The 288,358-nt window shown below is 36.4% G+C and overlaps 2 protein-coding genes across 4 annotated transcripts in view; both read right to left on the bottom strand.

Annotated features, from left to right (window-relative positions):
* The window catches only part of Lerp (lysosomal enzyme receptor protein), a 441,548-nt gene extending 418,037 nt beyond the window's left edge, over nucleotides 1-23,511 (bottom strand). For all 3 annotated transcript variants that reach the window (XM_090379899.1, XM_090379900.1, XM_090379901.1), the window contains exons 1-2: nucleotides 23,278-23,511; nucleotides 9,738-10,011 (exon numbers count right to left, since the gene is read on the bottom strand). In XM_090379899.1, the coding sequence (XP_090236025.1) occupies nucleotides 9,738-10,011; nucleotides 23,278-23,441 (438 nt within the window). In that variant the 5' untranslated portion in view covers nucleotides 23,442-23,511. The remainder of the gene's footprint in view (nucleotides 1-9,737; nucleotides 10,012-23,277) is intronic.
* A 70,885-nt stretch (nucleotides 23,512-94,396) lies between these two features.
* LOC150081467 (nucleolar pre-ribosomal-associated protein 1) lies at nucleotides 94,397-285,051 on the bottom strand. The gene is made up of 32 exons (XM_090380212.1): nucleotides 284,829-285,051; nucleotides 280,978-281,117; nucleotides 276,572-276,859; nucleotides 266,044-266,140; nucleotides 261,135-261,217; nucleotides 251,442-251,606; nucleotides 219,993-220,133; nucleotides 218,741-218,914; nucleotides 208,358-208,478; nucleotides 202,584-202,825; nucleotides 201,323-201,418; nucleotides 182,330-182,567; nucleotides 177,000-177,081; nucleotides 172,147-172,214; nucleotides 168,274-168,428; nucleotides 161,519-161,752; nucleotides 154,381-155,122; nucleotides 150,999-151,349; nucleotides 142,424-142,680; nucleotides 134,429-134,517; nucleotides 129,177-129,358; nucleotides 125,993-126,103; nucleotides 123,632-123,695; nucleotides 121,238-121,412; nucleotides 115,517-115,622; nucleotides 114,167-114,439; nucleotides 106,239-106,345; nucleotides 105,532-105,675; nucleotides 103,890-103,996; nucleotides 103,124-103,420; nucleotides 95,940-96,754; nucleotides 94,397-94,494 (listed from the first exon to the last, which is right to left on the bottom strand). Exons 1-32 carry the CDS (start codon nucleotides 285,049-285,051, stop codon nucleotides 94,397-94,399), a joined length of 6,465 nt encoding a protein of 2,154 aa, XP_090236338.1.
* Between the last annotated feature and the right edge of the window lie 3,307 nt (nucleotides 285,052-288,358).

Raw genomic sequence — 288,358 nt, 5'->3', positions numbered from 1 at the left:
ATTTCAAATGCAGTCTTACAATTGCTTCATATAGTGGGATTATGACCTATCTCTACAGGATATTGCTTGATAAATCATTGATAGGACAACATGGCTTTCCTGGCCACCAGTTTACACTACTTGGAAAAATTTACATCTGCCAGCATTACGACTCCCAGATCCCTTTTTTCTGGGTTTCAGCCTGTACAACATAAAAATCAGACCATGAATAAACAGAATACACATAGGAATAATGGCAATAAGCTCCAATGCCATTAAAATAATAATTGAATTTTTGTAGAACATTTTCACACAACTTAATCAGGTAGCATGTTCCCCATGCTACCTGATTAAGTTGTGTATAGCTCTCTTAAAATGGGAATCAATAGTGAATCACTTTGTTCAGACCAAGCACAGGAATAATACCTGCCAAGAGATTTAATCTATAAACCAATGCTAATTATAAAGCATATCTTCATCTATTTTAATATTTATTTCTCCTCTAACATTTTATGACGTTACTGGGGTAAAATTTGTAGTTACAAATTCAAGTAATGCAATTACAAATTTTGGTGTAAATAAATAAATAAAAATGCCTTGGATGAAACTGTGATAGGTGTGTTCAATGCAACCATACTGTTGTGTCAATAGGCAGGAGCACAAATTTAAAATATGAAGTGGTGCGAAAAAATTTTAAATGTGAAATTTTAAAATGGGTTGATTTTAGAAATAGAGTTTAAAAGGCTGTTTTACACACACGCACACATTTATTGTTGGGTCTGGATAGCAAAAAGAATCACTTTGAGATATATACAAGTTTAGGCAGCCCGAGTTTCTGTTGATTAATTTTTAAAAATCGTGCAAGCACAGGTAAGTCTGCTTATTCTCTTTGGTAGGTAACTTCATTAAGCAGAATACTTCATTAAAGCCTCTCAGTAGAAAACATGTTCTACTTTATATGTCTGTATAGTTTTTTTCACTTTACCATCGATTGCATATTTTGGACTAAGCTAGGTGTATTTATTTACAATCTGAGCATTTGATTTGGAAGGTCAGTCTTCACAGCTGCAGATCACATTTTAAATAAACAGGGATCCTCTGCACGATGTTAGGACATACCCAAATAAATGAAATGAATTTAAATAGCACAAGGGATTTGGGATAGTTACTCTTAACACTGCACATCAGCTATCTAGCATTGATGGATGCAGAATGATGTGGAAAGTTAAAAAGGAAAGGATTGCATTGCTCATGGAATAAGACTATCATTATGCTTAATGGAAATTTCTTTGTGTTGCTTTCAACATATTGCTTGGCAATGTGCTGAGTTACTGTAACCAGACATCTGAAACAAGTAATGTTCATCAGTCATTCTAAATGCTATGGATTAGCATTTTCAACAAGTACAGTACCTCGTTTAAACCTTTTGAGAGTTCTGGGGGATCCAGGAGTATTAAAGCTTTTGAATGCAGAATGTTAATTCACTGGTGAAGCAGATTATAGAATGTCAGAGCTTGGTATAACCTTACATTAGTTTTTTGTTGTGTAGGTATTCCACTCTGATTTCTGCTATTTTTCTTTCATGTTATCTGGGATGCATCTAAAAACCCAGGTATTACAGTAATTGTTAGTCAAGATTAGATTTTTTTTGTTTGTCCCTGGAGGATCTCTTCCACGTTACCAGCCCTACCATGTGGAAATAAAAGCAATGCCACCTAGTGAACAATAAAAAAAAAAATACATAAAAAAAAAATGGAATTAAAGAATGGTGTATTTATCTTCCGGATTAGCCATTATAGTATTTTATGATTTATATATATTTAGAGTTTTGGACTTATATACAAATAGCCACATTATTCAATCACTTAAGATTCACTGGTCACTAATATCACTTGGCATTCAGAACCAAAATAATTAGGCAGAAGCAGCCACAATATAATTTGAAGACCAAATCAAGGATATATTGAAATCTTTCCCTGTTTGTTCTTTTAGCATTAGCAAGGGCACATGATGCAAGAAAGCAAGCTTATATAGCATCAGCCAAAAAGAAAAACACCCCCTTCTCATTTCACCCATCCACTTGCTCCAAATGTTTATCTAGTTCTGCCTTGAATATTTTTAAGCTATCAACTTCTACGACAGACAGAAGTTTGTTCCAGCAATCAACCGTTCCCTAGCTAAAGACAAACTTCCGCACATCTATCCTACAACTGTCTTTCCTCAATTTGAATTTATGCCCTTTCAGGCGATTATTCTGAGCAAGAGGAAGAATCCCATCGGCACAGAGCATGCTTAAACCATTCAAGGCTTCGTACACTTCAATCAGATCACCTCACAGATGCCCAGTCTCCAGACACTATAATTTGCAAAATTTAAGCCTTTCACTAAGAGCAACACTTTGTTCCATTCACTAATCTTGTTGCCCTTCTCTCTACTCTCTCCAACAGCTCTACATCCTTCTTAAAATGAGGCCTCCAGACCTGTACACAGTACTCAAGGTGTGGCCTACAAGGGGATAATCACCTCTTTATCCCTGCTAGAAAAATCCCTGTATATCATTGACAGGACACCATGAGCTACTCTTGCAGACCATCTGCACTGCTCAGAAAACTTCATATCTGCCTGCACAATTATCCCAAGGTCCTTTCACTGTCTATCACTGTCATTGTAGTACCACACAGTTGATACGTTATTCTCGGGTTACTGCTTCCCATATGCAGTACTTTACATTTGTCAATGTTAAATGTCAGTTGTCACCTCTCAGCCCATCTGCTCAACTTTTCTAGATCCTGTTGCAGCAGCATACTGTCATTAACAACCCTGCCAACCTTCATATTGTCTGCAAACTTGGACATTAAGCCTGATATACCATCATCAATATCATTAATGAATACAGAAAACAATAATGGACCCAATACTGAACCCTGGGTGACTCCACTAATAACATTAGTCCACGAAGAGCAGTGTCCATTGATTACCACTCTGTCTACTCCCACTCAACCATTCCTTTATCCATAGCAGCAATTTGCCTACAATGCCCCACTGCTCCAATTTGTGCAGCAATCTTTCATGTGCAACAGTATCAAAAGTCTCTCTAAGATCCAAATATATATGATATCAAAATTGTTCTTTGCATCCAGTTCCTTTGTGACTACATTATAGTATCCTATCAAATTGGTCAGACAAAACTTCCCCTTAACAAACACATGCTGTGTCTGAGCTATAACTGAAGTTTTGTCTAGATGATCCTGCAATGTTTCTTTAACCAGTGTCTCCATTAATTTCTCTGGAACAGAAGTTCCAGAGAAATTAATACCTGTGTCTCCCTTTGATCCTGCTTTGTGATTTGGGGTCACATTTGCACATTTCCAGTTCATGGGTACCTCCCCTGAGTCCAAGGAAGCTCTCATAATTATGGCTAAGGGTTTGCTCATTTCCTTTGCTGCCTCCTTTAATATAACTGGATAGATTCCATCCATCCCAGGTGCCTTTCTTATGTTTAATTTCAACAATTTCTCCTCCACTATTATTTATATGTATCCCATGCATTTTTCTCCTCTGCCACATGTCTAATTAGTTCATCTGACATCCATTTAGGCCTGAATCTTGAACAATATTTCTTAGTTGGTATGAAAAGCCTAGAGGCATCTAAGATTATTTCTTTGAATGCTGCCCATTTTGAATTTGCTGTTGGTAACATCATCAGTTGATCCCACTGTATAGAATTTAAATACTGTCTCAGACCACCGTAGTCACCTTTATGAAAGCAAACACCCTTCCCTTTACCCCTGATGGTAGTTACCTCTTTGAGTAAATCCCACTTCAGCACACTATGATCATTGCCACCTAGTGGTTCCTTTATCTGCAGATTCTTAATGCATGAAGAATCACTACTGATAATCAGATCAAGAGTATTACTCCCTCTATTTGCCTCCCAAACATGCTGCTGTAGAAAACAATCATCCAATAAATCCACAAAAGACTTGTATGTGAGTGACCAACCCACAAATTCCAGTCAATCTCTGAGAAATTAAAATTCCCCATTACAAGCCACTCCGATTTACTGGTCCACTATTTCTCTGCACAATTTGCTCATTATACTCATCAGATTCATTAGGCCTATAACACACACTCTCATTTTTCCTTGCCCAGTGCTTTTAAAATTACTATCTTCAAATAATACTGAAGTTAAGGGCAGTTTTTTGGATGAAATGGAAGCAGAACAAAACTCATATTTTTTTTTATTTTTATAACGAAATCCTTTTTGTATTAACAGAAGTTTACTTGTATACAATACCCTTAGGAATACAGAGCTTTTACTGTACAGTAACTCCCAGTTTATGAACTTTCAATCTTAAAAAAAAAAAAAAAAAAAAAAAATTGTGACACCAGACAATGATTTATCAACTTATATGTCAATCATACAAACTTTTCTGAGACTTCATAAATCATTACCTCTTGAAAGTAAGATGGATGAAATAAAACATGTTCAGCTTTTATGTGCTTTATATAACATATAATATTTAAAATTTATCATAACTGTACATGCAATTAAATATAGCATCCTATTTAAAAAATATTTTTAGTGAAATGTACTATTAAGCACACATGATGAAAGTGCAATATATCAAAAGTATCTCCAATTACATAAAAGTGATATGTTTAGAATAATTTAGTTTATTGCCTGGGAGAACTGTTTGCTATTATTTCCAAAGTCAATTTGTGTTTACAGTGATAAATAGTTTTTGATATATACCGAAACAAATCTTATAACCACTGATTAAATATAAAAATATAAATTAAACTTTATTAAAATACAGTGAAAAATACAGCAAAATATAAGGAAACTTTATAAAAAATAGGAGCTAAGACAGATGGAAGTAAAATACACAGATAAATGCTAAAAGTATTAAAAGAAATAAAAACAAATATAAACTAAGAAGCTTTCAGAGTGATTTGCACTGTTATTATGTTATCAACTTCTCCAACCACTGTTATCAACTTAGAAGCCATGCAGTCTGACATAGTGTCTTTATATTTGGTAGAGCAATATATACACATGCTACAACAGACCAATGCAGCTCATGAATGGTGAAGAACAAAAAATTATAAAAATAAAAAGAAAAGAAAGAAAAAGTGTAGGGAGAGACATAACATTAGCCTTCAGACTCTGTGGAAATAGGATACATTTGCCACATAAGCTTGCCATCTCACATCATGCTGTAAAGTAACCACTTCCAAAAATAGGGTGCATGCAAGTTCCACAACTGCAATGATGAGAATAATGTACATGATCCAAAATTTCAACACTGAAACAGGGGTTACACATTTAACTGCTACTCAAACCAATGACATATGCTGCTCAAACAAATAATACTCAGTAACAGCAGAGCAGGCAAATTTGGCTTGACAAATAGCTCCTCCCTCATACTTCAAGGTGTGATCACAAAACCTACAATCTCACTCACCAATACAACACACCCCACAATCTGGGTATGTGATCCAATATACAGAATCTGTACAGGGAAGCAGGGCAATAACAGATTTAACTCTGGAAACCACTAACAGCATCTTCCTGCCAGGGCACTACACACAAACCAATATGGTATGTTGTATCACTATATAAAGACATGCAGAAATATGTGACAAATGTATGTCATCCTACTTCCACAGAGCCGCACTTCACATACATTTGTATCATATTTCACATTACACTTTTGTATATTTGTATTTATTTTAATTTACATTTTTACACTGTGTAGGGACTACCTTGTCTACTAGTATTAAGATAAAAGATAATTTAAGCTATTCCTTAAACTTCTCTTAGTTCCGGCACCTTGTATACTTTTCATTTACATTTTCACAGACAATTTATTTATTCTACAAACCACACATTATTTATATCCTTTTGCTTCCTCTACTGCTGCACTGCACGTTTTGGAGCATTAGACATACTATAACTTGTGTTACTTTCCTTTTTCTGTTTATTTTGCTTCTTAACTGTTATATATGACTACTATATATATATAAACTTAGTTATTTATTATCTAGTTGTCTTCACTTTGGCATAAGTGAAGACAACTAGATAAGTACCCTCCTGATTTACAAACATGCATTTCTGAAAAGTAGTTTATAATGCAAAATTTAAGCTGGATGTAATTTTCCTATAGGATAATGATAAAAATTATAGTATGTGTTCCAAAAAAATAAAACAAATAAATAAAGCATTCACTCCCAAAAATGCATGACTTCTGGGATAACTATAAGATTTATCTAAGATATGTCCTACAACAAAATTTAATGTTTAAAAAATTATTAAATTTTGAATAAATGATATTTATTGTAATATGCAGTGGAGGTGGATTGCATTTGAGGAGCCTTATAAGTTAATAAAGTATGTGAATACTTGAAAGTTTTTGCTTAGAAAAAAATCACTATAGCACTGTAGTTTAGCATAGTATCTTTGGAGCTGTACAGAGATTTATAAATAGAAATAGTGACAAACTGCATAATTTAAATAGAAATGAATGTGACAAACTTGCACTAGCTTGAGCATATGTGGCCACTTCACATTTGATTAACTTCCAGCCCCTCTACTAAATCAAATTGTATTGTGACTAATGTAATGAAAATTCCTCAACCCTTGTACAGCTGAATAAAATTATCAAAAACTGTTAGCAAAAAGGCCTTATGCATTGGGAATAAGCATACTGAAACAAATCTTGCAACTAGCATCGAAATGCAAAAATATAAAATAAAACTTTATTAAAATGCAGTGAAAAATAAAGTACAATATATGGAAACTTAAAAAAGATTGGAAGCTAAGCCAGATAGAAATAAAACATACTGAAAAATGATAAAAAATACTAAAGCGATAAAAACAAAATACACACTAAGAAGTTTTTAACTTGGAAAACAAGTAGCATGACATAATATCATATTTTGTAGAGCAACATATACATGTTGCTCTGCAAACATGTATATGTTTGCAGAGCAAACGTACGCTGGTCTGCACTGATCTGCAGACCAGTGCAGATCATAAATGGTGGAAAAAAAAGAAACAAAAAGAATGAAAAGGGTGGGGGGGAGATAGAATATCAGTCGTCAGTATGGACAAGCTAATGGTATAGGGAATGGTAAATTCCAGGGGAGGGGAAAGGAGAAAAGATGTTCAAAAGAAGGCAAAAATTGAGAACAGACTGAGCATTCTTATCACCCTCTTATTGCACTAAGAGTTTTACAAATGGGAAAAAAATATAAAAAGAGTGTAGAAAAAGTCATTAAAAATACTGAACTTACTGGGTGTGTAAGGCCCAACCTAAAAGAAAGGGTTCTGGTATAAGCAAGTTTAGTAAAAATTGGGTGTTAATATCATAGGCTTGTAGAGAAGGGAAATAGAAACCAAAACGAAAAGTTACCTGGAGTCATTAAGTAGAGCGGAGGAGTGACGTACACAGCCAAGATGCAAAAGGGAGAAACAATGACAAGTCACCGAGTTTTATAGATTTTGAGAAACAGATAGGGATGACCTCTATCGTTGAAAAAAATTTTGGGAAAGATGGCCTAAAAACGTGAAACGTCAGACAGAAGGCTACGGACATACCATAATGTGAAGGAACATGTGAAACAGAAAATAGAACAAGAATAATTCCGAACTACGGGAGATAAAAATCCGGTAAAATTTAGATGATCAGATAACAGGGTTTATAGATTATGGCTCTAAACTTCCAAGATGACAAACCGCAGTAGAAAGAGAAAAGCATAATCAGGCACATCTGTGGTTGATTGGAGGTTTAGTTAATCCATAGAAGAGCGTGACAAAAAAATTGGCAGGCAAAAAACTTTTGATGGAAACAGAATTAAAAATCTTGAAGAAAGAAGAATTTTGGTATCCAATGATAAAATTTATTCACCAAATAAAAGGCCTGGTTAAATGATGCAGGGCTACAGACAGTAGATCAGAGACCAGTGTCAGAGAAGCAAAGTGCCAAACCTAGTGGTTGTAATCAGGGAAGAGACACTTAACAAGTCCAGGAAAAAATGAGCCATATGTACAGGATTCCAAAAAGGATGAATTCAAACTAAATGTGTGAAAAACTTAAGACAATAAAGCAAGAGTAATCTCATTCCGAAAAGGAACCTTAAACAGAAGTCATGAACAGTGATTACTAATGAATTCCTGGCTATTTATCATATTTTCATCTACTATATTCTGATTCTGCAATTTGCCATCCCTTGATTCAACCTCTTATTGTTATTTGGGGTTTTTTTTTTTTTTTTTTTTTTTTTTTTTTTTGGAGCATTAGCAACTAAGGCCATATTGCTCCGGGAATATGCAGTGGTCATTCCCTGACCTTTCCACATCCTCTGTATTTGGTGGTCACAGGCTCGAACCCTGGTCTTATCAAGAAGCGTGCACTGCCACTCCTGCCCACCTGGCTACGGAGGCACCTATTCGACCTCTTGCTAAAATTGCCCTCCCATATCTGAAGATAGTGTTTGTTTTTTTTTTTCCCCTCAGTTCCAGTTCATTTCTGCACTAGGTTTTTCAAATTCTTTCACTTGTTTAACTTCTACTTCACTTCCTACTATCCCTTAAACTTCTCTTAGTTCTGGCACCTTATGTACTTTTCATTTCGTTTTCACAGACACTATTTATTCTACAAACCACACATTATATAAATACAGAAAAACTCATCTGGTATTACTGTTAGCAGTTAAGCAAAACATTTAGTCAACACTATGTGTAATATCAAAAATCTATGATTCTTTTATTTTCCCCACAGTTTTATTTAATGAATTTTATTTCCCATGTCACTCTATGTGCAATGTGAAAAATAAGTCACCTGTTTCACCATGGAACAGTGTTATCAAACTAATAAGTTTACTCTAGAAAACAACCATTTTTTTTCCAGTAATGTAACAGTGCTTTTTTTATCCCCTGAAATTAATTCATGAAACACACAAACACCTGGGATATGGAAGAAAATTCAAAACAATTCTGAAGTCAATAGTGCATTATTTGCAAGAGCAAATAATGCACTATTGGCTTTAAGCACTTAAATTGAGTTTGATTCGAGTGTTGCAACTATAATATTTTTAGTAAATTCCACAAAACCAAAACATAAGGCAGTTGGAAAGCAGAAAAACAAAGCAACCGCCTGCTGTTACATAGAAATAAGAACTTGGGTTAGAGTTTTTGATTTTGTCATATCATTTATAATATTACAAGAAACTGAAAAGAGAATTAGAGTAGATGTTGTAGTAGTACTAACTGGAAAACACAGTATACTTATGGACTTATAATTCCATTGTATTTATTAGATTTTTGATACATTTTATGCACAGCAAGTCTGTTTACATAAAGTCAGCATAATGTGGCTGATTAAGAATGGGAAAAATTTTAAAATACAATAACATGGGTCAATTGAAGACACCTTCACTAGAAGTGGGGGATGCACTCATACATTTACAGCAAACCAAGTGAAAATAAATCATATGAAATCAAACCACATAATATTTGTCTCTTACTGTCTCTCACTGGGTTACAGTAATGATTACAAAGACTCTCAATGTCAGAGAGTTGGCATAATGAATGTTTAAATCAGAAATTAAATATTCAGATTTACATTTTGATATTTGTGACACAAAGCAATTTTTTCATTGAGGCAACCTATCATATCAAAATGGTCAATGATATAAGATGCAATAATTGAAAAAAATTAAAACAGACAGTACACAACATAAAAAGTACTTACCAATGTTTTTCCGCAAGATAACCAAAACACTGTTTCAAGTTTAAGACCTTTATCTGCACATGAAGAACCCTCAATAGAGAGCAACAGCTTATCCCTAATTCTTTTAAACTGGTATTTCTCTGGGTTATAAATGCCTAAAACTTTACCATCTCTATGTTCTAAAACAGCTGCTGCCAATGTTGTCGGATTCAATGAAGAATTTATTGCACGACAGAAACTGATGAAGTATTGCTGCTGACTGCTATTTACCATGGCATTCACTTGCCATGGCTTACTGAAATGCATAATAAAAAAAAAATTATGAATAAAAACTGCTCAAAACTGTCTCTTTCTTTGAATAATTGTCTGTGGAAACTATACATATAAAAATGTACTGGGTGGAAACATTCAAAATTTGAGCTGTTTGTTACCAAATATATTTCTTAAAAACATCAAAAACAGTTAAGTAGACATGTTATAATATAAAATAATAATAAAATGTTGAATACGATAAGAGTCTAAACAGATCTGTTTAGATGTATTTATTAATTAAATTAAAATGAGAATATGATAAAAAAATTGAGTATTTATGAATGGCTGTGAATGAATATTTATGAAAAATTGGCTGAGTAAGCCAAATGTTTCAAATATAAGTTCAAGTATAACCTTTTGGCAGTGCATGCTTGCCTTACTCAGCCAAAAACATTAAAACTGCTATTGTGGGCATAGAAGTGCAACAGAAGGTCCATGAGAGCCCCAGAATTGCAGGACCAACACAAAAATAGTATGTCATTTTACACATTACTATATTGTGTCCATACCACATCAGTCCCTTTCATCTTTCATGCTTTTTCAGATATAAATCTTTACTCATTACTGTACAATGCCTATACTGTACCAGTGCCAGCTGTGGTCTATCCAATACCGAAGTCAGCAGAGACATCTATATAGTGTCCTTATTTTTCTAGATCTACACTCCCATACAAAATGAATCAAGTTCCTGGACTGGTGCAGTTGCAATCATGTTCAATGAGTTTGAAAACAAACAGAAGTGGTATGTCATAGTTCAAACTTACTCCAACAGATGATGTCAGAGAGATTGTCCAGTATGCTGACATTATTGCAAACAAAAACCAGTTTTCTTAGTAGCATTAATGTTCCATGTCACAATCTTGCATTGGAGCAACAAATGAATATCAAATTTTGCTTTAAACTGGGAAAATCTGCAACAGAAATATGTGAAATATTAAAAACTGTTTATAAAAACTTTTTTTTTTTGTTAAAAACTGTTTACCAATATATTTGAATGGTAAAAGTGGTTCAAAGATGTTCGCAATAACTCAAGAAGTGGCCATCCATCAACCTCTCAAAATGAGGACAGAGTTGAAAAGTTCAGGAATTTGTGGCAAGAGATCATTGTTTGACCCTCAAGAATGATGGTCAAACAATGATCAGCCAGTGCTGCATATATAATTCAAATGCATAACTAAGTAATTTAATTAAATTACTAAAAATTAAACTAAATAACTGCAGAAAAGACCCATGCACATGCAAATTCACTTAAGTAGCATGCTGAATATTATATAAAGACATCCCCCCCCACCTACCTCCAGCAGCAACAGTACTGCCAGTATCAGTCTGGTCAGGTCAGAGCAAAAACTTAAAAAACCATTACCAACAAAGTGTAAAAGTACAATATGGACACTATTGCTAGATGTGTATATGCATGTATTGAAAATACACTAGTATTAAAATATTTCAATATTAAAATGATGGTGCTGTTAAAAATGACGCAGTATGTACATTATACAGTAAAGTGCAAATCAAACTTAATCCTTTCCACTGCAGGAGTTATACAATCAAAACCCACGAAGAAAAGAACAGTTATTCACCATTAACAATGCTTGTTGTTCCCTCCCTCTCCTACTCCTCCATCAATGGGCAATGCATAATAATCTTCAGGACTAGCTACATCCTACTACCCTCTCAGCTTATGTAACGTCTGTTCTGATGGATGTAAACAGCTTCCAAACACTGAAAGTGTTTGGAACCGGAGGAGCAACTTACAATCTGAAAATACCCAAGGGTTAATGTAGTCTCTTGCCAAACGTGATCTGCAATTGCCAAGTCTAAAAATTTGGCACTGCGTAATTACTATGGCATGATCATAATATGCCATGGTAATTATGATCATGCCATAGTAATTGATATTTGTGACACAAAGCATAATTTTTTTATTGAGGAAACCTATCATATCAAAATGGTCAATGATATAAGATGCAATAATTGAAATAAATTAAAACAGACAGTACACAACACAAAGCTGCTACCCAAATGTTTCCAAAATTTGAATGTGGCACGGGAACTACATCTAGTACGGACTTGTAGTGCTAGGTAACGCAGCATGCATCCTTTGTGAATCCATGTGCCACATGGAGTCGGGCCGGATAGAATCACTGAATATTTATGCAGTTCTTCGGCGGTGTGTTTTGCGTAGTTTGCGATTGTTGCAATGGCTGATGTGAGAGAGCAACGTGCTTGTATCCAGTTCTGTTTCCTTCTTAATGATACAGCAGCAGAAACCCATAAAAAGTTCATACAAGCTTTTGGTGACACTGCTTTAAGCCAGAAGCAGACCTACTACTAGTTTAACCATTTTAAAAATGATTGAATGTCGATTGATGACGACGATAGCTCTAGGTGTCCATCATCGAGCACCACCCCGGAAAATGTCACAAAAGTTTGGGCAGCAATCTGTGAAGATCACAGGCAGACCATCCACAACATCTGTGGCATTGTAAGACTATCGTACAGCAAGTGTCAGCAGATTTTGTGAAACAAGTTGAACATGAGAAGGATTGCGGCCAAGTTCGTGCCATGGTTACTGAGTGAAGACAAAAGCAACATCGCATGAAAGTTTGCAGAGACCTTCAAGAACAGGCCAGGAGTGATCAAAACTTCCTTTCTATGGTCATCGCCAGCAACAAGAGTTGGGTATACAAGTATGAGCCAGAAACCAAGCAATGATCATTCCAGTGGAAGAGCCTATCATCACCCAGACCAAAAAAAAGCCTGACAAGCAAAGAGTAATGTGAAGTCCATGCTGATCTGTTTTTTGGACATTGACGGAATTATCCACAAGGAATTTGTTCCTCCTGGCCAGCCTGTCAATGCAAAGTTCTACTGTGATGTCCTGAGGCAAAGGGAAGCAGTCAGGAGGAAATGTCCAGAGAAGTGGTGCACAAAGAACTGGTTTCTTCATCATGACAACGTGCTGGCCCACACATCTCTCACTGTTGCACAGTTTCTGGCATCCAACAACATGGCAGCCATCCATCACCCCTCTTATTCATCAGACTTAGCCCCCTGCAACTTCTTCCTCTTCCCAAGAATTGAAATCAAGCTGAAGGGTCAAAGATTTGACAGCTTAGAGGATATCCAAACCAAATTGCAGGTGAGGCTGAACACTATAATGAAGAAGAATTTCCAGGATGCATTCAAATAGTGAGAGAAGTGCTGGAATCTGTTTACTCTCTCAAGAGGACTACTTCAAAGGTGACAGTGGTGAATAAGACACAGGCCGAGTCTAATTTATTTTACAAACAGATTTCGGGAACTTTTGGGTGGCACCTCATATGGGTTCAACATAATTCTTTGTAATGATGTAGAAAACAATATGTTTTCTACATCGGCATGTTTGAGAGGTAACTAGAGAGAGTAATACTCTTTATCTGATCATCAGTAGTGATTCTTCATGCATTAAGAATCTGCAGATAAAGGAACCACTAGGTGGCAGTGATCACAGTGTGCTCAGATTTACTCAAAGAGGTAACTACCATCAGGGGTAAAGGGAAGGGTTTTTGATTTCATAAAGAGTATTTAAATTCTATACAGTGGGACCAACTGATGATGTTACCAACAGCAAATTAAAAAAAATGGGAAGCATTCAATAATCTTGGAAGCTACTAGGCTTTACCTACCAACTAAGAAATATTGTTCAACGTTTAGGCCTAAATGGATGTCAGATGAACTAATGAGACATGTGGCAGAGAAGAAAAATGCATGGGATACATATAAATTAATGGGTGACATGGAAGCCTATGATAGATATAAGCTGGTCTTTAATCAAGCCACAAAAGAGATTAGGCAGACAAAGGCAGATTATGAGAAATCTTTGGCAAAGGATGCAAAGAAAAACAGTAAAGCAGTTCTTTACCTATGTAAACTCTAGAAGGAAAGAGATGAATTAGATTGGTCCACTGAATATTGATGGTTCAATTGATGATCCTGCTCAGGTGGCTAACAAACTAAATGAGTATTTTACATCTACATTCATACATGAGTTATTTAGGGAGGAGAATGCCAATTAAGCTCTGGCAGTGAGCTAGATGATTTTGTAATAACTGAGAGGAAAGTGGAGGAGAAATTGTTGAAGATAAACATAAAAAATACACAGTCCTATTAAAGGAAGCAGCAAAGGAAGTAAGCAAGCCCTTAGCCATAATTATAAGAGATTCCTTGGACTCAGGGGAGGTACCCATGGACTGGAGATGTGCAAATGTGACCAATTCACAAAGGAGGATCTTTTTTTTTTTTTTTTTTATTAGTTGTTGGCGCATCAGCTTCTATGGCCATATTGCACCTCCCAAAGTTTTTGCATTTTACTGTGATCCAAGCCCGAGGCGGGAATCGAACCCGCGACCTTTGGGTTGCCAGGCAGGCACCTTACCTACCTGGCTAGCCTGGTCGGCAAAGGAGGATCAAAGGGTGACATAAGTAATTATAGACCTGTTAGTTTAACTTCTGTTCCAGTGAAATTAATGGAGGCACTAGTTAAAAAAGCACTGCAGGATCATCTAGACAAGGTTTCAGTCATAGCTCTGGCACAGCATGGTTTTGTTAAGGGGAAGTCTTGTCTAACCAATTTGATTGGATACTATGATGTGGTCACAAAGGAACTGGATGAAGGGAATAACTTTGATATCATAAATTTGGATCTTAGAAAGGCTTTTGATACTGCTGCACATGGACGACTGCTGCACAAATTGGAGCAGTGTGGCATTAGAGGCAAATTGCTGCTATGGATAAAGGGATGGTTGAGTGAGAGAAGACAGAGTGGTAATCAATGGACACTGCTCTTCGTGGACTAATGTTATTACTGGAGTCCCTCAGGGTTCAGTGGCGCCTCTGTAGCCAGGTGGGAAGGAGCAGCAGTGCATAGCACACGCTTCTTGATTAGACCAGGGATCGAGCCTGTCACCACCAAATACGGAGGATGCGGAAAGGTCAGGGAATGACCACCGCATATTCCAGGAGCAATACGGCCTTAGTTGCTAATGCTCCTAAAAACCAAAATAAACAAATAAACAGGGTTCAGTGTTGGGTCGATTGTTGTTTTCTGTATTTATAAATGATATTGATGATGGTATATCAGGCTTAATGTCCAAGTTTTCAGATGATACGAAGGTTGGCAGGGTTGTTAAGGACACTAATGACAGTACGCTGCTGCAACAGGATCTATAAAAGTTAAGCAGATGGGTGGCAACTGAAGTTTAATTTTGACAAATGCAAAGTACTGCATATGGGCAGAAGTAACCCCAGAGGAGCGTATCAACTGTGTGGTACTACACTGACAGTGGTAGAGAATGAAAAGAACCTGGGGGTAATTGTGCAAGCAGATATGAAGTTTTCTGAGCAGTGCAGATGGTCTGCAAGAGTAGCTCATGGTGTCTTGTCAATGATAAACAGGAATTTCTCTAGCAGGGATAAGGAGGTGATTATCCCCTTGTATAAGGCAATGGTCAGGCCACACCTTGAGTACTGTATACAGATTTGGAGGCCTCATTTTAAGGATGAAGAGCTGTTGGAACGAGTACAGAGAAGGGCAATAAGATTAGTGAATGAAACAAAGGGTTGCTCTTATGAAAAAAGACTTAAGTTTTGCAGACTACAGTGTTTGAAGACTAGGCACCTGAGAGGTGATCTGATTGAGGTGTATAAAGCCTTGAATGGGTTGAGCATGCTCAATGCTGATGGGATTCTTCCTCTTGCTCAGAATAATCACCTAAGAGGGCATAAATTCAAATTGAGGAAAGACAGTTGTAGGATAGATGTGCAGAAGTTTGCTTTTAGTCAGTGGGTAGTTGATTGGTGGAACAGACTTCCATCTTTTGTTGTGGAAGTTGATAACCTAAATAAATTTAAGGCTGGGCTGGACAGGTATTTGGAACGAAGGGAGGGGTGAAATGGGAGCGGGTTTTTTTTTTTTTTTTTGGCTGATGCTACATAAGCTTGCTTTCTTGCATCATATGCCTTTACTAATGCTAATAATTCACCCTATAGATCAAATATATTAAACTGGTGGCTCTCTGACATAGATGCATTCAAAGAAATTTAAAATGGGGCCCATCAAGCTTACAGCAGCCCAATTCAACCCCAGGGCTAACTCTTGTACATCAGGCAAAACAGCAGCAATCTTCAAGGCAGAATGCACTGGCCCCACAGTAGCTAGTTATTGTCGGTGACTCTATTGTCAAGGAAACAGGAAATATCTTGTGCAAAAAGGATAGGTGGAATAAGACCAGGCTAGGTCTGCCAGGGGCAAAAGTTTATGGTGTTGTAGAATTAAAAGTAGGAGATCTGTGGAATTACTTAACAAGTACAGGTCAATGTTGAAAAAAAGTCGTGAGTTATGGTTAAATTTGAAAGTGTTTGCAATTCTGACCAGACATGATAGGAGGGAGTATATAATAAATGCCTTGTCAATCGATTTGGCCATAGAGAGGTTGTGCAAGGCTCTTGGAGTAGAGGTTTTCTCTGCATGGTATCTAATGGTTAAGAGGAAAGACTGCTTCTACATGGATGGGACAGACTTAAATAGAACGGGTGCAAGAATATTTGTTGATGCTATCAAGACAGCATTAGGTGGGTTGGAAAACTGCTAGCTTGGAGGAGGGGATTCACAGACTAATACATTAACAGTAGCCACAGGCAGAGGTGAAAGTGATTCTTGCAGTGCTTCTACTGGAATGAGCAGCAGCCTGGAAAGCAAGGTGCTGGGGATTTAAAGAAATGCTGGGAGTCATCATGGAACAAGTAAACACATAGGCTGTGTTAGGGTAACTAAGAGTAAGAATAGGTGCAAGTATACTAGCATGTACAATAATGCTAGGAGTACAGTACATAAATTTGATTAATTTAAAGTTCTAGTCAAGACATCAAAGGTGGCTAACGTTGGAATATCAGAGATGAGGTGTCACACAGATATAAGGAATGCAGAATTGGAATTGGGGAAGTACAATGTGAACAGAAAGGACACAAAGAATAGGAAGGAGGAGTTATGCTGTTAGTTAAGAAACAAAATCTAAGGCAGTGCATCCTATTGATGTGTGTTGAGTCAGTTTGGTGTGACTTAAGCACTGGAAAAGTCAAAAATGGGAGTAGGGGTGTGTTCTAGGTCTAATGACTCTGATGAGTACAATGAACAACTGTACAGAGAAATGGATTAGGCCAGTTGCTGTTGTTATTTGGTTTTTAGGAGCATTAGCAACTAAGTCCATATTGCTCCAGGATATGAGTGGTCATTCCCGGACCTTTCCGCATCCTCCGTATTTGGTGGTCACAGGCTCGAACCCTGGTCTAATCAAGAAGCGTGTGCTATGCACTGCCACTCCTGCCCGCTTGGCTACAGAGGCACCAAGTAGGCCAGTAAATCAGAATGTCTTATAATAAGGAATTTTAACTTCCCAGATATTGACTGGAACTTGTGTGTTTGCCACCAGCACATTTGTGGATTTATTAGCTGTTTTCTACAGTAGCATGTTCAAGAGTCAAAGAGAGGGAGTAATACTCTTGATTTGATTATCAGCAGTAATTATTCATGCATTAAGCATCAGTAAATTCTAAATGGGAAGCATTCAGGGAATTAATCTTGTAAGCTACTATGCTTTTCATACCAACTAAGAAATACTGTTCAGGGTTTAGGCCTAAATCGATGTCAGATGACCTAATGAGACTGTTGGTAGAGAAGGAAAATGCATGGGATGCATATAAATTATGAGGTGACACAGAAGCCTATGGTAGATATAAGCTAGTCTGTAATAAAGTCACAAAGGAGGTTAGGTAAGCAAAGGCAGATTATGAGGGGTCTTTAGCAAAGGATACAAAGATAAACAGCAAAGACTTCTTTACTTATGTAAACTCTAGAAGGAAGGGGATGAATCAGATTGGTCCACTTGATATCGACGGTTTGACTGTTGATGATCCTGCTCAGATAGCTGATAATCTGAATCAGTATTTTGCATCTACATTCACACATGAGGAGTTATTAAGGGAGGAAAATGCCAGAAGTGTGTCAAACTGTAAGAGGGTGCTTAATAATTTTGTAATAACTGAGAGCAAAGTGGAGGAGAAATTGTTGAAATTAAACATAAGAAAGGCATCTGAGATTATTATTATTAGCTATATGGTGCATGGAAGCCTGAGACTTATGCTGCACCAGTCAAAAAAAAAAAATTCCCAAGTTACCCTGAGAGAGAGAGAGAGAGAGAGAAAGAAATCACCAAGAAAAAAAAAAAGAATGATGATATCCAGCTCAGGACCCTGAGTGTGCCAAGCCCATACTCACCATATGTGAGCCCCTGGGGATAAAGCATCTGTTCATGGGCACTGCGTACCAATGCTTCGGAATTAGCATTTCACGCTGTAAACAAAAATCACACTTTTCTTTTTAATGAAGCTAAAATACTTAATATCCAGCACAATTATATAAAATTATTAGTTGAAACTTTGGAGATGAAAATCCACAGTAATTCTATTAACATCCACCGACCTTTTTCTTATTTCCATTTTGTGGTCGTTCGAATGCATGTGTATTAACAATTAATCTCCCATTAATATTATAACACATACATTCATCAGTTTTATTCCAACCTGTGAGTATGACAAACGTCAAAAGTTTTGGTCTACTTCAGGGAGGAAATTTAGTAGATTATATTTTTATTATCGCAATTTTATCATATTTTAACGTATATTTTTAATGCCACGTTTCTGACATAATATGTTCCATCACTAGAAGTTGTATGGGGTTTGCTATTTCTGGGGTTGGGTTGGGAGTCTTCGGCTGCGATCCTGGGATATTGAATCATTCATGGGCTAATGGTGAGGAACACATTTTGGGTTTTAAATTATCTTCCGCTAAATATTATAGGAGAGTATGATAAAAAGAATTCCTATGAGACAGAATAAAAGTAAATTTCTTTGTATATTCTTAAATAAGTATCTGACATAACAAAATTTCAAGAAAAATTCTCTAATTATCATGCAAACATGAAAAATGCAGGATCAGGTATCAAATGGTGCTACGTACAACAGCAAGTTTGCATTTTTTTTCCGAGCTGCAGGACAATATATTCAATTAAAAAAAAGATTTTAAATTTTATTTATTTATTATTATTTATTATTTTTTTTTTATTTTGTTTTGTTTTTACTGCAACAACTGTTGTGTATGGAAAAATCTGCTGGTTTGCACAAAGATTACTCTCTCAAAAGGGTCCTATATATTGCATGTTTTTTAGCTATTAGAAGAAGCCCTCCCCCACCCAAGCCACGAATTGCTAAGCAAATCCTATCTATAGAATCGGAAAACATTCTCTGTTCCCACAGCTCGGCCTATTAGTAAAATTAATTACATTCCGGACAAGAAAAAAATTGCTATTCTTCAACTTTGCTAAACAATGGTAAAATATCTAGATTAATAACTTCTGCACATTACGATAGCTTCCGAGATGTGCAAAATGTTGGTAGCTCATTTCATTTTGCTGTTTTTGTAGCGATGAGTGTTTTTGATGTGAAAACATCTTTGGACGCACCTGCTAACTTTTTTGGACTGAAATAAAACTGATTGGTAATGAAAATGTGAGACAAATGCTTACGTCACTCCTAACTAGTCTCTGACATTGAACTGGCTTATCTTCTTCCGCTATGCCTCACTTCTACATTACATTAACAATAATAATAAGACAGAGTGGTAATCAATGGTCACTGCTCTTTGTAGACTAATGTTATTAGTGAACTCCCCCAGTGTTCAGTGTTGGGTCAATTGTTGTTTTCTATATTTATCAATGATATTGATGAATGTATATCTGACTTAATATCCAAGTTTGCAGACAATACAAAGGCTGGCAGGGTTGTTAACATCAGTATGCTACTGCAACAGTTTGAAGTTTAACATTGACAAATACAAAGTACTGCACCTGAGTGGCAGTAACAGTTTGTCCATTTCGTTGGGATTCAGGATAGTGGAGAAAGAAAAAGAACTGGGGGTAATTGTGCAATCAGATATGAAGTTTTCAGAGCAGTGTGGAAAGGCTGCCAGAGCAGATCACGGGTCTTGTCAATGATATACAGGAATTTTCTAAAGGGATAAGGAGATTATTATCCCATTTGCATACGACAATGGTCAGGCCACACCTTGAGTACTGTGTACAGGTCTGAAGGCCTCATTTTAGGATGCAGAGTTGCTGGAATGACTACAGAGAAGGGTAGTCATTCCAGGAAAGGCTTAAATTCTCCAAACTGCAGCAGCTGGAGACTAGGCACGTGCAAGGTGATCTGATTGAGGTGTATAAGGCCTTGAATGGTTTGAGCAAGCTCAATACTGAGTGAATTCTTCCTGTTGCTCAGATTACACACCTGAGGGAGCATAAATTCAAATTGAGGATAGACAGTTATAGATGTGCAGAAATTTGCCTATAGCCAGCATGTCGTTGATTGCTGGAACAAACTTCTATCTGTTGTTGTTGTGGAAGTTGATAGCTTAAATAAATTCAAGGAAGAATTTATTTAAAAGTTTTGGAGCAAATAGAAAGGATTTTGTTTTTGGCTGATGCTGTACAAGCTTGCTTTCTTGCATCATATACCATTATTAATTCTAAAGTCTTAAATAACATTTCACTCTCCCTTACTTTCCCTCAGCAGTTGTGCAAAATATCCCAATGTGATCTGAGTAAAATCATTCACATGCTTATGGAAACAGAATGAAGCAGCGATTTTCTATTGTCTTCTACATTCTGTTTGTTGAACAAATGCTATACCTGTGAACCAAACTGAATAACTTAAATCTCAGTGAAATATCCTTCAAAAATTCCCAAATAAATCTTAAATTCAGAACTTTCCAAATGGTAACAAAAACTGATACTGACAGAGTGGGCATATGCAACTTAGAGTTGCCACGTTTTCAATATCTATAAAAATCTACCAATATAAAACTAGAGAGACATGTATATTTTCTTGGGGAAGTAGTGGAAGCCATCTTAATTCCTTTTTTAAATACCTACACATTTATTTATTTTGCAACTATTTATTTGTTAAATGTTATTTATTGAAAAAAAAAAAAAAAAAAGGTTAGTCCAGGAACTTTTTGTAATAACTACTGCTTGAGCTGTCTGTCACATTTCCAATGAAAGTCACAATGAATATTTCCATGTTGGAAGCCCCTTCGTGAAACATGAACCTAATATTTTAGTAACAGTGAAAACCTGCACCTTCCTGACATACTTAGAAATGTGAGCAACGTCAATGACATGTTTCAAAATACTTGCCACTTTGTTTCAATACTTTGCAGCACTGCTACGAACAGTACAGAAGGGGTTTTTTTTTTTTTTTTTTTTTTAACCCCAAACCTGAGAGCTATTAGAACCTATAGTACTTCTTAGTACTATGCATGAGTTAAAGGTCAAGAAGATGAAAGAAGGTATTTGTTGACATTAGACTTTAATTCTGTAGATTGCAATTTTCAGGAAATACGTATGAAGGAAAGTTGTCCCAGAAAATGGAAGATAATAAATAATGTAGCACATGTTCCGACTGCTTTGAGAGAGAGAGAGAGGGGAGAGAAGCCAATTCAAAACAGTGCCCATGGAAATATCTATAGAAAAGGCATGCAGCATATCCTTCAAATATGCTGAAACATAATATCCATGAGACAGTGAGCGGAGAGACACTGTTCAAAATTAGTCATTAATTAACACCTAACTGCCCTCTTTTGAATGGAATCTAGAAGCCTGAGTGAGGTTTTGGTGGTGCCACCCCAGATGTGGAAAGAATATTCCATGGTAGGGTGGATTTGCAATTTGTACAGAGTGAATAACTGTTTGGAAGAAAAGTAATGCCCGAAAGCAAAAACCCAGTTTCTTAGATGCAGAGGAGCAATATTTGTAATGTGCTTATGCCAAGAGCAATGTATGATCTTATCTGGAAATCAGTGTCTTAGAAAATAAGCACAGAAGCAGAATTCTTTTTTGTAAGATATAAGACAGGACTAAATTTTAGAAGGAATGAAATCAACTAAGTTATCTTTTTTCCCACTGGAGATCAGCATTTAAGGAATTGGTAATGGATTTGTGAGAAGTTGAAGCTGTTTGCACAGGGCAAGGTTTCTCAAACTGGAAGGTGGAATGTAATGTACTATCACTAGAAAAACTATGGATAGATTCCGGTCAATGGAAGGTGTCATTAACATACAAGAGGAAAAAAGTAGGAGAAAGAATTGAATCTTGGGAAACACCAGCATTAGTGGAGAAGTTAGAAGACAGACAGTCATCTACCATTGCCTACAATGAGCAGTCAGAGAGAAAACTGGAAACCCAATTACAGAAAACAGTTGGCAAACCATAAGATGAAAATTTATTTTGAAAATGCCAAACATGATCAAAAGCCTTTGAAAGGTCAAAGGCAACTGCTTGAGTTTCAGACCAAACTTATCCATTGAATTTGTCCATAGATGAGTAAAATAAGCCAGAATATCACCAGTGGATCAACACTGACGAAATCCATACTGGTAATTGTTGATCAGGTGGATGGTTTCTAGACAGTTTATTGATTTCTCAATTACTTTAGGAATTTTCATATTTAAAAAAAAAACACTTCAATATAGATTATTTGTATTTTCATAACGAGAGTAAAAAAAAAAATTGAGCAAACTCATGTGAAAATAAGGTTAACTGAATAATTAGTGTTCAAGTACTCACTTCGAGTTCGAGACAACAAAAAAATATATAAACCCACAATGGGGAGCGGGACGGGGTAGAATTCATTGTTGTCATTCTGAAAAAGCCTTTCGAAATGTTTCTGGAAAAATTCCAAACCACTAGCTGCTTCATCAGAAAAGCACTAAACTGCCTTGCCATCCAACGGTTGCTGAGACAGTTTCAAAAATATAGTTCAGCATAATAATTACATTAAGGAAGCCAGAAACGATTGTCTTGCTCCCGAAAATCCAAAAAGCTACACATTTTTATGAAACAACGAAATTTTATGTAATTTTACAACAAATATATAAAACAAAGAGTGATATATCCACTATTGTTTCTCTTTTTTTTTTTTTTTATGAATAAAGCACGATTGACAATTCCAAAAATAAGTTCTCTCGCGGTAAAGAGATGTACCCAACTTAAACAGCTGGCATATCTCTGGCTTCGTAACGACGAAGAATATTCATGTCATAATGACATGAATACTTAGATAATAAACTTCACTAAACACCACAAAAAATATCCCTTACCCATCTAACGATGACAAGTCATACTTGTATTCGCCTATTTGAAACACACAGTTATTGGAATTTATCCTAAGATCAGCTGCATGACAACGTATATAACAATACACTAGAAGTAAAATTATTCGTAACATCCATTTATAACAGGTAATCAACGTAAAGTTTTTCATTTTATTTTATATAGACTATATATTAATTTAAAATATATTAAAAACGTATACAATTTAGCAGAACTTCGAATAAATCCCGTCCCAAACAACTTCAACCATTGCAACACTCAAGCCCCCACAACAAAACGTGTACTTTGGGTACGGCAAAAGTCAGAATCACGTGCAGCACGTGACTATTGCCTGTACTTTGATTCTTTACCAGTAAAGTAACGAAAATCCCTTTTTGAATTTTATTGACACTGTTTTTTTTTGTTGTCAGATTAAATTATTGATTCGATATTTAAATAAAATATTTAAATAAATATTAATCAACATTAAAATCTAAATTATAACTTTTAAATTGGATTATTTATTTATATTGGATTATTTATATTATACAGAAACTATAACATGCACAGGTATATTGAACTAAAGATATTTGCAGATGTAAACACTGTTAAATTAAGTGCAATAAATAAAAGCAGATTTTTCGGAATGATTTATTTCCCACAAGAGATAGATGCACGATTCAAAATGACATGAATTTTCGATTTTTCATTGATATATCTTTGCTACCAGAGCGTACTAAGATGCTTCTCAGATTTTGCGACTACATATACTTCTATTCAGGGAAAATAATGGAGTCGCTGGTTAAATAGGCACAATTTGATTAGATACTATGATGTGGTTACAAGGAAACTGGATGCAGAAAATTTCAATATCATATACTTGGATTTTAGGAAAGCTTTTGATACTGTCTCGCATGGAATGCTACTATACAAGTTGGAGCAGTATGGCATTAAGGGCAAGTTGCTGCAATGGATAAAAGGATGGTTGAGTGGGAGAAGACAAAGAGTGGTAATCAATGGTCACTGCCCTTCATGGACTAATGTTATTAGTGGAGTTCCCCAGGGGTTCGTGTTGGGCCTATTGGTGTTTTGCATATTTATCAATGATATTGATGAAGGTATATCAGGTTTAATTTCCAAGTCTGTATACGATACGAAGGTTGGTAGGATTGTTAATGACAGTAAGGTATGTAGCTACAACAGGATCTAGAAAAGTTGAGCAGATGGGCTGAGAGGTTGCAACTGAAGTTTAACATCGACAAATGCAAAGTACTCCATATGGGTTTCTTGGTGATTCCCTTCAACCTCTCTCTCTCTCTCTCTCTCTCTCTCTCTCTCTCTCTCTCTCTCTCTCTCTCCAGAGAGAGAGAGAGAGAGAGAGAGAGAGAGAGAGAGAGAAAATTTTTTTTTTTTTTCTGGCTGATGCTGCATAAGCTTGCTTTCTTGCATCAAATGCCTCTACTAATGTTAATGCTAATGCTAATGCTCTCTATCTCCCAGGATAGCTCGGGAATTTTTTTTTTTTTTTTTGGCTGGTGCAGCATAAGACTCATGCTTCCTTGCACTATGTACCTAATGATAATAATAATAACCCCAGAGTCACATACCAACCATGCAGTACTACACTCAGGGTAGTGGAGAATGAAAAAGACCTGGGGGTAATTGAGCATCAGATGTGAAGTTTCTGAGCAGTGCAGACAGGCTGCCAGAGCAGCTCATTGGGATTTTGTCAATGATATATAGGAATTTTGCTAGCAGGGATAAGGAGGTGATTATCCCTTTGTGCAAGCAGTGGTCAGGCTACACCTTGAATACTGGAATACAGTAAAATTATTTAATGAGGCCATAAAATTATTTAATTAAATAAATGAGGCCTCCAGGTCTGGAGGCCTCATTTCAGAAACGATGTTGAACTACTAGAACGAGTACAGAGAAAGGCAACGAGATTAGTCGGTGGAACAAAGGGATGCTGTTACCAACATAGGCTTAAGTTCTGAAAATTGCAGCGTCTGGAGACTAGGCACCTGCGAAGTGATCTGATTGAGGTGTATAATGCCTTGGATGGTTTCAGCAAGCTCAATGCTGATAAGATTCTTCCTCTTGCTCAGATTCCACACCTGAGGCAGCATACATTCAAATTGAGGAAAGACAGTTGTAGATTTTTGACTTTAGCCAGCGGATGAGTGATTGCTGGAACAACTTCCATCTGTCATTGTGGAAGTTGACAGCTTAAATAAATTCAAAGGTTAACTAGACATTTGGAGTGAATGGATGGGTGAAAGGAAAGGATTTTTTTTTTTTTGGCTGATGCTATATAAATTTGCTTCGTATGCTTCTCCCTAATTATTATTATTATTGCTCTTATATTATTTCTCCCTGATTGGGGCTTCCACCTCGTGCCGGGTATTGCTACCAAGTACACAGGGGTGGCTGGTGTTATGTCTGATGTTACTGTTGGTCGAAGAACTCTCTGACTATCCTATAGCTGTTCAGGATTGCGACTTTGGAGTTCCTTTAGGTGTTCGCTGGGAGACCTTGGCTGCTAGGCTGCTATGTAGAGTCTTTGGCACCATACTGGTGGTTGACACGATGATTGGGATGGTCGATGCTTCTTGCATATGCCACATCTCTTTGACCTCATGTCTCAGGTTTGAGTACGTCCTAATTATTTCCTCATGGGTTTTCTGGACATTGTTAGTGTTGGGCACCACTATGTCAATCAGGTAGGTAATCTTTTCCATCTTGTCCACAAGGGTTATGTCTGGTCTGTTGCGCAGGGTGGTCTTGTAGTACGGTATACTTTCTTCGAGCAACTGGTATTTCCTTGCTAGCTTCTGATGTATTATCCTGGCTACTTGGTCGTGTCTATGAGTGTACTCAGTCTGGGTGATCACCTTGCATCTTGCGATGATGTGTTGGATCGTTTCTGAGGCCAGGTAGCATCGTCGACATGTATCATCTAACACTCCGGACTCCCTGGCGATGTATTTTCTATAGTTCCTGGTGTTGATTACTTGGTCTTCGATGACGAGTATGGATCCTTCAGTCTTGGGGAAGAGCGTCCCGCTCGTGATCCATGCATTGGAAGCAATTTTATCTATGTGATCCTGATGGAGATCATTATAGTGTCTGATATGGAGTGTCTTCTCTGCCCATCTTTCTAGCTTCGTTTGTACTTCCTGGTTGGGGGGACTCCTCGATTAGGTTGAGTGGCTATACCGCTTGTTTATCTTCCTTATGGCCTGGTGGAGTGCTGCTGTGTGTTTCTGGAAGTAATCCTTCAGGTTAACTATCGCTGTCTTCTGTTGTTCAATCAGGTCTATCAGGCTCCTTCCTTCTTCTTCTTCTTCTTCCCGGGCAATTGTCAGTCTCTCCACGGCAAATTTTGGGTGGTGTTGGTGGCTCTTGGTCATCATTATCCTTCTCATGATATCCTCCAGCTCGGTGTTAGTTCAATTTACGACTCCGAAGAAGTACGTTAGCCATGGGACTACATAGATGTTAGAGCTTTAACTATGTTCATTCTGTTAAGCTTTGCTTTCAGCAGGCCTCTGAGTCTCCGATGGCATTTTTCAGTCAGGCAGGCCTTAATTTCTTTGTGCTGTAACTGCTGAGCCTGCATCATCCCCAAGTATTTGTAGGCCTCTCCCTCTGCCATAGCTTCGATCTCTTTTCCACACTGAAAATGGTAGTTTCGGTTGTCTACTTTTCCCTGATGCAATCCGTGAGTCTTGCATTTGTCTAGACCAAATTCTATCCTAATATCATTGCTGAATTCTTCGGTGATCCGGAGTAGTTGCTGAAGGTGCTTCTCGGTTCCCGCGTTTCGGCTCCCTAACCCACCTAATGTACATGTCATCCATGTACATTAGGTGGGTTAGGGAGTACACATTAGCATTATCATTAGTAGAGGCATTTGATGCAAGAAAGCAAGCTTATGCAGCATCAGCCAAAAAAAAACCACTTCCACTTCACCCCTCTGTTCGTTCAAAATACCTCTCCAGCTGAGCCTTAAACTTATTTAGGCTATCAACTTCCACGACAAGGGATGGAAGTCTGTTCCACCAACCAACCACCCGCTGGCTAAAGGCAAATTTCTGCACGTCTATCCTACATCTGTCTTTCCTCAATTTGAATTTATGCCCTCTCAGGTGATTATTCTGAGAGAGAGGAAGAATCCCATCAGCATTGAGCATGCTCATACCATTCAAAGCTTTATACACCTCTATCAGATCACCTCGCTGGTGCCTAGTCCCCAGACACTGTATTTTGCAAAACTTAAGCCTTTCTTCGTAAGAGCACCCCTTTGTTCCATTCACTAATCTTGTTGCCCTTCTCGTTCCAGCAGCTCTACATCCTTCTTGAAATGAGGCCTCCAGACCTGTATACAGTACTCTAGGTGTGGCCTGACCATTGCCTTATACAAGGGAATAATCACCTCCTTATACAATACACCATGAGCTACTCTTGCAGCCCGTCTGCACTGCTCAGAGAACTTCATATCTTCCTGCACAACCACCCCCAGGTCCCTTTCATTCTCTACCACTGTCAGTGTAGTACCACAGAGTTGATACGTTGCTCTGGGGTTGCTGTTTTCCATGTGTAGTACTTTACATTTGTCAATGTTAAACTTCATTTTCCACCCCTCAGCCCATCTGCTCAACCTTTCCAGATCCTGTTGCAGCAGCATAGTGTCAGTAGTGTCCTTGACAACCCTGCCTACCTTTGTATCGTCTGCAAACTTCGACATTAAGCTTGATATACCAGCATCAATATCATTTATGAATACAGAAAACAACAATGGACCCAACACTGAGCCCTGAGGGACTCCACTAATAATATTAGTCCACGACGAGCAGTGTCCATTGATTACCACTCTCTGTCTTCTCCCCCCTCAGCCACCCCTTTATCCACAGCAGCAATTTGCCTCCAGTGTCACACTGCTCCAATTTGTGCAGCAGTCTTCCATGTGCAACAGTATCAAAAGCCTTTCTAAGATCCAAGTATATAATATCAACGTTATTCCCTGCATCCAGTTCCTTTGTGACTGCATCATAGTATCCAATCAAACTGGTCACGTTCTTCCTTCCTTCCTTCTTTGAGGTTATATCCGTACTTGATACTGTTGAGTATGGCAGATAGCGGATTAAGTGCTAGATAGAACTACAATGGGCTCAGGACATCTCTCTGAAAGATCCCTCTCCTGATGGGGATTAGCCTTGTTGTGATGTTTTCGACCTTAATGGTGGTACTCCATTTCGCCATCGTTTCTCCTAGGAAGTTTGTCACTATCGGATTGACTTTGTAGATGTTCAGCGCCTCTATTAGCCAGCTATGAGGCACGGAGTTGAAGGCCTTGCATTCCAGTGTTGGCATTCGAGGTGAGCAGTCGCGCTTCGTCAGAGCTCCTCGGTTAAGTGGATTGTTGATTAATGCTTTTAAATATTTGATTTATTTAGATATTGTTGGATTATTTTGTTATAGGTTTTCCTGTAACAGTTTGATTTTAATAACATTATAGATATAATTTTTTAAAGTTAATTTTCATTGATATTTAGCTAATTTTATAATGGTAATTACGAGATCTGCCTTAAACACGTCACAGGGTATCGTGACTCACACGGAAATAGCCGATGGCTATTTACGGGTGAGTCACGATTTAATCCATTGCGGAACCTGTGGAATATTTTCCAAGGCCGACCTGGTGACTAATCATAGCTCACCTGGGGATTCTTTTCTTTGTGATCGATGTAAGGAGTGCACCGATCTTAAATTACAATTTGGTGCACTGATGGAACAATTTGAGTCCCTGAAAAAACGGGTGCTTGCCCTCGAGAATAATGCATCTGGGAGCTCGTCATGGACTCAAGACTCCAGCAATCTACCAAGTGATGCACACCTGATTCGGGTCTCAAAACAGAAAAACCAAGTGCAAACTACTCTGGTTAAAAAGGACATTGTTTTATTAGGAGACTCCATTGTCAGGGAAACGGGGAATATTTTTTGTAATAAGGACAGGTGGAGTAGAACCAGGGTATGTCTGCCGGGAGCAACTATTAATGATGTTACCAACAGATTGTCAGATTTTATGGGGGGGGGGGGGTAAAGAAATATTATTATTCATGTGGGGACTAATGATATTAAACCTACGCAATCTGACGATTTGTTGAAAACATACAGGACCATGCTGGGGAAATGCCGCGACCTAGGCCATAATGTCTATGTGTCTGCAATTCTACCCAGACACGATAGGAGGGATTATATGTTAAGCCTTGTGGATTAACTCAAGACTTTAAGGACTCTGCAAGGCTTTTGGGGGGGAAATTTCTATCAGCTTGGCTTACACTTGTAGGTAGAAGGAATTTGTTTTGTAGAGACGGGATACACTTAAACAAAGGTGGTGCAAAAGTTTTTGCCAGTATTATTGAGGATACCTTAAAGGTTCAGGGAAACTCCTAGTTAGGGGGGATGTGGGTAATACTGACGCGCGTTTATCGGATAATATTGGTGAAAGTAACTCTTGTACATACCTCAAGAGTTCTTATCTGTTACCCCAACTGGACATATTAACTAGATGTTCTGGGGACAGAAACGTTTCAAGTGAGCGCATAGTTAATGCCAGGAAAGAGAGCCTAAAAATCTTCAAGGGTTCTGTTAGGGTTGTTAAATATACAAGACCAGTAAGTTTTAATTGTTTATACAGTAATGTTAGAAGTGTCGTCAATAAAATGAGCGAATTCGAACTACTGGTTAAAACAAGTAACGCGGACATAATAGGGCTTATGGAGACGTGGTGCCACGTGGAAATTGTGGATGATGAGTTTCAGTACGGCTTGTATAATGTATTTAGGAAGGAGAGGGTAGATAGAAGGGGTGATGGGGTAATGCTTCTTATCAGAAGCAGCCTGAGTGCGACGATAGCTTTCCCGAATTCAGACGTTTCACATGCTAGTATAGAATCTGTGTGCTGTGAGATAGTTGGAAACAAAAGTATAATGCGAGTAGGAGTAATCTACAGACCAGGTGATTGTGGAATGGGCAAGTAAGCGTCAATGTCTTATTATGGGTGATTTCAATTTGCCTCTAATTGATTGGAGTAAATGAGAAGGAAACTCGACATGGGGAACAAAATTTTTAAATCAACTAGATGACTGTTATTTGTATCAGCATGTCAGAGAAAGTACTAGAGAAAAGAATTTCCTAGACCTCATCATCACCCATGAATCAGATGACATAACAGGGCTGACAGTAGAGGAACCAGTAGCAGGAAGTGATCACGGAGTTCTACGGTGAATGACGATGATGACAGAGGGAGCAGCAGTAAAAGGCAAGGGAATGGGAATTTCAGAAAAGGAAATTACGATGCCTTAAGGTACTACATGGACTCTATTAACTGGATAGATATCGCGCAGAGAATGAATACATTTGAACTGTGGTATGCTTTTAAAACATTAATCACAGATGCCTTGAATGCGTATATACCATTAAAAAAATACTCCAAGAGGAGGGTTCCAAGTTGGATAAATAGAGAAGTTGTCACATTACTTGAACAGAAAAAGGTGACATGGAAAAGTTACAGAGCAATAAAAAGTACTGAAGCCTATAAAAGCTACAAGATGATCTGTAATAGAGCCACAGAAAAGGTTCGACAAGCAAAGGCAGTTTATGAGAAATCACTAGCAAACAGAGCAAAGGGGGGGGGGGTAAGGAATTCTTCGCATATATAAATTCAAAGAAGAGCAGGACAAACCAGATCGGACCTTTACGTAAGGGAAAGGGGATAGTATTAAATACACCAGCTGCCGTTGCAGATCAACTCAACAGTCATTTTGCATCAATATTTACAAATGAAAAACCTTTTGTGGCAATGGGAAATTGTGGGAGCGAAGTTGAAAAATATGTAATTAATGATATTGAAATTTCGCAAGATTATTTAATGAAAAAACGTTCGAGCCTACAGGCCAGTAAGACTCCTGGAGTTGGTGGAATATACATTATAATCTTAAGTGAGGCGGCAAGTGAGTGCATTGAGACTAATTATGCGAGCATCACTAGACTCTGGGGAGATTCCCTTGGATTGGAAAAGTGCAAATGTATCTCCCATACATAAGGGTGGCTCTAAAAGTGAAGTTGGAAATTATCGACCTGCCAGTCTGACTTCAGTAGTAGGGAAAATCATGGAGGCAATGATCAAGGGTGGAATTCAGGATCATTTGGATAGAATTGAAATTCTCAAGGATACTCAGCATGGTTTCGTAAAGGGAAAATCATTTTTAACAAATCTGGTTCGCAATTTTGAAAGGGTCACTCACGAGTTGGATTTAGGGAATAATTTCGACATTGTTTATTTTGATTTCAGCAAAGCATTTGACTCAGTCCCACATGAGCAGTTGCTTTATAAGCTCGAACAGGTTGGAATCACTGGGAAAATCCTTAGATGGACAGCAGGATGGCTTCAGGGCAGCAACCAGAGGCTTGTAATAAATGGCTATTCCTCAGATTGGGTTGATGTAAGAAGTGGGGTTCCCCAAGGATCAGTATTAGGACCACTGTTGTTTTTAATTTTCATAAACGACATCGATGAAGGGATAGAGGGCGTGATGTCTAAATTTACAGATGATGTTAAAATTGGTAGAGTGGTTAATGATCACTGTCAAGCTGAGCTTCTTCAGAGAGACCTAGATAGACTTCAGGAATGGTCAGAAAAATGGCAGCTATGCTTTAATCCAACAAAGTGTAAGGTATTACACCTGGGAAACAGCAATCCCAAAATAACTTATTCACTTGGTGGAGTTCAACTAAACCCAGTACTGGAGGAAAGGGACTTGGGTGTTACGATACGGTCAGACACGAAATTCTCTGAGCATTGTAAACAGGTTGCAAGGAAGGCTCGTGGTGTCCTATCGATGATCTATCGAACTTTTGCAAGTAGAGATAGGGATGTGATAGTCCCATTATACAAGGCTTTTGTTAGCCCACACTTGGAATACTGTGTTCATGTATGGAGACCGCACCTAAAGAAAGACATCGAGCTTCTTGAAAGGGTGCAAAGACGAGTAACTCGCCTGATGAGATCGGAAAAAGGGTGTCCATATGAAGAAAGGCTTCGAATATGTGGGTTGCAGAGTTTGGGAACTAGACACCTTAGAGGAGATTTGATTGAGGTGTTTAAGGCTGTGAGAGGCATCAGTAAAATGAATGACGACGGAATTTAAGGTTATAAATGATGCTAGAACTAGGGGACATAAATTCATGTTACGGGGGGGAAATGTTTAGATTGGACTGCAGGAAGTTTTATTTTAGCCAACGAGTTATAAATTACTGGAATAAGTTGCCTATATGGGTGGTAGAGGCTGATAGTTTGGGGAAATTCAAAGGTCATCTGGACAGTACCTTCGAATTAGGGAAGCGCATAGGATGATAGGCTTAATTTCCTTTTCTTTTACTAATTATTATTATTTATTTTATTATTTTTTTTTTTTATCATTGTTTTTTTCTGCTTTTTTTTTTTTTTTTTGGCCGGTGCAGCATAAGCCATTGGCTTTCTTGCACCATGTGGTCATTACTAATACTAATCGATATAGGCTGTGTGCATGTTGTGGCGCTTCTTGTAGGCCTGCTCCATAACCGCAGCATCTATGGTTAATTGCTCCTTTCATCCATTCTGCTGTTCGGCCATTATTTTCTGGCTCTCCAAGTGGTCTGATTTCTTCCTGGTTACGCAGGTGGTCAGGATCTTGTACATTGTTGTGAGGTAGGTGATTGGCCTATATTTCGATGGGTTTCTTGTATCTTCGTCTTTAGGCTTCAAATGTGATTCCTTGAGTGAGAAACTTCGAGCTTGTCTCTAGGTGCCTTATCATTCGGGTGAACTGCTCTGCCAGATGTTTGTGTGCGCAAGTGAGTTTCTTGTATCAGTAGTTATGGACGTTATCTATTCCTGGCGTTCGCCAGTTGAGAGAGTTCTTGATCGCCTGTTTTACTTCTTCTTCCCGGATCTCTCATTCCCTCATTTCTTGTATGTCGTTGGTTTTTTTTTTGCGTTCTATTTCTATCCAGTTGGCTCGTCTGTTAGGTCTTACTTCCCTGCTCCATATGTTTCCCCCAGAACTCCTGAATTGTCTTCTTCTCGGGTGGTCCGTTCCCTTCTTTCCCGTCTTCTCCAAGATTCCTGTAGAAGTCTCTTTGGTTCTCATCGAAAATTCGGTTGTTGATTTTCCTCTGGGAGCTCTCTTTGTATCAGTGTAGTCTCTTGCTGAGTGCGAGGAGGTTCTGCTTCAATGTGTCCAAGTACTCTCCTATTCTCTGATTTTTTATCTCATGTTTACCGTGGACGCTGTCTCTGTGCGGTAGCACAGTGGTATCGTCACCGTCCTCCCCACACCGTGTGGAACTTTAATGGGCTTTTTTCACAATGTGGCTGAGTTAGTCGGTCTCAGGCGTAGATATCAAGGTTTTTTTTCCCAAGAAACTGGGGTTTTTCGTCCAGACAAATCGACCATAGAACACACACAATTAACAGACATAAGACACAGCACGGCAGATGAATTTAATTATTTTGGTGGCCTAAATATAATAGTTGGTTTTGTCGATGCTGTCTCTCTTGAGGTTGCTGTTCACTTTTCCAATTAATTTCTTACTCCTATTGCCCTGTTGGTACTGGGTCAATTGGCCTATCTGGACTCTTAATTCTTCTATCTTCTGCTACTCGTCCTTCGTTTCTCTTCCATTAATCCTCGTGGCTGCTACCGCCGCACAATACACGGCTGTGTGGATGGCCTCGTGTTGCACCATAGCTTTCGAGGTAATGCAGTATTATGTGCCGATTCAGGTGGTCTGTGACTGTCCAAGATTCTATTCGGCCTCTACTTCGGTATCACATCAGTCTTTGTGGGGTCCATTCCTTCGAATTCTGTTAGGGCCTTCTTCCTTTCGTTCTCTATTCTGGATATCATGACTTGTTCTGTTTCTACCTCAGCTGCTGTGAGTTGTATTTCTTCTTGCTCTTCCTCCTCTGGTTTGGTGGTCATAAGTTCTTCCTCCTCTAGTTCCGTATTCCTTATCCTTTGTAGTTGATCGCTAGCGTCCTGCTTGATTTTTTCCAAGATGGCAGGAGCTATCAGGTTCTTCTTGACGATGGTCCTTGTCTGGTCCGCTATTCGCTGTTTGGTGACCTCAATATCCGGGAATCGTTCCAGCCACTTGGTATGTAGTCTCGCCCTGTAAGTTGTCATATCGGTCTCCAGCTTCGTTATTTCATAGTATTTTTTTTTTTTTTTTTTTTTTTTTTGATTTGGTAGTTGTTGGCACATCGGCTTCTGTGGCCATATTGCACCTCCCAAGGTTTTTTGCAGTACTTTGATCCAAGCCCGAGGCGGAATCGAACCCGCGACCTTTGGGTTGCCGGGCAGGTACTTTACCCACTCGGCTAGCCCGGTCGGCATTTCATAGTATGCTTGCATGATGTACGTATTCATTTCGCTGCTCCAATTCGTGTGTTGGCGTTTTCCTCCATTCTGGGTGGTCACTAGCGCAGTTGCACAGAAAGCACTTCCAGTTGGTGGGCTGGATGGTGTTTCCCTTCTCTTGTGCGCTGCCCCCGTATGTGCCACTCACTCTACTGTCTTCCTCAGGAGACAGTCTCAGATTTTTCGAACCTACCCCGCTGCCTAAGGCCTGAACGCGAGTGACTTAATCCTGCGCCACACTCGATGCAGGATAATTAATATTTCTCTGCGACATCATCCCTTATTGGAGGTGGATCTGTTTAGCTTCGGTCAACTAATTTTCCTTAGTGAAGTGTGTGGGTCTTGCATTTGTCTAGACCAAATTCCATTCTGATGTCCTTGCTGAATTCTTCGGTGATCCGGAGAAGTTGCTGGAGTTGCTTCTCGGTTGCCGCATAGAGCTTCACGTCATCCTTGTACATTGTACATCACGTGGGTGAGAATGTACAGGTTCTTTCTTCCTTCATTCAGATTATATCTATACTTGGTGCCGTTAAGCATGGTAGATAGCGGGTAGAGTGCTAGACAAAACCACAGTAGGCTCGGGGCATCTCCCTGAAAGATCCCTCTTCTAATGGTGATTGGCGTGGTTGTGATGTTCACGCCCTTAATGGTGGTACTCCATTTCGCCATTGTTGCACCTAGGAAGTTTGTCCCCATTGGATTGACCTTGTATATCTTCAGGGTCTGTATTAGCCAGCTATTAGGTACGGAGTTGAACGCCTTGCGATAATCGATGCAGGCCGTATATAGGTTGTGGTGCTTCTTCTTGGTTTGTTCCATAACTGCGGTATCTATGGTTAATTGCTCCTCCGCTTGCATTCTTTCTGCTCTTTGGCCATTATGTTCTGATTCTCTAAGTGGTCTGATATCTTCTTGGTTATGCAGCTGGTCAGGATCTTGTACATCGTTGGGAGTCAGGTGATTGGCCTGTATTTCGCCGGGTTTCTTATATCTTCGTCTGTAAGCTTCAGATATGTGACTCCTTCGGTAAGAAACTTCGGGATTGTCTCCGGGTGCCTTGTCATTCGAGTGAACTGCTCTGCTAGGTGCTTGTGTGTGCAGGTGAGCTTCTTGTGCCAGAAGTTATGGATGTTATCAATTCCTGGGGTTCGCCAACTGTGGGTGTTCCTGATCGACTGTTTTACTTCTTCTTCTCGAATCTCCCACTCTCTCATCTCCTGTATGTCCTTGGTTTTCTTCCATTCTACTTCTATCCAGGGTGCTCTGCTGTTATGTCTTACTTCATTGCTCCAGCTCTTCCGCCAGAACTCCTCGATCGTCTTCTTCTCGGGTGGTGCGTTTCCTGCTTTCTCATCTTCACCCAGTTTCCTGTAGGAGGGTGTTTGGTCCTCATCGAAGATTCGGTTATTTATTTTCCTCTGGGAGCTCTCTTTGTATCTGCGTAGTCTCTTGCTGAGTGCTAGGAGGTTCTGCTTCAGTGTGTCCAAGTATTCTCCTATTCTCTAATTTCTGGTCTCATGTTTGCTGTGGACGCTGACTCTCTTGAGGATGCTCTTCACCTTTCCAATCAATGTCTTACTTCTATTACCCTGTTGGTACTGGGTCAACTGACCTTCTTGACTCTTAATTATTGTGTCTTCTGCTGAAGTTTTCTTTCCCACGCTGGCGGTTCCTTCTGTTTTTGGTTCTTCTGCTGCTGGTCTCTCGTTTCTTTCCCAATAATCCTAGTAGCCGCTATAGCAGCACAGTATACGGCTGTATGGTTAGCCGCCACGTTGCACAATTGTTGTCAAGGTAATGTTGCATTATTTGCCGATTGAGTTGGTCTATTACTCTCCACAAGATTTTATTTGGCCTCTTCTTAGGTATCACGTGGGTTCTTGTGAGGTCCATTCCTTCGAATTCTGTTAGGGCCTTCTGCCACTCGTCTTCTATTCTGTATACCATGACTTCGTCTCTTTTCACTTCAGCTACTCTGGGTTGTATTTCTTCTTGCTGTTCGTACCCTTGTTCCATGGTATGATGTTCCTCCTCTGGTTTTATATTGACCATACTCTTTGTGCTTTGTAGTTGATAGCTGACATCCTGCTCGATTTTTTCCAAGATGGTAGAAGCTATTAGGTTCTTCGTGACGATGGTCTTTCTTTGGTCTGCTAATCGCTATTCGGTGACCTGAATATCTGGGTATGGTTCCAACCACTTGGTATGTAGTCGCGACCTGTGCATTGTCATCTCGGTCTCTAGTCTGGTTATTTCATAGTATGCTCGCATGATGTACGTATTCATTTCGATGCTCCACTTCATGCGTTGGCTTTTTCTTCCTTCTGGGTGGTCACTAGTGCAGTTGCGCAGGAAGCACTTCCAGTTGGTGGGGCTGAATAGTCTTGCCCTTCTCTTATTATTAGTCATATGGTACAAAGAAAGCCTGAGACTTATGCTACGCCAGCCAAAAAAAAATTTCCCGAGTTACCCAGAGTGAGATAGAGATGTAGAAATGAATCACCAAGAAAGAGAAGAATGATGGTATCCAGCTCAGGATCCTGGGTTTGCCAAGCCCTACTCACCAGTTGTGCGGCCCTGGGGATTAATGGTAATGCTCTGTCGAATAAGTTTTTTCATTGCATCAGTACGGTTTGATTCTGTTTGTATTCACATGGAGTGTCTATATACTGCATGTATAAAGCCATATAAAGGATACATCTACACTTAATATCCATTCAACGTGACCACTTAATTAAATTACAGACATGAACGGTACCGTATCTTTTTTTTCCTATACATAGGCTGGGCTCTACTTTATAAAATTCTGTATCAGTCCTGTGAAATAGTTTAAGTAATCTAAAAAGCAATTTTGTATGAAATTCAGGATGAAAACAGGCTTATTGTTGTGGTAGGGTTTTAAGCACATCAATGAATTAAACCGTATTACTCGATATATATATATTATGTCTGTAAATACATGTGTTCTGCGGTCGATTTGCTTTGCTGAACGAATGACAATTTCTGGGGATAAAAAACCACGTTAACGCACTTGAAACCGACTAGACTAATTCAATTACTTCGTAGGAAAAAAAGGTCCATAAAAATTCCTTGCGTCATTGGACAGGATTCAAAACCGAGCCTTTTCCTCCTCTGGTTCCATATTGACCGTATTCTTTGTAGTTGATCGCTGACATCCTGATTGATTTTTTCCAAGATGGTAGGAAGCACCTTCCTCACTACCATGCACTGTATAACCAGCGAGGATTGAAAGTTAGATTTATGTAAACAGCAGTCCTAACAAACTACAGAAAACCGGACAAGATAAATATTAAAGGTGAAGAAAAAAACAAAACTTCATTTCTTTGTAGTAACTGCATTGGTCCAGGGCACAGCAACAATTGCGTCAATATGTCCTGTTAAATCCGCCGTAGTGAAATTATCTCTCTTGATCACCTACTTCGAGTCTTATAACTCGAAGTAGGTGATGAAGGACAATGAGAGTACTTGCCCTTAGCAAAGTAATCATGATCAGTATTCTTTTCTTTTACACTGTGTGACAAATTGCTGGGCCTCAATCCAATCAGAACTTATTTTTGTTTTTTATGCCGTGGTTGAGTTACTCTGACAAACGTTCAGTTTCCCCTGAAGCAAAATCAGATTTTTCATCACCATACAAGCTGAAAAACCCATAGCATGTACCCAATTTATACACATACAATCATTAATGACTTTAAGGCTCAGCTCTTTGATTTTTGCAAGAATCGAGAACTGCCACTTAGAGGAGTTACAGGTTGTTGACCATACGTCCTAGGATTAAGTATGAAACTATGGAAAAAGTCAACTTCAAAAAAAATATTATCTTAACTGTACCTTAATTCGATTGTTCCAATGATCCATAAGACGTCACCCAAAAGTCAGCTTCAAGAGATCCAGCCTGCTATTACTCCCCAGCGAAAATATACCGTCTTCGTTCATTTCACTGATTCTATTCAAAGACTTATATATCTTAATCAGCCGTCCTCAAAGTCTTTAGTTACCAAGCTTTGCAGGCCTCGCTTTTTTAAGCCATTTGTATGGGAATCAGTTAGAACCCCTCACCATTTCGTCCTCTTTAAAATCTTTCTAGAAGTTCTATTCTTTCTTCGAGTGTGACCTTCAAGCCCGGGCACAGTATTCCCAATGCATGCTCATCATAGTCTTATCTAAAAGGATAATGACATTACTTCTCCTATTTACGACGATCCTCTATAATCATTGACAAGGTACATGTCTTCCTATCCGTTTGTTTACACTACATGGAAAATTTCGTGTCCGAATGAAAATTTCCATGTAGCAAGTTGCTACAGCAACTCTGTTACTCGATAACAAAAACTCAGATGAACATCATATTTTAAGATTATATTCTGAAATGGGATGGCTCTAGGACTAAAGTTCTGCCCCTTCAAAATCGGTATTAGTTTCGGATAGTAATAGAGGCATGTGATACAAGAAAGCAAGCATATGAACTTACGCAGATTCAGCCAAAAAAAAATTCTCACAACCATTTCCTCTGAAAGTTTGTCCAGTTCCTCCTTAAATTTATTCAAGCTATCAACTTCCCGAACAATGATGGAAGTTTGTTCCAGAAATCTCCGCACAATCTATTCTACAACTGCCTTTCCTCAATTTGAATTTATGTCCCCTGAGGTACATAATTTGAGTAAGAGGAAGAATCCCATCAGAATTCACCGCGCTCAACCCATTGAAGGCCTTATATACCTCAATCAGATCACCTCGCAGGTACCTAGTCTCCAGCTGCTACAATTTGCAAAACTTAAGCCTTTGTTGGTAAGAGGACCCCTTCTTCCCCTCAACAATCTTGTTGCCCTTCTCTGTACACGCTCAAGGAACTCTACATTCTCCCTAAAATAAGGCCTCCAGACCTGTACGCAGTACTCAAGGCGTGGCCTGACCTTATACAAAGGGATAATCGCCTCCTTTTCCCTGCTAGCAAAATTCCTGTATATCATTGACAATACCCAGGACCTGCCTTGGCAGCCTGTCTGCACTGTCAGAAAACTTCATATCTGACCCCACAATTACTCCCAGATTTTTTTTTTTTTTTTTCATCTTCTACCACCCTAAGTGGTAGAAGATGAAAAAAAAAACCACACAGTTGGTACGTTACTTTCGGGTTACTTCTACCCATATGCAGTACTTTGCATTTGTCCAAGTTAAACTTTAGTTGCCACATCCCAGGCCATCTCTTCAAATTTTCTAGATCCTGTTGCAGTAGAGCGTACTGTCATTAACTAACCTTGTCAACTTTTGTATCATCTGCAAACTGCAACATTAAGCCTAATATACCTTCATCAATATCGTTGATAAATATACAAAACAACAGTTGGCCCAACACCAAAACCTGTGGGACTCTGCTAATAACATTAGTTCAAGAAGAGTAGCGTCCATTGATTACTCACTCTTTGCATCCGGTTCGTTTTTTCCTATCAGTAGTTTTTCCTATTCTTGAGTTTGGAAAGAAATCTACTCACTGTCGACTGATTACAAGGCACTCTATAAGCAATATGACTGGAAGAACATCCTTCCTCATGTAAAGCAACAATAGAACTCTTTCTTCGTGACGTCACCTGCACGTAACTAGTCATCCTGACACAAGCAAGGAATAACTAACTCTTGCAGAGCATGCTTATACTGTATAGCTGAAAGTAAGAGCTGATGCAATATTACGTCATCACCTATTCGTGTCAATTTTATCTGATGCAATCTGTAAGAAATATTGCCATATACTTACGTTATTCTGACGACAATTACAATTTCAAAGGGTGATGCACTTTCTTTAAACACCAGCGTAGGTGTGTATTTGTGTGGAGTGCCGGCACCTGGTGACTTCGCAGCCAGTGATAGGAGACACCTGGTCCCCTAACTCTCAACCTTGCCCACGATCAGGCGCGCCAGGTACTTCTTTTTATTAGAGACTCTTACTTGGGCTGTCAGGCAAGCCCAAGTAAGAGTCCCCAAGTAAGGGCGCCCCCAAAGGTGTCTAGGGAAATAATTAAAATAGTGAGTGTTGGAATCAATTTAATGAGTTTAGCTCTTGCAGAAGAATGTACTAAATTACTAAACGAAACTGGAAAAAAACAAAGAAAAAAAAAACCGTCGACGCCGTCGTTGGTTGATAAGGCCATGGATCAAGCGGCAAGGGCAATTGGGAGCGTCACCGAACTGCTAACAGAACTTGATGCGGAAGATCCTGATACTTATTGTTCCACAGGCACTCAGTTTTTGTAGGCTTCGAAAAACGAAGGTTGGCAGGGTTGTTAATGATACTAATGACAGTATACGCTGCTGCAACAGGATCTAGAAAATTTGAGAAAATGGGCTGAGAGGTGGCAACTGAAGTTTAACATTGACAAATGTACAGTACTACATATGGGAAGCAGTAACCCCAGAGTAACCTATCAACTGTCTGGTGCTACACTGACAGTGGTAGAGAATGAAAAGAACCTGGTGCAGGTAGATATGAAGTTTTCTGAGCAGTTCAGACGGTCTGCAAGAGTAGCTCATGGTGTCTTGTCAATGATATACAGGAATTTTTCTAGAAGGGATAAGGTTATTGTTATTATTTGGTTTTTAGGAGCATTAGCAACTAAGGCCATATTGCTCCGGGAATATGCCGTAGTCTTTCCTTGACCTTTCCGCATCCTCTGTATTTAGTGGTGACGGGCTCGAACCAAGGGATAAGGAGGTGATGTTTGTTTGTTATTTGGTTTTTAGGAGCATTAGCAACTAAGGCCATATTGCTCCGGGAATATGCGGTAGTCATTCCCTGACCTTTCCGCATCCTCCGTATTTGGTGGTGACGGGCTCGAACCCTGGTCTAATCAAGAAGCGTGTGCTACGCACTGCTGCTCCTTCCCACCTGGCTACGGAGGCGCCCTAAGGAGGTGATTATCTCCTTGTATAAGGCAATGGTCAGGCCACACCTTGAGTACTGTATACAGGTCTGGAGGAGTCATTTTAAAAAGGATGTGGAGCTGCTCGAGCGAGTGCACAAGATTAAGGAATGGAACAAAGGGTTGCTCTTACGAAGAAAGGCTTAAGTTTTGCAAATTACAGTGTCTGAAGACTAGGCACCTGTGAGGTTTTCTGATTGAGGTGTATAAAGCCATGAATGGTTTGAGCATGCTCAATGCTGATGGGATTCTTCCTCTTGCTCAGAATTATCGCCTGAGAGGCATAAATTCAAATTGAGGAAAGACAGTTGTAGATGTGTGGAAGTTTGCCTTTAGCCAGCGTGTGGTTGATTGCTGGAACAATTTCCTCAAGAAAGAGAAGAAATGATGATATCCAGCTCAGGACCCTGGGTGTGCCAAGCCCATACTCACCAGATGTGAGCCCCTGGGGTTAGATACAGCCGATAAATCGGTAATCCCAAATAAATTTTCTTGGTGTATCATTGAAATTACATGAAGAAGCAAAACAGAAATTGGTAGTAGTAATTTAAGCAGTGTATGGTGTTGTTAGAAATTTAATAAAAGGAAAACTTGCTAACTAGGCTTGTTTATTTTGTTAATGACAACTTCTGAAGCACACACTACCAAGTCTAGGTACACCCCGTGGTGAGCTATAGTGGGCTCGCGAGAGCCCATTGTTATTTTATTATTATTATTTTTTTTTTTTTGAAAATTTGCGAGCCCATTATTGAGACTGATCATTTATTTTACAAGTGAAATCCTGAATGCAATTATTGAGTATCCAGAGTTGGAATTAAGGTGGGGTCAGCAGGGCTCCATTCCCAGCATTTTAATGGCGCAATCGACCGGTTATGTATTTTGAAATTGCTTCATTTTTGAATTAATTACAGTCGGACATCTGTTTAACGAACCTCTTTATAGCGATTTTTTTTTTTATTCCCCCATGGTAATTACATTTAAAATAGTTTCCGTTGAACGAAGAAAATTTCCATGTAACGAACGGATTAGGAGAGACAACTTTGAATAGATTGTTCTCACCTCTAGTCTTTAGGCAAAATAGGTACAATTAGAAAGTGTGAATTAAGGGTGAAAGGGATTACCGTTTCACAATGTTAGTGGTGTCCGCAAAACCTATGCAGTCACATATCGAGAAGTCGCGCTAGTCAATATGCTCTCCATAGCCAGTCAGAGGATTAAGAAGATTCTCAACACGGAGAACCATTCTGGTTATCACCGGTGCTAATTACACATACATATTCTAAAAGAATATTTTTATTTCTTTTTTCCTCATATTTTTGTAATGTAATAGCAGCCAGTTTAACGTTGACTATCATTTAGATGGAAGTTACTATATATTTAATATATGAAATATTAGAAATAAAGCTTAATAAAAGTAATCTGAACTTTCTTGGGAATTTCAACCTTTAAAATAATTTTTAAAGACTAATTTATAAAAAAAAAAAAATACAAAAAAACACGACATTCTGATGGCCTTTCCCTTGATTTTGTTTGTAGATAACACAATTTGTATAATAATCGTAATCCCCACACCGGCTGTAAAAGACCTGAATGTAAATCCTGTCAATAACGCGAGGAATTCTCATGGTCATTTTCACAATGAGGCTGAGTTAGCCGGTCTCAGGCGAGGTTTTTTTATTCCGGAAACTCTGGTTTTTCATCCAGCAAACCACAGAACACAATTTACAGACATATTATATAAGGTGCAATATAGCGTAAGTTGCTGATGTGCCTAAAACCCAACAACAAAACCTGTGTCCATCGCACAATACTTGCCCAATGGAAACGGCTTTGTATGGAAGTTGCCTGGTGAGTGGAAAGAAAAGTTTCAGTATATTATATGTAATCATTTCTTAAGGCTTTTGTTTTCGTTTCCTTTCTTGATCATGTGAACCGTTTGTGTGTGCTCACTTCCTGATTACTAAGAAGCGACTCATATTTAGTCAAGAATGACTCCACTCCTTACATTAGATAAGCCCACTACTCGCTTCATTTTAACCATAATCGGTATGCATTTTATAATTATTAAAATTAAAGTTTTATTGGTAAATTTAAACGGCACTGCGAAAATCCCATTTTCAAATTTTGATTGATACAACTTCGGTTAATTTGATTAAATTAAAGAATTCATTCTATCAATTCCATTCTACTTCCTAATTCCAAAAATTAATTAACTAATGAAATGATGCAATCAAACTAGTAATGATAAAATACTGTGTGTTGTAAGATGCAAAATCTTACAGAATAAAAATAATAATTAGTTGGTTTTTATTAATTAAGAAATAGGAGTTGTTGTTGCTAGTGGATAAGAAAGTAATATCATCTGATTTCGATAATAAGAATTATTCAGTTGAAATATAAATTTAATGGGTAGTAAGAAATAAAAGCAGGGTTCGAGCCATCAACTTCCGTTATAAGCGGGGAATAAACTAAGAAAACTACTGTAAAGCAGCATGGGTCCAAACAACAACAGACAAATAAGGTTTATGCGGGGTCGAAATTAGTAGGGATAGTTTACTGAAAACAGGAGTGGTTTCTTGACCAGCACACAAGTTTCCAAAAATAGTGCTGCGGTCAGAACATGTGAGTTCGTGGTTTTAGAACGCTAAGGGAACAAAGGCGTTACATGAGAGGGGAAGAGTTGTTTTCTGGATAATCGGCAAACATCAAAGGGCACACCGTATGGCAACATAGTAAAAGTGGGTGTATTGAACACATGCTACTGGGCAGGCTGGATAGGGTTTTCTAACAAATGAGACAAGAAAAATCCGAAGATGAATATAGGATTGGAAGAAGTCACTGGTAATAGGCGTGGCAAACTCGGGAACCAGATGTAGGAGGAGATAAACAAGAAAAGAGGAAAGGGTCGGAGACATACACGAAGTTGAGGATTTTGTCATGGTAGGAAATATGAGTTAGGAGCACAAAAAGTTGAGATTTTAGTTACTGTTAGTGAAATGAGCTAGTGTGTCAGAGTTGAGCAATTGCTGACCAGTTTAAGATGGGGTAGTTAGTCGAGAAAGGGTAGATCAGTTTTAAGATAGAAGAATTAGTGAGAGAGGCAGTCGAGTAAGTGGAGAGAATAAGTTTAGATGTATTAGTCAGTCAATTCGTCAGTAAGCCAGTAGCAGACAGAGTTTTTTGAATGAGGGAGTGAAAGGAATGAAGAAAAATGCCGTAGAGAAAAATTAAAATCGTTGGACAATAAAGGAAGCCCGACGTATTGTCAGTAAAGAGCAGTAGACAACTGAAATAGTTGAGAAAGCAGAATACGGTGAAGTTAGCTCATTGTAGGATCTTGCACAATAATTGAGAAGGAATCAATTCCCATGTTAATAATCAAGATGCCTGATGCCCAGGAGATAATGGTGCTATAGCCGATAGAATCCGGAGCCGGACAGAAGGGAGAACAAACAAGCTGTCCAGATGAAATGAATCGCTTTCCAGAAGCAAAGGAACCCGAGTCCCAGGAAGCAAATCAGAATAACTCCTGTCGAAAACCTTCCAAGAGTTTGTGAGATACGTTCCAGATAGAATAGGCCTGCTGTTCACCGCGAAAAGGATGAAGGACGTGCCACAAAGCCCCTCAAGATAACTAAGTAAGTGGCTAGTTACATAAGTATTCTCATACACACAAAGAACTGTAGGAACCCAGAAATTTGATTAGCAGGACTTTTAAAAGATACTGTGAGATAAGTACTAAAAATACCAAGTTGTAAGGATAGGTTATTGTATTATATGTGCTGAAGGATATTAGCCAGGAAAAGTTAATAGATATATGATATTTTGGAAGGGAATAGAAGGGGATCGACATTTGTTATTAATGATTTTAAATGATGTAGGATCAAATATATGTAGAAGGGAATAGAAAGGGATTGATATTTGTTATTAATGGTTTTAAATGAAGCAGGATTGAATATATGCATAAGGGAATCGAACGGGATTGGTATTTGTTATTAATGGATTTAACTGATGCATGATTAAGATATATATATATATATATATATATATATATATATATATAAGATGAGACTAGGTCATGTGTTTGAGTTCAATCATTTTGGTTTTGATGTATTTATGTAAATATGTACAATAAACTGAATTTTATATAAAACCTTTGTGTGTGTTTTTTGTTGTTCTGAGTACCAGCCTATCCGAAGGGAATTAAATACATCTAAGAGCTTTTCCCCTTGAACCTAAAAATTTTCTGTGAAGTTAATAGTCAGATGCGCAAGTGGGGAGTTATTTTAAAGGGGAACTAATCAAAAGGGGATAGATAAAGATAATAAGTAAAAGGATATACATATACACATAAAATAAACAATAAAATAATAAAGAACAATCCCCCACCCCCACAGTGTGTCATCAAAGCAATTAAGGTTCTGAGGCGTCAGTAAATTGCGCGCATTTTGACGTCAATTGATAATAGCTACACCTATCCGCTTTATACAGGGGGTCCAGATTTTACTCATAAGTGGAAAAAGGACATAAAAAAAAGTTTTAAAAAAATAATAAATAAATAGGGCCCGGAAAAAACAGAATTCAACGATTTTATTCCAACAATAAAATTATAACTAATTTTATATCGAATTCAATGTTAGGAGAGTGTATATCCGTTATAGGATTGCTAACAGTATCAAATTGCTGAAAGAAAGGATAAAATACATAAAATAACACCTCAAAAATGAAAGAATTATTTGTCGACTCTTGCTACAAAGTTGCAGAAGAAATTCGAAAAATATAAAGTAAATTTTAAAAACGTCTGGAGTGAACTTTTTTGAAAAAATAATTAGAAAAATAAGTTATGCAAAAATAGTTTTCAGAGGCAAGAAATTCTAGGAGGAAGTCCTTTTTCAATTAAAAAAATAGACGTCAACGTGTAAATTGGATACTGGAACAGAATATGGGATTCCGTTCCACAATCGGGGAACAGAATATGACCCAGTACACAAAGCGAATGTTTCTTTCAGCTGGATGGTATACTTTGCCACCATAAAAGTGGCAAGTCATACTATCCAGTTGATTTATTTCATTTTCTTTATTCACGAGCAAGGTCGAACTGAGGCTTATCGCCGCTAAAGGCAGTTACTCAGAAGTTCACCCCCAACTCTGCAAATAACTATATACCAATGAACGAACTGCCAATGATTTTTCATGTACCTAGGATGATCTGAATGCAATTCGATCACTTGTATAAACTAATTACAAAAGTAAAGCCGAAACCATAACTCCTGACGAATTACATGAACTGTTTTTCGTCTGAGGGAGAAGAAGAACAAATTCTTGGGTTTGAAAAGGGCATCAAAAATGTATATTTGTGTAAAAATATACACGCAATACATTTTGAATTGTAAGAGTGGATCTTACATGATCTGGTGTATTTGGGTCTCGGCGAGCGAAAGAGTAATTAAAGAAGGTTTAATTTAGCATCAACGAAAATATTAGTATAAATTTAAGTGTTCTAAGTAATAATCTCACTTAGAACAACTCGAAGTTTGACAAAAGGGGCGATTAAGAGCTCAGGCATAGATAATGGCCACTAAAAGGTTCACTTAAAATTGACAAAGGGACACCACACCTGAAATAAGGGCAACTAAGGAGCCTGGCATAAACCAAGCAACAGGAAAGGCTTAGTGGTCACGCCGAATCAGTGAAGGATCGTGACAAATTGTGGAAGAGGGCTGCTGTAAGCGAGTCTCTGGGAGGGCTGTAGGGAAGGATTTTCAAAAACAATAAGAAATAGCAATAAAGAATACGCTATCCTTGGTAAGAAAATAGGCGGGAAATAAGTTAAGAAAAAGGAATTCGACGTGATTGGTGGAAGAGATCAGGCGATGAAGGACGAACGAATAGATGAGAGAGAAAATAACATGTGAATCTGGGGGAAAATGATAGGGGATGAGACAAAGAAGTCGGAGGAGAATCGAAGAGAGTTGGGGTGTAGGTCTGAACAAGGTCATGGTCTTTATGTGTCTACCAGAATCCGCCAGCAGTACAGCCTACTAAACTAGAATGAAGGCCATCTCTTAGATGTAATAATCGCCAATCATCAGAGGTCCTTCAGAAAGGTGGAAGCAGCAGAAGTGAATACCCAATGGAAACGCCAACTTAGGACAAGGCAAGAGCAAGATAGAAATAAAGTAAGTGGACTGTTACTTTCATTCTATATAAGCCACAAAGTAAATTCCAGGATATATATGTGTGTGTGTGAATGTACTAGAACTAAGGTACGTATATGGTTATATATATGCATATATTAGGGCTCTTGTATCCCTGAGTAAAAGATTGAGTGCTTTAGGTGAATGAGATGTTAAGAGAAACGATTAAAGCCAGGTTTACACAAAGGGAGATGTTATATCAGGCATCTGAGCATAACCCGATGAATTTGTGTTAATTAAAAGGGATAAGGTAAAGTTGCGACAAACGTTGGGGGGGGGAGGGGACAGAGACAGTTAATGCTTTATAGAGGGAAATTTCACGTAAATTAAGAAACTTGACACTTATAAAATGTATTTCGTGCCGAAAGTGGAAATTAAAGTTGATCACAGCTTGTTACGCACACCTAGCCTTAAGGGTATTTAGAAATAGGATAAGTGGATTTTGTATTAAACTGAATTGGAATAGCTTCAAGAGTAGAAGATTCCCATAATGTTAGGAGGAATTATATGTATATTAGGTAAGGTAGCCTAACCTGTTATAAGGCAAGAATAAATAGTGGAATTGTTAAAGTATGCCTATGTTGTAACCAGATTAGAATCTGCTGGTATTTGTTTTAACTGTCTTCACTTTGAGAAAAATTGCAGATACTATACTTATGAAATTTATAATATGTATTATAGTGTACTTGCATATATTATGACATGTATTAAAGATGTTTCAAAAGGAATTATAATTGTTTGTAATCATTCAGAGACTCAGACACGGGCTTGCCGACATAATTAGGTTCTATCAGGATCGAGGGAAATCACAACGCCCTCTGGACCGTGAAAATTCTGATTTAGATACTGCAGTCAGGTAGCGTAAGTGGGTATCGGAGGTTTGAGGGCACTTCTCTTTATTACTAATTATCTCATATAAGTGAGTAAGCAAATTAATAGAAATACAAAAATCAAAAAATTAAGACCTCCCACAAAATATATTGGTATTAATTCGTCTTTTAACACAAAGTACATGTCTTTAATTTAAGTTTAGGATTTTATAACAGAATATAAAGAATTGTAGCTTCATCAAAAGATTTTATAAAGAATTGTAGCTTCAAAGGTCGATTGATATCAGAAGAAATCATATGAATTTACACCATTAAATCCATATCTTTTGCAGTTGTGAAAGGTCCCTGGTCGCGACATTCTCATCTCGGCGCTGTCAAAGCCCTCCGAATAGCCGAAAGCTCGCTTACCAGCATAGACCCTAATAAGGCGCAATATGCAATTCTACCTGCGCTTTAGCAGAAGGCCAAGGTCAGCTCAGTCAGAAGAACCGGGAAGTGCCTGAATTAACGGAAATGTTATTCTGATTGTGCGTCAGTGTCCGGTTTATTGAATGCTTAATGAAGCACGCAGAGTAATTACGTAAGGTCCAAGCAATAGTAAATTCGTCATCTACAATAACTGCGCCTCCCCTCCCCCTTTCTTTTGTGTATAGGAAGGAAAATTTATCATTCAGTTTTTTGCTGTTACCAAGGTCGGTCTATGACTTTTAGATAAAACGCGGAACTAGAGATTATGTTCTTATTAAGTTGCTTCTTTTAACTTATCAGCGAAGTATGGATATCTCCGCAAAGAGCAAACCTATGGTGTAGTCTCCTACAAAGATGTTTATTATTGTTCACCAGCGTGTGAATGAAGAAATTCAGCGCCCCTCCCCAAAGAGCTTGATCAAAAGAGGGGAAAAGTAATATTCTTATGTCAAAGCTGGTCCTCAGCCTCCCCAAAGAGAAACCCTGGGTACGACCCCTCTTCAATTTGCCGTTCACAATGTTGCCTCTGTGACAGTGGAGATGTAGTAGTTCTAGTAGTAGTAGTAGTGGCATGTGATGCAAGAAAGCTTATGCAGCAACAGCCAAAAAAAAAAAAAAAAAACACACACCATTCCCTCCAAATGCCTGTCTAGTTCCTCCTTAAATTTATTCAGCCTATCAACTTCCACAACGACAGATGGAAGTTTGTTCCAACAATTAACCACCCGCTGGCTAAAGGCAAATTTCCACACATCTGTCTACATCTGTCTTTTCTTAATTTGAATTTATGCCCCCTTAGGTTCGTAATCTGAACAAGTAGAAGGATCCCATCAGAATTCAGCGTGCTCAACCCATTCAAGGCCTTATACACCTCAATCAGATCACCGCGCAGGTGCCTAGTCTCTAGCCACTGCAATTTGCAGAACTTAAGCCTCTCTTGGTAAGAGGATACCTTCATTCCCATCACCAATCTTGTTGCCCTTCTCTGTACACGCTCAAGTAAATCTACATCCTTCCTAAAATGAGGCCTCCAGACCTGTACGCAGTACTCAAGGCGTGGTCTGACCATTGCCTTATACAGAGGGACAATCAAAACCCATGACCTGCCCTGGCAGCCTGTCTGCATTGCTCAGAAAACTTCATATCTGACTGCACAATTACTCCCAGGTCTTTTTCATTTTTTACCACCTAAGCGTAGTAACCACACAGTTGGTACGTTTCTCTGGGGTTACTTCTACCCATATGCAGTACTTTGCGTTTGTCAAGGTTAAACTTCAGTTGCCACTTCTTAGTCCATCTGCCCAAATTATCTAGATTCTGTTACAGTAGCACACTGCCATTACTGTCATTAACAACCCTGCCAACCTTTGTATCATCTGCAAACTTCGACATTAAGCCTGATATACCTTCATCAATATCATTGATAAATATACAAAACAACAGTGGACCTAACACGGAACCCTGTGGGACTCCACTAGTAACATTAGTTCACGAAGAGCAGCACCCATTGATTACCACCCTCTGTCTTCTCTCACTTAACCATCCTTTTATCCATTGTAGCAACTTACCCTTAATACCATTCTGCTCCAATTTGAACAATAGTCTTCCATGCGCAACAGTGTCAAAAGCTTTCCTGAAATCCAAATATATGATATCAAAATTATTTTTTGCATTCAGTTCCTTTGTAACCACATCATAATATCCTATCAAATTTGTCAGACAAGACTTTCCCTTAACAAACCCATGCTGTGTCTGAATTATTGCTGCAGTCTTGTCTAGATGATCCTGGAATGCATCTTTAACCAGTGAGTCCATTATTTTACCCGGAACAGAAGTTAAACTAACTGGTCTGTAATTACTCTTGTCACCCTTCGATTCCCCTTTGTCAATTGGGGATACATTTGCACATCTCCAGTCCGTGGGAACCTGCCCTGAGTTCAAGGATGCTCTCATAATTATGGCTAAGGGTATCCCGAGGATGCTGTATTATGTAGTATCTAAACAAATTTTCTAATTGTTTGTCAACAAATGAAAGCACTGGTGGGTTGCGAAACATTTGTAATATTGTAATGTACAGTCATTAACTAATTAAAGTGTCTAAATCACGTTATTATCAAAGCGGTATAGTGCGTTTCATCATCAAAATTCATAACTCATATTAACCTCCGCTAATGTTGATGATCATGAGTCGCGTATTTTTGCCTTAGGCGAAACGAGTGAAAATATTTAAAATACCATATCTCTCTCAAGTAATGCCGGTGGTGTGTGCTACTTGCACACTAATGCTGCCCCAAAGCAGTCCAAAAACCGATTGAGCAGCTCTCTAGCTCAAGGATTTACTGTTTATGTCACCCATGCAAAATTCTGGGTTGAGAACTCCTCTGGTCTGCAATTTATGACTTGAAAAGAGCGCTTCTTTGGTTATTGTATTTTTTTTTTTTTTTTTTTTTTTTTTTTAATGAAAACCCCAAACACGAGAGGTATTAGAACCTATAGTACTTAGTACCGTGCTTGGGTTGTAGGTTGGGAAGACGAAAGATTTTTGTTGACATTAGATTTGAACTTCTGTAGACTGTAATATTCGGGAAATACGTGTGAAGGAAGGTTGTTCCAGAAAACGGCAGTTGAATGAATAAACGAGGAAGATGAAAAGTTAGTTCTGTGAGTTTGAAGTTGGACAGTAAATGGATGTTGGCTGGTAGCGGCACATGTTCGGACTGTTTTGAAAGAGAGAGCGAGAATTATAGAAGTCAATTCAGAAGAACAGTGCCCATGGAAGTATCTGTAGAAAAGGCATGCAGCAGAAACAGTAAGTCTATGAGACAGAGAGTTGAGAGACTCTGTTAGAGATGAGTCATTAACCTAACTGCCCTCTTCTAAATGGAATCTAGAAGCCTGAGAGAGGTTTGGGGGGTACCGCCCCAGACGTGAGAACATCTGGGGCGGTGCCAATAAAATCGCAAATCCGCCCTACCATTCCATGGCAGGGCGGATTTGCGATTTGTACAGAGTGAACAGTTGTTTGGAAGAAAAGTTACGCCGAGAACAAAAGAAAAAACCAAGTTTTTTAGATGCAGAGGAAGCAATATTTGTAATGTGCTTGTGCCAAGAGAGATTAGAAGTCAGGGTAATCCCGAAAGAAAGAAATATATCATTATGCATAGAAATTGGAGTGTCACTAAAGATAAGCATAGGAGCAGAAGAATTCTTTTGCGAGATATATGACAAGACTAAATTTTAGAAGGATTGAAATCAACTAAGTTGTCTCTGCCCCACTGGAGAATAACTGGATATCGGCATTTAAGGAATTGGTAGCGGATATTCGAGAAGTTGAAGCTGACTGAGCAGGGCAAGGTTTCTCAAAATGGAAAGTGGAATATAATGTACTGTCATCGGCAAAACTATGGATACGATTTTCAGTCAATGAAAGAAGGTTATAAATATACAAGAGGAAAAGAGTGAAGGAATTGAACCTCGGAGGATACTGGCATTAGTAGAGAAGTTAGAAGACAGAGCCATCCACTATCACCCTCAGTGAGCGATCAGAGAGAAAACTGGATAAACAATTACAAAAAACAGCTGGCAAACCGTGTGGTTGGTGGAAACTTGTTTAGAAGACCATTATTCCAAACACGACCGAAAGCCTTTGAGATGTCAAAAGCAACTGCTTGTGTTTCAAACTTTTTCATTGAATTTGTCCATACATGGGTAACATAAGCCAGAATATCACCAGTGGAACGACACTGACGGAATCCATACTGGCGATCGTTGATCAGACGGAAGGTTTCTGGTTGTAGTTTAAGAGTTGGCGGTTAATTGAATTCTCCATTATTTTAGAAAGAGTAGAAATAACTGCAATGGGACGATAACTGGATGGGAAGGACTTGTCGCCCTTTTTTTTTTTTAGGAACTGGTTGGATATGAGCAAATTTCCAAGCAGAAGGAAAAACACCTTTGTAATAAGAAAGTGAAAGAAGGCGGCAAAGAACAGGAGTAAGTTCAGGAGCACAGGTTTTGAGAACAATTGGAGCAATACCATCAGGACCTGGAGCTTTCTTAGCATAGAAATTCTTCAAAATCCTTTTGACGGAAGACCACAGGAGGCATTGAATGGGGCATGTTGGGAATGGTGGGAGGTGTTTTACCACGATCATTAATACAAAAGTTGGAAGAAAAATGGGATACTAGCAGGTCCGCTTTATCCTTGACTGAAGTGACAACAGAACCATCTGGTTTTGACAGAGGTGGAAGCAGAGATGAGCAAAAGTTGCGACCAATAGCTTTGGCAAGAGACCAGAATGCTCGGCTACCATTAGGGCAAGAAGCAAGTTTTCTACTCTTAGCCAATTCAAAATCTAGTTTGGACTGATTAATAACTTCTTTACAATTGCTTCGAGCTTTGGTGTAGGCAGAAAATGAAACTGAAGAATTGGAAACAAGCTAATTACGATATGCAACATTCTTCTCTTGAACAGCCTTAGCACATTTATTGGAAAACCAAGGTTTAGATAAAGGACGAGATTTTAAAGTGGAGTGTGGGATAAAGGATTCCATTCCTGCAAGAATAATTTCACTGACACGATCTGAGCAAACGTTGACATCAGAAGTTTTGAAACAGTAATCAGACCAAGGAAAAGAAGAAAAGAAGTCTCGTAGGTAATCCCATTTTGCATTCTTGTAATGCCAAACAAAACGAGGTTGGGAATAGCCATGAGATAAAGGTTCCATTAGAGAAGAGACAATCACCAAGTTGTGATCTGAAGTGCCTAAAGGACCTCTCACTTCGACCTTGTACTTAGACAGGTTGTTTGTGAGAAAAAGATCAAGCATGTTGATGTATGGTTGAGATTGTCCGGTATTCTTCTAGGGAAATGAATAATCTGTGCAAAGTCATTAGAAATTGCAAAAGCCTCAGCATCTCGACCAGCTGGGTCGGTGTGACTAGAAAACGGAAGCCAGCTGGAGTTGTTTACATTAAAATCACCAAGAAAAATTACCTCACTGTTAGGAAAGTTGGACTGGATAGAGTCAAGTTGCAAAGAGAAAGTCAAAGAGCTCCAAGTGATTAGTGGAGTTTGGGGAACGGTAGAGACAACAAATGAATTTAACACAATGAGGTAGAGAGATTTTAAGCCATAGAAGATCAAAGAGAGAGGATTCCAAATTTTCAAGTCTCTGACAGGGACTTGAAAATATCAGAACGGACATATGCACAAGTACCATCTTTGAGGCGAAATGAATCATACTGCGAATAATTTGGGCATCTGAGATGAGCAATAGTTGAATCAACTGATAACTGAGATTCTGTCAGAAAAAGTACATGGGGTTTGGCAGTCTGCAAGTGGAAATGGACATCGTTGAGATTAGAATTGAGACCACGTATATTTGTGAAGTGAATTAGGAAGTGTTTGGGAGGTTTAGATATTTTCGCAGTTGAGCTTACTCTATTAGTTTGACAATTCACGGTGTATTGAATAGTAAGGAAAAGGTGGTGGGGGGTATTGCTCCGGTTGATGAGTCATCTACCTCCTAGTAAAAACTGCAGCCATTATCAACCCACTGCACGATGGAAGCCTCCTCAACAATTCATGCTGAGGGAAGATGGACCATAATCTGCCACGCTGGTTCAGTGCGGGTTGGCAGATTGACCGTATTTAGCAGTCAGGGGCTTGAACCCCGGTCTACTCAAAGAGCGTGTGCTACTGCACTCCCGCTCCTGACCACTGGGCTACGGAGGCCTACCTAGGTATTGCCTGGTAACACAGAGGGGCGGCATTCCTCCATGTGGTATGGGTGCCACACCACGACCCCTGCTTACGTTGGTTCATACACAGTGTGCTTGTGCATGGAGGTTATATCCAGGATTACTATTAGTCCTACCATCGTGAAGTGCAATCAGAGGATTTGGCTGTCACAGACCGTCCGGACCTCGCCGAAATTGGGTTTATTTGACTTGAATGTCACCCGAATATCAGTTCCTTCAGCGTTTTAGACTCCCAGCTAGCAAGTACAGCTTGTCTGGCATATCTGTGAGAATGTCTGTGACAATCTCAAGGACCGAGTCTATAGTGCAAATTTTGTCACGACCCTCGAGTGATTCGGGAGTCATAAAAACAATTAAGAATGCAAAAAAAAAATAAATAAATAAATAAATAAAAATAATAATAATAAGCTTATGATGTCTTCATATGGTTCTTATTATATAGGAACCATATGAAGACACCACAAGCTTAGTGTTTTTTGCATTATTCAAGCGAACGAACCGCAGATATTCTGTTGTGTGAAAAGATCTTAGATTTCAGCGAAAGATTAAATGGTCCTGCAGAATGGTGGCAAGCAATGGGTGGCTCAAACTTTTCAAATCGTGCCATGCCATGTGGCATTTCAGAGGATTTCTAACGGAAATTTTTAGTATTAACTTAAGTTATAAAAAATATAAATAAGTATAATTCTGACAAAGTTGACTTCATTGGAAAGTTTTGCCTTAAAAACTTTTGACATCAAGATAAGAGTCGACAGCACTAGGGTACAAAATGAGAAAAGAAAGAATAACATTCATAACATGTGCTAATGCTTCTGGATCTCATCGACTGCCTTTCTAATAATCGGAAAGGCAAGAAAACTTAAAATGTTTCAAAGAGTGCAAAAATCAATGAACTGCTAGGATGGAAGCTTAAGGAACAGTACACAACCCTCTTTATAGAGGAAATTTAAAAAAAAAAAAAATTATAAAGAAGCTAGAAAGAAAGGATTGTTAATATCAGATAATGCTCCATTTCATCTACGTAAAAATGTTTTTCATGAAATAAATGAAATTTTTTGCGTTTTGTCTTCACCTCCTACCGTTAACTCCATCCTTGAACTAATGGATCCAGGAATGAACGAGATCATTGAAACAGCTATAGTTAGAAGGAACTCTTACGGCATTTACATTTCTCACTGATGGAGATGATGAGAGCATCATGAGCTTCTGTAAATAGTATTTAACTTTAAATTTACTGGATTCTTCCTAAATGTGTGTAAACTTATGTCCAGCTATTCAAACGTTACACTTGGGATGGGCATCAGGCAGCAGTTGCTCAGGTGTTGGCTGCTCACATTTCAGGCACTGTTTACACAGATTCTGTAGTCAAAACAGAGGCAATTTGCAGAGATGGACCCAAGTCCATCTCTGCAAAGATGGACCCAAGTCCTGGAGCCACTAAAATAAGGCCACATACATTTCACAGAAGTGAAAGAAAAAATTTGAAATAGGACTGAAGTGGGTATATTCAAACAGAACGTGATTCAACCAAAGCTGCTATTGTTAACAAACCTCAGAGCTTAGTGGCTAATAAAAAGGTTTCTTCTTTTACTTCAAAAGAAGTAAAAAAAAAAAAAAAAAAAAATCGATGAATATTTTGGCAATAGAAATTATACAGGGTGTCTCAAAAATATTGGACAAACGTTTAGGGGAGGTAGGTAACATCTTAAGGAATGTGAATCGCATAGGAACCCATAACCGGAAACGTCACAGGAAAGTAGTAGCAGAAATGACACAAGACAGTAATTAGTGGCAAACATTTATTTGACATATTATCAATTGAGTATGAGATGGATGCATTTCATGATGTCACACCATGAGACGCGATGCATGCGTGACACCGACGCAGGTGGATTGGCGGACACATCTGGAGTTTCTTTGACAGTAGCAGCAGCGCAGACGAGTCTCGCCACGAGATCCATTTCCGTCTCCACAGGCGATTCATATACGATAGATTTGAGAGCCCCCCCCCACACAGAAAGAAATCAAGGCTCGATAAATCAGGTGAGCGTGGGGGCCAGGCAACGGGTCCACCACGGCCAATCCATCGACGCCTGTTCAAATGGTCACGAACACATCTTCCATAATGGGCAGGCGCCCCATCATGTTAAAACCAAATGTTGCGTCTCACATTTGCTGGAACATCGTCAAGTAACCCTGGTAGAACTTGTTCAAGAAAGATCTGCTATTTAGCGGAGTTCATGCGGGATGGTAACAGGTATGGGCCGACTAAGCAGTCACCAACCATACCTGCCCACACATTTATTGCGAAGCGATGTTGTGCCGCATGGGGGCACACACCGTGTGGGTTGTCGTGAGCCCACACATGAGCATTGTGCAGATTGAATAAGCCTTCCCGAGTGAAATAAGCCTCATCCGTGACCAAACATAGGCTGGAAAATTCAAGTCTTGAACACTTTCTTGGAGAAACCACTGCGCAAAAGCCACATGTGCAGGATGATCTTAGGGGAGCAGTAACTGAACCCTTGGAGATGAAAGAGGTATATGGAATCGTCGTGCCAGACACATTGTGCGCTGTAACGAGACACTCCTAAAGGCAGAGGCAATGGCACGTGTGCTGGTAGTAGGATTATTCTGGACGGCGTTCAACACACTTTTTTCCATGGCGGGAGTTCGTGTCGAACGTGGTCTGCCCACCCTACTCCTGTTACCTCTAAATGACCCATAATCGCACAGATTTTGATGCACACGTGTAAATAAACGGTGGTCCTGTACATGTCTGTCTGGGAAGCGTTCTCCATAAATTCATTGAGCGCCTCGTCCATTGCCCTCTGCTAATCCATACACTAGGTGCATGTCTGCCAGCTCACATCTGCTTGAATGAGTAAACCAGAAATTTTACCTCTCGCGAACTGATGAATACCGCCGTGTACCGACTTACGGTGACGTTTCCGGTTATGGGTTCCTATGCGATTCACATTTCTTTAGATGTTACCTACCTCCCCTAAACGTTTGTACCAATATTTTTCAGACACCCTGTATATCTATTGTTATTTGTTATAGCAGACAGCTTGACTTATTAGCGGTTATGTGCCGGATAAGGAAAAGGAATTAGAAAATGTGAATTGGAATATCATCGGTTTGGCTGAAACAAGAAGAAGAAATGAATCACTTATAAGTTTATCAAGTGGAAATCTGCTGTACACCAATGGAAACAGTGAAAGGAGTGAAGGTGGAGTTGGGTTTCTGGTCCATAAAGATTTTAAAAACAACATTTTGGACTTCAAAAGTACATCACCAAGGGTGTCAAGACTAATACTCAAGATTTCTAAGAGGTACAAGCTAAAGATTATGATTTATGCACCAACATCGAGCCATGATGATGAAGAGGTTGAAGAAATGTACACTGAAATTGAGTCTTCTAGATGAGCAGAAAACCCACTACACTATTATTATGGGGGACTTCAATGCTAAGGTTGGAAAAAGGCAAAACAGCGCAGAAAGAGGAACTATAGGAAATTTTGGAATTGGTGAAAGAAATAAAAGAGGTGAAAGACTTGTGGAATTTGCAGAATCTCAAGGAATGTCAGTAATGAACACTTTTTTCAAGAAAAGGGTGAACAGAAAGTGGACATGGAAGAGTCCAAATGGATTAACAACTAATGAAATCGACTTCATCCTCACTAACAGAAGATATATTGTGAATGATGTTACCGTCCTGAATAAAGTAAATGTTGGAAGTGATCACAGAATAGTAAGATGTACACTTGATATAGATGTAGGAAAGGAAAGGAAAAAACTGACTCGAGTAAATAATACAAAGGTCTTTGAAATAACAGAGGAGGAGAAAAAGCAGTATGTACAGAAGCTCAAACTTAAGAACAAGTTTGAGCTTCTGCAGACTGCTCAGGACCAAGATATCGACGAGGAATATTACAACTTTCTGAAAGTGATAAAGCCCAAGAAACCTATAGGGAAACAGAAATCCAAAGAAGAAAAAATTAGTCAAGAAACACTTGTCATGATGAACCAAAGACGACAAATGAAGAGCAAGAAAAACACTGACAGGGAGAAAATTGAGTATACTGAGTTATGCAAAGCCATTAGAAAGAGACTCAGAGAGGACATGAGAAGATTTAACACAAGAAAAGTAGAACAAGCATTAAGGGAAAACAAAGGATTTATCCTTTGTTTTCCCTTTGTGTTTTAAAGGAAAACAAAGGAAAATATATCAGCAGCCATGAGCAGTAATACAGAAAGACGAATGATACTGAAACTGAAGAATAGCGATGGTGCACTTATAAACAGCAGAGAAGGCATAATTCAAATAGCAGAAGACTACTATAGAGAATTATACAAGGAGCGAGGGAATGACACCGGCAGTGGGGAAGATGGATTGCAAAGTAGCAACACATACGACATACCCGATATTCTTCCTGATGAGGTAGAACATGCATTGAAGAAAATGAAGAATCGGAAAGCCCCGGGGGAAGATGAAGTTACTGTAGAGTTGTTAAAATTGGGAGGAAGAAACATAACACAAAAACTGGCAAGGCTCTTCACAAAGTGCATTAGAAAAGGTGTGATGCCTATGCAGTGGAATAATGCAATCATAGTTTTGCTGCATAAGAAAGGAGATAAATCAGAAATTGGAAATTATAGACCAATTAGCTTGTTATCCCATATCTACAAGTTGTTCACAAGGGCCATTACTAACAGATTAGAAAGAATACTTGATGAGAATCAACCGAAAGAGCAAGCTGGCTTTAGGACAGGATTCTCAACTATGGATCACCTTCACGTAATATCACAGCTAATGGAGAAAGCAAATGAATATAAAAACACCATTATGCCTGGCATTTGTGGATTATGAAAAGGCATTTGACTCCATACAGCATAAGGCAATGTTTCGGGCACTGGAAAGACAAGGCATAGATACTCCATATATTATGTTTTGAAGAAAATATATCAGAGTGCTACATCCTTTATTAGACTAGACAAAGACAGTAGCAAATTTAAAATCGAGAAAGGAGTTCGACAAGGAGACACAATATCTCCGAAGCTGTTTACTGCTGCCCTTGAGGAAGCTTTCAGAAGATTAGACTGGTCGCAGAAAGGAGTCAATGTGAACGGAGAGTACCTAAACCATTTACGATTTGCAGATGACATTGTGGTCATAAGCCACGATCCCAAAGAATTAGAGGAAAATCTTAATCAGTTATGCACAGTTAGTAAGGATTTTGGACTAAAGATGAATATGGCTAAAACAAAAGTAATGATGAACAAGTATGCCACGGAAAGGGAAATAATGATTGAAGGAGCAGTAATTGAAAAGGTGGAGTCATATACTTATCTGGGACAAGTTATTAGCTGTAATAAAGATAAATGGCTGGAAGTCAAGAGAAGAATAAATTTTGGATGGATAGCATTCAGGAAATATAGTCACATACTGAAGAGCAATATCCCAGTTTGTCTGAAACGTAAAATAATGAATCAATGTATACTCCCCACCATGACTTATGGAAGTGAAACTTGGGCACTCACCAAAAGAATGGAAGAGAAGCTAAGAACTACACAGCGAAGAATGGAACGAATTATATTGGGAATCAGACTGTTAGATAAGAAGAGAAACACATGGATTAGGTAGCAAACTCAAGTAAAGGACATTCTTATCAAAACTAAAGAACTAAAATGGTCTTGGGCAGGACACATAGCTCGAAGACATGATGACAGATGGACTAAGAAAATAACAGAATGGTACCCAAGAGGAGCTAACCTGGAGAAAACCTGGAAGACAAAGGCGGAGAGGGATAGATGAAATTCATGAGTTTTTGAGTAGTAAATGGATGGCCAGTGCTCAAAACACAAGGAACTGGAAAGTTGCTGGAGAGGCCTTCATCCTGCAGTGGATTGAAAATGGCTGATGATGATGTGCCGGATTCCACAATAAGCAGCAAATATGGTAATAGTTTTGTATTCTCTATCTAGTGAACTCTTCTGACCCTAAATCACCTTCCTGAAGCGTAAAGGAAATTTATTTATAAAATACTACTAACGAGGCTACCCCCTGCGCATGCTTTACTACATATATGTAGAGTTATGACGGAGTAAGTCAAATCTTTTCTATGTAAAAGCCGCAGTTGTCAAAATGCACTGATCGATATCTAATCAGGAAATCACGTATGTAATTATTTAATTGTGCATTTGTAGTGTGCGGCATTCTCAAGGTCGAAATAATCACTATGTAATTATTTACCTGTTTAGATACACCGATGAGCCAAAACATTGTGACCAGCGAGTCATTATGCAAATCGAAGCAACTCCAGGTGAACTATGGCACGTGCGTAGGTCAGGACATGGTATAAAAAACACCTGATACTGAGCTCCATTAATCAGTGTTACTCTTGATCCATATGTGAAACGGCATGGCTGGTGGGATGCTTACGGTCAGCCGTGGTTACTACCTACTGAAAGTGGTCCGAGGAGGGGAAACCCACAAACCACTGGCAAGGTGTTGGACGACCACGGCTCATCGATGCTCGAGGTGAGTGAAGGCTCTCCCGCATGGCAACAGAAGGGCGACTGTGACACAACTAGACAATAATTGGAATGCTGGCTGGTGATGGGAGTAATGTATCACAACACACAATACAACCAACCCTGCTGAAAATAGGGCTGGGTAGCCGCTGGCCGCTCTGAGTGGCCATGCTAACCACTGTTCACTGGCGACAGCACCTACAATGGGCACGCAAGCATCGAAACTGGATCTTGAGTGATTGGAAGGTCGTCTGGTCCGATGAATCACGTTTCCTGTTGCACCATGTGGACGGCCGGTTACATGTGCGCCATTTACCTGGGGAAGTGATGGCACCTACATGCATCGTGGGACAAAAACAAGCTGGTCGCGGTGGTGTCACACGTTGGGCGATGTTCTGTTGGGATACCCTGGGTCGTCATCCATGGCGGGCAATCTGATATCTACCACCTACCTAAACATCATTGTTGACCGGGTACACCCTTTCATGGCAACGGTCCTCCCCTTTGGTGGTGTCATCTTTCAGCAGGATAATGTGCCATACCACACCACTCGGATTATTCAAGATTGGTTCGCAGAACATGACTTCCAGATATTGCCCTGACCTCCAAATTCCCTAGACATCAATCCCATTGAGCATCTGTGGTTTGTGTTGGAACAGCAACTCCGATCCGCAGCGTCTCAACCATGGACCTTACAGAAGTTAAAGGATCTGCTGGTTATGTGTTGGTACTAGATACCACAAGACATTTAGAAATCTTGTGGCATTCATGCCTCGCCAGGTACGAGCTGTTTTGGCTGCACGTGGAGGACCAACATCATATTGGGTCATAATGTTTTGGCTCATCGGTGTAGGTCACTTACGAAAAGGCCTGGTAAAAATTCAGATCTTGGGTACCAGTCCATACTTCGACTAAAAGTCAGGAAGAAGGCAGTGATTGGCAAGTGCTGCTATTCAGTTTAGCCATGCCCCCTTTCATCCTAGGTTTACATGCCTAGGGTGTTTACCTACCACTTGCCGCTGTTTTAAAATCGGGAACTCGTTTTCAGATTTTAAAACAGCGGGATGGGGCGATAAACACCCTACCTAAGCTAAGCACCCTCCTCCTCCTCGACGACAAAACAATCAGAAACAAAACGCATTCACAATAATCACCGAATCACAACTCGTCCGTACAATCACTCCGTTCTACGACCACGCCCACCGCGCGGAAACAAGTGGTACCAAATAATAGATTTTAGCCAAAGGCCTTTTTCTTCGGGTTCCATAATGCATGAGGAATATTATTGCACCCGAAAGAGCAGGACTAAAATATTTACAAACTATACAAAATACTAAGCTATTTACAAATATACCATATTCATTAATATACAAAAAAAACGTTACAACGGAACATCAAATGTTAAACAGTGAAGCTCGTGCACGAGGTTGGTCAACGTTATGGTTTCAATAATTAATTGAATGTGTAAAGACGTAAATGTCCTCTTTTTCCATTGGCTCGAATAAATATCACCAGGAGGAAAACTTTAATGTATAGAGAGATATGCGCCTATATACACACTTATGACTAAATAAAAAACAAATTGAAAATACAGCACAATAATGCTTACTTTTTAAAAAATAATAATTTTCATTGTTCGACCAATCAGAAAAATTGTTTACCAGGAAGGGGTATGACATTCATGATTGGGGATAATCGACGCCCTACTGTATAAATAGAAGTAATGAAGCCTACTTTCCTCTTATTTCAGTATGATGAGTAATGGAGGTTATATCATTCAGCATCGTTTCATGATGATCATTTTTCAGGAAAAATGAAAAATTTAGCCGAAAATTAATTTTTGGATAAACTGATCATTAAAATGTACACTTATGTGTACCATTTGCTTGTGGAATTTGTATTACTGAATTATTTTCAGAACTTTTTGATAGGCCATCGTAAGCAGATATTTCTCAAAGAAATTTCAATTGTCACACTGGAAACAAACAAAAAAAAAAAAAAAAAAATAATAATAATAAGATTTTGTAGTATTGGGGAAAAGGTTCCGATGCCCGTATTTACACAGGAGGATGGATTATAGGCTAATTCAAAAGTTCCCAAGTTGTGGGAAGCGCCCTCTTGAGGAAATGTGGATTTTATGGGGGGGGGGGGGGATTGTTTTTATGAAACAACTTTTTTAATGAAAGATGGACAACAATCCCACTAATACAAGTATGAAGCGTATTTTATTTCAATCTTAGAAATAAATATAATTTAAATATATATTAATTTATAAAAGTATGTTTAGCCATAGCTAAATTTCAAATGAGAAATCGACCTAATTTTTTAAATAATTTTTCATTAAAAATGGCGAAAATTTAGAAACTTTGCAGAAAACAGCGATGATTTCTAAATGTCAGTTATATGTTGCGACCTATATATAAGTTCGTATACAGCTGTTCCATTTTTATCAGTCATGCAGTTACTAGTTAGCTTTGTCAAATAGGGCCCAGGTTATCTCCTAGTTTTAACAGATATACTTCACTATTGCTCAACACACCACATCGTACCATGATTACTAATTACTGCTGTAACACACACACAGCAAAGAAAACGTTTTACATTAACGAAAAAAAAAAAAAAAATTTTGTTCCAGTCAATTCTCTCTCTCTCTCCCCCCTCCCATTTATAAAAATGGATGTAAATAATTAAAAATCTATCAAGAATCATATTCATTTATCAACCATGGTAAAATTTTACCTTATGTTAGTCCATGGTCACGTGCAAGTACACTCCACCCATTGCGTGTACAAATCTGCACACCACAAAAATATGCTGTCCACGTGTTTTAATATTGACTGTGATTATAACATAATTTTATCTTATATGACTGCCCCAAAATTTAAGTTAGTTTTTTTTAAATAAAAACTATTTTTTCCCGTATTCATGCCCCTGCTATTAACCTCGTTATGAATTTAAGGAAAGTTTGAACATTTTTTATTTATACTGTTACCTTCATAGCGGTAACTGTAATGACGTTTCATACCGTTACACCTCATAGCCCTAAAAAGAAAACCATGTTATGAATTAAACTTACATAGTTCGTAATCAAAGCAGTTAAAGGATACTCTTTCAGAACTGTCCATCCAAATCTTTGTATTACCTGCCTCATACCTTGTGACGTCACCAAGCTCATCTTTCTCCAGACTTGTGAAATACCGTAGTACAGACGTGTGGAAAATCGAGCTCTACTGCTGTTGACTTAATTGTAATTTCAAATTAGGAAATATTTGTTGCATTTTATTGGGAAAAGGCGACCTGCACTTACAAAAACTTATAAAAATACTGAATTACGAATAACTAGAAATACTAATGTTATCATTAGTAAAGGCAATATACACTACACGCACACACTCATCTTTTGTAATTAATAAAGTAAAATAAATATGCTACAAGCCTATGAATTACCTCTTAAACTATTCGCGCAGACTTTAGACTTAACTGTACTTATATTACCATCAGATTTATAAGGGTTAATTTGTAGAAATTTTTGCTAATAAGAAGTGTTATAAATTGCTAAGATAGTATTTATCGATCGTGCTTAGACGCGTTCACAAATACGCATGGCGTCTTTATGCCTTTACCATTTTCGTCTGCGTGTAACAATTAGACTCCAAGTGGATGGATTTTTACAAAATTTTATATTTGTGTCTTTAAAAATATTTCTCGTACAGTCCTAAATTTCATTAAAACCAGACCGACAGAAATACATTTTTTTTTCTTAATTTCATAAAATCTTGTGTTATCTATAAGCTTTATAAAAATGGAAATTTCCATCTATAAAAAGTGGAAATATCTTTCTGTTTGACATTTGTTACAGTAGATGTTTTTTTTTTTTTTCCCTATCCGCCCCCGTATAAACCGGCCCTCACACTTAAGCCAGGTCTTATTAATGTGATCATCTCGAGAACATATTGTATAAAAGTGGGCTACAAGATTCTCACCAGAGCTGTTCATGCAGGCATTCCTCAAAGAGGAACGTTGTCTGGTTTGATTTGATAGTTGTTGGCGCATCGGCTTCTGTGGCCATATTGCACCTCCCAAGGTTTTTTTTTTTTTGCAGTACTTTGATCCAAGCCCGAGGCGGGAATCGAACCCGCGACCTTTGGGTTGCCGGGCAGGTACTTTACCCACTCGGCTAGCCCGGTCGGCAACGTTGTCTGGGGCATCTTTCTAAACTGCGTTGTACCCTATTGTCACCTCTGTTCCTGATACTATCTGCTACAGGGTCGGGCCGTGCTACAGCCATTTTAGTACCTGAGGCAAGAATGAAAAATTGCGCCCTACTGTTAGCGATGGCAACCTCGGCAATTATTTAATATTTATTTTAGCGCCCCCGTTCAGCTTTTAACCTGAGGCAAGAGCCTCGTTCGCCTCACCCTCGGCACGGATCTGGTCTGCTATCCAGATGATATAAAGCTCTTCACAGCTATTAAACCTGGAGAGTGTCCACAAGCCCTAACTCGCACTTGAAAGCTACTCTCTATGGATTAGCTCCACATTTTTCTCGCTTTGGTCTTAGCTTAAACCCGAATAAATCAACCATGATGAACTCTTCTTTCAAGGAAAGTTCTACCTGCCTTCAACTAGCCATACTAGGAGTATTCATTTCACAGGTTGTTTCTCACACTAACTTGGGAATCATCTTCGATTCCAAGTTGACCATTCATGATCATGTGATTATCTACATACAAACATGTCCACAACGAGATGGCGAGCAAAAAGCTCGCCGATCCTAAGGTACGTGATTAAATATGTCAACAGCATCTACCCAGCAATTCTGTATGCAGTGGAAATTTAGGCAACCGCTACCCCCATAACTAATGACAAAATGTTCGCTGATGAATGCTGGCTGTTGAAGTGGATTGCTCATAAACATCATATCCATTCAGAACTTTGCACACAACTTACAAGAGCTCTTGACTATCAGAGGCTAAATGTCAAAATTTATAATGTACAGCTGATTGCAACCAATAAGTTGTCCATTGTTGACCTGAATCCTCCTGATGCTTGGTAATCAGCTCTTCGGTCGAAACCTGTTTTTTGGTCCTTGTAGAGTTTTAAACGCATCAGCGACTTAGACCATATTATGCCGTATGTATTATTATTGTAAACTGCGTGTATTCTGTGGTCTCTTTTCCTGTTTGCTAGACGAAAATTCCGAGTTTCAGGGAGAAAACACCGTGCTACCCTCGCATGAGACCGAATGACTCAACCACGTTGTAAAAAAAAGGCTTATAAAAATTTCTCACGTCACTGACGATATTTGAACTCAGTTCTTTTCCACCCGGTGTGGTGAGGACGGTGATTATACCAATTGTTATCCACGCGGGAAGGCGATATAGAGCGGAACCGTTTCGGTTATCTCAAAAGAGAATAACATGACCAAGTTTGCAAGCTCACTTGTGAACGGGTATCTATTATCCCATCAATAGACTACATCAGCGGTTCTCAAACTTTAGTGACATATGGACCCCTTTTAGCTTGAAAATTTAATTTTTTCACGGATCCCCACGCGTAACAATATTTTTTCAATGCTCTAAATTTTTTCAGTGTTTTTTTAAATAATGATAACAAATTTCGGATATTATTCGCAAACCCCATGAAGCATCTCTAAGGAACAAGCAGTTGTGGAAGTGTCGTAAAGGAAGAGGAACCAGGACAGGCCAGTGTACTGAAGAATCCCTGAGGTAGCCCAGGGAAGAGAAGAGCCTCTCGTGATCGGCGGGGAAGAGGCTCGAGTTTTCTCAGGCTGTACTGCTCGTCGTCTCATCACTTGGTAAAGAATACTCTTCTTGAAAATGTTAAATACATAATCTATCAGTTTCGCTAATTATTATCATAGTCACTCTCAGAGTTTTCCAAAATGGTCTCGGTCAGTACTTCACTTGATTTAATTTAATATAATTCTTTTATTTAGCACGTATGCAATTCCATTTGGAGTAGACTTCAGAATTTGACCATTTGAGTACCCATTTTTGCAATACTGTTATGTTTTGAACTATTAAATGTTTCATTACATTTTATTCATGAGTCTGTAGTAACTGATTCATCCACAACACTTTCGACCAATTCTTTCTAGGAAAACGAATTGGTAGAAAGTTTGTGGATGAATATCTAGGAGAAAGATGAGACTTCTTTCTTTCCACATTTGGAAATGACAGACCCAGAGCCCAGCTTTTTTCCAGAGATACAGTAATTATCTGAACTATAAATGAACCACTAGACTACGTTACGGTACCTATTATCCAAATACTATGCTATCATGTATGCCTCCAATGAAGGAGGAAGTGTTGGTCTAGCTGCACCGGGGGTCATCCCTAACTCCGCGTTAATGGCATTGTTTTGTACACGGACTCCGTGAAGGCCAGAGATGTAAAAAAATGTTAACTGAAAGTTTGCGAAGTGCGATGTTGAGGTATGCTGTAACTACGAGGGATTTAGACTGAAAAATGGGGGAAAAGATAGAAATATGGGGACGAAAAGGAAGGAATCCCCAGCGTAACAATGGAGACAAGCTCCACCAAGTGAAAAGAGGGCCTCCAATGAAGGAATGAGAAGAGCAGTTGCTGGACAAAATTGACGTCTGATACTTCCTACGAGCCTATTCCCCCCACATCCCCTTAAAATGAACCGCTGCACAAATACCACCTCACGACTATCCGTCATGTGAACATCAGGTGGTGAAATTTTGGCAAACATTTCTTCAATATTCCAAAACAACACTCGAAAAAGTATTTTTAGGAAAACATCACGCAGTGAAGTTGTTTTGGTAAACAATAACGTACAGGTATTTAATTCCTTACGTTATTTGAAAATAATCGAATGCATTAGTGGCGAAATTATAACTTCTATCCCCACGTGATTTTTAACAACCATACTTTTTAGCACCTTTCTGGTACAGAGCCGTCTCGGAGTGAACCAAGGTTCCTTGGGAAATAAACTGATTTTAATTAATAATAATACTATATCAGCTGTTGGGTCCCCTGACCTTTCGTCCCTTCCCCAACACATACTAAATTATAAATATGTTGGTATTAATCCATGTCTTATAACCCAAAGACCATACCTTTAATTCAAATTTAGGTGTTTATGTCGACCTTAAAATTTTGGAAGATTTTTTAATATTCATATTTTTTGAAATATTATACCATACAATGAATAAGTAGGTATTGAGTAAATATAAATGTTATACTAATTAATTATAATTTTAGCTATAACAGTTTTATACAAGTATATTTTTAAATGCCAAGAAAGTTTCATTAAATGGCATCGATACATATCCGATATTATTATTATTAGCCATATGGTGCAAGGAAGCCCGAGGCTTATGCTGCACCAGCCAAAAAAAAAAATTCTGAATTACTCAGAGAGAGAGAGAGTCAGAAGTGGAAGGGAATCAACAAGAAAGAGAAGAATGATGATATTCAACTCAGGACCCTGGGTGTGCCAAGCCCATACTCACCAGATGTGAGCCTCTGTATGTTTCCTAAATGTGAACTTTGCGCTTTAGGATTATATCTAAATTCAGGATACGTCGTATGGAGGGGGGATCCTAATTCAGGTGAATAATTTGCAGGTGTGAAGTTAAACGAATCTTCGATTAAACAAGGTTACAACTTTTATTGTAAATATCATATTCGGTGATAAATGCTTGGCGAAACTGTGAAGCCATATAAGAAAAAATGATTGAGATTGGCACTGTTTGTGTTTATGCTAGTGCTGGGCATAATCTATTATTTCGATTATAGAAAATCATTCCATTATTTCGATTATGGAAAATCATCCAATTATATTTCGAATGATATAATCGAATTACTTGATTCAGTCATTTCATTCGATAATTGAAATATCTCATTTACTAATCATTCGCTTACGCCCGTCAATAATTTAGGAATCATTAACCTAAACACGGTGGGCATTGCTCCAAGAAGAGATAGGGGTGCAACGAATCAAGTGATCTCTTGATAAAAGGAATTGAAAATTCCTTGAAATTAGTCTCTACCACAAATCTATATTGTGTCTTGTCACATTGTTTGAACTACTTATAACATAGAACTTTTTTTATATTTGCCTTCTCTTTAGTGCTATTATAATCTGATTTTCCTAAATGGATCTGCAGTTGTTAAACTAATGGGGAGAGATGAAGCCAGTCGTACGAACTGCAACATTTGTTAACATTCACGCTGCTTTCAATTATAGAAGCAGCTGGATGTCAAGCAAATTACTCCTGGGATTGTAGAAACGAGGTCAGTGTCAACGTAGTCTATAAACAGACCATGAAGTTCACACTTGTTATTGTAATTTTTAAGCAACAAAAAAATCCTGTTCTGATGTTAATTTATTTCAGATCGATCCGTATTTATTTGTTAAAAAGCTCTGTTAAAATAAAAAGCTAAGAAACTTCAGAACTAGAAAGAATCTAACAACATCAATTTATAGCCTTACTATTTGATGTTTAAATTCTTTCTAGGTCCTATGAAGTCCTTTTACAAATCCTTAGCAGAAAACAAATTTTTTCATTAATAATGATTACTGATTGCCAATAATACTGATTACTAATAAGCAATAATTTAAAGATAGGACCATGGAATCGTGAATTTTATTGCATTTAATAGGTCTCGGGTTGGTTGGTTCATTTTCAACTATTTCTTTTCGTTTATCTGAAATAAAACCTGATTGGGGAAATCTGTACGCCAACGCGCTCGTTGACTTGACTTTTTTTTTTTTTCTCTTCTCTCTTACGTCCCCTCTAGAGAATTGTTCGCTCAGCTTTTTTCAGGCACTGCACTGGCCACTTTTATATTTGAGATAAAGTCACAGACTACAAATAATATTAATATGATATGTACTCGCACTTGACATAGGAGTATACGCGGAGGGAATAAGGGTGATCGCACCTGGCCCTAAGTAATTTACAGGCGCCTAATCTTAATACAGAACGTGTGTTCTGTATTAAGTGGAATAGGACGTGAAGTAGAACCACTCGCCCCTTGCTGTTTACTCGAGTGGCGATCTTGAGTATAAGTGAGGTTACAGGCATACTGTATTTCCCACCATTAAAAAAAAAGCTCAGGGGCAGCACTCGGGTTGGGGAAGCACTGCTCTAGAATTAATCGGGCAGCCGATCTCAGGCGGAAGAAATACAGTTTTCCACTTCGAATTATTCCAGATTTCTCAGCCAGCAAAACCACATACCTGTTACTATCTGTATTTTGTACGTGGTGAGGGGACAAAACAACAATAAATTGTACAAGAGGTAACGTGGTCTAGCAACTACCACTATACCATTACCTACAGCCCTGTCTAGTTGGAAAGATCAAGATAATGGGGCGTTGTGAATTTAAATAAAGCATTATAATTAGACCAAGTCTGCCCATCCCTTTTAATGGAATTATATATTACTGTTATCCAAATTATTGATTAACTAGAGGTACCTAGAGAAAATAATATTAGAGATTCGCTAGAATAGTATGACTAACATAGAATGGAATGCAAAATGAAACCAAAGTCTAACTGTTGCGCAACAAAAAGAGAAACGAAATTTTTAATCTGTTATCCATTGTTTTGGAGATGTAATTTCAGAAGCAAACCAGTGATACTTTTACAGTTAATAAATGCTCAGCTTTTAAACCAAACACGAACCTAAAGCTTTTTTTTTCCTTATTTTTTTTTATACGTGCGTGTGTTAAGAAATAATTCAGAGTCATTGCAGTATGTACAAGGGTGGTACAGACTATCTTTCTGTGGGGGTTTATAATGATGATATACAATATATCAGCGATGGTGAACCAGTGGCATGCATAGGAAAATATACGCGCACACGACTACTCATAATAGTAATGGCTGATAGATTCTAAATACTTGATACTAAATTAACACTAAGGACCGGCAAACAGACGATCGCGATACGTTCTGGGCGACCACTCGCATAGAAATAAAGCATAATTTGAACAACACTAATGTCAAGTATCTCATTAATTACTTGCCTGATTAGTTGGTGTTTTTTATTTTTTTAGTTAGATGGTGCGAGAAGGTGGGCCGCCACACCTTGTTTTTGCTAACAGGAATGAAACCCGGTTCGGTCATAGGCTGATGTACCTTCTGAAATGGGTGGTTGTCTTATTTAGTACCAGCTTGTTGGAATATTTATTACTGAATGTCTCCTGCAGCTAGGTTGTTATTTGACCGACTATAGCCTTTCCTTTAGAAGTCATATCAGCGTCTGTTGGCCTCTTGCATCAACGAGCTGTTTCCTACCACAGGATCGCCATTGCCTGGATGTTTTTTGGTTATTAGACCAATCTCGATACACTTGCGACAGAGCTGCAGTTTCCTAGATATTCATACCGGCGACTACCTTGCCGCGTTCAAAATCACTTAAATTTTTTGTTATAACTATGGTTGCACTGAATTGCACACAACATCATCCCTGCCTGTCTGCCCATCTGTTTTATATGTCATAGTACGAAGAAGTGATGCTGGTACTGAAGGAGCCTTCCATTTCATGAAAAAAGGTAGATGTACCTAATAAAAAGGTCTCTCAGTGTATATTAGAGATAGTGAACCTTTTGCAACTTGTGAGTCAAAAGTTGAAAAATTTTGCTAACGTTAGGGAACCTTTATCGATATTATAAAAAAGGTAACAGTAGCTGAAATGAGAATTTTGTTGTTGCATAATTTTGCATAGAATTACAATGCGATTTTCGCTGATAGTCTGTGAAACAAATTTGTAATTAAATAAGAAATAAAAAAAAGTATACTATATAAAAGTACTTTAATTTTTTGGTATAAACCAGGAGCTGGAAACCTTTTCATCATACCAGATGCTTTATAAAATACACAAGCATGGCCGCCGGCATGATATTTTGCAAGGTGGTGCATGTGGGAATAAATTTTTTCTTCACCAAATTTTCGAATACATGCAATATCTTATGTTTCAATAAATTAATTAAAATATTAAAAATTGTATATTACTGTACTTCGAAATCCAATGGTGGTGCCCATGTACACAAGGTATGATGGAAATTTTTTTTTTCACAAGTGTATTTTTCTCTTAAATAAAATACGCTAGTTGTAGAATTATTTTGATTATGGTATATAAAATATCTGGAATTGGTTTTCTCCAGATAATTACATTACATTTTTATTTCTATTCATCGCGATCGACCGCGAATTAGGAATTTTTTTTTTATTCATCTTTGTGTTGTACCCAGTTTGTTAGGGCTCGTATAAATTTATAACAAACTAAAGTACTTAAGTCTTGTTTTTTTTTTTTTTTTTTTTATATCTCCACCAGCAACTTATTAATCTACAAGGATTAGTTCAATCGAACGATTACGTATAATTCGGACTGATAATGCAGCTGGTTGATGAACATATACAGGGAGTGGACAAAATAACGGAAAACCCTGTGATGAGTTGTAGGATTTTAGGAGCATCAGCGACTAAGGCCACATTGCTCCATGTATACTGTCTGTAAATTGCATGTGTAGTCGATTTTCTGTTTGCTGGACAAAAAACCCGAGTTTCCAGGAGAAAAGCCATGCTACCCTCGCCTGAGACCAACTAACTCAATGCAATACGATGTCTAACTCAATGCAATACGATGTCGGGAGCCCTTTATTTTTTAAACAGCTTGTATTCTACGTGGAACAGATTCAAATAAATCTTGAACTATTTTATAGAAATACTGGACCATTCTTCAAAGAGCTGCGTTTTAAGCTGCACGAGTGTGTGAACGTGGAGGGAATCTGCTTCTCACTCTCCTCTTCAAAGATACCCACAGTGGCTCAATAACGTTTAAGTCTGGTGATTGAACAGGCTATGGGAGAAGTGCTTAGTCTCAATTCTATTCTCCTCAAGCCAGAAACGGCGCTAGCGTTTATGGCACCTGAGGCAAAACCTTGTCACGACGCATAATTCATATCGTATCTTAACATGCATATATATGCAGTAGCGCATCTAGCAGCGCCTATTTTAGGCGGCGCCTGTGGCAAGTGCCTCACTTGCACACCCCTAGCGCTGGGCATGCCTCAAGCCAAGATTGGACACATTTGGCTGTGTGCATTGGAGTATTATTATCATATGTCATCGTTTGTGGGAAAGAGTGTTTGCACCAGGGAATGAACCTGATCTCTCAGAATATCAAGGTAATCACTGGTATTAATTAGCCCGTTTAGGGTGATGATTTGACGTAGAGAATACCAAGGTACTGCTACGCAAAGCATTGCTCCTCCATGTTTGGCGGCTGGCACAGGCAGTCAGGATGATGCACTTCCTCTGGCATTCGCCAAGCGTAAACTCGCCCTGATGTTGGAAAAAGTGTAAATGAGATTCGTCTGAAAATGTGAGGTTTCCAGTCATCAAGTGTTCAGTTTTTATGCTTCTTACACCACTACATCCTCTTTCTAGCATTACCAACAGTAACGAGTTGCTTACCAATAGCAGCTCTGTAATAAATTTCAGCTTTATCAAGTTCTCGCTGAACTGTTTTGCTATAAACTGGATTGCCGAGACTCACATTAAGTTCTGCAGTTATTTTTGAAGTAGTCGTTTTACGTTTTCAGCTTACAATCCTTTTCAGTCAGCTTTGATTTTCTGCCACAATTCGTTCTATCAGATTTAGTTTTTCCATACTTGGTGAATGAGGACATCACTTTCGATACAATTGCTCTGGATACGTTAAGCAAATCAGCAGTTTTAGTCGCCGATCATATCTTTTTCACCCTCCCCGGTAGCGAAGTGGTTTCGTCATCCTTACAATCCATATGGAAAACGCCTCGGTTCGAATCCTGCCTATACGGGCGAAACTTATGGCCTTCTTCTTCTCCCCCCCACCCCAACCTGGCTGAGTCATTCGATTTTGGGCGAGAGTTACATAGTTTTATTTCTGTAAACACGGAATTTTTTCACCCCTTAAAACAGGCAAACCGAATACATGCAATATACAGACATTATATAAAATCCCATTGCTTTAGTTTCCTTGAACAAAATAACAGCATGCGCGATCTGGTCCTGGGGTAACGTACGTGGACATGGATACGCACATTGCAACATGCATATTTATGCAACGATGCTGCATAAATATCGATAGAAATAGTGTACGCGTATAGTACTGAAATGAGATCAACAAAGTTCTGTGAAGAGAATGTTTCAGCATGAGTCACGCAACATGTGTCTGTCTCGTGATGATTTATGCAATCTAGTTTAACTATTTGTACTATCAAAGTCTAGATGGAACAGGTTCATAAATTACTGGCGTGTGGCTTCCACAATTGCCTGACTATAATTCGTGTAGTGGTTTTCTCTGGGGGAAATCTAAACGATTACATATACCAAACCAGATCTCGTGCAAAAGTAGAGCACAGCAGAATGCCAAGCGATTACCATGTCATAAGGGAAACACATAAGCCAACTTGCTTAACGTAGTTGTACATAAATTGAAGAAACGTATTTCACTCCACCCAATGGGAGCCTCTAAAAAAATCCTGTACAGAGGGCGACCACTATTTGCAAACAAAATGACGCATTACCAAGGCAAAGAGATCGAAGCCGGCCACACGATTGTGATTAAGGTAGTAACCGTACAAGCCAGTTGAGCTGAACTGAGAGTTGATACGGTAGAAACTTTTAACTCCGATAACACTGAGGTTCGATTTCAGAATGGCATCTTCAGACAACATGGATTAAAAGCGGGCCACAGGGATGCTGGTCCTTATTGACTCAATTCCTTTGCAAATTGGATAATTGTGGATCTTTACTCAGAAGAGTTCGTTCCACCTCATTACACAGATGATCAATTGGTTTGAGATCTGGTGGTGGTGTGTGTGTGTGTGTGTTGTGATAAGCGCCAAAGCAGATGAAGCGTCAATACGCTGTGTCTGTAATTGTTTATATTTTCGATCGGTTTGCTGAATAAAAAATCCGATTTTCTAGGAAAAACCATGCAGGCCTTGATTGCTGTTTCACACTGCGGAAGGACCAACTTCTGGTCCTCCCATCAGTGTGAAATAGCAGGAATCGGGAGTAATAAGGCCAAACAGTTTTCCAACCCTCCACTGTTGGTGTTCCCGAGCTCACTGCAACAGTACCTTCTTGGGGTTTTTTTTTTTTTTTTTTTTTGTTTCTTTTTTTTTGAGAGGAGTGAAACCCAGTCCAGTCCGGTCCGGTCGCAATATCCCATCCCCGACGAGGTACAACGACATGCGCATTTCAAAAATTACTCTTTGGTTACTACTGTAGGACTGGGTTGTTATGTTGTACTAGATCGTTATTTTACTGACTGCAAAGTTTCAGCTACCAGCACGAGTGTTGTCAGCTTCCATAAGTAGTTGGCATCAACGAGCTGTTTCCAACTAAAAGATCGAAGTTGCTGGATATTGCTTGTTTAACCAATCTCGATACACCCGATGTAGAATTGTACGTAAAAACTCAGCACAGTTCTACTTTCCGAGGTACTCATACCAGCAGAAGCGGCCCCAGGTCTATCAGCGCCCTGTGAGAGAATTTTTGGTGCGTCCTCTCCGACTTGAAATTTACAGCAAATCAGTGAATTTTCGGGAAATTTTTTGCCCCCTAAATTTTGGCGCCCTGTTCGGGGGAACCACTCCATCGATGAGCGTCTACCCTGTGTTTACAGGGTCAGACTCTCATCTATAATCAGAAAGGTACCACTCATCCTGCATCCGCCCTTTTTTTCCATAATAATATTCCGTTCTAATGTAGCACCTCATGACCTTTTCAAACCCATTTTAACTGTTATTCAGTATCTGGAAGATGCTCCTCCAACTGCAACATGATCATTTTTCTTATAAATAGTTGGACTGCAAAATTTCGAAGTGCGTAAAAATATTCTTTTGTACTAATTAACAGTCGTTCACATCCAGGAGTCAGGGAGTGGATATTAGGAGCTTCTCAATTAATTGTCCCCTCAAGTCACAATACATTCATATAAAAGATAGTTCCAATCTTCCTGGAATCTGCAATCAATGATTTCAAATTCCCTTAACTTAAAAAAAAAAAAAAAAAAAAGGAACCATGTCCAGTCAAAAGATAAGTTGCATGGAGATTGGGATTAAACCAAGTTGCCCACTGTTTATCATTATCATTTACTGTCGGAAAAAAATTTCGTTATTGCTTCTTACACACAATTGTTCCAACATTCTTGCCACCGTTTTCGTTTCCTATTTGTAACTCGCAATCACAATCTATTTGAAGTGACAAAAGGCTATATGTCAGCCCCTGTTTTAGATATAACTCATTGATAGAAACATCAAGCGTAAATCCAGTGGTAGGCGTCCTGTCAAAACTTGTAGTGCATCAGTAGACACAGTTCGGCGGGTAATCTTACATAGAATAATGGACGGAAAAACTACCCTCTCCTGAAGCCGATTAACCCAGCCATGTTTTGAAAAGGCCCATAAAAAAATTCCTCGCATAATTGACGGGATTCGAACTCAGGTCTTTTCTACCCGGTGTGGGGATGACGGCAATTATACCACCTGTGCTACACGCTTGAAATCAGCGTTTACTAGAAACTATAGTAAAGCCGTAAAATATGCCACTCTTTATGTGTGAATCAAAGGAAATGTACACAACACATCTTCGATTCTTCAGACAAAGAAATAGTCTTCATAGACGATTTTTTTAAATATATTTATATATAATGGTTATTTTATTTATTTATTAAACAAGGCGTTCCCTGCCAAAAACTGGCATCAAGTCCCTTCAACTGTCCAAGTGTATTGTCTGTAAATTGTGTGTGTTCTCCGGTTGATTTGCCTACTTTGCTGTAAGAAAACTTCCAGTTTTCTGGGGGAAGGGACCCTTGCTATCTACACCCGAGACCGACTAACTCAACGGAGTGAAAAAGCCCATAAAAACCCTACTCCCTCCTCTTGAGTTTGGCTAACTACAGCCTCGATTGAAGAAGACTTTAGACGTTCCTTTAGGACGGGAATCGAACCCAGACCTCTCCAAATGAGTGACAAGTGGCAAAACCACTATACTGTCACGGAGGTTTTTGCTGTACTACGGTATTTCTATTTTAGCGTTGTTGGCCTCTTTTGTCTGCTATTGGGCATTTTATGTAAATCTTTGACTATTCATGGTTAAAAATTAACGACTGGCGCTGGCAATCAGCAAGCTTAAGCTAAAAATCATTCCGAAAAGAAGGTAGATGAAAACAATGGACACCGATAAGTTCTTTTACGTCATTTAAGCCCCTTATCCACCCTCGTGAGTATTACAGTTGGTATAATCACTGTCCTCTCCCAGAAGATGGAAAAGACCTGAGTTGAATGCGGTCGTTAACTTGAGGAATTTTTATGGGCCTTTTTCACAACGTGGCTGAGTTAATCTGTCTCAGGCGAGGGAGGCCTGGTTTTTTTCTCCTGAAAAATTGGTTTCGTCTAGCAAAAAGCAAATCGACCACAGAACATACCTCGTGAAGGATGTTTTAATGGAAAATCAGTATAGTTATTAATAGCAATCATTTCAATATTTTTTGCTGTCAATTTTTCAATGATTAATAAAGAATCTTAAATTACTTTTTAGTTGTTTTTTTAACATTAAACCTTGCATTGTCTTGGCAAATTAAAAAAAAATAAATATATAAAATAATAATAATCAATAATGAAAACTGTTGTCATACGTTGTGATTCCAAACTTTTAGGCGGGAGTATATACAGGAAATTTATGTTTACTTCAGGTTATGGGTGGACTTGATTCACAAAAGGAATGCATTATATATAATGATAACGTGTTCAGCTGTTGGGAAATCCCTTTTCACAACATCTACCTGAAGTTCAGATCTAAAGTAAGCTGTTGCAGTATTGCGTTCTAGAAATGCAACATTTCTTTTGATAAAGCGTGGTAATTCTTCCTAGTAAATTCTTCCTTTTCAAGCAAATAACAGACATTTTAGTCTGCATTAAAAGCCAGTTTCGTTTTCAGTGTACGAAGTCAAACTATATCCGACTATCACATGCACCAGGAAATTAGACAGTACAGATTCTCCACGTGTTTTTGTTCGATATTTAACGTTTCCTAATTTCCTGTACTTTATTTTTCTTTATGTTTCATGCCATGGCTTACTGCTTTCATGTTAGTTATTTGGTTTGGTATTAAGTAATAGAATCACGATATTTTCACATTTGCTTCTACTGTGGCTAAGCCATTTACTATTTGCAAAAGCGGACTCCCCATACAATTTCTAAAGACATTCGAAAATTTTTGCGTGAATAACAATACGTGAGATTAATAATTAAAATTTCAAAAGTAAAGAAAATTAAATAAATAAATAATACTAGACACCACGTATATTTACAAAATTAAATGGCGTATTGACAATGAAACGGATAAGTATTTCGTACACAAAGACATGTTCAATTCACTAAATTATTCTACTTTTTTTTTTTTTTTTTCACAAGTGGTACAATCAGTGGCAATAAAGTGACGTTGGTTTATCAGTTACTGTTACAGTACCACAGTAACACTAAAAAAGATAAAATGAAATGGTTTGTGTTTATTTTGTATTTATAACAACCGATGTTATTAATGATTAAACGTTACATGATGTAGTCGTATTCATAAGTCAATAGAACGAAGTGATGTGTCACTCTAAAACTGGCTCTTACTGCTTTCCTGTTGTAGAAATTTACCATGCACGCGCATAGCGATGGTTTGGACCTCTTCTCAGAAGAATTAAGGGTGACTGAATGTTTCAGGGAAAGACTGGTTTTTGTTAGTGTTTATTCACAATAATACGATAAATTATTCATTTAAAAAATTCTTCGTTGTCATACGATAATAAAACTTGAAATTAAACGACTGCGAGGACCTCTATCTCATTTTAATATTGTGGAAAGGCAATATCAGTTGAAATCATCAGTGTCACTACTAGTATCAATAAATCATTTAATTTTGCAAACATTAGTGGAGTCTATTTTATTTTATTTTATTTTAATTAGCAATTAGGACATTTCTTTCAAGCAAATAAGTAGATTCGGTATATTTTATATTAAACAGTATGATAGCCCAAGGGGCTCACATCTGGTGAGTATGGGCTTGGCACACCCAGGGTCCTGAGCTGGATATCATCATTCTCCCCTTTCTTGGTGATTCCCTTCTGATTCTTGTTCTCTCTCTCTCTCAGGGTAATTCAGAAATTTTTTTTTTTAGCTGGTGCAGCATAAGCCTCAGGCTTCCTTGCACCATATGCTAATGTGGTGCAAGAGTTCTGCAGGTTGACATGCAGAACTCTTTGAGAGCAAATTTCATTTCCGTGAAAGCTTCATTCCCATGAGAATGTGCAGTATTACAGAGGATGTGTATTAGCCTGGAGGAGGAACAAAGAATGTGTTCTTGGATAGCACAGGAATAGACAGCATTGTTGGTACATCTCATCTCAAAAGACGGTAGACATTCATGGGTCAAATTTGAATCATCCAATTTAAGACTGGTCCTTGTGGGGAGGGGGGGGGAAGGGAATACGGCTGGTACAGTTCACCAGGGTTCCGAACCGGAAACCTCAACCCCTCAATCCAGGAAAGGAAAACTATCTGCTACCCTAGATCTCTTGGATTAAGTGCATATTTCTCAGTGGCATTTGTTACTATTTCTTTCAAATAAAAATTCCTATTAACGAGAGTATTTAATAATAAAACAGCGCTGTTGAATAAATAAATTACAATATTTAATAATTTATTTATTCAACAGTGAAACATTCTTAAGGCCATAAAAGCTTATATTTATGGCTGATGCTATAAATATAAGCTATACTTGTAAGACAATCCTGCTGCTAAAGGATTATCTTACAAAGCACGCTTCTGAAACTTCCCAGAAATCATAATTCAAGTAACAATCGCTATGTTATTTCTCTTCAAGTATATGACACAGAATGTTTCATAATACTTTCCTACAAAATAGAAATTTTTGAAGTGATCTGACCTTGAATGTTCTTTGACGTGACCCTTCTATTCGAAGTGCAAATCCCTCTTTCCACCATTTGCAACTGTCAAGTAAAAAAAATCACAAGAATGGGGTCGATGAGTATTTCTCCAAGAAAAAAAAAAAAAAAAAGCATCAAATTAATGAGCACTCGAATTGGATATCATTTAAGTAATATACTGAAAACAGAAGGAACTTGGAAATTATTTAAATAGTATCTAAGATAAACCGATAAAATATACAAACGACCCTTAACTCTATCGCAGTAATCTTTCACCAAAAGATGAAAGACTGCTTTCGCCTCAGTAGTTAGCAAAGAAATTGGTTCTTGGCTTGCCCGAGCCTCTCTTTAATTATTTAAAAGGAATATTAAAACCCACTAGATAATCATTAAGCTTCTCTCAACAGGTTCATCTAACTACAGTTAATACTGATCTAGCTTCGTGACAAATACCGAAGAAATCTTCATAAATCAGGTATCCATGGGATACCTGATTAGCAAGTGCTTGATTTCTGCAAGCTATACATATAGAACAGGTGAACCAATAATCTAAAAATATTGTTAGAAATCGCATTTGAATATTTCTGTTATATAATACAATAGCTCTGATTATAATTTACATAGAGTGACGCCACCAATATGTGAACCAATGCTGCCGGTTCGGTTCTGTGGTAGCGTGCTTGTCTAAACAACAAAGGGCTCAGGTTCGAATCCCCTTTTCGGTATGGGCGTTAGTAGTAGTAGTAGTAGTAGTGGCACTTGATGCAAGAAAGCAAGTGTAGGAGCTTATGCAGCATCAGCCAAAAAAAAAAAAAAAAAAAATCACACCATACCCTCCAATTGCCTGTCCAGTTCCTCCTTAAATTTATTTAACCTATCAACTTCCACAACGACAGATGGAAGTTTGTTCCAGCAATTAACCACCCGCTGGCTAAAGGCAAATTTCCGCACATCTATTTTACATCTATCCTTTCTTAATTTGAACTTATGTCCCCGTAGGTTCGTATTCTGAACAAGTGGGAGGATCCCATCAGAATTCAGCGTGCTCAACCCATTCAAGGCCTTATAGACCTCAATCAGATCACCGCGCAGGTGCCTAGTCTCCAGCCACTGCAATTTGCAGAACTTAAGCCTCTCTTGGTAAGAGGATCCCTTCATTCCCCTCACCAATCGTGTTGCTCTTCTCTGTACACGCTCAAGCAAATCTACATCCTTCCTAAAATGAGGCCTCCAGACCTGTACGCAGTACTCAAGACGTGGCCTGACCATTGCCTTATACAGAGGGACAATCACCTCCTTTTCCCTGCTAGCAAAATTCCTATATATCATTGACAAAACCCCATGACCTGCCCTAGCAGCCTGTCTACATTGCTCAGAAAACTTCATATCTGACTGCACAATTACTCCCAGGTCTCTTTCATTTTCTACCACCTTAAGTGTAGTACCACACAGTTGGTACGTTTCTCTGGGGTTACTTCTACCCATATGCAGTACTTTGCATTTGTCAAGGTTAAACTTCAGTTGCCACTTCTTAGCCCATCTGCCCAAATTATCTAGATCCTGTTGCAGTAGCACACTGCCATTACTGTCATTAACAACCCTGCCAACCTTCGTGTCATCTGCAAACTTTGACATTAAGCCTGATATACCTTCATCAATATCATTGATAAATATACAAAACAACAGTGGACCCAACACCGAACCCTGTGGGACTCCACTAATAACATTAGTCCACGAAGAGCAGCACCCATTGATTACCACCCTCTGTCTTCTCCCACTTAACCATCCTTTTATCCATTGTAGCAACTTACCCTTAATACCATTCTGCTCCAATTTGTACAGTAGTCTTCCATGCGCAACAGTGTCAAAAGCTTTCCTGAAATCCAAGTATATGATATCAAAATTATTTTTTGCATCCAGTTCCTTTGTGACCACATCATAATAACCAATCAAATTTGTCAGACAAGACTTTTCCTTAACAAACCCATGCTGTGTCTGAATTATTGCTGCAGTCTTGTCTAGATGATCCTGCAATGCATCTTTAACCAGTGACTCCATTATTTTACCCGGAACAGAAGTTAAACTAACTGGTCTGTAATTATTCGTGTCACCCTTCGAACCTCCTTTGTGAATTGGGGATACATTTGCACATCTCCAGTCCGTGGGAACCTCCCCTGAATCCAAGGATGCTCTCATAATTATGGCTAAGGGTTTGCTTAGTTGCTTTGCCGCCTCCTTTAATATAACTGGATAGATCCCATCCGCCCCAGGTGCCTTTCTTATGTTTAACTTCAACAATTTCTCCTCCACTTTGCTCTCAGTTATTACAAAATCATTAAGCACACTGCTACAATTTGATAACCTTCTTCCATTTTCAAACTGTAATGATTCCTCACGTGTGAATGTAGATGCAAAATACTCATTCAGTTTGTTTGCTATCTGAGCAGGATCATCAACAGTCGAACCATCGATGTCAAGTGGACCAATCATATTCAGCCCCTTCCTTTTAGAGTTTATATAAGTAAAGAAATCCTTGCTGTTTTTCTTAGCATCTTTTGCCAAAGATTTCTCGTAATCCGCCTTTGCCTGCCGAACCTCCTTTGTGACCTGATTACAGACTAGCTTATATCTGCTACAGGCTTCTGCGTCGCCTGATAATTTATATGCATCCCATGCATTTTTCTTCTCTGTCACGAGTCTCATTAGTTCATTTGATAACCATTTAGGCCTAAACCTTGAACAATATTTCTTCATCGGTATGAAAAGTCTAGTAGCTTCCACGATTAATTCCTTGAATGCTTCCCACTTAGAATTTACTGTTTGTAACATCGTCAGTCGATCCCACTGTACAGAATTTAAAAACTGTCTGAGACCACTGTACTCCCCTTTACGGAAGCAAAAACCCTTTCCTTTACCCCTGACGTTGCGATTGTCTAATATTTATTAATATGAGGTATAAAAGCTGCGATAAGGCAATTCGATTTCAACAATCGAATTGCCTTAAACTTTATGATTGACTGCTAATACTGCTTGGTTCCCCAATTCAGCTCTCTGTTTAGCCTTCATTGATATATATCATTATAATAACATCCGAAATGACACTGGGTGTCAAATGGATTTAGACAGTTAGATTTTAAGCCAAAGCACGTTAAGCTGGGCTCAAAATATGAAATTACATATTTTTATTTTTACAAAAAGGAAATCCAAGGGAGAGAAGCCCCAAGTCACGGCTTATTTGTCTTATTCCAAAATCGGCGCTGGTCAAATGGGACCTGTGGGTACATTACTGACCCACTTCCAAGCATTCTAATGCTTAGTTAGATCAACCTTCCATACTATCACATTTAGAGAACACCAGGACTCTTACATCAAATTAAAATGTTTACTTCGTTTAAGCATTTCATCTTCGTATCTTAATCTGAAGTTAAGGTCATTAAAATAATCTCACAAATTCCTTTATTTTTCTTATTAGAAATCGGAAGAGCAAGGAAAATATGAAAGGTCCAATCTTTGGGGGAGGTGTGGTAAGAATAAGAGCCCTTTAAAATTGTTCTGTTTAGAGATGAATGCAGAAGTAACGTGCAAGATACCTTTAAAATACTCTCGAAAAGGGGGGGGGGGTGTAATTTAAAAGGAAAACTTAAAATAACATTTTATCATTAAATAGATTCTTCTTACCGTTTGCATCTCTTGAAAATGAGCTGACAGTAGAGATAAAAACGAACTAGGGCACTTTTATGCGTACTTTATCGCTGTACACAAATGTTACTTTTTCAGACTCGTTTCAAAGACAGTCACGTGATAGAATTAGAAGAAATTTGAGTGTTGTTCAGAGGATCGCATTTCCGTCAATCAGCTGACCAGTACTAATATATGAGATGAATAACTCGCAACACAAACATTTCCCTTTTCCTCCCATAATAATATAGTGTTTCAAATAACTACTCTAATTCGACTTTATAAATTTTCACTAATCATGACATTAAAAACCTTCGCGTGTTCATTTCCATTAAGGGATTATTACAATTTAAGCAACTTTTCTCTGTAATAATTACCTTTATAAAGAGTACGTATCACGTTTCAGAACCTATACGGGCCCCTTTATCACATGCACAACCCCATCAGTGGTCAGGACGTCCATGCAAGTACGAAAAGGGAGATGACGTCATAAGAGAGCAATTGATTCCAACTAATCACCAGAACTCAGCAACATAGCTTATCCTCTAAAGATCAGTTCTCTTATAATTATCTACAGTAATTTTAAACCCTAAGTAATAGGGGGGGAAAATTAAAAAACAAATGGAATATTTTGTTATAAATTAGTGGCGGACAAAAAAACTGCATCACCTTAAACAAAGTAACATTTGTAGTGAAACGTATAAGATATTGTTTGATTACAGTCATTTTGTTTGTCGCAAAGCGAAGGTATTGCATCAGATAACGCTTCTATTGCAAGGTATTGCATCAGCCGTTTCTATAAATACGGCATTGGAAGGGTATACACACACACATTAATGTTCTGTTTTGCGGAGGTGTAAGCATGTTTGTTTGTTATTTGGTTTTTAGGAGCATTAGCAACTAAGGCCATATTGCTCCGGGAATATGCGGTGGTCATTCCCTTGACCTTTCCGCATCCTCCGTATTTGGTGGTAACAGGCTCGAACCCCGGTCTAATCAAGAAGCGTGTGCTACGCACTGCTGCTCCTTCCCACCTGACTACGGAGACACCTGGCTGAAATTAAAGTGTGAAACCGGTGATGTGAAGAGAAGACCGTAAGAAAGTGACTACAACCTCCCAAGATCGATATTTGAAACGACTGTGCCTTCGTAATTGCTATGTTAATGCTCCGGATCTAAAACTGGACTTTGAGACAGGCTCTGGTGTTGAAACAAGTGCACGAACTATCCAAAGACGGCTTTCGGAATGTGGTCTGCATGCCTATCCTCCCAAGAAGAAGCCTTTGTTAACCCAACAAATGAGGAAGAAGCGACTTGCTCGGGCTAAAACGCATATTTCATGGAAAAAAGAGCAAAGAGACACCATCATATTTTCTGACAAATCGAAATTCAACCTGTATGGCTCGGATGGGAAGCAATATGTCAGAAGACGAAAATCGGAAGCATATCATCCTGACCGCATAACACCAACTGTAAAGTTCCCCACTGGTTGGATGGTCTGGGGATGCATAACAAGCAAAGGGATGGGACAAATTAAGTTTATTAAGGGAATGGTGAATACAGAAACTTACACTGCTATCTTGGAGGAGTGCCTGAAACCCGTTATCAGGGATCACACCACACAGATGTCCAAAACTGCATTTTTCAACAGGACCTTGCCACACAGCAAAATTGGTAAGTTTTATGCTATTTTGATTTAAGAAGTTTGTCTTCTTGTCTCACAAGGTTTAAAACATACATCAATGTTTTCCCTTGTTTTTCTCCCTTAAAGTGCAGACATACATACCTCGGAAATGCTGGCATTATTATAGTGTTTGACTGGCTTGACAGCAGGCCACATTTGATCCCTATTGAAACCAGCTGGTACATAATGCCGTCTAAAATTGCTCAAAAGAAGCCAACAAGTAAGATTCGGCTGCAGAAGAGCATTTTAAGGGTGTGGTACCATAAAATTGGGCAACTGTATATCCAGAAGTTGATTAACTCTATGCCAAATCGTTGCAAGGTTATTTGGTTTTTAGGAGCATTAGCAACTAAGGATTTATTGGGGAAATGCGGTGGTCATTCCCTAACCTTTCTGCATCCTCCGTATTTGGTGGCCACAGGCTCGAACCCTGTTCTAATCAAGAAGCGTGTGCTATGCACTGCTGCTCCTGGCTACAGAGGCCCTTCGTTGCAAGGCTGTAATTGAAGCTGGAAGAGGAACAACAAAATATTGAGGACTTATTTTGCTGATTTACAGTACATAATACTATTACATTAACTTGTCATTTCAGTTTGTACACGTAAATGCAATAAAATATATGTTTGGTTATCATGGTTGCCATTTGCACGATTTCTCACATTTCCATTAATTACACACTTTACCCTTTGGGAAGATGGCGCCTCCGTAGCCAGGTGGGCAGGAGCAGTAGTGCATAGCACACGCTTCTTGATTAGACCGGGGTTCGAGCCCGTACCCACTAAATAGCAGGATGTGGTAGGTCAGGGAATGACCACTGCATATTCCCAGCCCAGATAAAGGGTGAGGGTCGGCATCAGGAAGGGCATCCGGCCGTAAAAATTGCATGCCAAAACATTAAAAAAAAAAAAAAAACGTTGACCCCATATAATAATGGGAAAAGGCGAGGACAAAAAAAAAAACCATTCCCTTTGGGGAAGATATTTATGGCAATTAGGTATATCAGGTGGTCTTCTTATTGGATTTCATTCACAGAGATATATATCCCATCTAACAAATACATTTCAAACATTTCTGCAACCCACAATGCAGTGCAAAACACATTATTTGTAAAATTCACAAGTGATGCAGTTTTTTTGTCTGCCATTGTATAATCTGTTGCTGAAAGGTTGCATCTATATCCCTCACCATATTTCTATTTATTCTTATCCTTAAACTTATTTATTTTTCTTTTCGGCAACAGAATAAAATTTATAACAATTTCATTTATTTTTTTTGTTTTTCTTTACAATTTTTGTTACTAGAGATTTAAAATCAATGTACATAATTACAAGAGACTTGATCTTTAGAAGGTAGGATATGTTACTTGGTCTGTGATTGACCAATCAGGGATCAGAGAGACTTCATGACATTAACTCCCTGCTCTGGGATGCATAAAAGCCTTAGATGCTCCAATAAAATTATAATCCTATCCCTGCTGTGATCACAAATAGGAATTATGCATATGATCAAAGAGTTAGTATAGTTTGTGGAATGTGAGGTATGTTCTTTATAAAGGCAATTATTGTGCAAAGTAGCTTAAATTTTAGCTATCTTTTAATTGCAAAATTTCATTACTCCAGACTCATCATTAAACTCTATCAATAATAAACAGCAAAAGTATGATTGACTAATAATCAATTCTTAATAGGTACCTCATTAACGAAAAAAGATGCAACTACTTCCTTTGTGGTTTATCTTCTAAAAGGGTTTATCATTTAAAAGCATGTTGAAAATAAACAAGGAACAGTAAAAGAGAGAGTGAAAAGGTGGAACAAAGGATTTCACACAATTCAGCATCATCAGCTGAATCTTAGACATCTTTGTTGGCTATGTAAAGAATATAAATAGAGGTCACTGAGCATTCACACACTAGTCCACATTTCTTCCATTATGCACTTATTTCTTGTACTGTTTACTATAGCAAAGCACACATGACCAAAGAGACAATCCTTCCCATTCATTTTTTTTCATCAATGTTTATCTTCTTTGACTGTAATTTCTCAATATTCTGATTCACATGAAAAACAACTGAACAACACTAAAAAAAAAAAATGGACTCCAATGATTAACTAGTCAAATCTCTGAAATCATATTGAAATGTGTGAAGATTTGGTTTAGCAGGAAATTAACCCTCTGCTACTCATGGCTATAAGTGGCTTCCTAGGCAGATATTCCAGGAAAATAACTATCTTAACAGCTGCATTTGTTATTGAGACTAACAGGCCTTTTTATAAAGTAGTACAGATGAATTTCTCAATTAAAAGGTAAATAGATTTTCTTTTCTCTCTCTCTCAGCAGAGGTATACAAATAATTTTGAACATCGCAACAGCAAATATATATAGCTGATTTGATTACTTTTCCACTTTTTTGTGTGTCAAAGCGTCACAATACAATACAACAAGAAATGCAATTTGGAAGCTCTCAAGCCATTTCTGGTGCCAATACCTATGTGAACAATTGAAAACAGCTCGAGAGTTTACAAATTTGTTCTTTGGAACATAACACCATTAACAGAGATAGGGAAGTTTGTATTCAAATCCCCTTCGAGATCATGATCCTTGGATGGGACGAACAGTTCCACCTGGTATGCTTCTGGGTCATTTCCAGTCTCCATGCACATGTGAGAGATAATTCCCATGCTCCTCCAGTAATATGTACCAAGAGCCGTAATCCTGCTCGTATTATTTAAGGATACACCATAGATGTAAAGTTCCTGTTGAAAAAGGAGGTGGTCACCTTTGAAAGCTTTAGTGTTTTTTTTTTTTATTGCTTTTAATTCCATAATATTCATATATTTTTATCAATGTATTCTATTTTTATATTAAATATAGTTTTATCCTGTTTAATTTCATTTCATTTTTATTATAGTCTTTGTCATATACACTGATGAGCCAAAACATTGACCAGCGGGTCGTTATGCAAATCGAAGCAACTGCAGGTGAACTGTGGCATGTGCGTGGATCGGGACATGGTATAAAAAACACCTGATACTGAGCTCCGTTAATTAGCGTTACTCTTGTTCTTCACATGGGAAAGCCAGCAGACTTAAGCAAGTTTGACAAAGGCCAAAGTGTAATGGCCAGACGACTGGGTCACAGCATATCTGAAATGGCATGGCTAGTGGGATGCTCACAGTCAGCCATGGTTAGTACCTATCGAAAGTAGTCTGAGGAGCGGAAACCGATGAACCGCTGGTGAGGTGTTGGCCATCCATGGCTTATCAATGCTTGAGGTGAGCGAAGGCTCTCCTGGATGGTATGTGGCAATTGTGGCGCAACTAGCAGGTAACTGGAATGCTGATGATGGGAGTAATGTGTCACAACACACAGTACATCAAACCCTGCTGAAAATGGGGCTGTGTAACTGCAGGCCGCTCCAAGTGCCCATGCTAACCACAGTTCACCAGTGACAGCACTTACAATGGGCATGCCAGCATTGAAACTGGACCTTGAGTGATTGGAAGGTCATCTGGTTCGATGAATCACATTTTTTGTTGCACCATGCGGACAGCTGGGTATGTGTCATTTACCTGGGGAAGTGATGGCGCCTGGATGCACCGTGGGACGAAAACAAGCCAGTGGGGGGCAGTGTCATGCTTTGGGCAATGTTTTGCTGGGATACCTTGGGTCCAGTCGTCCATGTGCCCAGCACTCTGACGTCTACCACCTACCTAAACATCATTGCTGACCAGGTACACCCTTTCATGGCAACAGTCTTCTCCTCTGGCGGTGCTATCTTTCAGAAGGATAATGCGCCATGCCACACTGCCTGGATTATTCAAGACTGGTTCGTGGAACCCGAGGAAGACTTTCAGGTATTGCTCTGGCCTCCTAATTCCTCAGACAATCAATCCCATCGAGCATTTGTGATTTGTGTTGGAACAGCAACTCCGATCTGTGGTGCCTCAACCACAGACTTTACAGGAATTAAAGCATCTGCTGGTTATGTGTTGGTACCAGATACCGCAAGACACATTTAGAAATCTTGTAGCGTCAATGCATCTCTGGGTACAAGCTGTTTTGGCTGCAAGTGGAGGACCAACATCATATTAGGTAGGTGGTTATAATGTTTTGGCTCATTGGTGTATATGGGTTGGTGTATTTATTGCAATTATTATGAGTGAATATTTTATTTATTTATTTTAATCAATTTACACCAACAAAGGCTTCACCCCTTAATAGCAAGGTATACCTCTTCACCCCCATTTGTAATGTATACCCTCTAACCATCAGCTAGAGGGTATACATTATACCCTCTAGCTTCGAAACGGTGCCGTCTGGGTGGTGGTATCTGCCGAGAATAAGTAATATTAGTCTTCTCCACTGGTAAGCAGTGCAATACCTCGGCCACTAGTTGTGAAGGTATTCGCAATATGAGATATAACTAAACGATGCATTCATACTACCTGGGTAGTATAAATGATGTAAGTGCAGTACCCATGCATAAACAATTCATTCATACTCTTAGGCATTTAGCCAAGAAGTATTTTTAGATTACTGTTTTTATTTAACATGGTCACCATCTGTATTTGAGAGAGAGTGTTCCATGTGCAGTAACTTTCAGGATGTCGAGGAGCAACTCCTTTAATATCTACCTAAAAATAAATATTAGTTACAAGTCTGAAACTTTCTTTTGGGCCAAGTTGTAAATCAAAACAATCCTCAACATAAGCAAAGAACAAACGAAACTGTACAGAGTATACAACTTTACAGTGCCCCCTAAACAAAAACGAAGCACTGCCGAGTTTTTGTTCATTTACTTGCTGGTACTGAAACCTAAGAATAAGTTTATAAAATATTACAGGAAATAACTTAACAAAATTACAAATAGAGCAGCCTTCAATCAGTGAATTCCACTTTTGCAGAAATTGTTTATTAACTTCCTTATTAACTGCTTAAGAAGAATGCACGTACGTGTCAACAGCACATCACTCGGGTGCCATTTGATGCGTGAATGCATCAAGCAGCAGTGAATGTGTTAATTCGTCTTTGTAATGCTTCATTATTTAATTGTCTCTTTACTACTGGATAGGTAGGTGGAGCAATTCTCCTTTTTTAAATCTGTTATTTAAAATATACTGCTGCATGAGGTTTTCAACATTTGTATTTAGTTTAATGAATTGAATGGAATATCCCAAACAAATTCTTCAAATGAACAATGCAAGCATAATTATTTGTCAACATTTTGGAGAGCTTCTTTGAGTTCTCTTTTCAAGAGTGAATGACGTTGTTACTGCTGCACTGTTGACAGACTAGTCTTGTTTTGAAAAGGGAGCTGAAAGAAGCTCCAAAATATTAACAAATAATTGTACTTGCATTAGTTTAGTTTGAAGATGTGCTTAAGTGATTAATTGATTTTACTCAATTTCATTAAACTAAATATTAAGCATAATATTTATGTGAGTTTCATATGTTATTTTCACAATCATTAGAATTCAAAATTATTATCACATATGACCTTCATCCATAACATTCAAGAAAGATAGTTTGTCACAAACTATCTTTCTCTAATGTGGTGGACAGAAAGATAGTTTGTGGCAAAGGAAATTTGAGAGTGGATACATGCTACAGCCTGCATGACAGCAATGAGTAAAGGTGTCTCTATATGCAATTTGAATGGAAGATTTTTTACCTTATCACTCAGTAACAGGAAATCATGGACTAGTAATAACTTGACTTGTGGGATAAACTTTTAAATTAAACTTGAAGATTGTTATTTGTTTCTTTATCTGTTCATTGCCAGCAGTGTAGGTAATATCACAAATATAATATTACAGATACTGTTAATAATGAGTAATTACAGGGTTCCCAAGTGAATGATGAAAAACAAAATTTGGTAGTCAAGAGTAAAGGCATGGGCTTTAATTTTTAAGAAAGAGAATTACTATGGAATAAGAAACATCTGAGACTTATCAATTAGGATAAAATACACAAGAGGAAAAGTTGTTACAAGAGTTTTTAGTACAAGGGATACTTAGTCCATATTACACCTATCAACATAGTTGAGACTACATATGTTGACTGCTGTGGAACAGTCAGAAGAAGTCATATAGTTTAATTTCAGAGAAGAAAAAATTGAGGATTTTGTGTTACCACTTATAATATTGTAGAGCAAACAAAGTTTGACAGAAAACAGAGAAGAGTTGGGTGTGGCCGAACAAGCATATTCAACAACTACATGCTTTACTGTGAAGAATCATATCCTGCAAGAAGAAAATGATGCATAAGCTTGGTAAGGTTCTGGCTAAGATTAGTTCATCAGACAGAATTACTTCATCCTGTCTGTTTGTGCAGAAGCTGGAGGCCCACAACTGTGGTACAAGTTTAAATTGAAAATGCGTATTATTTGTTTGCATTTGCTATAGAAGTGTCTAATATTCTTTATATATCCTCCATATACAGAGATATAATAAACAACCAGTACTAGAAAATTTTCTGAGGCTGTGCTGGATGGATGTTTGGCAGCATGATCCGAACATTCATTTTATGGTACTGCAGTGTGGTATGTTCGTGCCAGATGGCACCTGGGATTTCTCCCATCTCCGCTACTGCGGTGTAGTGTGGTTTGGGATCCAACAGAAAATACAATGGGGGGAGGGTTAAAAAAAATTTATATTCACCCAGTAGCAGTTAATATGTTAAAACAAACACCATGTATTACACTTTTTCAACATAGTCACCAGACAAAACGACACATTTTTGCTACCTCTCAATACACTTCTGCAGGCCAGTTTTGTAGGTCCTGTGACTGTCCTTCCAATCACACCTGGCAGCAGAAATCACCTCATCATCAGCAGCAAAGTGTTTTCTGCAAAGAAAGGATTTTGGGGCAGGAAAGAGGAAGAAATCTGAGGGTGCAAGGTCAGGGGAATAAACAGGATGCCCCAATATTTCAAACCCACATTCATGGGAACACCTCACTGTTGCATGGGAGAAATGCATAGGGGCATTATTGTGGAGCAGGCACACACCTTTTTGACAGCTTCCCCATCTTTTTTCTTTTATAGCAGCACATAGCTTTAGGATTTTTTTTTTTTTTTTTGATTTGGTAGTTGTTGGCGCATCGGCTTCTGTGGCCATATTGCACCTCCCAAGGTTTTTGCAGTACTTTGATCCGAGCCCGAGACCTTTGGGTTGCCGGGCAGGTACTTTACACACTCGGCTAGCCCGGTCGGCTTAGCTTTAGGAGGAGGTTGGAATAATACTTTATCATCACAGTACAGCCCTTTTGAAACTAATCTGTTAGTATTACGCCATGCTGATCCCAAACAACTAATAGCATCACCTTGCCAGCATTTGGTTGCACCTTTGTCTTTTTTGGGAGGGAGGATGGTGATTCTGTATGCTTCCATTATTTTGATATTTGTTTAGTCTCAAGATTATAGTGACGGATCCAAGTTTCATCCTTGGTGACCAGCCATGACAAAACTCCTCTTGCTTTTCCTGGCACATCGACAACATTTCATGTGCACATTATGCCTTTTCCTTCTTCTAATAAGGGGTCAGAAGTCTGGGAACTCATCTAGCAGACACTTTACTCATAGGCAACTGTTGATGGATAATGTTCTCCACAGATCCTACACTAATTTGGAATCAGCAGCTAGTTCTTTGATGCTAATACAGCGATCTCCCAGGATTAATCCCCCCCCCCCAATTTTTTGCAACACACTTTTCTTAGAGCAGTTTCTGGGCATCCTGGGATTTCTTCATCATGCATTGAGGTTTGAACTGTTTATACCAAATGGCAACAATAATGCAACGTGGGTAGCCTTCTCCATAAACAGTGACCATTTCTCTGTGGATTGTTTTAGGTGTTTTTCCTTGCAAAAAGAGGAACCAAATCACTGATCTGTATTCCACTTTATCCATTGTGACACTTCCATTCATTCAGTACTGCAAAAAAAAAAAAAAAAAAATTTAACTGTCATATTGAAACCAAAATTTAAGTGGTTGCTACAGTGAATTCAAGGTATCAAACAAAAAAAAAAATTTTTTTTATCTTTCTCTCACAACTACTTCTGGGTGAATACAAATATTTTTTTGGATGCCCTTCATAATTACTTGCCACTTCTCATAGAGACATACCAGTTCAGATCTTACGTGCTTTTATAAGGAGTTAGGTGAAGAGATGACAAAGATTTCACTCATTCAACTGAGAAGGTACTATATAGGGAGGATACCAAAATTAAAAAAAAGCAAAAAAAAAAAAAAAAAAAAAACACTCAATACTTGTCTTGATTTGGTATCTTAGCACCGTGATTTATTTAATCTAAATCCCAATGAACTGCATTAATTGCCTTACCATTGTGAAGAATATGCATATTTTCTTTAGTATCAAAAAGTATTATTTAATTGAAATAAGCAAGGATGGAAAGAAATATACAAGCTTTTAGAGATTTTTAACTGTGATGCTTTCTTCCTTCAAATTTTTACAAAATCTTAATTAACTGAATTTAATTTAAAATATGATACATATTTTACAATAATTTAAAATGAAATAGGTCTTCTTTACACAAAGAGTACCAATTCATGATCAACATTTTTCTGAAATTTTTTCAGAGAGAACCGGGCTTGGTTTCTGTAACCAAAATTCAATCGTCATAACAACAGTTGTATACAGCTTTATAATATCTGTAAAGAAATTTTAAAAAAAGATTAAAAAACTGCTAAAAATAAGCTTTTCATTAGAAAAAAAATTAAAAATGCAATAATTTATATATTTTCTTAAGTATATCAATTGTTCATTAAAAATAATAAATGGTGAACAATATGGACATTTATTTCAATCAATAATTTCAGATTTGTGCACCAATCAGTTTTTGTTATTCATTCAAACATCAAGAAATATGTACTGTATATTTTCAAGAGCTGGCAGTAACTGGACTGCACACATAATAAACAGTGGTTATTCTCTGTCCAAGTTCACAAAACATACTTAAATATCAGTCATTAGCTGAATGGCCTAAGATTTTTTATATATTTTTTATAAGATTTTGTGCCATTCATCTACCACTGATTCGCAGAAGAACCACTCATAGTCATTCCAACCTGAGCCAAAATATCCTGTGATGCAACATTCAAAGAGGATCTCGTGGCAACCATTAACTTTTTAATTCGAAAATATTAGAGTAATTAAGCAGATAACAAAAATTAAGCTGGACCGAAACCTAAAAAAAATAAATTTAAAAAATTATTTCTAAAAATTCTGTAAATAAGTTTATAGAAAATAACTAACAAAAATTACAGAAATTGTGTAAACAAAAACTAAGCCACTACTTAAATCCAAACCCAGGGTTGTTATAATCCAGAAGAATAACAGTGTTTTTTTTCAGCATGTATGTTCAACTGTGACTACTAATTACAATTCAATGTGTATGTATGGGTGGGAATCCAGCAACAAGTTCTGCTGGCCAAGAAGGCAACCCATTTCTTCAAACTAACTAAATGGAAAACAAGATTTTTTGTGTTAGTGCATTATGGAAACTGAACTGTATGCAAAATTTTCTCAAAAATCCATTTCTGTAGAACTTGCGCAATGAAACTTCCTTAAATACTACAGATCATAATGTTTGAGATTAAAATGCACACTCCCAAAGTTGTTAACATAAATTTCAAATATGTAGTTTCTCAAATTTTCAATTGCACGGATTAGAAAAAATAAATGCAACCAAAATGATTTGATGAATAATTTAATAAGAATATTGTGTTTGTGAGGTTTCTAGATTATGCAATTGAAATCAGATACAGAAATAAACTGTCAAGTTATAAAGGAATACCTGCTATAATTAACAGGTTTTTGGTGGTTCAGCAAAAACACTTGCAACTTAGGCAGGTGGTTCACTTAGAGAGAAGGCCAACTTCACAGATTTCGCTATATTAAAAATTGATATTTCATATATGCACATCATCATCTCCTTTGCTGTGGTTGATTCAAACTCAAAATGAAAATAAGTACAAAAAGAGATATTGAAAAAAAAAAAAAAAAAACCCAATGAAAAATGGACTTACTTAATAGCATTTTAAAACTGTCAATAATTTAAAATATACAATGTCACGATTAAAGGGATATAACATACCTTTTTCTTCATCTATATTAATGTTCTCTTTAGAGCTGAGTTCCAAAAGTTCACAATAGTTTGTGGACAGTCTGCTATTCCAATTATCATCTCTACCTAGATTTTGCACTTCTTCTAAAAGCAGTAAGAATATCCTGACACATTCGGTAAGTGTTTGTGATGCTAATGCATTCTGTTTATCAAAATTGAATTCATCAGCTTTCTCCTCAGAATGAATGTTATCGTCTGGCAGTATTCCACAGATGCTACTTTTTAAAAAGTACAGTGTGTAGAGGAGAAATACAGCCATAATTCTTTTACCAGCACTTTGAGAGGAAATTAAAAAAGTCCTTAAACAGTTATTACAATCACTTTTTAGGCAACTGTAGATCCATTTTACAACTCTGGTGGCATATGATATATTTGGGCTACTGCTATTCAGGATAATATTAAGAACCTTAAGAGCACACGTTACTGTCTGCATATAATCATTTTCAGAACTTCTTACTGCTTCCCAGGATGGGTACCAAAATATGAGTATTTCTGCAAATAGTGTCTGACATTTTTCTACTATAATAACTAAGTTGGCTTTGGAATTTTTTTCTTCTACTGACACTGACGTTAAGGATGAAACTGATGGGTTATCTGCATCTGACTTACAAGCAAATTTTATAAGATTAAATTTTTTGGACATGTCAAACAATTTTAATATATGACCCTGGCTAAGATAAGAATGATTTCCTGAATGCACTTCTGATGACTTTTTCTCTGAAGAGTTAAGAGTAGTCAGTATGGAATGCAGAAGCTGAAGGTAGAGATGTACCAGTGTCAGTGAGCTGTAAGAGAAAGGAAAAAGTTAACACAGCAATTAGTTATATTTATTATAAACAAATATGCAAAATTCCTGTTAAAAATTTATAATTTGAAAACTAATGGCTAAGATGGCTTCATTTAATATAATATCAGCTATAAGTCATCAGATACAATAAAAACAGACAGTAAACATGCTGTGGCAGAAAGCGCAGATATATTTAGTTTTTAAATTATAAACTAGCTGTAATGAAGTCACACAGACAGGTCAGATATTGAAAAGTGAGATCATGGAAATTTGTTTCTCACCATTTTCTCACCACAATTGAACACTGGCCATTGCAGTCTTATCATTCCATATTAACTTTGATTACCATACTGCAAATGAGAGGTGCAATGCAAACACCTAACATGTTCCATACAAGTGTTCTGTGACATCTCCAGATAACATAAGGAAGTTTGTTGACGCAATTAATTCAAAATCCATGAAATTATATGGCATTCTGCTTCAGAGAGAAGTATTAGAAAAATATTCCACCACAGTAAGTTCTATTTATACCAGATTTGTGTTATGCAAGAACTGTCAGAACACAACAAACTGAATTGCACACTGTTCTGTAGACAAGTTTTGGGGTTTAAAAACAAGAATTCAAACAGCTTAAATTAAAAAAAAAAACTGATACTGGGCACAATAAAATCCACATGAAATGCAACAAGCTGCTTCATCCACCTAACCATATGGTGTGGTATTTCATCCTTTGGCATGATTAGACCTTACTTTTTTTGAAAATAGTCAAATCAAGGATGTTGTTATTGTTGTTGTTAGTTGGTTTTTAGGAGCATTAGCAACTAAGGCCATATTGTTCCGGGGATATGCGGTGGTCATTCCCTGACCTTTCCGCATCCGCCGTATTTGGTGGTCATGGGCTCGAACCCCAGTCTAATCAAGAAATGTGTGCTATGCACTGCTGCTCCTGCCCACCCGGCTACGGAGGCACCAATCAAGGATGTAAAAGTCAGCCAGAACGTTATTGCATTATATTTCAATCCTATCTGGCTCCTGAATAACATCATCTTGACAATCAGAATATTTAGTTTCAACAAGATAGGGCCACTTCCTGCACAGTTAGAGATTCTACATAATCATTATGAAACTTGTTTCCACAATATTTTGTTTCTTGATATGGAAACATTTTTTAGCCTTCACACTCTCCAGATTTGGCAAGTACTCGACTTCTTTTTTGTGGAGAATGTTGAAAAGAAGAGTTTATCAGTGATATTTGGCCACAATTCAGGATTTCAAAATTAAGATCTGGGAAGAGATAGCTGCCATTTCCCCAAAAGATGCTGCAAAGGGGAATGTCTAGCATCACATAACAGCATACAGTCTGAGGATGAGGTCATTTTAATGACACTGTCTTAAGAGATAAGAAAATTAGGCTAGCTTATAATATTTTCCAGTATTTCATTATGTATATTCAATGTACAAGGTGTGAACCAAAGTTTTCTATTTTATAAAACAAAAAAATGTGTTGATCAGTCAAACTTATGGCTCCAGTATGGTGGCTTTCAGCTCTTATTGGTGAACATAACAAATGTTCAACTCAGAAGTTTCTGGATTGGGACAATAAAATTAATTTTGACTTATGTTAGTTACATGTTGGCATTGACTACTTTGAAGGAGACAATGAGAGTTTATGCATTGATCCCACTTTTTTCCATAGAACTCCTGTTTCATGATGCTGTTCAATGCTTCCTGAGATTAAGCTTGAATCTTTATGATAGCTTTGAATTTTCATAGTTTTAATTGGGTTTTCATTTTGAGGAACAGAAAAAAGTCACAGGGCCAGGTTAGGAGAATAGGGAGAGCATAGGACCATTGGCAGTTTGTTTTTAGTTAAAAACTGCTGAACTGATAAAGCCATGTGGAGTGTTGCATTGTCATGATGCAGGAGCCAATCTTGAGTGCACCATTTGTCTGGGCATTTTCTCCTGACATCCTCTCTCAAATACTTTAGGACTCTGATGTAGAATTCCCCTCACTGTCAAGGAAAACAATCAACATGCTTTGACTTTTTTGGACATGGAGATGATGAACTTTTCCACCAGGAGGATTGCTGCTTTGTTTGTGGGTAATATTATCCCAGGGTTCTGAGCTGGATATCATCATTCCCCCCCCTCTCTCTCTCTCTCTCTCTCTCAGGGTAACTCAGAAATTTTTTCAGCATAAGCCTCAGGCTTCCTTGCACCATATGGCTAATAATAATAATAACCTTCATCCAATCCACTGTTATGACCTTGGAAAGAAACTTTCTGCCCTTTCTGATTTGTGTGTGTGCAAGTCTCTGCACACTTGAATGAATTAGTTCAGTGATATCTAAAGCTGAACTAATTCAGCGATAATTAATTTTGAAGGTGCCTCTGTAGCCAGGTGGGCAGGAGCGGAAGTGCATAGCACACGCTTCTTGATTGCATGAATATTATGTCAAATAAATGTTTGCTACTAATTACTGTCTTGTGTCATTCTGCTTCTTGTGCCTCTGCTACTACTTTTCCATGGTGTTTCCAGTTATAGGTTCCTATGCGATTCACATTCCTTTAGATGTTACCTACCTCCCCTAAACGTTTGTACCAATATTTTTGAGACACCCTGTATATGGTATTATGGTACAGTACTATATAATGCTTAAAAAATATGGTACAATGTATAAAGAATAAAATATATGGCATAACATATGAAAGAAAAGGATAAAATTTATTTGAAAAACATTAAAATTCAATTTTAAATTTGATGATAAAAGTTCAGATCTTTTTAAAAAAAATTAAAAAGTAGCTGACACAATCATCTTCAGATAAAAGCTGACTTAGTGTATAAGGCCCATTCAGTTGTCTAAAAGCAGTAAAGATAAATGACTCATGCCACTGATATAGAGAAGACACTGATAAAATTATATACAATTAAAATGGAGCTGCAGTTCTCAGCCCTCAGCAGAACTGGCTGCATAAGATGTCTTGTGCAGAGCACACTTTAATTGCCAACTTAGTTTGGTATACCAAGTTTGTGGCCTATTCATGCCATAATGCTTGCCATTTGGAATATGCATGAACGGTACAGGCACACAGTATGAACCAAATTATACAAATTGATTCATACTCTCTGTCAATAATCTGTATAAGGAACTAGCAGGCTGTGATTATTCTAGGGCTATGCTGACTTAGCTGCAACATTAGACAGTTTATCACTCCTAACCCTAATGTAGCTTGGGGTCCAACAGAAGCAGATATCAAATGAACATTCAGAAAGAGAATGCAGCATCTGCTGTTGTTGTTATTTGGTTTTTAGAAGCATTAGCAACTAAGACCATATTGCTCCGGGGATATGCGGTGGTCATTCCCTGATCTTTCCGCATCCTCCGTATTTGGTGGTCACAGGCTCGAACCCTGGTCTAATCAAGAAGAGTGTGCTACGCACTGCTACTCCTGCCCACCTGGCTACGGAGGCGCCTGCAGCATCTGCTAAATCCAGGACAGGACTGGATGAGAATTATATCTCAATGCTGATAAAGCCTATGGCATTGCTTAAAGAATTTATATATATATCAGACACCTTTGATAATTGTAGGTTTTAATGTAGTCCAAGGTCAACCCTATAGCATACAACTCTGCTGTGTATATGCTGCACTCAAGGGGAATCTTCAGATACAGTATTATCTACGTAGATGGAACTGTATCCTACAGACGATGATGATGGCAGCGAGCTATCTCTAAGGACAGGAATGAAGTTGAACTGTTTGGTTCAATGGGCATAGAGTTTCAGATAGATGGAAGGTAGAATGCTTGCCTTGATAACTGGGCAACCATATGAAGATCTCTGAGCAGCTCTTGAACAAGAACATTAAAGGGATGGTTGACAGTCTAATGAGTGTTATAGAGTGTCAACAAAGTAATTAAGGAGTTCAGAGAGATCACAAGAACTGATATTAATATGGGGAAGAGATATAACCCCACAGCATCAGATTTTATGAAAGAACTGCAGCCCGCAGACAAAACATCACAGCATGCAATGTACAGTGTCAACTTGCCTGGTCCACAACCCATCATAATTATTCCCTGGAAAATGTTATTTACCAGAGTGTGCCATCCCAACTGTAAATTTTGGTAGATAAAGAATAAAATTCATTTGAAAGCCATTAAAATCCATTTTAAATTTGATTGCACAAGTTTAAACTTTCTTAAGAAGTTAAAAACTTTTTAAAATCACAAAAAACCCCAGGTAGCACCATCACCATCTCAGTGTTTTTCTTGTGGTTTGGTCCACTGATTATTCCTAGAACAAATGACATTCTGGATAATTCCACTTTTCCTATGCTGTGGCAGGAGTATGAACAGAAACATGTTGCAATGCACAGTCTCACCAAAGTTTCATTGACCTGCCCAGATCCCTGATGTTAATCCCATTGAACACCTGTGGGACGAACTAGAACATCAGCTTTGAGCAAAGCAAACATGCCTGAAATCATTGGTAGCTGAATTGACTACAGTGTTGAAAGAGGATTGGCCCAAAATACTGCCTTCCTGTTATCAAAAACTGGTTCACAGTCTATCAGCAAGGGTACAGTAGGTAATTAAGGCTAAAGGGAAAACAAGTCATTAAATATTATATCAATAAAAGATTCTTTGAAAGATGCAGATGTTCGGTTACTTTTGGTAATATGGTGTATGTATTCATTACATATGTATAGTATATGTAGCATACTATTCAGATTGGACCAGTTCACAGAAGTTTGACATCTTCCAAACTAACCCCTTTCTAATCTGGGAAATATTTTGAACAGATGCATTGAATTATACTGAAGGGTCTCCCTGGTGAAGGTGGAAAGATTAAAAAAAAAAAAAAAAAAATGATTTCCTTGTTTGTGATGAGGGTTGGTTTGCTCTGAATTACTGCTAATGAGGCCGACCAGGCTAGCCAGGTGGATAAAGTGCCTGCCTGGCAACCCAAAGGTCGTGGGTTCGAATCCCACCTCAGGCTTGGATCACAGTAAAATTCAAAAACTTTGGGAGGTGCATTATAGCCACAGAAGCTGATGCGCCAACAACTAACAAAAAAAAAAAAAAAAACTGTTAATGAGACAACTCAGGTCATGAGATATCTGTTTACTGTCTGTAAATTGAGTGTGTTCTATGTAGGATGAAATACCCAGGAACTCAAGGAAGGCCTACACCACTATTTGAGACCAGCTTACCACAGCCCATTTGAAAGGATCAGTAGTTCCTTTATGTTGATATTGACAGGTTTCAAATCTTTTGTAGTGAGAGAAGACAGTCACAGCCACAGAAAGAGACACACTGAATGCAACTAAATTTTAAGGAGCTTGCATTGATGCAGAAGAAATAACTCTCTCTTTATGAAGAATGTTCTTCATAGTTAAGATGGGCTCTGAATTTTTTTGTGTTGTGTATGAATTCAGATGCACAACCAATGATCATGTATGGTAACTAAGAACCACGTTTAGTCCTTAAGTTCCCCCTTTTTTTCCTGAGAGGTGGGAGAGTTAGGAAAACAGAAGTAATGACATTTTATAATAAATATACCATTACCTGATGAACAATAATTAACTTTATCTCTTTTAAAGTAGTTTTCTTGTAGGACTCATAAGAGAAGTGACTGAAAGTTTCTGAACTTGTAACACTATCGCAGCACAAAATTAATCTGCTAGATAGAAGAAGAATGTGATCTGCTGAATCAGTTGTCATTAGTTAGGATGTGTCATGATTTTGTGATAGTTGAATAGCATATTATCACAAGTTCTTTAGAATATTCAAATGAAAACACAACTCTGTATTCTTTGGTCAAAAGAACTTATTCAATAAATTCCTAATTTATCTGATAACTTTTTTTTTCATCAAAGAATGCGGCACTGTTTTCATCTGAATATAAAGGCATTTCATTAACACGTTAAAAAAAAAGTTTATATTTTCAAAAGAATTTTGTTGATCAAAAAATCAAATTGATTTCTGATGCATACTCAGATATATTTGTCAACTGCCAATAATCATCAAGCCAAAATACTGCCCCTATTTGACTTGGGACAAGCTTTCACATTGGTTACAAAAGGAAATCTTGCCAAAGGTTTATAACTAAAGTTTAATAAAATTTACACTTTATATTTATATTGCAAGTTTAACAAACAAATAAAACAGTTGCTGTAAAGTAACTAAGGATGTAAATAACCATATCAAATAGATAACTTTTATGTTTATAATTATTTAAAGTTTTACTGTTAAAACAATATTTTAACAGTAGCATATTATCCAGAAGTAATAATGTATCATAATGTTTTAGATAAATAGAGATCTATTTTAAACTCCTTTTTAATAAATAAATTACTTACTGTACTTTGTTTAAAAGAGCCAGATGGACTAGTAGAAATTCAGAAACATATGAGGGATGAAAATTCTTTTCACTGATAGAGTCATTAGATATAATTCCTTCACGATTCTTTTCTGAGCATTGATCTTCATTTTCTTCTTGTAAAGCTATGTCACCTTTACTAGATTCCATTGCTGTTATATTGTTGGCATTCTGAGGAGTGACTTTCCTTATATCAGAGTGCTTCTTATTAATCACAAGCACATTCCACAATGTGTGCAAAATTTTTAACAAGTATGTGATTATTTCCTCTTCAGAGCTAATGAGATGCAAAGAAAATGCCATGTTATAATAAAGAAATATAATTAAAGAGGCACAAAATATATTTTAAAAAAATGTTAATTTTTATCCCTATAATAGAATAAAAATGTGTTGGGGAAACTGTATATGGGAAACATAAAATTAAAGAAAAGAAGAAAAAAAAAAAAAAAAAACACATTCTCAATGTTTAGTACATATAGGTGGGAGTATTTCTTTTGGAGAGGGAGATGACCTTAAAGGACAAATCTGAGGCAGAAAGTTTGCAGCACGAAGTGTGGTCCATGTGGTTAAAACACATCATACTGGTAAACCCTAACATTCTTGGTTGGCTTGTTTTGGGGATTTAATAGGACATGGGAAACAAAATCCATAACACCAGTTCTGAAGACAAAAGCAGAAAGTCTATGAAAATTATTAGGGATTCATAAATATTAAAATATAGCAAGAATAAACAAAAGTGATCTTACCTACTTCTGATGGCATTATGAAGCCACACTAAAAGTCCACCTCGAGTAAGGAGTTGTGCTGAGGAGAAAGTTTCAACAGCTCGAAGAACAGCAGACAGAATTAAAACCTTAAGTGAAATATTTAAAAATATATATATATTTTAGATGTCATTATAACATCATAATCATAAAAATAAATCATCGATACATACCATTATACATAGAGCTAAACATGGTTAGAACAAATCATTAGAGATTGAAGAGTACATTCTGCTCTTTAGAACAGAATGTGCTTCTCATTTAATTTGTTCTTAGCATCCTAGAAGAAATCTGAACATTCTAGTATGGGAAAATGAAGCTGTTGTTGTTGTTGTTGTTGTTTGGTTTTTAGGAGCATTAGCAACTAAGGCCATATTGCTCCGGGATATGCGGTGGTCATTCCCTGACCTTTCCACATCCTCCGTATTTGGTGGTGACAGGCTCGAACCCCGGTCTAATCAAGAAGCGTGTGCTACGCACTGTTGCTCCTTCCCACCTGGCTACGGAGGCGCCAAGGAAAATGAAGCAAGCAAAAATAAATTCATATGATATAACTGCATTGTATCAAAAATGATCTTACCTATTTCTGATGGCATTACGAAGCCACACTAAAAGTCCACCTTGAGTAAGAAGTTGTGCTGAGGAGAAAGTTTCAACAGCTCAAAAATATGATGTACATTTGATTTACTGTACAAATGTACATTTGATGTACATTTGATTTACATGTTATGCAAAAACTGAAAATAAAAGTATTTCTGACCCAGCCTGCAAAAAGTCAGTCTTTTTTAAAACTGCTTAATTCTCTCATGAATCACTTGCTTCACCTTTTCCATGAGTCTATTCAAAAAATATTTTCAGATAAATAAATTCTAGAGAGAAAGGTATTTTGCTATTTATTTAAGAGAGTTATGTTTGTTATTTGGTTTTAGGAGCATTAGCAACTAAGGCCATATCGCTCTGGGGATATGCGGTAGTCATTCCCTGACCTTTCTGCATCCTTCATATTTTGTGGTCATGGGCTTGAACCCCGGTCTAATCAAGAAGCGTGTACTATGCACTGCTGCTCCTGCCCACCTAGCTACGGGGGCATCATTTAAGAGAGAGGATGGTCACTGCCCAAAAAGCTCTTTTACAGTACTGCCGTCTCAGAGACATGACAGATACTAGATAGCTTTAATTTTTGCAGTTGCAAATTTTAAGAACCCATGATATCTTTCTTAAAGTTTCTTTATCTTATTAATTATTTTGTCAGTTTTGTGTCATCTGTTCACTTGTTCTCTGATATGACAACAATACTGTTGAAACAGCTGTCATGACACTAACATCCTCTTTTAAATAAACAGCAAAATACTCATGGTTCTATAAAAATAGAGGCAACACAGTTATAGAGTAATAAATGTAGTAATGTATTCCATTCTTCTACAACAGCAGAAGATTTTAGTGCATGAAAGGTTTTGAAAGGAGATTAATGTGCCCCAATGCCTTTCTAAAGATTCTGGTGCAGGCATATCACATTAAGAACATAATTGCATAAAATGTACTTAAAAAAATCAAAATATCATTATTTTGTTATTTTAAAAGAACACAATTTTTTAAAAAAAATCTCTCAATTACATATACTTACTCTTTCCTGCTGGCTGCATATAGAAGAATTAAAATATGGAAGCAGCAAAGTAAAAAGACGTATCTTATTGCATATATGAAAATCAAGACTCGTACGTAAGCCCTCTGCTATTAATGAAAGAATCCAGTGGCGATGTGTGCGATACTTAAAAAAAAAAAAAAAAAAAAAACCTATTAAATTCAGTACACACAATATATATTTAGGTAATTAATAAAACAGAAACATATTTACACAATGACTAATCCAGACATAGTTCAAATCAACTATGTTCTTATCTTAGAAAATTCACTACTCATAAAAACCTTATGTCTATCCAAGTAACTACTTAAACATTATAGCAGCATTTGCGTGTGTGCAATCTGTTTGAAAAGGTGTCATTACAAGTATTTCAGTAGTGCTACACTACAAATAAGCAGTGCTTAAGGGAAGTATAAATGCATGCAAGTGCTAATATAAGGCATCTGGGGGGGGGAATCACATTATAAATAAGTAGCACTATATTTCTCTTGGTATTAACACTGAGCTTGTAACACGGACACAACTTGTGGCAAGACCCCCAAAATGATATTCACATTGAGGAGAGATTATGAAGAGAATTAATATTTATAAGAATGATATATTGTTTAATAATAGCAAGAATAACATGGTTACCAAATCCCAACAAATTTACAAATGGGCAACAAAAAGAGATATTTTAATAATCTCACCTGCCTATCACTGCTGTTGAATAATCTATAAAACTCAGGTATATTTGTCAGATCTAAACGGGGTTTAAGGATCAAGAACTTATAGATTGGGTGATATAATGGATCATCTGAAAAACAAATGAAAGAACATTAAAAAAATATATTTTATTTTAGCATATTTTTAGAGAAATAGAAACTTCTTTATAAAGTCAACACCTCTTAACTCTTCTGAATTCAGACCCTATATTAAAACGGCATACTAAACTATTTCTGGACAAAGTCATTAATCTAATTTCCTTCCTTCTTCTAGCTAACTGCTTTAGGCATGGATCTTCTACCCACAAACAAATTTTTGGGCTCCCATGGGCCTTGGCATGTCAGTGCTGATTTCAGACATCTGCCTAACTGCTGAAGAAAATCACATATTAATCTCACACTACAGATCCCAGGTCAAATTACTCCCTAGATAAACCAAAAATAGTCTCATCACAGGACACACACATGTTACTGACTATCTTCTAGCATATTTTAATTCATTTCATCCCACACTACATACAGTATACTCTCAAGGTTGAGGTGACAATAGCATCAACTTCTTTAAATCTTTTCATATCTCATTAAAAAACAAGGTTTTGCACCCGTATCTATAACACACACACACACACACACAGAGGTCAGTTTCTACACTACACTTCAATCCACCCATGTAAAAAGATCCAGTCTACATACACAGGTGTTAAGTTCGAAGAAATACTGCTCTATGGAGGCTGACTTTGAACATAAGCTCCATTATTTGCATTCATACTTACACAGTGTGGGAGTACACCTTTCCCCAATAATAAATGAGGTCATATCACATGCTGTCAACTTGCTTATCTTACCACACAAATTTAACCCATTGAGTAACAATGGAATTATAGTGTCTTTACTCTTCCATAGTTTGTTAGCCTACAAAATTAAAAACATTTTCAAGCATATTGACATAAAAGTAATTCTTTTTCATCCTATTCTACAGTTGGTTCCATATTAAACAATCCCAGTAAACTCACCTATAATATCAGTGATTTAAACAATGTAAGGTATTTTACCGATTGCCACAAGTGCTGTCTGATAAAATACACTGGCTCAAGCTTGGTTAAGTACAGCTGCAGTGGCAGCTCTCTCAATATAAGCTTACTTTGAGGTTGACACCACACACACACAATAAATTTTAAAAAATTTTGATTGTGTGTGTGTGTGGTGTCAACACACACGCACACACACACACACACACACACACACACACACACACACACACACACACACACACACACACACACACACACACACACACACAATCACATCATATCCGAGTACCCACACACACACACACTGAATGCCAAACAACCTACCTTCCCCCACTGAATTTTCTGAAATTTAGCACTTAGACAAAATTAAGTTCATCAGTGACCAAAATGATATTGCCTTGCTCTAAGCTTGCCTGTGAGTTGTCGAGTTCAAGTGACTGCTTCAAACCTTTAAAAATTCACATTCCTCCCACGCACACCATTATACCATAACTGACAATGATGACCCTAAAAAAAGCCTGAGCTCTTCTTACCATTTTACTTTTAAAGTTGCCCAGGTTTTTTTTTTTATATAAAAATGGAAGATACACATTCAACTGATGCACACTTAACAATGGTAGTACTTTGTTTTTGTTTATTTTCCTAGTTTCAACTTTCCATATAGAATTTAAGTAAGCAAAATTAAGAGGTGAATTACCTTTATAAAGAAGTCACTATCTCATTTGTGACTTATATGAATACTATAACCCTTTAGATTATAATTCTCTAAGTACAGCTATTAGTTTTATTTTTATTCATATTTCTGCAAGATTTACCTTTTTATTAGTTATTACAATAACATAATCTAATTCACTTGACAATAGAAATAATTTTCAATCAGTGGTTTTACTCAAAGAATTTTTCAACAATTAAATATTCTAGAAACAAATCTTGTAGTAGTTATGCATTTGCAGGATAGAACTACTGCAATATAAGTTGTGTAATATAAATAAATTGAACTTCAGGATGACTTTCATCAACCGGTGAAATACCACCACTTTGCTTATTGGAGGCTTGAAGTGGCGAAACCCATGTTTAGTCTCTAGAGCAAAGTTTCCGGCATCCCCCCCCCACCTATATTTCTCCTTCAACCCATGCACGGTACTAAGTACTATAGGTTTTGATACCTTTCGTGTTTGGGGTTTTCATAAAAAAAAAAAAAAAATCATAAAAACAGGAAAAGGACATAAAATTTTAAAACTTGTATATAGAAATAATAGTTATACAGGCAGTTCTCACTTTACGAGTTTTTTTTTTCCCCTTCAAGTATCAAGTGTCAACAAAATTGAAAATATGAACATTAATTGCAACAAATGAAAGTTAAACATTCATAAATACTGCATTTCACCCCACGTGCACATAGCTATACAATAGTGTACCCTGCTTTACGATATTAATCCATTACCATCATATCACGAAAATATCGTAATGTGAACCCAATAACACATTGTTTTTTGGTAATTCATTCCAAGACCTCGGAAGTTCAAATTTTCACTATATAACTCCCTAAAAGGTTGTTTTCATAGTGTAAATTGTATTAGTTACCAATTCAAATCATTAAACGCACCACACTTTCATCATTATGATATGTTATAAAAACCAATTTTGAACAGCTTTGTGATATTTTTCTAAAGCATGTTTCTGGGGGTCACTACCATAAAACAATAAAAACAATTTGCACTTTCCAGTTTATTGGGCTTTTCATTTACTGCAAGCAATTATTTTTTTTATAAAAATTTTTTAAATAATTTTAATGAAAAATAAATTTTTCAATAAAAATTATATCATATCAAATAAATATTGCAATTCATTAGTAAAAGGTCTAGCATTAGTATACAACAAGTAGGAATTTTTTTTTTTTTAGAAATAAAAAAAAAAATTGGAATCAACAGACAGGCATAGTAAGTACAGTCAGTCCTTGTATAACACGTGTTTACACTACACGAATTCGATCATACACGATTTATAAATAGGGGAACGATATCTTATATAACATGAGCCGAATTTGCTTATGCACAATTCGCCTTTGTGTTTACAAGAAATGGCAGTCGAATGGAGAATCACCCCAACCGAATGCAACATGATAGGAATGAAGAGAAGATTCTGAAAATGTATTTGTTTTTTTATATCAGTGAAGGGGAAACACATTTCACTATAACAACGTAAAAACCAACACAATTCCAGCTATCTGTATAATCGCAAATGCAATTAGATCAAGTTTACTACCAGTTTATAACAGATTCCACTAGCAGACACGCAACTGGAAATTGTTTTTATTGTTTTATGGTAGTAACCCCTAAAAATGTGCTTTAGTAAAATGTGAGGTGTTAATAGTGTATCTCTGCCTTTACGGTGTTGTTTATTCAGTTGCTACACGCGCGCAGCTTTGTTTATGTGTATCAAGCGTGCCTCCTCGTTTTGTAATTGTGCTTTATTCCCTAAAAATTAGTAAAATACTCAAAAGGTGTGAAAAGGAAGCATTCTGGTGAATACACTGCAGATTCAGAGAGAAAAAGAAAAGCAACAGAGGCGGACTGGATCAAAAACTCTTACCCGGGAAAATTTATAGTAGCCTCACACTATGGTTTATGGCCAAAATCACACCGGCCTCCGGCCCACCAGGGTTTCCCCGGTAAGGCTTATGGCCAGTCCTTTTATCGATAGAGAAAAAATATGAAATTGTGAAATGCTTTGAGCGAAATGAAAGACCAAGTGATATTGCACATGCTACAGACCTAAATGAGGCAACGCCGAGTATTTACGTAAGTATTTTATTACAATAAATTATTGTAATAAAATACTTACGTATTTTATTACAATAATTTATTGTGTTTGGTAATGTTTTGGTTACAAATGTGTGTTAGGTGGTCGGCACCTAACCCTATTTTTCCCATAGGGCCTGTTGTTTATATTGCACGATTTTGCATTGCATGAGGGTTTCTAGGAACACAACTATCGTGCTATACGAGGACTGACTGTATTATGATCCATTGTAAACTCAATGTTATTGCATTTATGAAAATACTAATAGCTGGAATTGTGTGGGTTTTTACGTTATTATGGTGAAATGTGTTTGCCCTTCACTGAAATCTTCAATCATGTAAAATAAATAAATAAATTTTCAGACGCTTCTCTTCATTCTTTTTTTTTTTAAGCTTTGTAAACTTGTTACTCCACGCAAATCGTGCATTCCGTTAAAAAATGCTTATGCATGCTATTGAAATTTATAAAGAAAACAGAAGATTATCTTGAAAATAAATGCCCCTTGAAGCATTTCTGAAGAAGATGACTCCTTGTGCAACAAACCAACAAGTGCTGAGCCAATAATGAGTGATCAATGAGTGTGCATTTAGTTGATGATGATAATGAAGAATAAACATTCTTTAACATTAGCATTAGTAGAGGCATATGATGCAAGAAAGCAAGCTCATACAGTATCTGGCAAAAAAAAAAAAAAAAACTTCCCATTTCACCCATCCATTTGCTCCAATTGTTTGTTGAGTTCTGCCTTGAATTTATTTAAGCTGCCAGCTTCTAAAACGACAGAAGGAAGTATAAAAGTGATAGTATAAAGGAATTAGTAAAGAAATTATATTTATAGGGGTAGTACTATAAGGATATGTTAACCTGTATCATTAAATTAGGCCAGGTGCTAACACAAGATAACATACCAGATGAGGTGTAAAGAGAAAGAAATTTTATTAATAGAGAAACCTCATGAGCAAAGACCAATTTTTTTTTTTTTGTTAGTTGTTGGTGCATCGGCTTCTGTGGCCTTAATGCACCTGCCAAGGTTTGTTTGTATTTTCTACTCTGATCCAAGCCCGAGGCAGGATTCGAACCCGTGACCTTTGGGTTGCCAGGCACTTTACCCACCCGGCTAGCCTGGTCGGTGTAAAGAGGAATGACTAAGATGGTAACTAGAGAGTAATCAAGGTAGAATGAGTGATTTATAGTAAACATTATTGAGGTAACAGGATACCAGTTGTAATAAATAAATAAATAAATTTTCTGTTTATACTCCGGGATGACCAAACAGTCAGAGGAGTTAACAAGATAGACAGAATACAAGAAACAGCACCATATTCAGCAGTCACAGGCTTGAACCCCGGTCACTCAAGGCACGTGTACTTATGCACCCACACGCCTGACCACTAGGCTATAGTACACTTCATGTGTTAACAACTAGAAACAAATATACAAAAAGAGTAATAAGAGCTGAAATGAGTTTACTGATGTAAGTGATAAAAACTGGTAATGTAAGAGAATGATTGAGTAATCATCGAGGATTCATATTTAGTAAGATAAAATTGATACAAACTGATGTTAATAATTTGTAAATTGAGAATAGTTGATGAGAGAGAGATAGTGTAGTGTACTGTAGTGTAGTATGGTTCAGATATATGGAAATTGGTATGCTTCTATGTAATTATTTGTTTCTTTTATGTAAATGCTGTATATAATCTTCCCCCCTACAAATCAAAGTATAATATAGAATTAAATTAGATTAAGTAGTATATAATAAAGGACATAACCTAGGTGATACTAATTGATATAGAATTATATTAACTTTGCAGTGGTCACGAATCATAAAAAATAGTCATGCGTACCTCACAGGTGCCCAAATTTCTTTTTTTTTTAGAAAAAGTTTATTTTTTTAAAATTCTGCTTGTAATACCAAAGCTTGACCTTTTGTTAATGGATTATATCATTTATTATATGTAATAAATGATATAATCCAAATGAAAAATTTAATAATGTTGCACTTTTTTTTTGCACATTATTTTCAACGAAACAAAACTTTTATTAATTCTGCTCAAAATAAAAAAAAATAAAAATTATAAAAAAAATATATAAACATGAATGTATTAGTCCTATCCATTTTGAGAGGGTGAAATTTAAAATCACGCATGTGAAATTTCTACTTGTATTGTTGTTGTTGTTGTTATTTGGTTTTTAGGAGCATTAGCAACCATATTGCTCTGAGGATATGCGGTGGTCATTCCTCTGACCTTTCCGCATCCTCCGTATTTGGTGGTCATGGGCTCGAATCCCGGTCTAATCAAGAAGCATGTGCAATGCACTGCCACTCCTGCCCACCTGGCTACGGAGGCGCCATTTTTTTTTCGTACTTGTATATTATGTATATAAATGAATATTAAAAAATAAATAAATAAAAGACTAAGTGTTACTGCTTAGATTTTATGATTTCTAAATTAAAATTTTGTTTTATCAAATGTTTTTTTTTCTCAATGGCAAAGTTGTTTCCTGTCCTCAGTTTAGCCTAAAACATCATTGGTGTACTTTTGAATCAATGTAAACCAATTTTATTTGAAGAAAAAAAAAAGAGTACCAAAATGGTCACAGTGTGAGAAGAGGGTATACAAAACTGCCCTCATATAGCCAGCAGTTCCACACAGCACAGCTAAACATATATTGAAGAACATCATGTACAAAAAACATAACAGGCACAACCATTGTGCCTGTTATGTTTTTCTCTTCTACACAGCCAAATGTGCACTGAAGAGCATCACATGCAACCATTGTGTCTGTTATGGTTTTTTCCCTCCTTGAAATAAAACTGGTTTGTGTTCATTTCAGAAGTATGACAATGACATTTTTTAGACTAAACCAATGGTGGGAAACAAATTTTTTATTGATAAAAAGGCAGTTGACCAGACAAAATTTAAATTTAGAAATGCAAAACCTAACAGTAATATTTAGCACAATTTTAACAAATATTATAACATTAAATTCAAAAATCTTAACCCAAATATATATGACAAAAATAGCCTAACTTAAAAATAAGCATGACAGATCCCAGTGCCTTTCAACTGAAACACTCTGTATATTAGATACTATTAGTCACTTCTATACTGAGGCGCCTCCGTAGCCAGGGTGGGTAGGAGCAGCAGTGCATAGCACACGCTTCTTGATTAGACCGGGGTTCGAGCCCGTCACCACCGAATACAGAGGATGCGGAAAGGTCAGAGAATGACCACCGTATATTCCCGGAGCAATATGGCCTTAGTTGCTTATGCTCCTAAAAACCAAATAACAACAACAACTTCTATGTTCAGGTTTATTTAAAATTTCCTACAGTGTTAAGCATAACAAGTTTAAAATTATGCTTTCAAACATAATTTTTCCTTATATGTTATGCATCTAAATAATAAAAATAATGCATGCATGTACACACAGTAAAACTTGGTTACAGCATCATTGAGGGGACTACAATACTCTTGCACCATAACTGAGTGAGATTATAGCTGAGGGATTGTCATTTTTTAGATTACACTGAAATTAGTAGAAATTTAATAGAAATTAAATTAAAAGATGTAAAATGAATACATAACACACAGTTACATCACAGATTAAAACACAAATTTATATGTGCAGTATTATTTGCAAATTTAATAATCTATATTATCTACCAAAATTATTGATTTTTTTTTTGTTTTTTTTTTGTTGTTTCCTGACTAGAAGAGTTTCCTCAAATCATACTAACTTTCACAATTTGTGAAATCATATTACTTCTTTAACTATGGATTCCATAGTAATGCACTACTCTAACCCTATGTGGACCATTACAAGAAAAGCTGATAATTAACTGTGAAAATCAGAAATGTTAATAAATGATGCTTGTGCTAAATGAAGCATAAAAAAAAATATAAAAAAAGTGTTATGCATTCCTTGACAGTAATTCACCCAAAAATAATCCTTGGAGGGATATATAATTTTAGCAAGTTTCTCTCTCTTTTACTTTTTTTTTGAATTACTGTCATTAACTATTACTATCACTGCAGGTGAACAGAAAGTAAAACTGTAAAGATAATATTTTACCTGGTGTCAATAATACAGCAGTAACTCTAGCCAAGAAAAGTGTGGCAATACACGGTAATTTTACATTGGTAGTCTCAAAAGCATTTTTCACACTGTCAAAAATGGTCAACCATAAATGTTTTCCTCTATATAGTGAACCTTCAAGATGTTGATAAAATTGGGTAATGACATAGTATCCTGCTGCTCTCATATTGGAATCAGTACTTCCCAAGGAAGCAAATGCTACTGCTAAACATTTAGACCCTATGAATTTATGGCAATGTATAAGAGAACCTAAACAATAAATAAAAACAAATTTAATTCATATAATGCATAAAAAATAATTTTTAAAAAAGTTGATCATTTATATTTCATTTTAAAAAAGAGTTTAAGCATGGCATTAAACTAGGGTAAAGGTTTTAGAATGTACACAAAAATAAAGACTTTTGATCTCATAATATACATATAAATAAAATATTAAAAAATATCTTAAGCTGAAATTCTGAGAACTGAGTAGTCAGTTACCTAGCAACATCTAAAAGTTTCTTTCTATTAAATTAATAAATTAGCTAATTTAGATGCATATAAGTTAGTGCATAAAGTGCACAATTTCTATATGCAGTTAAACTCAAAGAAACAAATTAAGCTTGCAAAGTGGCACCATTTCTCATCTCATATTGTGAAACCCTTCATGACATGTTGCCCAGTATTGCACTTTGAATAAGTAATGCCTCCCAAATACAGAAAACTATTGTTAAGTTATTCTCAGTTGAGTGCCACCACCCACATGGCACTGTTTTAGGGATAGCTGTCCCTTCATCAGTGGGTAGACTGGCACTCACAGTACATGAGATATCAACTCAGTTGTGAAGTATTTTCACAATGCAAGAGATGTATTTGTTGAATATAAATCATTTATGGCTTTAAGGCCTCATACTACTGCAAGAATTTAGAATATAAGTTAGAGCATGAAAGTGTCATTTTTAAATGCAGTGAAATTAATTTAACTAATCATTCACAAAGAACTGTCTAGTCTTGCACTTTGAGTAATGTTTCCCAAACTAGTGTTAATTTCAGAGATAGTTCTTTCATTAGTGGGTAGGTATGCATGCAGAGCTAAGAAACTCAAAGTGTAATTAGATTAATTTGATTTTTTAATATCTGCCTGGGGATAATTTATACAACTTTTTAAAAAAGTATCAAGGTAATTCATTTCTTATGAACTGCTAAAAAAAAGCTTTTAGAATTATTTCCATTTTTTATACAATAGAAACAATTTCATAATTCTCTTCTAATGATCATATAATTTTTAAAGTACAAAAAATATACTAAATACAGTAAAACATATGTATTCTAAATCTTTCTACTCACCAGGTGATAAGAGATAACTAAATATTGGTAACAGAAAGCGTGGATCATAAATTAAGTGATTGGTATTTGTTTTTGAATTCTCTTCTTCTTCTTTTGGAAGTGTGGGCTTTAAAAGAGATCACATATAATATTATTTATTAATATATACTGTAAATTTATATTTAATTTTTTATATATAATAAATTACATATAAAAATTGAAATTTATCTTTTCCTAGAAACATTTGAGCAATTTTTTGTTTATAATGTAAAACACCATAATAAATGCACAATTATTAATTTTCGCTTGTGGTACTGATGCAATAATTGATATTACAGATTTGTTCTTCCTTTGAACTGCAGTGAAGTAAAAGAAAAGAAAAAAAAAACAAAAAAAACAGTCACCATTTTTACAAGAGCAATTAGAAACATTTACCCAAAGGGTTTTATTTATAGTTTCAATAAGTTAAGAACCTTTTCTAATTGAGGGTCAAATATAGTTTCTGAAAATACAACAGATTCATTGAAAAATTTTAATGAAAATGAAAAACTGAACTAAGACATTCATACAAGTCACGTGTAACAAGACTGAATATTTTCAGCATTCTCCATGGGAAGATTATTAGACCAAAGCAATATTTCAAATTCAGTCTCGCATTTTTATATAAATTGCTTAGATTTTTTTTTAGCAAATGCAATATCAGTGGTCCCCAACCTTTTCTAACTGAAGATATTAATGTTCAGTCGTTAATCTATTTAATTTTTAAACTTTTTAGCAAAAGCTGCAAGCTTCCTTGCACCTGGTAAATACAGTGAAACTTATGTTAATAGACACCTATGAATAGCAGAGACTTCTCAATAACCTTCAAACATATTTTTCCCAGCTAAGATAGGGTTTTTGTAATGAATTTACCTCTACATAACAGACAATCTCAATAGCAGATGAGTTTAGCCACATGAATTTAACATAAAAACAAAAGAAAATGACACATACTTTCTCTCTATCTGTGCAGAAAAACTCATGTTTATGTAAATATGGTTAATTTCTTTCTTTTATTGACAGTGCAGAAAATGTTAAAAAATAAAATAGTATTATTTAATTTAATAATAATAATAATAATAATAAAAAAAACAGAAATAATAATAGTATATTTTTAACCTATTTAAATAATAGGGTGAAAATGTGCTACGAAGTTGTTAATATCTGGTATATGATTTCTTACAAAAGTATAATGCACACAATAACACAAACAGCAAGATTATACACTAGCTGATCAAAATGCTTCCTATTACCAATACAGTCGGTCCTCGTATAACACGTGTTTGCATTACACGAATTCGATCATACACGATTTATAAATAGGGGAACGTTATCTTATATAACACGAACCAAATTCGCTTATACACGATTCGCCTTTGTGTTTACAAGAAATGGCAGTCGAACGCGGAATCACCCCAACTGAACGCAACACGATAGGAACGAAGAAGATTCTGAAAATGTATTTATGTGTTTTATATCAGTGAAGGGGAAACATATTTCACCATAATAACGTAAAAACCAACACAATTCCAGCTATCGATATAATCGCAAATGCAATTAGATGGAGTTTACTACCAGTTTATAACAGATTCCACTAGCAGAAACGAAACTGGAAATTGTTTTTATTGTTTTATGGTAGTAACCCCCAGAAATGTGCTTTAGTAAAATGTGAGGTGTTAATAGTGTATCTCGGCCTTTACGGTGTTGTTTATTCAGTTGCTACACGCGCGCAGCTTTGTTTATGTATATCAAGCATGCCTCCTCATCTTGTAATTTTGATTTATTCCCTAAAAATTAGTAAAATACTTAAAAGGTGTGAAAAGGAAGCGTCCTGGCTAAGACACTGCAGATTCAGAGAGAAAAAAAAAGAAGCAATATCTATAAACAGAGGCGGACTGGGTCAAAAATTTTTACCCGGGAAAATTTGTAGTGGCCTCATAATACGGTTTATGGCCAAAATCACACCGGCCTCTGGCCCACCGCGGTTTCCCCCGTAAGACTTATGGCCAGTCCGCTTCTGTCGATAGAGAAAAAATATGAAATTGTGAAACGCTTTGAGCGAAATGAAAGACCATGTGATATTGCACGTGCTACACATCTAAATGAGGCAACGCTGAGAATTACAAAGAATGCAGAGAAAATAAAAACAACTTTCATAGCGGGAACAACTCAAAGTGTAATTAAAATCCATTAGATTAAGACAAGAATTGGAAGAGATGGAACGGCTGTCATCTGTTTGGATAGAAAATCAAACAAAAAACAAGTTTGCTTACGATAGAAGCAAAAGCATTAGCAATATTTTATTACGACTTACGTATTATAAAATACGTAAGTATTTTATTACGACTATTTTATTTAATATAATAATTTTTTTACGAATAAAATACGTATTTTATCCGTAAAAAATACTAAAAATACTTTATTATAATATAATATTATTTTTATTACGTATTTTAATCGTAATCAAATACGTAAGTATTTTATAACGATTAAAATTACCCGATTATTTATTGTGTTTGGTAACGTTTTGGTTCCAAATGTGTGTTCAATCTTGGGTGGTCGGCACCTAACCCCACTTTTCCCATAGGGCTTGTTGTTTATATTGCACGATTTTGCATTGCACGAGGGTTTCTAGGAACGCAACTATCGTGCTATACGAGGACAGACTGTATACCTAGCAACTAGCTGCAAAAACCACTTAAAAGCTGCACCATCAAAATGAAAGGAATATTAGATCTTGCAATGCTGCCCATCATCATCATCATCTCAGAAGACATGATGCATACCGCATGACAGAAGAGATGGGGATAACAGAGCTTTATTCTGCACGTCAAATATGGTTTCACCACTTTACAAGTCTCCTTTAAGCAAAGTCGTTGTATCACAACATGTGATGATCAATCAAGATTCATCTAGTATTGCCTAGTGTCATAAAGGCTAAGCAACTGTGTTGTGTGACTGCCACATGTTGACCTCTGATTACACCTGGATGGTCTCCTCTAGTATACTAAGTACTCAATATTTTTAGATTTGAGTGTGGGGATGGAGCTTTACCCAAGAGTAACTAACAATACTACTAGCATGAATATGCAAGCAGAGAGGGTTTTGTTGTTGCAGATAGGCAAAAACTGCCAAAATTTGGTGCATTTGATTGATATGCAGGACTTCAGTATCAATTTTAACAGTATTTTAGACTTCCAAGTTTAGACAGCCTTAGCTATACTACTAAAAGAACATCCACAACAAACCTCAAGGTATAGCTTACTACTAAACATTATGAAATAAAAAATTTAATATTATTTACAGTTGTTCATACTTTACAAATACAGATACATAGATTAACAAATAATAAGCATTCTTGCATCTAAAAGAGAAGAAACTTAAAATGATATTAACTACACTGTATATACTTTGATCATCAGTATTACACACAACTTGTAAAATTAATAGTTGTAGGTACTGAATTACATAGACAACACATGGAAATACATATGAATAATTCAATCCATAAAGACTGGTTGGTGATTTTTTATTGCACAGGCTCAAAAACTTAGAATAATTCAGAGAGAACCTTACTATTTACTCCTTCTATTTCCTCCTTCCAGCTGAGATTAGATCACTATAAAATAACAAAAAGTGGGGAACCCGATGTACTGCCATAAAGGTTCCTATCTGTGCAGAGAACTATAATTACACCTCCCTGGAACAACATGTAACTTTGGTTCCCATTATTCAGGATTGCTAAGCAGCACAGCTGTTCTATACTTATCCACAGAGAAAACTTTATCTCTTTCTGCCCATTCCAGCAGGAAATTTAACTTAATGTTGGTCACACGGAGGCCATTTAGATCCTCCATTTAATTTTTTTTTCTGACTCCAGTCAAACAATCCTGTTTTCTTTCCAAAGGAATTTTTCCCAACATTTTCTGTGTTAGAAGTTTGAGATGTTTCTATTTAATAGGGTGAAAATGGTCTACAAAGTTGCTAATATCTGGTATATGATTTCTGCCAACTAAATGAGTTAATGATATTAAAGTCATTCCTGTTATTCCACAGGTTCTCTTGTAAACAGTTGCATGAATATCTTTTTTTAATTCTACAATAAGAAAATCTCTGAATAAGCATTGGTAGCAGAATAATAGACATAGTATTAGTACACAAAGAATGGCATTCCAAATCTTCCTCCAGTCAAACAATCCTGTTTTCTTTTCAAAGGAATTTTTCCCAACATTTTCTGTGTTAAAAGTTTGAGATGTTTCTATTTAATTGGGCGAAAATGTTCTACAAAGTTGCTAATATCTGGTATATGATTTCTGCCAACTAAATGAGTTAATGATATTAAAGTCATTCCTGTTATTCCACAGGTTCTCTTGTAAACAGTTGCATGAATATCTTTTTTTAATTCTACAATAAGAAAATCTCTGAATAAGCATTGGTAGCAGAATAATAGACATAGTATTAGTACACAAAGCATAGCATTCCACTCCATAATGGAGTATGCCACATAGCTCACAGTATAAAAAGCCAAACAGCTTCACACACTAAAGCAGTGGTGATTTGCATCTGGTCATGCAAGTCAAAGTCATAAAGTAACGGTTATGGAACAGTAAAGGTGTCATGTAGTTTCAAAAGGGTGTGACTGTGGGAGCTCGTGCATCAGGTGCTTCCATATCAAAAACAGCATGTCTTGTCAGATGTTCGTGGCCCACAGTGGTTAAGATGTACAAAGAATAATGGTGGCAAATGGGTCAAACCATCTTCCATAAACAGAACTATAAAGGGTTACATGAAGTAGATGTTTGTGGTGAGTGAAGGGCGCAGTGCATTGTATGGGCTCAACATCAAGTCACAGTGTGACAGGTGACATTGAATGCAATATGGAGAATGCAAGAACAATGTTCCAAATGATGATGCACTACATGCTTATATGTATAGGGTTTCACAGCAGATGACCCAAGACATTGAGGGCAATGTACTGACTCATTGTGCAAGCAACATGAGTTCGTGGATCCATCATGCATGGTGCCCACTATCCAGGCAAGTGGCAGTGGTGGCTTAATATTGAGTATGTTTTGCTGGCAAGAACTAGAATCCCTGGTGCATATGGACTAACATTTCACTGGTGAGGTCTACTGGCAGTTAGGAGACCATGTGTCCTCTGCTGTGTTGTATTTTTCTTAGACAGAAAGAGGGTCTCCTAAGATGATAATGTGTCATGTTATCAGGCCCACACTGTGCACAAGTGGTTTGAGGAACACAATGAAAATATCACCCATCTTGACTGGCTTCCAAATTTGCCTGACCGCAATTGAATTGAGCAGCTGTGAGATGTTTTGGAATGAGAAGTGAGGTGTGTGGACCATTATCTATTCTGACACTGTGGAAAGCCTTGTAATCAGCATGGCTGCAAGTTCCTATAGACATCATCAGACATCTAGTGGAGTCAATGCCTAGGTGAACAGCTGCTGTTATCCACGCAAATGATGACCCAACACAGTATTAGATAAATGGTCATAATTCAGTGATCACTCAGTGTACATGTTTCAGAAAGAAGAATTGCCCAATTTTCAGTTATCGGTTATGTAGCTGTTGTGGAAAACCAACTTTCTGATAATGTTCACTTTTAAATATGGAAATATATGGTGGTGCATAACTAACAGTATCAAAGATTACTTCTAGAAATTAGATTAATAAGTATTCTACCTCTAACTTCATTTTCAGTGGGAAATGAACAGCAGTCTGGAAAAGTTTTTCTTCTTCTAAGAGGCTTACAACTTCTTCCATCTTTGGCTGGTTCCATAAAGATGAACTGATATACGAACTAGTACTCTTTTTTACAGAATAATGAGTGACAGCTGCCTTTCCCCAAAGAAATGGTCTGCAAAGAATGAATTATTTAAACAGAGTGAAATTCAATGAAATTTGTGTATTCTGATCTTGCTATAAAAAAAAAAAAAAAAAAGGAAAGGAAAAAATATATATCCTGCTCCCCTTATTCAATAAATACACCCTTCACTGAACAAGATGAATATATTTAATGGGAATTTTGAACTTTACAAATGAAATGTCATAAATTATGACCCCTATCTTCACATATTCTTCATAGGAAATTACAATTTGTTTTTGCAAAATTTATATGTCCAAATGGTTTAATTTTAATGTGGTTGCAAGATATGGGACAATAAATGGTTAACATTCATAATGCTATAAAATACTTTGATAAAAAATTATTATCAAAAAAAAAAAAAAAAAAACTAGAAAACCACATCAATTATTTGTGTTAAATATTTGGTTATAGAAATTATAATAGTATACATTCATTTATACTTTACTTCAACAATAAAAAAATTCCACAATTAGTAGAATCAGTACATACACTAAGTTGGATTTTAAAAATTAATAGCCCTCCCCCCCATGTGGGAACTGACTGGTCTTTGACACTGGCGAAGGCACAAAGCAGAGTCAGGAACAAATGATATAAAATTGTAGTTCACACAATTGTAGACACTCAATTTTTGAGTGTCTGCAAGGAAAAATGAGGTCAGTGTCAAGATCGTTCCAATTTTGAACATGGAATGATGAGCACATCAGCACCAACACTGGACCACTGACATGTGGAAATCTATTGCCTGGTCTGATGAATCCAGTTTCTAACTGTAGAAGGTAAAAATAGACCATGGTAACTGGATGTACTGTTGTTATTTGGCAAGCTGGAGGTTGTGGTGTTATGGTTTGGGGGACTGTTTTTGTGGCATGTACTGGGTTCTATGATCACTGTTAATCAGTGGTTCTCTGACTTTTTATCATCACTAATCAGGTACATCCCTTCATGATATCAGTATACACAGACAACTCGAGTATCTATCAAGAGGACAATGTGCCATTCCACAAGACCTTGCAAGTTCCTAACTAGTTTCAGGAACATGACAATGAATTCTTCATCTGCCAATGGACACCCAAATCACCTAATCTCAACCCAAATTGGGCATGTTTGGAATCTATTGGAAAAAGACTTTTGATGCTGCAACCATCCACCTGGCAATGTGTTGATATTACTGGACACATTGTGCATTGCATGGGCAGTATTACATTGTGCATTTCATGGGCAATATATATGATTTGCAAAGTCAACTATATTAAGTATTGTGGGAATAGTGATGATTCAATATGTTTCCAAGCTGAGAGAACAGCATGTAATTCTGCAGTGAAAACACTGCACCATGGTGGAAGTTATGAGATGTAGTTTGGAAGCTACACTAGAATTATTTTTTGATTGTAAAGGCATAATTCATTATGAATTTATATTAGGAGTTTATACTGTTAAATAAGACTATGTATTTAGGAATCATTAAGCATTTGAGACCCTTGGACTAGGCAATACAGTTATTGTCATAAGATGAGCATAACAACGCTGTTCCTCACCTTGTAGACACTCAATTTTTGAGTGTCTGCAAGGAAAAATGGGGTCAGTGTCAAGATCGTTCCAATTTTGAACATGGAATGATGAGCACATCAGCACCAACACTGGACCACTGACATGTGGAAATCTATTGCCTGGTCTGATGAATCCAGTTTCTAACTGTATTTTTATTTTTTTTATTATTTTTTGATTGTAAAGGCATAATTCATTATGAATTTATATTAGGAGTTTATACTGTTAAATAAGACTATGTATTTAGGAATCATTAAGCATTTGAGACCCTTGGACTAGGCAATACAGTTATTGTCATAAGATGAGAATAACAACGCTGTTCCTCACCTTGTGATAATAATATTACAACAGCATCCTTCTTATTCGTATGACCTTGAACCATGTGATTCCTTTTTATTTTTCTTCCCAAACTAGAGAAATCATCAAAGGAATAATTTTCCAGCGAATTAGAGGTTGCGGAAGCTTATGGAAAAAAATGTGAAAATAGCCAAGCTCATTACTTTGAAAAATGTGATGCATAATTATCAATAAATATTATATTTGTTCAAATAAAAATTCATATTTTTTCATGAATTTTTTTTTGTTAAGCTTTGTTACTTAACAGATTATAATAACTTGAATGTTTCTTTATTCCCAGAGAATTTATAATTAATAGTTTCACTTACCTGAAATCATGTAAACTGATACCATTACTTTCATATAGTTTAATGAGGTACAATATTTTCTGACCTAAAAGAATCAAATTATAAATACAGCCTCAATATAATACTCGATAATAATAATGCATATTTACAGTATCTTTATTTAATAATTAATTTTTTTATAAAATATAATAATGAACACATTCACTGTGTGATTAAGCAGGGAAAAATACTTTTCACTATGTAAAGATGGAAAACCAGGAATACAGTTACAAAGTGCATGGAAAGAAAATGCAATAAACACCAAAATCATCAATTTAATTTCTATAAATTTTTTTAAAAATATAATTTTAAATAATCATTTGAAAAAAAACAAAACAAAAACAAACAGTAACAAAATGATATTTTAATGATAATGATATTTTATATCATTAGCAGTCAGTGAAAAGACTTAAAGAAATAGAAGAGACACAAGACATTATAACACAAAGTAAAGGCATAACCAAGGGTTAATAACAATTCACAAAATATAAAGGCATCACTTGGTTACAAGATTGCACCGATTACAAAGAGTAATAGTGAAGAAAGGCTGTATAAACAGACTGCATTAGGACATAAAGGAGACCTATATGATGGATTCGCATCATATAGGTCTCCTTTATATCATGATAAGATTACTTGGAATGAGTCTATTGAAGACTTGATCCATGAAGATGGGATATCATTACTCTTATATTTTGTTAGTGGCAGCATTAGAGAGGGCATGGTATAGAAATTTTTCTTTAAAGGTCTCTGACTTTGATATTCATCAGTAGTAAACATTTTTGTGTTTCCAAGAATAAAGTTATTTTCTTCTTCATATACGTATCTATGTGGGTCAGCACTAATTACACATTGAAGAAAATACTGAAATTAATACGATGTTTTTTTTTTCATGTGATGATAAATTTATGCATAATTATAGAATTATATTATATAATTAAACTTGATAATGCTTATGAACTGTGTTTATAAGCATTATCAATATTTACCTGTTTTAAATGCAACATATATGATATATTGCATAGTAATACACCTTGTCCAATAATTCTGCTACATATTTGTTGGATACCATTAAATGCCCTTTCATTTGAGTTTAAATTTTAGACTCAAAAACAAAAAGAAATCAGAAGTCAGACTAGGACCATGTTGCTCTTGGTCAGAAACTGTTATACAAAGAGGATTGCTGTCATTTAATATTAGTACCAAAATAACTAAGGCATGAGAGATCAGTAGGACTAACTGCAAAACCATAAAAAAAATCAAGCCAAAACTGAATCAAGGATATTAAATAGATGTAGAATGCATCAAAATTTTTATCGAAAAAAAAAAAAAAAAAGTAAGGTCAAGTTTGATTTTTTAAATTTTTTTCAAAATTATGATTTGGATTTGATTTTTAATAATATCACTCTAATGTTAAGTAATACAGTTAAAATTAAACAAATTAATACTTACAAATTTTTCATTTTTTAAAAATTTCAAAATTTCAAAAAGAAACATACACAGCAGAGCCTGCTCCTCTCAGAAACTTGCTCCACATAGCCTAGATATATTTAAGAAACATATCATCCCAAGCCCACAGGCATTCATGAAGAGTTAAATGGCTCATAAAGGTATATGCTATGAATACATTTTAGAAAGAATTACATCAACATTCACACTAACAAAGCATAGAGTAAGGGGTTCAGAAACATTTGGATAGCACCTTATACAAAGACACCACCCTAGTCAGGTGGGCAGGAGCGGCAGTGCATAGCACACACGCTTCTTGATTAGACCAGGGTTCGAGCCTGTGACCACCAAATACGGAGGATGTGGAAAGGTCAGTGAATGACCACCGCATATCCTCGGAGCAATATGGCCTTAGTTGCTAATGCTCCTAAAAACCAAATAACAACAACCTTATACAAATATGCTTCAAATGCATTAAAAAGGTATATTTTTTTGAATTTGTTATTCAATGATAACCTATTTGCCACTAAGCATTACTCATCTAAGTTACAGGTAGCAACATGCTTTAACACTGCGTAGCCGAGTGGGCAGAAGCAGGAGTGCAGTAGCATACGCTCTTTGAGTAGATTGGGGTTCAAGCCCCTGACTGCTGAATACGGTCGATCTGCCAACCCGCACTGGACCAGCATGGCAGATTATGATCCATTTCCCTCAGCATGAATTGTTGAGGAGGCTTCCATTCTGCAGTGGGTTGATAATGACTGTACTTTACTTTTTACTTTTTAATCATTGAGCTTTCAAAAACTAAAAAAAAAAAAAAAAAAAAAAATTGTAAAACTACAGAAATCAAACAAGCTAAATAAATTATATGACAACTTAAATATCACTACTTACAAACTATCTTCAGAGTTGCATGATACGATGCAAGTAACATCGATACATGTTCAGCTTTACAAATAGTTTTGTCTGCATGTGCCAAAGTAATCCAAAGTGTGATAACCGACTCTGAAAGAAACAAATAAAAAATATATTTATAATGCAGTTTAGAAAAATATTATTTTTTGCAAATATTGTTTTTTATACTATTAATAAACCAGATAACCTCTTAGAGACTTAGGCTAACTAAATACTATGAAACTTGGAAAAATTTGTAGTATACATTTTAGAGCTTTTGATAAATCAATCCAAATTCTGAAAAAAGAACACTGAGCATTTTCATTCCTTAACTAGTTGTTGTTGTTATTGTGATGTTTTCTGGTGCAAGGGCTACATAGGCCATATTGTGCCTCCCAAATCAATTGACTTTACATATAAAAACTGCTTGAGCAGCAGTTAGAAACAGTCATACATTTGAATTTGTTTTAAATAGAGAAAGAATTCAGAGAGATTTGCATCTTTACCTATGATGCTATTGAAAGACAGAGGCTGTTGTAGATCTGAAATTAAACTAAAAGCCATTCGTCGGATATTGTTAAACAAGCTACATTCAAGCAGTATATGTTTTACTGTAAGTGGTTGTGAGCACCACACACAGCATTTCCTGTAAGCAGATAGAGATGTGCCTTAACTAATTGTATTTCAGTGGACAGGAGGAGGAACTTCATTCATTAGGTTTTTTTTTTTTATTATTATAAAAACCTCAAATGCAAAAGAAATTAGAAACTATAATACTTAGTACCATGTGTGGGTTGATAAAAGAAGATACTTGTTGACTTGAATTTCTGTTTATTGAATGTGTAGACTGAATTCAGGAAATGCGTGTGAAGGGAGGTTGTTCCAGTAAACAGCAGTTGAATGAATAAACGAGGAAGATGAAAAGTTGGTTCTGTGAGTTTGAAGTTGGACAGTAAATGGATGTTGACTAGTTGTGGCACATGTTCAGACTGGTTAGGAAGAGAGAGGGGGAATTGTAGAAGCCAATTCTGAAGAACTGTGCCCATGGCAAAAGGCATGAAACAGAAACAGATTTTCTATGAGATAGTGAGTGGAGAGACTTTGTAAAAGATGGGTCATTAATTAACCTAACTGTCCTCTTTTGAATGAAGTCAAGATGCCCGAGAGAGGATATATGGACACCATTCCAAACATGGAACAATATTAAATGGTAGGGTGGTTTGAGACATGGCACCTATACAGAGTGAGTAGCTGTTTAGAAGAAAAGTAACACTGAAAGTGAAAGAGAAAACCCAGTTTTTTAGACACAGAAGAAGCAATATTTGTGCCAAGAGAGATTAAAAGTCAGGGTAATCCCTAATACAGATATGTGATCTTGTTTAGAATTTTGAGGTTCTTCAAAAATACGCACAGGAGCAGAAGAATCCTTTTTGCAAGATATAAGATAGGACCAAGTTTTAGAAAGACTGAAATTAACTAAGTTACCTTTACCCACTGGAGAATTACCTGGAGGTTAGCATGTAAGGAATTGGTAGTGGTTATTTGAGAAGTTGAAACCATTTGTGAAAGGCAAAGTTTCCCAAACTGGAAATTGGAATGCAACATGCCATCATCAGCAAAACTATGGACAGGATTTCCAGTCAACAGAACATCATTAATATACAAGAGGAAAAGAATGGAACAAAGAACTGAACCTTGGGAAACACCAACATTAGTGGAGAAGTAAGAAGACAGAGAGCCATCTACCATCACCTGCAGTGAGCGGACAGAGAAAAAAATTGATACCCAATTACAAAAAAGAATTGGCAGACCATAAGATGGAAGCTTATTTAGAGAACCTTTATGCCAAATATGATCAAAAACATTAGTGTTAGATTAAACATTTCTTGCAGTAAGGTAATTAACTGTTTAGCTTCTTCCAATCTGAAGTTAACGTTGAAATCGCTGCTCATGATCATGGGTATTTTATGCAAATCTTTCTTTAACAATGCTGCACCCTGAATTGAGTAAGGCAGCAAAACAAAATTAATGGAGTCAATTATATCCTGTATGTTACTGTTAGGAGAAATATAGACAACCATTGTATCACTTGGCTGTAACAAGCACTCCACTGCACATATATTTCAATGGGACAAACCAGTTATTTGACCAGCGAAAAATAAAGTGTTAATAACCTAATTACCCATCAATTTCAACAGTCTTTTTCATTCTTGTGCACTCATAGCTACCTTCGTCTTTATTTTCTTAGGCCTTTTCACTTTCATTCTTATCTTGCTCGATACTCTGAATGCTCTGCACTTGACTTCAGCATCATTGAGCACCTTTTCCAAAATTACTGATGTGAAAACTTCTACATGGCACCTAACAGTGGAATGTAATGAAAATGCAAGATGAAAAAAGAAATTGTTGACAAAGATTTGTATTGTTGCAGTCATATGACAAATACTTGCATTGTTGCAATCATACTATTCAACGAATGGCTACAATCAAATGGTTTATTAGGCTGTTGGCTTGGATTTTGCTAACCTCTTCCAAGCCAAGGACGTTTTCACATAAAACAAAACATTTTTCGCGTGTACAAGGTACCCACGCAGTTTTTTTTTGTTTTATTGTGTTTTTCTAATGCAGTTCGACAAAATTGTGCATACACCTTCTATTAACTATACTGTATTTCCATCATTAAAAGTTTTGCAATATCACATGTCCTTATTTTCCCATAACTCTGCCTATATGATTATTATATTATCTCAAAGTATCAGTCATTCTGATATTAGCTCTTAAAATTTGGAAAGAATGAAATTGCTGAGAGCAATAAGAAACAACAGAAATATATGCCAGTTAAAGCCTTGATTCAAGAACAGTAATAACCATTATATCTTAACAGTGAATTAAATATTCTTTGAAACGTTTGCCGTTCTAACCATAAACTTGCTAATTCCAGGGTCATTACACATATTTACACAAAAATTGTATAAACAGCTTAAAAAGGCTACACTGGGTAAACTGCATGGATTCAAGAAAAGTCGTCGTCGTCGTCTTCTCTCTTTTTTTTTTAATTAAGGTAGGCCTATATTAATCATAATATAAAAAAACATATGATAAAGCTCTAAGTTTAGTAAGGTTAACCTCTGTTTGCAGCATTCTTACAGCTAGTTTTGATAATAAAAACAGAAAGGAAAAATACCTTTTAGAACTTCAAATCCTGGTGCTTCATCTAGCATGATAATTAGGAAATTAGAGTGACCAAATATCATTTGGAGCAATTCAAAAGGTGAAGGTGAAATTTTGCTGAGTTGTTCAGCAATGTAGATAATTTTGCAGAGGCTGCTGATCATATCTAGTATGGCACTACCTACAACAGCATTCCTGAAAATATAAGGGGGAGAAAATAAATAGGTTACTAGAAAAGCTATGCAGCAGCAAATCTGCTTATAGGTAACTTAACCATTCCCCATTTCCTCCAGGAAACAATCGTTAATTTGGCTAATGAGCAGATGCTGGAAAAGCATTTTACAGGTAGACTTTCAGGGAACTATTAAGTTATGTATAGCTGGAAATTTTACATTTACTGATTACACATCCAATGGTAGTTAATTAAATTGTTAAAATGTAATGGCACAAATAAAGCAGTTAATTCTAATATACATAATTTATTATAAACATGTCTACAGAAACAGAGGTAGATTGGGCCACCAAGACGTTAGTAGCCCAATCTGCTGCTGGTTCTGCAGACATACATCAAACTATTCAGGACAAAAAAAATAAAAAAGCAGCTTGCTAATCCCATTGGCAGTCGATGCTAATCAATTGGTAAACAATTAAGTTACATAATAAGCAGGGGCAACCCAGTCATATAGGTTTCCACACAGTTGCCTGGGGCGAAAAGTTTGAGGGGCACTGTCCATACAGTGCAAATTAGGCTGTTGCCAGGGCAGCAAATTTGAGAAAGAAAATAAAGTTAAAAAAATTTAGATAAAATAACAAATAAAATAATGATATCATTATTTAAATTCCCATGCACACATGAGAGAATATTAATTATAATTAATTTCTCTACACTTCTGAGAATTTATTATGTCAAATCAGGGCTGAACTTGCACCTAGGAAACTAATACAATTGTCTAGGACCTATAAATGACAATGTCAATATTTTATTGAATTAATCAACTTTCATTTTAAATTAGGCAAGCCAGTGCTTTAGCCCACAGTACGTGAAAAGCAATGCACAGTGAAACTGCACGATACCACAGGTCTGGCAATATATATCCCTCCAGGGATATATTGCCAGACAAGTAGTAACTCTATCATCATTCGTGTGATGATAAGAAAAAGAGATTGAACACAATACAGCAACTATGTTGCATCCCTATTCAAACTAGTGGGCACAATATAAGGTGTGAACCAAATGCAAAAAAACCTGAGTGCAGAGATAGAAAGGGGAGGAGGTAAAACACAATACAAGACATATGATCTAGATTCATGCAAGGAGAAACTTTACAATACACAGGAGTGCTGTAAAACTAGCACCTCATCCAGTGGCATAACAGGAGGGCTCAGATAGGGGGCAGGATTGTTTCAAAAATATCACAGAAAATAAAAATATTAAAAAAATATATATCATGTAACCATAAAATATGAAATGTAGTAAGTTCTGTTTAAAAATAAGAATGTATATTTTTCCAAGGAGACCCACAGTCCATTTTGCAATCTCCCTTCTGACCCCTTCCTCTTGATTTTTCTGTTATTCCACTGAAGTAGTCAAGTGGTCAGTACAAGAGAGCAGTATTCTAGGCTCCAGCTATTTTTTGATATATAATGTAGAGATTTAAGGCTAAGATTCAACACTTGTTACATAACAATAATGACATTTTTAAATGAGTATAATATTATTTTTAAATACTAAGGAAGATACAGAAAACATCATAAAAAAGAAATACAAAAAACTGAATATTTTCAAAAGTTATTGTGAAGTGCTAGTTTTAAACTTGGGGATGCATAACACTTAGTGCTACCTACATGGGCCATGGACGCACACAATGTGTAGGAATGGGCTACATATGACTTGGTCTAACAGAAATTACATAAGTAATAACTCTATCATACATTAGCCAGTATGATAAAGGCCAGAATGTTTCAGGGTTTACAAGGAAATAATTGTAACAAAATCACTCAAAAAAAAAAAAAAACCATAATAATAATAAATATATAACACTTAGTTAACAAAATTGCATATACATTATTCAAATGGAAAAAAGTAACATGACATCTGACAGTGTGAAGAAAAATAATTAGAAAAATCTGCAATATAAAATTATATTGATCATATACAGGCATCCCCCATATAACACAGTACTTCTACAACACTGAGGTGTATAAAGCCTTGAATGGTTTGAGCATGCTCAATGCTGATGGAATTTTTCCTCTTGCTCAGAATAATCACCTGAGAGGGCATAAATTCAAATTGATGAAAGACAGTTGTAGGATAGATGTGTGTAAGTTTGCTTTTAGCCAGCAGGTAGTTGATTGGTGGAACAGACTTCCATCTTTTGTTGTGGAAGTTGATAGCATAAATAAATTTAAGGCTGAACTGGACAGGTATTTGAAATGAACAGAGGGATGAAATGGGAGCAGGTTTTTTGGCTGATGCTGCATAAGCCTGCTTTCTTGCATCATATGCTAATGCTAACACGGTTTCACTCTAACATGATTGATAAATTGCAGTAATCCTCGCACAACATGGTACTTATATAATATGGTGTCACTCTAATACGGTTAGAGAACTGCAGCAAACTGCGCATAACACAGTATTTTTTAGCTTTTGTGAAGAGAAAACCCTGCTATTATGCTGGTTGTAATTTTTCAACATTTCCATTCTTTTTTGTGAATCCCCACTGTTAACTTGTGCCTCCGTAGCCAGGTGGGAAGGAGCAGCAGTGCATAGCACACACTTCTTGATTAGACTGGGGTTCGAGCCCTTCACCACCAAATATGGAGGATGCGGAAAGGTCAGGGAATGACCACCGCATATCCCTGGAGCAATATGGCCTTAGTTGCAAATGCTCCTAAAAACCAAATAACGACAACAACAACTGTTGACTTGCTAGTTGTTATGCAAAAAAAAAAAAAAATTTTGGGAAATTCATGTGTTGGGTTCTGTGCTATTGAACTTATGCTTGTTTAAGACCATAAAAATTTGAGACTTCAAAGCATGTCGTTCGTGATTTTTAAGGTTATTTTGGTTTTTATTTGATTGGTTATAAATTTTTCCAGGTATGCATTACTAAACTTTGTTCTTAAGTACCGCATTGGAATAATTTCTTTGTTGTGAATTAAATTCCAGCCCTAAGTCGGTAGGAGGGGAAGGTTTTGATGATATGACTACTAAAGAAGTTCATGAATTACTGATAGAAAAAGAGGCTGGCGAAGCAGATTTGGTGGAAATGGCATCAGAGGTAAATCACATCAATTCAGAGGATGATAGCACAGATGAATATTCTGAAGTTCCAAATTTTACATTAAAAACCATACAGGAAAGCATAAATTTATCTTTTCTGTATGGTTCACTCCATACTATGAAATTTATGGTATGGAGGGCATTTCAGGCATTAGATCTGCCTTTTTTCAGGCATTAGATCCACCTTTAAAACTCAAAACATCAGAAAATCATTACAGTGGATTTTGTAAAAAATTGATTCCGAATCTATCGAAGTAATGGAGGCATGGAATCATTTCTCAATTGCGGACCATATCAGAATCATAGCTTTATCGCTGAAAGAAGTAAAACCGTCAACATTAAATGTATGGCCATAGTGAGTTCATTCAGGAAATATGGTGGAACTGGCAGAAAACAGAATTGGTGTGATAGTAGAACTTACTACATCGGTAGAAGAGGAAGGTTTTGATGATGCGACTACTGAAGCCCTCATGGGTAGCACAGTTCATAGAATCACCCTCCTCCCCAAAGTGGGTGAAAAAGACCTGAATTTTAATCCTGTCGATGGTGGAAGGAATTTTTATGGGTTTTTTCACAATGATGCTGAATTAGTTGGGCTCAGGCGAGGGCAGCATGGTTTTTCTCCTGAAAACTCAGGCTTTTTATCCAGCAAAACAGAAAATCGACCTCAGAACACACACACCAATTTATAGACAATATACAGAGCAACATGGCCTTAGTCGCCGATGCTCCTAAAAAAATTTAAAAAGATATGATTACTGAAGTTGTTCAAGAATTACTGGTAGAAAAAGAGGCTGGCAAAGTGGATTTGGGGGAAATGGCATTGGGGGTAAAACCAAATCAATTCAGAGGATGATAGCACAGATGAAATTTCTAAACTTCCAAATTTTATGCTAAAAAGCATAGGGGAAGGCATAAAGTTAGCCGAGCAATTAGAATCTTATTTTCTGAATGCAGATTCTTGAATGAAATGAGCTCAAAGTTCAAAAGGGAGCTTCAAAAATGCTTAGTTCCATACAATGAAATTCAGAAAGATTTATCAAGCAAAAGCAAACAAACCCAGATCACTGATTTTTTAAAGAGAGCAGAAGATACACAAAATCTAGAATGGTGTATTTTTGTTAATATTTTGTAAATGAAATGGTGAATTTTTGTTAGCTTTTGGAAAGCAACCTCCCCTTTTGTACTTTTTTTTAGTCCCATATAACATGGTTTTGCACAACAAGACATTTTATAGGAACCTAACTACCATGTTATATGAAGGTTACCTGTAGTCTAAAAATTAAACTATACGAAACTATCATCATACCCACAGCAACTTATGGATCAGAGAATTGGAGAATAAATAAGAAAGAAGTGCAAAAAATAATGGCATTTGAAATGAGATGTCTACGGAAAATCAATAAAACAAATTGGAGAGAAAACATAAAACTAACAAGTAAGAAGAGATCTAAATTTTGAATGCAGAATAATAGAGCAGATCTACAAAAAACAACTTCAGTGGTTTGGACATGTGAACCGGATGTAACAACACAGGCTGCCTAATGTAGTACTGACAGGAAGAATTGGAGACGAGACCACTTGGAAGACCCAAAAGAGAAAGGCTCCAATGCCTAAAGAAAACACAAGCTTTCAGCGCTATCAACAAATGATGCAAGATTCAAGAGACCAACAACAATGGAGGTCAATATCAAAATAGGGACTCAACCCGTGCCAAACGGAAGAGTAGAATGATGATGATGATGATGATACAGATATCACCTTTGTAATATACAGTTATATATATATATATGATGGTATGTAATGTAGATATCTCATTAATTTTTTAAATTTTAAGAATAATTTCAATATACAGGTAAAATCACATTTAAGTGCATTTAAAATTATGAAAGAATACAGATTGCAAACACTACAGCAAGGGTATCAACTAATACAAAGCATATTGTACATCATTTTTGTTAATACACTATATTTAAGATTACCTTAGAGATTTCTTCAGGGCAGCTCGCAAAAAAGTAAACCACATTTCATTATGATCCAAAATACTTAAAACTTCTTCATCTGTAGCTGTCTAACAAGAAGTAAAAAAAGACAAAAAACATATGAACTACAATATATACACACACAAAACACAACAGTTGAAGCACTTTATAGCAGCCCCTTTTTTTAATATCCCAGCACATTATAACAATCTATTTGGTAAGCCCCAGCCGAATTCACATAAACTAAATTGTCATTTTATATTTATAACACATTGTTATAACAGCCTTGAAAGATGAATAACTTCTTTATAACAATCCAAAATTTTCCACCATTCTATTTTGCTTTTTAATTTTTTTTATTACAATATTCACATTTCAAAATGAAAGAAGAATGCTAATTTATTGAAGATAATGATGAGCTTGCAAGCAGGCTGACTGTATAAAATAACATTGGCAGTTTCAGTTTCCCACATTCACTGGCAATTTCTCATGCCCATCGGCATAATGAAATTAACTTTAACTAGTTCATTTCATTATACAGACATTATAATGTATTGTATAGACTGTATGTTTGTCAAGATGGCTAATCACAGACAAAATTAAGATCTTACAAGCTGTAGATAAAGGCATACATTCTAAGACTGAAATTGCCAAATAGTTTGGCATTCCTAAGAGTATACATTTCATCATTCTGAAAGACTTACAGAAATCTGCTAAACCAAGTAGGGTTAGAGCATGAAGGGCAAAGTATCCAGATCTTAAAAAGATTCTGTTTTAAATGGCTAATGATGGTATATGCAAAAAATGTTCCCACAGACAGAAATATTTTAAAAACTAAGACAATCATTTGTACATCAGATGAATATTGCAAGTCATCCAATGGATGGTAGTTCCAGAAATTTAAGACTCACTGTGGAGTGTCTTTCAAAAAGAGGGCAGTGCAGGTGTAGCCATAGGCACAAGTTACTAAGGAATGGAAGGAGAATCATTTAAAAAAATGTTTTGTTGACATACAACCAGAATGGCATCTTCACTGACAAAGATTGCTTTTTATTTTTCTTTTTTTTTAAGTTGCTACCAGATAAAATGCTTAAATTTAAAGATGAGAAATGTAGTAGCGGCAAAAAAGGCAAAACAACAAATTACCATCCACCTAGCAGCACTGGGAAAGCCCAGACACTGTATCAAGCAAACTAAAAGACTTGGATGTCATCAAAAACCTGAAAAATGGATCAGAAACTTAGATCACAAGATGAGCAGGGAGAATAGAAAAAATTCGGCAGTTTGTGGATAACTGCACCCATCATTGCCAATTTTTTTTTTTTTTTTTTTTTTTTTTTTGTAGTTGTTGGTGTATCGGCTTCTGTGGCCATAATGCACCTCTCAAGGTTTTTGCAGTACTTTGATCCACGTCCGAGGCCGGATTCGAACCCGCGATCTTTGGGTTTCCAGGTAGACACTTTATCCACCCGGCTAGCCCAGTCGGCCATTGCCAAATCAATAACCTATGTACAAACACTGTTGACTACCTGCCACTACCTAATTATGACATCATTTCTTCAGCCACTGGATCAAGGTGCCAGTGCTTTAAGAAAAACTATCAAAGAATATTATTAAGTAAAATTGTGCTGTCTTGAAAGCAAAACACAATGTGAAATCAATGTGCTGAAGGCAGTGTATTTATGTGTTTCAGCATGTAATCAATATTGACGAAGAAGCAATCATCAACTGCTTCAAACATGTTGGATTTGTCACCTCAAATAATGCCATGAATGAAATTTTGCACGTCTTCCTCTATTAGATCGAAGTGAGAGCTCCTTTAGACACTTCAGATCACAACTTGGTGATTGTCTCTTCTCCAATGGAACCTTTATCTTCTCCTGGCTATTCCCAACTTCGTGTTGTTTGGCATTACAAGAATGCAAAATGGGATAACCTGCGAGACTTCTTTACTTCTTTTCCTTGGTCGGATTACTCTTTCAAAACTTCTGATGTCAACGTTTGCTCAGATCGTGTCAGTGAAATTATTCTTGCAGGAATGGAATCCTTTATCCTATACCCCACTTTAAAATATCATCCTTTATCTAAACCTTGGTTTTCCAATAAATGTGCTAAGGCTGTTCAAGAAAAGAATGTTGCTTATCGTAATTGGCTTGTTTCTAATTCTCTAGTTTCATTTTCTGCGTACACCAAAGCTTGCAACAATTGTAAAGCAGTTATTAATCAATCCAAATTATAGTTTGAACAGGCTAAAAGCAGAAAACTTTCTTCTTGCCCTAATGGTAGCCGAGCATTCTGGTCTCTTGCCAAAGCTATTGGCCGCAACTTTTGCCCATCTCTACTCCCACCTCTGTCCAAACCCGATGGTTCTGTTGTCACTTCAGCCAAGGATAAAGCTGACCTGCTAGCATCCCATTTTACTTCCAACTTATGTATTAATGATCTTGGTAAAACACCTCCCACCATTCCCAACATGCTCCATTCAATGCCTCCTGTGGTCTTCTGTCAAAAGGATATCAGAAGGATTTTGATGAATCTTGATGCTAAGAAAGCTCCAGGTCCTGATGGTATTTCTCCACTTGTTCTCAAAAACCTGTGCTCCTGAACTTACTCCTATTCTTTGCTACCTTTTTTCAATTTCTTATTCCAAAGATGTTTTTCCTTCTGCTTGGAAATTTGCTCATATCCAGCCAGTTCCTAAAAAGGGTGACAAATCCCTCCCATCCAATTATCATCCCATTGCAATTACTTCTACTCTTTTTAAAGTAATGGAGAAATCAATTAACCACCAACTCTTAAACTACCTAGAAACCTTCCGTCTGATCAATGATTGCCAGTATGGATTCCGTCAGTGCCGATCCACTGGTGATATTCTGGCTTATGTTACCCATTTATGGACTAATTCAATGGAAAGGTACTGTGAAACACAAGTAGTTGCTCTTGACATCTCAAAGGCTTTCAATCATGTTTGGCATAAAGGTCTTCTAAACAAGCTTCCATCTTATGGTTTGCCAACTGTTTTTAGTAATTGGTTATCCAGTTTTCTCTCTGATTGCTTGCTGAGGGTGATGGTAGATGGCTCTCTGTCTTCCAACTTCTCCACTAATGCCGGTGTCCCCCAAGGTTCAGTTCTTTCCCCCACGCTTTTCCTCTTGTATATTAATGACCTTCTTCCATTGACTGGAAATCCTATCCATAGTTTTGCCGATGATAGCACATTGCATTCATTTTGAGAAACCTTGTCCTGCTCAATCAGCTTCAGCTTCTCGAAAATCTGCTACCAATTCCTTAAATGCCGATCTTCAGGTAATTCTCCAGTGGGGCAAAGACAACTTAGTTGATATCAACCCTTCTAAAACTCAGTCTTGTCTTATATCTCGCAAAAAAGATTCTTCTGCTCCTAAGCTTATCTTTAGTGACACTCCGATTTCTAGGCAAAATGATATATCTCTTTTGGGGATTACCCTGACTTCTAATCTCTCTTGGCACAAGCACATTACAAATATTGCTTCCTCTGCATCTAAAAACTTGGTTTTCTCTTTCGCTCTCGGCGTTACTTTTCTTCCAAACAGCTGCTCACTCTGTATAAATCACAAATCTGCTCTGCCATGGAATATTGTCCACACATCTGGGGTGGTGCCCCCAAAACCTCTCTCAGGCTTCTTGATTCCATTCAGAAGAGGGCAGTTAGGTTAATTAATGATTCACCTCTAACAGAGTCTCTCCACTTGCTGTCTCATAGATGTACTGTTTCTGCTGCATGCCTCTTCTACAGATATTTCCATGGGCACTGTTCTTCTGAATTGGTTTCCATAATTCCTGCTCTCTCTTTCAAAACAGTTCAAGCACATGCTGGCACCAGCGAACATCCATTTACTGTCCAACTCCAAACCCACTAGAACCAACTTTTCATCTTTCTCATTTATTCATTCAACTGCCATTTTCTGGAACAACCTTCCTTCATACGTATTTCCTGAAAATTACAGTCTACAGAAATTCAAGTCCAATGTCAACAAATATCTTCTTTCGTGTTCTCAACCTCCAACCTAAGCAATGTACTAAGTATTATAGGTTCTAATACCTCTCGTGTTTGGGGTTTACATAAAAAAAAAAAAATATATATATATATATATATATAAATAGAAAGTCACAAAAAAAAATTAAAATTTCATTGCAGCAAAAATTGCAGAAAGTATATAAAAATAACATTATTTTATCTTTTATCCCAACCTTTCATGTGTAATCATAGTATATGATATATCACCTGTAATATGATAACACACTGGCTGTGTTTGGTTACTGTATTGTTGGCCATGTTGTGATGGAAATTTTTTTTTTTTTTTTTTGAAAAATACAACTGCATACCTGTCAACTTGTAGAAATCATAATTAATAAAACTCTTAATACAGAGCCACCTTTCTGCAGGGTGCATGGCAACAGCATTCTAAATATAGAACACAGAAATTTATAATGGGGGGAAATAGCTTTAATATACATGAAAAGGCCAAAAGAATTATATGATGGCTTAACAAGCCACTGAAATTGCAAGATATTAAAAGATAAATGTTTATATTATAATTATTAAAGGGGGGGTTTCAAATGCTTCTCTGCATTAACTTTTGCAGCAAACTGTCAGAAGATGCTGTGTTCACTCCAGTGACAGTGCTCAGGCATATGCTCTTTAGAAATGATTACAACTGTCCATGTAGTCGATCTAAAATAACTAATATCACTTTTTATCCAATGGCATCACCCATTAGGTGAATACATTATCATTAAAAACTCAAGGCATTACTGTGACTAGATGGAATTTATTGGTTCCATCATCAAACAGCAGATAGCCATATTGGCAATATTGTGTCAAGTGGTGAATGGATATATTGAAAATGAGCAGCACGGCAAATTGCAAGAAAATTTCCAATATACTGAAAGCCATGCAAGAACATATCACATGCCCAAACACTGTCACTGGAGAGACCACAGTGTCTCCTGAAGTTGACTGCAAAAGTTAATGCTGTGAAGTTTTATATTTAAGCTGTTTCAAATATTGGAACAGCCTGTGTTTGAAATGGCTTCCCCTTTTCTTAATTATATTATAATATTGGCTTCACACAGCTTTACTATAGGTTTAACATCTATGCAACATAAGTAACATTTCCAATCATAAGTTTTCTTCCAATCTAAATAAACTGCTTAACTGCTTGTTTAAATTCGATACATCCATTCATTGCTCAACACAACAACTGCCAATGTGGCTACCTGATGTCTGATAATGGAACCAATAAGTTCCAAAACTGGTCACAGTAATGTCTTGAGTATTTAATAGATAACAAGACTCACCTAATGAGCGATGTTATCCATTAAAAGCAATATTAATTACTTTAGGTTGACTTGGCTACATGGACAGTTGTAGTCATTTTTAAAGAGCACATGTTTGAGCATTGTCACCATCACTGGAAAGACTGCAGCATCCCCTGATGGCTGTTGTTGTTATTTAGTTTTTAGGAGCATTAGCAACTAAGGCCATATTGCTCTGGGGATATGCGGTGGTCATTCCCTGACCTTTCCGCATCCTCCGTATTTGGTGGTCACGGGCTCGAACCCCGGTCTAATCAAGAAGCATGTACTGCGCACTGCCACTCCTGCCCACTTGGCTACGGAGGCGTCTCCCCTGATGGCTGACTGTAAAAGTTAATGCAGAGAAGCATTATATTTAAACTGTTTCAGATAAATCTTTATTAAATTTCTCAAACATAAACAGATTCTCATGTGTTTGCATTCTAATGGTCAGAGTGTAGTTGAGAAGAGGTGTCATTCTTTTTATTGCCATGCATTTTCAGCAGATAACTATATTGATTCAGTCCAGTATAACATAAATATTGGAAAAACAAAATGAGAGTAGCTGTTGTTGTTGTTTTGGTTTTTAGGAGCATTAGCAACTAAGGCCATATTGCTCCGGGATATACAGTGGTCATTCCCCTGACCTTTCCGCATCTTCCGTATTTGGTGGTGATGGGCTCGAACCCCGGTCTAATCAAGAACTCCTTCCCACCTGGCTACGGAGGCACCATGAGAGTAGCAGCATATTACAGAAAATAACTGTGATAAATATAATGAAAATCTTTAACACAAGTAAACCAAGCCAGAAGAAATGTCTTATTATGAGGAACTTTATTTTCCATAGATTGATGAACTTGTGGGTTGGCCACTCAACATTTTTCGACATTAGGTTTACAAAGGTGACACAAGGGAAAGAAATATTTTCAATTTGCTTATAAGTAAGGAATCCTTAGATATTAAGCAAAACAAGGGAAAGGGAAGGAAAAATCCTTTTCTTCAACCATGCAGTTAGTATCACGCTGCTAACCTGTAGATTTATTTCACTTTTAGCTGCGCTCACACACACACACAGTATTGAATTTCTAGCTATTTTACTGAGTGATCATGACTTCAATATATAAAGTAGGTCTGTATATAAAGTAGGTAATGGGAAAAAATAAAAGACAGATAGTATGCATAAATAAAAGATACATGTATACACAGCATGGTATTAACAAAACACTGATACTTTATAAAAGCAGTTTAAAAATAGCTAATTGCATACTTTGTAAAAATTACAAAGTATGCAATTAGCATTTTAGCACTGTAGGATGCAAGGTCTCATCCTGTAGACTGAGGTGCAATTACTGTAGCATTTGTGTTTTTAATTTAGTTTGTTCCCCCCGCCAATAAAATACAACCTGCCTTTGAATATAAAAATTATAGTACAGAAAATAAAATAGTCGCAATTTTTCATATGAAAATTAGTTTAGTGGAATGTTATGGTAAGCATTTATAAAATTCTTGACTATGAACAGTTCCACATGCAAAACTGACATGGTGAAATTTCTGAATTCAACTTTGGAATTCTTTTACTCGGCCAGGCAGGATAAGATACTTCAAAGTTGATGTATTCTAGATAAAAGTTGTTTAAGAGCAAAAGTTGGAGTTGAATAAGTTATCATACAATAATTGAGAAAACACACCACTGTATATAAGAGCACTAGAAAGTCTATTATGAATTTTTTTAATACAAAGTAACAACAATTTCATTAACTAAGATTAAATTAAAGCCTATGTTTCAAATGCCATCTTGCCTTCTTCTGGGCTGGAGTATCTGAATATAGGCTTACAGAAATAAATATAATTGATTGACCAACACAAGGTACAATTTATTTATTTATTTGGTTTTTTTTTTTTAGGAGCATTAGCAACTAAGGCCATATTGCTCCGGGGATATGCGGTAGTCATTCCCTGACCTTTCCGCATCCTCCGTATTTGGTGGTGATGGGCTGGAACCCCGGTCTAATCAAGAAGCGTGTGCTACGTACTGCTGCTCCTTCCCACCTGGCTACGGACGTGCCTACAAGGTACAAAGCTAAAGTTCCACTAACCCTATTTCATACAGTACAACATAATAACATAAAAGACTGCTCTCCCCTTTTTATACAATGTTGTAATGTCTTAATATGGAACTCTTGGTACTCTGGTGTACTACCTCAGAACTACCTTTCTTGTTTCTCAAAAGTTGAAGGAAAAACCAGCATTAAATTTTTTTATGCCTGGCTATGTAAAAGGTTTTTTCTATGATATGCTTGTTTTATTTACAGTTTTTATTTTAAAAATAGCTAAGGACTATTAACATTCTGTATATGAGCCACATCATTAAGAGAAATAAGGTGGGGGGAAAGAGAGAGAGAGATTTCCTGAAAAAAAAATGAGAGAAAATAAGGCAAAAAAAAAAAAAAAACCAGGATAAATACACAATGCAGAGAAATTGTCTCCATCCCATTTAACTATACAGAAGGGTGTCTATTTAATAACACAAATTAGGACATAAAAACACTAAAAATTTAGTGTTTTTTGTGTTGTTAAAAATGTACATTTGAAAACAAAATAAACTATTTTCAAACTTTCACCTTTAGGAGTGGGCAAAAAAAAAAAAGAAAAACTTACTTGCAACATTTGTGAGATTTCATTCACAAGTTCTAATATTATAAATTCATAATCCTCTTTCTTTTTAAAAGCAGATATTAACCAAGTGAATGCCATTTTCAAAAATGCTACATTTGGCTTCAACCCTGAAATATCTTCACCTGCTTCTTGTAAAAATTCAAAAAGCTGCATCAAGATACTAAATTTCTGCAAAGAAGGAAGGACATTTTCAGCATATGAACAGATATTTTCTGCTTTACACTTTACTTCTTCAAAATCTATAAAATAAAATAAAAAATTGAATTAAAGTATTTAGTTCCTAAAATGCATCAAGTTTCATTTATGATTAAACAAGCCATGCAACTGTTGTGTATACCTTTCACCTCTAGAATCTGGTTATGTGTACCCTATGCAGTAATTCTAGGCATAAAAGGAGCATATAATAGGTCATTATACAATTTAACAAAAATTTTACTTCAGTACATTGACTAATGGAGACTACACACCAGCTGATGAGAAGCCTGTAAGTCCTGAAACAGCTCACCTTTCAGTGCCTCAAATTTTTAAATGTATAACAGATTCACCTTTTCTGGTGATGCCTTAAGATTTAACAAGATAATAGCAACTTAAGCACAACCATGGATAACAGCCATTGTCTCTAAGTTGAACATAAGTCGAAGTCTTGGTAGTCAAAACTCAGCTTTTGGTTTTTAGGCAGAACAAAGACTTGGACTTATGTTCAACTTAAGAGACAAATGCTGTTATTTGTCTCTAAGTTAATATAATAATTGCATCAGCACAGCAGGGAAAACAAGATCCATAATTTTTATTTAATCCTTTGCTTTTTTTTTTTTTTTTTTGATTTGGTAGTTATTAGCGCATCGGCTTCTGTGGCCATATTGCACCTCCCAAGGTTTTTGCAGTACTTTGATCCAGCCCGAGGCGGGAATCGAACCCGCGACCTTTGGGTTGCCGGGCAGGTACTTTACCCACTCGGCTAGCCCGGTCGGCTTAATCCTTTGCAGTCCAATGTTATGTTCCAGTGCACCCATCAGCATTTCTAATTATGGATCTTGTTTTCCCCACTGTGCTGATGCAATTATTATATTGCCATCTGTTTACATTTCATATAAACAATCTGAAAAGCTAAACCTATTTTACCAATGTTTATATTCAATTGTTAAGTGCAGGTGACTGTCTTTTTTTTTTTTTTTTTTTTTAGTTCTCTTTCAGTCAGATGTCATGGTGCTGCTAATGTTGACATTTCCAATTATGAAATTTGTTTTCCAGCTGTACTGGTATCTATTTATACTTCATATAAAGAATCGGAAAAACTAAATGTATGTTTATATAGAACTATGAATGGCGAGCATTTTTTTTCGCATTTCTGATTATAAAACTTGTTTTCACACTGTACTGCCATCATTTATAATTCATATAAACAATCTGAAAAACTTAGTTGATATTTATATTCAATTATTATAGCAGTGTTGTTGTTTGTTTGTTTTTTTTTTTCCCATGTAGAAATCACAAAGCAACTTATATTCTGTGTCAAAGTGAGGTATTTACACATCACCAAGAGCCAGTAAAGGCCTATATGATGTGAAATTAAGAAATTGTTAGACCTTTCTGAAGAAACTGAGAGAAAAAAAAAAAAAAAAAAAGGAAACTTACAAATATGTTAGATTCTGACTGTTCCACATGGTGTGACTGGGTTTCAGTTTCACTAACTGAATTAAAGTGAATTTTGAAGTTATTATCAACATGGGACAAAATGAAAAAAAAAACTGATATAAAGAAATATTAGTCAGAAGAATGGACAGGCCAGAATTAAATTTTTCAAGAATGCATTTAGCAGGAAGAGATTTCTGCAGATATTTTGGATGTTGCATCTCTGCCCACCCATGAAAGGACAAACAAAAATTCAAGCAGAATTCAAAACAAGAATAAAAAATAAGGTCAATTACCAGATAGAAAGTAAATATTTTCTTCAAGGAAGAAATATTGCACTAGAGTTTTAAACTGTTTTGTCATGCTATTTTAATTATTTATTATTTTATTTTTAATTTAAAAGATTATTTATCTTAAAATTTAATTAAGATTATTTATTATTTATTTAAAAAAATAAATAATTTTTGAAAATTATATTTCAACTAGTAATTGTAATATGTACATCAAGCTCAACTGCATGGTGAAGACAGTGAAAATAATGCTGGACTGCAAAGGGTTAATTTCAACTGCTGCATTGAAATATAACCCCACAACCCTATAATATTGTAAAAATTGAATTATTATTTTCTATTAAATAGCAGCTCACAAAGTCTTCAAGCATCGCTGAATAAATTAGATAAAAGGTGTAGAAAATTTTGTACACAAATAGTTAAACCAAAACAAAAAGTTATAAAAATTTGCAGTGCCAAGAAAAATTTAAAGAATATACTAAATAATTGAAAACTGGAACAATTTTGTAATTTTGTATACTTAAGAACAGTCTATAATGTGAAGTTGAGAGATTAATATGGAATAAGTAAAGCAGGAAGATTTAGGAAGTCCAGTTAAACAAATTCACTTGACGTAGAAGAGGAAATCAGCCAAACATAAAATTAGCTATTTATGAGGCAGTTTTTAAGAATATTTTAACCTCTGGAGCTGAGAGCTAGATAAGAAATAAATGCAGTGATCAAAAATTAGAATCTTCAGAAATTAAAGTTTTAAGAAAAATAAATGAAACTAAGAGCCCATATTAAAAATGAGGAAATAAGAAATGATGGGTTAACTAACATCCAATCAAAGGTAAAAAAAAAAGAAGCAATTTTAAGGTGATTATGATGATTATGTAGAAAGGATGGGAGAAGGAAGATTAACTAAACAAATATTCAATAAAAAAAAATTAAGAATGATAAGCCTAAATGTGGACCAACAGAAATCAAAAGGTATCAAGCAATCATTAGAGGAAAGAGGACTAGTTTAAATGATGGTTAAAAAAATAAGGCTGAAAACAGATAGACAAGTTAGTGCATTGCATCAAGTAAGTCAATCAAAGTTAACTACATGACACTGTTTTATTTACATCCTCATGAGTTGCCTATTTGTTATTAGCATTAGTAGAGGCATATGATGCAATTAAGCCTATCTTTGTAAGAGCAATCCTTTGTTCCATTCACTAATTACGTTGCCATTCTCTGTACTTGTTCCAGCAACTCTACATCCTTCCTAAAATGAGGCCTCCAGACCTGTATACAGTACTCAAGGTGTGGCCTGACCATTGCCTTATACAAGCAGATAATCACCTCCTTATCCTTGTTAGAAAAATTCCTGTATATTAATGACAAGACACCATGAGCTAATCTTGCAGACCATCTGTGCTGCTCAGAAAATTTCATATCTGACTGCACAATTACCCCCAAGTCCTTTTCATTCTCTACCAACCTGAGCATAGTACCACACAGTTGATACATTACTCTGGAGTTACTGCTACCCATATGCAGTACTTTACATTTGTCAAGGTTAAACTTCAGTTGCCACCTCTCAGCCCAACTGCTCAACTTATCTAGATCCAGTTGGAGTAGCATACTGTCTTTACTGTCGTTAACAATCCTGCAAACCTTTGTATCATCTGCAAACTTGGACATTAAACCTGATATACCTTCATCAATATCATTGATAAATATACAAAACAACAATGGGCCCAACACCGAACTCTGGGGAACTCCACTAATAACATTAGTCCACAAAGGGCAGTGTCCATCGATTATCACTCTCTGTCTTCTCCCACTCAACCACCTCTTTATCCATAGCAGCAATTTGCCCCGAATGCCCCACACTGCTCCAATCTGTACAGCAGTCTTCTACAGTATCAATAGCCTTCCTAAGATCCAAGTATATGATATGAAAATTATTCTTTGCATCCAGTTCCTTTGTGACCACATCATAGTATCCAATCAAATTGGTCAGAACAAGACTTCCGCTTAACAAACCCATGCTGTGTCCCAAGCTACAACTGAAGTCTTGTCTAGATGATACTGCAGTGCTTCTTTGACCAGTGCCCACATCTCCAGTCCATGGGTGCCTCCCCTGAATCTAAGGAAGCTCTCATAATTATGGCTAAGGGTTTACTTACTTCCTTTAATATAACTGGATAGATCCCATCCAACCCAGGTGCCTTTCTTATATTTATCTTCAACAGTTTCTCCTCCACTTTGCTCTCAGTTATTACAAAATCATTTAGCTCGCTGCCAGAGTTTAATACACCTCTGGCATTCCCCTCTCTGAATTATTTTGCATATAAATGTGTAAATGTATATGCAAAATAATCATTCAGTTTGATAGCTAATTATATTTTTAATAAGTAATGCTTCCCCAATAGAGAAGACTATTATTACTTATTTGGAGTGGATATCACCACCCAGGCTCTTTCACAGCTATTTGGAACCTCATCTGTGGGTGGGTTGCTACCCATGTACAATGACTGACTGACAACCCGGTTGTGAAATTAACTCCACAGTATGAGAGAGATGCAAAAAGGAGTTTAGTACTTTAAAACTTTATAAAAAGAGTTCTGTAGTCTTGAGGCTAAACAGATATTATTTTTACTAAGGGTTGAAACAGTTAAAAGTCATGGGAGAGCTAACATCCAATCAAAGGTAAGGAAAGCATATTTAAGATGATTATGGCAGGTAGAAAGGATAAGGAGGAGCCAGATTAGCTAAACAGATATTCAATTAAAAAACTAATGGTAATAAGACAGATGCATGCCAACAGGAAAGCGAATAAGTAGTGTCCAAAGAACATTAGAAGAAAGAGGGCCAGCTTGAATGATGATAGTTATGGAGGTTAAAAAAGGACTGATAATGATGCAAATCAGATGCAATAACAGTATGTAAATCCATATTTCTATATGGATATATATACTAATAAATATAATCATAAAAAAAGTTTATAATTATATTTAACTGTTTCTATATTCATAAAAACTATAATATATTTTTATGATTAAATATAAAAATATAATCATAAAATTTGTTATGATTATATTTAACTGTTTCTATATGGATTTTTTGTGTTGTATCATTGTTTTTTTTCCTAAGTCAATATCTTGACAGCAATTTAACATATTTTAACAAGATAATAGCAACTTAAGCAGAACCATTGATAACAGCATTTTTCTCTAAGCTGAACATAAGTCCAATTCTGGGTAGTCAAAAACTGAGCTCTGGATTATTAGCGGGTGCAAAAATTTCCTTGTGATTGAATCAAATGCAATATAACATATAAATTTTCTTTAATTTCAACTACTGCATTGAATTATAATCCCACTACCCTATAATACTGTAAAAATGGAATCATTATTTTATGCATATCACACTGTGCTATTCAATACACTGCTCAATAAAATTAACAGAACAAACTGTTCTCCATGAATATTTTATTGTGAATAGTGTTGCCAAAGGTGAATATCTGATATACTTTTGTTTTGGTCTTTTATTAGTTTGTTTCTGTTTTTTTACTTCGGTTTTGGGAAACAAAAGGCTGCGATTGTTCATCCTCATTTTGAAGTGTGACAATATTGTGTTCATTTTCATCGACCACAGTTGCACTACTAGAAGTACTTTGCTTCTCGTTTTAAAGTTCCTTTTTTCAACCACAAATCCATGGTCACATATTTTAATAATAATATTTTGAAATACTGATAATTAAAAAAAAATTTATACAAGGAAGTGAGTTTAGTTATGATATCAGTTTGCTTCCTTCTCTCCTTCAACCCGTGTACTCCAGGCTAAATTGCATATGAGTGGCATACTAAATAACCACATTGCTACTTTTTCATAGATGTCATTATCTCTATGCATACTTCTCTATGCAAAGCCCATCGATATAAAGTGTTCCGCAGTCTATTTGATTATTAGTCTATGCCAGTATATTAATAACTGAAAAAAAAAAAAAAAAGTTAAAAAATTATAATGAAATAAAAGTGGTGTATGCTACAAATTTGCAAAATTTAGTTATTTTATTTTTTAAATTATTAATTGCGATTTTTCACAGAACACATTTGGGAAACCCTGATTTAGACAATTCTTTGAGATGGCAGGCCATTGGAAAACTTGAAGCTGGGCAGTCGCAGGGGGCATACTGGCTTAATGTATCATGCAGTGTCATCTTGGCACTATTGGAGCAGTTCAGGAGACAGGAACCATTACAAGAAGAGCTAGCCAAAGTCGCTCAAGGGCTACATTGACCAGAACAGACTGTTATCTGGTTCTAACAAGATGGAACCCTACAATGTCCTGTCATCAACTGTCTCTTGAGGGTCCTGCATCCACAGGTGAAAACATTTCCAACCAGACTGTGTTAAGAATGCTCAATTCAAGTGGACTCCACACAAGGAAGCCAGTGGTTTGTATCCCATTAATCCCAAATCATGGCAGAGCTCATCAAAATTGGTGCTTTGAACTTGTGACTTGAACTTGAAGCAGCCCTGACAATGGAATATACAGTTATGCTCTGATGAGTTCCATTTTAGCCTAAAAACAGGTTCCAGATGTTATTTCATCTGGAGACAATAAGGTACCATTCCTCCAACATCAGAGAAAGGGACACTTACGGTGGAGTGTTCTGGTGTAGGGCAGAATATTGATCAATGGTTGCACCATTCTTCATGTTTTTGATAGGGGTACCATAACTGCATAGAGGTACCCAGAACAGATACTTGAACAGTATGTGCGACTTTCTAAGGATGAAGTTGGCCCAAATTTTCTTTTCATGCATGACATGCCACTGCACATAGAGTGGTGGAGGAATATCTTGAAACTGAAGGTATCCAACAATTGCCATGGCCAGCATTATCATCAGACTTAAAGCCAATTGAAAATATGTGGGGCACCCTTGGGCTTTGCATTGCACGCCAACAGTCAACTCCTTGGTCATTTGGTGAGTTAAGGTCTGTGCTGGTGGAAGAATGGGATTATTTTTTACCACAGAATCTTATAGATGCAGTTACACTGAGCATGGTTCACTGTTGTCAGGCCTATTTAGCCATTGGAGGGGGTCATATGTTGTCATGCGACCATATTTTTGAGCATCTTTTATCGACTTCTGTAATGTGACCTTCTTGGTAATTCTTATACAACCCCTATAAATGCCCCTAAACTTGTCCAAAGTTTCTCTCTGTCTCCTCATTTCATCATTAGTCTATGGTAATAGACCAAATTTTTTGTCCCTCTGCTTTGGAAGCTGCATGAGTTACACTACTTTTTCTATGTGTTCTGTTAATTTTGTTGAGCAGTATAGCAACTTTTAAGATCTTCAAGAATCTCTGAATAAATTACTTCAACAGTGTAGACATTTTACATAAAAATTAGTTAAACAAAAGCAAAGTTATAAAAGTTGGAGGAGGCAAGGAAAATTTAGAGTAGACTGTAAGTTTGAAGGAGATGAAGCATGACATTGTTGGCAGCACCAAATTTTGCAGTGCATATGATGCCTATTGGTAGTTAAGATAAGTTGTGAGTCCCTCATTTCTGCTGTAGTAGTTGCAAGTATATGCCTTTTGCTATACCTTGAACATGGAGAAAATCCATAAACCTTCACGACAACTGCTACTTTTGTATGGTGGATATATCAAAGTTTAAAAAGTCCACAGATTGAAAAGCTGTAGTGTATCCCAACAATGCACTCTCTTCTATTCCAGTATTACAAAGTGAAAACCTGTTAATTTCTGATCCACCTTCCAAAGAAGAGCTTCAGAATTTAATGATGAATCTGATGAATAGAACAATTGGGGTAACAACAGGGATCTGCTCAAGTAAAGTGCCACATTTTCCTAATCCTCGAGAATTGGATGGCTCAGGACTGACTTGGGTTAAACCAAATCCAATGCTGATTTCCTGACATCTCCCTTAAAAGAGTGGAATCTAATGGATCTCAGCTGCAAGACTTCCACATACAGAAAAAGATGTCAACTATACTATTGTTTTGATTTCATTAGTCTTTATAAAGAAACTGGTATCAGTTATAGTCCAGAAGAGAGTTGTGTCTTTGCATATACAATTCAAGTAAAAGTTCGAAAGAAGTATCGCTTTAATGGGAATATACACTCATCAATTCCTTTTAAGCACCCTGTTCATATTAAACAAGACTATGAAAATGATCTTCTCTAACACATGTGAAACATATGTTAGAGAATATCAAGTGTGGCCAGTATAAATGGCACATCGATAGAGACTCCAAGATAATGGATTCCATCTGGGTTTGCAAGTTGATTTCACAAAGTTACAGATCATTACTACAGGTAAAGAGAATGGAATGGTCTGCCAGAACTGAGCTGTAGCTAGGCATGTACAATGTAATAAATAATCCCTTGATTTCAAGAAACAGTCTTACTTCTACCATTCAAAGTGAAGCACTGGACAAATAAAATAAATTGTTAAAGCATTAGATCCTCAAGGTGATATCTTCAAGCACATAAAGTGTAAAAACCAGTTAGAAAATTATATTTTCTTTAACAGAAAAAATAACTATTCTGCTATAAACATGCATACCTTTTTTTTTATGAAAAAAAAAAAAATAAATAATAAATAATAACTAAAAGAATTCTTACTTATATAATTAGTTAGAACAGAAAACGAAGATTTTATTTCTACTTTGGCCTCCCATATTTCTTCTTCCTCTTCAGTTAAATTTTCTAAAATATTGCTTAATGCCTTCCAATAACGAGCTGCAACAATTTTCAGAGCCAATTTTTCATTACAAGAGGCAAATAGCTTTTTATATTTCAAACAATTATCAATGAACATTATCATATGGGATGGTTGCCAGTTTTTGAGATTACTAGTTTTATTACTGAGAAAGTGCAACACATTTAGGCTATGAGGTGGACAATTACTCATTACTGCTTCTGCTATGGCCAAGTGTTTCACAGATGAGGCACTTAAGAGTGAAATGAAAGTTTCTGAAAAATAAATAATAAATGTTTCTATTAGAACATTTTTTTAAACCAAATAAGTCATATTCAAAAATTCTTAAAAATTATATTCACATTAACTCTTTTCAAGGAAAGTTATTATGTACATAATTTAACTATCCGAGTCTACTGAATTTATTCAAATATCAACATGCAGAGCACTTTCTGAATATTTTACATAAAAATACCAACATGCATCCATCTTATTAGAGGATTTATATTTTGGAAAATAACAGCTGCATAAAAATCTGTTTAAAACAAACTGTGTTATAGCAGCAATGTGGAATGGACAGTATCTGGTAAACAAAAACTGATCTGTCAGTGGATACATAAGTTTCTGGACATAAATTTCCAGAAAGGTAATAATGATATTTCAATAGCACATTGTCAATCATTTACCAAGCATCACTTTCTCATTTCAATGATCTAGTAACAGAAAGTTTATAGCAAAAAAAAAAAAATTATTTCAGTTTTTTTTTTTTTATGTAAACCCCAAACACAAGAGGTATTAGAACCTATAGTACTTAGTACCATGCTTGGGTTGGAGGTTGAGAAGATGAAAGAAGATATTTGTTGACATTGGACTTGAACTTCTGTAGACTGTAATTTTCAGGAAATACGTATGAAGGAAGGTTGTTCCAGAAAATGGCAGTTGAATGGATAAACGAGGAAGATGATAAGTTGGTTCTGTGAGTTTGAAGTTGGACAGTAAATGGATGTTGGCTGGTGGCGGCACGTGTTCGGACTGTTTTGAAAGAGATTTTGTTATTTGGTTTTTTTTAGGAGCATTAGCAACTAAGGCCATATTGCTCCGGGATATACGGTGGTCATTCCCTGACCTTTCCACATCCTCCGCATTTGGTGGTGATGGGCTCGAACCCCGGTTTAATCAAGAAGCGTGTGCTACGCACTGCTGCTCCTTCCCACCTGGCTACGTTTTGAAAGAGAGAGAGAGAGAGAACGGGAATTATAGAAGCCAATTCAGAAGAACAGTGCCCATGGAAGTATCTGTAGAAGAGGCATGCAGCAGAAACAGTACGTCTATGAGACAGCGAGATGGCATAAAAGATAATCTCATTTGGAACAGCAATGCTGACATCAATTCAGACGAGAGAAAGAAGTGAAGAATAACTAAACACTTTTTTTTTCATTTTTAATACTATGACATAAATACTTTTTTTTTCATTTTTAATACTATGACATAAATACTTTTTTTATAAGATATAAACCCATATTGGAATTGAAGCTCTCAGGTGAGTTCTGAATGTATTCCCTAGAATGAGAAAGATAGGATGGTAATAATGCTGCTTCAATAGCACATTGTCAATAATTTACTGAACATTACTGTCCCATTTCAAATAATGAAGTAATTTAAATTCCATAACTTAAATAAAACATTGCAAAAAATGTTTTTATGAATGTTCATTGAAACTTTTCCATCTGGTATTGTGGTGTTTATATATATTTTTAATATAATCTAATGATATAAAATAATAAGAGTAAGCATTCAAGCAAAATTTAAATTGCACAACTTTTTAATTTTAAAAGATAAACACTGTCTACCAAAAGGTATACGAACACCACTGTTTTCATAATCCATTGACCTTTACAGATAAATAAGTGACTCAGGTCAGTCTGAGCCACTTGTATATCAGAGAAGGTCCAATACAAGATAGTCATATGAGCCATACAAGAATGTCACATTGCTGACTTTTTTGATTCATGTAATTTCTGACAGCCTACACTATCCAAAGTTGACCAACAGTAATGTCATCATGAAATGGAAGTGTGACTGTACCACCACTTTCCAGTAATGCAAAGGAAGACCACAGATGCCAATCCAACATCACCAGAGGTACTTGTAAGGATAGTATGGTAATCTTGCCAGACACCTCTCCAAAACGTCAACCAGGAGTTTAAGGTATCAAAAGGGTTTGAGGTCTGTAGGAACACCCTACATAGAGCTCCACAGCCTCCATTTCATGGGAGAGCAGAAGTGCATAATCCAAACTCTAGTATTGTTTGTCAAAGCAAAAGTTAAATTCAACTATAAACTGTAAAGTGCACTGCAAAAAAAATCTTCAGAAAAATTTAGAGCAATGGCTAAATAATCAAAACATGAAATAAGTTACCTATTTTGTATATCTAGGAAAGAAAAGCAAATTTTAGGCAAATTCTTTAGGAGAAAAAGAGAAATCAACCAAATGGCAAAATTAGCTGTTTGTGACACTGTTTTTAAGCTTATATTAAACTATGCAGCTAAGAGGTGGATAAAAAATAAAGGAACTGATCAAAAATTAGAATCTGCAGAAATAAGATCAAACAAGTAGGTGGAAGCAATGGAAAGACCAATCAGAAAATGCGAGAATAAGAAAAAATCTTGGAGTAAAAAAAATCCACTCAAAGGTAAGTGAAGCAAACTTAGCTAAACTAATATTTGAAGCAAAAATGAATGCTAATAGACTCAGACAGATTACAAGGAAGGTGGAATAGTGCCAAACAAGCCTTAGAAGAAAGAGGCTTACTGTAGCTAGGGCCAAAGATCTAACCAGAAACAGGATAGCATGAGGGAGAAATATTAAATGGAAGGCTGATAGTCCAAAAGGACTAATTGGTACTGTACTGGATATAACAAATTTGGATGATAATGAAAAAGTAGTTTTCTGAATTTGCTGAGTCAGTTAACTTTGGACAGTAGAAATAATGTTTTCTTGCCAGGAAACTCATCAATCTTATGCATTTTAAAAAAAATGTTACTTTACACAAACAAAGTGAACTATAGTGCAAAATGTAACCAACCAATGTTTAATACTGACAAATGATTTCATATTTAAATACAAACTAAATCAGTGTTCTCAGTGACCAAAACTTGTTCAAGCCAGTCTCATTAAATATATATATGTTTAGTTAAAGTTAAAGAAAATAGTTTAAAAATTATAAATGTCTTATATATATATATATATATATATATTTTTTTTTTTTTTTTCATAGATATGGTGACAACAGAAAACAATCTTACCATTATCTACTGCAAATGAATACAATGGACACTCCTGAATTAATGCCAGTATTACATCTTCTAAATCGCAATATGGTACTGTTCTTGCATTAATTAATACTTTATAAAATGCTTCTAAACATCCAGAAGTAAGGGAAAGTGATTGGCATTCTCTGAAATGGTCAATGTATATTTTCAATAGGCTAGTAAGAGAAAATAATGATGGATCAATAGAGAATAAATAGTCTGCATTAATAGATGCCAATGATTCCAAGATGAGAGTCACTTCACTGGCCTCTAGTATAGTGAAAAAAGGTGAAAGGATAGTGCACAGATCAAGATTTTTTCCCTCAACAAGTTTATCTACACAACATAAATAATTTACACAGTAGCTAATAGCCTTAATTTTGAATGGCTTAATATCCAATTTTAAAAGCTTCAGCAAATCTGGTGTTTCACAAACAGCATGTAACACTTTATACATAAATAATGTAACAGATAAAACACCTTCTTGAAGTTTTTCCTTCTGTAACTCTTCTTCTTCACCTAAACTACTAATTCTCAGGAACCACTTCAAGAGAAATGGCTGGGATACAATTTCTTTTAACATCATTTCTGAGATTTCACTGATGTATAATATCCCTTTATTGTTGTTAATTCCTACAATTGTGGAAATGCTTTCTGAATCATTGCTGGGAGAAAATATAACTGCCTCTAATAAATTCATATACAATTGAAATTCATTTCCCTGTGTCTTCTTTTCCTGAAAGAAAATATGAATATTAAGTAATATATAAAAAGTCAAATATGAATATAAAAATGAGAACTGAGAAGAGTAACATAGAAATACACTTTTCTCAGAAAGCTGGCCATACTTCTGTTGATGACATAATCCAATAATTGTTTATATCCTCAACAGAAGTATGGTAAACTTTTAGCCAAAAAAAAATCATATACACATATGATTTTTTTTAATGACTGCATGCTGTTGCCATACATAATCTTTGCATTAGCATGAAATTTTTATGTCATGCTGCCATACCATCAATGTATGATGCTCATTCCATGTGCAGTTTTTCACATAAAAAAATTACCATTTTTTTATATGAAAAACAGTGTTCCACTCATTTTCAGGTATACACAGGAAAGAAAACAATCTATACCACATCTGTTTTTCCTATTTCTTAAAATGAGATTCCATATTATTTCTTTAATTTATTATGAAATATTATTGAAGATACTCACCATTTGATTAATTTTTAGATTGCATTGCAGCAAAATATTAAATATCCATTTTTACAGCTCCTAAAATATTAACTGAACCTGAGTATGCAACATTGTTTTAAATTCTAATATAAATACACAACATATTCCAAATGCCTTGCTTATAGAAAATTTAAGTTCTAAGAAGGTGGTGTTATTATTTTTTGTAGGTAAATAATTTCTCCACAAATATAGGTGAGCTTACAAGTCAAAAGAAGGGGTAGAGTTGGTCCTTTACATAGTAAAAAAATTTGGATATCCAATGCTATGATATGATTTCCTGAGAGAGAGAGTGTTCTGTGTATATAAATATATTATTATTTTTGGCTATGCTTTATTTATTTCAGTGAATAATTTATGTAATCTTTCCTGTCAAGCAGTTTCTATGGTTAATCACTTCCATACATAGTAATAAATTTTCGGTGTGTTGTTCCTGGAAAAGTTTAAGCCAATTTCTGTTTTCAAAAAGCTTCCTCCAAAAATGCTCATATATAAATGAAAACATGTTCCAGCCATTGCTGGAGAAGGAGAAATCAGATGGCAACCAACTTTTCATCATATGTTTTGTTTGTAAATGGTGAGAATTCAAATTCTATTCAGAATTCACAGTTCTCAAGAAATCTATAAACTTTCATTTACATACATACATATAAATTAAAATTATGGCTTAAGTTGTGAAGAATAACAAAAGAAATAAAGCAAAATAAAATAAAGAAAGAAAGGTAAACATTAGTGACTGCATAGCATAACCAACATTTTGCCTGAACATAATGCAAATTGAGTTATATAAGTAAATTAAAATAGGTCAGCAGAATAGATAAGCTTTGTGAGAAGCAAATATAAAAAAACCAGTTAAATGTGGGAACAGTGAAGAGAAAAGGGGAGAGGGGGGGGGACTAAATTGCAAGGAAGAGGGTTGTGGAAGGAATATGTACTTAATTTTGAATACTTTAAATAGAAAGCCAATACAGCATAATTTATAAGCCAATTGTAAGCAAATTTAGACCTGCATCCCCTGAAAACACCAAAGCCAAATAATGTGAAATATCATGATTTTGATACTGTAAACCAACACCAGCAACATGACTAGTAAATGAAACATCTTAAAATTAAAAACTGTATGGCCATTGAGGAAGGCCACAAGACAACCAGTCAGGGAATAACTGCATTTTGAACATAACACAAATCAATGCATTGAATGGTAACCCACCAATACAATATATTTGCGCAATGGTGGCCCTTATGCAGTGAAAAATAAAACTAAGATAGCTTAAGCATCCTTACAATGCAAAGCCAAGCTGCTAACTGGATAACAAAGTATAAAAAAGAAGCTAGAATATAAAATCAACTAGTGAGCTTAGTTGTTGGCACTGCTCATACTGAAACCTATAGCTTGGTTGATTTTATATTGTAGTTCCTTATTTTTACTTCATTTTCCAGTTATCGGCTTGGCTTTGCATTATGAGGGTGCTTAAGCTTTCTTGGTTTAATTTTTCACTGCGTAAAGAGAATGTTGTATAAATCTATTGCTTCAGTGGTCTGATAGTGTATTGTCGCCTGCTGTTCAAAATGCAGCGATTCCACAACTGCCCTGTGGCCTTCGAACAAGGTGCAACTCAATGTCCATATTATTTTTAATTTTGTTTCATTTACTGGTCATGTTGCTGTGATTAGTTTACAATATTAAAATTGCAATATTTCACATTATTTGGCTTTGGTGTTTTCAGGGGATGTTGGTATAAATTTTCCTATAATTGGCTCATAAATTATGCTGCACTGGCTTTATATTTAAAGTATTCAAAATTTTTGGGTAGATACATATTCCCTTCCACAACACTCTTCTTTCAATTTAGTTCTCCTCCCCCTGTTCTCTTCACCGTTTCTATATTTAACTGGTTTTCATTATATTTGATTCTTGCAGAGCTTATCCATTCTGCTGACCTATTTTAATTTACATGCTGTTAATTAAGAAAAACATAAAATCAAAAGAAGTGCATCCAGTTGATATAGATAAACAGTGCACTGTTGAGTCGGTTTAGTGTGACATAAGCACTGCAAAAGCAAAAATAAGAGTAGGATTGTGTTATAGGCCTAATGACTTGAATGAGTACAATGAACAATTGTACAGAGAAATAGAGTGGGCTAGTAAATCGGAATGTCTTATAATGGGGGATTTTAACTTCCCAGATATTGACTGGAACTTGTGGGTTGGTCACTCACACACTAGTCAGACTTTTGTGGATTTATTGGATGATTGTTTTCTGCAGCAGCATGTTTGAGAGGCAACCAGAGAAAGTAATACTCTTGATCTGGTTATCAGCAGTGATCATTCGTGTGTTAAGAATTTGCAGATAAAGGAACCACTAGGTGGCAGTGATCACATGTACTGATGTGGGATTTACTTAAAGATTTAATTACCATCAGGGGTAAAGGAAAGGGTTTTTGCTTCCGTAAGGGTGAGTACAGTGGTCTCTGACAGTTTTTAAATTCTCTACAGTGGGATCAACTGACGATGTTACCAAGTAAATTGTAAGTGGGAAGCATTCAAGGAATTAATTGTGGAAGCTACTAAAAGTTTCATACCTATTAAGAAATATTGTTCAAGGTTTAGGCCAAAATGGTTATCTAATGAACTAGTGAGACTCGTAACAGAGAAGAAAAATGCAATGGGATGCATATAAATTATCAAGCGACTCAGAAGCCTATGGCAGATATAAGCTAGTCTGTAATCAGGTCACAAAAGAGGTTAGGCACGCGAAGGCAGATTACGAGAAATCCTTGGCAAAAGATGCTAAAAAAAAACAGCAAGGATTTCTTTACTTATATAAACTCTAAAAAGAAGGGGATGAATCTGATTGGTCCACTTGACATCGATGGTATGACTGTTGATGATCCTGCTCAGATAGCAAACAAACTGAATGAGTATTTTGCATCTACATTCACACATGAGGAATTATTAAGGTTTGAAAATGCTAGGTTATCAAATTGTAGCAGGATACTCAATGATTTTGTAATAACTGAGAGCAAAGTGGAGGAGAAATTGTTGAAGTTAAACATAAGAAAAGCACCTGGGGTGGATGGGATCTATCCAGTTATATTAAAGGAGACAGCAAAGCAACTAAGCAAACCCTTAGCCATAATTGAAAGCATCATTGGACTCAGGAGAGGTTCCCATGGAATGAAGATGTGCAAATGTATCCCCAATTCACAAAGGGGGATCGAAGGGTGACACGAGTAATTACAGACCAGTTAGTTTAACTTCTGTTCCGGGTAAAATAATGGAGTCACTGGTTAAAGATGCATTGCAGGATCATCTAGACAAGAGTGCAGCAATAATTCAGACACAGCATGGGTTTGTTAAGGGAAAGTCTTGTCTGACAAATTTGATAGGATATTATGATGTGGTTACAAAGGAACTGGATGCAAAAAATAATTTTGATATCATATATTTGGATTTCAGGAAAGCTTTTGACACTGTTGCACATGGAAGACTATTGTACAAATTGGAGCAGAATGGTATTAAGGGTAAGTTGCTACAATGGATAAAAGGATGGTTAATTGGGAGAAGACAGAGGGTGGTAATCAATGGGTGCTACTCTTCGTGGACTAATGTTATTAGTGGAGTCCCACAGGGTTCAGTGTTGGGTCCATTATTGTTTTGTATATTTATCAATGATATTGATGAAGGTATATCAGGCTTAATGTCGAAGTTTGCAGATGATACAAAGGTTGGCAGGGTTGTTAATGACAGTAATGGCAGTGTGCTACTGCAACAGGATCTAGATAATTTGGGCAGATGGGCTAAGAAGTGGCAACTGAAGTTTAACCTTGACAAATGCAAAGTACTGCATATGGGTAGAAGTAACCCCAGAGAAACGTACCAACTGTGTGGTACTACACTCAGGTGGTAGAAAATGAAAAAGATCTGGGAGTAATTGTGCAGTCAGATATGAAGTTTTCTGAGCAATGCAGACAGGCTGTCAGGGAAGGTCATGGGGTTTTGTCAATGATATATAGGAATTTTGCTAGCAGGGAAAAGGAGGTGATTGTCCCTCTGTATAAGGAAATGGCCAGGCCATGCCTTGAGTACTGTGTACAGGTCTAGAGGCCTCATTTTAGGAAGGATGTAGATTTATTTGAGCATGTACAGAGAAGGGCAACAAGATTGGTGAGGGGAATGAAGGGATCCTCTTACCAAGAGAGGCTTAAGTTCTGCAAATTGCAGTGGCTGGAGACTAGGCACCTGCGCAGTGATCTATTGTTATTGTTATTTTGGTTTTTTAGGAGCATTAGCAACTAAGGCCATATTGCTCCGGGATATGCGGTGGTCATTCCCTGACCTTCCCGCATCCTCCGTATTTGGTGGTGACGGGCTTGAACCCCAGTCTAATCAAGAAGCGTGTGCTACGCACTGCTGCTCCTTCCCACCTGGCTACGGAGGTGCCGCGCGGTGATCTGATTGAGGTATATAAGGCCTTGAATGGGTTGAGCACGCTGAATTCTGATGGGATCCTTCCACTTGTTCAGATTACGAACCTAAGGGGGCATAAATTCAAATTAAGAAAGGACAGATGTAGAATAGATGTGTGGAAATTTGCCTTTAGCCAGCGGGTGGTTAATTGCTGGAACAAACTTCCATCTGTCGTTGTGGAAGTTGATAGGTTGAATAAATTTAAGGAGGAACTGGACAGGCATTTGGAGGGAATGGTGCGATTTTTTTTTTTTTTTTTTTTGGCTGATGCTGCATAAGCTCATACACTTGCTTTCTTGCATCACATGCCACTACCACCACTACTACATATGCATCAATTTGCATTATATACATACACACATATAGGTAGGTGTGTGTGTGTGTGTGTGTGTGTGTGTGTGTGTGTGTGTGTGTGTGTGTGTGTGTGTGTGTGTGTGTGTGTGTGTAAATGATTTTTTTTTTTTTTAATGTTCAGTCATTACTGCACAGAAAAGTCAGACTAACACCAAATTTTAAGTACATATTTTGTTGGTATCTGTAGGTGTTTTAGGTCTAATTCTGGTTTCTCAGCCCTGTGTGCCCAGTGCAGCATTGATAAGTTAACCCACTTCTCCCATGCCCCCCCCCCCCCAAGAAAGAAAGACCAGTTATCTGTTCTTTCTTTCTTTCTTAATATGAATATCACTGAGGCAAGTTTTGGTGAACACTTCCCAAACACAGTATAGAAGTTTTATAACCTGTAACCAATAACCAATTATCTGTAATTACATGCACCTGAAATTTAACACAATGCAAACATCATCTAAATTGTTTTAAATCTTTCCCGAATTCTTTATTGACAGCAGTCATATAAATGTAATGCAAAAAATTAACAAATAAATAAAAGAATTTTCTTAATTACATTTTACTCTCAAAAGTCAGTAATAAACTGAGTTTGTGCAGTTTTTGTAATATACAACCAAAAACTGCTGTCTGCATATTCTATACCCTAAGACAGTGGCTCCCAAAGTGTGTGGGGAATGGGGATCACTTGTTATTTTCATTACACACTTTTTTTTAATGAAATATGGACAAACTATCCCACTAATCCAGGTATGAAGCAGTTTTTATTTCTTTGAGATTAAACATAATGGAATATACATTTATTTATAAAAGTATGTGTATTCATAACTAAATTTTAGGTAACATTTGTTTATTTGCACTTGTTCTGGAATTTGGGGGAAACATGAAATTTATGAAAAATTTTAAGGGGGCTCAAGATATAAAAGTTTGGGAACCTATGCCCTAAGAAGTTAAAATGAATAAAGAAAACTATTAAGAAATCCTCTAAATTCATTCAACTTTCACAATCCCACCAATAAGATATAAAAGAATTATGAAAGTGAAGGCAGGGACTGCCATAACTTTTTAAAGCTCATAATTTACCATTATTTCTTGTCCTTCTGTTCTTATGTAGAAGAGTATTTGTCTCACAAGTGGTATTACATCCTCATCTATTATTTTATATGTGATTTTGGTAATATCACTAAACCTTTTCATGGTCACTTCTTCATGATCTATATTGTTATTCATGTGAATGCTGGTGAATGCTTTCTCAAGAATTTCACTAAAATTATTCAATTCATCTTTTGGTAGTGATTTCATTTTACCAGGGGAAGCCTGAAAAAATAATAAAAGATAAAATTTAAACATTATAGCAAAATTATTAATTTAAGATATTTTGATAAATAAAATCATTTAAAAGAAATAATACATACATTTATAATAGTTGTGAATGAATTTCACAATGATCTAAGATTTCTCTACTTAGTTAATTTACTTGAGAGAAACACTTAACTAGAAATATGAAAATACAATTTTTTTTAGTGATGGCTTATATCTTGTTCATTATTTTGAAAAATAATTTTTATATAAACCTACAGGTGTGGGGAGGATTGATTGCAGCTTTTCTGGTGGACTGCAGGATGATTTGAGTGAAACTGCCAAGGTATTGCTATGAGCACAGAAATGGATAAACATTAAGGGCGAAGGTAAAGAAAGCCTGCACGAGAACGACGAGAAATGTCGGATAACTTACGCAGAAAATTAGTTTTCCAATATGGCACTCTAGCGCTGCTCACTTGGTAAACAGACGGTAGGTGTTATCGGTCTGCAGCAAAGTCGAGAACGATATATTGATTGACAGGTAGGCGTGGCAAACAATGTGCTGATTGGTGCGCGAACACAACACACGATAACTTCGGTTTAGTATCACTTTAGCAGCACTAATGATAACTTGTCCTAATTGTACATGCCCTAACCTTTTTTTCACCATTAAAGCATTTCATAATGGTGAAAAAGGGTCAGGTTACCTCGACTTGAATCCCATGGAAGCTTGAACCCCTCCCGAAGTGGAGGGGGTAACCTTTTTTCTTTAGAATCAGTCATATTTAGAAATACTGTATTTTTATTTTCTTGTTCAATAATAATGGTGAAAAAAGGTCAGGTTACCTTCACTTGAATCCCATGGGGGCTTGAACCCCCCCGAAATGGAGGGGGTAACCTAACCTTTTTTCTTTAGAATCATGGGTGGACTAGCACATAAATTGTTTATTAACAAAATATTAATTTTTTATTACTATACTTTTATTTTTAAAGACACTCGTGCAGATACACACACATCATAACGTCAATCAGCACCTTAAAAGATTCATCGCTACTATTACCAGTTCACCGTTCATTACAAAACTATTATGCACCGTTCTTTACTGGTAAACACACATCGTAATGCCAACCAATAACTACACAGTAGCTTGTCATCTGTCGCGCCCACCACCAATCATTTCATCATTTGCCATGCCTACCTGTCAATCAATATACCCTTCTCGATTTCTGCTCCAGACAAATAACACCTACTGCCTGTTTACTGAGCGAGCAGCGTTAGAGTCTGGTGTCGGGAAACTAATTTTCCACGTAAGTTATCCGACGTTTCTCGTCATTCTCGTGCAGGCTTTCTTTGTCTTAGCCACATTAAGTATATATTAGCTATGCACCTAAACAAGACAGTAGATGTCAGACAAAAAAAAAAAAAGCATATCGTACTACAGAAAAAATCTTTTCAGTCTTGCTCTAGATGGACCAACTAGCCTCACTCTCCATATGCATGCTGGAATAGACACCCAGAAGTGTCATACATTTATAATATCATTATTGGTTAAGCATAGGAGTAATGGCTGTTACTAATGTTGCTGGCACAGCTCACCTCATTCAGCATCAGCCCTAAAAAAAGAAGGTACCTTGACTCAATCCATGTATCTGTCCAAAAGTTCCTTAAATTCACATAAGACCTGAAGTATCTTATGATAATTTCTTTAAATAGCTAATAATCCTTTGTGGCTAAAAGGAGAATTTTTTTATATTCAGTGAATTCACTTAGTTTGTACACTCAAACTCTAAAAAATATATCTCCATAATTTAATTTACTCAAGCCTTTCAAGGCTTTAAAATACCTTGAACAAGTACCATGCAGGTGTTTGGTGTTGAGAATTATCAACCCACAAAAAATGCAATCCCTCTTCTCTCTCCACTTTTTCCCCCTGTGTGTGTTCGTGCAAAGAGCAACACTGTTGCTCTTTGCCACCCTTTTCAATAAATCCATATTCTTCCTGAAGGGAGAGTTCCAAACTTGCAGAAATATTCAAGATATGGTATAACTAAGGCTTTATGCAATGGAATAATTTTTTTTTTTTTTTTTTTGTTAGTTGTTGGCACATTGGCTTCTGTGGCCATAATACGCCTCCCAAAGTTTTTGCATTTTACTGTGATCCAAGCCCGAGGCAGGATTTGAACCCGCGACCTTTGGGTTGCCAGGCAGGCACTTTACCCACCTGGCCAGCCCAGTCAGCATGGAATAATTAATTCTTTATCCCTACTAAGTGTGGGATAATTAATATTAAAAAAAAAAAATCCCCCCCCTCTTTCTTTCTTTCCTTTTTCTTTTTTTTTCCCAACATTCTGCTTGCTGACATCCTGGCCGACTCTATTCCTTTCCTTGACCAGGTTGTAGGATTTAAACTTTTTTTTTTTTTTTTATTCTCGTGTTCTGACCTAGGCTGGGGCTCCCCAGACCAGGAAAGTTCCTCTCTCACACTATACGTTTATTTTATTTTATTTAATTTATTTATTTATTTTTATATTTTTTTTACTGTTTATTTATTTATTATTATTATTATTTATTTATTTATTTTTTGTTGCATTGTTGTTCTAGCAATCCATCCTGGATTGGGACTTCCCTGGGCCGGGATAGTATTTCTCCTCTTTACTCCTTCCTTCTCTTCATCTTATACAAGTTTTTCTTTCCTCCCAGGGAACTTTTTCCCCAGGGAGGAAGGTGTGCAGATAGTAGGGGAGGCCCTGCCCTCCTTCTGCTGGGGACGAGTACCTGGAGGAAGTCGTCCAGGTGATCACTGCTTCCAGGTAGCCAAAAGGCCAAAACACAACATCACGCTACAGAACACACACATAAGCTCACAAACACAGTTTTTCTTTCCTATCACTTTCTCCCGTGTGGGATGGAAATCTTTTTTTTTTTTTTTCTCTCTCTCTCTCTCTCTTTCTCGCCTTCCTTTTCTATCTTCATCCAACCTGGGATATTTCTGTGTGGATTTGGTTTGGAAAAGAAAAAAATATATATTTATTTTTATTTTTTATTTATCTATTTATTTATTTATTATTATTATTATTTTTATTTTTTTTTTTTTTTTTTACACGACACACACTGGCCTTACCTTGACAGAGTCTGTAAAAACTGAACAGAGCAACGAGGCGGAGATGAACTTCTGTTCTAGGAGCCGCCCATACAAAAACACAAAAAAAAAAAAAAAAATATCCCTACTATCAAAATTCCTCTACATCATAGATAAAACACCATATGCTACTCTAGCAGCTTGTCTACACTGTTGACAGAATTTCATATCAGTACAATAACCCCCATGTATTTTTCATTGTCGACTACCTTAAGTTTGTTGCTGTAGGAGCTTACATATCCTAATATGCACTTTAATTACCAATTTTCAGCAAATGAATAATTATTAATTTGTCTGGTTACTATCATTTACAGCATTTGCAACTTTTGTATCAGTTTGGCTTTGCACCTGTTTCCCCCTTCATAAATGTCAGTTTGAGTTCTTATTTTAAACATTTACATGCTATATCTAGCAGTTAGGTTACCATTGAGTAATCAACTTGTATAGTTATGAGCTGTATAATTATAATTAAATGAAACACATATGCAAAGGGTAAAAATTAAAGTAATAATATATAACTATATATTACATTGCCCTAATGGTAAAGTTACATAACTGCCGACTGTAATAAATCAGAATTCAAAAACTTTTTTTACATATAAGTCAATCAGTTGAAATGTGGCAGAACAACATTCAGGAATACTTTTTCAAAATTAAAAATAATAATATCATATAACACAATTGGAAAATTACTTACGTCATTATTAAATGTAATAAATCTTATTTCAATGTTATTTGCTTGGTTTATATGTTCTAAGAGCACTTTGACCCCCCCACTTTGAAAATTATTGTATCGAGTTTCTCATTGGGGGGGGGGGGAAGAGAAGGATAAACATAGCTGGTAAATATACCAAATTGAATAATTAATGCTACTCACAAATATATTTGGCATTACTGCAAGGAACAAAGAGGATGAGAAAAACAATAGCCTATGATATTTTAAAATTCCATCTATTCCACATAGAAAATAGATATTTTTTTTTATTCCAGAGTGAGTGGCTCACATCCAGTATATAAGGAAAAAGCAAATACAAAATTAACCTAAAGCAGTTTATAAAAACTAGACATGTATACAAGGGCACAAACCAGAAAACATTGAAATTCTAATATACTAAAACAAAACTGCAGTGCTTGGCATATGTTGAACTTTGCACTAAAAGGTGAAAATGAACGTAGTCACCTACTGAAATTAGGTCAACAGGCCCTATTCACTCACATAAAGGAACAGAGAATTTAGATGATATTTCTTTTTTCTTGCCTTATCTGTATCCTGTCTTTTTGTGCATTCAGTTCACCAAAAGCTCAAAAGTTTATCCTCAAAAGTTAAAAAATATCATGGATAATTTCTTTAGTGAATGACCCCTTTAAAATCCAGTGTCATTTCCTTTAATAATCTAAAATGGGGCAAGTGAGGATATTTGAACAATATATTCTCCCTTTTTTTTAAGTAACTAGGTACAATAGCATATGATCCATTTCAGAGGGGAGTTTAAGACTTGCATAGCAAAGACTAAGGGCTCTACGTCCTTAAAAGTCGGCAGCTCCAAACTGTGAGTATATCGTGTCTGGCCATCACAAGACACATTGAAAATTGGTTGTGTTCACCTTCACGATGAATTGCATTTAAAAGTCCCAAACTTTATATTCTCTCTTTTGATGAAAAGGAAGGCATCACAAATACAGCATTGCTGTTGATTTTTATTTGAAGCACGGATAAAAACCTGTATTGAGAGGAACTTGCACAATACAATGTTGGAGAAATGCTTGGAAGTTTGTCAAAATTTCCTAGGAGAAAAACTAATGGATAGTGCTTCACTTCAGCAATCATGTACTAACTGTGGCCACTCACTGCTGTAGTGCCATATTTAGTGAGAGGCTGACTAGAACACATGTACAAGATAGCAAGTCCAGTGTGACAGCAAGGTTGTCATACTGGAATGCATGTGCTATCTTGCACATTCATTCTAGTCCATTGTGATGGCAAGGCTGTCTCATGGCCAGAAAAATGGACAGAACTGCAACTCGCTTATTACTATGCATTCATCAAGAGGTTCTTGCTTGCAAAAAGTTGAAACTAGGTAAAGTTGTGAATACCATAATTCACACTGTGAACTACCTTTATTCATCCGTGGGGATAAAGTACTGTCAGTTCAGACAATTCCTAGCTGACATTGAAGCTGAGTTCCTTAACATGCCATATCATGCAGGTATTCATTGGAATTGTAATACACCATTGTTTTTTTAACTCCATAATAAAATTAAAATGTTTTTGGAGGAAAGTGGGAAACTTCACTGATTTGTCAGATCTAGGGTAATGGTCAATTTTGTATTTTTAGTGACATGACAAGTCATCTAAAGGACTAAAACAAACTTCATGTTTTGAAAAATGTGTAGAGAAAAAAAACTTGGATGTAGAGAAATTCTTTGGAATTAGCTTGATCTTCATGCTGAATTAAGGCGCCTCCGTAGCCAGGTGGGAAGGAGCAGCAGTGCATAGCACACGCTTCTTGATTAAACCGGGGTTCGAGCCCGTCACCACCAAATACGGAGGATGCGGAAGGGTCAGGGAATGACCACCGCATATCCCCGGAGCAATATGGCCTTAGTTGCTGATGCTCCTAAAAACCAAATAACAAAACAACATCATGCTGACTTCCAGGAACAATTTTGGGATGTTTTCAAACTTGAAGAATAAACTAAGCCATTCAGCTCTCTACTGAATGTGGATTCAAGCAACCCACTCATAAAAATACAAATGTAATTTCTCAAGCTGCAATGTGATCATCTACTGAAAACAAATTCAGACTTGCTTCTGACCAAGTTCTATAAACACTTCATAAGTGTTATTTTAAGCACCTTCTTTGCCATGTACAAAAGATGGCTAGTTTGTTTGTTTGCATCAATGCAGATTTGTGTATGGACCATCTCCATAATGAAACTGAAGAAAGATCAGCTGAGCAGCACAATGACTGATATTCATCTGTGAAATGTGATAAGAGTGACATTATCAAGGCTGATCAAAGCACCTACTCACTGTTTCTCATTAATATTGCCTCCAATAAATCAGGCCTCTTGAGACAACTTTGTGATATCTCTCTCTTTTTCCATTAATTAATAATCCCAAATGAAGGTGGACCCACAAAGAATGTTCCTGTTTGTGCAACCAATAAACACAAAAAGATTGAGCACCCTGCTGTACATCAATTCATGCCATAAAACAGAAATAATTCAATAATCACTGTGAACAGTAAGTATACAATATTAAAGGAAAAACAATTACAAGACTATAATAAAGAATTCTAGTAGAGGATTTATTTATTTAAACAATGTACGCTATGACAGCATTCTGTTCAGAAAGTATGCTTTCAAATGGAATGAATGGATATGCAAACTTACTTGTTTTAAATGACTTGGCAACCATAAGTCTGAATATATTATAAGTTCTTTGGGCAAGCATGACTTCCATTTTCTTAGCATAGAACATAATACTTGAGGAGAATGTTGGCAATGAAGAATTTCTTTAATCACCCCTCCAATATAATTGACGTTTGCTAATAAAAAAAAATAAAATTTATATAAATCTTTTTTGAAATGTTGCAAATATGAAATGCTGTATATATAGTCAGTCTAGCCATTATTCTAGTATGATACAATACTTTACATTACCTTCCATTATGTATAGTTTATCTATTGTATAAATGATATTGTGTTGGATGAATTTCAGTGTAAGTCAAGGTATATTCTAATTATAAATTACCTGATTACTAGCCATTAATTAACTAAGATAATTCCTCCCCACTCCCATTGCACCTCATTTTTCTCTCTGCTGAAATAAAAGGTCTCTCTCTCTCTCTCTCTCTCTCTCTCTCTCTCTGGAAATGGTCTTAGACTGCCAAGTTAGGGCTCTGCTGAATACACTATTTAAAAATAAAACTATACTTTGAAAATCAAAGATAAAATGTATTAACTTTATATATATATATATTTTTTTATTTATGTGAACCCCAAACACGAGAGGTATTAGAATCTATAATACTTAGTACGGTGCTTGGGTTGATATTTACATACATAGAAATAATATTTCTTATATTTACATACATAGAAATAAAATAAGTAAAATTAAATACAACAAGCCATCATATCTTTAAGAGTATATTAATCTATATAATGTTGGTATAAACACACCATAGACAACTCTTAAACAAAAAAACTATGTTAGTAGTGTGAAGGGCATCATTTTATCTGTATCTCATATTGTGCTCTTCCTTCACAACGAGTTTCCATGTATTGCACTACTTCAAATAAGTAATGCTTCACTAAAAGAGAAGACTATTCTGGCATCTCTCATATTGTGGGATTATTTTCGTAACTGGATTGTCATGTCTGCAATACCAGGGTACCTGCCTACCCACCGATAAAAGGCCAACAAGCCTTGAAATGGTGCCATCTGGATGGTGGTGCCCACTGAGAATAAGTAACAATAGTCTTCTCTTTTAGTGAAGCATTACTTATTTGAGGTAGTGCAATACATGGCAATTCGTTGTGAAGGAAGAGCACAATATGAGATACAGATAAAATGATGCCCTTCACACTACTAATATAGTTTTTTTTGTTTAAGAGTTGTCTATGGTGTGTTTACACCAACATTATATGTATAGATTATTATACTCTTAAAGATATGATGCCTTGCTGCACTTAATTTTACTTAAATATTATCACATGCACCTTTTGGCATCTCTCATGGGATTATCTTCACAACTGGACTGTCATGTCTGCATCCACCCACTGATGAAAGGCCAACAAGCCTTGAAACGGTCATCCGGGGGAGCCTGATATTCAAGGAGTTCCGAGAATAGGTAAAAGTCTTCTATACGGGAGAAGCGTTGCCTATTCGAGGAATTGATGAGTTTTTGAGTGGTGTGAGTTGAAGGAGTTACTGCCCCTTTCATTCTTCTATACCATTTATTTTCTTCTTCCACTCCTACTATAACTTTCCCTCTACTTTTTTGCTTTTCTAAGTCTAATAGGGACAAGCGGATAGTAGAGTTATTATCCCACACATATACAAACAAGCCTTGAAATGGTGCTGTCTGGGTGGTGGTGCCCACCAAGAATAAGTAACAATAGTCTTCTCTTTTAGTGAAGCATTACTTATTCGAGGTAGTGCAATACATGACACTTCGTTGTGAAGGAAGAGCACAATACGAGATACAGATAAAATGATGCCCTTCACACTACCAACGTAGTTTTTTGTTTAAGAGTTGTCTATGGTGTGTTTACATCAACATTGTACAGAAAAAAAAAAACAACCATAAATTGGTATCTAAATGCTTTTCTACTAAGGTTCAAGTCGCTAGTTTCCAATCTTAAACCAAACTAATATTTTTCAGTAATTTCTTTTAGTTAAACTATAACATTTCACTTCCTTTAATTTTGTGGAGGAAATCTCACAGCTCTTTTACTTGAAGCCACTTGTATCTTTTCCAAGGAAGTTTTTTGATACATTTCAATTTCACAAAAATAGCATAAATAAACAGGTTATTCCTATCTGAAGGCCTTGAGAGATTCAAGTACAACATAGACGTTCAACACATTTGATTATTTAAGGTATATTATATTAACAATAAACTCAGCATTTTTATAGGAATTGAATAATAACTTTTGTGCTGATTTACACTTAAGGAATTTTAATTACAGAGCACATAGCTAATGCATGGAGTCTTCGAGAATGAGAAAATTCTTTTTAAACTCTGCTGAAGCAAATTGCATTGGACTTTAAATGTAATGATAGCAATAGGATGAATTTAGTGTGCAACTTTTTGAACATCTTACTTCAAATAACCAACCTTTTATTGCAACAAATGAAAAATCTCCTAAACATTACAGGAAAGATACATTTTTACTAGTGCTACAAACAATGTAAACATTAATTCTTTTTCATGCAATCATGCCTAACTTTGGAAAATATTATCCTACATATCATTATTATTCTCTCCTCACTGTGCCTGCTAGTGCTGTACATGTATAAACAGCACATGGTAATGATAACAGGTAAAGACTATAAAATAGTTAAGACACTCAGCACATTTGATTATTTAAGGTATATTATATTAACAATAAACATAGAAAAACATTTATATGAACTGAATAATAACTTTTGTGCTGAATTGTAAATAGGCAGCCAGGAAAGCCCATAGTGTCCTATCAATGATTTATCGAACATTATCCTGTAGAGATATGGAGGTCATCATACCACTGTATACAACAATTGTAAGACCACATTTGAAATATTGTGTTCAGGTATGGTGACCTCATCTGAAAAAAAGACATTAAGTTTCTTGAAAGGATTCAAAGATGGGCAACTAACATGGTGAGATCGGCAAAAGGGTGACCATATGAGGAAGACTCTGTATATGTGGGCTACAGAGCTTGGCACCTCAGAGGTGACCTGATTCAGGTTTATAAGGCTCTGAGAGGGGTTAATAAAATTAACAAAGGCAGAATTTTCACTGTTATAGAGGATTCCAGAACTCGGGGGCATAAATTCAAATTACAGGGGAAGAGGTTTAGACTATATTGTAAGAAGTTTTAATTTTAGCCAGCAAGCCATTGATTGCTGGAACAGGTTGCATTCACAGGTGGTTGAGGCTGACAGTTTAAATAAATTCAAAGGTCAAATGGATAGTTACCTATGTGAGGAAGGTAGCAAATAATCTGTATTTTCTTACTACTTGTTTTTTTTTTTTTTTTGCCAGTGCAGCAAAAGCATGTGGTTTTCTTGGACTATATGGCTATTACTATTACTAATTTAGACTTAAGTAATTTTAATTACAGAGCATATTGCTAATGTAGAATTGTGGCTTATTATAAGAAAACTTGAGACTGAATCGAGAATAAATATATTATTCTTGTGCATATATAAATATATATATTAGGAAATATCAATTATGTATATGTGAGAGCTTAATATCCTTTAATCTTTTAAAATGTAAATTGATATTTACAATGAAAAGGCTAAATATTTATACTAGTCTTTATAAAAAACATTCCCAACATGCCTTTAAAATTTTGTAAAATGTTGATAACTTAATTTTTAATAAAATTTTCAGTAAAATCTTTTATAAAAAATTAAACTATTACATCAAAAATATATACTTACAGCTAATTTAAGTACATAGAACAGTGTTTTGTAATCAAGAAAGATTATAAAAATCTCATCATGAATATTTTATTAAAACTACACTGAAAAAATAGACATTTTGTACATACCTTTCTGAAGTTCAACATTTCCACTTAATACATCAAGAGCTGCAGGCACCAAAGGACTAATTGGCTGCCTAAATCATAAAAAATACCAAAATGCAAATTGTTTCACTGTACACAAAGTATATGATTACTATTCCACATATATGCTTTTTACAAATGTAAATTCAAAACACAGAACTCCATTATTTTAAAAGACAGTTCTCTCCTTTGAGATAGCAAGATAAGAATCAACCACATTATATCCCTGATCTCAGCCAATTTTAGCATAATCCCTCCATTTGACCATATTTTAATTTGGCTCTGCCCATTGTTAATTTATAATTAAAAAATAAATAAATAAAAAAACCCTACTATTAAGGGTAAAGGGAAGGGCTGTTGTTTCTGCAAAGATTATTATAATGGGCTTAGACATTTTTTAAATTCTTTTCAGTGCGGCAACTGATGTAAAAAAATGTAATTACCAAATGAGAAGTGTTCATGAAGGCAATAACTACAGCTACTAAGCTCTTTCATACCAAAGAGACGTTGAAGGTTTAGATCAAAATGGATGTCAGATAAACTGATTAGTTCGGTGGCAGAATATAAAAATGAATGGGATTATTATAAGCTGTCATTGGAGACAGAATCCTATTGTAACCACAAATCTGTCTGCATGCAAGTTACTCAATGAGAAGGAGGATTAGGCATGCAATGTAATTATGAGAAATATTGGCATATTGCAAAGAAAAGTAGCAAGGAATTCTTTGCTTATGTTAGTAGTACAAGGAAAGGGATGATTCGCATTAGTCATTCCCTGATTGATCCATTCGATATGAATGGCATTAACTATTGATGATCCAGTACAGGTTGCTGACAAACTGAATAAATATTTTGCATATACTCTGAAAGAAGTTTTTATACATGAGAATAGCAGACGTTTATCTGATACTGATGTGGGAGTTAAATTAATTTATGATTACTGAAAGGAAACTGGAAGAGAAAACGATACAGCTAAAAATGAACAAGGCACCTAGGACTGATAGAATCTATCCAATTATATTAAAAGCAGTAGCAAAAAAGATAATCGAGCCTTAAGCTATGATAATGAGAGTATGAATCCCTGCAGTTTGGAGCATGAAAATATCACTCCTATTCATAAAGTTGGTTCAAAGAGTGAAGTGGATAATTGCAGATGAAATGCAATCTGACCCATAAATTTGACTTTTGTGCAACAGAGAAAATAACAGAGTGCACTCCTGTGCCAGGAAAAATAATGGAGTCAATTGTTAAAGAATGCAAGATCATGCTTGACTAATCTGATTAGCTACTATGAGGTCATCATAAAGAAATTGGATATAAAGAATAATTTTGATATCATATGCTTAGAATTCAGTAAAGCTTTATATTAGGGGTGGTCAACCTTTTCCTGCAGCATATCACATATTATATGTTGGAAATGCACTGCATGCCACCTAAGGACAGATACAGAAGATACCAGAATCAATACTCTCTCTCTCTCTCTCTCTCTCTCTCTCTCTCTCTCTCTCTCTCTCTCTCTCTCTCTCTCTCTACCACTTTTCTACACCTGAAAGCACCAAATGCTTTTAATATGAAAAGGCAGCTTGGCACTTATAATAAAAATAATTATATGTTTAGAAAATAAGTTTAATGTAGGTTAATGAATAAATGTTCACCCTTACAGAATCAATGTCATCAGGAGCTCATTAGTGCCCTTTCTTAACTGCTTTAAATTACTGCTAAAAAGGAGTAAAATGAACTGCAGGCTCCCATCACATTGAAACATGGATCATAATATCTAGCAATAAGAGTAAAATTTAAACTGTATCTGTTTAGTGTCATTTCTGATTTTTGAAATCAGTAGTATAACTTTTAAAAATTTTTTTCACATTGTGAGGCATTCCACTAACAACAGCTGCTCATGCCACAAGTGGCATGCATGCTGCTCTTTGTAGGCTAATGTTATTTAGTGGAGTCCCCTAGGGTTCAGTGTTGGGCCCATTGTTGTTTTCTTTATCTATTAATGATACTGATGAAGGTAAATCAGGCTTAATGTCTAAGTGTGCAGACAGTCTGCAAGAGTAGCTCATAGTGTGTTGTCAAAGATATACAGGAATTTTTCTAGCAGGGATAAGGAGGTGATTTTCCCCTTGTATAAGGCAATGGTCAGGCCACACCTTGAGTACTGTATACAGGTCTAGAGGCCTCATTTTAGGAAGGCTGTAGAGTTGCTGGAACGAGTACAGAGAAGGAAAACGAGAATGGTGAGGGGAACAAAGGCTTGCTCTTACAAAGAAAGGCTTAAGTTCTGCAAATTGCAGCATCTGGAGACTAGGCACTTTCAAGGTGATCTGGTTGAGGTAAGTATAAGGCCTTGAATGGTTTGAGCAAGCGCAATGCTGATGGGATACTTCCGCTTGCCCAATTTAACCACCTGAGGGGACATAAATTCAAATTGAGGAAAGGCAGTTGTAGAACAGATGTGTGACTTGCCTTTAGTCAGTGGGGTGGTTGATTGCTGAAACAAACTTTCATCTGTCATTGTGGACGTTGACAGCTTAAATAAATTCAAGACAGAACTAGACAAACATTTGGAGTGAATGGATGGGTGAAATGAGAAGTTTTTTTTTTTTTTTTTTGGTTGATGCTATATAAGCCCGCTTTCTTGCATCATATGCCTCTACTAATGCTAATGCTGCAGTTGTTCACCCGTGCCTTAAATATTGTTCTGCAAACAACTACTGTATACATTGGAGCGATGTGGCACTGGGGCCAAATTATTACTATGAATGAAGAGATGGTTAAGTGGTATAATACAGAGATCAGTTATAAATGGCCATTGCTTTTCAAGGACCAATGTTAAGAGGAGTGGTGGAACCAAACATTTTAATGTTGTGTGCTTTACCATTTTTAATATTTATTAATGATACTCACGCAGGTGTTTAAAGTTTCAATATCTAAGTTTGCTGATGATGTAAAAGTGGGTAGGGTGGTTAATGATATTAATCAGGCTATGCAACTTAAAGAAGATTGAGATAAACTAGGAAGAGAGGTTAGAAAATAACAATTGAGGGTTAAACTGATAAATGCAAGGTAATAGTAGTAGCAAATGATGCAAAGAAGCAAGCTTATATAGCATCAGCACTAAAAAAAAAAAAAAAAAAAAATCTTCACACATTATCTGTTCAAACATCCTCTAATAGTTTATCTAGTTCCTCCTTAAATTTATTTAGACTACCCACTTCCACAACATCAGGTGGAAGAGGTACTGCATTTGGGCAACAGTAATCCCAGAATAACAAATCACTTAGGAAAAACCAAACTCAAGATAGTCGCGAATAGAAGTAACAACACAATCTAACCAGAAGTTCTCTGAGAAACACAGACAAGGTGCTAGAAAAGCTCATGGAGTTTTATCGATGATATAACAAATTTGTGAGAAAAATTTACACATTAATGATACAGATCCAAAAGGGATCCTTTCAAGAACTATAACTAGTGATAAACTGTGGATTCATTGTTGGGAATCAGAAACAAAACAGGAACTCATGCAATGGAAATACCATGGGTCCACCCACCCAAAGAATTCAAGACTCAACCAGCCACCATTTTTTTGGATGTGGAAGTTCTTTTGATAGACTACATGCCACGTAAGAAAATGATAACTGGAAATGCCTATGCTGCTTTATGGCCCCTCTCAAAAATTTAAGAGGTGCCATAAAGGAACAGAAAAGAGGGAACTGATGAGAGGTGCCATGCTTCTTCATGACAATGCTCCTGTACATGTCCCATAAAGCAACTGCTGCTCTGAGAGACTGCAGATTTCAGGAATTAAACCACCCTTCCTACAGTCCGGACCTGAACCCCAGTGATTATTTCAGAAATCTGATAAAATACCTGAACAGGCATTCATTTTCAAGTGATGATGATCTTGAGGAAGCAGTAAATGGCATTTACTGAGAGCATTTACTCTTTGCCCTCAGAATGGAGGATGTCTTGAACCCAAGGTGATATATATATATATACACACACACACACACACATATATTGAGGGGAAAAAATTAGCATATGCTCTTTCTTTATTACCAAGGTAAACAACCTTTTGAATGACCCTCATACAAATATATGTATATACCTTACTCTGAAAAGTACCTGAATCTCCCACCCAAATTAACAATTGATGTCCAAAATATAATTATTTTTTTTATTATAATGGGTGAAAAATGATTTTGTTAATATGACGGTTAAACTTATTGCTATTATTTATATAATAACAAATTTATTGCTATTATTTAAATATAAACAATAGCAATAAAAATTTATTGCTATTATTATATAAATAATAGCAATAAACTTTTCTTAAGCTACCCACTGTCTCTATTTTCTGTTCTTTTTATAAACTTCAGTCAAAGTTATAGATGCCCCAACAGTTCAAATGTAGAAAATCATCAATATACAGGGTGTCCCAAAAGTCTGGGAACCATGCATATTGGAGCCATATATTCTGCAGTTTGGAAAAAAAAAAAAAAAAAAACTTAATTCTAATTTTTCTTTCATATAACAGAATGATACCTCTTTATAAAAAGTTTTGAATGGAAGACTTATCCAATGTTTTTGTATCATAGCAGGTAGGCATGCTAAGTACAGTTGAATAAAGGTTGCCTGAATTAAGAATAATTCTTTAAAAGTTTTTTTTTTAATCTATCAGTCCGTAATTTTGCAACACAACAATTACATCAATTTCACAGTTTTTTACATAGAAGGAAATATGAAATGCAGATGTGCACATTTTTGTTTTAATAATTAAATGATTTGGTAACAGAAATATACTAGATTCTAAATGATGACTGCAAACTTACTTCTGTTCAGCAAGGTTTTGAATCTTTTCATCAGATGTAATATGATCTTCTTTGTTGTCAGAGACATCTGGATTTAAAAACGCTACAAAAAACAAGAACACAGACTTAACTATACTTTATCAAATTATAATAGAATAAATCATGTGAAACCCTGCTTCTGCCCAAGGTTGGCTATAATCTATATGCTATAATCATCATCTGGCTACTGTACACTAGATGGCTTTATTTTCATCAATTCAATATTAACAAATTTGTGAGAAAAATTTACACATTAATGATACAGATCCAAAAGGGAACCTTTCAAGAACTGACTGGTGATAAACTGGTGATGCATTACTTTTTGTGTGAATGCACAGGTAACTATTTCTTTGGCTGGCATTTGGATGTTTTTTACCTTTTGCCATTTTATTATTATCAAATATAAGAAACAAATAACATTTTTTAGCATTTCTTCTGAGAGTAGGTATTGTAGATACTTTTACATTGCACAGATTTTTGTAACAAGCATTAGCATATAACAACAGTTCAGAAATCAAAATGTCTCTTATTGAATCATGTTTTGGATTAACATATAATTCCAATTTATTGGATAACAGTAGTTCAGAAGGTAATGATGATGATTTTAGTGCAAATTAAAATCATCATCATTATGTGTTTTAGTGCAAACTAAAATCATCATCTGCCATATGTTTCAAACTTTTCTGTAAACAGAAAAGTTTGAAACAGATGGCAGATTGAAATAATGCATGATTTCATTAATGCATCACTTCATTCAGGATGAACTCTTATTCCCCTCCCACCCCCAAAGGTGTTTATTACATCTAGGGTTAGTGTGGAGTATGCTGGGTTTACATCCTTCAAAACCCAGAATACCTGCAAGAGAAACCCTATATTTAGCCTGAGTAGCTAACTACAGTCCCAAGTGGACTCCAATGAGATTTGAACCCAGACTTTCCAAACGAGTGACAGTCAGGAAAACCACTATACTAACATAAAAACATTTTTGTATGGGACAGTGCTCATGATTTTTTCTAACTTTTACAGCTCATTAAAAAAGAAAACATTTTACAATTCCAACAATGAGATTCTGCAAATAACACAGAGTTCAAGTTGCTGTTCAGAAATTCCGTTTCAGTGACCGAACCATTTAGCAGAATATATATACTTTTTTTTTTTAAAAAAGTAGATTGGATATAGGGAAATTTTAGAGAATAACTAGCCTCTAGGAAAAATCTACCATCCTATGCATGATGAGACAGCAAGATACCTTGTGAAACTAGAGGGAATGCGATTTTATTTATTATTTGTTTTTGGCTGATACTAATAGTAAATGCACAGGATTAAGGTTCAGGACTCAGAAAATCTATTCTGTATAATTCTGTTCCATTCAAATTCAAGAAAAAACTTCTCTAGCACCTTTACAATTGGCTAACATTGACATCTAATTATGAAAACATTTTTATACAAAATACTTCTTTACACTTTATACACTATCACATATATTTTAGACCATTATTTTTACCATTATATTAAAAAGTAAATGAAAGATATAATACATAATCACAAAATTTGTTAAACAGAATAGCAGAGCCTTTGCTTTTATTTATTATATTGTTATCCATTGAGATTTATTAGGAATTTATCTGTTCAAGTTTTGTCTTATTCTTATTTTATGATGTCATGCTTTTTCACACATATTTTAACTATGCCATATCTCTTTCATGTCTTTTTTAACATTTTTTCACCATTTTACTTTGAATTGCATTCCCTCAATTTTGTTCCATTCAAATTAACTTTTTTAGTTCTACTACAATTAAATCATATTTCTTTCATTAAGGCATTACAGAATTTCTTTTTTTGGGCAGTTTCAAAATTGTACACATTTCTACATTCAACTGGCACCCTTGAAGGCATTAGTTCTTCAATGACGGCAGTTTAAGCCGACCGGGCTAGCCAGGTGGGTAAAGTGCCTGCCTGGCAACCCAAAGGTCATAGGTTTGAATCCCACCTCGGGCTTGGATCAGAGTAAAATGCAAAAACCTTGGGAGGTGCATTATGGCCACAGAAGTTGATGCACCAACAACTAACACAAAAAAAAAAAAAAAAACATGGCAGCTTAAAGTCAATTATCCAGACTTCAACTTATATTCATGTTAGAGATAAAAACCATTATCTCCAAGTCGACTACTGTTACTAATATCTTTTAAACCAATGAGAACCTATCAGACAATTCTCAGATAATTACCCCCTAAAAGGATATCACAAATTCCAAGAAGTACAATATCCTTTCAGGGTACATGATGGCATATAAAATTAGCTTTGTTGAAAAATTAAGCTGTAAATTTTTAATATCTACAATGAAACTTCTCCTAATGGACACCTCTCGTTAACGGACATCTCTCTACAATGGACATTTTCAAATTCCCCAACTCACCTCTATTGGTTTTAACGTGTTTGCAGCTTCTGTCTAGCGGACATTCTCTGTAATGGACGCGGACAGGCAATCTGCACTGTTTTGTTTAGATTAGCACTTAATTTGATCTCCCCATAACGGACAGCGGGCGAGCTTACGGCCCTTTTTCTAGGAACATTTCTTCCACGTATTGCCTCAATCGTGTGTTTATTTTCTATTTCCGATTCTCTGAATTTTATCAAGGTTCTAAACCCTTTTTCAAGAACTTTAAGGCACGTGTAAAACTTCTGATGAATTCGGTGTGTGTGCAGGGGCAGGAATATGGTCGGCCTTTCGTCTTTTCAGTTTCAGTTTTCAGTTTTATTCAGTGTCGTGTGAAGTGCACAATGTCTTCTTGTAAACATTTAACTTTAAAAGATAAAGTCGAACTCGTTAATGCGTATAATTGACAAAAAAATAGTGTTCGCAATCTCGCTGCAAAATTCAAAATCGGGATGACGCAGGTAAGCGACATCCTAAAGAAAAAAAATGAACTGCTCAAACAATTTTGGCAACACGGAAATGATCAGGTTCAAAAATCATTCCCGAAAACTGCTGGACTTCAAATTGACAAGGTTACGTATGAGTGGTTTTGTCGCGAACGTGCTAAAAAAATTCCCATTAATTGGCCTATTATTAGCGTAAAGGCTTTGGAGGTTGCGAAATCTATGGGAGTAAATGAGTTCAAAGCTTCTGTGGGATGGCTAGACAAAAAAAGTTCAAAACTCGGCATAAAATTTCTTGGAAAACCGTAAGTGGTGAAGGTGGATCTGTTGATACTGGGGTTGTAACAGAGTTGTGATTTTGAAGCTAAAGATATTTACAACTGTGACGAGACAGGGTTGTTTTTTAAAGCTCTTCCTGAAAAAACAATGAGTTTAAAAAACGAAAAGTGCCAGGGCAGAAAAATTTCTAAGGAACGCTTGACTGTACTATTGTGTACAAATATGCTGGGAGACTTTGAACAACCTCTTGTTATAGGAAAACCACAAAATCCTCATTGTTTCAAGGGCATAAAGTTGAATCTTTTGAATGTTGACTGGAAGTCTAATAAAAAAGCGTGGATGACATGAGATATCATGAGCGAATGGATAAGTCACTTTAACCAAAACATGATTCGTCAAAACAGAAAAATTATTCTTTTCATGGATAATGCTGCATCTCACCCGCACACTGAATTGTCTAACATTCAAATCATTTTTCTGCCACCAAACACATCTGCAGAGTGTCAGCCCTTGGATCAAGGGATAATAAAAAATTTTAAACTTCACTACAGAAAACGAGTTTTAAGACATCTCATTGCAAACATGAACGATGTAACATGTGTGAGTGACCTTGCAAAGAAAATCAGCATCCTAGATGCGATTCAATGGATTTCCTCTTCAGTAAACGCAATTAGAAAACAAACTGTCATGAACTGTTTTGTAAAGTCTGGCTTCTCAAACGCAAAAATTGAAGTTGTGAACAGCAATGTGGAGTACCAAGAAGAACAAGAACTTCAACATCTATTGATAATGTACGATACTTCCGCTACAAGTGACCCTGGCTACAAAGATATAGACTCGAACCTCACTACAGAAGATGGTGCTCTAGACATCAATGACATTATCATCGATATATTTCAAGAAGTTCCTCATGAGGATGAAGAAATGGAAGGAGGTCATTCTATCGAAGAACATATTAACGACAAACCACCATTGAAAATAGAAGCGCTCATACAAATCAATCATTTAAAAATGTTTTTCGCCGCTGAAGAAGATACTGAAGGACTTTCGATGGTTTCTTCACTCAAAACAAATGTTGAAAACAAAATTATCAGCCGGAAGAAGGTGCAGAAGAAAATAAGTGATTACTGTATGCATTTTTCTTAAGATAAAGTCGTAATATGCATAGCACAATTGTATATTATTTACAAAAATATTGTGCAAAATCTGTATATAATTTAATTTCACATTAAACATTTAACGATTTTTCTTTCTTTCTTTTTTTTTTTTTTCCTCCCTCAGACTCCTTGTTAGCGGACACTTCTCTCTAACGGGCACATTTTTGTTCCCCATGGCTGTCTGTTAAAGGGAAGTTTCACTGTATATGGCAAATTTATTCATGTTAATCATGTTTCTTTGTATTACTTCATCATCATCATTGTCAGTATTATAAACAAATATTATCTCAAAAATGTATTTATGGGATATAACTTCCATAAAAAATACATAATGGGACACAATATCATTCCAACAAAAGAGGCCAAATGCTACTAGTTTGAATAAAATGAACATGTCGCATCACATCACACCAATTTTTCCACCAGGAACACTGTCATTGATGGTCCAGATGAAAATTAAAGGCAGAAATACATATGATTTTTAAATAATTTAAATTCTGTGTTGAAAGAAATATAACCGCATAACCTTTATTATCATTCAAGTAAGACTTATCTTTCTCAGTATATTCTATTACGTTTTTAATAATAACACTAATCCTGTGTCAAGGATGCCATCTCTTATGTTAGCACTGTAAACAGACGCTAATTAAAAAATAAAGGATTTTTACTAAAATTTTAAAGATTTAAAAAAAATTTAAAGATTTAAAGATTTTAAAGTTGCAATGTATGAGAAACTAAATTTACACATATTTTAAATGTATAATTAGTATTATTTATTTTTAACAAATAATAGCTGTTTACAATTAATTAGAAAATAAAAAAAATTATCTACTTTCACTTAAAATAAGGAATTATTTAAAGCACTTTGGAAATGTAGTTCAGTTTCTTGTTAAAATTTCTTATTAATAAAACTCCAAAACAAAATAATTAGCACTGGGATTCTCACTAAATAAGTCCACCCATTTATTATTTGAGTGATCTTAAAATAATACATACATGATAAAGTAAAGCCTGAGGTAAATTTCTTTTGATCTTCATCATCTATACAAGCTTCAAGTGTGGCCTCAAGGATGGCATCGGTATAAATATGTGGTTTATTAAGCAGAGCGGTAAGAGAGAAATGCAAAAGTGATATATTAGCCCATCGTTCCTTTTCCAAGTGACTTTTTAGCTTCTTTATCCAAATTTCTATTTCCCACTCACTGTTTTCAAATAAGCTAGTTCTCAGGAAAAGCTAAGAAAGGAAATAATAAATAACATATTTAATATTTATATGTAATTAAATATATACAATATTACCAAAAGGAACTGGGATACTAAGAGATGAAACAATTTAATTTCTTAATGTGACATAGGTGCATCTTTGATCTGTACTTATGTAACGGCCGTAGGAGCCTATATTCAGTTTGTACACCTGTACATATTTATTGTGGAACATTTTCTACCAATTCACACATCATCATCATCATCAGCCATTTTCAATCCACTGCAGGATGAAGGCCTCTCCAGCAACTTTCCAGTTCCTTCTGTTTTGAGCACTGGCCATCCATTTACTACTCGAAAACTCATGAATTTCATCTATCCATCTCTGCCTTTGTCTTCCAGGTTTTCTTCTAGCTCCTCTTGGGTACCATTCTGTTATTTTCTTAGTCCATCTGTCATCATTCCATCTGACGTTGTAGAGCGAATATCATCTTTTAAGGGCACAAAAGGTGATATAGTTGTACACGTTGGCACTAATAATATTAAGAGTAGGAGACTGGCAGAATTACTTAACAAGTACAGGTCACTGCTGAACAAAAGCCGAGAATTAGGGTTGAATTTGAAAGTGTCTGCAATTCTGCCCAGACACGATAGGAGGGAGTATATGATGAGAGCCTTGTCGATCAATTCGGCCCTGGAAAGATTGTGCAAGGCTCAAGGGGTAGAATTTTTTTCAGCCTGTACTGTACTTGTTAACAGGAGAGATTGCTTCTACAGGGATGGGATACACTTAAATAGAAAGGGTGCAAGAATATTTGCTGATGCTATCGAGGCAGTGTTAGGTGGGTCGGAAAACTGCTAGCTTGGGGGGAGACAAAGACCAATAGATTGACAGTAGCCACTGGCAGAGGTGAAAGAGATTCTTGCACTGCTTCTATTAGAATGAGCAGAAGCCTGAAAAACAAGATGCATGGTATTTCAGAGACTGCTGGGAGCCATTGCGGTAAAAGTAAACACATGGGTTGTGTTAGGGTAGCTAAGAATAGAAACAGGTGCAGGTATACTTGTGCGTACACCAATGCTAGGAGTTTAGTAAATAAATTTGATGAATTTGAGGTATTGCTCAAAACATCAAAGGCAGATATTGTTGGGATATCAGAGACGTGGTGTCACACAGATATAAGGGATGCAGAACTGCAATTTGGGGAGTACAACGTCTACAGAAAGGATAGACAGAATAGGAAGGGGGGAGGGGTTATGCTATTAGTTAAGAAACACATAAAATCCAAGGAAGTGAAGCCAGTCGACATCGCTGGACAGTGCAGTGTTGAGTCAGTTTGGTGTGACATAAGCATTGGGAGATCAAAATTGAGAGTAGGAGTGTGCTATAGGCCTAATGACTCTGATGAGTATAATAAGGAACTGTACAGGGAAATAGTGGGCCAGTAAATCAGAGAGTCTTATAATGGGAGATTTTAATTTCCCAGATATTGACTGGAATTTGGGGGCTGGTTACCCACGCACTAGCAGGACTTTTGTGGATTTATTGGATGATTGTTTTCTACATCAGCATGTTCGGGAGGCAACTAGAGGGAGTAATACTCTTGATTTGATTATCAGCAGTGATTCTTCATGCATTAAGAATCTGCAGATAAATGAACCACTAGGTGGCAGTGATCACAGTGTGCTGAAGTGGGATTTACTCAAAGAGGTAACTACCATTAGGGGTAAAGGGAAGGGTTATTGCTTCCGTAAAGGCGACTACGATGGACTGAGACAGTATTTAAATTCTATACAGTGGGACCAACTGATGATGTTACCAACAGCAAATTCAAAATGGGAAGCATTCAAAGAACTTATCTTGGAAGCTACTAGGCTTTACATACCAACTAAGAAATATTGTTCAAGATTTAGGCCAAAATGGATGTCAGATGAACTAATGAAGCATATGGCAGAGAAGAAAAATGCATGGGATACTTACAAATTAACACATGACACAGAAGCCTATGATAGATACAAGTTGATATGCAACCAAGTTACAAAGGAGGTTAGGCAGGCGAAGGCAGATTACGAGAAATCCTTGGCAAGGGATGCAAAGAAAAACAGCAAAGAGTTCTTTACTTATGTAAACTTCAGAAGGAAGGGGATGAAGCAGATTGGTCCACTTGATATTGATGGGTCAACTGTTGATGATCCTGCTCAGGTAGCTAACAAACTAAATGAATATTTTGCATCGACATTCACACATGAGGAGTTATTCAGCAAGGGGAATGCCAGAGGTGTATTCAACTCTAGCAGTAAGCTACAGAATCTTGAAATAACTGGGAGTAAAGTGGAGGAGAAACTGTTGAAGATAAACACAAGAAAGGCACCCGGGGTGGATGGGATCTATCCAGTTATATTAAAGGAGGCAGCAAAGGAAGTAAGCAAACCCTTAGCCATAATTATGAGAGCTTCCTTGGACTCAGGGGAGGTACCCATAGACTGGAAATGTGCAAATGTGACCCCAATTCACAAAGGAGGATCAAAGGCTGACACAAGTAATTATAGACCTCTGAGCTTAACTTCTGTTCCAGGAAAATTAATGGAGGCACTGGTTAAAGAAGCACTGCAGGATCATTTAGACAAGACTTCAGTTATAGCTCGGACACAGCATGGTTTTGTTAAGGGGAAGTCTTGCCTGACCAACTTGATTGGATACTATGATGCAGTCACAAAAGAACTGGATGCAGGGAATAACTTTGATATTATATACTTGGATCTTAGAAAGGCTTTTGATACTGTTGCACATGGAAGACTGCTACACAAATTGGAGCAGTGTGACATTGGAGGCAAATTGCTGCTATGGATAAAGGGGTGGTTGAGGGGGAGAAGACAGAGAATGGTAATCAATGGACACTGCTCATCGTGGACTAATGTTATTAGTGGAGTCCCTCAGGGCTCAGTGTTGGGTCCATTATTGTTTTCTGCATTTATAAATGATATTGATGATGGTATATCAAGCTTAATGTCCAAGTTTGCAGACAATACAAAGGTTGGCAGGGTTGTCAAGGACACTACTGACACTATGCTGCTGCAACAGGATCTGGAAAGGTTGAGCAGATGGGCTGAGAGGTGGCAAATGAAGTTTAACATTGACAAATGTAAAGTACTACACATGGGAAACAGCAACCCCAGAGCAACGTATCAACTCTGTGGTACTACACTGACAGTGGTAGAGAATGAAAGGGACTTGGGGGTGGTTGTGCAGGCAGATATGAAGTTCTCTGAGCAGTGCAGATGGGCTGCAAGAGTAGCTTATGGAGTATTGTCAATGATATGCAGGAATTTTTCCAGCAGGGATAAGGAGGTGATTATTCCATTGTATAAGGCGATGGTCAGGTCACACCTAGAGTACTGTATACAGGTCTGGAGGCCTCATTTCAAGAAGGATGTAGAGCTGCTGGAACGAGTACAGAGAAGGGCAACAAGATTAGTGAATGGAACAAAGGGGTGCTCTTACGAAGAAAGGCTTAAGTTTTGCAAATTACAGTGTCTGGAGACTAGGCACCAGAGAGGTGATCTGATAGAGGTGTATAAAGCCTTGAATGGTTTAAGCATGCTCAATGCTGATGGGATTCTTCCTCTAGCTCAGAAAAATCACCTGAGAGGGCATAAATTCAAATTGAGGAAAGACAGATGTAGGATAGACGTGCGGAAATTTGCCTTTAGCCAGCGGGTGGTTGGTTGGTGGAACAGACTTCCATCCCTTGTGGTGGAGGTTGATAGCCTAAATAAGTTTAAGGCTCAGCTGGACAGGTATTTTGAACGAACAGAGGGGTGAAGTGGAAGTGGGTTTTTTTTTTTTTTCTTTTTTTTTGGCTGATGCTGCATAAGCTTGCTTTCTTGCATCAAATGCCTCTACTAATGCTAAATGCTAAAATCATGTCTTCGAGCTATGTGTCCTGCCCAAGACCATTTTAGTTCTTTAGTTTTGATAAGAATGTCCTTTACTTGAGTTTGCTGCCTAATCCATGTGTTTCTCTTCTTATCTTACAGTCTGATTCCCAATATAATTCGTTCCATTCTTCGCTGTGTAGTTCTTAGCTTCTCTTCCATTCTTTTGGTGAGTGCCCAAGTTTCACTTCCATAAGTCATGGTGGGGAGTATACATTGATTCATTATTTTACATATACAGATATACAGATATATACAGTTATACCCAGATATTTATTAACAAAGTACAAATAAAATAAAATATAAGTACAAAAACCAGTAGCTTTCGGAACACGTGTCCCTTTATCAACTGATAAGTTAATATAAAATTTGAATACACTACAAGCAAAGTGTGGCACGTTAATCATGCGTCATTGTTGTAGCACGGACGTGTGCTGCCTTACGCCAGTGATCATCCATCAATAAAACGGTTGTCTCTAGGATGGGATGCAGACGCATGCCTTTCTGGCGATTTAATGCCTTAGGGTTGTTTATTATGTTTAGTGACTCTAGCCATAGGCAACACGGAACACGACAGAGCAATCTGGCTTGCCGAAACTGACCAGTCCGTGCTCGCAGAACATTTTTGGGCTACCAACCACGATCTTGATCCCAAGCGCGACTTTGAGATAGTGGACCACGCGCGACACTTTCGCCACAGGCTATGGCTAGAGTCACTAAACATAATAAACAACCCTAAGGCATTAAATCGCCAGAAAGGCATGCGTCTGCATCCCATCCTAGAGACAACCGTTTTATTGATGGATGATCACTGGCGTAAGGCAGCACACATCCGTGCTACAACAATGACGCATGATTAACGTGCCACACTTTGCTTGTAGTGTATTCAAATTTTATATTAACTTATCAGTTGATAAAGGGACACGTGTTCCGAAAGCTACTGGTTTTTGTACTTATATTTTATTTTATTTGTACTTTGTTAATAAATATCTGGGTATACCTGTATATATCTGTATTTGAAACTATGGATCCCCAGTACTCCAAGCCCATTTGTCACTACTCATTATTTTACGTTTCAGACAAACTGGGATATTGCTCTTCAGTATGTGACTATATTTCCTGAATGCTATCCATCCAAAATTTATTCTTCTCTTGACTTCCAACCATTTATCATTATTACAGCTGATAACTTGTCCCAGATAAGTATATGACTCCACCTTTTCAATTACTGCTCCTTCAATCATTATTTCCCTTTCCGTGGCATACTTGTTCATCATTACTTTTGTTTTAGCCATATTCATCTTTAGTCCAAAATCCTTATTAGCTGTGCATAACTAATTAAGATTTTCCTCTAATTCGTTGGGATCGTGGCTAATGACCACAATGTCATCTGCAAATCGTAAATGGTTTAGGTACTCTCCGTTCACATTGACTCCTTTCTGCGACCAGTCTAATCTTCTGAAAGCTTCCTCAAGGGCAGCAGTAAACAGCTTTGGAGATATTGTGTCTCCTTGTCGAACTCCTTTCTCGATTTTAAATTTGCTACTGTCTTTGTCTAGTCTAATAAAGGATGTAGCACTCTCACATATTTTCTTCAAAATCATAATATATGGAGTATCTATGCCTTGTCTTTCCAGTGCCCGAAACATTGGCTTATGCTGTATGGAGTCAAATGCCTTTTCATAATCCACAAATGCCAGGCATAATGGTGTTTTATATTCATTTGCTTTCTCCATTAGTTGTGATATTACGTGAAGGTGGTCCATAGTTGAGAATCCTGTCCTAAAGCCAGCTTGCTCTTTCGGTTGATTCTCATCAAGTATTCTTTCTAATCTGTTAGTAATGACCCTTGTGAACAACTTGTAGATATGGGATAACAAGCTAATTGGTCTATAATTTCCAATTTCTGATTTATCTCCTTTCTTATGCAGCAAAACTATGATTGCATTATTCCACTGCTTAGGCATCACACCTTTTCTAATGCACTTTGTGAAGAGCCTTGCCAGTTTTTGTGTTATGTCTCTTCCTCCCAATTTTAACAACTCTACAGTAACTTCATCTTCCCCCGGGGCTTTCCGATTCTTCATTTTCTTCAATGCATGTTCTACCTCATCAGGAAGGATATCGGGTATGTCGTATGTGTTGCTACTTTGCAATCCATCTTCCCCACTGCTGGTATCATTCCCTCGCTCCTTGTATAACTCTCTATAGTAGTCTTCTGCTATTTGAATTATGCCTTCTCTGCTGTTTATAAGTACACCATCGCTATTCTTCAGTTTCAGTATCATTTGTCTTTCTGTATTACTGCTCATGGCTGCTGATTTAAATCCTGTGTTTTCCCTTAATGCTTGTTCTACTTTTCTTGTGTTAAATCTTCTTATGTCCTCTCTGAGTCTCTTTCTAATGGCTTTGCATAACTCAGTATACTCAATTTTCTCCCCGTCAGTGTTTTTCTTGACTAATTTTTTCTTCTTTGGATTTCTGTTTCCCTATAGGTTTCTTGAGCTTTATCACTTTCAGAAAGTAATTTTAATTTCAGAAAGCAATTTTAACAACTCTACAGTAACTTCATCTTCCCCCGGGGCTTTCCGATTCTTCATTTTCTTCAATGCATGTTCTACCTCATCAGGAAGAATATCGGGTATGTCGTATGTGTTGCTACTTTGCAATCCATCTTCCCCACTGCTGGTATCATTCCCTCGCTCCTTGTATAATTCTCTATAGTAGTCTTCTGCTATTTGAATTATGCCTTCTCTGCTGTTTATAAGTACACCATCGCTATTACACAGGTAGACAGAAATATTTCTCAATTCTTCCAGCAGAAGAGGCTTTAATTGTACAAGTGATGTTCCCCATCCAGGACAAGTCACACATTTCCTTCCAATTTATCACACAGTGATAAAACTGGAACCAGCTCAAATTGAAAAGAAAGAAAAAGAAAATCGCATTTTTGTTAAAAATCAGTTTTACTTCAGTCCGAAATATTTATTATGAACGATGTAACACCTTATGCTCACGTCTGCTACTTACTCTAAAGAATCAACATTAGTGATTAAGTTAGCATCATCTAGAAAGTGATACATTTGTGTAATTTCTGCCTCGCATATTCGTTACCAGTTGGTTTTACTTCAGTCCGAAAAATTTAGTAGGTGCCGCCAAAGATGTTTTTACATAAAAACCGCATATAAAAAGATTCATCACTCAAGAAAATCTTTTTCTATACACCTCCAGAGGCCAACTGCTTTAAACATAAGACCAGTGCATCCATTGTTGGGCATTTACTTTCATAACAAAACATTTGTAGGTAACAGCCCATTTGTTCCAACATTCTGCATAGAGTATAGTGGGCCATTTTGCAATAATGATGTCATTGCAATGTTATGTACAGGTACACTACATGCACTTACAGCAAATCTATCCATTATTTTGTGTTCACCCAACTTTGAACACATTATACAATCTTTGAGTATATGTTTTCCAGAAGAGAAACCAACTGTTCAGTGATGTTTTTTTGTCAGAAGATGCAGTCTTTGATCAACATTCAACTTTGGCACGGCCAGCTGTCATTTACTTATATACTCTGTTCCAGATGGGGGCCTTCTGAATGCCAAGAAATTTACAAATATGGCACAATCTAGAGTCATGCCCATCCATGTTCAAATACACTAAGCTAGTTTTCACATGGTATGTTGATTAGAAATGACATCTCTACCTTCTGCATCTCCATTTACACTGTACTTCACTCTAAATATTTTTCCTCCAAGACCATATAGTAGGGTCACTGGTTTCACTGATTTGAAGAGGGCTGGGTTAAAACCACATCAGAGACCGAGTGCAGAATTCTTAAAAGACCTCTTCAGCTGTAGTTGGCCGATCTCAGGCAGAGGGGGGCATTCCTCCCACCACAAATTACTGCTGGTTTTAAAGCCCGCATATGTGCAAAGTGGCCTGTGAACACACACACCCCAATGTGTACATATATATACACTCAGTGATCACTTAATTATGATCACTTACTTAATACTGTGTTGGGCTACTGTTAGTATGGATAACAGCTCCACTATGGACATCTTCAGACATCCATAGAAGACGTCTGCAGGGATCTGCAGTGAGGTGTATGGACATGCAATGTGAAGCAATGGCTGCATATCAATACACCTCACTTCTCGTTCCAAAACATCCCACAGCTGTTCAATTTAATTGCAGTCAGGCAAAATTTGGAGGTCAATCAAGATGTGTGATATCTTCAGTGTTCTTTGAACTACTGTGAATGTGTGGGCCTGATAACATGACACATTATCATCTTGAAAGATCTCTTTTCTGTCTGGAAAAAAATGAAAACATGACAGGGTACACAGTCTCCTAAGAGCTGCCGGTAGACTTCCCCAGTTAAATACTGGTACATACGCACCAAGGGCCCTATGCACCATCTGAGCATTCATGCTAGCAAAACATGTCCCATATTAAGCAACCACCTACCTGGATAGTGACATCATGCATGACAAGTCCATGGGCTTATGCTGCTTGTGCCACACATGAAGTAGTCCATTGGCGTGTTGCACCAGGTATCTCATCTGACCAGCACCCTCATTTCCAGTCCACATCAGTGTCCAATCAGTGTGTTGTCAACATCACAGCATTCACCATAAACAACAATCAGCAGTGAGGAGGAGGTGTTTCTTGGGTCATCTGCCGTGGAAGCCTACATATGAGCATGCCGTGCATCATCATTTGGGATATTGTTCTTGCAATTCCCTATATTACATTGCAATGTTAACTGTCACACAGTAACCTGCCATTCAGTCCATACAATGCACTGCACCTTTTGCTCACCACGAACATCCACCTTGCATAATCCCTTATGGTTCTGTCAGCAGGAGGTGGTTTGACCCATTTAACACCATTCTTTGTACACCCTAACCACAGTGAGCCACGAGCAACCAACAAGACATGCCATTTCCAATATGGAAGCACCCAACGCTCTAGTTCCTACAATCATGCCCTTTTGAAGCTTCATGATATCTTTACTACAATCCATAACTGATACTTTATCATTGTGACTTGCACAACCAGATGCAAATTACCACATCTCTAGCATACAGCAGTGCATTACAAATGGGGTGATCACTGAGTGTATATTAGCATTAGCATTAGCATTAGTAGAGGCATTTGATGCAAGAAAGCAAGCTTATGCAGCATCAGCCAAAAAAAAAAAAAAAAACCCACTTCCACTTCATCCCTCTGTTCGTTCAAAATACCTGTCCAGCTGAGCCTTAAACTTATTTAGGCTATCAACCTCCACCACAAGGGATGGCAGTCTGTTCCACCAACCAACCACCCGCTGGCTAAAGGCAAATTTCCGCACGTCTATCCTACATCTGTCTTTCCTCAATTTGAATTTATGCCCTCTCAGGTGATTTTTCTGAGCTAGAGGAAGAATCCCATCAGCATTGAGCATGCTTAAACCATTCAAGGCTTTATACACCTCTATCAGATCACCTCGCTAGTGCCTAGTCTCCAGACACTGTAATTTGCAAAACTTAAGCCTTTCCTCGTAAGAGCACCCCTTTGTTCCATTCACTAATCTTGTTGCCCTTCTCTGTACTCGTTCCAGCAGCTCTACATCCTTCTTGAAATGAGGCCTCCAGACCTGTATACAGTACTCTAGGTGTGGCCTGACCATTGCCTTATACAATGGAATAATCACCTCCTTATCCCTGCTGGAAAAATTCCTGTATATCATTGACAATACTCCATGAGCTACTCTTGCAGCCCGCCTGCACTGCTCAGAGAACTTCATATCTGCCTGCACAATCACCCCCAAGTCCCTTTCATTCTCTACCACTGTCAGTGTAGTACCACAGAGTTGATACGTTGCCCTGGGGTTGCTGTTTCCCATGTGTAGTACTTTACATTTGTCAATGTTAAACTTCATTTGCCACCTCTATATAAACCTATATATAAATATAGAGGGTATTTCATAATATGTGGGCCATATTTTCAGGATTGATTCAGGACATAAAAACAATGAAAAAAGTTCATATAGTATGAACCCAATCTGAAAGGCTATGGACCTATGGCTGTTTTCAAAAAAATTTTTAAAAATGGCTATGGAGTTTCAATGGTAAAAAACAATAAAAATAAATAAATAAATAAGAAAAAGCAAACATGTAAACATGTAAACTTGTCATGTCATACAAACTGACATGACAAGTTAACATAATAGTATTATGTAATGTAATACTATTAATACTAATGTAAATCAGCAATATAAGTCCTCAATATTTTGTTGTTCCTCCTCGAGCTGCAATTACAGCCTTCCAATGATCTGGCATAGAATTAATCAACTTCTGGATATACGGTTGCCCAATTTCGTGGTACCATACCCTTACAATGCTCTCCTGCAGCTGAATCTTAATTGTTGGCTTCTTCTGAGCAATTTTAGACAACATTATGTACCAACAATTTTCAATAGGTTCAAATGTGGCTTGTTGCTAGGCCAGTCCAATACTGTAATGCCAGAATTTCTGAGGTATGACTGTACCTTAAGGGAGAAAAACAAGGGAAAACATTGGTGTAAGTATGTTTTAAGCCTTGTGAGACAAGAAGACAAACTCAACATTAAATCTAAATAGCATAAAACTTACCAATTTTGCTGTGTGGTAAGGTGCTGAATCCTGTTGAAAAATGCAGATTTGGACATCTGTGTGGTGATCCCTAATAATGGGTTTCAGGCACTCCTCCAAGACAGCAGTGTAGGTTTCTGCATTCACCGTTCTCTTAATAAACTTAATTCATCCCACCCCTTTGCTTGTTATGCATCCCCAGACCATCTGATCAGTGGGTGTTACAGTCGGTGTTATTCAGTCAGGATGGTATGCCTCCGATTTTTGTCTTCTGACATATCGCTTCCCATCCGAGCCATGCAGGTTGAATTTCGATTCGTCTGAAAAGATGATGGTGTCCCATTGCTCTTTTGTCCATGAAACATGCATTTTAGCCCAAGAAAGTCGCTTCTTCCTCATTTGTTGGGTCAACAAAGGCTTCTTCTTTGGATAGTTTGTGCACTTGTTTCAACACCAGAGGCCATCTCAAAGTCCAGTTTTAAATCAGGAGCACTAGCATGGTGATTACAAAGGCATGGCCTTTTCAAACATAGATCTTGGGAAGGTGTAGTGACTCTCTTACAGCCTGATTCAGGTCTTCTCGTTACATAACCGGTTTCACGTTTTAATTTCGGCGCCTGGGATACTGTTGACTGCTGGCAGCCTATTTTATCAGCAATAGCATGCATAGAAAGCCCTTCCTGGGACAGAGCAACAGCTACACTTTATTTCTTGGTGTCAACTGAACATATGGAGCCATGCTTACACCTCCGCAAAACAGAATATTAACGAGCATGTTATATCCTTCCAACGCCATATTTATAGAAATGGCTGATGCAATACCTTTGCTTTGTGACTAACAAAATGACTGTAATTAAACAATATCTGATACGTTTCACTATAAATGTTACTTTTTTTAAGGTGATGCAGTTTTTTGTCCGTCACTGTATATATATATAATATAGAGAATGTACTATGCATAACAAGAGCACTGAAATACTAACAAATAATTTGAAACATATTCCCATTATTAATAAGTAGTCTGAGCCCTTTCTAATCAAATGCACCAAGATATGTGCAATTATAAAATGACAAAAGAAAAGATTTAAGTAGATAATATAATTGAATAAGTTTAGGCCTAACATATCCAAGTGATCAGGAGCAAGAGTGCAGTAACACACACCCTCTGAGTGGACAATGGTTCAAGTCCACATGACTGCTACATACAATTAATGATTGTATTCATGACCTTACTATAAACTCCTCTAACCTGGTGTCATGCTGGAGTGTAAACAGGAACTTCTTATTTATTTTTTTTAATCTTCTGTGGGTTTTCTGTTCCTCTTTTTTAGGGAAGAATGATTTCCAGTATCAGTATCATCCTCTGGATTTTGTTACTGCTACTATATGAAAGTAAATTGAGTAAGTCCAATCTGATATGGATGGTTTTGGTAAGATATTTTAAGCTTAATTATGCTCAAGCTGTTGTGTGACAGAGAACAACAGGTTCTCAGAAGAGAGAGAGAGAGAGATTCAACTCAAATATAACATCATTCACTATCTGAGATTCTTGGCCACTAAATATGCTTAGCACTAAGGATCCAAACAAAATGTAACATTGTGTTTCACTTGTTGCCATAATTCACAATTAATATTTCATATATTATCTACAATAATACACCTGCAACCATTCATATGATGCCAAAAGAGGAAAACAGGATAGCTCAAGAAATACATACATTAGTGCAACAGTAGGATAATGATAAAGATGGTGAATGATAATGGATCTGCAGCCAGGAGGCTACCATGTTAAATGATAAATAAGTAAAATCAAAAATGGATTTTATACTTATTTATCATTTAACATGGTAAAGAGATTATGGATTATAAGTTGTTTCTCACATTATAAATACTTCAAAAATAACCTTAAAGAGGTGCAAACTGTCAATTTTGCTATATATTTGCTCTTAAAATTGTCTGACAAGACTATTTAATGGTTATCTAAGAAGGAGAGCAGTAGGCATAATGAAAGTATGGCAGACTCAAGCACTGAAAGCATAATCTCTTTAATGCAGTAAAGAGATTATGGAGACCATTCCTGGAAAGATAAAGCATGACACTTCTTCCTCTGCTTCCCTCCAAATATACATGTACACATCTATATGAGCTTTACTTACAAGTTGGGATCACTGCCTTCATGATTAACTGATGATTTTTCCTCTCAGCAAGAGGAATAATGTTATTGGATATCTATGCTATGAAAGGAGATCAGTCTACATAGTAACCTTCTCAAATGTTTTTGCCTTCCAATGTTTCATATTATAAATCTTCTGAAATATGTATTATAGTGAATTTTGAGAGGTTATCTTTTTGGCAGGTAGATATAAATAACAGATAATGGATACAAAATTCTCAATCTGAAATAAGTGCTAAGAGTATTAATTACCAATAAAGTAAGAATTAATTCTTGTTCAAAAAAGAATTATCACAAATTTAAAAAATAATAATCAATTTAAAGTTGGACATTGGTTAATGACAAAAGCCAGTGGTCCAGGTATTCCAGCATCTGCAGTAAGTGATCAAAACATTACACTGTTGCTGCTATACTTAATGAAGATCGCCACTTGACTTTGAGGAGTCTTTCTAATATAATGATTCTTGGCTAACTTTGGGCAATATTCTCCATAGAAAATGACTCATGTCCTGTGATATGTTGAATCCCAAGAGAGCTGATGACAGAATGAAAATGTGTGTTGAAATTCGTTTGGAGATGAAAAGAATGGTTGGAGTAAAACTAGAATTTGTTTGGAGATGAAAAGAATGGTTGGAGTAAAACTAGAATTTGTTTGGAGATGAAAAGAATGGTTGGAGTAAAACTAGATTATAACAGCAGATGAAAGATAGCTACTTCATTAGAATCCAAAGAGCAAATAGGACAACTCATTGTAGAAGTCTCTAGTATCTCCAATGCCAAAGAAAGCAAAATTAATGTACAATCTGTTGGTAAAGTTACAGTCATAACTTGCATTGAAATTGGAATGGCAACCAGTATGTTGTGCAACCCCATTCAAAGGTTATTGGACAGTATTATGATTGTGCTTATGACCCTGAGAGAACATATATGTTGGAAATGCCCTACTCCCTCTACTGGTGGTTGGATGCTCCATGATAACAATGTGTACCTTCACATTACTCTAGTTGTCAGGAAGTTTTTGGTTTCCATCAATTTCAAATTGCATATCACAGTCCCCGTATGGTCCAAACCTGGCATCCTGCAAACTTTTAGGTAAATTACATCAAAGTAAAACTATTTCAAAATGGACCATAAAAATTTGGATATACATTAAATTAAATAAATAATTAAAAAATTATGATCATCCTTCTTTGAACAGTCCTTGAATATTGAAATATGCAGAGGAAATGAAAGGACTAGTAGAGAACACATCCCCCATGATATTGCCATGGGGGATGTCTTTGTGTGTGCACGATGTAAGGAAATCAGGCGACAACTCAGCGTTGTTATGGGCCAATATGAGAGTTTGAAGGACAGGGTGGATACCCTCAAAAGATCTAAATTGAGGGGCCCATCAGGCTCTCAGCTGCCCACATCAACGCCAGAGCTTGCACTTGGTCATCACGCAACACAGCGGCATCCCCCAAGGAATGGGGGATGCCGCTATTGTCAGGGAAAGCATGTTTCCCGTTTCCCTATTGTCAGGGAAACGGGAAACATGCTTTGTAAAAAGGATAGATGGAACAGGACCAGGGTATGTCTGCCAGGGGCAAAGGTTGATGACGTTGTTGGAGCGGATATCATCTTTTAAGGGCACAAAAGGTGATATAGTTGTACACGTTAGCACTAATGATATTAGGAGTAGGAGACCGGCAGAATTACTTAACAAGTACAGGTCACTGTTGAACAAAAGCCGAGAATTAGGGTTGAATTTGAAAGTGTCTGCAATTCTGCCCAGACACGATAGACGGGAGTATATGATGAGAGCCTTGTCGATCAATTCGGCCCTGGAAAGATTGTGCAAGGCTCAAGGGGTAGAATTTTTTTCAGCCTGGACTGTACTTGTTAACAGGAGAGAATGCTTCTATAGGGATGGGATACACTTAAATAGAAAGGGTGCAAGAATATTTGCTGATGCTATCGAGGCAGTGTTAGGTGGGTCGGAAAACTGATAGCTTGGGGGGATACAAGGACTAATGGTTTAACAGTAGCCGTAGGCAGAGGTAAAGGTGATTCTTGCACAACTTCTATTAGAATAAATAGCGACCTGGAATTTGGGGAGTAAAATGTGTACAGAAAGGATAGACAGGATAGAAAAGGGGGTGTTATGCTGTTAATTAAGAAAAACATAAAATCAACAGAAGTGCATCCAGTTGATATAGATGAACAGTGCACCGTTCAGTCAGTTTGGTGTGACATAAGCACTGAGAAAGCAAAAATAAGAGTAGGAGTGTGTTATAAGCCTAATGACTTGAATGAGTACAAATGAACAATTGTACAGAGAAATAGAGTGGGCTGGTAAATCGGAATGTCTTATAATGGGGGATTTTAACTTACCAGATATTGACTGGAACTTGTGGGTTGGTCACTCACACACTAGTCAGACTTTTGTGGGTTTATTGGATGATTGTTTTCTGCAGCAGCATGTTTGAGAGGCAACCATAGAAAGTAATACTCTTGATCTGGTTATCAGCAGTGATCATTCGTGTATTAAGAATTTGCAGATAGGTGGCAGTGATCACAGTGTACTGATGTGGGATTTACTTAAAGATTTAATTACCATCAGGGGTAAAAGAAAGGGTTTTTGCTTCCGTAAGGGTGAGTACAGTGGTCTCAGACAGTTTTTAAATTCTCTACAGTGGGAATCAACTGACGATGTTACCAAAAGTAAATTCTAAGTGGGAAGCATTCAAGGAATTAATCGTGGATGCTACTAAAAGTTTCATACCTATTAAGAAATATTGTTCAAAGTTTAGGCCTAAATGGTTATCCAATGAACTAATGAGACATGTAACAGAGAAGAAAATGCATGGGATGCATATAAATTATCAAGCGACTCAGAAGCCTATGGCAGATATAAGCTAGTCTGTAATCAGGTCACAAAGGAGGTTAGACAGGCGAAGGCAGATTACGAGAAATCCCTGGCAAAAGATGCTAAGAAAAACAGCAAGGATTCTTTACTTATATAAACTCTAAAAGGAAGGGGATGAATCTGATTGGTCCACTTGACATCGATGGTTCGACTGTTGATGATCCTGCTCAGATAGCAAACAAACTGAATGAGTATTTTGCATCTACATTCACACATGAGGAATTATTAAGGTTTGAAAATGGCAGAAGGTTATCAAATTGTAGCAGGATACTTAATGATTTTGTAATAACTGAGAGCAAAGAGGAGGAGAAATTGTTGAAGTTAACCATAAGAAAAGCACCTGAGGTGGATGGGATCTATCCAGTTATATTAAAGGAAGCAGCAAAGCAACTAAGCAAACCCTTAGCCATAATTATGAGAGCATCCTTGGACTCAGGGGAGATTCCTACGGACTGGAGATGTGCAAATGTATCCCCAATTCACAAAGGGGGATCGAAGGGTGACACGAGTAATTACAGACCAGTTAGTTTAACTTCTGTTCCGGGTAAAATAATGGGGTCGCTGGTTAAAGATGCATTGCAGGATCATCTAGACAAGACTGCAGCAATAATTCAGACACAGCATGGGTTTGTTAAGGGAAAGTCTGGTCTGACAAATTTGATAGGATATTATGATGTGGTTACAAAGGAACTGGATGCAAAAAATAATTTTGATATCATATATTTGGATTTCAGGAAAGCTTTTGACACTGTTGCGCATGGAAGACTATTGTACAAATTGGAGCAGAATGGTATTAAGGGTAAGTTGCTACAATGGATAAAAGGATGGTTAAGTGGGAGAAGACAGAGGGTGGTAATCAATGGGTGCTGCTCTTCGTGGACTAATGTTATTAGTGGTGTCCCACAGGGTTCGGTGTTAGGTCCACTGTTGTTTTGTATATTTATCAATGATATTGATGAAGGTATATCAGGCTTAATGTCAAAGTTTGCAGATGATACAAAAGTTGGCAGGGTTGTTAATGACAGTAATGGCAGTGTGCTACTGCAACAGGAGCTAGATAATTTGGGCAGATGGGCTAAGAAGTGGCAACTGAAGTTTAACCTTGACAAATGCAAAGTACTGCATATGGGTAGAAGTAACCCCAGAGAAATGTACCAACTGTGTGGTACTACGCTTAAGGTGGTAGAAAATGAAAAAGACCTGGGAGTAATTGTGCAGTCAGATATAAGTTTTCTGAGCAATGTAGACAGGCTGCCAGGGCAGGTCATGGGGTTTTGTCAATGATATATAGGAATTTTGCTAGCAGGGAGAAGGAGGTGATTGTCCCTCTGTATAAGGCAATGGTCAGGCCACGCCTTGAGTACTGCATACAGGTCTGGAGGCCTCATTTTAGGAAGGATGTAGATTTACTTGAGCGTGTACAGAGAAGGGCAACAAGATTGGTGAGGGGAATGAAGGGATCCTCTTACCAAGAGAGGCTTAAGTTCTGCAAATTGCAGTGGCTGGAGACTAGGCACCTGCGCGGTGATCTGATTGAGGTATATAAGGCCTTGAATGGGTTGAGCACGCTGAATTCTGATGGGATCCTTCCATTTTCAGATTACGAACCTAAGGGGGCATAAATTCAAATTAAGAAAAGACAGATGTAGACTAGATGTGCAGAAATTTGCCTTTAGCCAGCGGGTGGTTAATTGCTGGAACAAACTTCCATCTGTCGTTGTGGAAGTTGATAGGTTGAATAAATTTAAGGAGGAACTGGACAGGCATTTGGAGGGAATGGTGTGATTTTTTTTTTTTTTTTTTTTGGCTGATGCTGCATAAGCTCATACACTTGCTTTCTTGCATCACATGCCACTACTACTACTACTACTACACTGAACATTGATATACACCGATGAGCCCAAAAATTATGACCACCTAACTAATGATGTTGGTCCTCGACATGCAGTCAAAACAGATCACACATGGTGAGGCATGAACGCTACAAAATTTCTAAATGTATCTTGTGGTATCTGGTACCAACCAGCAGATCCTTTAACTATTGTAAGGTCCGTGGTTGAGATGCCGCAGATTGGAGTTGCTGTTCCAATACAAACCACAGATGCTCGATGGGATTGATGTCTGGAGAATTTGGAGGCCAGGGCAATACCTGGAAGTCTTCCTCATGTTCCGCAAACCAGTCTCGAACAATCCGGGTGGTTTGGCATGGCACATTATCATGCTGAAAGATGGCACCTCCATAGGGGAAGACCGTTGCCATGAAAGGGTGTACCTGGTCAGCAATGATGTTTAGGTAGGTGGTAGATGTCAGAGTGCCCGGCACATGGATGACTGGACGCAGGGTATCCCAACAGAACATCGCCCAAAGCATGACACCGCCACCACTAGCTTGTTTTCGTCCCACGGTGCATCCAGGTGCCATCACTTCCACAAGTAAATGACACACATGTAACAGGAAACGTGATTCATTGGACCAAACAATCTTGTTCCAATCACTCAAGGTCCAGTTTCGATGCTTATGCGCCCATTGTAGGCACTACCGCTGGTGAACTGCGGTTAGCATGGGCACTCTGAGCGATCTGCAGCTACGCAGCCACATTTTCAGCAGGATTCAATGTATTGTGTGTTGTGACACATTACCCCAGTCACGAGCATTCCAATTACCAGCTAGTTGTGCCACAGTTGCCCTTCTGTTGCCACATATCATCTGGGAGAGCCTTCGCTTACCTCGAGCATCGATGAGCCGTGGTCATCCAACACCTCACTGGTGGTTCATGGGTTCCCCCTCCTCAGACCACTTTCGGTAGGTAGTAACCATGGCTGACCGTGAACACCCCACCAGCTGTGCCGTTTCGGATATGCTCTGACCCAGTCGTCTGGCCATTACAATTTGGCCTTTATCAAACTCGCTTAAGTCCGCTGCCTTTCCCATCTAAAGAACAAGAGTAACACCGATTAACGGAGCTCAGTATCAGGTGTTTTTTATACCATGTCCCAACCCGCGCACATGCTGTAGTTAACCTGCAGTTGCTTTGATTTCCATAACGACTCGCTGGTCATAATGTTTTGGCTCATTGGTGTATATTAAAAATATGTAAGCAGACAATCAAATGAATTGAAATAATAAAAAGTTATCATACTGATTTCAAGAGCTGTTCTGCATTCTTTTTAATATTCAGATCTTTAGCATCAAGCCACAATGGTATAAGGAACTGCAATGGTGACTGCTCAACTTCCTAAAAATAAGAAAAGTAAAAATAATAAAATCAAGTGGTATATTAGAACATGCCACATTGCTTAATAACATTCATTTCTAATAGTACCTTATGGTTCACAAAATGTGCTAAAATGTTTTGCTATTATGATATACTTATAAAGATATTTATTCTCCAACTAATTTCATCACTGAATTAGCAATAAGATGGTTAAAGAAAAATCTTTTGAAAAACATGTGACTTGAATAGAATATCTAAAATTTATCATACAAATAAGGTCAAAATATGTATTTCTCAATTATACAGTTGTGGTCTGATTTGGCAAAATATATAACTCAGCTTTACTAATTAGCAATTCAGATTGGCAATATTTGAATTATTCAAAATATCCATAAAAATTACTCAAAAATTTCTTGTAAATGGGTGGGTTGTACATGTTGCAAAATATTAAAGTCCTTGTACATATTTAAACCTCAATAAATTTGTATGTACACATGATATAAATGAGATAAAATGTAAGAAATTCACTGCTTCCCAAAGAAAAATTTTGCCTGTGGGAAGTCAATTTCCAGTTGAATGAAAAATCTGAAAAAAAAAATTTGATAAAGAATGAAAACCATAATCCAAGAAGGCTTTAAACCATTGAAGAGATTGTTGTGGTTGTAAACATAAATTAGAATAATCGGATCTGTACTGTGGCTTACTGCATGTCATAACCTCTGTTCTTTCCTGTCTTTTGTGGCCACAGCAAATCAAAGATTTGCTAAACCCAAAAGAAAGGGAATAAAATGTATTAAAAATATGGGAATTTAGAAGGTAACATAATAAAATCTTTATACCAAGTTTACCATACATTGTAATTCATCCCTAAGTATATTTTTATACACTCCAGCACACAGCTGAAGAATAAATTTAATATTTACTTTCCCTATGGATGGGTAGAATAAATGTGCAATTTATTCTTTTGGAAATAAAGCACTTATATTCAGAAAAATGTAATATTTAGCATCAAATTTAATGAAAATAATTATAAAATATTATAACAATATCTATGAATGATTTGGTAAGATGTGCCACAGCTGAAAGGTTGGCAACTGTAAATATAACATTATAAAACATAAAAATAAATTAAATGAACTCCAATATAGTGTAAAATATAGCACACACACCACCCCTTTCTCCTTACCTTTTCCATGAAAATAGTTCTTGTGCTACCACGAGAAGTCATCAGCATTAGTATTTTCAAATGAAGTTCATCAAGTTCATCTGCTGACATTTGTGATGAAAATTTCTGAATGCCAGTAAGGAATGTACTAAGTTTGAGTGGATTCTCTGCACATAACTTAGGGAAAACATCCCGGAGATTACTCAGCACTTCAATGATCTTTTTAAAATACTTTGCACAAGTGATATCTGGAAAGCCTACACCTTTAAGACAAAAAAAAAAAAAAAAAAAAAAAAAAAAAGGAAAAAAAGTTAGTGTTCCAATAATTTTCTTTAAATAAAGATGCACATGTTTATGATATATTTTGAAAATGAGAAATGTACCACATTCCCTAAAGCAAGAGGTGCAAATTTTTCCTCAAAACCATTACCTAAAATCAACATGCATCTAATGAACAAAGGAAATGTGTCTTGATAATTCAAGGGGCAGGTGAAGTGGGAATAAATTATACGGAAAAAGTCTATACCAGTAGCTACATTTGCAAGTTACCTCTGTGGGTGGTTAAAGCAGCCAGCTTGGCTAAATTCAAAAAACAGCTAGACAGTTACTTATATGAGGAAGGGAAGCACATAGATTTGCCAAAAATGAAAAAATTTGAACTCCTGTGCTGCTAACAATAATATCCACATGTGAAAAGCATGCCTGCAATGGAGGCCATGCCGATACAAAACCAAGCAACACCAGAAAACTCTGCTATAGCATATTCTACTGTTGCATTCATTAGACCCTCTAATATTATTAATATTAGCCAATTGTGACTAATATTAATAATACTAACACTGTTTCTAGAAAAATGATTCCAGAATTATGCCTTCAACTTACAAATGGGTTAAAAGTTGAGGTTCAGAAAGTTTTGTAAGTCAATTGTTTGGAACTTAAAACACACTTCCCCATTGAAACTGCATGAAAATGATCAATTTACAGAAAGTATGTGCATGAATGTGAACTCTGACATAAAACAAATTAATAGCAAATCACAATGATTATTCAAATGAATAAATTAGTAATCTCCTCTCATATGTATCATATTATCCCACTGATCTCAACCTTGTGTTTCTTCAAATTTCACTAATACTAAAGTGATCTGATGAAATTTGAGTCTCTATCTCCCATCTACATCTGTCAATCTGGAAATAGTAGTAGTAATAGTGAAAGAAATGGTGACGAAAGCTCAATGAATGACTATACAATGTCTGATTTTCACTCACTATACTGATAACAAAAATTGAATCAACTGTTTTACCCTTTACTGGTTGCAAGTGTTGGAGATTGCACCTCAAAAGTATAAAAGCTCTTGCAGCACAAGCACACAGTAACATATAAATAATTATGGCATGAGAAAGAAGTTAGAAGGTCATGGCATTATCTGTTGCTGTTCATGAGCAGGTTAGTTACTCATTGATAATTATCAATGAGTAACTGAAATTGTGAGTGCACCATCACTAATTATAATTAGTGATAATGAACTCACAATTTCACAGCCCTGTGGTTCTTAGACGAAGTATGTGGTTATCATAATGCGTTCACTAGATCCCCTTTAAACAGCTTTTAGACTGTTATATTTGTAAACAACTTTGATAAGAAAAATTTTGTTTCACTCAATGCTATTTGTTTATAGCAATCCTGTTTTTGTGTGTATGAATTACTTAAGATTAAATGCATGCATTCATCATTTTCTAAAATTTCACTTTCAAAAACATTGTGTGCCTTATGATTCAAGAAACATGGTTTAACACTTGCATAAAAAATGGCACATTGTCTAGTTAAATGAATATCCCCCAAAAAAAGTACAACAAAATGGTTAAAAATTTTCACGTATTGATCTACTTAGTTATGTTTGTTATTTGGTTTTTAGGAGCATTAGCAACTAAGGCCATATTGCTCCAGGATATGTGGTGGTCATTCCCTGACCTTTCCGCATCCTCCGTATTTGGTGGTGACAGGGCTCGAACACTGGTCTAATCAAGAAGCGTATGCTACGCACTACTGCTCCTTCCCACCTGGCTACAGAGGCGCCCTACTTAGTTATATTATTTTGACTATTAAGAAATTTTATATATCATTCAATAAAGACAATCCTGTGTAATGGCATTACTATAATTACAACAAGCTTTTTTTTTCAGTATTTTTGTAAGAAATGTCTGTTAAAAACATCAAAAATTAATAAATTTGAACTTCTGTGCTGCTATCAAACATAGTAAGACCCCGTATCCATGGGTGATATGTTCCAAGATCTACTGTGGATGGCTGAAACCATGGATAAAAGCGAACACCTGCTGACCCCATATATAACGTGATTTTCTTGTACATACATACGTATAATAAAGTTTAATTGATAAATTAAACACACAGTAAGACATTACCAACATTAAATACAGTAATAATAAAGTACAGCAGGCTCTCGATTTACTGGGAAGCAGATTAACCAAAACACTTCAAGACTCCAAATTAAAAAAAATCAACCAGAAATCATAAAATTCAAGTAATAACTAGAATAGGCATAAACAGATATTTTTCAAGTCATAAATAAGTGACATTATAAGTCGTCATTGGGTGATTAGTGTACCGATTATCTTGCAACCCCCCCCCCCACTGTCTACACATCTACCCCTCAAAACAAAAAAAAAAAAAAAAAAGAAATAAAAAAGAGACCAAATGTTTAGTTTGATTTAGTGCATTGCGTTGATCGTTGTGTTCCGTCGCACTGCAAAAGGACAAATTTTGTTTTGTTATTTATGTCAGGGATGTTGGAATTGTTTTTTTTTTTTTTTTTTTTTTGTTTTTTTTATAGTAACTAATTTTTTTTTTTTTTTTGTTTATAAATTGTTATAATGATGGGCAAATGCAAGAGTTGTGCTTTCAAATTAAACAAAAACTTGAAATTATTCAAAAGTTTGAAAACAGTCCATCCACTAAATCTCTAAAGAACCATTATAATGTTGGTGACCAAACCATACGCGACATTGTAAAAAATAAAAGGAAGCATCGCATTGGACATGCGAGTAGTACATGTTAAGTTTTTTGGTTTTTTCCTGTGGTTAACCGCAGGTAACTGAATCAGAGGATACCAAATCAGCAGATACGGGAGCACAACTGTATCTGCATGGGAAAAGCAAGGTTGCAATGGAGGTCATGCTCATATAAAAGGACCACACGAAAACTCTGCTATAGCATAGTCTACTGTTGTCAATTATTACCCAATTTTTACAGGTATTAGTATTGGCCACATGGTGTAAGGAACCTATGGCTTATATAAGCTGCACAAGTCAAAAAAAAAATAATAATAATAAATAAATAAAATAAATAATAATAATAATAAAAAAAATAATAATAAGAAGAAAATTTTAAAAAATAAAATAAAATAATTAATAAGAGAAAAGGAAACAGACAACCTATGCGTTTCCCTCCTCCCGTAGGTAATTAACCAGCTGACCTTTGAATTTCCCCAAACTGTCATCCATGTAGGTAACTTATTCTAGTAATTTATAATTCGCTAGCTAAAATAAAACTTCCTGCAATCCAGTCTAAACATATCCCTCTGTAATCTGTAATTATGGTTCCTAGTTCATTTATAACTGTAAAAATTTTTCCTTTTTCATTTTACTTATGAATCTCAGAGCCTTAAACACCGCAATCAAGTCTCCTCTAAGGTGCCTAGTTTCCAAGCTCTGCAACCCACATATTCGAAGTCCTTCCTCATATAGATGCCCTTTTGCCAATCTCACCAGGCGAGTTACCCATCTTTGGCCCCTTTCAAGAAGCACAATGTCTTACTTTAGGTGCGGTCTTCATACTTGACCACAGTATATTCCAATGTAGTCTAACAATAGCCTTATATAATGGGATTATGATGTCCTTATCTCTACTAGCAATTGTTCAATAAATCATCGATAGGACACCATGGACCTTCCTTGCAACCTGTCTACAATGCCAGGAGAACTTCATGTCTGACCATATCGTAGCACCCAAGTCCCTTTCCTCCACTACCGGCTTTAGTTCAACTCCACCAAGTGCATAAGTTATTTTGGAATTATTGTTCCCCAGGTGTAATACCTTACACTTTGCTGGATTAAAACATAGCTGCCATTTTTCTGACGATCCCTGAAGTCTATCTAGGTCACTCTGAAGGAGCTCTGCTTGGCAGTGATCATTAACTACTCTACCAATCTTTACATCATCTGCAAATTTAGATTTATGAATTTAGATCTATGTCATTTATGAAGATCAAAAACAACAGTGGTCCTAATACTGATCCTTGGGGAACCCCACTTCTTACATCAACCCAATCTGAGGAATAACCTGAAATGGTTATTCCTCACATAACTGTTTATCACAATCCTCTGCCTTCTGCCCTGAAGCCATCCTGCTATCCATCTAAAGATTTTCCCTGTGATTCCAACCTGTTCCAGCTTATAAAGTAACTGCTCACGTGGGACTGAGTCAAATGCTTTGCTGAAATCCATATAAACAATGATGAAATTATTCCCTAAATGCTCTTGAGTGACCCTGTCAAAATAGCTAACCAGATTATTTAAACATGACTTTCCCTTTACAAAACCAAGCTGAGTATTCTTTAGAATTCCATTTCTATTTAAATAATCCTGAAATCCACCCTTAATCATTGTCTCCATGATTTTCCCTACTACTGAAGTTAGGCCGGTAATTTCCCACTTCACTCTTAGAACCGCCCTTATGTATTGGAGATACATGGCACCTTTCCAAGGCAAGGAATCACTCCTGTTGGATTGGAGATGGAAAACAGTCATGTGAAGATGAATGCTATTTAGGTAGAGTGCTAATTAGGTCTCTCATTCATACCTGTCAATTCAGAAACAGTAGCAATGGCGATTAATTCCTTGAGGCTGAGAAAGGTTTCCATGCAATGGGTTCCATGAACATTAACCAATGACAAAAAGCCTACCATGCAAAGAAATCAAAATAACTTATGGCAAGGTTTAAGTAAAATACTGGCAGCTTTCTTTCCCAGTTCATAACTATGGATGAGCCAGGAGTACACCACTTTGGTCCAACTTCAAAGATCAAAGCACGACATGGAAATACACATCATCTTTGCATCTTAAAAAATTCTGCATTGCCTGGTCAACAAGTGAGGTGATCACCTCTGTTTTTTGGGAAGATCAGTGAGTGATGCTTGTTGGTTACATTGACCATGCAGCCACCATAAGAGGCCAGTTAAGCACAATCACAAAGCCATCACGATGAAGAAGTGATGGATATTGCACGGTACTGTGCAATATCCATCACACAAGTCCAATGTTGCAGAGTTCACTTCCTTATTGTCAAGAACTAGCTCCTTAATTTCTTCCTCTTTCCAAAACTTAAGTGCAAAGATTGAAGACAAAGATTTCACTCTGATGAAGAATGATGCACAATGTGAGAGACTGGTTGCAGAGAAGAATGTCTCTCTCTCTCTCTCTCTCTCTCTCTTTTTTTTTTTTTTTTGTGTAGTATAACGTCTGGAGCACCATTGGGAAAATTATACTGCATTTCAAGATTATGTTAAATACTGAAATAAAAACTTTCTCAAAACATGTTCATTTTTCATGGTCATTTACATGACCTGTTAATTATTTTTGGGGTAGTAAATGTTTTAAAACCAAAGTGAGAGCTAGATCCTGTGCATATGCTGGTGGATTACTTTCAAATATAAACAACAGAAAATAAAGAATCTGTAAAAAAAAAAAAAAAACCACTACAAATAAAAATATACTAACCAGACTTGATCATGTCCTTTTCCTGACCTATGTTTTTTTTTTCAAGATTTTGTAAATTATCCCAGTCATACAATACTACTCTTTCCCAACAATTAGAAATAACAGACACAGAAGGGATATTCTAAAAATAGAATTAAGGGTTTTTTTTTAATACAATTCAAAACACAATTTAAAACTCTCTAAGATAAATATAAGTTACATTCTTTCAAAAATGTAATATATCAATAAAAATTTTGATTTTTATGGCATCAAATGTCAACAAAAATTTAAGTTAAAAGGACCATTATGTCACTAACAACATATACTTGCTAATTTATAACAAAACTGGTGGTGAAGATACATTAAATTAAAAAAAAATCTAACCTTGAATGAAGGCAAAATAATTTTTATCAATTTTATTATTATATTATTAGTACTGCTGAAGTTGATTTTTTTTTTATTTAATTAAATAACTCGATTTCCCTTATTTAAAATTTGCTAGGTTTTTGTACACATATCAACATAATTTTAACTTCCCAGACTGGAACTTGTGGGGTTGTCACTCACACACTAGTAAAGACTTTTGTGAATTTATTGAATCATTGTTTTCTGAAGCAGCATGTTCGAGAGACAACATTTGATCTGATTATCAGCAGTGATTATTCATGCATTAAGAAGAATCTGCAGATAAAGGAACCACTAGGTGGCAGTGATCACAGTGTGCTGATGTGGGATTTACTCAAAGATGTAACTACCATCAGGGGTAAAGGGAAAGGTTTTTATTTTCATAAAGGTGACTACAGTGGTCTCAGACAGTTTTTAAATTCTATACAGTGAATCAACTGATGACGTTACCAACAGTAAATTCTAAATGGGATGCATTCAAAGAATTAATCTTGAAAGCTACTAAGCTTTTCATACAATTAAGAAACACTGTTCAAGATTGAAGCCTAAATGGATGTCAGATGAACTAATGAGACTCATGGCAGAGAAGAAAAATGCATGGGATGCATATAAATTAGCAAGTGATACAGTAGCATACAGTAGATATAAGCTAGTCTGTAATCAAGTCTTGGAGGTTAGGCAAGTGAAGGCTGATTACGAGAAATCCTTGGCAAAGGATGCAAAGAAAAACAACAGACTTCTTTATTTATGTAAACTCTAGAAGGAAGGGAATGAATCAGATTGATCCACTTGATAACGAAGATTTGATTGTTGATGAGCCTGCTGAGGTAGCTGACAAACTGAATGAGTATTTTGTCTCTACATTCATGCATGAGGAGTTATTAAAGGAGGAGAATGCTGGAATTTATCAAACTGTAACATGGAGCTAAAGGATTTTGTAATAACTGAGAGCAAAGTGAAGGAGAAATTGTTGAAGTTTAAGATAAGAAAGGCACTTGGGGTGGATTTAATATAACTGGATGGACTATCCAGTTATATTAAAGGAGGCAGCAAAGGAAGTAAACAGGTCATTAGCCATGATTATGAGGGCATCAATGGACTCAGGGGAGGTCCCCACAGACTGGAGATGTGCAAATGTATCCCCAATTCACAAAGGGGGATCCAAAGGTGACACAAGTAATTATAGATATGTTAATTTAACTTCTGTTCCTGAGAAAATAATGGAGTCACTGGTTAAAGAAGCACTGCAGGATCATCTAGATAAGACTGCAGTTATAGTTCAGACACAGAATGGGTTTGTTAAGGGGAAGCCTTGTCTGAACAACTTAATTGGATACTATGGCATTAGGGGCAAGTTGCTACAATGGATGGTTGAGTGGGAGAAGACAGAGAGTGATAATCAATGGACACTGCTTTTCGTGGACATTATTAGCGGAGTCCCCCAGAGTTCAGTGTTGGGCCCATTGTTGTTTTCTATATTTATCAATGATATAAATGAAGATATATCAGAGAAATTTTCTAAAATTTCTCTGATATATCTCTCTGATATATTTCTCTGATAGAAAATATGAATGTCAAAGTTTGCAGACAATATGAAGGTTGGTAGCATTGATAATGATAGTACACTACTGCAACAGGATCAGGAAAAGTTAAGCAGATGGGTTGAGAGGTGGCAAATGAAGTTTAACAGTGACAAATGCAAAGTGCTACATATGGGTCGCAGTAACCCTAGAGTAACACACCAACTGTGCAGTACTACACTCAGAGTAATGGAGAATGAAAAAAAGACCTGGAGGTAATTGTGCAGTCAGATATGAAGTTTTCCGAGCAGTGCAAGCAGGCTGCAAGAGTAGCTCATGGGGTCTTGTCCATGATATACAGGAATTTTGCTAGCAGGGATAAGGAGGTGATTATCCCCTTGTAGAAGGCAATGGTCGGGCTACACCTTGTGTACTGCATATAGGTCTTGAGGCCTAATTGTAGGAAAGATGTAGAGCTGCTGAAACCAGTACAGAGAAGGGAAACGAGATTAGTGAGTGGAACAAAGGGTTGATGTTACCAAGAAATGCTTAAGTTCTGCAAATTGCAATCTGGCGACTAGACACCTGCAAAGTGATCTGGTTGAGGTACATATAAGGCCTTGAATGGTTTGAGCGAGCTTAATGCTGATGGTATTCTTCCTCTCGCTCAGATTCCGCACCTGAGGGGACATAAATTCAAATTGAGGAAAGACATTTGTAGAAGGTGATAGCTTAAATAAATTCAAGGGGGAACTGGACAAACTTTTAGAGGGAATGGATGTGTGAAATTGTTTTTTTTGGCTAATGCTACATAAACTCATATGCTTGCTTTCTTGCATCACATGCCTCCATTCCTTTTTGGAAATAATGCTGGCTAATTTTATCAAATACTGAAGTAGAATAAAAGATGAGGGGATAGATTCTAAATTCTAGAACAATTAATTTTTATATTACCATATTGTATTTCACTTATAGTAAATTTCAAACCTAGCCCATGCATAAATCATATTCAATTTTTGTCCAACCACTTGAAGGCGTGATATTTGGCTGAATAAAGAACCCAAAAGAATTTATGGCTGATACATTAAGTATTTTCTTATCATAAGGAGTAAATATTTTGAGAAGTTTATCAATTTTTAATTTCTTCAGCCTGACAAATGCAGCTCCATAGATAACTCTGAAGCTTTTGAAGAGATTGCTTATTATCATTTTTTTTTTTTTTTTTTCAAAGCTTTTGCTTTAATTTGATTGAAACTGATAGTTCCAAATTTGACAGAAATTTTTAACTATCAGTTTTGAACTGTCATAAATCACCAGTCTCTTAGCGAGAGACTGGTGATTTATGATAGAGCATTAAGTACTTCCCACAGAAAAAAAGCTAAAACAGGTACAAGAAAAGCTCAATGTTAAGAAATGTAGAAAACATATGTGTAGGCTGAATTTTAGTGAGGGTGTCAGATTGTGTCATTAAATAAAGGTCTCCAGCAATTGATCCTCTTTGGTGGAGAAATGTATGGTTTGATTGAAATTAACAAGAAAAGTTTTCAGTAAACTCCAAAAAATTCAATATTCAGAAGGAAAGTTTAAATCTCCACAATAGGGTTTTATAACATGTAGTTCCACACTTTTAAGATTTATTCAAGACCTGAAAACAATGAAAAAAAGTTAATATAAGCATGTGTCTGATTCCAAAATGTATTCAGAATCAGACACATGCTTATATTAACTTTTTTTATTGTTATTTTTATTTAAAAAAATTGGTTATGAGGTTTTCAATGGTAAAATATAATAAAAACAAAAAAAATAAAATAATAATACATAAATAAATAAATAATAAATAAAAATAAGCAGACATACCTAGTAAGACGTTTATTTACACTAGGTACATAATTGTTTATTCTTCTTTTTTTATTGTTTTCATTATTTTTAACAATAGCTCTGTATGTGTTCAGAGTCAGAACATTTATTATAAACTTTTCAGACTACCATGTAAAAAAGGTAAACATAACACTCTATGGTAAAAAGTTATATAACAAATATAAAAATATAAACTTAAATCTTTGTATATAAGTTAATCGATTGTAAAAAGTTAAAAACATCAAGACATGTTGTCTCTGTCACCTAAAATCTGAATGAGATTACAGCCAGATTACTGAAAGTGCTAAAAAATGCTTCTCTGAAAACAGGACATTTGATAAAAATGTGACAAACAGTAAAAATAGTGTTACACATCTCACACATAGGTGGGTCCATCCACACTCAGCAAAAAGGAGTGTGTTAGATGACTATGATCTATGCGGAGCCAAGCAAGAACAACTTCCTCTCTTTGGACCCTGATTAGACTGGACTACCATTGCATGATTACAGGCTTATTGAGATTGTTTGTTTGTTTATTTGGTTTTTAGGAGCATTAGCAACTAAGGCCATATTGCTCCGGGATATGCGGTGGTCATTCTCTGACCTTTCCGCATCCTCCGTATTTGGTGGTGATGGGCTTGAACCCCGGTCTAATCAAGAAGCGTGTGCTATGCACTGCTGCTCCTTCCCACCTGGCTACGGAGGCGCCGCTTATTGAGATGTAGTTTATTTGCAGTTTGTCTGTGCCAAGAGTCTTGCCACTGGGAATATAATTTGGAGTGTATTATTTTCCTGTAGTCTGTATAGGGAACTGACAGGCAATGATTAAACAGCGAAATGGATGATTTAGCAGCGGTATCAGCTAATTCATTTCCCCGGATCCCAATGTGGTTTGGTATCTAGCAGAAGTGGATGTCAAATTCTGATTCAATGAGAGAACAAAGTATCTGCCGGATCTGGGACAGAACCAGATGAGAGTTATTTTTTTTAATTTTTTTTTTGTTTTTTTGGCGCATCGGCTTCTGTGGCCATAATGCACCTCCCAAGGTTTTTGCAGTACTTTGATCCAAGCCCGAGGCGGGATTCGAACCCGCGACCTTTGGGTTGCTAGGCAAGCACTTTACCCACCCGGCTAGCCCGGTCGGCCGAGATGAGAGTTATATCTCATCGATAGTAGAGCCCGTAACACACTTAATGAGTCGCTATAAATCATATACCTTTGGTAATCGCTATTTATAATGAACTCAAGGGCTATTTCTATTGCATGTAACTCTGCAGTATCAATGTTAGTTTCTTGTGGGATCTTAAAGGATAATGTTTTGTGAGGAAATAATATAGTGGATCCCATATAAGATTCTGACTTTGAGCCATCTGTATAGACTGCAGAAAGTCAGAGTACTGCACCTTATGTGATGCAAAGAGTTGCTGGTAGATGGCTGGTGGCATAGTAGCCTTCTCCAAGATCTTAAGGGACAAGTCACAAGTTGGAAGATGGACATACCAGGGTGGAAGGAATTGCCTTGGTGACTGGGCAATGTTATCTACCATCACGTTTAGTTCATTAAACAGCCCCTGGATCCGAAACAAAAGGCCTGTTGGCAGTCCAACAGGTGTTACAGAGATTTTCCCATCGTGGCTCAAAAACTGATGCCATGTGGGAAGATTGGTCAGGTTTCAATTTAAAGGTGTAATGTAAGGACAACAGCTTACGTCGAAGAGATAGAGATGGTTCATATGCTTCAATGTAAAGGCTTTGGACAGGGGATGTGTGAAATGCTCCAGTGGCTGTCCGGATGGCCTAATGATGAACTGGATCTAACCACAGAAGTACACTATTTCTAGCAGAACCGTAAACCCGAGACGCATAATCAAGTTTGGAATGGACAAGGGCTCGATACAGATGAAGAAGGGTAGACCGATCTGCACCCCATGAAGTTGATGAAAGGGCATGAAGGATGTTAACCCCTTTAACACACCCTGTCCTAAGCTGATGAACACGTAGAAATGTCAGCTTCTTATCAAAAATAAGTTGTTGTTGTTTGGTTTTTAGGAGCATTAGCAACTAAGGCCATATTACTTCGGGGATATGCAGTGGTCATTCCCTGACCTTTCTGCATCCTCAGTATTTGGTGGTCATGGGCTCGAACCCCGGACTAATCAAGAAGCTTGTGCTACGCACTGCTGCTCCTGCCCACCTAGCTATGGAGGTGCCTCAAAAATAAATGTAAGGAATTTGACTTCTGCTACAACTGGGATGTTGTTTTGTCCAAGCCTTAAATCTGGGTCAGGATGAAGATTATGTTTGTGACAGAAGTGTACACAAATGGTCTTCTGTAATGAAAATATGAATCCATTAGCCAATGACCAAGATGTAAGGTGATCAATGGTTTTCTGCAGTTGCCTTTCAGTGACCTTCATATTGCATGAATGACAAAATATAGCAGAGTCGTCAACATAGAGGGCATTGTTTACCATGGATGGAAATTGTTCTGTAATAGAATTTATTTTGATTGCAAAAAGCATGACAATTAGAACAGATCCTTGTGGGACTCCCTCCTCCTGAGAAAACACTCAAGAGTGTGGATCCTAAACAGACTTGAAATTGGTGATTCGAAAGAAAGTTTTTGATAAAAAGAGGAAGATTACCCTTAAGACCAAAGTTATAGAGGTCTTGTAATATTCCAAATAGCCAGGCTGTGTCATACACTTTTTCAATATCAAAGAAAACTTCTACCAAATGCTTGGATTTAATAAAAGCGTTGTGAAAGTATGTTTCAAGTCAGATTAAATGACGCAGAGTGGATCTATCTCTTTGGAAGCCGCACTGTGTCCTGGAAAGCAGATCATTTGTTTCCAAATACCATACAAGGTGGGCATTAACCATTCTTTACAGGATCTTGCACAAACAGCTTGTCACGGTGAAAGGACAATAGTTACTTGCATTTCTAGGATCCTTTCCTGGTTTTGGGAAGACAAAAACGATGGCCTTTGCCATCGTTTTTGGCCTCCATTTGAAATTGAACCATAAGGGTGAGTCTGAAGGTATATTGAAAAATTAATAATGACCTCAAAAAGAAGGAACAATGGATGAAGTAAACACGGACGTGGCCATGTTAAACCAGTTCGTTGCACCAATTGTGGCCGATGCGTTCCTAAGGATAAATCCATTAAGAAGTTTGTTATTAGGAATATTGTGGAAGCAGCTGCTGTGAGGGATCTCACTGATGCATCAGTGTATGAAACATATGCTCTTCCTAAATTGTACTTCAAGCTGCACTATTGTGTATCCTATGCAATACATTCTAAGGTAGTAAGAAATAGATCAAGAGAGGCAAGAAAAGATAGAACACCTCCTCCAAGGTTCCAAAGACCACTTGGGGATATGCCTCGTCCTGCAGTGCCCCGTGTCATCCAGAAATAAATTCAAGTGGAATGTAGCATTTGTTTTGCCAGGAATCTGGAAATTGTTTGTTAAGAAAAATTCTATTAAATAAAATTAATAGGTCACCCTTAGATTGTGGTGCAAGGTGTTTTATCATTTCGTAATGGATGTCATCTGGCCCCACAGCAGTTACACGCATGGAAAAGAGTGCTGCATTTAACTCTTCCTGTGTAAAGGATTTCCTATATGTTTAAGCCCTTTTGAAGAGAAGTTTAATGGTTGTTTCTCACGTTTCTCGTTCAGAGCCAAAAACTCTGGGGAGAATGATGTTATTGTAGAGATTTTTGTAAATGTTTCCTCTGGGGTATTTGCAACTGCAATTCAGTCTGCAATTGGACATCCATTGTGCTCAAGGATCACCAAAGGGCATGGTGGATATTTTCCCTTCATTTTCCAGATCTTATCCCAGACTACTTTTGAGCTAGCAGTCTGGGTTATGGATAATGTAAAACAGGTCCAAGATTTCCTTTGGATCTGATGTTGGATATAACATGCTTTTGCATGTGTGTATTTAAATGATATTAAATTTTCAGCAGTGGGAAATCGGCGGAATATACTCCAGGCTTTGTTTTGTGCCTTTTTTGTTGCTGTGCATTCTGAATTCCACCAAGGTTTAATTAATAGTGGAAACCGGCTGGATGTTTTTGGGGTTGCAATTGCAGCTGCATAGACAATATTTTCTGTGATGAATGCGACATCTGCATTGATAGGCTCATAAGATTTGCCAGATGTATTAAGGCATTCCAGTCAGCCTGGGATGCCCATCTTCCACTGCGGTAAACTAAATGGCTGACACGGTCTACCACTAGTTAAGGTGGTTATCGTGGGGGAGTGATTGCTTCCATATGGGTTTTCCTCCACCTCCCAAGTAAGTAACAGAAGGAGAGAAGGGGAGCAGATAGAAAGATTAATGGCAGAGTAAGTATGGGAAGGCATGTGGAAGAAAGTGTTTGATCCCACATTTAGAAGGGAGAGGTCATCGTGGTCGGTGAGCATATGCTCTATGACTTGTCCCCTTCCACTGATGTTAGCACTACCCCACAGAGTGTTATGTCCATTAAAATCCCCAAGAAGTAATAAAGGGGGAGACAACTGCATGACGAGATCATCAAGGTCTTCCTGGAGGATGTCAATACCAGGTGACAAATAAACAGAGCAGATGGTTAATAACTCCACTGTAAGGTGAATTGCTACAGCCTCTATGCTAGTTAAGTTGCAAAGGCTGAAAGGGAATCTGGTTACTCCCAAGGATTGCACTCCTCCATGAGCAGGACCATCCACAATGCTGCCCTTATGATGGTAATGTTATCCATGGTGGTATTGATACGCATGGTGGGGTCATCATTTGTCTTAAATGATGTACATAAAAGCATGCTGGCCTGTGCTTTTGCAGGAGTGCCTTAATGTCATCAATATTTCACCAGAATCCACAATTCCACTGTAGGAATTTAGCCATTATTTTGGCTTGGTGGGTCCATCAGGTGGCTTCTGAGGTGCTGAGGGCTGTTGTTGTTTGGTTTTTAGGAGCATTAGCAACTAAGACCATATTGCTCTGGGGATATGCAGTGATCATTCCAACCTTTCCGCATCCTCCATATTTGGTGGTCATGGGCTGGAACCCCAGTCTAATCAAGAAGCGTGTGCTACACACTGCTGCTCCTGCCCACCTGGCTACGGAGGCGCCAAAGAGCAGACAATGGGCATGAATGACTCTCAATGGTACAGTCATATCCGTTTGAGTCACAATCGAGCATTTCTTGGATACTTTTTCAGCTTATGTTGCTTTACCGCTACTTACTGGTTTACTGCTTTCTGAACTCCTGGTATGAGATGTTCTGCCTTTAGTCGTTGTATTTTCTTTTCTTCCTTCGACTGCTGGCATACTCTTGAATACGCAGGGTGTTCTCCATTTCAGTTAATACATACAGGTTTCATAGCTGAACATCCCATTATTTCGTGGTCCTTTGCACAACATCGAGCGCATGCAAGGGAACCATGACAGACCATTTGCAAGTGTCCGTATTTTTGACACTTGAAGCATTACTATGAAGTTCAGGCACTCAGTTTTAATCTCATTAGGAGATACTGGAATATTAAAGATAAGGATCAGGTTTCTAGTAGGTACTAGATTCCCATCCCTACGTACAAATATTCTCTACAGCTGTCACTCCTTGTGGCTTAAGTTCTGAACAGATTCCTTCCTCTGACCATTCCATACCCACTTGGAGATCACCACAAGAGGAATTTAATGTCTTATGAGGGGTAACTGTAATTGGAATTCCCCTGATAGAAGTGGCTCGAAGAAGCTGTTCTGAGTGCTTTTCATTTTTTGTTTCTATTAAGATATCACCGGAGCATAGCCATCTGACTGATTTCGGCTACCCTGCCAACTGATTTCAGTCACAGCACATGGCAAACACATCAGATTCCATTGATGTTAGCCTGGAACTTAGGCTGTGGGTGTTTGATCCCAGTGATGCTAATCTGGAAGACCAGCAGCATCACTGGGAGGTCCTCTCACCACGTACAGGTGCCAACATCAAGGGAGCCATGTGTTATGAAGCATCCTACATAATGCATGGAAATTTTAAGCTGCTTAAAGCCAAACAAACACAACTCAGTACATGTGTCACCATTAGACAAGGAAGAGGGGCAATTGGTGGGGGTACACATGTTTATAAAATAGTTTATTAAAATAAATACGTTTAATACTATAGAACTGCAAGGGTATTTCAATGCAGTAATTGAAATTCAAAATTCTTACATATTACCTGCATTCAATTTCAATCACAAAGGGACCTGCTTTCACTAAAGACAAACAACAAGTCTTCAGTGACAAGGAAAGATCAGACATCTCATTGGATAAACAACATTAAAATTTACTTATTTTTGCTGATTGCAATAAAGATATTATAAACATTCATTTAAATTTAGTAATGAAGCTGTAAGGGTAAGCTTTGTTCACCCTGTGTTATAATACAATTTTTTTAGATTATACAGTGGAAATTTGCTGCACAACTGTAAATCTAATTATATGAAATTTTGTTTAGATCTAGTAAAGGTCTAAAAAGACACGATGAGAGAAACAGCAACTAATTACAAAATTAGTCATAATTTTCCTTAAATATAAATATATTAAAAATTTTATTCATAATCACAGTTTTAAATAATGCAACTTACCTGAAATACATATTCCAAAAAGGATTGTAGAAATGCATCCAATTCATTTTTGGTGTATGGCAGAGAAGAATCAGACACAGTTATTTCTTTACAGAAGTTTACAACTGAATTCACTTTTTGTAAGATGATGGATAAATAATCAAGCAAAGCATATTGAATTAGCAGTTCAGAATCCTATTAATAACAAGAGAGAACTATTTCAGTTTTTTTTGTTTTTTTTTAGTATCCACCTTCAGTATTAAAAAAAGAAAAAAATGAAAGAATAATTAATCAAACCAATTAAAAAATCTGTATAATTTTGTTGCAGAGATTTCAGCTAGACTACCTGATGACATTTTTTAATTTCAGGGCAAATATATAAATCACATTTAGAATTTTATACTAATAAAGCCAATATCAAATGGAACATTTTCATTATGCCAAAGATTCTGTCATTTAAGTAAAAATGTCCTGTTATAATTCAAGATCATGATATTCTAAGGATAGGTTAACATATGATGTAGCAACTATTGTACTTTCTCATATACTTAGCTTCATTGCACAATTGTAAATCAAAATTATATAAAGAAACTTTTTAAATCACAAAGATTTTATCTGGAGGAATTTCTAAAATCTTATAAAGCCACATGTGATAGGCAATATCATTTTAAAGATATTATTTATTTTATATAGAAATGCATATCATAAATCTTTTTGCATGTAATTAATCTGGTAATCTGCTAACAGTAATTAAAGTCTCCATACATAGGGAATAATGTTTCTTTTTTTAGGTACCCTTCTAAAATGACTTTGTCTAAAGAAGTGGAGTAGCCTCCAAGGTCCCCAGACCTCAGCCCACTCGATTTTTACTTGTGGGGCACTTGAAGACTATGGTGTTCCAGGAAAATATACAAAACATGAATCACCTAAAGGAATGCATTTGAAATACAGTTATGTGCATAACACCACATGTGTTAATGTGAGTTCAACAGGAGTGGGAGAGATGCAGCCATATGTGTTTTCAAAGGAATGGCAACCATGTAGAGCATGTTTTGTGAATAAAGTGACAGTTTGTAGTTTGTTAAAAAAAAGTGATCATTTTCCCTATGTATGGAGACTTTTGAATCACCCTCTAGTCATGAGTGACAATTATAACATTTTAGTCATTTAATGACAAGTGTACATCATTTAATGAAGACAGTGATATTATAAATCAAAAACATCAAAATAACCTTATTCTACAAGTAAGTGAAAAGGCAAAAATATAACTTACTGCATGTAATGATTTGTTAAGCAGAAGCCCACATTCTACAGAAGGAAAACACAAAAGAGATGCCAATGACACTAGTTGCTTAATACTCTTCTTACTCTTTGAATTTAGCACAACTTCAACAGGATCTTGCACAAACACAAGCTATAAAATAATAAATACACTACATACTATGGAAATATATAGAAAGAAGAACATTTTGATTTCAGAGTAATGCACATCATACAAAAATATCCATTTCATGAATTTATAATTATTTTAATGAAAACGTTTTAAAAATTCAATCTGAATACCTTCACAACAAGACCAAAATTATATGGATATTCTTAAAATCACTGTTATAATAAAGTATATTAGCATTAGTAGAGGCATATGATGCAAGAAAGCAAGCTTATATAGCATCAGCCAAAAAAAACACACACACACACAAAAAAAAAAAAAAAAAAAAAACTCTTCCCATTTCACCCATCCATTCACTTCAAAAGTTTGTCTAGTTCAGTAAAGGCAAATTTCCACACATCTATTCTACAACTGTCTTTCCTCAATTTGAATTTATGCCCCCACCAGGTGCAGAATCTGAGCAAGAGGAAGAATCCCATCAGCAGCGAGCTTGCTCAAACCATTTAAGGCCTTATACACCTCAATATTTGAAAGAATACGGGAGGAGGGGAGAGTAAACTGGAAATCATGGCTACTAAACAATGAAATACCAAACCAATGAACTTCTTGAGGTCTTTTAACAAATTTAAGCACATTGTATTTATTACTTTAATTAATTTAAATGTATTCTTTTAGTCTGTAACCAATGTACTCTTTACTGATACCACTGCAAAACTGGCAATAATGGTATGGGAAAATGAACCATTCCTCTCTCTCTCTCTCTCTCTCTCTCTCTCTCTCTCTCTCTCTCTCTCTCTCTCTCAGTTATCTGTTAATGGTGCGCTTGTACAGGCCAAACGAGGTTTGCTGGCATCATACTATTTGAAATTATCGAGCAGGCAGCCATGAATCTGTACCCTGCAGTTAATTTCCCCCGATCATCCCATGCTAATTTATCTAATAGCAGTAGCAACATTTATATAGTAGAATGCATATACCATCCTGTAACCCTTGTTGCCAATGGCATCCTACACTTATTGCAGAATCACTAAAGAGCAGCAACTTGCCAGGTTGGCCTTCAAAGCTTCAGATAATTCCATAATTCATCCTCATAAAATTTAGTCAGATGTAAATAATATCTCCACACATACACATCTTTTCTTGCACAAACTACTGCTGAAATGTCTGCAACAAACACAAACAAGGTAAATAGTTACCTTGTTTGCAGTTTCATATGGTTTCAGCATTACTACACCAACTATCCTGAAAAGCTAATCATTTCTGTAATAACACCTGAACAACATTCCACTTTTTTATAGGTGAGACATTTCAATAGCGAGCAGTGTATGCCCAAGATACAAATAATCTGTAAACAACTGCACTGAATAAATTATACCAAATATGTAACAGAAATACAATTATGTTACTTGTCAGACAATTTTTTCAATTAATATGAAACTGAATGCACATTTCATATTTGCATTAAATATCTTTTTAAAATATAATCTTCAGTGCACTCTTCAGATTGCACTGAAGATTGTAATATTCTAATAATCTCAATGCTTACACTGAGTTAATGGAGATGGCCTCTAGCTCCATAAGCAAAATGGCACAAATTAAGTGTTACCCATCATATACTTAAACTATTTGCAAGATTTCAATTCTTTCTAAACATTCCCTTTCTCTGTAGAAAACAGCCTCCTTTTTCAACTCTACATTGGCCTTCCAGCTTTTCAATAAACTTTCATTTGGTAATTAAACAAAACTTGCAATTGGTCTCCACTATGCTAGATACACAATGTACCACATAGCAGATTAACAATCTCCAAGCTACAAAGCACACATGCATAAGTAATGCATGTGTGCTTCTTGCAATTCTTGTAAAACGTAATTAGCACTTATGCAGATTAAATATATATGATATTAATTTAAACATAAAGAAATTACAAATAATACCATATCAATGCAAGCATGTTTTTGCATTAGCAAAAGTGCAAGTCACAATCTATAAAAAATTATCATTGTAAACCGAGAATTTTTTTTTCAAGTTCATTGAACATCTGCTAATAAGCTAGTAGTTTATGAATAGAGTACAAAATCAGTTTAACATTGAAAAAGTAAAGCTGAGGAGCCTTAAACTTCTTTAACGGAAATATAAGCTTATTTAGTTAATCATAATGTGACAACTGTTTTAGTGCTTGTCAGCACCTCCTCAGTGTACTATCTAAAAACCCAGCAATGATTTAACTCACAAGATGAAAACCCCAAAAGGTACAAAATCAAAAGTTTTTCAAGTTTGAGCTATTAATTGCTCTAAGCTGGTCTGTAGATAATATTTTTGTTTGTAATAAAACTTGCTTCCATTTTTATAAAAAAAAAAAAAAAAAAAAAAGGATGAAAAATAGTCTTTTCAAAGGGCCTCTCAAATTACAAGGGTATCAACACAAGGTGTTTAAAGTAACACTCCTAAAAAAGAAATGCAGTGTATTACTTATTCATAATGTGGTGTCATTATAAATAATTAATAACAATTTTGTCTATAATAGGACTTGTATCTAATTTTTAAATGAAAAAATTAAACTAAAATTCATTAAGATAAATTATTACCTACAGTCAGATGTGGCATAACTAGCATCTCTCTGAGGAGGTTGCAACAAGCACTGAAAGAACCATCTGGAGGAGTTAGAAATATACCAAACACCATTTTTAACATATTCGTAAAATATTCTTTAGAGAGTGCTCTCTCACATCATAACAAGATAGTTTCCAACTAATAAAACTCTTTTAAATTGTGATTTTGTTATAAACAATGCACATATGGGCATGTGCATGGTTCTCTAATTTATTTATTGCAGGCTTTTTTTAAAATTTATTTATAAATATTTATATTGCATATGACCAGAGCCCAGGACAAGGTATTTCTGTACTAGAGGCAGCTAATTTCTGCACCCAAGAAGAAGTCACTGAAAGACTGCACTCAGAAGTTTCCTCTTCATCCACCCAACTTTTTTAATGGTGTACATTCATATATCATATAAATTCCTTCATTCAACTGCATCCCTCGCAGCCTTGCACCTGAAGTAGGTGCCTTGATCACGACATCCTTGTTCCAGTTATGGATATGACTTAAAATTGTGATGAAAAAAATAATACTTTAAACTTGTGTATACAAATATTCGCTGTTTTATTTATAAATTCATAATAAATCAAGTAAGCTCATTTAATATTTAAATCAGTTTCTGGACTCACAAAATTTAAAAAATACAGGACAGCAGTAGAACTATTCATTACATGGTGACATTTTTTTTTTATAACTATAGCTAACAATATTCAATTTCTTTAAATGTTTAGTTTTTTTGTTGTTTGCAACTTTGGGTAAGCATTTTTAATATATTAAATTTTTTCTCTGAATCTTGTTCATGAGTATTTTTTTCTCATTTTTTTTCTTGAAAAAGCTATAATTGATATCTCTAACTACATCAACGAGAATATCAATACTTCTGACTGCATCAATCAGAAATAGCAAATACAGGTATTTCTGATTGGTGCAGTCAAACGTATTGATCAGAAATACCAATATATAGGTATTTCTGATTGGTGCAGTCAAAAAGTATTGATATCCTTGTTGATGTAGTTAGAAATATCAATTATAACTCTTTCAAAAAAAAAAAAAAAGAGAAAAGAATACTCACGAATAAGGTTCAGAGTATATAGAGGTACCAATATATAAAAATTTTTAAAGTACAATTTATTAGCAAAACTAATATCTAAAAAAAAGGTATTTTACTCTTACATTTTTTAAAAATTCAACTGCATGAAACCAAGCTGGTGACATTCGAACATCAAAAAACTCTTTAAGAGAATGTAGGTAAAATTTCATTTGGCCTGGGCAGACTTGGAAAATAGATATTACAAGATCTTTCAGTTTGTTTAAGAAAGGAAAACAGTGCCGAAGACTTTTTAACAAATTTGTGATTATGTGATTTGGATCTCTGAAACAAATAATAAAAATACACCTTTAAATAATTATTCATAATTAAGTGATATACAAAATTAATGGTATTAAAAAAATATATACTAACTATTCAATTTAATGGATATCAATTTTTCAGATTTAACAATGTATTATTTAAAAAGAGGTTAAAGATATTAACCCATTTAGGGGTAGGTACACATTATGTTCTTCATTGTTGTTTTAACTACATTTGAAACGGCGCCTCCATAGCCAGGTGGGAAGGAGCACTAGTGCATATCACATGCTTCTTGATTAGACCACGGTTCGAGCCCATCACCACCAAATACGGAAGATGCAGAAAGGTCAGGGAATTACCACCGCATATCCTAGAGCAATATGGCCTTAGTTGCTAATTCTCCTAAAAACCAAAACAACAACAACATTTGAAACAATGTCTCAGTTTATTGAGAATTGTCTTGAAATCTTCCAATAGGTACTGCTATCTCTTACCTGTGTTTCAAAGTAATAGATACTTTTAAAGTAGATGGCAATGAAAATAGCTGAAGAGTGAAGGAGATGATTGCACCTATTAGACTCAATCATTTCATTTAGACTTACAAAAGCCAAAATTATATGGAATTCAGATCCAGAAATTAATAAAATTGAATAAAGTGATTCATAAATAGATGCTGAGTATATTATTGCATAAAAAAGGTAATGATAAATAAAAAAATATATAATAATTTCACTGTATGTTGGGCAATCAAATCAAAATAAAAACAAATTAATATATAAAAACCATTTATGTACAAAATTTTCCAAATTCCATAAAGAAACATGTCACAGAGCTAGCCACTAGTGGAAAACTGACTCCTGCTAGCCCACATTCAGCAAATTCACTTGTGAAAGGGTTAAATGAAATTAATTCTATTTTTTTTTTTTTTTTGCTTGACAGTCTGTCTTACTTATCTCACGAACAATAAAATAGGAAATATCAATGACTCTTCCTTTGTCAACTAACATATCTCTTTAATTCTATCACATTTATAATTTGTAAACCTGTTGACATTTAAAAACTGATTATATCAAGTATTGGTAATTATTGTGGAGATTCCACTGCAAGCAATATAAGGAATATAGTAATATAATTATTGTTGCATCACTTGTCCATTTTTGCACAGGAATCTTGATTGATGATCCTTTGTTATTTTTGTATTTTACTTGCCACCTTTGTGATCTCTGACACCAGATGGTATTCAAAATTTTGCTAAAAAACCCAACAGCTTGTGTACTAAATGTGATCAAATGAAACAGGATCAATAAGCAAAGTTGATTAAGCAGCATCATCTACAAACTGTGACTGAACTAACTGATCATCAAGTTTCATGCATATTTATTCCAGTCTGCCTTATGGAAATTCCATGTAATATGGTCTCCTTGGTGAGAGTTTATACCTTAATTTCAAAGTAGTCACTCTTAAGCAGATCACTGAATGCTGACCACTCAAAGTTGGGATATATGGGAAAAACGGAATGAAATATCTATAATGGTCATGGTTCCTGTAAGCAAATGAATATGGGTATGAGCTACAGAATTTAAAAGAATTAGGTGATGAGCATCCAGCACTTCCCCCTTGTCCATTGTTGGAGATCCCCATAATGGACAATAAACACTGAAATTCCCATTAGGCATAACGGAGGTGGTAGTTGACCTATTAGGTGTTCTATATTATTTCAGAACAGGGCTTATTCAGGGAGAAATATATAGAAGCAAGAGTAAGCATAATGACAATTACAACATGTATAAGAATAATCACTTCTCCATGTGCTGGTGAATCTATGTGTCTATCAGTCTATAGATGGTACAATTTTTGATATCAGAAGACACTTATAGATTTATGTAATTTTCTTGCAAGCATATGCTGCTGGGCATTGGCAATGATTTAAATCATGTAACTCATCAGTGGCACTGTGAAAGGTTCTACTATTCCATTGTAGGTACTTTCCATTATTTGGTTTTATGAGAAGAGGTTAGTATTTTCTGTTTTTCATTGAAGTTTGTTTGTTTCAATATAATTTTTAAATCTCTTTAGGAAAAATTGGGCATCCAGGATCCATATTGTCTGCATCAAGTTCTAACTCTGCTTCATCTACACTGGGCAAGACTGTTTTTTTACCTCTGTTCCTGGGGATCAGATATTTAGATGTCTTTGGAAGACTACTAGTTGGAAATGAGTTAAGAGTGTTATTTGCCTAGTTAATTTCTTATTATACATAAAATGAAACATTTCAGAACTGAAGAAAGTACAGAATGAGATTAGCATTAGTAGAGGCATATGATGCAAGAAAGCAAGCTTACAGTGTTAGCCAAAAAAAAAAAAAAAAAAAAAAATCATTTCACCCTTCCATTCACTCTAAAAGTTTGTCCACTTCTTCCTTGAATCTATTTAAGCTATCAACTTCCACAACGATGGATGGAAGTTTGTCCCAGCAATCAACTACCTGCTAGCTAAAGGCAAATTTCCTTACGTCTATTCTACAACTGTCTTTCCTCAATTTGAATTTATGCCCCCTTAGGTTCGTAATCTGAGCATGAGGAAGAATCCCATCATCATTGAGCCTGCTCAAACCATTCAAGACTTTATACACCTCAATTAGATCACCTCGCAGGTGCACAGTCTCCAGAAAGTGCAATTTGCAGAACTTAAGCCTTTCTTGGTAAGAGCACTCCTTTCTTCCCATCACGTCTTGTTGACCTTCTCTGTACTTGTTCTAGCAACTCTACATCCTTCCTAAAATGAAGCCTCCAGACATGTATGCAATACTCAAAGTGTGGCCTGACCACTGCCTTGTACAAGGGGATCATCACCTCCTTATCCATGCTAGCAAAATTCCCGTATATCATTGACAAGACCTTATGACCTGTTTGGGCAGCCTATCTGCAATGCTCAGAAAACTTCATATCTGGCTGCACAATTACCCTCCCAGGTCTTTTTCATTCTCCAACACCCTGAATGTAGTACCACACAGTTGGTACGCTTCTCTAGGGTTACTGCTACTCATATGCAGTACTTTGCATTTGTCAATGTTAAATTTCAGTTGCCACTTCTCAGCCCATCTGCCTGACTTTTCTAGATCCTGTTGCAGTAGCAACATACTGTCATTAACAACCCTTCCAACCTTTGTATCATCTGCAAACTTGGACATTAATCCTGATATACCTTCATCAATATCATTGATTGTGTTGTTTGTTGTTGTTTGTTATTTGGTTTTTAGGAGCATTAGCAACTAAGGCCATATTGCTCCGGGATATGCAGTGGTCATTCCCTGACCTTTCCACATCCTCCGTATTTGGTGGTGACGGGCTCGAACCCCGGTCTAATCAAGAAGCGTGTGCTACGCACTGCTGCTCCTTCCCACCTGGCTACGGAGGCGCCCCAATATCATTGATAAATATACAAAACAACAATATAAAGATAGCAGTGAAATATCACCATATATTTATCAGTAATAGAAGAAACTATGAAAGTAGTATAAATGGCATTGATTTAATTGTATCTCATTTTGTGGCTACCTTCACAATGAGTTACCATATATTGCACTACGTCGAATAAGTAATGTTGGGCGCCTCCGTAGCCAGGTGGGAAGGAGCAGAAGTGCGTAGCACACGCTTCTTGATTAGACCGGGGTTCGAGCCCGTCACCACCAAATACGGAGGATGTGGAAAGGTCAGGAAATGACCACCGCATATTCCCGGAGCAATATGGCCTTAGTTGCTAATGCTCCTAAAAAAAAAAAAAAACCAAAAAAAACCAAATAAGTAATGTTGCAACTTGTCCTTAATGCCATACTGCTCCAATTTGTACAGTAATCTTCCATGTGCAACAGTATCAAAAGCTTTCCTGAAATCCAAGTATATGATATCAAAGTTATTTTCTGCATCCAGTTCCTTTGTGACCACATCATAGTATCCAATCAAATTGGTCAGACAAGACAATCCTGCAATGCTTCTTTAACCAGTGGCTCCATTATTTTCCTTGGAAAAGAAGTTCAGTTAACATGTCTGTAATTACTTGTGTCACCTTTTGTGAATTGGGGATACATTTTCACCACATCTCTGGTCTGTGAGCCCCCCCCCCCCAAGTCCAAGGATGCTCTCACAATATGGCTAAGGGTTTGCTTACTTCCTTTGCTGCCTCCTTTAATAACTGGATAAATCCCATCCACCCCCAGGTGTCTTTCTTATGTTTAACTTCAACAATTTCTCCTCCACTTTGCTCTCGGTTATTACAAAATCATTTAGCTCCCTGTTAGAGTTTAATAAGCTTCTGTCCTGTACTTCCGCCGACCGGGCTAGCCGAGTGGGTAAAGTACCTGCCCGGCAACCCAAAGGTCGCGGGTTCGATTCCCGCCTCGGGCTTGGATCAAAGTACTGCAAAAACCTTGGGAGGTGCAATATGGCCACAGAAGCCGATGCGCCAACTACCAAATCAAAATCAAAAAAAATCCTGTACTTCCCTACAGAATTCCTCGTGTGTGAATGCAGATGCAAAATGCTCGTTAAGTTTGTCAGCTATCTGAGCAGGATCATCAACACTCGAGCCATTGATATCGAACTGATTCATCCATTTCCTTCTAGAGTTTATATACATAAAGAAGTCTTTGCTTTTCTAGAGTTTATATAAGTAAAGAAGTCCATGCTAGGTTTGCATAGGCTCTGTGTTGCCCGATAATTTATATATATCCCATGCATTTCTCTTATCTGCTACGAGTCTCATTAGTTCATCTGACATCCATTTAGGCCTAAACCTTGAACAGTATTTCTTAGTTGGTATGAAAAGCCTAGTAGCTTCCAAGATTAATTCCTTAAAAGTTTCCCATTTAAAATTTGCTGTTGGTAACATCATCAGTTGGTCCCACTATACAGAATTTAAAAACTGTCTGAGACCACTGTACTCACCATTACGAAAGCAAAAACCCTTCCCTTTACTCCTGATGGTGGTGACATCTTTAAGTAAATTTCACATCAGTACACTGTGATCACTGCCACCTAGTGGTTCCTTCATCTGCAAATTCTTAATGCACAAATAATCACTGCTGATAATCAGATCAAGAGTATTACTCCCTCTGGCTGCCTCTCAAACATGCTGCCGCAGAAAACAATGATCCAATAAATCCACAAAAGTCTTGCTAGTGTGTGAGTGACCAACCCACAAGTTCCATCAATATCTGGAAAGTTAAAATCCCCCATTATAAGACATTCTGATTTACTGGCCCACTCTATTACTCTGTACAATTGTTTGTTGTAATTATCAGTCATTAGGCCTATAACATACTCCTACTCTCATTTTTGTTTCCCCAGTGCTTATGTCACTCCAAACTGACTCAACATTGCACTGCCCATCTATGTCAACTGGATACACTTTCTCAGATTTTATGTGTTTCTTAACTAACAGTATAATCCCTCATTCCTTCCTATCCTGTCTATCTTTTCTATACACATTGTACTCCCTAAATTCCAATTCTGCACTGCTTATAACTGTTGGGACAGAGACACTACATCTATGATATCCCAAAAACCAAGAATATCTGCCTTTGATGTCTTGACCAGCACTTCAAATTCATCAAATTTAATTTCTATACTCCTAGCATTGGTGTACATGCAAGTATACATGCACCTGTTGTTATTCTTAGTTACCCTAACAGAGCCCATGTATTTACTTGTTCCATGATGATTCCCAGAAGTTCTTGAAATCCCCAGCACCTTGCTTTCCAGGCTGCTGCTCATTCTAATAGAGGCAGTGCAAGAATCATTTTCACCTCTGACTGCGGCTACTGTTAATCTTTTAGTCTGTGAATCCCCCAAGCTAGCAGGTTTCCGACCAACTCAACACTGCCTCAACAGCATCAGCAAATATTCTTGTACCCTTTATATTTAAGCGTATCCTATCCCTGCAGAAGCAGTCTATACTGTTAACAAGCAATGGGAGTATCCAGAGGCACAATCTGTTTGGGCAGCTGTTGGTGGCCACAGACTGAAAAGTTTGTGCAGCTATACAACATATGAACACTTTGGTACAGACTGAAAAACTTGTTTTTCAGTCGAAAGTGTTTGTATACTGGCAAAAACTGAAAAACTAGTTTTTCAGTCTGTGTCAGTCTGTTTTCTTGGTTCTGAATATAAGATTTCATTTTCTACTCTTTGTATTTTTGCATTTTTTCCCCTTGTTTCCACAGTTTGCATGTTTTAGAGTAGGCTGGGTTGTGGTTATCTTTGCAATTTGTACAGTAGAGAGCTGTTTCAGTACAATCAGACTGGATATGTTCCTTTGAAATGCAAATTAGGACATAATGCATTGCTTCAACATGCCATTTGACAGCGGCCATATTTTTGGCATTTATATCACCTGACAAGGTTTAGGAATATATGTGGAATACATGGCCAAACTTTGCAGTTTAAATAGCCAGTTTTGAGCGAAATACTAACCTTTTGGATCGTGATTCTCTCTTTGTATGGATTACACTTTTGGGTCATGTGATTCATGAATAATTTATTCTCCTGGGTCAGATAAATCCTATTCTGTTATTACTTCCTTGAAGCAATTTAGAGTGGCATGTGGAGTAACTCTGATTGGGAATCCACTAAAGGTAGACAGGTGCAATAACTGTTCAGCCTGTTTTAGTCAAGAGGTTTCTATTAGGAGGTCACCTGATTGGAGCCTATTTACCATTTTTGGTGCCTACAGCAAATTCAATGCATCTCTTCACAAGGAAGGGGAAAAGTTTACTCACTGGTTGATTTGAAAGTGAATGCAGAATGAAAAATATTGGAATGACTGGCACAGAGGAACTTGTTTTTAACTTCTTAGCTTGGGAAATATCATGATGTCTTTGGTCAAGGCTTGTTGGCTCAAAAAGGCAGAGAGATATTAAAATTTATTTTGCTCCTTTATCCCCAGGGATTTACTCTCCCACCTAGGTTTTTGGCTTCATCATATGGAGGCAGGAGCAATGCCAACCAGCAACCAAACATATGGGAAAAGGTAGTTGCGTTAGTAATAAAAAAGATTAAAATCAAAAAGGTGACTTTCCCTTCTGGACTTGTATAACACGAGAGACTGCTTCTACAGGGATGGAATACACTTAAATAGAAAGGGCGCAAGAATATTTACTGATGCTATACAGACAGTGTTAGGTGGGTTAGAAAACTGCTAGCTTGGAGAAATTCACAGACTAAAAGATTAACAGTAGCCACAGGCAGAGGCGAAAGGGATCCTTGCACTGCTTCTGTTGTAACGAGCAGCAGCCTAGAGAGCAAGTTGCTAGGAACTTCAAGAAATGCTGGGAATCATCATGGAACAAATAAATACATGGGCTGTGTTAGGGTAACTAAGAGTAAGAACAGGTGAATGTATACTTGCATGTACTTTTTTTTCTTTTTTCTTTTTTTTTTTTTTTTTGTAGTTGTTGGCGCATCAGCTTCTGTGGCCATAATGCACCTCCCAAGGTTTTTGCAGTACTTTGATCTAAGCCCGAGGCGGGATTCAAACCCGCGACCTTTAGGTTGCCAGGAAGGCACTTGCGTGTACAGCAATGCTAGAAGTATAGTAAATAAATTTGATGAATCTGAAGTGCTGAGCAAGGCATCAAAGGCAGATATTGTGGGATATCAGAGACATGGTGTCACACAGATATAAGCAGTGCAGAATTGGAATTTGGGGAGTACAATGTGTACAGAAAGGATAGACAGGGTAAAAAGGAAAGAGGGGTTATGCTGTTAGTTAAGAAAAACATAAAATCTAACAAAGTGCATCCAGTTGACATGGGTGGACAACGCAACGTTGAGTCAGTGTGGTGTGACATAAACACTGGGAAAGGGAAAATTAAAGTAAGAGTGTGTTATAGGTCTAATGACTCTGATGAGTACAATGAACAATTGTGCAGAGAAATAGTGGGCCAGTAATCAGAATGTCTTGTAATGAGGGATTTTAACTTTCCACCTATTGACTGGAACTTGTGGGTTGATCACTTGCATGCTAGAAAGACTTTTGTGGATTTATTGGAGGATTGTTTTCTATGGTTTACGGAAAAGTAATCCCCCCCCTGCATTTCACCTCGCACATTTCGCCCCCGAAACATTTTGCCCCCAGTAGATAATGAGTAGACTCCTAAATTTAACTCTAAAGTCCAGCTACAGGACCAAAAGAAATAATTGGTCCATATTTATTAAACAGTTTAGACCTTCAAAAATCTAATTTTATGCCAATCCACGTAATGGTTTCCTTGCTGCCAGAGGTATGGTGTTTGAAGACAGAAGTCTTGAGCGCTCATTGTTGAGACCGCACGGTCTGAACACTACTGTTCTGACAGTGAGGAAGATGTCCCACCTGTTTTGCAAAATTGATATCGCCATCCTCAAGAATTATTAGCGAGTTGGACTAGGAGAGTTGGAAAAGAAGCTTCCTATATCTAAAATAAAGGTAATCCCTGTTGATTTATAATATAATAGAGTACAGCTAGGCCTCGCATAACGCGAGTTCGATTAACGTGATATTCAGTTAATGCTATTTGAAAAATGATACCACTTTTCACTTTACACGATGCAAATTTCCAGTTAAGGCGATCTTTTTTTTTTATGCAATAGTTGAAAAATATTTGAATCGCGCATTAAGCTTACCGCAAGTCATACGGTCAATAAACAAACATTTGTCTGCTGCCCGCCTCGGTGTGTTCCATCAACCATCGGAAGAAGACATGTTTGTCTCCTGCTAATAAAGTCAATGCAGACTTGCATTTAAAAATTTAAATTTTTAAATGAGCCAGATGAAAATGTTACCGCAAAGGAGATAACGGTAAAAGAATTAGATGAAATCTTTTGTATCGCATAGAACCTCAAACAAAAGGTTTGATGTTCTCTGCGATATTTATTTCGCCAGGGCCCAGAGAAGATTGTTGTCGGCTAAAGAAAGAAAAGAAAGTCAACACTGTTCAAATATTTCCGCAACAGTAATTTCTTCATTGTGTATTTTATGTCAGAGGTTCTCAAAGTTTCTCGGTTCACAGCGCCTTTAATGTCTCAGTAATTTTTTCAAGGCACACCCAAACCAAAAGAAATACCTAACAGTTTCGTTTAGTAGTTAGGTCCAAACAACTTAATAAGAAATGCTGAAACTGTGAACTACCTCGAGTTAGTAGTTCGTGCGGTGTCCGACAGATGTCGAGTATTGCTGTGTTTCCCTCGAAAATTTAAAATATTCCGCGGCACACAGTTTAAGAACCGCTGTTTTATGCAATAAACATTTAATTCCATAATTATTTTCATTATCTTTTACATTATATACAGTTAAAAAGTTATTTAAAAGGTATTTTTAAAATTCTTTATGGACATTCCAGAAGGTCAAGGACCAATTATAATTTTTCTTATTGGTTATGATATTGGATTAACGCATTTCCGTTTTGCGCGATGCACTTGCGGGACGAATTAATCATGTTAATCGAGGCCCGCCTGTATAGGAATTATCGAGCACTTAATAGCTCTCAATTATCAAATCTATTAAACAGTTTTTAATGTATGATTCTCAGGACGAACTGCTCTCAGGTCGCATGCTTATTTTTTCCACTAGTAACAATCTTCAGTTATTGGCACATAGCCAGGAGTGGTTTTCTGATGGAACAAGAAGTATGCTGCAATTTCTGCTAGAATCAAAAGAATAGTCCAAGATTTTCAAAATCGTAATGTGATTGATTACCTTAGAGGCATTGCATACAACTTCGAGTTTTAAATAATAATAATGTGCATTTATTCTATGATTGATTACCTTTGATTGATTCATTCTATTAAAACAAAATAAATTAGAATTAATAAAAAATTAGGTGTATTATTTACATTTCTATAGCCTATTCATTATCTACTGGGGGCGAAATGTGGGAGACGAAATGTAAGGGTCGAAATGCAGGGGGGGGCAACTTTTCCGGATCCCATTTTCTATAGCAACATGTTTGAGGGGCAACCAGAGGGGGTAATACTCTTGATCTGATTATCAGCAGTAATCACACATGCATTAGGAATTTGCAGATAAAGGAACAACTAGGTGACAGTGACCACAGTCTACTGATGTGGGATTTACTTAAAGATGTAACTACCATCAAGGGTAAAGGGAAAGGTTTTTGTTTGCGTTGTTGTTTTTATTTGGTTTTTAGGAGCATTAGCAACTAAGGCCATATTGCTCCGGGGATATGCGGTGGTCATTCACTGACCTTTCCGCATCCTCCGTATTTGGTGGTCAAGGGCTCGAACCCCAGTCTAATCAAGAAGCGTGTGTTATGCACTTTGTTTTCGCAAAGGTGATTACAGTGGTCTCAGGCAGTTTCTGAATTCTATACAGTGGGATCAACTGATGATGTTAAAAACAGTGAATTCTAAATGGGAGGCCTTCAGGGAATTAATATTGGAAGCTACTAGGCTTTTCATACCAACTGAGAAATACTGTTCAAGATTTAGGCCTAAATGGATGCCAGATGAACTAATGAGGCTCATCACAGAGAAGAAAAATGTGTGGGATGCATATAAATTAGCAGGTGACACAGTAGATTAAGGCAGATATAAGCTAATCTGTAATCAAGTCACGGAGGTTAAGCAAGTGAAGGCTGATTACGAGAAATCCTTGGCAAAGGATGCAAAGAAAAAAAAAAAAAAAACGACTTCTTTACTTGTGTAAACTTTACAAGGAAGGGGATTGAATCATATTGGTCCACTTGATGTTGGTGGTTCGACTGTTGACGATCCTGTCAGATAGCTGACAAACTGAATGAGTATTTTGCATCTACATTCACATGAGGAATTCTGTAAGGAAGGAGAGGACAGAAGTTTAACAGGGAGCTAAATTATTTTGTAATAATGGAGAGCAAAGTAGAGGAGAAATTGTTGAAGTTAAACATAAAAAAGGCACCTTGGGCAAGCGGAATCTATCCAGTTATATTGAAGGAGGCAGCAAGGGAAGTAAGCAAACCCTTAGCCATAGGTATGAGAGCACCCCTAGATTCAGGGGAAGTCCCCATGGACTGCAGATGTGCAAATGTATCCCCAATTCACAAAAGGGGTTCACAGGATGATGCAAATAATTTTAGACCTGTTAGTTTAACTTCTCTTCTTTGAAAATAATGGAGTCAATGGTTAAAGAAGTGATGCAGGATCACCTAGCAAGACTGCAGTAACAGTTCAGACACAGCATGGGTTTGTTAAGGGGACGTCTTGTCTGACCAATTTGATTGGATACTATGACGTGGTCACAAAGGAACTGGATGCAAAAATAATTTTGATATTATATACTTGGATTTCAAGAAAGCTTTTGATACTGTTGCACATGGAAGACTGCTGTACAAATTGGAGCAGTATGGCATTGAGGGCAAGTTGCTGCAATGGATAAAGGGATGGCGCAATGGGAGACGACAGAGAGTGGTAATAAATGGACACTGCTCTACGTGGACTGATGTTATTAATGGAGTCCCCAGGGTTCGGTGCTGGGACCATTGTTGTTTTGTGTATTTATTAATGATATCGATGGATGAAAGCATACTAGGCTTAATGTCCAAGTTTGCAGATGATACAAAGGCGGGCAGGGTTGTTAATGATAGTAAAGACAGTATGCTACTACAACAGGATCTAGAAAAGTTAGGTAGATGGGCTGAGAAGTGGCAAATGAAGTTTAATATTGACAAATGTAAAGTACTGCATATGGGTAGCAGTATCTCAAGAGAAATGTACCAACTGTGTGGCACTACATGCAGGGAGGTGGAGAATGTAAAAGACCTGGGGGTAATTGTGCAGTCTGATATGAAGTTCTCTGAGCAGTGCAGAGGGGCTGCCAGAGCAGGTCAAGGAGTTTTGTCAATGATATATAGGAATTTTGCTAGCAAAGACAAGGAGGTGATTATACCTTTGTATAAGGCAATGGTCAGGCCACACGTTGAGTACTGTGTGCAGATTTGGGGGTCTCATTTTAGGAAGGATGTAGAGTTGCTGGAATGAGTACAGAGAAGGGTAAGATTGTTGAGAGGAATAAAGAGGTTCTCTTACCAAGAGAGGCTCAAATTCTGTAAGTTGCAGAATCTGGAGACTAGGCACCTGCAAGGTGATCTGATTGAGGTGTACAAGGCCTTGAATGGTTTGAGCAGGCTCAAAGCTGATGGGATACTTCCACTTGCTGAGATTAAGAACCTGAGGGGGCAGAGATTCAAATTGAGGAAAGACAGTTGTACAATAGATGTGCAGAAGTTTGCCTTTAGCCAGCAGGTAGTTGATTGCTGGAACAGACTTCCATCTGTTGTTGTGAAAGTTGATAGCTTACATAAATTTAAGGCTGAGCTAGACAAAGATTTGGAGTGACCAGATGGGTGAAATGGGATGGGTTTTTTTTGTTTTTTTTGGCTGATGTCTATAAGCTTGCTTTCTTGCATCATATACCTCAAATAATGCTAATGCGAACTAGAAGCTGATGATTACAACAAAAAGTCAAAAATATATCTTTAAGAAAGTGCTTTATCAATCATTTTTAATTGCTTGATCACAGAACATTACTTGGCACCTGGGGCAATAATGTTGCATTTATAGCATATATTTAAATATCATTTGGCTCCATGCACCAAGCACTCTAAATTTAGCATAAATGATTATTCAAATGGTGTCCATTAGCTGTCATTATCTTTATAAAGATAATATTTTTAAAAATGATTGGTTATGTATTTATTTATTAAAAAAATAATAAATATTTAAAGCTAAAATGGAAATGTGAGATAAACAGTTCAAGTTGAAATGACAGATCTAAGAAAGAAATGTCTCATGTGAACCAATGACCACAAGAACTGGTTGAGAAGACAAAAGAAGATATTTGTTGATATTGGACTTGAACTTCTGTAGATTGTAATTTTCAGGAAATATGTATGAAGGAAGGTTGTTCCAGAAAACGGCAGTTGAATGAATAAATGAGGAAGATGAAAAGTTGGTTCTGTGGGTTTGAAGTTGGACAGTAAATGGATGTTGGCTGGTGGCGGCACGTGTTCAGACTGTTTTGAAAGAGAGAGCGGGAATTATAGAAGCCAATTCAGAAGAACAGTGCCCATGGAAGTATCTGTAGAAGAGGCATGCAGCAGAAACAGTGCGTCTATGAGAAAGCGAGTGGAGAGACTCTGTTAGAGATGAATCATTAATTAACCTAACTGCCCTCTTCTGAATGGAATCAAGAAGCCTGAGAGAGGTTTTGGGGGCACCACCCCAGATGTGGGAACAATATTCCATGGCAGGGCGGATTTGCGATTTATACAGAGTGAGCAGCTGTTTGGGAGAAAAGTAACGCCGAGAGCGAAAGAGAAAACCAAGTTTTTTAGATGCAGAGGAAGCAATATTTGTAATGTGCTTGTGCCAAGAGAGATTAGAAGTCAAGGTAATCCCCAAAAGAGAAATATCATTTTGCCTAGAAATCGGAGTGTCACTAAAGATAAGCATAGGAGCAGAAGAATCCTTTTTGTGAGATATAAGACAAGATTGAGTTTTAGAAGGGTTGAAATCAATTAAGTTGTCTTTGCCCCACTGGAGAATTACCTGAAGATCGGCATTTAAGGAATTGGCAGCAGATTTTCGAGAACTTGAAGCTGATTGAGCTGGACAAGGTTTCTCAAAATGGAAAGTTGAATGCAATGTGCTATCATCGGCAAAACTATGGATAGGATTTCCAGTCAATGGAAGAAGGTCATTGATATACAAGAGGAAAAGAGTGGGGGAAAGAACTGAACCTTGGGGGACACCGGCATTAGTGGAGAAGTTAGAAGACAGAGAGCCATCTACCATCACCCTCAGTGAGCGACCAGAGAGAAAACTGGATAACCAATTACTAAAAGCAGTTGGCAAACCATAAGATGGAAGCTTGTTTAGAAGACCTTTATGCCAAACACGATCAAAAGCCTTTGAGATGTCAAGAGCAACTACTTGTGTTTCACCGAACCTTTCCATTGAATTAGTCCATAAATGGGTAACATAAGCCAGAATATCACCAGTGGATCGACACTGACGGAATCCATACTGGCGATCGTTTATCAGACGGAAGGTTTCTAGGTAGTTTAAGAGTTGGCGGTTAATTGATTTCTCCATTACTTTAGAAAGAGTAGAAGTAATTGCAATGGGACGATAATTGGATGGGAGGGATTTGTCACCCTTTTTAGGAACTGGCTGGATATGAGCAAATTTCCAAGCAGAAGGAAAAATACCTTTGGAATAAGAAAGTGAAAAAAGGCGGCAAAGAATAGGAGTAAGTTCAGGAGCACAGGTTTTGAGAACAAGTGGAGAAATACCATCAGAACCTGGAGCTTTCTTAGCATCAAGATTCATCAAAATCCTTCTGATATCCTTTTGACGGAAGACCACAGGAGGCATTGAATGGAGTGTGTTAGGAATGGTGGGAGGTGTTTTACCAAGATCATTAATACATGAGCTCGAAGAAAAATGGGATGCTAGCAGGTCAGCTTTATCCTTGGCTGAAGTGACAACAGAACCATCTGGTTTGGACAGAGGTGGGAGCAGAGATGGGCAAAAGTTGCAGCCAATAGCTTTGGCAAGAGACCAGAATGCTCGGCTACCATTAGGGCAAGAAGCAAGTTTTCTACTCTTAGCCTGTTCAAACTCTAGTTTGGAGTGATTAATAACTGCTTTACAATTGTTGCGAGCTTTGGTGTAGGCAGAAAAGGAAACTGAAGAATTAGAAACAAGCCAATTACGATATGCAACATTCTTCTCTTGGACAGCCTTAGCACATTTATTGGAAAACCAAGGTTTAGATAAAGGACGAGATTTTAAAGTGGAGTGTGGGATAAAGGATTCCATTCCTGCAAGAATAATTTCACTGACACGATCTGAGCAAACGTTGACATCAGAAGTTTTGAAACAGTAATCAGACCAAGGAAAAGAAGAAAAGAAGTCTCGCAGGTCATCCCATTTTGCATTCTTGTAATGCCAAACAATACGAGGTTGGGAATAGCCATGAGATAAAGGTTCCATTGGAGAAGAGACAATCACCAAGTTGTGATCTGAAGTACCTAAAGGACCTCTCACTTCAACCTTGTACTTAGAAGGGTTGTTTGTGAGAAAAAGATCAAGCGTATTGGCTGTATGATTAGGATTGTCCGGTATTCTTGTAGGTAAATAGAAGGTAGTGAGTTTAATGTCACTGTGAGTTGCTCTATTGGGAGGCTCATTAGGATCCAAATAACCTTTATCCAATGCCCTGAGAGCAGAGCTCATTTAAACATCATCATCAAATAATGTATCTTATTAGTGATTATGCCCTCAGAAAAATAATACACCATACCATCAAGCTCATAGTTCTAGGAATAGTTATAAGAGAATGATTGGAATTCTACAAATGCTAAATGAGCCTGCATGAAAGTCCCTGCTCACCCATTGGATGGAAACACTTTTAGGAAAATAATATACACTATGTGAGTAATACAGATACATAATTCTGATTAATGACACAAAACAATGCCAAATCATATTTCCAGTAGGATTATACAGACTCTTTGTCAGTTTTGCACTGAAGAAGATCAAGTATTAAGAAGAAAAGGGAAAAACAAGGGAAGCGCCTTTTGTAGTGCAGAAGGCTAACTATATAAAAAAAAAATTTGTTATCCTTATCTCAAGACTGCAAGATAAGGATACATTACTGCTGTTCTGGAAGTAAATGGGCATTCAAAAAAAAATACTCAAGTGCCATTCCACAGTATTTGATATATAAGCATTACATCCCTCCATTCTAATAAAGCACATACATATGATCTAGCAATTATCTATACTAATCCTTGAAAACATTTCATAAGTACTGTAACTGAAGTAGGCATGTGAAATTAAAAATAATACCTTCCAGTTGCTTCTGAAGCACTTTCATGGAATAATATCCCATATTTGAATGAACAACAAACAGAGACCATAAATCGGTGCACTGTATTCAAAACAAGCTCAATCTCTTCATCTGAAGCAGGCTATTAAAGAATAAATTTTATACACGTTAGACAACAGAAGTAATAATAATAAATAAGCAATACGGTAGCTTCACAATAGTTAATCAATACCTATAAGAAATATCTGTACAGTGAAATGATAGTAACTTTCATCATTTTAACATTAATGAATAAGCATCCATCAGAGTTTTATGAAGGATGACAATGAATAAAATACTCAGTATGGCTGTGAATATTCAATATGACAATGGACACTGAGGTGAGACAAGTATGATCTGTATGTGCCCTGACAAGAATAACTTCCTCTTTTCTATTTAATCAGATACCTGGGTTCCATAGGCATCATTTTTTTTTTTTTTTTTTTTTTTTTTTTTTGGTTATCTGTATTAGCTTGTTATTTGTGTGGGTCTAGCATATTTGCAATTTGCAGCCATTGTGCTTGATATGCTTTTTGCATAATAGACCTGTAATCAATAAAATAAATAAACTTTTTTTTTTGAGACACACTGGTTTCAGTTTGGTGTTTTGCAACTTGGTCTGCACATTCATTTTCTCGAATCCCCAAATGAGTTGTAATCCAACAAAACGTTTTTTACCTGAATTAACATTGATATAATTTTTTCAATACAGGAATTGGATAAATATTCTCACTGGATATTGAGTAAAAAATATTAATAAAAGATTCAGTTAAACGTTTCAGCATTATATAGTAAATTCCATTAGGAACAGCAGCACTGCTGTTTACTCTTGTAATTCAAACATTATGAAGTTAAGGCAGGGTTAAAGAGATATTAAAACTTATACTAAAATATTTCCGCTATATTTTTGATTCTTTGGAAACAGAGATCATATGCAGTTTTTGTAGATATTTAATGAGTGCTACTTCAATGGCATTTGAAATTTCATTGGGAGGAAACAGTTCTTGCCAATCCAGATCATAACTGGGAGGGGGGGGTTGGAGGAAATTTGCCATTGATCTGTCTGGCTATTTTTTTTTTTTTTTCCAGCTGAGCTGAGGATCCGAATCTTTACTAACTGATGAAAAAAAAATTAATTCAACATTCTCTTTTGGCATACTTTCTTTTATAATGAGTCTTTGCTATTAGTTCATTGTGCATAATGAAACTAAAAGGGGTAGGACATCTAAGGAATTAACTGCATGCTTTTTATTTTCTTTTTCCTTTTTTGGATTATTGCAGCCCTCATTCCATCACTGTTTGTGGCATGCTTATTTGGATAGAATATTGCAGTACAGCAATTTCGTATTTTTTTTTTTTTTTTAGAGGCATTAGAACCTACAGTACTTGGTACCGTGCTGACCAGGCTAGCCGGGTGGGTAAAGTGCCTGCCTGGCAACCCAAAGGTCGCAGGTTCGATTCCTGTCTCAGGCTTGGATCAAAGTACTGCAAAAAACTTGGGAGGTGCATTATGGCCACAGAAGCCTATGCGCCAACAACTACCAAAAAAAAAAAAAAACTTGGTACCGTGCTTGGGTTGAAGGTTGAGGAGACGAAGGAAGATATTTGTTGACATTAGACTTCAACTTCTGTAAACTGTAATTTTCAAGAAATACACATGAAGGAAGGTTGTTCCAGAAAATGGCAGTTGAATGAATAAATGAGGAAGATGAAAAGTTGGTTCTGTGAGTTTGAAGTTCGACAGTAAATGGACGTTGATGGCATGTGTTTGGACTGTTTTGAAATAGAGAGTGGAAATTATAGAAACCAAATCTGAAGAACAGTGCCCATGGAAGTATCTGTAGAAAAGGCATGTGCAGAAACAGTACGTCTATGAGACACAGAGTGGAGGGACTTTGTAGTAGTAGTAGTGGCATGTGATGCAAGAAAGCAAATATATCAGCTTATGCAGCAACAGCCAAAAAAAAAAAAAAAAAAAAAAAAAAATCACACCATTCCCTCCAAATGCCTGTCCAGTTCCTCCTTAAATTTATTCAACCTATCAACTTCCACAACGACAGATGGAAGTTTGTTCCAGCAATTAACCACCCGCTGGCTAAAGGAAAATTTCCGCACATCTATTCCACCTCTGTCTTTTCTTAATTTGAATTTATGCCCCCTTAGATTCGTAATCTGAACAAGTGGAAGGATCCCATCAGAATTCAGCGTGCTCAACCCATTCAAGGCCTTATATACCTCAATCAGATCACCATGCAGGTGCCTAGTCTCCAGCCACTGCAATTTGCAGAACTTAAGCCTCTCTTGGTAAGAGGATCCCTTCATTCCCCTCACCAATCTTGTTGCCCTTCTCTGTACTGGCTCAAGTAAATCTACATCCTTCCTAAAATGAGGCCTCCAGACCTGTACGCAGTACTCAAGCCGTGGCCTGACCATTGCCTTATACAGAGGGATAATCACCTCCTTTTCCCTGCTAGCAAAATTCCTATATTGACAAAACCCCATGACTTGCCCTGGCAGCCTGTCTGCACAATTACTCCCAGGTCTTTTTCATTTTCTACCACCTTAAGTGTAGTACCACACAGTTGGTACGTTTCTCTGGGGTTACTTCTACCCATATGTAGTACTTTGCATTTGTCAAGGTTAAACTTCAGTTGCCACTTCTTAGCCCATCTGCCCAAATTATCTAGATCCTGTTGCAGTAGCACACTGCCATTACTGTCATTAACAACCCTGCCAACCTTTGTATCATCTGCAAACTTCGACATTAAGCCTGATATACCTTCAACAATATCATTGATAAATATACAAAACAACAGTGGACCTAACACCGAACCCTGTGGGACTCCACTAATAACATTAGTCCAAGAAGAGCAGCACCCATTGATTACCACCCTCTGTCTTCTAGCACTTAACCATCCTTTTATCCATTGTAGCAACTTACCCTTAATACCATTCTGCTCCAATTTGTACAATAGTCTTTCATGCGCAACAGTGTCAAAAGCTTTCCTGAAATCCAAATATATGATATCAAAATTATTTTTCGCATCCAGTTCCTTTGTAACCACATCATAATATCCTATCAAATTTGTCAGACAAGACTTTCCGTTAACAAACCCATGCTGTGTCTGAATTATTGCTGCAGTCTTGTCTAGATGATCCTGCAATGCATCCTTAACCAGCGACTCCATTATTTTACCCGGAACAGAAGTTAAACTAACTGGTCTGTAATTACTCGTGTCACCCTTCGATCCCCCTTTGTGAATTGGGGATACATTTGCACATCTCCAGTCCGTGGGAACCTCCCCTGAGTCCAAGGATGCTCTCATAATTATGGCTAAGGGTTTGCTTAGTTGCTTTGCCATCTCCTTTAATATGACTGCCTCCGTAGCCGAGTGGTCAGGAGCGGGAGTGCAGTAGCATACGCTCTTTGAGTAGACTGGGGTTCAAGCCCCTGACTGCTGAATACGGTCGATCTGCCAACCCGCACTGGACCAGCGTGGCAGATTATGGTCCATTTCCCTCAGCATGAATTGTTGAGGAGGCTTCCATCCTGCAGTGGGTTGATAATGGCTGCACTCTACTTTTACTTTTTAATATAACTGGATAGATCCCATCCACCCCAGGTGCTTTTCTTACGTTTAACTTCAACAATTTCTCTTCCACTTTGATCTCGGTTATTACAAAATCATTAAGTATCTTGCTACAATTTGATAACCTTCTGCCATTTTCAAACCTTAATAATTCCTCACATGTGAATGTAGATGCAAAATACTAATTCAGTTTGTTTGCTATCTGAGCAGGATCATCAACAGTCGAACCATCGATGTCAAGTGGACCGATCAGATTCATCCCCTTCCTTTTAGAGTTTATATAAGTAAAGAAATCCTTGCTGTTTTTCTTAGCATCTTTTGCCAAGGATTTCTCATAATCTGCCTTCGCCTGCCGAACCTCCTTTGTGACCTGATTACAGATTAACTTATATCTGCCATATGCTTCTGAGTTGCTTGATAATTTATATGCATCCCATGCATTTTTCTTCCCTGTTACGAGTCTCATTAGTTCATTTGACAACCATTTAGGCCTAAACCTTGAACAATATTTCTTAATAGGTATGAACCTTTTAGTAGCTTCCACGATTAATTCCTTGAATGCTTCCCACTTAGAATTTACTGTTGGTAACATCGTCAGTTGATCCCACTGTACAGAATTTAAAAACTGTCGGAGACCACTGTACTCGCCTTTACGGAAGCAAAAACCCTTTCCTTTACCCCTGATAGTAGTTAAATCTTTAAGTAAATCCCACGTCAGTACACTGTGATCACTGCCACCTAGTGGTTCTTTTATCTGCAAATTCCTAATACATGAATGATCAGAGCTGATAACCAGATCAAGAGTATTACTTTCTCTGGTTGCCTCTCGAACATGCTGCTGCAGAAAACAATCATCCAATAAATCCACAAAAGTCTGACCAGTGTGTGAGTGACCAACCCACAAGTTCCAGTCAATATCTGGGAAGTTAAAATCCCCCATTATAAGACATTCCGATTTACTAGCCCACTCTATTTCTCTGTACAATTGTTCATTGTACTCATTCAAGTCATTAGGCCTATAACACACTCCTACTCTTATTTTTGCTTTCGCAGTGCTTATGTCACACCAAACTGACTCAACAGTGCACTGTTCATCTATATCAACTGGATGCGCTTCTTTTGATTTTATGTTTTTCTTTATTAACACCTCCTCCCTTCCTATCCTGTCTATCTTTTCTGTACACATTGTACTCCCCAAATTCCAGTTCGGCATTCCTTATATCTGTGTGACGCCACGTCTCTGATATCCCAACAATATCCACCTTTGATGTCTTGACCAACACTTCAAATTCATCAAATTTTATTTACTATACTTCTAGCATTGGTATACATGCAAGTATACATCACCTATTCTTATTCTTAATTACTCTAACACATCCCATATACCCACCTGTTTCACGATGACTGCCATCCGTCCCTGAAACCCCCAACACCCCTCGCTCCAGGTCGCTACTTATTCTAATAGAAGTTGTGCAAGAATCACCTTCACCTCTGCCTACGGCTACTGTTAAACTATTAGTCCTTGTATCCCCCCAAGCTATCAGTTTTCCGACCCACCTAACACTGCCTTGATAGCATCAGCAAATATTCTTGCCCCCTTTCTATTTAAGTGTATCCCATCCCTGTAGAAGCAGTCTCTCCTGTTAACAAGTACAGTCCAGGCTGAAAAAAATTCTATCCCTTGAGCCTTGCACAATCTTTCCAGGGCCGAATTGTTAGTGAGGAGTCATTAATTAACATAACTGCCCTCTTCTGAATGAAATCTAGAAGCCTGAGAGAGGTTTTGGGAGCACCCCAGATGTGGGAACAATATTCCATGGTAGGGCAGATTTGCGATTTGTACAGGGTGAACAGCTGTTTGGAAAAAATGTAACGCCGAGAGTGAAAGAGAAAACCAAGTTTTTTAGATGCAGCGGAAGCAATATTTGTAATGTGCTTGTGCCAAGAGAGCTAATAAGTTAGGGTAATCCCCAAAAGAGATATATCAACTTGCCTAGAAATCGGAGTGTCACCAAAGATAAGCATAGGAGCAGAAGAATCCTTTTTGCATGATATAAGACAAGACTGTTTTAGAAGGATTGAAATCAACTAAGTTGTCTTTGCCCCACTGGAGAATTACCTGAAGATCGGCATTTAAGGAATTGGTACCGGATATGCGGAAAATTGAAGCTGATTGAGCAGAGCAAGGTTTCTCAAAATAGAAAGTGGAATGCAATGTGCTATCGTCGGCAAAACTATGGATAGGATTTCCAGTCAATGGAAGAAGGTCATTAACATACAAGAGGAAAGAGTGAGGGCACACCAGCATTAATGGAGAAGTTAGAAGACAGAGAGCCATCTACCATCACCCTCAGTGAGCGGTGAGAGAGAAAACTGGATAACCAATTGCGAAGAGCAGTTGGCAAATCATAAGATAGAAGCTTGTTTAGAAGACCTTTATGCCAAGCATGATAGAAAGCCTTTGAGGTGTCAAAAGGAATTGCTTGGGTTTCACAACTTTTCCATTGAATTTGTCCAAAAATGGGTAACATAAGCCAGAATATCAACCAGTGGATCGACACTGACAGAATCCATACTAGCAATCATTGATCAGAAGGAAGGTTTCTAGGAAGTTCAAGAGTTGGCAGCTAATTGACTTCTCCATTGCTTTAGAAAGAGTAGAAGTAATTGCAATGGGTCAATAGTTGAATGGGAGGGACTTGTCACTCTTTTTAGGAACTGTCTGGATATGAGCAAATTTCCAAGCAGAAGGAAAAACACCTTTGGAATAAGAAAGTGAAAAAAGGCAGCAAAGAACAGGAATAAGTTCAGGAGCACAAGTTTTGAGAACAAGTGGAGAAATACCATCAGGACATGGAGCTTTCTTAGAATCGAAATTCGTCAAAATCCTTCTGACATCCTGATAGAAGACCACGGAAGGCATTGAATGGAGCATGTTGGGAATGGTGGGAATTGTTTTACCAAGATCATTAATATATGAGTTGGAAGAAAAATGGGATGCTAGCAGGTCATCTTGGCTGAAGTGACAACAGAACCATCTGGTTTTGGCAGAGGTGGGAGCAGAGATGGTTAAAAGTTGCAGCCAATAGCTTTGGCAAGAGACCAGAATGCTCGGCTACCATCAGGGCAAGAAGCAAGTTTTCTACTCTTAGTCTGTTCAAAATCTAGTTTGGACTGATTAATGACTGCTTTACATTTGCTGCTAGCTTTGGTGTAGGCAGAAAATGAAGCTGAAGAATTGGAAACAAGCCAATTACAAAATGCAGCATTCTTCTCTTGAACAGCCTTAGCACATTTATTGGAAAACCAAGGTTTAGATAAAGGATGAGATTGTAAAGTGGAGTGTGGAATAAAGGATTCAATTCCTATGAAAATAATTTCACTGACATGATTAGAGCAAACATTGACATCAGCAGTTTTGAAACAGTAGTTCGACCAAGGAAAAGAAGAAAAGAAGTCTCACAGGTCATCCCATTTTGCATTCTTGTAATGCCAAACAATACGAGTTGGGAATAACCATGAGATAAAGGCTCAGTTGGAGAAGAGACAATCACCAAGTTGTGATCTGAGGTGCCTAAAGGATCTCTCACTTCGACCGTATACCTAGAAGGGTTGTTTGTGAGAAAAAGATCAAGCGTGTTGGCGGTATGGTTAGGATTGTTCAGTATTCTTGTAGGTATGTGTACAATCTGTGCAAGGTCATCAGAAATTGCAAAATCCTCAGCATCTCGACCAGCTGGGTTGGTGTGACTAGAAAATGGAAGCCAGCTGGAGTTGTGAACATTAAAATCACCAAGGAAAATTACCTCACTGTTAGGAAAGTTGGACTGGAGAAAGTCAAGTTGCAAAGAGAGGAAGTCAAAGAGCTCCAAGTGATTAGTAGAGTTTGGAGAACAGTAGAAACAGCAGATGAATTTGACACAATGAGGTAGATATTTTAAGCCAGAGAAGATCGATGAGAGGAGATTCCAAATTAACAATTCTCTGACAGGGAATATCGCATCGAACATATGTACAAGTACCACCTTTGAGGTGAAAGGAATCATACAGCGAATAATTTGGGTAACTGAGATGAGCAGTATTTGAATCAACCGATAACTGAGATTCAATCAGAAAAAGTACATGGGGTTTGGCAGACTGCAAGTGGAAATGGACATCATTAAGATTAGAATTGAGACCACGTATATTTGTGAAATGAACTAGGAAGTTTTTGGGAGGTTTAGATCTTTTCGCAGATAAGCTTACTCTATTAGTTTGACAATTCATGGTGTATTCAATAGTTAAAAAAAGTGGGGGGAACATGCTGTATGAAGTAATGAAATTGTTGGATATGGCATACACATGGTAAGAATATACCCAGATCCTGGACATAATGTGGTCTCGACAATGGTCCCCGCATACACACTACTCGGACTCTCTCCAGTCACTATCTGGCAGAGTAGAGGCAGCAAGATTATACACTAACCGATCCTGAAGCCTCCTAAAGAGTTTCCAATAGGTTCGGTCCGGTGTACTAACTACCGGCCGGCCTGCAAACGCCATTTTAGATCTGTACCCTCGAAATGTAAGGAAGATTGGATCTTGCCGTGATGTTCGTCATCTCAAAAGTCATGAGTCATACTGCATGATGGAAGAGGTGGGGAAGAGTTGACAGGACTTAGCTCTGGAGACTAAACATGGGTTCCACCACTTCAAGAGGCGCCTCCGTAGCCAGGTGGGCAGGAGCAGCAGTGCGTAGCACACACTTCTTAGACTGGGGTTCGAGCCCGTGACCACTAAATACAGAGGATGTGGAAAATTCAGGGAATGACCGCCACATATCCCCGGAGCAATATGGCCTTAGTTGCTAATGCTCCTAAAAACCAAAACAACAACACCACTTCAAGCCTCCAATAAGCAAAGTGGTGGTATTGCACCAGTTGATGAGAGTTATCTATCATCTAGATGCTGACATCATACCAAATTTTTCTCATTTACATGAAGAATGCAGTTTGAAATTGACCTAATCTATGTTGGAAAATGTTTGCATCTTATGATACTCTACTGATGGAGAATTCAATGTTTGTATTCTCCAGGTTACAGGATAATGATCACTACTGAGTGGGTTATTTAGCACTGTCCATTCAATACTTGGAAATAAGTTCACAGAATAGATGGCTGAAATCGATTCTGTAGGTAGGTGTATGGAGTCATGGAGTATAGAGATGGAGTCAGTACTCTATAGAGTATGGAGACAGATAAGTATGGAGTCAGTATTCTATAGAGTATGGAGACAGATAAGTATGCAGTCAGTATTCTATAGAGTAAAGGCCTAGTAGTGATTCTATTAATGTTTCTTATTTATCCATTTGGCAAGATCCTTATAATAGATGGTGGCCATTAAAGCTGCCAAATTACAGAATGGAGTTGGAGCTTGATCAACAAATTATTCAAAGTCTTTTAAAGTATAGGCATGCTCTTTTTTTTTTTTTTTTTTTTTTTTTTTGTAGTTGTTGGCGCATCGGCTTCTGTGGCCATAATGCACCTCCCAAGGTTTTTGCAGTACTTTGATCCAAGCCCGAGGCGGGATTCAAACCCACGACCTTTGGGTTGCCAGGCAGGCACTTTACCCACCTGGCTAGCCCAGTCGGCAGGCATGCTCTAACAAGGGATATATGGATATAATAGTGCAATGCCAGGAACATTATGAACAGTAACTACTTCCAAGGACGTTTGAAGGCCAATATGACTGGATAGGATTTCAGCATCTATTAAGACTGCTTCATCCTCCCTATGTGCCAAAAAGTGGTTCCTGTCGTTTCTATATAAGTTAAGTTTTTAATTTTTGGAGTAACTTGCAGGGTTAAGTCAGCCACTTGCAAACATATAGCTAAGGGATTATACACTGAAAGGTCAGATCATGAATATCATCAATATAACTATGTAAACCTCTGCAATTCTATCTGAATAATATGTTCCATTATTAACATTTTAAGAATCAAAATCAGTCCATTTGATTTTTGTGATGATCTGATCTTGTTTTCTCTTTCATAAGGAACATAGAGTGCCAAATTTTTTGCTCTCTTCTATACCTTTGTTGAAATATATCAAGTTTGCATATAATCATCTGCATATATTTCAAGCAGTTCATCTTAATTTGTTATATCATTAGCATCCATACTAGGCTGGTTTAGCTGCCTTGCTTCAATAGTATCTAGCTTATTTGCTTTCTTGGCTAATTCATTATCTGGAACAATAAGTGGAACTGATCAGAGTATCATTAGTCTGACCTACTAAACATAGTTTGGAAATGGGAGATAAGACAAGAATACAGAAGGACCCATTCTTCAATCAATACATCTGAAGAGAATGATATATCTGTCTGAGTTTCAGTATGCTATTTGTTTTGTATGATTGTAGCATAAGTACAAATTGGATGAGTTGAGAGAAACTACTTTCTTGCTTCTTGATAGGCAACTGCATTTTCCACCATGTATTTTTGTATTTGTCTTCCCACCTTCTGTTTTTTCAAAATTATAGAAAATTCTGGGTATGGAGTTTGCAATTTTCACACATCAGATCAGTTGCTATGCATTCAGTTTGGGAGTGATCTTTTGAGCCATAGTTTGGACAAGTGGTTTCTCTTCAATTTTTGTGGTCACTCTGGGAATGACCATATTTCTTGACAGTTACTGCATCTTATTGGATTTGGAACGGATGGTCCCACTTTGCAGTTGAGATAACTGGCTTTAACTGACATTGGCACATGTAACAAAAGTTAGCATTATACTGCATGCCAAAATTAACTTGCCTTTTCTTGGAGTCCCATTCCACCTAGCTTGAGATACCTTTTGATCCGGCCTTTCCTGTACTATTTCCTTATCTGAGACATGTAGAAGGTCTCACTCAGTTATTACTTCTTTTGTGGGGTTAAGTGTGTTAATGAAGAGTAACCTTAATTGAAATTCCACGTATACTTGTCATTTTTAGCATAAGTTTTGAGTGCTTTCATTCATTTTTCTCTATTAATAGGTCTCATAATTAGAAGCATTTTGCCATTCTTGGGGATATTGCTGCAAAATAGTGACAACTTACTCATTGGCTGACCTGAAGGTGAATGAATTATCAACAAGTTCTAATGTATGCAGTAAGATACATTTCAGGTGCATTCAATTTATTTTCTTAAATTAAATATTTTTTTTATTTATTTTTTATTTTCTGTGATTAACAGAAATGAAAAGTAAATATGGTCACCTTCTTATCAAGAAATTACTAAGATTATAACTTTATAGAATGTTTAATAAAACTCTATAGGTTTACATTCTATAAACGTATGTATATAATATTTATTACTCTTCTCATGTATTTCTCTTTTTTTTAAGTCTTGTTTCTCTCTCTCTCTCTCTCTCTCTCTATATATATATATATATATATACACACACACACACATGCACATATATGTATCTCTTCACAGGTGACATCATATTCAGGAGTCTTGCATAACAATACAATGAAGTGTGCACAGATTGTCTACCGCTAATAATACTGCATTAAAACCATGTTTAATCTAGGAATTTTTTTTTCGCATACAAACTGTATTGAAAAAAGAAATAACTGCTGGATTTCTATTTTCCCAACTTTAATGAAATTTGGTTTGGCTAGACAAATTATACAAGGTTTTTCAGCCAGTACAACTTGCAAATTGGCTCATGAATACACTCTGGTATAAACATAATACACAATGGCACAACGCAACCAAGTTTCTGATGCACCTAAAACTCTACAACAAAGGGTGATTAATGAGTATTCTTAAAGAGGAGGGGTTCAATCCTAATGGTGTAGGATTCTAAACAGCCAAATAAAAGGGAAAACAGTTTACCAGATTTGTAAAAATTAAATCAGCTTACCAAATTTTCTTCTACTTCATCCGTCCTAAATTTTTTTTGTTGTTTCCGTAAAATCTTTGGAATTTTAGGTCCCTTCCACAAATAAAGTTGGGAAACATACTTTAAGGTGAAGTCATTGAAAAGACGAATTTTACTTGTCTTGCTAATAGCTATATTTTCAACAATCTGTAAGATATGTTTAATTTGCATTACTATCTTAAAAATTATATATAATTTCAAGTATATCAATGCAATAATTATATTATTGCTTGAAAATAAAATTCAAATTAATTATGCACATTGTTTTAATTTTTATTACATTAAGTAATTAAATTATTAAAATTAAATATGAGCAAATTTGGTGAAAATTGTCCTAATGCAACCATCTCATTTCCTTATAATAACATATTTTCTTTCCTTCTTATACACTATATTACAAACATAAAATCACTTTATTATTGATGATTATGCTCAACAACAGTGTTTCTTAACTTTTTAATACTGTCCACCTGACCCCCTTGTTTAACATAAACAGTCAACTGAATATTAATCTTTTTATTGAGCACCAATCAAGAAACACTCTATGCTATATAGTCCTCTAAAAATAGAACCTCTGATTCAATTATTAAATTATAAAATCTTTCATATAATAAAAATTAAAAACACTGACACTGATATTAAGAAAAGACCAATATACTGTCATTCAATGTACACTGTACACCCGAAATAACATAGCTTGATATAAAACGGAATCACCTATAGCATGGCCAAAGGTTGGACTCTAATTCCACTACCTCCTCTTTTTCACGTGCTTCAAATTTGATCGATTTGCAATTTGTTCCAGCGCATTTACTGGTTCGGTAAGCATTTATAGTTGTTGATTTTTTACAGACCTTATGGAGTGATTGGCACAATTGCTATCTGTAACATGATATCCTATGAATAAACTTTATAATACCACTTTTCATTTCTTTTGTTGTTTTAGTGATCGTAATGCTTCATTTGTTTTTGTATTAGGCAAACACAGCTCAGGTTGGAAGAACCTGCAACTAATTTACAAAGACAGTCAAATAATAAATTGTCTTTTTATTTTAATTTATTTCTCTTTATTTTAATTTATTTCTCTTTATTTTAATTTATTGACAGAACTACAGCTTTAGAAGGTAAGTTCAGTGATGCGAATAAACTCAAAGCTGTCCTGGAAAGATGCAACAGTGATAAAGTTTACATGTGTTGCTTGGAAATTGGATGTAAGCTTACTGTACATAATGTTAGTGTGTATTTTCAAATTTTAGTTTTTTTTTTCTTTCCTTTTTAATAAAAAAATTAATGTCCATGGAAAGTATTAAAAAAAAAAAAGAAAAGCATGGTCTGTTCAAGAAAAGTTAGCTGCACTGGACTTGCTAAAATAGGGAAGATATAAGGGAAGGTGTCTCAACACACAGATGTGGGGAACTCCACTCTCAAGGGATGGATCAAAGATGAAGCTAACCTATAGCAAGCAAGCAACAGGTCACTGATGCTAGTGAAGGTCTTCAGCAAAAGTGGCTTAAGACAGTAAGTTACAGTACACTGGATACAGTACATAGTGGACTGTTGCAGAAGGAACACTTATTTGGCAAAATCATTAGGAGTCAAGCTGAAAAACTGAAGAAAGACTGAAACAACCAGCATGGAACACAAGTGTTCGAGAAAGAATTCAAAGCAAGCAAGCAAGGGCTGGCTCAGCCGATGGAAAAAGAGGCATGGAATTCACCAGGTTGAAATTTCAGGTGAAATTTGATCTGCAGACACCAAGGCTGCTGATGACTATCCATCACAGTTAAAAGTTATGATACAAGAAGGTGGCAATGTTCCAAAATAAATGTATAATTGTGATGAAAGTGGACTTTGAATAACATGCTTCCCAATAAGACACTAACTAGTAAATCCAATGAACAAAAGGCACAGAGCTTTAAAGTGATGAGGAACAGGGTGACATTGCTGTTTCGTGTAAATAAAACTAGCACACACAAAAGTCACACCACTTTGTGTAGCAAAATCAAGGGCACCAAGGTGTTTCCACCATAAAAACATGCAACATTAGCATTTTTGCATGGCCACAGTAAAAATGCCTGGACGACAGCAGACATTTTCAAGGAATAGTTTCACAAACCTCATTTCAAAGAAATGAGGTTTGTGAAACTTTTTTTTTTTTTCACAAAAGTTTGTGAAACTTTTGTGAAAAAAGTTTCACAAACTTTTTTCAAGGAATGGTTTTCATAAACTTTATAATGCTCATTTAAGAAAGAAAAATATGGAACCAAAAGCACTTTTGCTGGTGGACAGCTGTCATACCCACCCTCCTGCAGAAAACCTGATAAGCCATGACAGTAAAATAAAGGTGAGCTGTTTGCCAAAGAATACAATCTCAAAGATCCAACCGTTGGATCAAGACATTATATCAACCTTCAAGATGCACTCACCACAGGAAAAATTTAATCAATCAAATAATTGATAAGGAAGTAATCATAACAGAATGTCTGTTATGGATACTTCCTCACACTGGCTAGTGTTTTTGACTTGGCAGAGAAGGCACGGGGAACCATATTGCCATCTATAATTGAGAAGTGTTGGGAGCGAGGCTTCTGTGAAGAATTTGCAATTGCACCCGACTCAAAGGAACAAGAAAAAGATGAGGAAGAAGGGTGATTTGGAGGAAGGGTTTGAGAGGTTTACTCAAGAGGATGTCGAAAAGGCAAACGCAGTTTATCAGGAACTGGTTATGCAGTCTTGCAGTCACGACATTTATGATTGGATCATTATTGATGATTACTGTCCTACTTACGAAAATGCTTAAGTGACCAGACAATTGCAGAAAATACACTAAGTTTCCAGGCCCAAACTAAAGCCACATCCTATGACAGAAGTAACAAAGAGGAAAATGGCAAACCACTTCCTCTGCCTCCTAAAGGCTTTAGCAGCCATGGAAACTGCACTTCAATGTCTAGAATCAGACAATGTAAACAGAATTCATATCCTTCATTTGAAATCAATTATTGGAATTGCAATAAAGAAGAAACAGGAGACAATGAAGCAGTTAACTTTAGATTCATTTATTTAAAAAAAAAACACAATGTACAGTAAACCCCTGCTATTCGCGGGGTTACGTTCCTGAGAAATGTCGCGAATACAGAAAACGCGAATACTGAGTTATGGCTCCCATAGTAATAAAGAGGTTCCGTTCAAAAGTATGAAATATATAAGAAAAACTAGTCTAAAATTTTGTCTATGTATGTATTATATGTACCTTCATAATATGACTACGTACATAGACAGTGCATAGTTAAATGCAAGCATATGGCATCGAAATGAAAATAAGAAACAATTTAATATTAAATGTAATATTTATTAGAAATTTCAAACCAGCGCCTTTACTAGCAAAAAAACTTATCCCGCCAGTGCTATCACCAGTTTCGCTAAAGATTTGATAAAGGAGTTTTGCCTTTTCACAAATGATGAGCGAACTTAACGGAATTTCGGAATTTTATTTTGAGTTCGGTCTTCTATCCACAGATTTAAAACTTTTTCTATTTTTTCTAATTTAACATCACGAGTTACAGAGCAAATTTTTGAAGCAATTAGCGCATTTTCACGGACACTACGGTGGATTTTTTCTTCCGATTTCTTGATTGATCGTACCGTTGACTCATTGATTTTATAATGTTTTTCCACTGAGGAGACACTTTCACCATTAGAAATTTTGTCTAATAACTCAATTTTACTCGCTAATGTCATCATCTTCTTTGATCTTTTCACAATTCCCTTGTTATTCGTAGCCATAATTTTGTAGGGGTTAGAAAAGAATTTGTCCACAATAAAGTCACTTTCTTCCGTTAACACACTCGAAAAAGTCTGTTTACACTAACACACTGCAAAACAGTAGATTTTTCACTTTTGTAAGCATATCAATTTATAAATTGATAAATTTATTCAATTTATAAGTATATAAATTAAAAGCAAATGACGAAACCTTCCATGACACGCGCATAACACATACTGAACAAGGATTAGCGAGAAACATCCACGCTCGCGATTTTGTCACCCCTCTCCCCCCACCCACTGAGCGCTGTTTTGACCGGGAAAGATAATTTTAGCCACGCCCATGTTTTTTTATGGTGAAAAATATTCATGGCGCTTTAAAATTCACATTTTTTTAGGTTTCATTTTATATTAAATCAGCGATCGCGAATACGCGAAACCGTGAATAGCGGGGGTTTACTGTAATCAGATATTATGTAGACTCCATCAAGTCCTCATATCAGACAGTTATTTCAATGTCAAAATGCATATCTTGTTATTTCCATGTTCTTAATCTTTAGGTGCTTATTGAAGGTTTTTTTTTTTTGTTTTAAATCAATAATGACAGATTACAGGTATTTTTGAACTTTACATGTGTGGGGGTTTGGTTGTGTGTGAATTTTTGTTTTAAGCAATAAAACTCCCAAAAATCTGAGTGAAATCTTTATTTCCAGCATCCAAAAAAATGTATATGATTACCATATCTTTTTTTTTTATTTATTTTTTTTTTTTATCTATTTATGCTCATTCACATGTAACAATCATTATTTGTAGTTCTGTCCTTTAGGTTGGCAACTATAACAGTCAGAAATCAGTATAGCCTTATATCCAAATATGTAAATTTGATACAATGTGAACTCACTAATAACACAGTCCAAACTTTTGGACCTCCTCATCTGCATTATATCGGGTCTACAGTGTATTTAGACAACAAAAACAAATGGAATATGTGGTGCTTCAAAGGATACACCTCAACCTTTATAAAGTTCACAAAGATGTTGATATTTCAATATGACTATACCTGACTGATAATTTTTACAAGATCAGAGTGGGGATTTCACTCAGTCATTCAAAGATCTGTTCAAATGTTACTGCTTCACATCCATTTAAAGCTATTGATGTGAAACCCTTATCTTTGGTCTATAACATAATGGCTCTGAAATGCTGTTCACTGTCTATAGTATAATGACTTGTCAAAGCAATTATTCCTTGGAATTTCATGTCCAATTTTCTGCTGACTCTAATTCCATTGAGTTGTTCTGGAAAATTGCCTTCTAGTGATCCAACGAAGTATTTATGGGTAGAAATAACCCCAGAGAAACGTACCAACTGTGTAGAACAGTGGTACCATGGATTGCAAGTAACTTGGTCTGCGAGTGTTTTGCAAGACGAGCAAAAATTTTTAATAAATTTTAACTTGATAAACGAGCGAGGTCTTGCAATACGAGTACAGTCAGTCCTTGTATAACACGTGTTTACACTACACAAATTCGATCATACACGATTTATAAATACGGGAATGATATCTTATATAACACGAACCAAATTCGCTTATGCACGATTCGCCTTTGTGTTTACAAGAAATGGCAGTCGAACGCAGAATCACCCCAACCGAACGCAACACGATAGGAATGAAGAGAAGATTCTGAAAATGTATTTATGTTTTTTATATCAGTGAAGGGGAAACACATTTCACCATAATAACGTAAAAACCAACACAATTCCAGCTATCAGTATAATCGCAAATGCAATTAGATCGAGTTTACTACCATTTTATAACAGATTCCACTAGCAGGAATGCAACTGGAAATTGTTTTTATTGTTTTATGGTAGTAACCCCTAGAAATGTGCTTTAGTAAAATGTGAGGTGTTAATAGTGTATCTCTGCCTTTACGGTGTTGTTTATTCAGTTGCTACACATGCGCAGTTTTGTTTATGTGTATCAAGCGTGCCTCCTCATTTTGTAATAGTGCGAGCGATGAATCTGTTTAACAACAATGCAATGTCATATTTCCGTGAAATCCTCAAAAGGAGGCAAAAGCAAGTGTCATTGGATAGGTTCCTTGTTAAAGTCGCACAAAAAGAAAAAGTCAACAGATAGCAGTGATTCCATTAGTGACAGTGAAAGTCGTCCTACCCAATAATTAATAAATTTGATTGCTTTATGTATATTAAATTTAAATATTAAAAATATAAAAAGGTATGTATGTATTTTGTATTAATCATTTTTACAGTACATAAATATTTTTGAACTTTTGGAACAAATCATCTGGGTTTCCATTATTTCTTATGGGGAAATTTCCTTTGATATACTTTGGATTACGAGCACGTTTCCGGAACGAATTATGCTCACAAACCAAGGTACCACTGTACTACACTTAAGGCAGTAGAAAATGAAAAAGACCTGGGAGTAATTGTGCAGTCAGATATGAAGTTTTCTGAGCAATGCAGACAGGCTGCCCGGGCAGGCCATGAGGTTTTGTCAATGATATACAGGAATTTTGCTAGCAGGGAAAAAGAGGTGATTTTCCCTCTGTATAATGCAATGGTCAGGACATGCCTTGAGTACTGTGCACAGGTCTGGAGGCCTCATTTTAGGAAGGATGTAGATTTGCTTGAGAGTGTACAGAGAAGGGCAACAAGATTGGTGAGGGGAATGAAGGGATCCTCTTACCAAGAGAGGCTTAAGTTCTGCAAATTGCAGCGGCTGGAGACTAGGCACCTGCGAGGTGATCTGATTAAGGTGTATAAGGCCTTGAATGGGTTGAGCACGCTGAATTCTGGTCGGATTCTTCCACTTGTTCGGATTACGAACCTAAGGGAGCATAAATTCAAATTGAGAAAAGACAGATGTAGTTAGTTAGTTAGTTATTTGGTTTTTTTAAGAGCATTAGCAACTAAGGCCATATTGCTCTGGGAAATACGGTGGTCATTCTCTGACCTTTCCTCATCCTCAGTATTTGGTGGTGACGGGCTCGAACCCCGGTCTAATCAAGAAGTGTGTGCTACGCACTGCTGCTCCTTCCCACCTGGCTACGGAGGCGCCGACAGATGTAGAATAAATGTGCAGAAATTTGCCTTTAGCCAGCGGGTGGTTAATTGCTGGAACAAACTTCCATCTGTCGTTGTGGAAGTTGATAGGTTAAATAAATTTAAGAAGGAACTGGACAAACATTTAGAGGGAATTGTTTTGAAAATTTTTTTGGCTGATGCTGCAAAAGCTCTTGCTTTCTTGCATCACATGCCACTATTACATTGTAATTTGGCAAACATTTTCTTTTAATGCATGTTCTGAGTTCCATCAGTGCTGAACCAATGGTTTTAGTGGGTGGTTTGAACTTTACAGGATATTTTAACTCATTTCAAAGTACTGAAATGTACTGCAGTGCAAACTGGACTTCAAAAAAGAAGGATGAGCGTGTCTTTAGATATCTTAAATCTAGATGCACTTTTCTTTCTTAGAAATGTACATAAGTTGTGAGATCTAAAGAAGAAGGAAATTATTACAGAAGTCCAAATTTTAACTGAAAAAAAAAAAAGAGAGAGAGAGAGAGACAGTTTGAATGCACACAATTTACAGACAATAATGAGATCAAAATCATTCCAAAACAAACCACAGAGAAGAAATGCACACAGTTCTAAAGCAGAAGTAAAAAAAAATGTATTTTAATCTGTATTTAAATGAATAGAAGTTTTTCAAACTGATGTTCAGTTTGATGACGTTCCTTTACACAACTACCAAAAACTTTACTTTTTTCTTTTTTTTTTTTTTGCTGAGGAATGCCTTAGAAAGCCATAAATTCAGGCACAGGTTGAAAACTACTGCATTAAAACATGCTTAAATAGGCTAATAAAAATTATGAAAGGTTAATGAACCCATGAACATTCTAAAAGGTCTTTTAGTCTATTAACCTTTCTCATATAATTTTTTATGGAATAGAGTGGAATTGTTGCATTCAATGCAATGATTTGACTATGGTCCATGGATGCCTTCTTTTGGAATTGCTAATAATTTCCTCAGCTGTTCAAGGGGCTTTAAGCTCTAAACAAAAATTACAGGGAGCTAAATCCAGTGGGTATAGTAGATGGAGGATCACAGTGAAGAAGCTTCACAAGAAATTCTTGAATGGAAAGCACCAAGTGTGCAGGAGCATTGCCATGATACAAGCATCCATTCCCCCCAAGAGCCCATTTTTCCAGCCATTGTCCTTGAACAGCATAGCACAACAATAATAAACCTTTTCTGTAACATTCCTGAATCACTAATTGACCATGCAAATTCATGATGAAAAATGCCCTGTGATTCAAAGAATATGATAAGCACAATCTTTGCATTTGATCAAGATTGTCTTGCTTTTTTGGGCCTTGGGACAAGGCAAAGTCTTCTACTGAGTGGACTGGGCCTTTGTTTTCAGATCATAGCCATACAACCTGATTCCTCACCAGTAATGATGGAAGAAACAAAGTGTGAGTCAGCAACAGCACATTACCAAAGATCCTGACATGTGGGAACTCACTGCTCTCTGTGGTCATCAGTGAAGATGCAAAGCACAGGCCTGGCTGAAATGCATCACATTCTCAATGTCACAAATTGAAGATAAGAAGTCCATCCCTGAACTCTGTGATCACACCTTGTAAATGTTCCTTTAACCACGACAGGATTCAAAGTCTGGTCTTTTCTACATGGTAGAAGGACACATGATGCAAGAAAGCAAGTTTATATAGCATCAGCCAAAAAAAAAAAAAAAAAAAAACCCTTATTTCACCCATCCCCTCGCTCCAAATGTTTGTCAAGTTCTGCTTTGAATCTATTTAAGCTATCAACTTCTACAACGACAGATGGAAGTTTGTTCCAGCAATCAACCACCTGCTGGCTAAAGGCAAACTTCTGCACATCTATCCTACAACTGTCTTTCCTCAATTTGAATTTATGCCCTCTCAGGTGATTATTCTGAGCAAGAGGAAGAATCCCATCAGCATTGAGCATGCTCAAACCATTCAAGGCTTTATACACCTCAATCTGCAAGAAGTGAGAATAACATCATTAAAAAAAAAAAAAAAGAAAAAACGCAAAAAGCATGTATTTAGGGAATATAATTTTTTATTTCATTATTCTGGAACTTTGTGTTTATACTTTTTCTAATGTTATAAAAATTTTCCTACAGGATGAAAATTCTGGAGTTACTTTTAGATAACAGCAAACTTAAGATAATGAAAGTGGACTTTCATTATCTTAAGTTTTAAATTTCATTATGGGCATTAGCAGAGCTTCAAATTTCCCATCTGAAATAAAAAAAGAAACTAAATGCATTACCAGCTGCTTTTAACACATATCTTACTTTTCCCCCAAAAATTGTGAAAAATAAAAACCACGATTTAACTTGCATAACGAAATGATCATTATTTCTAACTACAGATTTTTTGTGCCCTGATGTTTTATTCTCAAGAGAGAGAAATATAATTCTGTTATTTTTTACTCAAACAAATCAAAAAAAAAATTTTTATAAGGAGTAGAGAAATAATGATAAAACTACAAATCATCTACAAAACATCATTTTACATCTGATTTTTCTTTCACAACAACAGCATCCTGGATGGACATTAAGAGCACAAAACTGCAAAGCATTACCAAAACGTTGAAAAAAACAGGCTTCCATCACACACTTTATTTAAAAGGCAAGCAATATAACAAACACTTTATGCCACAGTCAACTAGTTTCTGCATTTAAAGTTAGTATTAGTACAGGCCAAAAGATGTCTTTATGCTCTTGGTTTATGTTTCTCATTTCAATATGATATATAATTTAATTACAGTGCAGATTATAATTGAATTACATTTCAAATGTAAGTTAATTTAAAGTTAGTATTACTTACCCTTTTTTGAAATGTTGATAAAACTAAATCAATTGACGAAGCTTGGTCAAATTCTAGGAAAGGAAATATACCATTCAGGAAGCCTAAACAGAAAAGCAAATTATTGAATAATAAGAATCTTAATCAAAAAAGAAAGTGTTGCAATCAAAAAAAAAATTTTAGCCACTCTTGTAAAAGTATTACATTAAATGTAATAATTAATCATTCCGAAAGAGAAATGGGCTCCTAACCTGGTTATTGCACATAATGCATCCCATATTTGTCAATCATTGTACCATGATAGATAACCTATATCCAATGAGGGATTTCATTTTCCATTGTGCAATGGTGCTAATTTACTCTTACAGAAAGAAATGTGAATTTGATAATCTTCAGTAATATTTACAGGGAAGAATTCCCTGTAAATATTACTGAAGATTATTACTGAAAATATTACTAAAATTCACATCAGATAAATATCTCAAGAATGGATAGCAGTAGTGTTATACAGGGTGGATGCCAAAATTCAGAGTACATATAAAAAAATAATAATAAAATAATTGAAAATATTAAAATTAGGAAACTAATTTTAAGTATTCAAGATTGAATCCTTGTAGTAAAGCTTTATTAAAAGTATTCAAGTGCGACAATCATCTGAAGGTAACAGCTTAAACATTGACTCCCTCCATCATCCTCTAAAAAAGACATGTGGTCCATCATGATAAAAAGCAGAACATTTCACAACTGAGCCAATGACCAGTGGTAACTCCGTATCTTGTAGCTGTTGATAAGCATCTCCCCTTTGATCAACAAATTGTTTAATTTCATTCAGCAAATTTCGAAATCTCTGTAGAAATCCATAACCCATTTGACCTTATCCCACAAGTGCTTGATGAGATCAAGACCTGAAGAGTGTTCAAACCAGGAAAAGAGGTGAAGTTTTCCAAATGTTTTGCAAACATTATCTGCACATCTTCCAATATAGTACCTATCAAAAGATACTACTGTTGTCAAGAAACAGGAACACTGATAGATGTAATTGATCTGCGAAAAAAGTTCAGACAGTCTGCAGTTACCAAATATTGTTGCACTTGTAATCCAAACAAAACATTTGCATGGTACTACTACCACCACCACCACCCTGCACTATCAACACCATGCATACACATCTGGCCCTTGTCCCATGTTGCTTTTGCCATAGTGTCTATTGTTAGTTACACTGATGATGCAAAAGGAAACAATTCAGTTGACTAGCACAAATATCCAATCACACTGTTCCTAATGCTATTGCAAATTCAGACTGTCAGTGTAGCCAGGGGTGGGGGGAAAGGTGAAGACTCAGATGATGTTAGCTATTAAGTAATGTATCCAACCAGTGGATACTTTACAATACCCTTCATCATTCCACCACCAGGCCTCCTTTCCCTCCAGCGCTCCTTTTCCTGATGTTTTTCCCGACAACTCTTCTCCAACTTTCCTTATGATACAACTATTTAACTTCCACCACTCTTGCACGTCTTCCGGTAATTTTATTCCTTTTAGCACCTTTTAGCATTGTATTTTGGTGTGTTTTTGCTGGCCTAATAACTTACACCAGGGGTGGCCAACTTACTTTGTGATGCAATCTACTTTTTTTCTTCAAAATGTGCCACGATCTACCATCTCAAGAATTACATTGCATGGTTAAAAAAGTTAATCAACACATTCTGAAAAATGTTGTTTATAAATTTAGAATTAAATACAATTCAGAATTCTTTTTTTAAATTCAGACGTATTTAAATTTTTAATTTATGTGAAGTTTGTGTCTTCATATCATCTGCCAAGATTTCAAAATTGGAGATATACTGTGGAACCAAAACAGGAATTTAAAAGTTCACTTCATTTTTTTACATTTGAGTACTTTTCTTGACAAACATATTTCCAAAAATCTTTTTCTGATGATCTGGCTTTTAGGAAGTTATTGTTTCAAAATTTAATAATTTCGTTTTCAAGTAATATTTTCCCCAGGTGAAAAATCACAGCGATTTTTTCTGCAATTTGTTTCTTATCTAAGTCGACATTAAATGGATAATAAATATATTGAACAATGTCTTCATTTATTTTAAAATCTGGTTTCAAAATCATCCACAACTTTCTCAATTTCAGAAACATATTTCTGTCTATTAAATTCAAAATCAGGATATTTTTTGCAAATGATCTTGCATATTTGCAAAATGGTTGAATTTTTTTTCTTTGAGATCCTTAGCCATTGCCAAAAACTGATATTTATATGCAGAAATACTACTAATCATGTCACCCACATTTTTCTTTTTTCCTTGTAATTCCAAATTCAGATCACTTAATTTACTGGTAAAATCTGCCAAAAAAGCCAGATCACACAACCACTCCGTATCTTGTAGCTGTTGATAAGCATCTCCCCTTTGATCAACAAATTGTTTAATTTCATTCAGCAAATTTCGAAATCTCCGTAGAAACTTACTCCGACTCAGCCACCTCCCATCTGTGTGTAATATCAGATCTGGTTCATTTTCATCAAGTTGCATTTTGAAAAGTCTCCTTTGAAGAGATTGTCTTCCAATGGAATTCACAATTTTGAAAAATATGTCCATAACACTTTTAGTATTTATCTTTTGATGGCTAACACTTGTTGGTGGATGATACAGTGGTAACTCAAAAATATCTGGGAATTCATCATCCTTTTGGCACAATGCAATGAATCCATTAAGATGCTCTGTCATTGCTTTAGCTCCACCTGTTGTTATTGATACAAGCTTAAATAGTGGTAATTTAATTTTTTCAATAAAATCTTTTAATGCGTTAAATATATCTAGTTCTTTCTTTTGACAAAACCATATCCAGCATTTCTTCTCTACTGGCAGAATCACTGAAAGCCATACGAATAAAAGTGAGCAACCGAGCTGTATCACTGACGTCTGTAGAGTCATCCACTATTCGACACATACACTATGCTCTCCACAACGTAACTGCGTGAATTTTCACAAGACAAGTGTAGCAGCTGCATGGCAAAATAAGTAGTCATGTGGTTCAACAGATTTGTAATTAATAACATTTAGATTTTGACTAATCTATTTTTTTATATATATTTAAAATTCGTCATGATCGACCGAAATTAAAGGCACGATTGACTCGCTGGCCACCCCTGACCTACACTAACTATTCTAGATGTCTCTCAACCAATACATCCGCTCTCCATTTTCTGCAATGGCTGGCTGTTTTGTTCTGTTTGTCAATCTACATTTACTCTCTCAATACCAGCACAGATATATTCCACCAAAATTGTGCTGTTTTGGCACGAGACACACCTGCCCTCCTGACAATGATAATCACATGCCTTTTAAACCAACCAATTATGTTTGTTCCCATACTTGGTACATTACCAGTTCACAAATTCAGCATATGTTAGCACACAGCAAATAAATATCAGTAGCTGCTTAGACAGGCTGTCAAAGGCTGTCTTATCAGTAGCTGCTTAGACAGCCTTTGTTGCTGTAGTTGGTAGCAGCATCTCAATAGGCAATTGAGTTATAAGGAGCAAGTCATATATCATTCCTCACTATTGAGGAATATGTTGCATATATTCATAAATGGTTCTAAATCTCCCACACCAATTTAAGTTTCATCTAGTAAAATATCTTATGAAACTAAAAATAATAGTGTAAAACATCATATTAATGGAGAAAAATATGTCAATGTGTGTTATTCTTGATATTCAAAATATTCTTAAAAATAAAAATAAAAGCATTCTATAACATGAAGACTGTTCAAGAAGCACTAATGATAACTTTAATATTAAAATTTAGTCATATGTTTATAAATATGGAGATGATCTACATCGAAATAATTTCTACAGGTAAAACTTTCATCCTAGTATATGATCCATCAATCCATTCTTGGAAAAATTCTCCACAATTTCTTCTGTTGACTTTATAGCAATTTTAGAAAAATTATATCCGCATCAAATTCCATCCTAATTTTTTAGGAACAAGGGTGTTCACTATCATAGTACAGATTTTAACCATTCTAAGAAAATCTTTAGGCTCTTTTCTCACATGATCAAGAGTAGTCAAAACAAACATGTTGCCTGTTACTAATGTAGAACAATGGCTGTGCATGTACAAGATCCCTAAATGATCAAAGAAAACTACTGCCATTATTTTTCTAGCAGAATGGATCACTTTGACTTCAAGGTTACTTATGGAATGTAAATAACCATCATTGTGAATAAGACATTAATTCATTAGATTTTTTGTGTAATGTGAGAACACTATATGGTTTCACATCTTTAGTTCACAAATTTCATTCAAATTATTTGTGAAATGAAAAGCATTTACAACACATTTGTGATAAAAATGAATTAGTTTACTGTAAGGAATTTAAATAAAAAAATTAAAAGTCAAATCCAGTATATTTATATGCTTAATTAACTTGCAGGCAACTGTCTATTCCTCTTTGAGAAAAAAAACCAACAGCTTTACAACCAACAGTTTTTCTAGCTAACCCTTCCTTGTTCCCGACTAATCTAAAAATGAGGAACCTTTCTTATTTTAACATCCTTGACCAACCTTTCCTGTTCTAACCTCCTTGGCTAACCTTTCTTGTTAACCCATCTTCCTTGACTAATCTCCATTTTGAGGTTAGTCGAGGAAGTTTGATTGAGAGATCTGTTAGCTATAAAGGCTTGATAATAGTTCCCAAAAGGAAATCAGGGTGCTGACTTTTAAATTTTAATTCTCCAACATTTAACAAACTAATTAGATTTGATCAGAGATAGAGCATAAACCATTTCACAAATAATTTAGTATATACTATGTTATGCTTTTACATGACACAAAATTTTGTTTATCTTCAGTTAAACAATAAGAATAATAGTGCAAACCTTCCTTGAGCAGTCCTCAAAGATGTAAGTTACCTTTTTTATTGATAAGCTCACGAACTGCAACATCATCTCCACGAACAAGTAAGGAAGCAACAAAATGAAGAAAAGTAGTCCTCACATCTTGTGGATCCTATATATGATTTAAAAAAACTGTAAATAAATCCATAATTAGATGGTTGTTTCAATTGTCAGAATGAATTGAATACACCTACCCAACACACTAAAGGAGGAACAGCCAATCATAAATATTAACCTTGAAGCATTTACAAGGGACCTGCATATCCCTCTTGAAAATAACTGCTGCATACTAATTGTTGGTTCGATATTAATGGCTGAAACTTGTAGTGCCTTCAATATAGTCAAATTTTTATTTGAGCAGTTTTGGAAGTGAACAATTATTGTTTAAACTATACATGCAAAGAACCTGTCAAGTACCACATGACTGTTTACTATTTTTGCCTTCCTCCAATGTGATCGCTTTGGTTTCAGCATCATGTAAACAGTACATTGTCAAAACCAAAACCGGAATATTAGTTAACTTGTTGGTTGATGCATCTACAACAGAAATTATATATTGTTTGTTTTATGTTTAATTATCATATAAAATGCATTTTGTTTGTCTCAAAAATGTGATTGTTCTATGTTTATTTCCAATGCAAATTTTTTATTTTATAAGTTGTTACTTTTTTTTTTTTATTGTTTTGATATACAGATTAAAATTTAATTGTTAGAAGTAAGTGTTGCATATATTTCTTGTCGAACTCTTGCTCAAATGAAATCAGTTTTATTTATGGGAGGGGGTGCAGATTGCACAAATTTATTTACTATTTTAGAGGGTCATGGTATAGCAAAGTTTGAGAACCCCTGGTATAAGGTTGATGCCATTTGTTTGAAAATAATGCAATACTAAAGAAATTCATGGTTTGGTTAAGGCAAAGTATATTCTGCTATGAGCATTAAGATCTGCATTAACTAGGCAGTTTAAATCCTGCCAGCCACAAAAACACTTTATAATTTAAAAAAATGTCCAAATAGTATTAGCTATTTTATAATTTTGAAATTCTAATTTCGTGTTTATCACAAAGTTGGCCAAAATGATTCTGTTTAGTTAAAATGAAGTTCTCTGACTTCAGTTCAGCCCCAGGATAAGGATGTTGTTTTCGAAAATTTTTGCTGTACAGTAATACCCCGACTTATGCTACCCCGACTTACGCGAACTCGGAGTTACGCGGTTCTTGATTTTTTCGTTTGGCAACGCTGCCGCCCACTATCTTCAAGGTCGTTTTTCATATGTTATCGATATACGGTGCGACGGCGGAGATTGAGAGCGAAAGATGAACAAAATTCAACTTTGCTGCTTTTCTGTTTTTTATATCAGTGAAGGGGAAACACATTTCACCATAATAACGTAAAAACCAACACAATTCCAGCTATCGGTATAATCGCAAATGCAATTAGATCGAGTTTACTACCAGTTTATAACAGATTTCACTAGCAGAAACGCAACTGGATTTTTATTGTTTTATGGTAGTAACCCCTAGAAATGTGAGGTGTTGATAGTGTATCTCTGCCTTTATGGTGTTGTTTATTCAGTTGCTACATGCGCGCAGCTTTGTTTATGCGTATCAAGCGTGCCTCCTCGTTTTGTAATTGTGCTTTATTCCTTAAAAATGAGTAAAATACTTAATTAAAAGGTGTGAAAAGGAAGCGTCCTGGTGAAGACACTGCAGATTCAGAGAGAAAAAGAAAAGCAATTATCGATAAACAGAGGCGGACTGGATCAAAAATTCTTACCCGGGAAAATTTATAGTGGCCTCACACTATGGTTTATGGCCAAAATCACACTGGCCCACCGGGGTTTCCCCGGTAAGGCTTATGGCCAGTCCGCCTCTGTCGATAGAGAAAAAATATGAAATTGTGAAACGCTTTGAGCGAAATGAAAGACCATGTGATATGACAGGCCTAAATGAAGCAACGGCGAAAAGCACATGACAATTGCAAACTTGACAGGTTGAAAATTGAAAAGGGCTCAATTGTAAAGGGCTTAAAAATTTTAGAAAACATAGACTCCAACGAAGAACGCGTTATAGCTACAAAGCAAGGAATAAAAAAATTATTACCTTGCTACTAAGAAATTCTGCGTGAAAAAAAGAACGCGCTGTGTCGTCAGACGAATTTGTTAGATTTTATGAAGCCATCGACATCGAAATAACTTTTTAACGTAAGTCATTTGTTTTTTTAATACATATTTTGTATTAATATGTATAAAGAACTGCAATTTTATTAATATTTTTCTTCTAAACTAGTGTTTTTGTTAGTCCTTGGTCCCAATTAAGCAAAATTTATATGTATTTATATGCAAAGTTGTACCCCGACTTACGCGATTTTCGTCGGACCCACCTATCGCGTAACTTCGGGGTATTACTGTATTAGCTATTCAGTCTGTAGTACATTAGTTCCAATAGTAATATAGTTCATATGGTTTTTTTGTATGTTGTGTCTCTACAAATGTGTGTTCACTGGCTAATATGCATGTTATGTGTGCTGAAATGTAATCCAAATGACCCACGAGGGGAAAGCCTACTCCCCACACCTAAGATCAATTAAACTACATCTCTCACTGAGATGCCTTTAAGAATTTCTCCTGTCTCCAATGGAATTCAAACTCAGTGAACCCATCACAGAAGACAAGTCAAGACAGGTGATGTGTCAAGAATTCGGAGAGAGCAAATGAACACGATAGAAAGAAAGAAAAAATATTTTGAGATAAGGAAGATCAAAAGGAGGAAATTTCAAATTAAAATGTCTCTGACATTAAATATCAGAGCAGACATATGCACAAGCAACACCTTTAAAGTGAAAGAAGTAGAACAAGTGCTTAGGACAAATTGGATGAGTGGTAGCAGAGGAAACTGATAGTTGAGATGCTGTTAGAATAGGTATGTGGGATTTAGGATATAAACTGGTGTTCAAAAAAAGTGCATCACCTAGGAATTTCACATTTCTAACCCATTTTCACAATGGTATGTTACATTAATGACTAGCATCATGAATAGAAATATAAACAAAAGATATTTATTAATAGTTAAGGCAAAGCTAAGTAATATTTGACAGGTGCTCTCAAAATATTCCAAAATGAGCTTTGCAACCTTTATACAACAGTTTTGGTAAACACGACAATTATATCTGAAATGTTATCAGAAGCCCTCAGAAAAGTTCACCAGGTGCAACCTAATATGTAGTTGAACCGCATCTGGCCCTAATGACAGCAGCACACCGTTGAGCATTGGCAAGATCAATTTCTGAAGATAATCAACTGACAGTTCGTGGTTCCAAACACGAATTATGGCTTCCTGAAATTCACAAAGGGTCCTTGATTTCTTTCTAGCAACTGCAGATTCCACACGATGCCAACAGTTCTCTATAGGATTCAGGTCTGGGCTGTTTCCTAGCCAGCTAACAGCTGTAATGGACAAATGTCTTCTAACAGCTGTAATGGACCATTCTTCCAATCATTTTTTCAGCTATAACAAATGTCTAATGCAGAAATGAAGCTAAAGTAACTACAGAAGTGCCTACACACACTTTTCACCCGATGACAAGGAGCAGAGTCATCCTGAAAGATGCAGTTACTTGGCAGGTTAAAATGGGCTCTAATGGTTGGCAGCAATTTGCCTTCCAATATAGCCAGGTATCTGTTGGCATTTACGGAACCTTTTATAAACTGAAGGTGACCTACTCCGTGATACAAAATGCACCCCCATATCATTTGGCTGGTAGGGAATTTCACTGTATACACCATACATTCTGGATGGCATTCTTCACCGTGTCTAAAGCAAATTGTTTGTCTTCTATAAGAGCCATGTAGATTGAATTTCTTCTCATCTGAGAAAATAACTCAGATGAGAAGATAATGGACGGAGGTCCATTTGACATGCTCCTTACAACAAATTAATCGGGACTTTTTCATTTTTTGTGTGAGGAGGGGCTTCTTCTTAGGACGACGTGCTACAAGTCCATTATTTGTTACTGCACTTGCTACCACTCCTGTATGTTCTTTCCATTCTCTTTTCAGCTCAGACAAAAAACTTTACAGTTTTTAAGGCATAAGCGCTTCAAAACGCAGTCCTGTTTTGGCGTAGAGACTTGATTGCATCCAGTTCCTTTTTTCCTATCAGCAGAACCAGTATTCTTGAGTTTGGAAAGAAATCTACTCACTGTTGACTGATTACAAGACACTCTATAAGCAATATGAGAAGAACAACCTTCCTCACGTAAAGCAACAATAGCACTTTTTCTTCGTGGCATAAACTGCACGTAACTCGCCATCCTGACACAAGCAAGGAATGACTGCAACTCTTGCAGAGCGTGCTTATATAGCCGAAAGTAACAGCTGATGCAATATTACGTCATCACCTATGCATGTAAATCTTATCTGTAAGAAATACTGTCATATACTTATGTTATTCAAATGACAATTACAATTTTAAGGGGTGATGCACTTTCTTTGAATACCAGTGTAGATGGAAATGGACATCACCGAAAGTAAAAATGAGACCACATCTTCTTGAAATGAACTTTTTGGGAAGCTTAATTCTTTTGGCAGAGATGTTTGTTCCATAGCATGACTATCCATTAGGTACTGATGTAGGCAAGATAAATGTTGGGGGGTGTGGGGGGGCAAGAAAGAACACATTGCATAAAATTATTAGAGATTTTACACACACACATACACATCAGGATATACTTAACTTCTAAATAAAGCAAAGCCTCACCAATGCTCCCTAACTCCTGTCCATGCACTCCTCAGGCTCTACACAGGATAGCTTGCAGAGTAGATGTAATGAAAGTAAGTGGGATTGGTAATGCTATAGGAACCATCTAGTTGATTCAGATGCCTCCTAGAGCATTACCAAATAATTTCAGTTCAGAAAACTATCTAGCAGCCAGTCTGTTTTAAAGCTGCACCCTCAAAATATAAGGAAGAATATTGCACCTCACCTTCATGCCTGTCGTAACTAAACAACACAAGTGGCAACAAAAAACAACACGATTTTGACCACTGCAAGCCTTCATTAAGCAAAGTGATGATATCACACTTTATCAACTAGTACTGACATGTGTTAAGAGGCACACTTTATCAACTAGTACTGACATGTGTTTAGAGGCTGTCATTCCTCTGTAGGGTGCAGCTGACATGCCTTGATCCCTGCTTTTGTTGGTTCATTTAGGTGGTTGCTGTCAGTATACTAGGTACACAGAGTGTTTTCCAACCTTGCCCATGAAAGAGAGGGGCACATTCTTCTAGTCAATCAATTCTATTCATTGTGCATGTTTAACACTGCTATTTTATTTTACTGCATCTTGAACCTTTAAAGAGTACAAATTTTGTACAATACTCTTCAAAAGCACAAGATACAGAGGAAACACAGTAGTCTCAACCAGCAAAAAGTACACATACTTTCATTAGTGCCTTCAAATATTTCTTCAACTTCAAAACAGTGTAGCATTAAATACATTTTCTAGACCATAAGATGTATTTTTATTTCTTGGAAAATTATGCCCAAAAATCCCCCAGTATCTTACGGTTCAAAGGTATACTAGGTACATACAGTATTGCTTTTATATCTACCAGTGGTTAGAAAAAGTATGGTCAAAACTTCCAGCTGGCTTTGTGAAAAAGCTAGCATTTTTTGTGTGTGACCATTTCATATCACATGTAATGGAGATAATAAAAAGGAAGGTTGCTGAATTAAACACTGCAAGTTAACTGTAATTCCTGGTCTTAGCCACCAGTCGCTGGCCATCTGAATTAACAACCCCTTTAAATTATTCATGTGTGAGGAGCAGACAACTGGATGCAAACATCAAATAATGATTTGACGCAACAGGACAAATGAAGCAACCAACAATTTCACAAGTGTGAGAATAGAACACGAGAAGTTACCATCTTCCAAGAAGTCAGTAATGTCCAGAATGAAAATGTTCAGACAATAATATTGGTAATAGATGACAAGTTTTTGGAGTTCTATGACAAATAAAAGACTGACAGTTTGTTTCCAGGACATTTTGGTATACTGTGACAAATAAGAGCTTCATTCTAAACTGAATCTTTTGTTTAGTAAACACTTGTGAATCATGTTTCAAATATATACAATAAAAATATTTTTTCTCCCCAAAATTTGCTTTTTAAAATGTGGTAGTGTGTATGTATGTCTTATTGTATGGAAAATATGGTTCAAATTCCTGCATATATCACCTTCCATGCTAATTTTATAAAGAATATAATATTCCTCTATTTCTATCATTAAATCTGCTCTTTTCATTTTTTAATTTCCAAAGCACAAAAGTCCACATTAATTTATTTATACACAAAAACATCTCTAACTATAATATGATTTGTTATTCAGTGTTGTTTTTAATTTAAAGCAGTGATTCTTAAGCAACAATGTGAACGCTAGTGCAGGAGGGTCATTGAAAGCATACTCAACTTAAAAACACTTCTTCCCAGTGCAGTTTTTCTAAATCCATAACCATTATTTTAAAGTAGAACTGCATATGGATACCATAAGAGTTTCAGGCAGTCATTATGAAAAAAAGTACATAACTCCAACAGACATATTACTGTATAAAATTTGTTAGATCTGCAAAACAAGAACTTAATCGACAGATGATATTTTTTGTGCTTTCTGTTGTTTTTGTCGTCTGGGCCTTATATAGCTATTTTTGTTGTTATTAATTACATAGTGCATCTAAGATCATATTATTATATGTTATGTTTGTACAAGTTGATGTGCTGAAAAGCCAATTTGCATATTATGTAGGATGAAAAATCTTTACTAAGTTGTGGGGGAATCCTACCCCCTCTGGCTGAGATTGGCTAACTATAACTTCAACTGAAACGGGCTTTAAGAATTCCTCTGGTCTCCAATGGGATTTGAACCCAGACCTCTTCAAATGAGTGATAAGTTGCAAAACCACTATACCATCATGTGGAATGCCTTAAACAGCAGTTTCCATTTTTGGGTCCATTACCATATAAGCATAAAGTATCTTCACCATGTCTATCCATCTGTCGGTCTTTCCACATCATCAGCCATTTTCAATCCACTGGAAAGTTGCTGCCTCTCCAGCAACTTTCCAGTTCCTTCTGTTTTGTGCAATGGCCATCTATTTGCTACCCACAAAACATATAATAACTCAACTCCACATATAATAACTCGCCTCCCAGTAGACAGATTTTCATGAAATTTTATATTTGGCTGTTACCGAAAAATCTGTTGAGCAATCCCAAATTTCACTAAAATTGGACAACAGAAATCCAGCAATTATTTCTTTCTTTTTTTTTTTCAACACATATCACTTAGGCTATCCATATATACACCGATGAGCCAAAACATTATGACCACCTACCTAATATGATGTTGTTCCTCCACGTGCAGCCAAAACAGCTCATACCCAGCGAGGCATTGGACGTTACAAGATTTTTAAATGTGCCTTGTGGTATCTGGTACCAACACGTAACCAGCAGAACCTTTAACCCCTGTAAGGTCTGTGGCTGAGACGCTCTAGATCGGAGTTGCTGTTCCAACACAAACCACAGATGCTCGATGGGACTGATGTCTGGGGAATTTGGAGGCCAGGGCATGTTCCTCATGTTCCACGAACCAGTCTCGAACAATCCGGGCGGTGTGGCACATTATCCTGCTGAAAGACAACATCACCAGAGGGGAAGACCATTGCCATGAGAGGGTGTACCTGGTCAGCAATAACCAGGTTTAGGTAGGTGGTAGACGTCAGAGTGCCTGGCACATGGATGACTCGACCCAGGGAATCCCAGCAGAACATCATCCAAAGCATGACACCACCGTCGCCACCAGCTTGTTTTCATCCCACGGCGCATCCAGGCATCATCACTTCCACAGGTAAAAGATGCACATGTATCCGACTATACACACAGTGCAACAGGAAATGTGACTCATCGGACCAAACAACCTTCTTCTAATCACTCAAGGTCCAGTTTAAATGCTCGCGTGCCCATTGTAAGTGCTGTCGCCAGTAAACCGTGGTTAGCATGGGTACTCAGAGAGCAACCTGTGGCTACACAGCCCCATTTTCAGCAGGGTTCGATGTACTGTGTGTTGTGACACATTACTCCTGTTACCAGCATTCTAATTACTAGTGAGTTGCACCACAATCGCCCTTCTGTTGCCACGTACCATCCGGGAGAGCCTTCGCTCACCTCGAGCATCGATGAGCCGCAGTCGTCCAACACCTCACCAGTGGTTCGTGGGTTCCCCCTCCTCAGACCACTTTCAGTAGGTACTAACCACGGCTGACCATGAGCATCCCACCAGCAGTGCCATTTTGGATTTGCCCTAACCCAGTTGTCTGGCCATTACAATTTGGCCTTTGTCAAACTGGCTTAAGTCTGCTGCCTCTCCCATCTGAAGAACACAAGTAACACTGATTAACGGAGCTCAGTATCAGGCGTTTTTTATATCGTGTCCCAACTCACACACACGTCTTAGTTCATCTGCAGTTGCTTCGATTTGCATAACGAATCGCTGGTCATGTTTTGGCTCATTGGCATATATCATATATTGTAGCTGAAGCATTAAGAATATTATTGATATTATGTTTGTTGTCATTTGCTGATTGGAAGAATGGATGAGCAATATGGCAGATGTACAGAATTTAAATATTCTCATTTCATGTAAATCTTGTTGTTTTTCCTCCCCCCTGCCCTTTTTAAATCAGTTTCCTAAATACAAATTGTGAATTATTACTATTAGCTCAATACATTAATCATAGCAGAAATGTTAAATACATGTTGCATTTCAAACATTATTAAAATCCACAAAGAAAAATAATCAAAACTGCTTTACAAAACTGTTGACATTGTTGTCAACAGTCATAGTTAATTGTAAACAATTAACTATGACTGTTTAATTTATTAATTTCAATTACTTATATATATTATTAGTAATCATTAGTTATTTACTCTTTTCTCCTATTAAACGCAGAAAAAGAAAAAAATTCAATTAATTTAAGGTATAAAAATCTATCAAGCCTGAAATTTAACACACTGCTTAAATTACTAACTTGTTTTTGTTATTATTATAAATACAGTCTATATTCAATACAGTATAAATGCCTTGCTATGCCTTGTTTTGCTGTTTCATTATGTTAACAGCAAATTAAAATAAATTTTACAATTATAATAAATTTAATTAATAAAAATAAATTTCTGTCCACACTTAGTATGGCCACCATGGCCAAAAGAGTTTCCAATTTCATTGTAGCCATTTTTATTGCAGCTGAAGTACCAGCACATCAGTTAACAAGTTATGTATTTTTTATGGAAGTGTAAGGGCGGTTGTTGTTGTTATTTTGGTTTTTAGAAGCATTAGCAACTAAGGCCATATTGTCCCCAAGAAATATGCGGTGTTCATTCCCTGACCTTTCCGCATCCTCTGTGTTTGGTGGTCACGGGCTCGAATCCCGGTCTAATCAAGAAGTGTAAGCTACGCACTGCTGCTTCTGCCCACCTGGCTAAAGTGTAAGGGCCTGACCTCACGAAATGCATACCAATGTCCAATAAAGTTATCCCAAGACCACAATCAGTCAAAAAAATTGTTTCTGATCATTTGTTTGACCAATCAATTTCTTTTTTACAATATAAAATGCTGTAATATAAGCAAATATGCTGCCATACTCAAAAGCAAATCCTTTTATATAAGTAAACTTGGAGTTTACTGTATATAAAAATTTACATTTATATGTATAGCTGTAATATATAAAAACCACATAGCCAAACTGCGCTTGGTATCTTCTGTTTATGAGGACAAACTGAATAAATCCCATTTCAATGCAATGAAGTTTTGACCTTTCTTTATTGTTATATCCCACATTGTGATTTTTCACTCTGCCTTTCCACCTCCAAAAAAATAAAATAAATAAATAACAGGTAGCATAATATATAATAATATTTTAGTTATAATCAATTCTTGCTTTTTTCCATGATATCGTATAATATTTCAGCTGACACTGGGTCAAACCGAATATTATATATCACGAGATGTTGCTTAAACATATGGGTTCAGTTGTTTTGAATAAGTATCAAAACAACTAAAGATCATGAAGCATCAGTATGACATGTTTGCAAAATTTGCACATATTCTATGGATAGTTTGCCTGCTTAGTATGACAGAAAAAAAAAGTCCGATCTTCCAAGAAAAATCCTAAACCTTTTTCCAAGGCAAATTAACTTGACTACTGCATGAAAAGACCTTTACAGGTTTCTGTCACAATCAAAAGAAATACTTTACTGCAGTCCAGTGACAGGATTCCACCCTCAGACCTTCCCAAATGTGAGGCACGGGATGTAGTCGCTACTTCTATAGAGGCATTGTTTAAAGATGACAAAAGTTATCATAAAATGATTCACTGTTTGAACCCACACTCCTGAAAAAACTTACCTGAGTTCTGAGTTCATATTGAGAACATCGGGGGTAACTATAAACAATTTTATATCATACCAAGTTTTATTAAAACTTACCCTCATATTTCTTCGATTAAGAACATGAGCAAGAATTTCTGGGTTAGGATTGAAATAAGTTATTATTTCTCGAGTTGCTACAATACCTAGGGTTGTCATTGAACTCAGTAAACTTATCACACTTTTAATATGATTTGAATTTCTCTCAGGCTGCATCATATAGTAAATAATATTTATATGCGTTTTTATCAATTGCTGCACAACACTAATGCCAATAGATCCATATAACTGCATATCATCTTTGATACGGTGGAAGATTTTCCTGAGCGCATTGAAAACGACAACAGTCTGAAATAAACAAATTAGACAGTTAATGTAAAATACATTATATTCATTTGAAAACATAATAAATTACACATATACAAAAAATACAATCACACTCATTATTAGATCCCATAATAAAAGGTCAAAATATAAGAATGCAATCAATATAAAAGCATGCAATAAGTTTACTGATCAGCAAATGTGCAACAGATTCAGCATTTTTTGAAAGCTTCTCAATTTTACAAACACTAGTGTCAGTACTAAAAAGGTTTTTGAAACACTATTTTTTAAGACTTTATTGTGTTTGATTTGTTATTGTGTTTGAGTCAAAATCAAAGGTTTTTGTTGCATCAACAAATAGTATGAATCTAAAATTTCAAATGAAATTATTAAATAAAGGAATAGGGTTATATTTTAATGTGGATATTGAAATAGTTTCATAAAAAATGAAATACTTCTCTGCAGTATAGTCTGCATCTTGCTATCCTGGGGAAGTTACATTCCCTCCAGTGATAGTGACAGGTTTTGCTTTTGCTCCCTTTAGAAATGTCATCATTATCCACAAGTCAAATAGCAGGTGTACTCCCTCCCCAAGCAGCTTCATGTTGAAATGGGTGAAGAAATACATCGAATCTAAATGAAAAGAGAAGTGGTTTGTGGAAGGAAAACTTCCAAATTAAAAATGTAACGAAAAGCAATGCAAATGCTAAACCCTAATAATATGCCACATGGGCCCACTGCAGTAATTAAGTAAAGGAACAGGGTTGCATTTCAATGCAGGTATTGAAATAGTTTGATAAAAAAACAAAATGATTGTAGCAGTGTTTATACAGGAAGTATAAGAGATTTCCTACACTCAAAGCTCCTAAAATACAAAAGCAGTTTGAACTGACCATTAAAACAAGTAAAATAAAATAAAACTATCAAAGTATGAAAGGAACAGAGCTGATAGCTAGTGTTAAAGACAATGGACATTGTCTGAGGCCAATGGATACTATCATGTTGATCAGCAGCCTTTGAAAGTTAAATTAAAATATATGTAACAAGACATGAGGCTTGCCATTAATGCACTTTGCCCACAAATATTATCAGAGGGCCAACCATAAGGCAATATTAAATATAAAACTTTGGGTAATTTAAATCCATTACCACTTCTGAAAGAGCAGAAACTCACATTAAACTGTCTCTTTATTTCAGTAACATTGTTGGCAATATGCATTAACTTTGGTCTATGAATGATAACCATTCTTATGTTTTCCACTTTTCTTCTTTTCTAGTTTACAAAAGTATCAAATCCAATTTTTTCGCTTGGGATCATATGCTCCAAATAATTACTTTTTTAATTTAAAAAAAAAAAAAAAAAAAAAAGTGTAATTTGTGGAGTAAACAAATAACCAGCTGCAAAAATATTCAGCTTTAATGATAAAAGTTTAGAAGTTTAATCAATCTGAACTAAACAATCCAGTCCACCAAATATACAGGTTGCTGATTTAACACTTTTGCTGTCACCTAAATGCTAGAACTCATTCAATGCGCCATAATTTTCAGAGTGCTGAAAAAAATCAACATTCCGAAAAGTTGTACATAATGGTTTAAAATTAAAAGTTTGGAATTCATTGCTAAAAGCAAACACTTACTTTTGTGCTGAGCTGTAAATCAGAATGAATTTTAAAATTTTGTAAAAAGTTTATTCACATATGTAAACTAACATCAATACAAGAAAAAACAAAAGTGTGTGCCAAGTCTATATGCACAAACACCAAGCATTACTGCAAAGCAATCAATCAGGGTGCCAATACTGAGTGGTTAATTTCATGTGCCTTCATATTTACAGCACTCATTGGTTGACCACTTAAAAATGCCTGCTCATATGCATTATGGCACACTGCTTGGGTGCATTTTGAATGCATTTGTGCATTGCCACACAACACTCCTAGAGTTGTTTTATGCTGATATGCACTGAGGCAGGAACATGTTAACTTAAAAAAGTAGATATTGAAATTAAGTAAATGACCGTTCACTTTTCCAGTTTGATAAGGTGGGCATTTTAGTTACCCTGAAGTAAATCTCATACAACATGCAACTTAAAAATCTTTCCACTCCATCGAATAACTGCCAGCTAATAATGAACTACACTTCCTACAATTAGTACATCTAAAATCCAAGCTTACGGTTGCTTTTCAATAATGAAAGGTTCTAGATATAATGAAAATCACAGCTGGTGCATTACATTTCTTTTTGAATTAAACTGCAATTTCAAAAATATTCCCAAAGAGCATTCTCATTATGGCTTATCCGAGCTAATCTGAGCAGCATTCATCAAAACTTAAACAAAAAAAACCATGCATGACAATGGCACAAAGAATGTACCCATGCAAGTCAACAAAACAAAGAACATCCATAAAATATACTTTTCAGCCTTGATTGTGGCAGGGTTGTTATGTTATGTTATTTGGTTTTTAGGAGCATTAGCAACTAAGGCCATATTGCTCCGGGGATATGCGGTGGTCATTCCCTGACCTTTCCGCACCCTTCGTATTTGGTGGTGACGGGCTCGAACCCCAGTCTAATCAAGAAGCGTGTGCTACGCACTGCTGCTTCTGCCCACCTGGCTACGGAGGCGGATTTTGGCAGGGAACACAACCACTCCTCCCTCTCACTCAAAACATCTCTTGAAAATTCATTGAAAAGAATATTTTTATGCTTAATTAGGGCACCAACAGAAAACATCAGTGCCATAAATTGTTTAAATCTATATTACATTAGATGTAGATTAGACAAAATTACATCTACAATACTTCAGATGTCCTTGTTCCCCACATTTAAAAACATGCACACACCATGATCAATATACTTGATTCCTATGGAGTGCATTCAGGAGTCTGAAAAACCTTATTCTACTCAAAAATCAGATATGAAAATGTATTTATGTTGAAAACATGCTGCACTTTTTTTTTGACATGAGAATAAGAACTACATATATTTAAAGGATTTATATGCAACAGATACAAGAAAATTAATGTAAATTAAGAAGTAGAAGAGGGGAAAATATTACATTTCTTAGATATGCTAATCATGAAAGAGAACAACATGCTAATTGAATTTATATAAAAAAGACTGAGAGGGTGATATATAAATTACTATTAGAACCATCCAATCAACACTAAAAAAAGTACCAGTAAAATATTAACACACAGAACCAAGAGACCATGCAATAAGGGCAGGTTAAGAGTTAAACATTACCAAAACCCCATACTAACAGTGAGTTACCATATCATATCATCAAAAAACTATTAATAAATACATAGCATTCAAGTTTTCAAAGTTGAGTGGATAATACCAATAAAGTAATGGAAACAGTCCACCTGGATAATGTTTTTAGCAGAATGTTATTGAATTTTTATGTCAACTACAATGACATTTTAATGTAACCTAAACATGCAGATATTTTTGTCTTATATTTGTTCATTTTTTTAAACTCAACAATCAACAGTTTCATCCATATAGTCCACATTAGATGTTAAAACAGTATAGTTTTATGTATAATGAACTCAATTACAATGAAAAGTTTTAGAGATCTTCAAGTACCACGTTAATAGACTAGTAAAGGATAGCAAAGGCTTAGAAAGGGGTACTCACCTTGAATTAATCTGTGATGGCTTACTTAGGCAGCGTGGTTAATATTTAGGTTGAATTGTTAACCTAAATATTAACAATTCAACTTAAATATTAACCACGCTGCCTAAGTAAGCCATTGCAGATTAATTCAAGGTGAGTACTGCTTTCTAAGCATTTGCTATCCTGAACTTAATTACTAAATTACTTAAAAACATTCAGTAGCTAGACCATTAATGTCAACATTAACTGGCTAACACCGATATGCTTATGTTTCCATTACTTTATAAAAAAACAATATCCATTCATTTTGGATTAGACCAATGTTCTGGTAATACCAATATCAGCTGTACTTTGGTTTTTATCCATACCATAACTTATCCACCAATTAAATAAGAAGTATACATGCTTAACTGAACAGGAAAACTAATTTCATTATACGTGATACAATCTTAATGGAAAACTACTAATCATAAGTGATTGAAATTAGAAGTTTGACTTGGAATGTAGAATTTTAAACTCATTACCTGAGTTGGATATGTTTTTCCTAGTAAAAAACTTAAAATTTCAGAACATGATTGTGAATGGGAAAGAAATTCAGATATAACATCATCTTCTGAACTTCCTGATTCATATTTTTCTGCTGCAGTAACAAAAGCTGACAGTGCTAAAAAAAAAAAGAAAAAATTAGTACATGCACAATATTTGAAACTAAACAGAAAAGCTAATTTATATTATGTGTAAATGAAAATAATGGAATATTATCTTACATAAACTAGAAGGCATCAGAAAAAACCTCATTTAAACTCACTAAACTTGAATAAATTATATAATGTTAAATACACATAATATATGTAAGCTGGTACAAAAGTAATGCCTCTCAATTTTTAACCCATAATCAAAGTGATACAATACAAGAAAGCTGCAAGATATATTTATGAAAGGTCTGAGTCTCTCACCCATTTAAAGATTGAGTTGTGATCAGTCACGTGATAACGTTACACTACACTGCAGTATTCTGCCAATCAATTAACACTGGGCTCACTGAATAAGACCAATTGCTCATAAAGCAACTATCTTAGCAAAGTACTTTTTAAACAAAGGTTTGAGCAAGCTTAACCAAGCCCATGCATCACACCCCACACCACTCATTCAGTATAGCTATTTCACAAGGGTTAAGTAGAAAGCAGAAATCAGTTATTGAATTTCTCACTGTGAAAGAAATTTGTCCAGTGGATACCCATAAACATTTCTAATATGTGTATAGCAAATGTTCTGTTAATATGAGCACTGTTATATGTTGGATCAGTGTTTCAAGAGCAGCAGGGGCAGCTCATTGGTAGGCACTGTGGGCGGCGACCGGGTTAGCCAGGTGGGTAAAGTGCCTGCCTGACAACCCAAAGGTCATGGATTCAAATCCTGCCTCAGGCTTGGATCAGAGTAAAATGCAAAAACTTTGGAGGTGCATTATGGCCACAGAAGCCGATGTGCCAACAACTAACAAAAAAGAAAAAAAAAACAAAGGGCACTGTGGAACTGTAGCATCCCCATCTTTTTAAACCTAAATATACAGTCAACAGAGTTATATGAAATTTTGTGAAGAACAATGCAAAGAAATAAATATTTTTATTAACAGGTCCCACATATAGTATATTCATCCTCCATTTCCAATAATCATTTCAATAATAAATTAATAAAAACACAAAATTGTTTTCGACTTACATAATTACGGCTAAGGTTTACTTAGCTTTCTTGCTGCTTCTTTCCATCAGCCCCAGATGCTTTATATGCTTTTAGCTTCAACAATTTCTCTTCCACTTTCCTTTATTATCTATAAAATCATTTAGCTCCAAGTTAAAATTAGGTGTATTTCTGGTAAATTTGTAATCCTTTGGGATATACAAATGGTATACCAGAAGTACACCTAATTCTAACTGACACACCAGAAATACCCTAAAAACTTCTTCATGCATGTATGTAGAGGTAAAATATTTATTTGGTTTATCAGTAACCTAAACTGGATGAACAACTGTTATGCTATTCATATCCAATGTAACAATGGTTCATCCCCTTCTTTCTAGTGTTAACATAAACAAAGTTTTTTCTTCTTTTCTTATTATTCTTATCCAAAGGCTTCTTGTAATCTATCTCATGCCTAACTGTAGACCTGTTTTTCCTGATAATTTATCATAATCCCATGTACCTTTCTTCTCTGCCGAGAGTCCTACAGTTCATCTGACATTCATTTAAGTCTAAAGATTGAACAATATCTCTTAGTTGATATAAAAAAGCTTTGTAGCTTCTATGATTATCTCCCTGAACATATCCCATTCAGAGAATAGAAATTTATGCATATATGGAAATTTGTTGTAATAACATTGTTTATTAATAATCCAGATACAATTTACTTAGGAGTATCCAGAATAATGTTCTGTTTATACTTTGGAATGCCCACTAAGTCAGAGGAGTTTATAATATAATTCAATAATGAATATAACCATTAATTGTATTTAGCAGTCACACAGGCCTGAACCACGATCCACTCGAATGCATGTGCTACACTCTCGTACTGGACCTGACCACTCGGCTAAGTCATACGTAACAAATAAATGAAACACACAAAAAAAAAAAAAATAATAATAATAATAAACTGTATATCATGCAACATTTTAGATACAAAATATATGCAGCACTGGCTAGAGATTTGACAAAATAACTAAATTTAAAAAAAAAGTTATCTTACAACTTAAAAATACAAGTGTCATTTGTATCTAATCTAGAGCCAAATGCAGCCTCTTCCAGGAATCCTGCAATCCAAGTTATCCCAGATTTTATAAGATCTTTTGAGGAAGAGCACAAATTAAGATAGATAATAATCTTTTGAGAACAGGCTTTTATGCTGAATCTGTGTTTCATAGATTGCCAAAGGGTTGCAATTTTGAGATATGGCAATATGGCTTTACTTCAAAGTAGGCATTCAAGGCAATACAGTTCTGGAGGAGCAGAATATCAAGCATATAACTAAATGAGTAGAAGAAAAATTTTCTGAGTGTATTCTTTCCATGAGTTTGCAAAGATCAAGTTTTATTCACTCAGTGTAATAATAATTCCTCAAAATACCACAGTAGTAGCATACTGAGTTGCAGTTTTACTGCACAGCCTTGAAACTTGCTTTGCTTCCAGCTATTTTATAAATTGAATAGTTGATAAAGTTTCTTACTGTTTCTAAAAAATCATAAACTATAATTTCTATCTTGTTGTCCCTGCTAGCAATCCTTGGAATTTTTCCTGATGTCTTTAAAATCACTAAGACAAAATGAATTGTGCAATTACAGCTCCACAGCTATTCTGACAAATTCAAAAATATTCTGGATATACTGTATACACAATAAGCTTTATGCACATCTCCAAACATTTCTGTGGAGTGAACAGTTCATCAGGGACAACTCCTAGGTTTATAACATTTAAACATTTAATGTTTGGCAGCTTTCCCAAGTGGCACCACAAGACAGTCTCCTCAAAGCCTCATCTACTGGCTGATCCCGAACAACTATTATTGTGCTGCTTCCTATGCCAATCTCTAAACACAAACAACGTAACATAACATTACCCTATTTTCACACAAATATCATTGTCTAGCTTTATCTCATACAATATCTATACCCTACACTAAATATGCCAGTCTTTATATAAGGAGGAACGACAACGTATTCTAAATTTCTCTAGCATCCCAAACTGGCTTGTTATGATATTGGCAAAACTTATTTAACCGCGACTTCAACTCTATGACTTCAAAATAGTGTGCCCAGTCCAGGTCTGGACACAATATTGTGACACTACAACATTGTAAATTATTTTAATTTTGGAATTCATTATGCAGTATGTAAACATGATACTATATATGGCATTAATGTATATGAGCAGGTTTAATTGTATATTTTTTTAAGTATTTTTCTTTTTTTTATTTTCCATTTATTAATATGTTGTTATTTGTTATATATATATATATATATATATATATATATATATATAGTTATTTATTTATTTATTTTCGCCGAATATATAAATAAACTGTAATATAAATAAATTTTGGGACATTTAACTAGTTAAATTTTTCACTGCAGGGAGCTATCACCCACTTCCCCCGCCTTCCTACCCATCAGTACCTTCTGATGAGCAGGCAGAGGAAGCGGCTACTGTTACATACAAGTATGCAAAATCAATATATAAAATTAAATTACATAGGATGAAAAAAAATAACATGCTACTGTTACATACAAGTATGCAAAATCAATATACAAAATTAAATTACATAGGATGGAAAAAAATAACATGCTACTGTTTTCTGTAAGCCCAATGAAAAGAATGGAGAAATTACCATCGAAAATCCGTGTACTGGATAACAACAATTTAACATTATCCATGGCAGTTGAATCTTCTCCATCCTGCGTGTCATCCGTGGAAGATACGATTTTTTGTTGCTTTCCATTGGTGTCAAAATTGTTCGGTATGTTATCAACCTCTTCTGAATTATCAATATATCCAACATCACGTTCACTTTCTTCGTTTTCAAGATGAATATGTTTTCTTTTTCTCCCCATGGCTTTATAAATAATTAATAAATATTTATAAGCTCACGTACAATTCAATTGAAAAACTTTGCTCACTCGTTTAACATCTCTTATTAAAACACGTGGAAATGCACATGGAGCCAAAATGTTTAAACGTTGGGAAAACAATTGAATAAAACATTAAATAGCCCAAATTAGCCCACATACATTTCGTATTTCTCATCTCGCGTAGGAATGATATCACGAATTGCATTAGATCATCAATCTTGTGAAAACACCCCACTTTCACAAGATTTCCTCGATTTTAGCTATAATATCCCGGTGTCACCCAAAATCTTATGAGGAATAAATAATTAATTCTAGTTGTTGTTGTTGTTTGGTTTTTAGGAGCATTAGTAACTAAGGCCATATTGCTCCAGGGATATGCGGTGGTCATTCCCTGACCTTTCCGCATCCTCCGTATTTGGTGGTCACGGGCTCGAACCCCGAGTCTAATCAAGAAGCGTGTGCTACGCACTGCTGCTCCTGCCCACCTGGCTACGGGGGCGCCATTAATTCTGGACTAAAATGAAAGTACTGTAGTTAAATTAATAATACAATTTCGTTAATTTTTCATTGCAGTTGTGTTGCAGTTCATTTCATTGCAGTTCATGTGTACATTTTACATTTAACATTGAACTCGTGGGCAGTTAGTAGAATCGCCGTCCTCTTCACAAAGAGTGGGGGAGAACAGAGGTGAGTTCCGGGAGAAAAATCAGACTTCCCGCATGAGACGAACTAACCCAGCAATATTGTGAAAAATGCCCATAAAAATTCCTCGTTTGAATAAAAAATAAATTCTCTGCTTATATTTCGCGACGATGTTGTTGTTGTTGTTGTTGTTGTTGTTGTTGTTGCTGTGGGGTTTTAGGAGCATCAGCGACTAAGCCGTATATCTCGCCTGCAAACTGTGTTCTATGGTTGATTTTGTTCGCTGAACAAACTTTTCCCGAGAGAAAAACCATGCTACCCTCGCCTGAGACCAACAAACTCAGCCGCATTGTGAAAAAGGGCCATAAAAATTCGTTATTGATGGGACTTGAACTCGGATCTTTTCCACCTGGTGTGGCGAAGATGGAAAGTATACCAACTGTGCTACCCACAACGCTCTGGGGAAACCATACGGTCAGAGGAGTTCACAAAATATAGAGAGTATAAGAAACAACACCGTACTTAGCGGTCACGGGCTTGAACCACAGTCACTGAAAGCACGTATACTTATGCACCCATACGCTTGACCACTCGGCTACGGATTCGAATTCAGGTCTTTTCCAGACGGTGTGGAGAGGACGATGGTTATATAAACAGTGCTACACGTGAAGGGCCTAACCAGATTTCACTCCTGTTAAAAAAAAAAAAAAAAAAAGATAGTATAGTTACAGTAGAAAACGAAAAGAGAGCGTCGAAAATTTTATTTTTTCCCATTTAGCAAAATTTCTATGCGTAATGCATTTATAAGGAAGAATGTTAGAAGGAAATGGATAATTCACAAAAACAAAATCGTCTTCATGACAAAGACACCGAATGCATGACATTAAATTATTCGATACTGTCATTAAATTGAAATTAAATTTATGCTGACATTAAATTTTGGATTGGTGATCGCATTGATATATAAGTTCACTTCTTACGAAAAAAACACATGAGCAAAATTGCCACTCAGCAGGTCCATCTCTTTTAATCATTAGAAATGCAAAGAGAAAAATACTACCCCTCACTAGATGAAAAAGGCCCTGTAATAATTTTTATTTTGTCACCCTTGTGAATGGGCATCAGGATGCAATAGCTTTCAGTGGCCTTAGAAGACCCTGTGGTCAGGCTTTTATGCTAACATGTTCCTGATCTCGGGTTCCTCAAAATCAATTGATTCTTTTTGTTTAATAAACATTGTCCATAGCAGAATACAAATAGAGTGCTGTCAGTTTATTTTTCGCGCCCATTTTTCTTGATGTTTCTAAGAAAGATGGATACGAAAAATGCTGTTTTAAAAGAAAATCTTTTGAAAGAAGTTTTAAGTTTTTAGAAAGTTTTATTTTTTAGTTTATAAGATTTTCTAATAAACTAAGCAAGACCTAAGAGGAAAAACGCAATTAAATTTTCATCTTTGTCAATGTGGTTTAAGGTTATGTTGTCATTAGGAAATTGTCAAGTAATGGTGAGCATTTTCCTGGACTGCCATGGTGTTGTTCATCCCCATTTTCAAAAGCCTGAAGCGGGAATGCTGCGTGGTATTGAACACCTACGTAAGAATCGAGAACTGAATTCACTGAAAACGGCACGGACTATAAGACATGCTACAGCATGCCACAGTAACAACACCTGTTTACATTAATTTAGCTACGTTATAGTTTAAATTACTTTAAATATTCATGAAATAACTAAATAAAAAATGATTTTTTTTTTTCAATTCGTGTATGACGTTTGGTTAGTTAAAATTTGTCCAAGGGCTGACAGTTCTCAGTAGGGTGGGAAAATATGGATATGTATAAGCTTAAAAAGGCTTGATTGGTGTAGTGTGCATTTTATTACGCTTGTACGCGAGTGTGTGACATTTCAAATCGACAGCGTATCTAAGAGGGATCAGCATTCTGTCATTCAATTTTTAATTGATAAAGGGAGAACTAAAATAAATTCAGAACCCAATTTTAACTGTGTTTAGTGAAAGTTACAATTCAAAAGAAATCATTGCAAAGCAGTCAAGAAATTTCGAGAATAAAAAGAAAATACAAGTCATTTGCCGCATTCAGGACAGCCACATCACACCAAATGAAATGCACTGCAGAATAACAGATTCGTAACAGTTGGAGAACATAGAAGATTTGCTGAACATCAGCAGAGCAAGCGTTTATCCCTTATTCATGACAGTTACCAAAATCGTAGCTCATTATATTTCAAGATGACTGAAAGAAAAAAAAAAAGAAGGTTGAGAATGGAATTACTCTCTGAGCACTTCCTATACTCTCACGGCAAGGTTTATAAATTATTGAATAAGATTGTGGCAAGCACACGGGTGGATTAGCATTAGCATTAGAATTAGTAATGGCATATGATGCAAGAAAGCAAGCTTACATAGCATCAGCCAAAATAAAAAAAAAGAAAAAAAGTTCCATTTGACTTACCCATTCTGGACAAAAGTTTGTCCAGTTCTTCGTGGAATCTATTTAACTATCAACTTCCAGGACGACATGTGGAAGTTTGTTCCAGCAATCAACTACTCGCTGCATAAAGGCAAATTTCTGCACATCTATTCTGCAACTGTCTTTCCTAAATTTTAATTCATGCCCCCTCAAATGCGTAA

The sequence above is a fragment of the Mastigoproctus giganteus genome, chromosome 8, assembly GCF_048544385.1.
Source record: "Mastigoproctus giganteus isolate SK-2022 chromosome 8, ASM4854438v1, whole genome shotgun sequence".
In the NCBI taxonomy this organism is placed as follows: domain Eukaryota; kingdom Metazoa; phylum Arthropoda; class Arachnida; order Uropygi; family Thelyphonidae; genus Mastigoproctus; species Mastigoproctus giganteus.
This window is presented reverse-complemented; position numbering and strand designations above follow the sequence as displayed.

Excerpts from the sequence above, each read along its gene's own strand:
- LOC150081467 (XM_090380212.1), bottom strand. The coding sequence starts at position 285,051 with ATGGGGAGAAAAAGAAAACATATTCATCTTGAAAACGAAGAAAGTGAA. Across the intron at positions 114,440-115,516 it reads TAGTTATCTCTTATCACCTG|GTTCTCTTATACATTGCCAT; the intron begins GTGAGTAGAAAG and ends TTTATTGTTTAG. Across the intron at positions 103,421-103,889 it reads CATAATGCCATCAGAAGTAG|CTCTGAAGAGGAAATAATCA; the intron begins GTAAGATCACTT and ends GCATCTCATTAG.